The sequence below is a fragment of the Euleptes europaea genome, chromosome 7 (genome assembly GCF_029931775.1).
Source record: "Euleptes europaea isolate rEulEur1 chromosome 7, rEulEur1.hap1, whole genome shotgun sequence".
Classification (NCBI taxonomy): Eukaryota; Metazoa; Chordata; class Lepidosauria; order Squamata; family Sphaerodactylidae; genus Euleptes; species Euleptes europaea.
The window spans coordinates 71,773,219-72,061,576 of record NC_079318.1 but is presented as its reverse complement, the minus strand read 5'-3'; the positions used below and the strand labels follow the sequence as shown (position 1 = coordinate 72,061,576).

Sequence of the window (288,358 nt, the reverse complement as noted above, 5' to 3'; positions counted from 1 at the left end):
ACCAATAAATATATCTATAATTTTATTAACCATTTACATTTTTATTCCTGAGAGTGGTTGTGTCGGTAGGGCCCCTGGTGCATTGCTTTGCCTGGGGGCATATAATGCTGTTAAGACGGCCCTGGCTGCACCACCTTATTCCTTTGCTCCCTGCACTTCACCAGACTTTGGAGCCTTATGTCTGGTAGCAGTGCTCCTCATTGGGCCCATTTGGGATCCCTTTTATTTCCTTCTTCCTCCCCTTGTCCCACCTCCCTTTTCCCTTGGTAGGGCTCCAGCCAGCTTCCCCATAGGCTTTCCTATCCCTCACTCACTCTCCTGCTAAACCTGGGCTGGGCTGCCTCCAGCCGGCCTTGATCAGTTAGCTCCAGCTTTGCAGGTCTCCCACCCATTCCCCCAGCTGGGCTGAATCCGTGCTGTGCCGATCGTATTTCTGAGTCTTCTGGCAAGTTTGCTCCTGCGGACCACCCAGGTTCCAATAATTCTAATAGCTTTTCCTTGGAGATACTGCTAGTAAACGTCCGTCATTGCCCACTAAAACTCAGAAATATGGTCGGCACAGCAGACGCTCAGCACAACAGACGCCCAGTTATTGTTTACAATAGATGAAGCCATTGATTGCGACTGAAGAAGCTACTTTGAAATAGGAATATACCGGAATCCTATTTCGCTTTTTTTCATTGGCTTTGGCATCATAAAACATTGTTTCCACATAACCGCACCAGCCTTTGGGACTTTAAGCATGTCAATTAGGCACGAGAAATGGAGTTTCTTTATGGTGTTCAGGCATAACCTTCTTTTAGGGTTTGATTTGTTATTTGACTGTAAATTGTGGTGTCACCATATAAGGCTTATATACATTGTAATACTTCATGTATTGCTGTGGATTGGCACATATATGTTATAAGCTCAGCGACTCAGTGCTTTGTAGTAATTGTTTCCCGCATGTAACAGTGTTATATAGTGTTGCACAATTGTACACACGGTTTAGCCATAGTTGCTGTTTCTTTTGCTCAGTACTTCACGTTTCAGCACAACCACCTGGAGGTTGGCAATCCTATGTCTGCCATAAAATATAATGAGAAGCCCCAAAATGCATCCCTGTAGACATGGCCAAAAGCAGTACTAAAAATGCTCACTTGTGAGGGGTTCATTGAAGCCAGTGTGGTTTGTAGGTTGCAGCCTAAAGCACCTCTTCACGCATTACAAAACTCCGACAAGGAATTCCTTTGTACATTCCAGTACAAGGCTTCCCCACATACAAACCATAAACTGTTTTTAAAAATACCACCACAAGCTTTAACATATTTGTTTTGCCGCTGGGGAGGGGAGCGGATGTAAGTTTTAGTTGTTTCTGATACAATGCATGGAATTCTGGTGCCATCTACTGGATACAAATTTTAAAAACCACAATAAAACACTAACACCGATGGTTCTTAAAACAGGTGGGATGTCCAGAGTGGGGGGTTGCAGGGTACAAGATATTGGAAGGGTGAGTATGACGTTCCAAGGATGGAAAGGATCTTGCAGCAGATGAAACTAGAACTCTTGAGTGGCAGGACACATTCTTCACATACAGAAGGTCCCAAGTTCAGTTTAAAAATGATCTCAAGCAGCAGATGCTGGGGGAGACCTCCGCTTGAGATCCTGGCCCGCTGCTGACCCTCAGAATATTAACTTTTTTATCCATTTGATTTTTATCCTGCCCACTCTCCGAGGAACTCAGACCTAGTTTTACAGGTGTACAGCTTACTAGTTTCGTTGTAACACTTAACATGTTCTTATTATGCTGTGCTCTCAGTCAATCTTTCTGTGGGGGTTTCCCACAATTAGACAGTATGAGATTAAAACACAAAAAAAGCAATCTAAAAGTTAGTTAATAGATAAACCGAAGCAGCAGTATAAAATTCATCTAGAGATCAGCAGAAAAAATCATTAGAGTAGCAGCATAAACTAAAAACAGCAGTTTAAAAATCGATCAAAAGGTTACCTTTTTAGAAGCAGAAAAGGGGATTTAAACAGCAGTTGCCTATCACATTTTTATCCCCACATTTCTTTCAAGGAGCTCAGGACAGTGGACACAGCCCCCCCCCTCTTTTATTGTCAGAATAACCCTGTGAGGTAGGTAAGGCTGAGCGGGTGCTTAGACAGCGGTTAGGCAGTGAGCTACACAGAAGAGTGGGGACTTAAACCAGACCTGCCCAGTCGTAGTCTGACATGCTAACCACTACATCAGGGGTTCCCCACCTTTTGTGATGCCCGCCAAATGTTTTTAGGAAGTGGATGGGGCCAGGTAGGGCTTATGCCCAGCAAGGCTTCTGGTTGACTATTGGAGATCTGAATGGCTGTGCAGATTTTTAAAAATGTTGCTTTGGCAGTAACTGCCACCACAGCATGAGGATCTACATTGTGCTACTGAGGTTAAGCTGTGGCAATTATTTTGTGGCTGGCTCTGCCTCCTGCAGCAGCCATTTTGTGCCAGCTGTTTCGTTGCGGCACCCACCATGCCATGTAAGAATTCCAAATGTGCCCACAGGAGCAAAAAAGTTTGGGGACCCCTGCACTACACCATAATTGCTGAATGAAAGGAGCAAAACACCCCAACAACAAAACAAAAAAGCATTCAACTTGAAGTTGCCTGGGCAGACGCAAATGATCAGACCTTTGATCTATTTTGCTCAGGATTGTCCTTTCTGATGGGCAGAGGCCCTCCCGAGTCTCAGGCAGAGAAAGGTCTTATCTCAAACCTGCTATCCGAGATCCAAACTCTCCCTTGCTTCATTTCTTGTCAGACTGTGACTACTTCTTTGCTAAATTTTCTAAGGGGATACATAGTTGTGGTCGGAGTTTTCTTTATAATTTTCTCCTTTCCCACCTGAATTTGAAAATCTTCCGCCCTTATCCCACGCTCGCAGCTACTCAGCTGTTGACAGGAAGACCCTTGGCAACTGAGCTGACAAATCCTCAGAGAGAGAGCATTTGGCTGCTGCAGAAATGAAAGCGCCCCAGCAAGTATATACTATTTGCAAGTCATGAAAATCCCACGCTTGCCCCATCAAGCAATTTTAGCGCAACACGTTGGAGGTGGGACTTGATTCTTCTTCTTCCATAGTGGTCTGGATAACTAAACATCCTTCCAAGAATTCCACCATGGGCTTCCAACTGAACATGCAAAGCTACTTCATAGCAGTTCAAACTCTTGGCCCATCTATCTCAATACTGTATACTTGGACCGGCAGCAGTTCCCAAGGGCAGAGAAAATTTCTTTCCCAACGCCTGGGATCACCTTTATGCAAAGCACTGTGCCGCTGCTATGTCTTGCCCTGCTGCCAGAAGGACGTTGGCTTTGGCACAAGATGAACAGATTGTGGGTGGGAGTCATTCTGTAAAGGATGCATTACTATAGAGAATGGCCAGTCCTTAGCAGTCACCCTCATCATCTCTGAAGATGGGGAAAGAGGAAGAAGAGGCTCTAATGAAGACCATAAACTTGTGTTTGCAAATGTGTTCCATACAGGCATATACATCAAGGATCCAGGATGAGCTGCTGCTTTCTATCATGCGTGTGCTCAGCAGCTCACATAGGTGTGCTGCAACTTTATCATGCAGTTCAGGCATCACAGAAAGCCATGGTTTATTTTAACTGTGGTTAGTTTGTGAAACCAGGATTCAGCTCACGGATGATACCTCAGATCCTGGTTTGCCTCAGCAAATAGTGGTTTCACTGCCTTCTCTTTGTAACCGCGGAGGGCATTACCAGGAAACAAACCAAGATTAAGCCAGAATGTCTGGATTTATACATCATGCAAAAAACATCATTAAGATGAATATCTAAACAGAGTTACATCTTTCTAAGCCCACTGGCTGCAATGAACCTAAGAACAGTGCTCTACTTAGGATTGCCCGGCATCTAATAAACCAACTTCAGATCCTGGTTTGATAGACCCTATAGCCATAGTTATGGCTGGCATTAGGGTTGCCAGCTCTGGGTTGGGAAATACCTGGAGATTTTTGGAGTGGAGCCTGAGGAGGGTGAGGTTTGGGGAGAGGAGGGATTTCAATGCCATAGAGTCCAATTGCCAAAGCAGCCATTTTCTCCAGGTGAACTGATCTCTATCAGCTGTAGATCAGTTGTAATAGCAAGAGATCTCCACCTAGTACCTGGAGGTTGGCAACACTACCTGGCATTCAGATAATCATACTGACTAAAGCTACACTAAATCATAGTTTGGTGAGATTTCTGAACTGAGCCAGTATATGACAAGAACCTGAATCTCTGCAGCGCTGTTGCCACAGGGGAGGGTAGTCTGGCTTAGTAGAAAGCAGCTCTGGAGAAGGATACTTTTGGCAAAACGAAATGTCCTTCCACTACATAACTTTTGTACTGACATCTGAAAATGGCACCCTGTAAACCTCCATGCAAAAGCAGCGATGAGAACGACGGGTGCCAAATCTCATCATTCATATATATATATATATATATATATATATATATATATATATATATATATATATATATCTCTGAAAATGGCACCCTGTAAACCTCCATGCAAAAGTAGCAATGAGAACGACGGGTGCCAAATCTCATCATTCATATATTGAGGCAAACTGAATCCAAGGGGCAAAACATCCAGGATCGTGGTGTGTTCTAATTATATGCGTGACTAATAGGAGGGGGAGAGTAGCATATCACAATGTGTGTAATTAGTAAATCAGGCTCCAGTTGTCATTAATCTGCACGTCAAGACATTCCATGCGTCAATTTGCATGTGTTTGTGCGTGTGGCTCCAGGATGAAAGCAGTAAGGGTGACTCACAAACCATGCATGGTCTATGGTGAGCTGTATGTATGTACATATTTAGCTCTGTAGGTTCCTCTCTCTGTTTAGTAGCTTGGTGGAAGGTTTCACGTTGTGGTTGTTGTTATGTTGTTGTTGTTGTTGTTACCACCTGCTACATATTAGCTCAATAAGGAGAAACAGGCATCCTGATGCTGTAAGATATGTCTATATCAGCTGTTTTTTTGCTTAATATGACCCAGAATATACCACACACAGCTTCTGCTCAATTTGTACTTCATCCTAAGGCTTTTACCTTTTATATACTATACTTCCAGGTTTCTTTGTGGAGAAAGTTATTCTGTTTTCCTTTACATGAGTACTAGAGGTAAATTATCCATTACACAGAGCTGCTGCTGAAAATGGCTTCCCTGTATTGAGTTCTTTCTCCAGTCACCTTTTTCTTCCCCCTACTGTTTTTTGGCTGGCCAGAGAATCCTGTTTTGCCATTTTTACTATTCTTGTAAAAAGGTAAAGGCAGTCCCCAGTGCAAATACCAGGTCATTCCTGACACAAGGGGTGATGTCACATCCTGACATTCAGTAGGCAGACTGTGTTTACGGGGTGGTTTGCCAGTGCCTTCGCCAGTCGTCTACACTTTACCCCCAGCAAGCCGGGTACTCATTTTACTAACCTCAGAAGGATGGAAGGCTGAGTCAACCTTGAGCCGGCTACCTGAAACCAACTTCCATCAGGATCAAACTCAGGTCATGTAGGTGTAGTTAATGATTATTATAACAGTAAATTTTCCCCACAATTGACATATATAATAATAATTTTAAATAAACAGAAGGAAAAGTCTGTATAAAAATGGGGTAAGGGCAAAAGACTAGGGATAAGGGCAAAAAATAATGGGGCAGGGAATACAAGGTAGACTAGGAAGAGTCCACAGACATAGGACATGTGGGAATAAGGGAAAGAAACAAAAAGAGCAAAATATTCTCCGTAAAGAAAGATGGGGGGAGGTGCTTGTATTATTTAAATAATTCATGGCATATACCAACATGATAATATGAAATGACATCACCACAAGCATTTTTCCACCCTCAGAAGCAGCAAACACAATGTGGAACAGTCGCAGGGAAAGACATGAGGAGATGACATCCATCATAAGCAAGTGATATTGCACATCACACAAGGACTGGGGGAGAACTCAATGCAAGGATGCCGGTTTTGGTTGCACGTTCAGAGTTTCCAGCAACATGCACAGCCATCCCAACTTTCCAGCAAGCTCTCTCATTCTGATCAGGGCCGGCCCAAGGGCATTTGGTGTGCTAGGCAAACTATTACTTTGTGTCCCACCCCCCTCCAATTCAATAGAGTCACATGCATCCCCAAGGAGGGTGGTACGTTGCCCAGCTGAATCGCACCCAATATGGGGAAGATGGCGTGCAACCCTGGCCAAATTGCACCCAAGCTGGCCCCTGCCTTCAGTGAGGCTGCTGCGTTCTGCTGCCACAAACTGCTGCTCTCCCCTCACCCACAGGGGGCATGAGTCTGCAACCCTCTCCCTATGCCAGGTGGGCAGTAGCAGCTGCACACTTCGGTCGTTTATTCATGGGAGTGTTACCAGAGGTTTGTTGCTCGCTGGACCCATACTCTCCTGTTGGGAATCTATGCACCAGCAGTCTCCAAGCTCAAATCAAGAAGCATTTGAGTCCCAGTCCCTTTAAATGCTTCTCTGTAATTGGTTGTAATGCTTACTGTGAGAGAAAAGCCCCCCACCCCACCCCACCCCACCAGCAACCCAACTGCGGTGTAAAGGGCATTTTAAAAAACGAAGCTCTCTAAAAAGAACAGGGGGGACGGGGGACCCAAGCCTTATTTCTGAAATTGTTTCTTCTGCTCAGAAAGAACTCTGAGGAAGCAGGAAGCATTTTAATGCCCGCCCCTTGACATGCTGATTTGTAATTGGCTGTAGTGCTTTCTTTGAGAGAAACATCACTCCCCTAAGCTTCATTGTTCTGCACTTTGCCTTATGTATGGGGATTTCACCTGGACTGAGCTCAGGGGAGATGGAAGAATTGGGTTAACAGAGGAATGGGAAGTCCCGGGATTTGCAAAGGCTGGCAGCAGGGTCATCTCTAATAGACGGAAAACTCATGCATAACTCCAAGGAACAACCGAGACAGACCAGGGGCAAACATGAGTGAAATTACCCATGCATAAATGACCTTGATCTCCCTGCAGTGGCATTGGGCAGATGAGTTGGAGACTGCTGCTGTCAGGCAGGCTGGGGGGTAGTGCCAGGGCACAGGAGGATGACAGTAGTTGTTGCTGTTGCTCCTGCAACCACCACCGCTGCAAGGAAAAGGAAGGCAACAGCTAGGCTGTGCAAATCCCACCACCCTCCCATGTAAGGCAGCAAGGATAAGGAGCTCCTGGGAGGCTGGCGACAGAGCCTGCTGGGTCAGATCTTTCCTGCTCCAGCTGGGCTTCCCTACTACTGGGAAGCTGTGGTAGTGTGGCTTTCCCACCTTCTCTCTTCCTCTTTAGGGAAACTGGGAGCAATCAGCCCCTTTCCAGGGCCATTTTTCCTCCCAGTCTGCCCCTCCCCAGTGGCGGCTTGCCATGACTGATCCCCATGTTGCAGGAGGGCCAGCCTGTCTAATAGGCATCAGGACCTTTTTGTGCCCCTCTAGCTCTGGTGCCCTAAGTGTGCCTATTGGATGGGCCACCCCCTCCAGCGCTAGTGCCCTAGGTACTCTAAGATCATTTATGCATGGGCACTTGGACTCATGTTCGGCCCCGGTCTGACTTGGTTGCTCCTTGGAGCTCTGCATGAGTTCTCCGTCCATTAGAAATGACTTCACCGCCAGTCCTCATAATGTCCTGGTCTTCCCATTCCTCTGTTAATCCGCCTTTTCCCTCTAACCTGAGCTCAGCCCGGCTGAAATCTTTGGGCAGATGGCAAAACTGGGCCACAAAAAAGATTGGCTTCTCTCACAGCCAATCACAAAGCAGCGTGTAAAGAGGCAGGGATTCAAATACTTCCTGCTTCCTTGGAGCTCTTTCTGAGCAAAAGAAAGGCGTTTTAAAACGGAGGCTTGGATTTCTCCCCCCTCCCTTTCTTTCAGATTGCTCTGTTTATTGTTTTTAAAATGCTTTTTTATGCAACAATTGGATTGGGGGGGAATCTTCTCTCACAGTGAGCACTGCAATTACAAAGCAGCTTTTAAAGGGGCAGGACTTGATTTGAGCTTGGAGGCTGCTGGTGCAGAGATTCCCAACAGGAAAGTTTGGGTTAGGGTTGCCAGCTCTGGGTTGGGAAATACCTGGAGATTTTGGGGGCGGAGCCTGAGGAAGGTGGGGTTTGGACAGGGGAGGGACTTCAGTGCCATAGAGTCCAATCGCCAAGGCAGTCATTTTCTCCAGGTAAACTGATCTCTATCGGCTGGAGTTCATTTGGAATAGCTGGAGATCTCCAGCCACCACCTGGAGGGTGGCAACCCTAGTGTGGGTCCAGCCAGCAACGAACCTCAGGCAAAACTCCCATGCATAAATGACCTAGGTGTGCCTAGTGGCTGGGCTATCTCTGACTCATTAAAAATGTAGTCTGTATTGGCTGTTACTAAGCCCCAGATAAGGCTCAGATGAGTCAACACTAAGGCATCTTTTTTTTTCAGGATAGTGATATGCAAAGGCAACTCTGAATCAAACACTGCCACTGACAGTGTGTCAAAACTCTTTTCCACAGAAGCAAAGCCAGTAGAATGGCCAAGAAAGGCCTCTCCCCGCATGTGGATTCAGATCTTGGGTTTGGTGGAGCACAAGACTCTGGCCTTTGGGAGCAGCTGTGGCTCAATGGTAGATTTATGTATTTACTTATTTTACTCGTAGTCCGACTTTTCAAGGTGGATTGCAAAATTTAGCAATGCGATAGGAACAGTATAAGACATAACAAACATTACAATAAGACAGGATCATAACGTTAGAAAACAATACCATAAAAATAATGACATATCAGAAACACAAAAACGATCTTGGAATCCTGGGCACGGTTAAGTTACTATATTTACTATATTTCCATATAAGGCTCAGATGAGTCAACACTAAGGCACAACATAAAAGCTAGGCTCATATCTTGCTCCCCTCCAAGGAAGAACATCAAGGAGGCAGAGAATCAAAATGAGAAGGGGGACACATAGGCCTTTCATGCATGGCTGTTTCCATCGCGGTCACCCCTCCAACGACTTCGGGTCTTTGTTTTGATTATGCATACCATTTCTGACCGTCAGAGGTCATCTCGCTCTCCCCCTCTGTTTCCCAGTGTTTTGCCCGCATTTTCAGGGACTTGTTTTATCTCAAATTTGAAAATGCATCAGATGGTTGGAAAGCACATGATGCAGCAACCTTGATGAAGCTAAGCAAAGTCTGGTCTTATTGGAAGAGGTCCCGGTAATCCAGTAAACACTTCAACCTAGAAACCTCAGGAGGGATAGTTTCCCACTGACACACTTTTAATATCACTGTACTTTCCCCCCCTCTGTCTCGCTTCTGTATCTCTCCACATTATAGTATGGTTCCAATACATATCATCTCCCTGTCACTTCGTCTCTGGCTTGAGGCCACTGTGCCTGCACATTCCTCTTTTTTGGTGATCCTAGAGAGGTATATTTTGGAAAGACCTGGCTGTTTATACAATGTTTACCAACCGTGTGTGTGAAGTGCTGTCAAGTCACAGTCGACCCATGGCCAACCCAGCAAGGGGCTTTCAAGGCAAGTGATTAAGCAGAGGGGGTTTTCCCTTGCCTTCCTCTGCAGAGTCTTCCTTGGAGGTCTCCCTTCCAAGTACTGACCCTGCTTAGCTTCCCAGATCTGACAAGATCAGGCTATACCATGCCGCCTTCCGATCACCAGTTAGACAACCATAATTCTTTTTCCTCACCTCCATCCCCTTGATGGAATCCCACAATCCTAAGAAACACTACTGTATATTTATATAAAAAAAATTTTTGGGTTTTATACTAGAAATTTTCCATTGCAATAAACAACATCTATGACAATATAAAATTTCAATTCTAACCTAAAGTTGTTATAATTCCATAACATATAATAAAGAAAAAGAAAAAAAGAAAAAAAAAGAAAAGGAAAATTTTGACTTCCCCTTCACCTCTATCTGCCTCTTAATAAAAAGTTCATCCCGTCGTAGTTAATCTAATCTTAATAATCTATCAATACCATATATAAAAAAAAACCATAATCTGTTAGTAAATATAATTATGCTTATTCATTATAAAAAAGACCAAAAATAATCCTCTGGATCAGATTAGAAAATATTCTTCCATTCTTCCCAATTTTAACTCATATTCACAATAATGCATCCACGCCCCCTAACACTACTGTATATAAAACGTTTTCTAAAATGCTGTTGAGGATACAGTAGTGTTAGTTGTCACGCCACAATTTACATTAAAAATATTTACAGAAATAAACAGGGGGTCTAAGTAGCTGCCTTCAAATTATGTGTTATGAAAGCTGATACAGGAATAGCAATACAACCCAAGAACTCCCCACAGAGATCTCAAAAGTAAATTTAGTTACTGAGAATAACAGTTGCTGCCAACAGATCTCTAGTGTATGGAGGATGTAACAGATATCATCCATTGGCAGTTGAACTGTATCTACTTCAGTCATATCCAAATGGGACTATTTAATATTCATGGCTAAAAGTAGAAAAAGTCTGTAGATTAATATAATTAATGGGGCTTGTTTCAGACAGTGGCTATGATACAAGAACAGCAAAAGACCGATACTTTGTGGAAGGGGGCTTTTTGTTTCTTTAGCGAGGGAATTGGGGCTCCTTCAAGGGAGTGGGCACAGATAATCATACTTGTCTTGAACAGTCAAAGTGCCTGAAGGATTACCTCCTCCTGTGCCGTCCACCTTGTCAGTTAAGGTTCTTATCTCTCCTTGACTCCAACTAGGGTTGCCAGCTCCAGGATGAGAAATATCTGGAGAGTTTGGGGGCGGAGCCTGAGGAGGGTGGGATTTGGAGAGGGGAGGGACTTCATTGCCATAGAGTCCAATTGCCAAAGCGGTCATTTTCTCCAGGTGAACTGATCTCTATTGGCTGGAGATCAGTTGTAGTAGCAGGAGATCTCCAGCCACCACCTGGAGGTTGGCAATCCTAACCCCACCCCACAAAAGTGAGGTGGGTAGCAACCAGAGACAGGACTTTATCTGAGGTAGCACCCTGTCATTGGATGCCCTCCCGCTTGAGGCCCAACTGGCGTTTATCCTGTTAGCATTAAGGCACTAGGCTAAAACATTTCTGTTAGTCAGGTTGTTAACTGAAACTTCATAATACATCTGGTTACCTTGCCTGTTTTTAGTATTTGATGGTCTATTATTGCCTGCCTGCTTGGTCAGAGACAGCTCCAGGTGGAGGCTGCCTCCTCAGCTAATGCTATCAAATTGTTCCCTGGGCATGTTCTTCCCAGTGAGGCAGAGGCTGAAGCAGAGGAGAGCACCTTCACCCAACAAGGCCAGCAGCAAGGCCAGGACTGGTAGGATAGGCCCTAATGTGGCAGTAGTGGGGATGATGCCCCAGGGGCAGGCTCCAGCAAGGGACAGTCCACTAGGGTTGCCAGGTCCCCCCTCTCCTCTGGTGGGAGGTTTTTGGGGTGGAGCTGGGGCGGGGATCACGTGATCCCCACTCCTGAGCTGGCCAATAGATCGGCGGGTAATTGCCCGCCAATCCAAGCAGGCTGGCAACCTTAAGTTGGCTGGCGTCTTCTTTACTGCCGCCCCGGAGCCTGCAGCATCCTCTCTCCTTGCACCTTGGGAGAACTGCAGTTAGGGTTGCCAGGTCTCTCTTCGCCACTGGCAGGAGGTTTTTGGGGCAGAGCCTGAGGAGGGTGGGGTTTGGAGAGGGGAGGGACTTCAATGCCATAGAGTCCAATTGCCAAAGCGGACATTTTCTCCAGGGGAACTGATCTCTGTCACATGGAGATCAATTGTAATAGCAGGAGATCTCCAACTAGTACCTGGAAGTTGGCAACCCTACCTGCAGTGGGCCCAAAGGTAAGAAAGGGGTCACTCCAGGGATGGACAGTGAGGGCGGAAGAACCAAAGCCAGACAGCCCCTTAGTCCGGCAATTGACCAAGGCACTGGCTAGGGCAGAGCCCAGCTCAGGATTGGGTGCCAGTGGGGAAGGGGTGAAGAAAATAGAAGTTAAAAGGGAGACTCCCCGTGATTGCCAGGGAAGAGACGCAGGCTCAGCTCAAGGCTGCAAGAGCTGCTGCCTGCGGAAAAGAGGAACAAAGTGACGCAACCCCTTCTGCTTCCAATTCCAAGGGAGGCCACAGGGCTCACAGCAAGAAACCAGAGAGGCAGCCAAGTGAGACTGGGCAGGAGTGCCACACTGCTGCTGTTTTTATGGCCCACTTTTAATATTGTTTTACACTGCTGTGGCAGTCGCAACTGCTAAGCCTGGACTGGTTTCATTGCTATAATGGGAGGCCTCCCGGCAGTTCCTTTTGATGCCTGCTGGTGCCTCGGGCAACAGTGGGAGGAAAGGCCTGGTGCACCAGCACACCTATGTCACTTCCAGTTTAAACCGGAAGTGACACAGGGCATTCTAGCATTCCCCCCAAATGCTAGAGCATTGTCACCTGTGTCACCTCCATTTTCAACCAGAAGTGAACTAGGGGCACCAATGCAACACCAGCACCCCAAGCCCTGCCCCCTAATTGCTCCTGCAGGTTGCAAGCTGCAGCCTGGCAATCCTCATCATCAGGGCTGCCAGGTCCCCCCTCTCCTCCGGCGGGAGGCTATCGGGCTGAGGTCGGGTTCGTGCGTGCGCATCACTTCCGGTTTACAACTGGAAGTGCTACTCAAACTAAGAGGAAAAGGCCCCTCTCGAGGCGGCACTTCTGGTTGTAAACCGGAAGTGCTATGGGCACGGGGTGTACACGTTTGCCCACCGACCCTCAGGTGATCGGCAGGCAGAAGGGTAAATTACCCGGGGTTTGCCCGCCACCACCGGGCACCTGGCAACCCTACTCATCATCAATGTATATAAAGGTACGCAATATTTGCAGAATTGCCTAACCAGCTCCAAATCAGACAACAGAGAGACAGGGGGTGGGGGGGAGATGAGAAGAAAGACTAAAAGGGATAATTGTGAGCAAGTGTCATTACCTGTGACGAAGCATAGAAGGTTTTGTATAAATGAATGAGATATAAATTGCTGTCTGGGTACCAGTTGGTCATGCACATACATCCAACACATCTTCATTCAGTAATCACAGGGACCAGATATCTGCTTTTTAAAGAATGCAGATCTGAGATTCTCGAGATGGCAATGTCTCTGCCAGAGGTCAATGACAAAGTACAAGCTTTTACTTATTTATTCCCACTTGTCTCCAAAGTATCCTAGGACCCAAGACAGGTTATAAATACATAAACAATTTGATAAACATTAAACAATGGATACAAAAAGACGTGAAAAACAAAACACATTTATGCGTAAATGTGTTCAGTTTTTTATTTGCCCGGGCTCAGAATACCCCAGAAGCTCTCTAGGATAACTCTGTCTTACAACCTTGCTAAAAAGTCGGGAGAGAAGGAGCCCCCCTGATCTTTTCCAGGAGGCTGTTTCAGAGGTATGGAGCAGCCACTGAAAAAGCCTCAGCCTGGACAGTGGCAGAACATGCATTTGATAATTGAGGAACCGATGATAGACCCTGGTGGGAATGAGAGAGCCGCCCTATATGTATAGGAACATACAGGAGGAGGTGGTCCTTCATTTTTGTGCAAGAAGATCCAGATTAAATCCTGGGTCTCTCCAATTAAAAGGGTTTGTCAGATAGCAGTAGGCAGTACTGGACTAGATAGTCAGCGTGGTGTAATGGTTAAGAGTGGTGGTTTGGAGCGATCGACTCTAATCTGTAGAACTGGGTTTGATTCCTCACTCCTCCACATGAAACCAGCTGGGTGACCTTGGGCTAATCACAGCTCTCTTAGAGCTCTGTCAGCCCCACCTACCTCACAGGGTGTCTGTTGTGGGGAGGGGGAGGGAAGGTGATTGTAAGCCAGTTTGATTCTTCCTTAAGTGGTAGAGAAAATTGACGTGTAAAAACCAACTCTTCTTCTACCAGAGATCTCCAGTGTGGTGCCTATGGGTGCCACAGTGCCCACAAATGTGTTGCCTGGTGCCCAGTTACTTGAGTCTTGGAGATGAACTCCAAAGGATCTTGAATGGAACAGAAAAAACAGGGAGATTCATGTCACTCTTGTCAGCTAAGTAACTAGCAAAGCATTGTGCTCATCCTGCCCAGGAACACCATAGCCCTCTGCCTGGTCATAAGTCTGTCTCTGGCCCTGACATTCTCTCCCTGTGGCCAAATCAGAAGCACAACCTCCCCTTTCCTTGGAAAGCTCCATGTATGCCAGGTACCAGTTTCTATGCTTCTGCCCCATGAACCTACAAAGTACAGTTCACCTTGCTGATAGACAGGATATCATCTGTAATATTGAGAGATCGGAAGAAGTGTATAAGAGGACTGAGTCCCCCACCCCCCACAACATATTCATTACATACATTGTGCCAAAGAGGGTGATGTTTTGAGAAAGTGCCTATTTGTCATTACTCTGAAAAACCCTCCTTGCAAAGCCAACTCAGAAGTGTGAGTTAATTCATGCAATCATTTTCAGCTCCTTGGTCAACAGCTGCACTTGGCTGTCTTAAGGAAGCTGAGGGCCTGGCAAATATCACACTTTTAACTAGGGTTACCAGGTCTCTCTTTGCCACCAGTGGGAGGTTTTGGGGGCAGAGCCTGAGGAGGGTGGAGTCTGGGGAGGAGAAGGACTTCAGTGCCATAGAGTCCAATTGCCAAAGCAGCCATTTTCATCTGAATTGATCTCTATCAGCTGGAGATCAGTTGTAATAGCAGGAGATCAACAGCTAGTATCTGGAGGTTGGCAACCCTACTATTAACCCATGTAATTTTCCACCTGCCTTTGGACAGAATGAATTTCAGATTGTATCACTCCTCCCACCCCGAATATTTATTTATTTAAAACCTTTAGTAGCCACTTTTCTTCCTTACGGAGCACAAGGCAGCTTACAAACATAGATAAAACACATAGATTAAAATACATTAAAAAACATACATGTAGGAGTAGACCTATCCTTTAATACAGAAAGGATAAGAAAGAAAGTGTTCAGATTCAGGCCCATGCCAGGACCTAAACTGTTGATCCAAAGGGTACCAAGCAATCAGCATTGGAACCACCATCTAGATGTGGCCAAAAGAGAGAACTTCACAGTGACACATCAGCCAAGGAAATGTCCTTGTACCAATAGGCCACAGCAAGTCAAGTGGTTCTTCTTAATTTCCAGTGAAAGCTTCCAGGTCTTTTTAGTCTGAGCAAACAGAAGATGGGCTCTTTCTGAATATTGCCCTTGTCAGGTCTGATGAGCTAAACATCATCTTCTTGCTTGATCTCCAAAGGTAGCATTCTATTTCCATAGCCATTTCAGTCTCTCCCACTCATGCCCAGCCCTGACCTGGATGGTCCAGGCTAGCCCGATCTCATCCAATCTCATCAGACCTCGGAAGCTAAGCAGGGTCAGACCACCAAGGAATGCCAGGGTTGCTATGCAGAGGAAGGCAGCGGCAAACCACCTGAGTAAGTCTCTTGCCTTGAAAACACTACAGAGTTGCCATAAGTCAGCTGTGACTTGATGGCACTTTACACACACACAACTCATGCCCCAGTTTCCTCTATCGTAAGAGCAACACCAAGGGTTTTCTTCTTAAGCCTTCGGAGAGCACAGCCAAGGTCACGCTAAAGAGCAGTGAAATCTGATCTGGGGCTTCATTTGTTCACTTTGCTGAGCAAGGTGTCCAGCTAAGCTGGGTGTTCCATAGCAGCAGCTTCAAGTTTCACCCTTAAATCTGAGTGTCATACTATATGCACTTGGCATGGATCCATGGCCAAAGTGCAAAGCCCGTATCTCTCCAGAGGCATGTGTGTTTCCTAAGAAATAAGTAACAGTTGCACTTGAAATTCTGTCTCTTTCCTCCATATATATGCTACAGACTGGGTGACTGACAGCTAATGTGTCCCAGAAAGCCGTTTTCTAAGATTTAGGAGCTGTTGATACAATTTGAACATTCACTAAAAAATTATTGGGAGAGTGGAGGGAAGCACACAAAGTTTTCTGGACTTTATTTTTGTGAAAAGCCCTTGGAATACACTTCAGCGCCTCCCTTTTCCACTTACATTGAGAATTTACACTTAAAAGGCTCATGGTGTAATTCCTAACATGCCTGGGCTCATCCCTACCCCTCCAACCTTCCCCATAAGATTTCCCAGTATGATTCTTCCTTCACATATCTGTCTGAAGAAGTGGGCTGTGAATCATGAAAGCTCATATTGAAATAAATGTTTAGTTTTCAAGGTGCCACTTGACTTCTGTTTTATTTTGCAACAACAAACTATCATAGCCCTTTGCAAAGAAGCTTCCTTGCCAAACCTGAGATTTTTGAATGGGAATCCCAGAGATTAAACCTGGGGCCTTTTATATGTCATTAGTAATATCTACATTAGTTCTTTTTCACCACACTAGCAAGGTCAGTAAATCTCAAGCTGTGTATCACAGACATGAGGAATAAACGAATTTACCTAAAGGCTCCTCTGAGCCCAAATAATCACACACTCACACAGAGAGGCTGCTTGCGGTAATTGTATGAATCACTGCTCTAACTTTGCTTCCTTTCCATCTGTCTCCACTGGGGGTGTTTTCCCTGGTGTCTCTGTATGAAATATGATTGGATCATTTAACCACTCACAATGCACAGATGCAGAAGAAATATTAGCCCTCCAAAGAGACTCCCCATTGTATCTCTGCATGAGTCACTGTTCTGGGTTTGCTTTTTTTCCAGCCAGGAGGCACACCTAGAACAGTGACTCACCCAGAAACATGGAAGGTGGATTACATAATGGATATTTATTATTGTTATTGTTGTTGTTATTGTTATTATTAAATGCCTCTAGGTACTGGCTGGAGATCTCCTGCTATTACAACTGATCTCCAGCCGATAGAGATCAGGTCACCTGGAGAAAATGGCAGCTTTGGCAATTGGATTCTATGGCATTGAAGTCCCTCCCGTCCCCAAACCCTGCCCTCCTCAGGCTCTGCCCCCAAAACCTCCCGCCAGTGGTGAAGAGGAACCTGGCAGCCCTAATAAGCGTGCCCACAGATTTGACATCAGTTACTTGTCTGATAATGTTACATGTGAACAAACCCTGTACGCAGAACTTGCATTTTAACAGGGCACGTGTGGAATGCTTACCTTTACCACAACCTGTATAAATCAGGTCTGATGCAGGTGTTGTAAGAAACACCTCCCTCCCATCCACTATTCCCTTTCCTCCCTCGTTTAGCAAAAGTTGGTGCTGTTCAATCTAGCTCCTTTATAATCTGCTCCGAGCGCAAGTCACTGAATTTCCACGCAAGGTATTCTCCACGTGATAGTGAGAAAAATTTGTTTACGGCAGCCCTCTGCATAACAGCAGGCTGCTGGCAGAATGCCCCTTCACCCAGATCCTTTCTTAACAGTTACTCAAAGGCCTATTGACTAACAAAACATTTTAAAGCCTCGAGTCAACCAGGGAGAAAGGGGACTCATGTCACCTAGGAACTGGCCTACATTCCACATTCTGCTGCAGCCTAGTAAAGCATGTCTGTTATCTTTTGTCACAGGGCACCTTAGCTTTCATTGATCTAAGACTTGTTTAGTAATTCTGTACCAAGTGATCTGCAATTCCTATGACAACAATTTCGCAATCCCGTTTAGGCTGAAGACTGTTTCACAAACAACATTTTCCACTTGCCAGTGTGTATGTTCTCTCCCCCGCCCCCAGTTCTACAATCCCAGCCCGACCACATTATTTTGTTTTACTAAGAATCTTTGATGCTAGATTCAAAAGTTATCTTGTTTTATCTTTTGTTTTGTTGATATGTGGGTTGGATTCCCTTCCACAGAGAAGTCTGTCTTTGATGCAGAAATAAGGTTGCCAGGTCCCTGTTCACAACCGGCGGGAGGTTTTTGGGGTGGAACCTGAGGAGGGCAGGGTTTGGGGAGGGACTTCAATACCATAGAGTCCAATTGCCAAAGCATCCATTTTCTCCAGGTGAATTTACCTCTATCAGTTGGAGATCAGTTGTAATAGCAGGAGATCTCCAGCTAGCACCTGGAGGTTGGCAACCCTATGCAGAAAGGCTTCCTCTGAGGGTTCCTCCATTGACAGAAATGTTTCTCTGTTGAAAGAAGACTTAGCGGAAGGAGGCTGTTCAATTCAGTTTAGTGGAAGAGAGTCATTGAACCCAACTGTATCACTCACAAACAAATTCATACACTAGTTAAATTGCTGTCAGCTTCCTTGTGAGTCCTTTAGCTATCTGATAATTTTTATCCCACCTTTCCTGCAAGAAGTCCTGGCAGCATACAGGGTTCTCCTTTCCCCAGTTTCTCTTCACAACAATCCTGTAAGGCAAGTTAGGCTGATAGAGAAGGACTATCCCAAAGTCACCCAGTGGGTTTCATGGCAAATTGTTAACTTGAGTCTCCCAGATCCTAGTCTACCTTCCTAAGGAGCCTTCCTCCAACCAAAGACATAAATGATTTGACTAAATAAAAAATATACGTAAGTGGTGCATGCATCTATTTTGATGTGTATAGGTGCAGAGAACCCACTGGTTGTATGAATTGCTACGCACAGTCATGAAATGGGTTTACTTCCTGAAAGGGCCATTTTACTCCTTGAGGGATTATGGATAAACCTATCCCACAGTGACTCATTCACATAAAAGTTGCTTGGAATTCAGCTAGATAGATAGGACAAAGGCAGAGAAAAGGGCCAAGTCCTGATAAAGAAGCCATCATCCAGCCAAAGGTGTGTACTCTGAAGACTGCAATCCTATGCATATTTACTCACCAGTCCCATTGAAATCAGCAAGACTTTACTTTTAAGTAAACATGCACAGGATTAGGCTGCATGCTCTATTGACTTCAATCAGTGGGTTGCATGCCTGCTTAATTCTCTCCCACAAAAATCAAAGGAACCTTCATGCTGTATCCCCCAATGATGATTTTCCAAATTCCTTTTTCCAAATTCTTTCGATTGTCAAGGCACTCACAGCAGCAATGGAGCATCCAAACAGTAGTCCACTACACTTTCCTTCCCCCAGCACACCCCCTCCACAGTTACCACCCCCCCGCGCATACACCAAACCACACTCACCGCTGGAGGGCTTTTTCTAGCTTTTTAAATTGATAATTGGCATATTGCTATAGTATTAAACTGATTTAAAAGTACAACAGTGCCAATTAAAATTACAAAAAGCCCAACAAGGCTGTCTGATGGTGTGGGGGGCAGAGGGGACGGGATTGGCAGCCACAAGTACTGAGGCAAGGAAAACAGCACTGATATGGGTGGGACCTGCAAAAAATATACCTTCCTGTCCACAAAGGTGTTTTGATTGATCAATTGTACCAAGCCAGGTTTGGGAAAGACTGCAGCAAATAGGTGAGAAACACAAGAAGTGAACAATCTGGGAATACATCATGCGGGTTCTCAAAAAAACTCACTACAGTTTAGGCATGAAACAGGACCAAAACCCGCATGTGGTGGCAGCCACAGTAGGGTTGCAGGTCCCTCTTTGCCACTGGCAGGAGGTTTTGGGGGCGGAGCCTGAGGAGGGCGGTGTCTGGGGAAAGGAGGGACTTCAATGCCATAGAGTCCAATGGCCAAAGGTGGCCATTTTCTCCAGGTGAACTGATCTCTGTTGGCTGGAGATCTCCAACTAGTACCTGGAGGTTGGCAACCCTAAGCCACAGTAAGATACTGATGACATTGGCTCTGAGGTAAGTCCTGTTGCATTCCAGAGATATTTCTGACTAGGCATGCTTCTGGATTGTGACCATGGTATATGGTCGGATTGAGCCCTTTAATTTGTAAATTTATAGAATACCTGTTTCCCAGTGCTTATTCCTTGTAAGTTTCATTATATCATCATTATAGTTGCAGCTACTGTTACTATTATTACTATTGTGATGATACAGTAGAAGAAAGTTAACAAATAGCCTTGGCAAAACTATGGAGGCTCCAGGAAAAGAACTGTGGGAAAGGCAAGTTTTGAGAATGGGTTTTCAAGTAGCAGCAGCAAATTTGACTGCAGATCAACACTGAATTAAGGAACGATTAAGAGCTATTAATATTTTCCAGCTCAGCCCTGGAACGTCTTGCACAAAGTTGGGAAATATCCATTTCGGTGCCTCCCCCATCCAGCCTGTAATATAACCCGAAAAGCACCCAGTTTCCCCTTAAAGGCTTACAAGGATTTCTAATGTAATAGACGGCGCCAATTATTTCCTGCCTTCAGTGCCTAGTTTACCAGCCTCCTTGCTTCTGTTTTCACAGGGTTCAAGATTTTGCCATTTAGCAAGGAGAGCCGTTCTGAAACCTGGAGCCGGTCTCTGCTCCAATCTATGTTTGGTTTATGGCTCCTCCCCCCCCCCCAAAAAATACACGCTCACACACATACACAGAGACAAGCACCTCTCCTTCCTGTCCAGTAAATTTCCACTCCTCCCATAGTAACATTGTCTGCTGGCAGAACCTGCTGTGACCTCTCTGGGCAGGGCAACATTCTGTCATTGTTTAGTGTTTATTTGCATTCCGCCACCCATCCACATTCCGGGAGGAGGGGGAAGCTAAACTCAAAACAAAGGCAAGAAAGGGAACCTCAGCGGCAAGAAGAGGCAACGTTTGCTACCACCTGCAACATTTTGCCTTGCAACATTTCACCGAGGAAAAGGACAAGCGCATTATGCATCTGTGACATTCCTGTCCGCATACCAAGAACCACAGCTTGAATCTTTCAACATTAAGGAAGGCTCCACCATTGTATACATATCTATGACATTTCTTTAAAAAAAAAAAACTTAAGAAAATGTAAGAGATTCCTTCATTTGGCCACATTTACCTAGCACATTTTTATCCCACCCTTCCCCTAAGCAGCTCAGGACTGTGTCCCTTTCAATTTTATCCTCACAACAACCCTATGAGGTAGGCTGGGTTGAGAGAGTTTGGCCCCAAGCTACCCGGCAAGCTTCATAGCAGACTGGGAATTAAACCCCATGTTTCCCAGATCCTTAGTACAACAGTCTACCCACTATGCTACTCCGGCTTTCCACATTTATTATTTACTGGTTTTTCAGATTGTACTTCTTACATGCTATTGTCTTTTGGTCCAACTCTACAATTTTTGTTTCTTTAAGGTGTTGATTTTTGAATTTCAGATTAACAATGGCATAATACAGTAAACAAATCAACAGACAGAGAGAGCAAAGAAGAAAGCAAAACTCAACACCATCGGAAAACACACATTACTGGTCGCAGTAAAAAAAATTTACAGCTCATAAACTTCAGGGAAAGAATTTTATATGACACTCTGATCTAACCAAAAAGACTTGCATCTGGCAGGTGGCCTTGAGGCCTTTCTAAATGAAATAAACGTGCTCCATCTTAAATGGAAGGAATTTGGTTCTGTGAAGCCCTGAATCAAATAGAACTGATGAGTGAGCTTCTCTGTGAGAGCAAGCATCTATATCATGAATTGAACAGTAAGGAATCTAAGGACTTCCATTTATGTGCTATCTCTAGCCATGCAGCTACTGTGAGGGACAGAATCAATGCCTAGAATGGAGTATTAGGCACATCTGCTGGAAATAACCCCAGTAACAAGATCTCAGATCTGCTATTAGTGTATTTATGTTCTCTCCTGTCTATCCCAACTGAAGATTCACTTCATACATCTGATACACTGGGTTCTAATCCACAAAAGTGTTATTTGTTTATTTATAATATTTCTATGCCGCCTCTTCAGAGCCCTGCTTGAGGTAGCTAACAATTAAAAAAAACAGAGTGCTAGTATGATGTAGTGGTTAAGTGCGGCGGACTCTAATCTGGAGAACCAGGTTTGATTCCCCACTCCTCCACATGCAGCCTTCTGAGTGACCTTGGGCTAGTCACAGTTTTCTCAGAACTCTCTCAGCCCTGCCTACCTCACAGGGTGACTGTTGTGAGGAGGGGAAGGGAAGGCAATTGTATGCCTCTTTGAGACCACTTAAAGGTTGGAAAAATTGGGGTAAAAAACCAACTCTTCCTCTTCCTCACAATATTAAATCACAAGCCATTGAAATGCAAGCCAGTGGTCATAAGCAGCATAAAAAGTATCCACAAAATCACTCGCTCTACAATTGTTATGAGTAGGGATGCCAGGTCCCTCTTTGCCACCAGCGGGAGGTTTTTGGGGTGGAGCCTGAGGAGGGTGGGGTTTGGGGAGGGGAGGGACTTCAATGCCATAGAGTCCCATTGCCAAAGCAGCCATTTTCTCCAAGTGAACTGATCTCTGTCACCTGGAGATCAGTTGTAATAATGGGAGATCACCAGCCACCACTTGGAGCTTGGCAACTCTATGTCTTCCCAACAGCTGCTGGAATGAAACTCTGAAGGCTGCAGAAAAGGGTATGGGGTTGTTGGAGAAGATGGACCCTTTATTTCCATCCCTGGCACAAGAACTACAACTCAGGGAGGCTTGCAGCTTACCCATCCTCCAGTCTTGTAGCAGTTATTTCAAGATAGAGACCACCTGCCAACCATAAGCCTTACTTACTTTCCCGCAACATGGGGTTGGTGCCACAATAGGGAATGGAAGAGCCACTGGTGGCATATCAAAGAACCACATGTGGCTTCTGAACCACTGAGCGAGCATCACTGTGTTAGGCCCCAATTGTTTGGTCTGGCTAAGTGGTATCAGGAAAGGATTTGAGAGAACAAGACATGAGCATTGTGTGTCTGTGTGCGAGCCTTTACATGCATGTGCACTGCAGACAAGGCAAACCTTCCCTCTCCCATCAGAGATTTACAGCCTTATAAGTCCACTGAAATCCAGTGCGTTTAGAAGTGTTTAAAGGTTGCAAGTTCCCCAAGCATAATTGATTTCTGACTTTCACACTGTACCTTTCCTCTCCATACCAGCAAAGTGTATTAACAGGTAGTCATAATAACGTGGAATAGTATTACAGAAGAGAATAATTTGGCATGTTCAGAAGATTCAGTAACTCCATGCTGCCTCCTTCCTCCTACCTGTGTTTTCTATAGAGGGTTCCCCCCTCCCTAAAGAAAATCTTAAGGATGCTTAATAGGTAAACAATTTCAATCTACAAACACAGCGTAGAAAGATGGCATGGGGGTGATTGCCTGTGACTTTATTATCATTATTATTCCAACAAGATTAGACCAATGCAGGGAAGTATTTGTGTTTAGGAAGAACAAAAGCCTGCGGACAAATCACTCTTGGGGTCATAATTGCTACTATGGCAACCAGATGGCTTGTAAATAATTGGGTCTGAATGAATAAAAATGGCTCTTTTGTGGGTACACAGGTGTCAACTCTTGATTAATATGGGCAAAAGTGTTCATGCGATCAAAGACGAAGCAGGTGCAGAAGATAAAGGAGAAAAGGCTTGTTTGTTTACATCTGGTCCTGCCCTATCCCACAGGCTCAAGGCAGGTCACATGCTTCAAAATACAAACGAACACATCAGTGAAAGGCTTAATGTCTGACTACAGATTCATCAGCACAACATGTGGCTACAGCCATTAGCTTAGACAATCAGTGTCTGTTAGCCATGGCATTTATTTATTTCAGTAATTTTTATAACCCTGGATCCTTGTCCATCCTGGCTGATAAAATCATGTAAGGATTACATCAACAAATCCTTTTTTCCCCATCAAGTCACAGCTGATTTATGGTGACCCCGTCATACTGGGGTCATACTGGATCCAGCTTTATTACCAGAGAAACAAGTTAATGCAGTTGCAAAAAAGGCTTTCTTCCAACTCAGCCTAGCTTGAAAGATGGCCCCTTACCTTGATACGGCTGACGTGGCCACCTGAGTCCACGCCACAGTAACATTGAGCCTAGATTACTGTAATGCATTATACATTGGTCTTCCCTCAAAATCAACTCAGAAACTACAGCTGGTCCAGAATGCCGTGGCTCATCTACTAATCGGAGCTAGACAGAGCATGCATATTACTCCCATTCTGCAGATACTCTATTGCAAAGAGTTGGTTGCCCATCTGTTACAGGCTCAGTTTAAGGTATTGGCTATCACAGGCAAAACCCTTCATGGCCTTGGCCCCTTATTTGCAGGACCACCTATGTTCCACCATGACAACTTCGCTCAAGTCAGCAGGGGCTTCTGCAGATGCCAACCTGTGAATGGGCAAAATCAACCGCCTGTACACATGCTTTCTCTGTTGTGGCTCCCGGCTTCGGAATGGTTTGCCCGAGGAGGTCAGGAACTGAACTATTCAAAAGGGCTTTTCTGAGCAGGTAAGAGAGTTGCACTGTACACAGTGGTTTTACAAACTTACTTTGAGATGTAAGTAGGGACTGTGGTCTATGTATAGCTTATTGTAAGCAGGATTTATTTACCGCTTAATGTGTTGTGTGAATGCTTATGCTATGCTTCCGTTCTTTCTGGTGGTTCCAGACTTCTAAAATCCTGCTGCATTGGTTATTGAATGTCCCATTTTGTCAATTGTACTGACTCACTATGTGTAATCTGCCTTGAATCCCTGTGAGAAAGGCAGATAATAACAATATAACAGCTCAGAGCCAGAAGGTTCTCTGGGCACCTTACAAAAATGAGTTGTTATTCCAGGAGATCTCCAGGCCTCACTTGAGATGCTTTTGTTGTTTTTCATCCAAACCTGCACATGTTCTGTACTAATTTATAACTGTCATGTTTAGATCAATTTATGTCAGACTATCATGACTTCTATCAAAGAATCTAAGGAATTATAATTTGGTGAAGACACTGAGAATTTTGTGTGTGTGTGTGTGTGTGTGTGTGTGTGTGTGTGTGTGTGTAAAGTGCCATCAAGTCACAGCTGACATATGGCGACCCTCTAAGGCAGGGGTGTCAAACATAAGGCCCGTAGGCCAGATCCGACCCCTTGAAAGCTCTTATCCGGCCCGTGAGCCAGCCGAGGCAGCCACCACTCCCCACTCTCGATCTGGACTGGCAAGGCATGGCCCGGCCCAACCAAGTAACATTTATGTCATATCCGGCCCTCATAACTAGGGATGCCAACCTCCAGGTACTGGCTGGAGATCTCCTGCTATTACAACTGATCTCCAGCCAATACAGATCAGTTCACCTGGAGAAAAAGGCCACTTTGGCAATTGGACACTATGGCATTGAAGTCCCTGCCCTCCCCAAACCACGCCCTCCTCAGGCTCCGCCCCAAATACCTCCTGCCGGTGGCAAAGAGGGACCTCGCAACCCTACTCATAACAATTGAGTTTGACACCCCTACTGTAGGGTCTTCAAGGCAAGAGACTAACAGAGGTGGTTTACCATTGATTTCATCGGCATAGCAACCTTGGTGCTCCTTGGTGGTCTCCCATCCAAATACTAACCAGAGCTGACCCTGCTCAGCTTTAGAATTAGCTGTTAGAAAATCCTGGCCTCACTCACAGAACTACAGTTCCCAGCTTCCTCTGAGCAGAGGGAAGGAGGGACGCCTCCCAGACACATTACTTGTTCTGACTGAAACTGCAGATCCTGATTTAGCCAGTAGGTGGCACGAGCTCTTTATCTCAGTCTACCAGCGGCTTACTTATAGCTCTATCTTGGAGAGAAAATGTTGCTGCTGCACATCTCTCCTTGATTTATCTTAATGACAGTCACTCCTAAAACATTCAAATCAGTCTAACTGTTACCATCTGGTCCTATTGGATTTGCAAGTTAATATTATTCTTTTTTGTATTTAAAGGACATTTAGTACTTAAATGCTAATGCAATGAGCCAAAGTTGTATTTCACGCAGAGAATAAAGCATTTGTAATGTTTATGTATCTACTTCATTTATTCCCCACCTCCCATCCCAGTGGGGACCCGAAGCAGAATGCATTGCTCTTCTTTCTTCTTCTTTGCTGAGACTTTATTTTTAATCCCAGAGCCAACTATCGGAAAAAAGTATGTCCTCGGAGCAATATATCCGAATCAAATCACACTGGTTGCCATTGAGATCCAGTGTGATTGGGTGGAGAAAGAGCTGGATTTGTACAGGTGGACTGAAATCCCTACTCATTCATGAAACTACAGGGTAGTCTTGGGTTTGTTTCTCTGAACTGAAACTACCTCAGGGTTGTTGTGAAGTTAAACTGGGGGACCCAGTGTATACTACCTGAGGTCCTGGAAGGCAATGATAAAATGAAGAGATGATGAAACCATATATTAAACCTACACATTTTGGGGCAGCCCCATCCCTTTAAGGGATGAACAAAGGAAGCTGCCTCATACCGAATCAGGCTATTAGGTCTATTGGGGTCAGTACTGCCCTTTCTGACTTGCTGTGGCTCTCCAGGGGCAGAAGAATTTTGCATCACTTACATTATTGTTTTAATGGGGATTGAACTGGGGACTTTCTGCATGCAAGGGAGATGCTCTGCCACTGAGTCACAGCCCCTTCCTTCCCCTTTGCTTGCAACACTGTTGAGTCATCAATGGCAGACCTCTTGCAGTTTCACCCGGTTTGTTTCAATCCTCTTTGGAACTCAGGAGTGGGCTAAACCCCAAATCGGATAAGTCCCATGGTATGCCTGGAAGGCACACGATGCAGAAACTTGCTAAAGCAGGGGTGTCAAGCTCAGTTGTTACGAGGGCCAGATATGACATAAATGTCACTTGGTCAGGCCAACTATGTGTACCGTAACATTTAATGCCAGGTACCAGAGATACAAACTTTATAGAAGACACAAGTAAAGCCAATTAATGATATTATTTTTACTTAAAATACATAAATACTTTAAAAAAATAACACTATTACAGTATTTTCTTTTATTTAACTGTCTTTGATAATTGACATTTTGGGACTGGGGGGTGGCTGCCGTGGCTGGCGAGACCACAGCAGACTCACCAGCCCAGATTGATGGCAGGGGGTGGCTGGCTCGTGGGCTGGATAAGAGCTCTAAAGGGGCCGGATTCGGCCCCCAGGAATTATGTTTGACAACCCTGTGCTAAAGCAAAACAGATCTGGGTCTGTAAAAGGACCGAAGACCACCTGGGAACAATACATACACTGCTTTAAGTTCCATGTTGAAAAAAAGCTGGAACAGATAAGAAATAAAAGGTTTGGGTTTTTTAAAAATATACATGTTAAGTTTTGCCTGGATCTTATAAATACTTCCTTTGGAACACTGAACACATAATGGCCTAACGATGGCCTATAGGGTTGCCAACCTCCAGGTGGTGGCTGGAGATCTCCTGCTATTACAACTGATCTCCAGCTGATAGAGATCAGTTCTCCTGGGGAAAATGGCCGCTTTGGCACCCTATGGCATTGAAGTCCCTCCCCTCTCAAAACACTGCCCTCCACCCCCCAAAATCTCCAGATATTTCCCAACCTGGAGCTGGCAACCGTAACGGCGTATGTGGCAAAGGAAGATGCTGGTAGGTTCCGTAGCACTGCTTCACAGTGCTGTTCAAACTCCCGTACAACATTTGTGGCCACCGCACAATGCCATAGCCTGTGACAGTTGTAGTTCAGGAGTCCTAAATAAAGAGCAAGTGTGGTGTAGTAGTTTAAGTATCAGACTAGGATCTGTGGTGAGCCAGGTATGAATTTTCACTCTGCCTTGGATGCTTGCTGGGTGATCTTGGGCCAACCACACACTCTCAGCCTAATCTTCCCTACAGAGTTAGAATTATAGAATCATAGAATTGGAATGGACCACCAGGGCCATCAAGTCCAACCCCCTGCACAATGCAGGAAATTCACAACTACCTCCCCGCTCCACACCCCTAGTGACCAGAAGATGGCCAAGATGCCCTCCCTCTCATCATCTGCTTAAGGTCACAGAATCAGCATTGCTGACAGATGGCCATCTAACCTCTTCTTAAAAACCTCCAGGGGAAGGAGCACTTACCACCTCCCAAGTAAGCTTGTTCCACCGATGAACTGCTCTAATCGTTAGAAAATTCTTCCTAATGTTTAGACAAAAACTCTTTTGATTTAATTTCAACCCGTTGGTTCTGGTCTGACCTCCTTGAGCAACAGAAAACAACTCAGCACCCTCCTCTATATGACAGCCCAAGTACCTGAACATGGTTATCATATCCCCTCAGTCTTCTCCTCTTCAGAGTTGTTGTGAGGATAAATTGGAGATGAGGAGGATGTGAGCCACTTTGGGTCCCCATTGGGGAGAAAGGCGGGGTATAAATGCAGTAAATAAATGGTCGTTTGCTAGTGCAGCGGCTCACAGACTCAAAGCACACAGTCAGAAGAATGGGAATATGTTCAAGTACGTGCATGGCTATGCAATTTCCTTTCTGGACTGACAACTTTTTTTGAGAAGCTAAACAAGTGAGAGAGAAAAGATTACATTTCCTCTGAGCTGACACACTACAACAGCTGCTAAAAAAAGGGCCCCAAGGGTTTAAGATAAGAAACTCATTCAGTTTGGGTAGTAACATCTCCACAGCAGTCGTGTCGAAAGGAAACTCCGTTTTTTTTGTGAACTCTGGGCAACAGATTTCCAATAGGCATCCCTAGCTGTTCATCCTGCAAGGATGACAGTGGTACCAGAGAGCTTCACAAGCGGGTCTCTAGCACAGGAGGAAGAAGGGGGGGGATAGGTGGAATCTTTTAACAGATTTCTGTACAGCTTGAGGGTGCAGGAGCAAAAGTCTTAAGCACGGATATAGTGGTGAACCTATGGGATATACGGGCAGATGGCCAGGGCATATCCAGGCCGTGCTTTCATAACTGGCATCAGGGTGGCATCATCAGGCAGAAGGGTTGCCAACTCCAAGCTGGAAAATTTCTGGAGATTTGTGGGTGGAGCCTGGGGAGTGCAGGGTTGGGGAGGGATCTCAGTGAGGTATAAACTGCCTTGAACTATGAGGAAAGCTAGAGTTTAAATGTTTTAATAGAATAAATAAATATGACCCTCCAAAGCAGCCATCTTCTCCAGGGGAACCTGTCGCAGACATCTGGAGATCAGTTGTCATTTCTGGAGATCTCCAGGGTTCACCTGGAGTTTGGCAACCCTATAAGCAGTTGCTGGGGTCTCAGGACTACAATTGGGCCCCGAACTAGCCCATGACCCACCATCAGTGCTTGTTCATTCACTTTCTAGGCGGAGGGAGGTTGGCAGTACCAGCACCCAACTTCAGAGGCAGCAAGCAGCTGCCTCTTCCTTCCTCTGCTTCCCAGAGCAGTAGGGTTACCAGCTCTGGGTTGGAAAATACCTGGAGATTTTGGGGGCGGAGCCTGAGGACAGGGTTTGGAGACAGGAGGGACTTCAATGCCATAGAGTCCAATTGCCAAAGCGGCCATTTTCTCCAGGTGAACTGATCTCTGGAGATCAATTGTAACAGCAGGAGATCTGCAGTTACAACCTGGAGGTTGGCAACCCTACAGAGCAGGAAGGAGGCGGCGTTATGTGCTGTTGCCATAAATGCCTGTGTGTGTACTCCATTGCCTGCAGTAACACTTTTTTCCTCCTCTTGCTTGTCTGGGAGGAGAGGGAGGGCTGATACATGCTTCCCTTGAAGGCATCCATACTGTCCAGATTGCAGACCCCCCACCCTCTCCTAGCACCCACATAGCAGTGGTGTCAGGTGCTCCTCCTGGAACCCATGCTGCTCACTCATTCATTCACCTAGGCAGTGAGTGATGGATAGGGTTGCCAGCTCTGGGTTGGGAAATAGCTGGAGATTTGGGGTGTGGGCCCTGAGGAGGGCAGGGTTTGGGGAGGGGAGGGACTTCAACAGGGTATAATGCCATAGAGTCCACCTTCCAAAGTGGCCATTTTCTCCAGGTGAATTTATCTGTCACCTGGAGATCAATTGTAATAGCAATTTCCAGCCACCACCTGGAGGCTGGTAACCCTAATGATGGAGCACAAAGGCAGCCAGTAGCTGCAGCCATCCCCTCCCCCTGCTTGTTCACTCTCTCACCCACATGCTTGCTTGGAGCCTTGGCACCTGGTTCATGCTATCTGTGGGGCATGCTGGGCACGGGCCCTATCAGGCAACATCTTGCCATGCTCCCTACCCCCCAAAAAACTAGAACTGCTCTTGAGAGCTTTAGAGGTAGACAAGCATATTGGGCTGGGTTCAAGGAGTTGACAGGAAGCCATTGTAAGAATGTGTATATCAGCCTTGACTAATTTAGACTAATAATGTGAGATATAAATTCGGCTGGGGGATGGGAGAGAACCATCTAGATTGCTTGACCATATTAGCAGGACTCTCCTCATCCATCACGCCTGAGCTGGCATTCAGCGTCTTCCTTTTTTAAACAGGACTGCACAAATATGCTAAAATGCAAATATGGGTACATTTTTGAATACATTGTCTGATTCACACAGTCACCTTTGGGTGTGGCAAGCAGAGCATTTCCAGCTCCTTTCCGGTTTGTGCCATAGTAGCCTTTAAACAGGAAGCTGGTGAGTCACTTGCTCAGAATCTTGGACATGAGTCCCCAACTTTGTTGTACATTTGGGCACTTTGGGAAAGCTGAAAGCAGGTATTGGACAAGCACTGTGAAATAGCCACAGGGGAGGGCCAAACAAGCACGAAATGACTGCCATGGAGGTTTGGGCCAATCAAAAGATATTCTGTAAGCACTGAGAATTAGCACATCTGAGACAGAAGCCTTTTCACCTGCAGTCAGCAATAAAAGTTGAAAGCCCTTGGACATATATAATTCCACCACGGATAGCACAGGAAATGCCTGATCCTAAGCTATATAGTAGTAGTAAGCAACTGGTAGGACTCCTGAAGGCTTTACCTATTGCAAACCTAAAGGCAAAGGGAGAGTGTGGAGAAGGATCTATGGCAGGGGTCCCCAACATGATGCAATCATTTTGTGGCTGGCTCCATCTCCTATGGCTGCCATTTTGTAGAAGCCATGTTGGTGTTGCACCCACCATGCTGTGTTGGAATTCCAAATATGTCCACAGACTCAAAAAGGTTGGGGATCCTGATCTATAGCGATGGGACATGCCAGCAGGAAATCACATTGGTCTATTCATCCGCCATACATTTCTCAGAATGGTCCTCTGGCAAAATCAGTGGCTAATCGGGTTGCTATAGGGTATAATGTAAATGCAAGTAATGCAAGTTACTGAGTTTAACTAAGTTGTCGATTAACCAAGACTAGAACCTTACACCAGTGAATACAAGAGTCATTTTAGGTCTCAACAGGCAAAACACGGAAGGAATCCTTCAAACCTGTTGGATCATCCAACCGCAAAAGTCAACTCTGGGCTGGCATTGCAGATGTGGGCCTAGACTTGGGAAAGAGGTTTTAACCATTTGTCTTGGGTACTGCAGACAGTGGGATAGAATCCAGATAATACGAAGATGAGATGTCTGCAGTAAATGGGGTAGTTCTCTCCACTATTTATTGGGCGCAACTTTAATTAAAGGACTCTGTTAAAAGCTTGGGGGTCATATTAGATCTGAGGCTCCTGGTAGAAAAACAAATAAGGTACCAAATATATATATATATGCTTGTGCCCCCCCCCCACACACACACACACTGAATTTAATTCAGGACTTCTCTCAAATTCTACAAAATTTGCCGTGCTGATGCATGCTGCGTTCCGCACAGCAAATGCATGTGGCTCTATCAGGAGACACCCTTTTAGACTATTCAGAACCTTCAGTTGGTGCATAATGTGGCAGTCCATTTGTTATCGGATGTCATCTGTTAGTTCCACATGACACTGCAGTCTCTTCCCTGGCTGCCTGTTTTAAGGTCTAAGTTAAGGTGCTGCCACTTACCTTCAAAGCCGTTCATGACCTGGAAAGTACATATTTGAAGGACTATCAAACCTGATAAGAAGCCATGTAGCAACTGCACTTTGCACAACAGGGTCTCCTAGCAGTTCCCTTGCTCTCGAGATTATAATCAGCTACAACCCTGGCCCCTTTGTTGCTGGCCCACTGCTGTGAAACATCCTCCCAGAAGGGGGTGAGGAGGATAGGCCTTTGGGGCTAAGGACAAAGCCTGTAAAAGAGATAGGGTTGCCAACCTCCAGATGGTACATGGAACTCTCCTGCTATTACAATTGATCTCCAGACAACCAAAATCAGTTCCCCTGGAGAAAATACCTGCTTTGGAGGGTGGACTCTATGGCAGCATAATCTGCTGAGGTCCCGCCCCAAACCCCGCCCTCCCCAGGCTCCACCCCCAAAATCTCCAGGTATTTCCCAACCCAGAACTGGCAACCCTAAAAAGAGCACTTACAAGGCAGCTTGAATGTTAAAGATGGTTTATCTGGAATAATTTTGTTTCAATTATGTATTTTAATTACTTTTTAAAAAACTTTTTTTGTATTGTGTTTATTGTTATCACCCACCTTGGGCCTTGACTGTGTTGGGAGAAAGGAGAGGGACATAAATACTCTAAATAAATTGGCAAGGGCAGTATCTGGATTAAACTCTGAAGGCCTCCTATCTGGACCCAGCGCAATCCCAAGTGGTAGCCTAGAGGATGGTGGCCAGTAGGATTAATGGAGTCCATACTTAGTTCATTCAGGTGTGAAGACCATTGAAATAAATTATTCTCTCTCACAAAATACTAGGCCTCAGACACAGACCTCAGTGATTGACTAAACAGTTCCGGAAACTGTTTCTTCATGCAACGCATAGTCCTCTTTGGAATTCATGGCTACAAACTGATGTGGTAGCCTCTAGCATGAATGGATTTCTTTTATAAAAGGATTAGATTCATGAATGGAAGAGCTATTAGCCTTAATAATGAAGAGTAGACCCTACATGCCCTGAGGCAATATACATTTGATTGCCAGGTGCTAGGAACAAGCAATCTAGGGGTGGCTGTTACCATCTTACTCTGCTTGCAAGCCTCAAGAAAATCTTGCTGGACACAGAAGAAAGGCACTCTGGTGGACAAGCGGACCTTGAATCTGACCCAGAAAAGCAATTATGTTCTTAAGTGTGAAGCAAGGTGCTCAGTCAAGGAAGTGGGAGCAGAGGTTACCATCCAATGAGACAGCACATTACTAAGAGCAAAGGCCAAAGGCAACTGAGCACGGAGGGGCTCTGCATGTGCTGCAGTTTCACAGGACCACAGAGACACCATGGAATATAGTACCAAGCACAGAATTCAGTGCTTGATACTTAGTTTCATAGATTTTAGCTTCATATTTTTTTAAGTACCGTAGCTTTCTAGTTCTCCTGGCTATGAAACTATGGTTGATCATCCAGCCACAAGTTGTACAGGCAACATCATGGGAAATCTTGAAAACATATGAACGTCTATATGGACATACAAAGCTGCCTTACACTGAATCAGATGCTTGGTCCATCGAGGTCACTATTGTCTACTCAGAGTGGCAGTGGCTCTCCAGGGTCTCAGGCAGAGGTCTTTCACATCACCTACTTGCCTAGTCCCTTTAACTGGAGATGCAGGGGATTGAATTAGGGACCTTCTGCATGCCAAGCAGATGCTCTGCCACTGAGCCACAGCCCCTCCCAATTTCCAGGGGATCCCAAGAGAGGTGGGGTTCAGTACCCTGAATAATAGGGTTGTCAACAGGGCTGGAGGAAAATGTCCTATCCTTTTAACAGAGGCTAAATGGGATATTACAGGATATTTTTCTTTAGGCCTCTTGGAAACCCTGCTGTATTATTTATTTATCCTGCTGTATTATGTATTTATTTAATTCATTTACACCCTGCCTTTCTCCCCAATGAGGACCCAAACCAGCTTACATCATTCTTCTCTCCTCCATTTTATCCTCACAACAACCCTGTGAGGTAGCTTAGACTGAGAGCGAGTGACTGGCCCAAGATCATCCAACGTGCTTCCATGGCACGAGTGGGGATTCAAACCTGGGCCTTTCAGATATTAGTCCAACACTCTTAACCACTACACCACACTGACTCTCTTACTGTATAATCCCCCCCAAATTTTGCATACTTAAGAGAAGACAAATAAAGTATGTAAAGTGGAAGGAATCAGACACATTGGTTTCATTTGCTTGGTGTATACATGATGAAATTCAATATTCCTTAGTGCAAAAACTATTTTATACAGAAATCTGAAGGATAAGTTTTAAAGTGCATCTCCCTCTCTAAGAGTTGGGAAAGTCAGTGTCAGCAAATTCCAGACAGGTAGTAGTATTGGCCTGCTGCAGCCAGAATGACAAAGAATTTTGTGCTCCTTAAAGACTAACAAATTTATTGTGGCATAAGCATTCATAAACCAGATCCCATTTTATCAGAGGCATGAAAAATTACATTCAGTTCGCAGATATATACAAAGTTATAAAATAGGATCACCAACAGGCAAGGGGGGGGGGATGCCCTGTTCCTTTAATAGGGGTAAGGCTTAATGTGTGGAAATGGGCAGTTGAAGCTTTTCATGGCATGGAGGTAAATAACATCACCTGTTACATGTCATCCCATTAAGCCTCTGTTAAAGGGGCAGGGCATTTTTTTTCTTCAGAGCTGTTGGTAACAAACAAAAGATTGGTAAAGTGGGGTGGGGAGAGGATGGGAGTTTAAAAGAGAGGCTGGAAGATGGGGGGGTTTCTCAGGACATAGTCCTGCAGCACCCCGAGGAAAACAGGATTCAGTCAAAGTGTGTGTGGACCATTCCAACTGATGATGAAGAAGCAAAGTAGTAGGATGCATCTGAATGGTGTCCCAGAGGGGTAATGCCCTGTGGCATTTTAAAAACTAATCAAACATTTTATTCTAGCACAAACTTTTGTGGATGAAGAGGCCACTTTGTCAGTGGCAGAAAAAGCACTCCTGCTTTTATCTGTTGGGCCCGGAGATCTAGGGCAGGATTTTAAGGCGGACGATGAAGTCGGGTCCGACCGCACGGATCCGACAGACTCCGAACGGATCACACGCTCTCGCTCGGCTGATGACTTCAAAGCCGGCATTTGAGACCCCATTACACTTTCTCATACAGCCAAGCTTTTAAACGGGAAGCCCTATTGGCACGGGCTTTAGGAGTAAATTGTAGGCAAGATTTACACGTAGCCACATTGTGGGACTCACCCAGAGCACACAGAGCGAGTGCTCATCGGTTTTAGTTATTTTAGTGTCGCATTGAAGACACTTTTTAAATAGAGCCAACTGCGTCATTTTCAACAAATCTCTCGTAATTATAAACGCGAAGCTGTTAGAAACATCCTTTCTTTCCGTCGGCAAAGAACGAACTGGGGAAAGGGGGCGCCGTTACGCCACGTCATCGGGCGGGAAAGCGGACGCATGCGCAGTGGCAACGGCACCCCCTATCTTTCTAAAAGAAGCTAAAAGAATCCTTTCCGAGGTTGGCCTGCGCAAGCGCAGTCCCCAATGTGGGACTGCACAGAAGATCGCAGACGAATGTAAGGTTATGAAGCTGAATTCAGATATCTCTTTCTTTGCCAATTCATCAAGTTGGGGGTCCACACCCATGCAGGTGGGATTGCTTTAGTCCCTCAGGTGCCACAAGCCTCTTTGTTATTGTGATTCTACCCAAGGTATAACCCAGGACTGGACGGACTTATCCAAGGATCCTGAGCCAATGTGAAGAAACTGGGCCAGGTTTCCTTTCAGGCTTTCCAGTCTGGAACTGATTGGGATTAGAATAAGAGCTCCCCAAACAAACTAGGACTTTCCTAGAAATGCCAGTGCCGATTTTGAAGAGCGTCTCGGTGCCTTTAATGTTCAACAGTCCATCAAAGTCTACTCAGACAGGCAGCAGCTCTCCAGGGTCTCAGGCAGAGGTCTTTCACATCACCTACTTGTCTAGTCCCTTTAACTGAAGATGCCGGGGATTGAACCTGGGACCTTCTGCATGCCAAGCAGAGACTCTACAACTGAGCCACAGCCCCTCCCCTCTCAAGGGTCTCATTGAGAGTGGTATAAATCTATGCACTCAATAGGATACGATGTTTAATAAGCAAGGTAATAAGACTAGGGCCACAGAAATCTGAAAGAAAGCACACTGTGTTAGACATGACATAATGCAGAAAATGTTAATACATAAATAGAAAGGAATGCAGTGAGAGTAGGATAGTACATGTAGCAAACAGATAATATTTCCTATACACAGCGGTATAGTTCACAGTGCTGTTACCTTTATGAAAGCACCTTCCTGAACCATTCCATTAAAACAGGACTTGCAGGAGGTATCTAATTTCCCCTCCCAGACTATTTCCTCTTTCCCTTTCCTGAAAGCCCCCATAGCATCTCCCCCTTTCCTGCTTCCTTCTCTTCTTCTAGAATTGCCGACCTCCAGGTGGGGCGTGTAGATCTCCTGTAATCACAACAGATTTCCCAACTACAGAGATCAGTTCCCTGTTAGGGTTGCCAGCTCTAAGTTGAGACATTCCGGGAGATTTGGAGGTGGAGCCTTTGGAGTTCAAGGTTTGAGGAGGGAAGGGACCTTGGCATGGTATAATGCCATAGAGTCCATCCTCCAAAGCAGACATTTTCTCCAGGGGAACTGATCTCTGTTATCTGGGGAGCAGTTGTAATTTCGGGTGCTCTCCAGCCTGCACCTGGAGGTTCCCTGCCTCACTCTCTCATGAGCCATTCACCAACCTTCCTTTTATCTGACTCCCATCGTCAGCTACATTTAATATTTATTTACTTCACTTATACCTCAACTTTCTCCACAGCTCAAAATCACCCAGTGAGCTTCCACTAGAAGATTGGGATTTGAACCTAGGTCTCCCAGACCCTACTCTGAAGCTCTAACTGCTACATCACACTGGCTTTCATAGGGTGGTTGCTGTTGAACAGCAGCAAGCAGCCAGGTTTAGTTGAGTCATGCAGGTTGGGTGGTATCAAGTCACCCATAGTCTGCTGCCAGGCCTAGGGCTGACAATCTCCCAGCGGGACCTGGAGATCTCCCAGAATTACAACTGAACTCCAGACACAGATCTGTACCCCTGGAGAAAATGGCTGTTCTGGAGGATGGACTCTATGGAATTATATTTAGCTGAGGCCTCTCCCTTCCCCAAATCCTGCTTCTCAGACTCTACCACAAAATCTCCAGTCTCCAGGAACTTCCCAACCTGGAGCTGGCAATGCTGCAGGCCTGGTACCAAGGTGTCCTTCCTCAAAGGCCAAAATAGGGCTGGAAAGCGCTCCCCCTTCTCCCCCTTGCTTTTACTGACAGAAGCAAGCCTGGGAAGATGTAGTTGCCTAGCAACAGCCACTAAGGGAATCTGTTGCTTAAAGCTACATACACGCCTTTTATCATTTTTGGGTTTAAAAAATATGTTTGTTTTGTTTTATACTTCACATTTTTCTGCAAACCTGGGGCCATTTTCAGGTTTGTAGAAAGATCTGTCGTGCCTTTTCACAGCTCCAGTCGCCAGATTTAAGTCCTCAGATTTGGCTGATTTTACTATTAGTATATAGAATAGAATAAACTAAGTCAGTATTATCAGTCCTGTTTTGCAGCTGGTGTGGCATAGAATCCATGGCCTCTGGTATGAACTTACTTTGGGTTAACTTTTCTCTGTCTCTGGGGTTCAGCCCCCTTTAATACTGACCTATCTTACAGGCTTGTCATAAGGTCTATTTTAATTTTTCTTACTTGTTTTGATTTTATCATTATATCAACATTTCACGTGTGATAACAAAAAAAGCAAAATACATCTTTCCTGAAATAAATAAATACAAAAAAAAGTTACGCTTATGAAATGCTGAGCAGCTGAAGTTGTGGTACAAACACAAAGACGGAGACCTGAGATTGAGTGATACCTGCCTGCTTATAGTAACCTATTGAGTTTGTAGGAATGGAAAGATTTAAACCATGGTTTTCCTGACTTGTGCACCTGGGCTTTTACATTCCACCATACCAGCTCTCATGAGTTTGTGATCCTAAATTATGCCTATTTTCCATTTTCATAAGAGCAAAGAGAAAATTTCTTGCCAAAGGAAAAAAATGGGCAAGCACCTGGCAAGTTCTTTTGGCTTAGCAATACTTGCTAGCACGTAGAAGACTTCAACTGGCCCTATGAAGAATAAGCCACAAACCTGACCTTGAACAGCCAAGAAACAATGGAGGCCTTCGTGACTTCAGGAGCTCTCTTATCATGGCTGGGCGGGGGAGAAACTGGCTTGCGCTTCATCTGGTCAGACTTTGATAAATGAGGAAGCCAAGCCAAGGAATTTAAACAGAAGCACTGAGGCAGCGATCTGAACAGGAAAACAGTGATGACTTGACTAGTGTTGCCACTTGTCCAAGTGGATCCTAGTTGGTGGTTAAAGTGGTGGACTAGGTAAAAATGCCTGATTTACATGAAAAACTTACTGGGTGAACCTTGGGCCAGTCAATATTTCTCAGTTTGAGCTATCTCACAGGCTTGTTGTGAGGATAAAATGGAAGGGGGGAAGAACCCTGTATATTGCCCTGAGATTCTTAGAGGATGGGTAGTATACTTATTTTATTTATACCCTGCCTTTCTCTGCAATGGGCACCCAAGGCAACTTCCATCATTCTCCTTTCCTCCATGTTAACTTCACAACTCTGAGAGGTAGATGAGCCTGAGGGTGTGTGGCTGGCCCAAGGTTACCCAGCAAGTTTCCACATCAGGGTAGGATTTGAATCTAGGTTTCCCCAAATCCTAATCCAGCACTCTAACCATTACACGACACTAGCTTTCTAATCTTAGCACTAAAGTGTATTCACATGTACAAGAGTCACATTTCTGGGGACTGAAGTTCTAGATTTAAAATGTTTGCTGTCATGCTGGCTGTGAGTTATGGTTTGGTAAATGCCCCAGCAAATGCCCATTTAAAATCTCATTTCAGTTACAAACTCACTGGGTAGCCTTAAACATCAGTATTTCCCAGTTCAACATTTGCTCCAGAATGTTACTGACCTACCTTGCAAGGTGGTTGTAAGGGTTACAGAGATGATCCATGCAAAGGACTTCGGCCAATCAAAAAGTACTATATAAGTAGGGTTGCCAACCTCTAGGTGGTGGCTGGCGATCTTATACGCTTTTCTCTACCTTTAAGGAGTCTCAAAGCAGCTTATAACCACCTTTCCTTTCCCACAACAGACACCTTGTGAGGTAGGTGGGACTGAGAGATTTCAAAGAGAACTGTGACTGGCCCAAGGTCACCCAGCAGGCTTCATGTGTAGGAATGGGGAAACCAACCCAGTTCACCAGATTAGAATCCACCACTCATGTGGAGAAGTGGGGAATCAAACCCACTTCTCCAGATTAGAGTCCGCCACTCTCAACCACTATACCACACTGGCTCTCAAATGCCTTCTGAGCACTGAGGGGTGAATGAGGACATGTGGCATAGAGATGAGAGGACAGAGGAGCAATAAGGGAATGTCACAAAACAGAGGGTTGCAGTAGTTAAACTGGAAAATGGGATAACAGAGAGCCACTGTGGTTTAGCACTTGTTAAGATCAGAGACAGCCGTGTTTGAATCCTTACTCTGCCATAGAAGCTCGCTAGGTGACCTTGAGGCCATTCATAGACATTCATCCTAAGCTATCACACAGGGTTATTATGAGGATAAAATGAAAAAGAGGAGAATTATGTAAGCTACATTGGGTTTCCGTTTGGGAGAAAGGCGGGTATTAGTTGGAAAAAAAGAATAATAAAGAGAATCAACCAGACAAGAGTAACTGAGGGTAAGGACACTGATTCCTACTAATAAGTTATCAATTGCACTAAAATTACCTACTGAATGAGTCACAGTGTTCATAGCTCCATACATTAGGACAGCAAGTATCAAAAATTGTTGCTGTGCAGATGTCACACATGGCCTTAAAAAAACCATACTTAGGAGACAATTTGGCAACACATCCATTCTGAAGAAACTTTCTTACACAATGAATGCACCTTTGTTTCCCATGTAATCTTACAACCTCTCCTTAACTTTCCTCTTAAATTGCAGGGCTATCGGTTTTAAAGCACATAGGTAATATCCGAAGTTTTGTACCTGGAAGATGGCATACCTCCCCACACTCCTACTAGCCTATTCTTTGTTATTGTCATTGCAGTGCATGGAAACTGATTATATGAATGTTACTGGCACCTGCTTTTGGACCTTACTCCTCTACACATGCCTGTTTATGAATTTTAAAAAATGTATTTCCTTAAGGGATTTATACTCAAAATCTTGTATGTTAATGTTCATGATTTATAGTGAATAAAAGCAAAGAAACTTTGAAAAGTAGGTGGTATGAATAAGGAAAAATCAATGTGGGATAGAAATAATACAATAAGGGGGGGGGTGGGACAAGGTGATCCAGTAAAATTCAGTAAGAAATGCATTTTGTTTTACTGAAAGGTCATGATAAATTTGTTACTCATATCGTTGCTTCCCCACCCCTCTGCTGTTGGGACCAAATTATGGGTTCTATGCAGCCATAGTTCAACACTTTAGACCCCACCGATTTCAATGGGGAAATTAAGCATATTCTTAAATGCATTAAGCATGGTTTTTTTTATATTGGGATTTCATAGAATCAGAGTTGGAAGGAACCACCAGGGTCATCTAGTCCAACCCCCTGTACAATGCAGGAAATTCCAAACTACCTCCCCCCACACACACACACACAGTGATCCATACTTCATGCCCAGAAGATGGCCAAGGTGCCTTCCCTATCACGAGCTGCCTAAGGTCATAGAATCAGCATGGCTGATAGATGGCCATCTAGCCTCTTCTTAAAAACCTCCAGGGGAAGGAGCACTTACCACCTCCCGAGGAAGCTTGTTCCACCGTTGAACTGCTCTAATCGTTAGAAAATTCCTCCTAATGTTTAGACAGAAACTCTCTTGATTTAATTTCAACCTGTTGGTTCTGGTCCGACCTCCTGCAGCAACAGAAAACAACTCAACACCATCCTCTATATGACAGCCCTTCAAGTACTTGAAGATGGTTATCACATCCCCTCTCAGTCTTCTTTTTAGGCTAAACATACCCAGCTCCTTCAACCTTTCCTCATAGAACTTGGTCTCCGGACCCCTCACCATCGTTGTTGCCCTCCTCTGGACACGTTCCAGCTTGTCTACATCTTTCTTAAATTGCGGTGCCCAAAACTGAACACAATACTCTAGGTGAGGTCTAACCAGAGCAGAGTAAAGCGATACCATCACTTTGCGTGACCTGGACACTATACTTCTGTTGATACAACCCAAGATCACATTTGCCTTTTTAGCTACAGCATCATACTGCTGACTCAAGTTCAGTGTTTGGTCTACTAAGACCCCAAGGTCCTTTTGACACACACTACTGCTGAGACAAGTCTCCCCCATTCTATAATTATGCATTTGATTTTTCCTATCTAAAAGCAGAAGTTTATATTTATATTTGTTGAAGTGCATTTTATTAGTTTTAGCCCAATTCTCCAGCCTGTCAAGATCATCCTGTATCCTGGCTCTGTCTTTAGCTTTGTTTTGGTTGGATAATACTTACTTGTAGGCAGTATGGAGCATCCTTATAAATGAGCTTTTGTGTTCTCATTCTAATAGTATATTCTGTTCCTAAGACAAAGATACATTTTTTAAGTTTTGATTTGGCAACCTTAACTACACAACCTTCCTGACCATTCCCTTCCCCACTTTTAGCATTTTTTAACAAAATAAAATACATCTAAACCAGGGGTTGCTTCTGAGCCAGGACAGTATGAGGTATTATTTTTAGGCTACAGTGGAACACTATAATACTTCAGGTGATGCTGGAGATCCCCCCCCCCAACATCCAACAGTGCATAACTTACTAGTCTCAAAAAGCTGCCATGGAAAAGGCAAACATGGATTGGGGCTATGTTCTTTCCCCTGCACCATTTCCAGGATCAAACCCCCTTCTCTGCCATGGACTGCTTTTAGCCCCAGTTGAGGGGGGGTCAGGTATCCACACTATACTTTCCCAGTGTCACTCTCCCCCTCCACATATATACACAGCTACTTTTAAAGCCAAATTATATAGAATCATAGAGTTGGTAGGGGCCATACAGGCCATCTAGTCCAACTCCCTGCTCAATGCAGGATCATTCTAGAGCAGGGGTAGGGAACGTCAGGCCCGGGGGCCGTATAAGGCCCACGAAATCATTTGGGCTGGCCCTTTATGGGTCCCGGCAGATCTCTAGCTCAGAAGGATGCTGCCCTGCCTGAATCTCTTGGGCCCAGCTGGGGACAGCAGAGCTCAAAAGTGAGTCGCTCTATGTGGCAGACACTCGGAGCCATCTCCGGTCATGCCTATTGGCTAAATGTTTGAACAAATATAGCAGGCTAATGTCTAAGTTGATAATTTTGTATGGCCCGTGAATGATGTTATAAATATCCAAATGGTCCTCGGCAGAAAAAAAATTCCCCACCCCTGTTCTAGAGCATCCTGACAAGTGTTTGCCAGTGAGGAGGAGCTCACCACCTCCCTAGATAGCTAATCCCACTGTCGAACAACTTTTACTGGAAAAAAAATTCCTAATATTCAGCCAGTCCTTTCTGCTCTCAATTTAAACCCATTATTACAAGTCCTATCTTCTGCTGCCAACAGGAACAGCTCCCTGTCCTCCTCTAAGTGATGGCCCTTCAAATACTTAGAGAGAGCAATCATTACTCCTTTCAGCCTCCTCTTCTCCAGACTAAACATTCCCAACTCCCTCAGCCTTTCCTCATAGGGCTTGGTTGCCAGGCCCTTGATCATTCTCATCACTCTCCTCTGCGTCCGCTCGATTCTGTCCACATCTTTTTTGAATTGAGGCCTCCAGAACTGCACACAATACTCTAGTGATGGCGAACCTTTTAGAGAACGAGTGCCCAAACTGCAACCCAAAACCCACTTATTTATCGCAAAGTGCCAACACGGCAATTTAACCTGAATACTGAGGTTTTAGTTTAGCTGCAGCCTAACCAATGCAGTGTACAGCAGAACTATGGCATCTTGTGATTTGAATGTTATGCCTCTGTTGATGCACCCCAATATCGCATTAGCCTTTTTTGTCACTGCATCACACTGGCTGCTCACTTTATTTTTCACTTTAATGGCTGCCTATTGGCTGTGCTGCTATTTTCCTTGGCATAACTTTGCACCTCTCAGGGGGAGTTCCTGGGCTGAAAGGACTCAGGAGCTGGAGTGACCCTGCGCCAGCATAGGTGCCACCTTATCATAGAAAAAGATGCCACCTATGCTGGCGCGGGAGCAAACACACTGGTGTCTGGGAGCTACTGGCCCCTGCTGCCAGCGCAGCCATGCCGGCAGGGCTTTCACAGAAGGGAAAGACTGCCGGCGTGGCTGCGCTGGCAGCAGGGGCCAGTAGCTCCCAGACACCAGGGGAGGAGCTGCTGTCAGATAGCTTCCTCACCCCTTTCACTCCAGGAACACCTCCTTGCGCTGCGGCAGTGCTGCACCACCATTTTTGGTGGTGCAGCCCCATTGTAGGCTGTGGGGGATTTCCCCCTTTATAAAGTTTTTTTAACTACTCTGTGGCAGCCAAGAAGCTTCTGAGGAAGTTGCACGACTGCACTGCTCCCGGCCATTGCCAATCTGCCCCCCTTTCAGGATTGGATTGCCCAGCTTCTTCAAACAGTAGTTCTCAAGTGGAAGGCATTAGAAACATACACAAGTTCTCACTTTTCTTCTTTAACTGGCCTAGGATCACTCTTTTTACTAGAACTATTTCTTGTCAAACACTTAGGGATCACCCTCTCAACACTTGAGCTTCATAACTAGTTACGGATTCTTCTTGATCCTAAACCAAATAATGTTCCTCTCACTCCAGAGGAGAATCCTCTACCGACAGCTTGCAGCTCACTCAGCTGTCTCCCACTCTGTCCATTAACAGCTCTCTTTCAACTGTCAGTTTTCAACTATCAGTTTTCTAAGGGTCATCCTTAGAATTCCATTCAAACTCTCTGTCAATCAAGGGGTTCTTTGACCGGGACAACTCCTGAAAAGGCAGCTGTCCATCACACACATCAGCTACAACACTGCATTTGACAAATTTCAGCACAGTGGATCACAACTGCATTGTGTTATATTAATATCCCAATACAATATCATTGTATTGCATGATTGAACAGAATATGCTTGATACATTCCATAATCCAGGCAATGTAATTTAATCTCAAATTGCAAGACAAATATCTCTTATACCACAATGCTCAGAAAGATGTGCTCTTTCACAACAGAACTACTCCCAATATAACTCCTTAGAAAAACCCCTTCTTCCCTTTTATGCTGCCCTTCTGAGAGCCAGCGTGACATAGTGGTTAAGAGTGGAAGAGTCTAATCGGGAGAACCGGGTTTGATTTCCCACTCCTCCACATGAAGCCTGCTGGATGACCTTAGGCTAGTCACAGTTCTCTCAGAACTCTCTCAGCCCCACCTACCTCACAAGTTGTCTGTTGCAGGGAGGGGAAGGGATGGCAATTGTAAGCCACTTTGAGATGCCTTAAAGGTAGAGAAAAGTGGGGTATAAAAACCAACTCTTCTTCTTGCTTTCCCCCGTTCTTTACACAACTCGATACCCTCAATAACCCTTGAAATAAATAAGATTGAAGATTGCATCAAAAACTATCTAAAAAGCCTATCTCAAGCTTCACATCAATGTATATTTTCAATTTACATACAATTCAGAATGTACTGTAAGCAAAATAAGTTGAAATTGTGTTACATGGAAAAACTTGTGTTTAAGTACTGATATTTTTCTACCAAATACATTTAAAGACCACTTGCATTAATTTTAAAGTACATTTGGTACATAATTTGATGTATAAAGCATAAGCCTATCTATAACTTTTCCCAGAAAAAGTTGTGACAAAGTATTATACCATAAGACATTATGCTGGTAGCTGGTTATATAATTTAATATTAAAATGAAGCACATTTATACTAATGCCCTTTTGTGTTCAGAACAAGACTTTATGAACCTATTTGGAGGATCTGAACTATTTCATGTATAAAAAAACGTAATGTACATAAATGTTTAATAGTTGCTATAAAATTAAAATGAAGTATTTTAAGACTGCAATTTATCTTGAATGCACAGAAACGATGTCCTTATTCCTGCATTACTGTAAAGAAGAGGTTACTTCTAAGGTGAGAATTTGGTGTGAACACAAAAGAGGTATAATCATTTATGCAGTAGTGTAAAACTGAGTGTCCATGAGCCAGTCAAAGTATAAAGGATGTACCTTGTGTCTAAAGGGGCTCTCCTAAGTAAGTCCACTCAGAGGTCTACTCAGAATTTTATTAAATGGGACTTACTCCTGGAAAGCATCCTTGGGATTGTATCCTCAGGATCTGCTTTACTGCCAGTACCACATACACCCGTATTAGGCTGCACGGCACATTAGGTATTTCTGAAGATTCAGAAATCAATTTTATACCTTGTTAGCTTTTCGCACTACTAAAACATTGCCTCCAAAGCAAATAATAAATTAAAATTGAAAGGACTAATTGGCGAAATTAATCCAAAGGTTTAATTACATATTAAAATTACACCGGGCTAGCAACAGGCAGCTTCCAAACTCTAGAGCTCTTGAAGGACCTTCATTCAACCATACAGGTTTCCTCTTCCCCTTATCAATTTGATAATGGATTTCTTTTCCCAGCTTTGGTTGTAAAATGGAAGGCAAACTTGTTTTTCAAGATGAAATTAATGTTTTATTTCTAACAGAACTTCAGCAAATGACATTACCATGTTAAACTGAAATAAATATTGATATAACCACTCTTCGGCAACACTTAAGCTTCTTGAACTTATGTCCTTTTAGGATATTTGCTCAGGTATACTGCCCCACTAGAGAATGTTCCTATTCTCAGATACGATTGACAGCATATATTTTATAACAATGAACAATACGCTTTATTACAAGAGCTCACATTTAATGTAAATTGTTCCTTCTTTAAAGATTTTCAAAAGCACCATCATTTAGTTTCTCCAGTACCTCATAACAGAAGTACTTCTAATCAGTAGACTGCACTGTGTTAAACAATAATACACATCTCCTTTTAATCTTATAGAACATGCTTAATAAAAAGTCACCTTTCCTCCACTTCAATCAGCACAGCTAGAGGAGCGCTAATGTGCTTCCTCCTCCCACATTTCAATGAAGGTTTGGAAACAGTGCAGCTATACACACAAATTGTGAATGCAGAACCAGACAGGAAGAATTATCCTGGATTTACCAATGCAAAGCAAAGTAATATAGTTCCACAAGTTTTATTTGTAATTAGAAACTTTATTTTTAATTATGACATAGCAAAGTTTGTTTGTGGTCTACATTTCTGGATGAACATAAACGTCTGTACCATAATTCTAGAGGGGGTATCCATATTAGCCAATTACAGCAAGTCCAGTGTCACTTTAAATACTAACAAAATAAACTTAACACAAGATGTTGTGAATCAGTACTCATTTCAATGTACAGTGCATTGCATTAGTCTCTAGTCCATCTTTCAAGCTAGGCTGAGTTGGAAGAAAGCCTTTTTGCAGCTGCATTAACTTCTCCAGTAATAAAGCTGGATCCAGTATGACTTCAAGGCTTTTAACTGAGTCTTCAAGGGTCAGTTGAACTCCATAAAAAGGGGGCCCCCACAATGTCCTTCAAGTTCTCCACCTTTCCAACTAGCATTACTTTAGGGTTAAATTTCAATTTGTTCACTCTCAGCCAATTTACCACAGAAGCCAGGCAGCAATTTAGGACGTCTTTTGCATCACCAGGAAATTTGGATAAGGATATATAGAGCTGGGTATCATCCACATATCGATGAAAATGAACCCCAAAACTACAAATGGTTTGTCCTAAGGGCTTTTCATGGAAATTGGAAAGCACGAGGGATAGAACAGTGGCCTGTGGAACTCCACAGGATAGGTTCCACACTGATGACAACTGGTCTCCAACAACCCTTTGATTCTGATCTGTGAGGAATTATTTGAACCAGTTCAGCATGCATCCTGATACCTACTTCTTCCTCCAAGCACCTCAACCAGATATAATTTACTGTACCAAAGGCTGCAAATAAATCCAATCATAGCAACCAAGAAACATGGCCTTTGTCTACACTCAGACAGAGGTTGTCAAATAAAGCTAGCGGAACTGTCTCTGTCCTATAGCCCAGCCTGAAAAGGGTCTAGAGAAGATGAGTTATCCAAGTTGGCTCACTACTGCTCTTTCAGTCACTTTACAATCACGGCCAAGAAAGGGCAGGTTAGAGACCAGGCGATGATTGGCCACATCATTTTTCTGTAGGGATTTTTTTTTTAGTAGCAGATGGATAATCACCTCTTTGAGTGTCGAAGGGAAAGTGCCTGAGTTATTAACTGATTTATAATAGCCACTAAGGTTTGTTGATATGGTCCTTACATGATTTTAGCAGCCGGGAAGGGCAAGGATTCAGAGTACAAGTGGTAGCCTTCACCAATCCCAATCTTGTAAACATTCGTCACAGAAACTGGGACAAAATGATCAACGAATAGACCGGGTAGTATATTAGACCTGTCTTCTGGTCTGCCTATGTTACAACTGACATCCAGATCAGAGCACATTCTTGATATTTTATCACCAAAAAACTTTGCAAAGGTATCACAACTAATTTTCTCTAGACAATAAAAGATCAGATATTGTTGTCAACTGTTGCTGAACTACCTTGAACAACCAGGATGGTTGTGAGGTAGTTGATGCTATGGTAGCAGAGTAATACCATTTCTTTGCCACCATCACCGCCGGTTCACAAGTCTTTCAACTGCCTAACTGTAGCTAAATGATGATTTCAAACTGTTGGAAGAGTACTAGGTATTTAAATCTGAAGTCTTAGATGCACAGCAGTCACTCCTTTGGCTGCCCATCAGTTACTGGGTTCAATTCAAGATATTGGCTTTCATATACAAAGCCCTTTGTGGACTTGACTTCTCATATTTTCAGGACCCCCTCTCCCCAATAATCCGCCATGGCAGCTTCGTTCATCTGATCAAGGTCTTCTGCAGATGCCACCCTGCAAGTGGGCAAGGTCATCAACTGCCTGTACATATGCATGTTCCAATGTGCCTCCCACCTTATGGAGTGGCCTGCCTAATGAGGCTCGCATTATCCTGGAAATCCACAAACTATGCAAAGAGGAAGTATGTAGGCCTGGTAACTGAAGGGCTGCTGGTGGAGGGATTGCAGAATGGGATTAATATGCATGCACTGCCTGGCGTCTGATAATAACCATGCTGCAGTATTCTGCACCAACTGGAGTCTGTGAGTTGACTTAAGGCAAGAACCATGTAGAGTGAATGGCAGTAGTCTAGTCTCAGTATTACCAGGACATTGATCCAGGTAGCCAGATCAGCTGATTCAAATTGGGGGGAGCAATCTGGGCTAAATTAAGTAAGAAGAAAGTATTTTTGCAGCTGCATTAACTTGCTTCTCCAGAGGTAATACTGGATCCATTATAACCCATACGTTCTTATCCAAGTCAGCAAAGGTCAGCTGAACCCCATCAAAGGTGGAAAGCACAATGTCCTTCGCAATCTCCATCTTCCCAACCAGCATTACCTATCAGACAGTGATTCAGGACTGCCATCACCAGGGGATTTTGATATGGATATACACAGCTGGCCATCGTCCATGTATCGATGCTGGCCAACCCCCAAACTGCAAATGATTTGTCCTAAGGACTTTAGGTAAATGTTGAATAGCATCAGGGATAAGATTGCACCATTTATTTTTCCCTCTTAACTAGTCTTCTCAGATATTGGTTATTCCAGGGTGGTATTTATATTATTTCCTGCATGGATAATGTTAGTAGAATCACAGAATTTCATTTTCAAGGGGATATGTCAATACAATTTCATAACATCAGCTATACTATCCTGGGCTCATCCTCCAATGTAATATATGCCATCATGCATTAACAACGCTTTTCTGCTCTCTACATTGCATGAACAGGACAGTTCTTACAGAAAATAAACAGATACCAATACGACAATAAAATCACGACAATAAAATCACAATATTAGAAAACCAGTGTTAATCCTGACTCAATTCTCTTTGCTTGTTGCTTCAAACAGGCCAATTTTTGTAACATCTCCCTACTTCCACATTTATGTTGATTGTATACATGTACGTGCTATGGATGTACAATTCATGCATCTGATAAAGTGAGCTCTGAATTACAGACGTTTATGCTGGAGTAAGTTTCATTAGTCTTTGAAGTGACACTGGATCACTGTTTAATTTTCCTGCACTATAAACTGCCCTTCTCTATCATACCCTTTATCTTTCTTACCACACTCCTTCTCCATTCACCCTATACCTTTTGCTTGCTATTCATTATCTGCCCATTCTATTTTTCCCATGTGCAGTGTTCACCCATATTTATGATATATAAGATCACCGCTGTTATTAAAATATAGATCACGATGAGTAGACATGTTAGTCTGTCACTACTAGTAGAAAAGAACAAGAGTCCTGTAGCACCTTAAAGACTAATAAAATTTCTGGCATGGTATGAGCTTTCATGAGCCACAGCTCATACCATGCCAGAAATTTTGTTAGTCTTTAAGGTGCTACTGGACTCTTGCTCTTTCCTAAAATAATATAGTTACACTTTAGACCGAAGATCTCTAATTTGGTAGCGCTCCTACTCCTTGGGCTAGGCAATCACTCTCTGTATTTACTTTGTTTACAAACACAGTGACAGTTGGAGTGTTGGCCTAGGCCCTAGGGGTACAGGAAACCCAGGTCTGAATCCCTGCCCAGGTATGGTCTCAGATTAGCACACTGCACAGGGTTATTGATGAATAACATGATAGGCCTACACACTCTGCTCTAAGCACTTTGGAAGGACAGAATCAAACATTGCAATACTTTCGAGGAGACTATGGGAAAATAAAATACTGCATTTGGGGATGCTGTTGTGGTGAGTGCAAAGCTGGCCCTTCATGCTGAGCACTAGTGGCACATTATATCACTTACCAACAGGGTTCTACTGCATAAACACAGTCCTCATAATAAATAAGCTGCCCAACCCCTCCACACATGCAAACAAAGTGTACCTTTCTAATCGTAAACCATGCATCTGCAATACAAGAATATTTTATGCTTTTATTAGTACTTTAGCTTGATTTTGTTTTAATGATATTTTTTTACTTAAAATGGTTTTAAAGTTGTGTTTAACCCTGCAAAAATTACACAGGAGGGGCAAAGAGAGAATAACTACTTGAGAAACTCTTATCTCCAAGATACTATGAACTATAAGGATCCTCAGCAGAATGCAATTGCAGTTAGCATTCTCAAGTCTTCATGGGGGGGATCGGTCTTAAAATGTACAAACCAATTGTTTCCTTGTATGCCTATGAAGTCATGGAGATATGCAGAAATCCTTTGCCAAAAGCTTGTTCGATTTTGCTGCATTTGTGACAGCAAGTGCCTATTACAAGAATGAATTGAAGATTAAGTAGGAATCATGGGGGAGTGGAGTGTGAAACATATACATGCACACCTCCCCATCTGGGATTCTGTAAGCTCGCATGCGACCCCATTTTGTTGCCCAACTGACAAGATACTCAACCATTAACTGCAGTTGGATACTACAAGCAGGTGCCCAATGAGAAATCATGTGTGGGGGGGACACCAAAATGTTTGGGATACTCCCCCAGCAGCCTCCAACTCTTACATCTCTACATAGGCCAGTTTCCCTGGTTAACCCACCTCCAACACCCCCCCCCCAGTGCTTCTCAGCCCATGTTGAATCTTTCCACCCTACTTTCTGCATACCAAGGGAGTCCCCCAAAGCAACATGTGCTTGATTCATTCATTATTTGCCACAACCACTCACTTTACTATCCCATGAAGACCTTTACTTCACTCCTCCTCTCAGGGCTCTGGTAGCATCCTTGTGAGGTAAATTACTCAGGGAAAGAAACTAGCCTTAAGTCAGCAACCGAGTTTCCTGACAGATAAGGCATTAAGGTACTGATCGTGACAGGAGAAAGAAAAGTATAAATAAAAATCGAAAGGAGGATTTGGTTCGTCTCTCTGGAAGGAGAAGCTTAAAGCAATGCAGTTACACCGCTGTTCCTGTTAAAGCCTCTGCAGGAAAGAGACTCTCGCTTGCTCCAGAAAACCTTTTCCCCAACCCCATAAAAGCCCTCACTATCTCACTCAGGGGTACCCACAGACCCATTTCTCCGACTACTCCACGCCTGAAGCGAGCACCCCTCCCCCGGAGTTCTGCGCGCCTCCGAGCCCCCGTTCCCCTCCCCCGTCTCGCGCTCATGATCTAATTGCAGCCGTCGCGAGCCCAGCCGTAAACGGTCTCCTTCTCCTCGAGCCGCCCCGACGTCATTTAAAGCGACCACCCAATCAGAACGCACCCGCTGCTAAACTATAGCCCGCGAGAATGATATTTGAAGACTCGAGGAAGGTGGTGGGGAGGCGGGACGGGCCGACGGGATAAAGCAAGATAGGCAGTTCGCCTCGTCCAATCAGAGAGACCGTCGACTCTCGGCCTTCCCATCTAATGCCACACTCTCAGTCAGACGCATACTCTCTTCCCACCCTCACCCCCCCGCCTTCTGTTCCTTTTGTCCCAACCAAGGGCTGTGGGAGAGCAACAAGGGGAAGAAGTGGAAGGGGGGGGGACGCCGTGGACAGGCGTGGCTTCCAAAAACCCCGCGCGCGCGCTGTCGAGGGGAGGAGGAGAAAAGACGGACGCCCTGGCGAGCCAATGAGGCTTAGGGGGTCCATTTTGTGTAAGTTTTTTTTTCCCCCTCCTTCCCCTGCCTCCCTTTTCCCTTCTACCTCCTTTGGAGCGCCCGCCTCCTCCGTCACCGCTCGGAGCCAATAGGAAGGCAGGGCGGTTTGGGGCGGAGGTTTCCCTCCCCTCCGCCCCTCCCGCGCGCTGCGAGGCGCCATGGGCTGAAAACTAAACCGAGATGGAATCTCCCAGTCTGAACCGGTTTGAGCCGGTTCCGAGTCTGTGGCACTAGAGGAGGAGGAGGGGGAAGAGCGGAAGGAGAAGCCGCGGCGAAAGAGAGAGAGGGCGCGAGATCTATAGAGAGGGGGCAAGAGGGGAGGGGAGAGAAGAGAAGGGGGGAGTGGGGGGAAAAAGCAGCCGCCCCGCACGCTCGGTTTCTTTGCCGCCTTTACTGTGCGGGGAGGGGGGGGAGACGGTAGAAGAAAAAGCGAGTGAGGCAAGGAAGTGTGGGAGGACGCGTGTCTGTACCTGGGAATTGGAGCGGGGTTCGTTAAGCGCAGGAGCGGAGTGGGGAGGGGAGCCTTTTTAAAAATAATAATAATCGAGGGGGGGGTCAGGTATGGAGGCGAACTGAGGGAGAAAACAGCCCGTGAGGGGGAAAGGCGGCCCAACCAAAGAGTGGCTGAGGAGGGTGGGAGAAGCACTCAAGTTCTGAGTCGGGGGGAGCGGGTGGGCCCCCCTCAGCCCCTTTTTCGGGGGGGTGCGCGCGCGAAGAATCCCCTCAGTCCTGAGAGGAAGGGGGGTGGGTGGGAAAGGTTGGAGGTCTTCCCGCAGAACTTGAGGGAGAAGAAGTGTGCGTGTGTGTAAGGAGGAGGGGTCTTGGGGGGGGCAAATCGCCCTTATTGATGCTTGATTTGTGATGTGGGTGAGGAGTAGAGTTTAATAGTAAAGAAGTGTGGGTCTGCAGGGGCGCCCCTACGCAACTTAAGGAAAGGGCGGGAGAGAGGGGAAAGGGGGAGGGGGCGAAGAGGATTTCTGCCTCCTGCTGCAGGACCTGTGTGTGAAGTCACTCGCGCTCCTCGTGTCTTTTTGGGGCGTGGGGGGGGGAGCCAGAAGGGTGTGCGTGCACGCGTGTATTTGTGTGTTTGAATGGGTGGCGAAGCCCTGATCCCTCTGTGTGGGCGTGCTAGTAACTTTGCTGAGTTTGAGAGGTAGAAAGTGAAGGTGTGTTGAGATATATATTTATACATACATATATATATTTTTAAGGTCACTTTTCCTCTCTCTTTGGTAGTTCAGGTAGGTTGGGGGCGGGGGGGATTCAATGAACCAATTTCTTGGGTCGCATGTGGAGATAGAGTAAGGCGCCCCTCTCTTTTGTTTGTGTGGGGAGAGTTGTGAAGGAAGGCTGGACAGGTCTTTGCACCCCAACTCCTCTTCCTCGTGCTTCTTGGCTTTGGCTTGGATTTATTTTACTTTTTTAAAAAAAAATTGTTGCTGCCCGCTCCCTCTCTAGAAGAAGCAGCTGTGATACTTAATTGGGTAAGTGAGCCTCTCATTAATGGAAACTTGTGCATGGGGCAACGCTGGGAAGTGATTAGGTGGGCAGGGAGGAAGGGAGAAAAGTTTGGGGTGGAAAATAACCCCTAGGGTTAGTGACTCGCTGAGGATTGGAGGGGATATTCTACAGAAGACCGGTGATCCGGGCAGGTGAAAAGTGCATTTGTTACGCAGCCTTTTAAAGGCTTTTGAGGTGGTTCATGTTAGTCTAAGGCCTAAGCGGTGTGAGTGGGGTGGAGATGAGCTCTTTATTGTTTCCAGGGGAAAACAGTGATGGGTTGGGGGGGGGGGGGTTGGATGCCAGTGGAGGACAAAGTCCGAGGCCTTCCCACAGTGCGTATAGATGACATGGGTGAGCTTGGAGAGTTGTGCTTGGAGCCTCATGGTGTAGGAGAGGGGTGGGGAAAAGAGGAAGGGAAAGGGGTGTGTTCCCAAAAGGGCTTGGAGAAGACTTGTTATCGGGGGCCTAGTTTGGAGCCTGCCTGTGTTAAATAAGCGACCTGCGCCTTGGGAAACAGGCAGTAAAGACCTTACAGTAATCGGATGGGGAAAGAAAGCCCAACCGGTTCCGGCAAGCCAAAACCATCCTTGGAGCATGGTGGGGAGACAGCGAAGCAGCAAGTGTGGGGTTAGAAACTAGAGCTGGGTGGCAAAAGGTAACGGGCGGGGGGGGGAATGAAACTGGCGGGAGATCAGAGGAAGGGCCTTCCTTTAAGAGGAAGACAAGGCGGCAGGCCAGAGAGCGGCTAGAGAAAATAAGGAGTATAATTTTTAAATTACTAGGAGTGGAAGTTTCCAGAAATATTTTTGTGTCTCTCTCTGTGCAGCAGTATTGAAACGTCCGCCTGGATCACGTGGGGGGCCCTGTATAGAAAGCAGGGATAGAGGAGGGAGGGGCTGCAGTGGCCCAGCTGCTCTTTACGGCTGGGGCGGGGGGCGGGGGAGACAGCAAGACCCCCTTTTAAAGCTTCGGCTGCACAAGGTGGCTGAATTAGATGTTCCGGGGGATTAAAGAAAATTAGATCGTAGCATAGTTGTGTGCACGTCAGCGTGAGTGTTGTATGTTCTGCGGTGTGCTGTTGAAGGGCGGCAGCCCAGGCCTTTGCCATGGGTGGGTGTGTAGGTTTTCTCTTTGGGTGAACCTCGTGTGCGTGTGTGATCTGTTTACGTTATGCTTCTGTTACTGATTTCAGCGTGGCTTTTCTAATCCATGTTCTGTAATTGGATGATTCTGGCATATTTCTTGGAAATGTTACCAAAGCAATTATGGGTATAGTGGGGAGGAAGATTGGACTGCAACCCCAAGTTCCATATTTCTGCAAACCTTGAGGGTAATGCTTTTTTTGGTGGTATCCCTATTTATGCAGCTTTCTTGAAATATTTTGGATTAGCTACTGGATATGGGCAGAATTTAGGGGAGGCTGCTATAGATAACAATTGACTAATAGCTTCATTTGTTATGAGTTAGTGACAGTACAGTTATTTATGGGGTGAATTGAGAATGCAAAACTCTACATTGTAAACTTGACACTGAGCAGAATGAACTGGTGCACAATTTAAAGTTTGAAGTGGAAATCTGACTATAGGCATCACGTGTTCCAAGAGTCATTCTCTTGTTCACATCTGTATGAGGTTGTAAAATGCAGCAAGACTGCAGAGCCTTACCTCCCATATTTATTTGAAGCCAGTGTTAAGATAACAACATAATCATGCCGATCTCGTTAGTATACAGAAGCTAACATACTAATGCAAACTTGAGGTACAGCCATGAAGACCATATATAAATTGAATTCACGAACAGGAGCAAGTTGGTAATTTTAGAGATGTGGCAGAACACTATTTCCTGCATTGATGAGGTTTATAGTGTTCACTCACATGGGAAATAAAAACAGTGTTTGCACCTGTCATGATGCAGTTGCTACAATTAGGAGGTAGCTTTTCTTAACAGGAAGGCCAGTGTTTGTTAATGAAAGTTGCATGATGTCAAGACTTCAGAGTTTTTGTGTGTAACTTAGCAGATTTAAGGGGGTGTGACCAAGTATAGAAGATGACTTGTAATTTGATACTTGAAGGCTAGTGCATTAATCTCTTCTTACCCATGTTTCTTAGACAAAGGTCCAAGGAAAGCGTGCTTCCAAATATTGAGACAGTGCCTGTCAGTTCTGTTTGCAGTTCACAGCACAGAAATGGCATAGGGAGGATTAAACTATATCTACTATTCAGCTTTATATTTCTGGATGTGTTCATCCCAAAAGAGTTTATGCTGTTTCTGTTAGTACTAGGTATGTGATTTGTCACAACTCAGTTTAAGTGCAATAAACATTGCTGCTTAGCTCACTAAATCGGTATATCTTCAGAATTAATAATCTAAGTCCCAGTGACAAAACTCGCATCTTTCTTACAGGAATTTAATTATTGAGATAGTTTTGCAAAAAGCATTTGAAATCTGTGAGAATATTAGCTTTCTGCATGGAAGATACTGATAACATAGTTTCCATCAACTGTGGCATGGATGCCTGCTCCCTACTTTGCTAGACAAGGAAACTAGAAATGAACGGAATTATTCAGGGAGACTACAACAGCATAGGAGAAGCCATGGGGTGGTAATGTTAAGGAGTGCATAGCATATGGGTCTTAAAATACTGTTGCGCTTGGCAGTGTGTTCTGGTAGGATTATTTGTTTAGCATAAACATTGTTTTATGTGTTAGATTTTGTGGAGGAAACAGAAATTAATCAAATATGAAGCCAAACATACAACATTAATTATGAGGAGTTATTTGCAGACTTGTTAACTTCAGAGTGAAGTTCAAGACTTCAGTGGGTTGGGTCAAAAGTAGCCTGAAGGTTGCTTATGGAACTAATCTTTTCAGAATGTTTCCTTCTGCTGTTGTGCCCCTTCATCAAATGAGGGCACAAGGTGTGGAATATTGCATGGAAGGGGACATTTTTCCCTCCTTGCATACATGTAAATGCTCTTTTGCTTTTGAAAGGTAGAGTGTAGTCCACCTCAGTATATTTTGCCTGGTAAGAAATAAGGGCACAACTCCTCCTCCTGATAGTGGGGGGGTTTATTTCTAAGATTTAAATTTAAGTATGTTCTCTAATTTTATTTCTTTCTTTAAACTTGCAGTAATCTATGCCAGCAATTATGACAATGTTAGCAGACCATGCAGCGCGACAGCTGCTGGATTTCAACCAGAAATTGGATATAAATCTGTTGGATAATGTGGTGAACTGCCTGTATCATGGAGAAGGAGCCCAGGTAGAGTATATGTGTAGAAACCAGAAACCTGAAATTTGATTATGTCCAAGCCTTATCTGTAGAGGAAGAAACAGTGTGTTCTTTTGAACAGTTCATATGCTGGTAAAATTTGACTTTTAATCAGCCAATTTTTGAGGCCTTCTGAGTAAAGAATATCACTACAGTTATGTTGAAGAATATCTAGGAAATGGTTTCCAGTCTATTCTGTATTCCAGTAATGGGATGAAAGAACTGTGTAATCTTTGGTAGGGCAGCTACGCTAACCTTTTCCTTTAGTTGGAGAAAGTATGAGCAAATGTTGCAATTGTAATACAATTTTGATGCTTATATGTCACACCATTTTAATTGAAAAGCAAATCTGATCCGATTTGTGATGCCAGTTCCTTTAATCTGTGTCACTCTCCAAAGATATAGCAAGGATATCTTTTTTAAATGTTGTATACAGTCAGTGGTAATGGGGTGGATGAGGGCCAGTAAACTGAAGCTCAATCCAAACAAGATTGAAGTGCTTCTGGCCAAAGACAAAGCTGCTCAGGGACTGAGGAGTCAGCCTGTCCTCTGAGGAGTTGCACTCTCCCTGAAGGATCAAGTTCCTAGCTTGGGGTACTGCTGGATCCTGGCCTTCAGTTGGCGACTCAGATCCCCTCTGTGGCATGTAGTGCCTTTTATCACCTTTGGCGGAGACACCGGCTACAGTTGTCCCTTGAATAGCATGATCTGGCCATGGCAAACCATGCTCTGATTACATCTAGTTTAGATTGCTGTAATGTTCTTTACATGGGGCTGCCTTTGAAAACACTCCAAAAGCTGCAGCTCGTCCAAAATTCAGCAGCCAGACTGTTGTTAGGGGCCAGATACAGTGATTGTATCACCCCAGTACTGAAAGATCTGCATTGGCTGCCCATATTTTTCTAGGCACAAGTCAAAGTTCTAGTTCTTACCTTTAAAGCACTTGGTGCCAGGACACTTGATTGACCGCCATCTCCCATATTATTCAGTCCTGCCTGCTCTGGCTCACAAACCCTGCTCTCTATTCCCCCGCCTTCAGAGGAGAGGGGGGTGGCAACTGGAGACTGGGCTTTTTCTGTAGTGGCACCTCACTTATGGAATGCTGTTCCCCTTGAGGCTCATCTGGTGCCTACATTGCTTTTGGGCACCTCGCCAGAATGTTTCTGTTCACTCAGGCTTTTGATTAAGGGGTTGGTGGTATACTTTTAATGGTTTTATGCTGGATTTTAAACAATATCTCTTAATGTTTTGTTTTTATCTTTTGTTTTGTAAGCCACTTTGGGCAAGTTTCTGGTGAGGCAGCATAAAAAAATTCTAACATAAATAAAATAATATGATCCCAAAGTTCATAGAATGAATATTTTGATATCTTTTTCTTGGTGTATGTCCATTCTGGTTCTGTAGTAAGAATCACATTTTATTTATTTGTTCGTTTTTTAATCCCGCTCTTCCCAAACAAGTCGGGCTCAGACCGGCTAACGGTATTCTATATTTTATCATGCTAGTTGGGAAGTGAGACAATGTAATGAGAAACTACTACAAACAATTGGCCCTGACCTGGATAGCCCAGGCTAGTCCAATCTCGTCAGATCTCAGAAGTTAAGCAGGGTTGGCCCTGGTCAGTATTAAGATAGAAGACCACCAAGGAAGTCAAGGGTTGTGAGGTAGGCAATGGCAAACTACCTCTGAACATCTCTTGCCTTGAAAATCCTACTGGGTCACCATAAGCCAGCTGCAAGAAAGAAAACCACACTCCAATCACTTCTCACCTCTTACTGGTCTCTTCCCAAGGTATCACTGCATCCCCCCCATGCATCCAGATGTTTTAGCTTTCTGCAACTGTATGTGTATTTCTAGGTATCACTGCTTTATATTGCATGAGGTTTCTAAGGGGTGGGTTGTAAGTTCTACAGATGGAAGGAGTTTACAGACGCAGGTATGCTTTCCTCAGCAGGCCCCACCCCCAGCCTTTGAGCAAAAGTCCTGCAGGGTGGCTGTAGGTAGAGGGGAAATTGAGTGAAATCTTCCTATCATGTACACTGTGTGCATTTTATTCTGAAACTTTTCATAGTGGGTGGGGAGAAAAGGTGATCGTTCAGCCTCCTTTCAATCAAAGAAACCTGGATCTAGCCTGTTGTATCTAACTTCAGCTGCAATGACACTATTATTCATTGTATGCGTACTTGTCTTTTGTCAGATATGCTGTTGCTTAATTCCAGTTTTGGTTGTTGAATTCTAAGTATAGCAACATATATGAAGAATGCTTGCTTTTTGTGTATTAAAAGCTGTAATTTTTGAAAGTGATCAGGAATCAAACATTCAGATAACATTTTTTAATATTAATATTGAGTGGCATTTGACAGACCTCCTTTCATGGATTGATTTAGCTTCTATCATGAAAAAAAGTGATCTTAAATTTTACTGACCATGAAAAAACGTTGTTTCATTAGACATCATTAACCCAGTCATTCTTGAATTCTGTATAAAAACTCACTGCAACAACTGGTAGTGTTCCATGAGGAAAGAGTGCTGTGATCCCAAAGCAGCCATTTGCAGAGCAGGCTGTCTACTGTGTGTGTGTTGCTGCTTTGATCTTTCCTTCTATCACTCTGTTGGAAATCATAATTTTTCTGCATCTGAGTGGCAGGTGTGATGAGGTTATTCAGGTGCTTCCAGGGCAGGAAGACAGCAGAATTACCTGCCCTCAGAATAGGATTCTTGTTCATGTTGCAGTTTTGGGTATACTTTGTTTCCATAGGAATCATACCCATATCAGTGATTTGTAGAGAAATATATGTAGTTGAGGTGAACTATGTTTCTGCAGTTTCAATTCAGAATGTATGCCTCAACTATCAGATGTTTGGGAGACATTAATCTTCATGCAAGAGTTTTTAAAAGGTTTTATGTCCTTTTTTAGCAAAGGATGGCACAGGAGGTCTTGACTCATTTAAAGGAGCACCCTGATGCATGGACAAGAGTGGATACTATTCTGGAATTCTCTCAGAATATGAACACCAAAGTAAGTCTATGATTTCTAATTGATTTCCGTCTTTCTTCAACTCAGACTTTGAGGAAGGTATCTCAATTTTTAGATTTAGCACTTGTGAATTTTTTTGCCTGTTCCTTAAAACCTTTCTAGTCTGACCCAATACTAGTACACAGTGTTTCCATAAAATTTATTTTCTTGTAAAAAGTCTTGAGAAATTCTATGGCACATTGGGATTTGAATAAAAATTCTGGTTGGAGTATGAACAGATCAGAGTGTTACATGGACATATCTTGTCTTTAGAGAATGTGTTTGGCTTTCATTTATGTTAATGAGAGCCATATGCACATAACTGAGGGCAAAATATGTCTCTCAGTGCTACTTGAAATAATGGTATTCTGTACTGCTTAAAGGAGACGAGGCACCCCATATGCTTTCTTCAGCTGACTACAAGTTGTGCTTGTTTGCAGTGCAGTTAATCAAGCCATACCACCATGGTAGTGACTTGCTAAAGACTACACTCCTAAGCATTCTGCAATCCAGTGTTTTCACTTCACTTCAGGATTTTTAAAGGGTTAAGTAAGTTTGCCAAGTGTATGAAAGCAGTCATACTGTTAAACTTGTGCATGGCCACTTTCTTGAAACATCATCCACGCATTTTAACATGCCTTGTATTTATATTGAATACAACTGCACTCAGGAATTCATTCAGAATTTGGATGGTGGTTACGTAAATCCTAGCTTTTTTAAAAAAAAAAAAGGCTTTTGTAAATTTTAGGACAAAGTTAAAAACTTCCTCAAAGTACTAAATTTAAAGTAACCATGTTTGCCTGTTTGCTTGCCTGGTAAACTTTGCTTTTTATACTCACAGACATTACTAATGTTTAAGTTGATTTATCAACAGTATTTTTTAAAACTCAAATTTGTCTTGTGAAAAATGAGATGATTAGAGGAACAGAAAGAAAGCAACAGGTAAAGAATTCTTCAATTTACATAAATTACAAATGATTTGGTGCTGAATTTATGCACTATGACATTTGGCTTTTATGCAGTCATTTTTTTTTAAAGCTGTTAACACTACCTGATATTAATCATAATGTTCCATTATGTTGATTGCTTGTAATAGGAAGAAAAGGGGTGTCTTCCTGTGCAACTGACACAGCTAGGCTTTGACGGCAGGCCTCCACAAGGTCTACCCTTTTGATTCCCTTTAACTGAATTCTGTTCATCAATTGCTTTTTTTCCTTGTTTGGTTTCTTGGGTGGTGGGAGGGAATGGTTCGGTGCATAGAATAAGTGTCCCATAAAATTTCTGCCATAGGGATCATTGTAAGCATTTTTCATTTTCTATTTATCTGTCCCATCTTTCGTAAGTTGGTTAACATAATATTGTATAACATCTAGAAAACATGTTAGATAGAGCTTACCATATGTTTGGAAAGCAGGGATGTGAGGTGGAAGTTTGGACCATCTATACGTGTAGTTTTTTGACAGGTTGAAATATTTTTGCAGCCTGCGATTTTTTGTTTAATTTTTTGTGATTTCTGAAACCTGGTAAAATTGGGAATGCTAATAAGAGAAAGCAAACTGGTAACTTATTTGATTCTTTTTCTTCTATTCTGGGTCTGCTTTGCACGTTACTAACATGTATTCAGGTGTAAGGTTCACCCCTCTGCTATAATAAACAGAATACAAAGACAGGTATTTTCTCTAGGGTTGCCAGGCAACTAGCGGGAGTGCTGTAGGCATGGATATGGAGGGGGGAACACAATACCAGCTGTGGTGTCATGTCATTTCAAGTTACATAGGGAGGAATCTCCAGGAACTATGGTAAACCATAGAGTTTCCGGCGATTCCTAGAGCTGCCCTATATCACTTCTGTTTTTTTACCAGAAGTCAGGGGGGCAGGGCAGAGATCCTCTGCTGTGCCCAGGGGCATGGCAGCCCTAATGTTGCTTTGTAACTTATAAAGTGTCCTGTAGTTTGTGTGGGTCAGCAGGTTTGTGGCTCAATAGTAAACCAACAAGAGATGGATTGAGTCAATAGAGGAAGCCACAGCCTTCAATTTGGAAGATCTGAGCAAGGCTGTCAAAGATAGGACATTTCGGAGGACTTTCATTTATAGGGTCGCCATGAGTCGGAAGCGACTTGACGGCACTTAACACACACACAGTAAACCATTCACGTTGCATTCATATTGTCCCAGGCTCAATCACCAGCATCTCCATTTAAAAGAATCTGGTAGTGTTTTACCTCTGCCAGAATTCTTGAAAAGCTGCTGCCAACCATAGTTGGTAGTACTGGGCTGTGTGCTCTAGCACAGTAGAGGGCAGGTTTATGTTCTTAACTGTTGCTTCAACAGTAAAAGTGGAATTGAATAAGACAGCTTCTTCAAAAAGATGAAGCTGGTAAAAACAAAATCCATATAATTTTTTCAGTGTTGCAAGTGATCCAAACTCACACTATTCATAATATCCTGTGCCAGAAAGAGGGGAGGGATGAATATCTGCTAATCAGTGTTCTGTTGGGATTTGGTGTGGGAATGAAAAAGCTTCAGTTCTGAGCTATAGCAACTCCCTTCCCATCCTTGAGAACACTTGTCTTCAAGAAATTTTATCCCTGAAAATGCATTCTTTGATTTTTTTAGTGCTCCTGACCTGCCATCAGTTGGTGGGCAACCTCTTCTGTGACACAGATTAATGTTAGAAACCAAATAACTGTCAGAGTAGGAACTAAATTGGGCCAAGGGAGGAAGCCCATGCTGATTTGTGTATGGTATGGATTAGAGAAAGTTGTTACAAGTAAAATCTTGTTGTCACCTTTGTACATGTGCAACATCTGCACTGCTTGGGTGCTACTGAAGAACTCTGGAGCCTGTTCATAACTGCTTCATGCATGCTAGCACCATTGAGTAGAAGTGCTTCTTCACTTGATGAGTGTTAGGGCTCAGTGCAAAAGTTAACATTTCCAGTGGAGAAGAAAACTCTGCACATTACCTGAGCTTCACTTGTTCTCTGGCAACTTGTTTATTCTCTAGCACAGTGTCTGGCAACCTGCTGTTCAGTTTTAAATGTAGCTCTTCACTTTGTCAATGAGGACTGCTACTGCAGAAATGAACTAGCAAAGCTCCAGCCATGAGTAGTGACATCCCCCTGGATTAGAGATTCATATTGAAATGTTTTACTAACTTCTGTGTTTGGACATCAGTGATGTCTTAATAGAATTTAATTATTTTCTGCAAACCGCCATGGAGTTCTAAAAGATAAATGCCAAAGCCCTTTTCCTAACTCCGATCAAATTGTATGGAAGATGTGAAAATGAACTGAAATGAGCAGTAAAAATCCATTGTAGAGTACAATGTAGTTTGGGACAGTCTACATTGTTCTTCTTATTATAATGTTTACATGATCCCTTTGGCTGAAATTCTAATTATCCTATTTTGTGTAGCCACTAACAGACTTAGAGGAACTTTTATTCTCAGCCAAATTCTGAATATCTATTTTATCATAGATTTGCCTTTCAGGTATTGCCGCTTATTCCCATTGTTAATTTCTGATTCTAAAGAACATTGCATCTCTTTAGCCCCTTTTCTTCCTCTCCTGTTATTACTTCTCATTATGTCTTATTTGGATATATTTTGTCAAAGTTCTTGTATTAGACATCTTTATGTTGAGTAGATAAAAGGAATAAAATGGGTTGAAGAGTTTTCCTCTCTTTCTACAATTGTGTCACTTTGAACTATGCCTTATCTGGCTTACCTGGAAGGTAAAAAATGTTTTGAAACACTGAATGTTTGACTGAGCACAAAAGTTAATCTTGAAACAGTAGATAATAGTTGCTATAGGGGAGAGACTTTTGTAACTTAAAATAAGTCTGTGAGTTGTCTTGCTGTTAAGTAACACATCATTGAAGTGTAGGCAGTACATCCATCAGAAAGTGTCAGTGGATGTAATATTAAGCCCCAAACTAAAAAGAAATGGCAGGAAACCCATGCACGTCCAAGCTGCTTAACTTGTTTTTGTATTTGACCTTACGAGCAGTCTTTTAGGTTATGCGTTTTTGACTGCCGTCTCCCTCCCCCCCTACAGATTTGGCTGTCCAAAACACTTTTTGTTTCCCTTTCTGGTGTAATCATGATCAGACAGCAGGACTTTAGAATAGTAAAGGGTAAAATGAGGAAAATGCATGGGAAAAACTCAGTAAATGGGTGACTTGTTAACCAACTTAATCTTAGATGTTAAGTGTGAATGAGGTCAGCTGAAATGAGAATCCTGAACGTTGTCCTTAATTATACTGCATACTCACATATTTCACTTCTCCAATTTTCAGTATTATGGCCTGCAGATCTTGGAAAACGTGATAAAAACAAGATGGAAGATTCTTCCGAGAAACCAATGTGAAGGTAGAGATCAATTCCCAAGTTACTTCTTATAAAAGCTGTTAAGGTTCCTTGGTACAAATACACTTCCACACAATACTAGTTGCTATATTTCATTTGACTGTGTATTGGTACATTGCCTGTTTATGATAGACCAGGTATTAAAATTTTATCATGGTCCGTGAGCAAATTCATATATTGTTTTAATGTCACTGTGATAGAACAAATGTTAAGACTAATTCAGATGTTTAACCTGGTTTCAAAATATAGTTTGTTTGCATGTAAGATTTCAAATCCATGTATTCTCATAAGTCTTAGATGTAGCAACATCTCTCCCCTCCCCCCATTGGATAGTTGCTACTTGAGCTGGTGATGTCATAAACAAGCTCCATGCTCCAGAGCCACACTTAAAATAGCTGTGTTTAGCTAAAGAACCTTAATGATGAGTAGTTGGTTGGTTTCATTCCCTTCCTCTACTGTGAGAAAACATCATTATTTTTAACACGAAAGCAGATACATAAACAATTAAGTTTAACAAGGGAATTCATAATGAACATAAAGATTATATGCTTTGGGAAAACTCACTGATGTATTAAAAAAACTTGATGAAGAGGAGCATTTCAGTGACATAAGTTAAATGTGATTTCTGAGCCAATGCAAAACTATCAAATGTAGTGTACTTCCTAAAGCCAGTGTATCTCAGTGTTCCCTGTCTTAATACAAGGAAAGATCAGAATATTGAAGAGTTACAATTAACTGAACCTTAGTTTGGAAAGGGAAAGTACTCTCTTCACATAAGAATCCTGAAATACTTGCATAGATAACTTCTGTGCCTTTTCAGGAGCCCCTTTCCCAGTAAAAAGCATAGTTTGCAAAGTGTTTGATACAGTTGTCTACTTAATTTAAGCTGGAATTGGGCAGCAGGGTCTGGTAGAAGTTATGAGCATCAAAGTATGATACTAGCTCTGCCTAGTTGGTGCAGGAGCAATCAGAATGATCATCCATTACATGGTGGCACTGTATATAATTTTTTGGATTTGGTTGGTACATGAAGAGCAGAAGATACTGAAGAGGATTCAAAGCCTGTTGCTGCAAATTTGTGTTTGAGGCTACTTTGGAATAGTTCTTTATAGCAACAAGTGACATATCTAAGTTGTCATTCAAGGGTAGATGTCCCCAATACCTGTGTGTACTATAACTGACCATAGTCATATAGTCAGTAGTCATATATTCAGTAGTAAGTCTTGTTACTTGAAGTGCCATTATGATAGTAAAAAGCTAGAGTAAAAAATGAGTAATGTTCAATCTAGCCTTATCTAGTGGAACTAATGGCAAGTATGAGAAGGCTTACTTTGGTAGGGGGAGGTAAGGAGGAACAATACTTCTATACAAAGGAGTGGTTAGGTTAAGGCTGTAGGTTATTATTTGCAAGGCTGTTCACTAAATATTCTAGAAGACTCAATTCATATTCCACGTGGAGCCACGTGTGACTCCATCTGTGGACACTTAAATCTGTGGAGTGTGGCCATGGACAAAACAATTCTGTGAACTTGCAGAAAAACCCTAAAAGTAAAAAAGGGTGGTTTACCCCCCCCAAAAAAACACACAACTGTTCCACAGAGGCAGGGGGGGTGCAAGGAGGGGTGGGGAGAAGGAACAGGAGCCCCTCTCTGCCCCCAGCTGCTGGAGAAGGATAGGGGGAGGCATTGGAGTCAATCGTTCCCCCCCCCAAGCTGGGCATAAGTGGTGGGGGGAGAGAAAAAGGGGAGTGAGTGAAAATGAAGGGGTGGGGAGAAGGGAAGCAAAGGCAGGGATTGAAATGCCCCCTCTATAGAATTTCCTTTCAGGTGGTCTTGTTAGCATATCTAATTTTCAGTGTGGCCAAATCTGTGGATACTTACATCCAGAAACTGGGGCCATGGACAGACAAGACATATCTTTCTACAAACCTGAGAAGAGTCTCAGTTTTGCAAAAAAAAAAAAAAAAAAAAAAAAAAAAATCTAAAATGTATGTTCATTATACAAGCATTGCTCCAGCTTTAAGAAACAAGTGTCCTCAGTGAGCATTGCTAGGCAAATTCAACAGAATTGTCAGCCCTTTCCAGACCTGTTTTGGTCTTTGAGGGGTGGTGAATGATGTAAGCTGCTTTGGGTCCCAAATGTAGAGAAAGGCAGGGTATAAATGAAGTAAATAAATATAACTGAAGATGGGGGGGGGGCAGATAAAAGGTGTGGGTGGAAAGATGAGAAAGGTGAGAATATGAGCGCTGTCAGGAGGAAGACAAGAAATAGTGTGAGGAGGGGGATATAGGAGAAAGTCAGTTGACCCTCTGCAAATCCTTGCAGGATCACCACTGAGTAACTGGGCCCTAGCCCAGCAGGAACTGTCCAGAGGTTTCCCAGGGAGAGGCTGCCAGAGAAGGGCAAGCTGATGAAGGGTGGCAGATAAAGGTTGGTCAGCTGGCAAGTGGGAAAGAGAGATGGGTCATTTATGCACAGCTACTTGGACTCACGTGTACCCCCTGTCTGACTCGGTTATTCCTTGGAGTTCTGCATGAGTTCTCCATCCATTAGAAATGACCTCGCTGCCAGCCCTTACAATGTCCAGGTCTTCCCGTTCCTCTTAATCTGAGTCTTCCCTCACCCCTGAGCTCAGCCCGGGTGAAATCTCGATGCAGAAGGCAAAGCAGGGAAAACAAAAGCTGGGTTTCTCTCATAGCCAATCACAAAGCAGTGTGTAAAGAGGCAGGGATTCAAATACTTTCTCCTTTCTTGGATCTTTCTGGGCAAAAGAAAGGCCTTTTAAAGCCAAGGCTTCAGTTTCTCCTCCCCCCCTTCCTTTCAGATTGCTCCTTTTTTTGTTCTTAAAATGGTTTTTTATGCAGCAGTTGGGTTTGGAGGGGGGAATCTTCTCACAATGAGCACTACAAGTAAACCAATTACAAAGCAGCATTTGAAGGGGTGGGACTTGATTTGAGTTTGGAGGCTGCTGGTGCAGAGATTTCCAACCGGAAAGTGTGAGTCCAGCCAGCAATGAACCTTAGGTAACACTCCCATGCATAAATGACCATGGAAGCAGAAAAAGGTGTGGGAAAGGAAACATGAAATAGTGGAGTTGGGGAAATTGAGATTCTCCCCGTGAGTCCTTGTAGGTCCCCCATTGGTCTGAAGCTGAGAGTCTGCATACTGAAAACATGCACATTCAATAGCAAAGAACAAAGTCTTTGTCCTCACGACAGTCTCCTGAAGAGATAGCTAGTATTCTCACCTTATGGATAGGAACTGTGTCTTAAAATAGTAATGAACTCAAAGCTGCCAAGCAGTCTATGGATGAGAAACATTTTGAAACCAACGCAGTAATATCCACTGTATTATTGAACTGATTGTGCATGGGTTTATATTAAAACTTGGTCTAATGACATCCTTACTAGACCGGGGTTCCCAACTTTTTTGAGCCTGTGGGCCTATTTGGAATTCTGACATGGCATGGTGGGCACAGCAACAAAATGGCTGCCACAGGAGGCAGAGCCAGCCACAAAATGATTGCCACAGCTTAAACTCAGTAACACAGTGCAGATCTTTGTGCTGTAATGGCAGCTGCTGCCAAAGCAACATTTAAAAAAAATCTGTGCAGCCATTCAAATTTCCAGTAGTCAATCAGAAACCGTGCTGGGCAAAAACATCCCTTAGGTTCAAAACCAAATAAAAAGGATTGTGAAACTCCCAAGTTCTGTCTGTCGGTATTGGCTTCAGTTATGTTAAGTAGTGCAAGATCCCTATGCTTTGAGCACATGCTTATTTTATGACATAAGAGAGCACATCAGAAATTAAGAAGGCACATAACTTTTTTTCTTATGTGGAGCTTTTATAAAAAGGTAGGCAGATGTCCTGCATGAATGTGATGGAGCATTTTGTTCACACAGATGAACACAAATTGGTGTGGCTTCTAAGTTTTAGGTACTGAAATAAGTGTTTGGTGTTGATTTTTTTTAATTATCAGAACTATTGGAGGTGTGAACAGACTCCCAAGGTGTTCATGGTATGGGAACAGTTGTCTTCAGAAGCTTGCATCTTTACCTTTATATTTCATCAGCCCTATTAAGGGAACTCCCCCTTTTTAATGTTTAGAGGAAAGATGTATTTTTAAGGGAACCAACTCTTAAATATATTGTGAAAATCCCAATAGTAAGCTCCTAAATTCCAACCTATAACTTTGAAAATAACTTACACCTGAAATTCTAGCGATTCTTGGCTGGGGTGGTGGTGGTTATTGATGGGTAGCTTTCTTCTACCTGAACTTCCATTATTGCTATGTCAAGGAGTGCAGCAAAGGTGATTGTAGATAAGATGAATTTTTCTGGCAAGTGATCATAGAGATGAATCATGATGGGAAGCTGTATTAGTCAAGTGAGCTGTGGCTCACGAGAGCTCATGCCCTGCCAGAAATTTTGTTAGTCTTGAAGGTGCTACTGGACTCTTGCTCTTTGCTACTGATTGAGATGAATGAAAGGCTGATAAGGCCTGAGTAGTTCAGAATCTGTGTGTGAACCACTGCCATCTAATGGTAAACACTAGTAATGGCTGAACTAAGTTGATTGGACACTACTAGCCAGTGAAGGCTAAACTGTATATTAAAGCTTTAGTGCTTTTTCTGATGAATTGAGAATGTACAGGTGTGCAATATAGCACAATAAAAAAGTGCCAGGCATCTTAAGGATCAGATATCCAGGCTACCTGTTACAGCCAGTTACTTTGAAATGGTGATATCAGAATCTAATTAGTACCTGTTGTGCTGATTGGCTGTGCAAGGCAATACTTTTTATGAGAAGAGAACTTGGTGGAGTCAAAACCTCTCTGTTGGGCAAACATGATGCTTGCAGCTTAGCAGGCACAGCTTCAGCAAAACACTTGGAAACGTCAAACTCTTACAAAGACACATGGCAGTGTGAGTGAGGCTATAACTGGACTGCAGTGGGGTGGAGTCCTGAAATTTTATTTCGTGTATTATCGCACCTGAATTTGGAAGGTAGAGTTTGCAAGGGATGTAGTGACTACTTGGGACAGGGGTTTGGGATGCATATGCAGTTAGTGTTTGTTAGCACCTTTAACTGAGTATTTGCAGCAAGGCCATCTGTCAGCAGTGCTGATTCTATGACCTTTGACAGTTCATGAGAGGGAGGGCATCTTGGCCATCTTCTGGGCATGGAGTAGGGGTCGCTGGGGATGTGTGGGGGATGTAGTTTTAAAATTCCTGCATTGTGCAGGGGGTTGGAATAGATGACCCTGGTGGTCCCTTCCAACTCTATGATTCTATGAGGGTATCAGATGGCAGAGGACAAGAACATAATAGGGAGTTAAGCAGCCTTCAGTGTTTATGCATGTTATCGCTGTTTTAGCTTGGACTTAAACTTAATACTGAAATAATATTGAAAGAAGGATTTAAGTAATGACACAATAAAACAGATGGTAAAGGTAGTCCACTGTGCAAGCACTGTCATTACTGACCCATGGGGTGACATCACATCATGATGTTTACTAAGCAGACTATGTTTACAGGGTGGTTTGCCATTGCCTTTCCCAGTCGTCTACACTTTACCCCCAGAAAGCTGGGTACTCATTTTACTGACCTCAGAAGGATGGAAGGCTGAGTCAACCTTGAGCCAGCTACCTGAAACTGGCTTCTGGCAGGATTGAACTCTGGTCATGAGCAGAGCTTTGACTGCAGTACAGCAGCTTACCGCTCTGCACCATGGGGCTCTTAAAACAGATGAGGGGTAAAGAATAAAAGAGTTGGATGGAATTGTTAAGGCCTTAACTGTCAGAGTGGAATCGATTAAAGTTGCAACAACCCATTAAACACGCTGCAGAATAAGTAGCTTTTGGGGGATTTGGAGGTAGAAGTGAATCGTGGCCTGAGGGATAGAAATGGAGTTCCAGGCATTTGGGGGAAATGATTTGGGTTACACCACTGACTGGCCTTTACTGTATGCTCATGTTAGTGTGAATTACTCATTTATAATGTTTGAATATGATATTGTATTGCTGCATGTGAGGTGGCAGGTAGGGCTGGAATTCTACATGGATAACAGGTGTTTCAATGGCTCCTTACCATTGATTGGTGAAGATGTGTGATACATCCAAATTCCATGCAATGGTGGAAGGTGATGGATCTGCCTGCATTCACTCAGTGCTTGTGTGAGGTATGGGGTGGAAGATACTCAAATCTGCCTGAATTTTGTGAAAATCGGGGTGGGACCAGCATGAAGACTGGTCAGATTGGTCATGAATAGGCACAAATGATGATGATTAGAAGCCTTACAACAATGAGTAGCTCTACAGAGCACACAGAGATGTGCATCTCATGTGCTGGGACACTTGGCCCTGGGCAGATGCTTTCTACATTGCAGAGTTTGGGACCTTAGATATGTTAAAAATAAAACCTTTTCAATTTCACATTTTATGCCAGACCAAAAGAGTTCAAGTGTGGTAAGCATCCCTTCTATTAAAAAAATCCCTTCTGTACCTAGCCTTTGCTACAAAGCAACAAGTTTGTGCAGGAAGCAGTCCTTTCTACCTTGGCAATGTTAATAGCACAGCCTTTGGTCTCCTAAATGTTTCTTATATAGGCACTGTTCCAGCCTTACTATGGCATCTTCTGTCACCTTGCTTTGCTGGTCAAATGGCATGCATGAAAAAAAATTCTAATTGGACAAATGTTGCTGTTTGAATCCTTTCCAAGTTTGTGGTGAGATAATTACTTCTGTGCAATGATTGAATTACATGTAACTTTGAGAAAATCAGAGTTTGGAAATCTAGGCCCATAAAGGTTATGGTTGTATTTAACTTATATAGCTTTTAAATTCACTTTTGATGGCATTCCTTTGATTAAAATGGTTGCAGAGATGTTTTACATAAGTAGCCTTTTTGGTGGCATACTTATCACAGTGTAGATGGGAGTATAGGTTTTTATTGTCTGCTGTTCTACTTTTTTGGATCAGATGGCAGCAGAAACAGAAATGAGACTCATTTTAAGCAGTATTCATTCACAAGCTGAAGGTCTTCAGCAGCAATTATTAAATAATTTTGAATTTAAGCATAAAGTTCCTGATCTGGGTAGTTTGCAAATTTTGTCATATTGTTACCAGCTTAATATCTGTTCTCAGAAGTACTTGTAATGTCAGAAGGTGCAGCTTGCAGATGTTAATGTAAATAGAACATTTTTAATGTAGAAGGCACCATAACACAAACTTGCTTGTACTTGGTACATGTGAAGTCTTCTGTATGACAAATCTAACCAGTGGCTGAATTTATCTAAAGTTGTATGGATTTGAATTTGCAGACTAGCTAGGCCCTGATCATTGTTCCTATATTCTTATGATCAGGGCAGTGTATATTCCTCATTCACCACACACATGTGTCAAAATTGTATTCAACACCGAATTCCTCCTGAGGCTCTTACTTTTCAATTTTCAACCCTTAAGGCTGCAAAAATAGAATTCAAGGGTATGGGCAACATCTGAAGAAATCAGTAGTGGTATAGTGATTAAGTGCAGTTTCAAGTTGTTGGTACAGAGCTTCAGTATTCCTGCCTGGCTCCTGACCCCTCCCCATGGACAGCAGAATAGATCATGCAAAATAAGCTGAGACTTCCATGATCTACTCAGTAGTATAGTTGAGACCTAAACATTGAGTTTGAGGTATATGTCATTCTTACCCTCAGTAGCTTACTTTGAAAGCGCTACCTCTTCTAACCCTCCCCCCCCCCATTTTGGGGAGAACTGGTGTTCTGAGCATGCCAGCTGTGTAGCAGGTAATGCTGCATTGGGAGTGATTGAATGGTTCAGTCCAATTTGATGTAGTGGTGGGAGCAGAATTATATGCCCTGGTTGTAACGGCAGCTACTCCATTATTTATACTAGCAGTCACTAAAGCCTTAAATCTGCAGATTGCTGCTAAACAGAGCTGGTAGTTTGACAGGTGTACTCTATGAATTTGTTTTCCATTGTTACGGTTATTTGTGAGGGTTATTTGTCTCACCCATTGACTGTGCTGAAGATCTGCTGTGTTCTGTTTCTCGTGGCAGACAAATCCCCAATACATTCCCAGCCTGCTCCACAGGTCATCCTGAGAGTTCTCATCCGCTGCTCAACAGCACCATCTATCCCCCTAATGGTCCAGCAGCACTGGGAATTGCTCTTCCACCACCCCAGCAGAATAGACCCTGGTCTAAAAATTGCAAAGCAAATCTTTTTAAAGATAGGGTTTTTTCAGGGTATGGTTTTCTCTCTTAAGTTCCTTGGGAAATGGACCTGTACTGGCAAGGGGTTAGTTACCTGAACCAGTGGGGTTCTTAAATTCTTCTGGTTGGCCTTAACAAACCAGGAGGGGTGGGGTAGTCAAGTGTACAGATGGTGGCTTTCACAACCCCGGGAAACCTGTCCGCTTCAGTCAAAGGAACAAGATCAAAATGATTCACATAAAATTAACAGGCAAATGCTTCTGACACAGTTCAGGAGTTTCCTTTGAATGGATATGAGAGATTTTGTCAACAAAGAATCTCAGAAATGTGTCATAGTGGGTTACAGAACATCACTTGGGGCATCTCTAAATGTTATCTGTCCCCAAACAATTTTAATGTGTCTGCTAGATGCCACTCAGCTGTTGCAACAAAAGATGTATTGTCACATTGGTGCAATTTAGAATTAGAAGTAGAGGAAAAAGGAGAGCTCAAACTGCAAATGAATCTCCTCATAAACCCCCTAAGGCCCCTAAAAGACTGGTGCACAAAACCAATTGTACCACACCCCTTGACAGACATACGTAATCCAGATACAAGAACTAATTAGGACACTTTAAAGCTACCCTCAATCACTTAATTTTTTTGTTGTTGAGCCTATTAGAAATATTGTCAAATTGATATTTTCTCTAACTAGCCAGCATGGGTACCAGCATTTTAATCTATTTTTTGATATTTCTGGTTTCTCATTGAACTTTAGTTATTTCTTAAACAGAAATGATACTCATTGCTTGACATAATCGGGACACAAATAAACTTATGCTTCCTAGGTGGGTACAATGTCACTATAAAATTAAATATTTAACATTTTTGAAAATGGCATATAATTTGTTAAGTTTGCTCATGACTTGTCAAGCTGCAGTAGTAGGTCAGTAGAAGCTAGCTATGCATGTCCAGCTGTGTACATTATATTTAGTTCAAATATGGATTTGCCCCTCTATGCATATTCTAAGACTTGAGCAAGATCATATTCTTGCTAAAGTGAAACCTTAAACTAATCTTTTAAATCTTAACCAGTTTATAGATCCTTCTCTTTTGCAGAGAAGGTGTAAAATCTGAATTGGTGTATACATACATGTACAGATTCTATTTCAGTTCTCCCTTTAGATGCTGCAGCAGAAGCTGGGCATTTGAATGTTTGCTTAATGATACTTGTAACATTTGGAGCTAAGCCTTTCTTAGGGAACTGGAATGGAACACGTGTAGTCTGGATATAGTAATCTCCTCTTTCCAGCCCAACATGGGTGTACAAATTTTATTTTAGCTTGCCAATTGAAAGGCTAGGATCGTACCAAGATGGGTACCTACCCTTAGGTTTTCCTTCAACTAAAGGGGGTGGGATAATTTCTATGACCTGAGTTATTGCAAGAAGGGAGGGCAAAACTAAAACCATTGGTTGCAGTTAAAAAGCAGCACCTGAGATAGCAGATCCAAGACTCTTGAGAGCTGCTGCCATCTGGAGTAATTAATACGGAGGTAGATGGGCTAATGGTCAAACTGGGTATGAGGCAGCTTCATATATTTACCCTCCCTTACCCTAGGTTTTCCATAGATTTACCATCAGCACTTTCATGAAGAATTTGGCAGGAGAGGAAAAATGGCATATTACCTATATACAGTTCTCAGGGAAGTCATGGTAGTTAAATTGGTACCAATGTAGAAAAGTATAGCAGTGACAGTAGTGTGCGCTTTGTACAAGAGTTTTAATGAGTGATTGGATTAATTTGGAAAAAAATTTGCTTGTGGCTGGGATGATAGTATTAAAACAAGAGATAAAGGAAGTGCCAGAGATGAGCCTATCTGTGTCTGCTTGAAAGAACAATGGTGACTAATTCTGTGTCTGCAGTGTTGTTTGTCTGCAGTGTTGTTTGGCCTACATAGTAGAACCAAATATCCCATCATGCAAGTGAGCATATACAAAGCTTAGACTCTTGTTTATTTGTCGGGCTAGGGGGGTTGAATGCATGACTGATACGCTGCAACTGAAAAGGGTATTAAAACTGCTGGGCAAGTTTATGAAATACAGTCTGTGTTCAGTTTAGTGTAAATGGGGAATCAAACACTTGAAGAAGTGAAGAGGTGTCAGATCTGAGGGGCTGGCAGGAGCAACCTGGTTGGTGGGAGCTGAGCGTAAATATTGGAGAGCAGGAAAATTGCTGCAGCTATCTGGGCATACTGAACAGGGAAGAATGGAAAGGGTCACAGTAGAAATGTGTGTAGGCTAAAATACGGTGATAGGCTTGGGTTCATAGTGTGAGATAAAGGATATACTTAATTGGAGGAAGAAAGTGAAGGGAGAATATAGTCTGCTGGGAAGTATGATGTAAAAAGACTCATGGAGGGTGTGTGTGGAGGGCCCAAAGAAAGAAAACGTGAGAGTTTAATGGTACAGAAGAGTACAAGCATCATTCAGTTTCTGCGCTGACCATTTTTGTACCTACACTTGATTTTTAGTGATCTGAGACACTGTCCTGCAATTATTCTTTTGTTTGAGGAACATCTTGAATAGCAACTGCCTTCTTCTTCACTGCAGTAATGTTGTTTTCACAGTTGTAAACTAGAAGCTTTGTGACAGGCAAAATGTGCCGTGTGTGTGTTTTAATTACTTATTTGCATAGCTGTATTACCTTGTGGCGTTCATAGGGCTTCTTTCCAAGTGATATTTCCTGCAGTGGTGAAAACAGTGTTTAAGTTCTAATGGGAAGATCAAAATGTACTATTTTAAAAATTGAAGAATGAAATCAAGTTTCAATTTTGATTGCAGAAATTTCCTAATCAGTGTGTATTAGCATGTGGTAAAACTAAGTAAATCTATTACTACCTTCAATTTGGGGCATTTTTATATGGAAAAGCAAGATATGTGTATTTTAAATAAAACAAACCCTTTGATCATACAGTTCATGTGCATTTAACTCTGCAGAATTCAGTGGAGCCGTGGGAGGGCAATTTTGAAAATGATGGGTTTCAGTGTAGCGCCCTGTACATATGCAAGGACATAGAACAAGATCTTGACGTTTGTCTGCTTCTTTATGTAGAAAAGTGGCCTTTTAATCTCAGTGCCCCTGGTGGTAGGAAGTGTTTATACAAGTATGAAAGAGTGAACTTCCAAGTTTTGCTTTCCACTCACCTCCTTCCTTGTCCTCCCTTGGGTGGAAAATATTAAAATGCCTAGCACAGCCCCAGAATTATCTGCACCTGGAATTTTTGTTGATATATTTACCTGTATTGATCAGTATAGAAAGCTGTTAGGGTATAGCGGTTAGTGTCAGGCTAGGATTTGGGAGACCCAAGTTCAAATCAACACTGCCTTGAAAGCTTGCTGGGTGACCTTGTACCGGTCACATAATCTCTGTCTAACCTACCTCACAGGGATGATATGAGGATAAAAATGGAGGAGAGGCAAGTGGCGTAAGCTGCTTTGGGTCCCCACTTTGGGTGAGAAAGGAGGGATATAAATGAAGTAAATAAAGTGTCCTACATCAGATTTTGATTTAACCTGACCAATGCCACTTTAATGTGTTTACTGGGTGCTTTAGCTGATTGAGACAGCCTTTGTGCTCCTAACATGTGGATGGCACTCTGGCTTGGCTTAACTCTATTCATAAGAAAACAGGATATAGTAATGTGTATTTTTCTGCACTTGTAAATGTATATGTAATGAGTTATTTAATGTTTTGTAGGTATCAAAAAGTATGTTGTTGGCTTAATTATCAAGACTTCATCGGACCCATCATGTGTGGAAGTGAGTGAGACTTCAGGGAATTGGCTTGTGGGTTCCTTTCAAATTAGGTGAAGACTTAACTAACCCATATTTTTTCTCCCTCCTCCAGAAAGAGAAAGTATATATTGGGAAACTGAATATGATTCTTGTTCAGGTAAGGTTCAGTTAAAATACTGCCATAGCAGAAGTTTAATGGAGAGAGAAAGCTGCAGCTGTCACATGAGATGTTTCTCCCTTTCAGATACTAAAACAGGAGTGGCCAAAACATTGGCCAACATTCATCAGTGACATAGTGGGGGCCAGCAGGACAAGTGAGAGCCTTTGCCAGAACAATATGGTAATCTTAAAATTGCTAAGTGAAGAGGTCTTTGACTTTTCTAGTGGACAGATAACTCAAGTGAAAGCCAAACACTTGAAAGACAGGCAAGTAATTGTTTACACTATATGCAATTTATTCTGCCTTCCAGCTTGAATTGGTGTTCTTCTGTTGCATGCATTCTTATGACAACTGACACTCTTACTTGTTTCATACACTCAAAACCTAGTGATGTACAAATGTAACTGCTTTAAAGTTTTCTACATAAAGTTCTATTTGTAAAAGAACCTGTACTTTTGCCTTTTCCTAGCTTTGTGATCTGGATGGTTGTGGTCTTGGAGAACCTATAGAACAGTGTCAGAGTATGGCATGCTAAACATAGAGCCTGAATTTCTTTTCTGTTTCTTGCAGCATGTGCAATGAATTTTCGCAGATATTTCAGCTGTGTCAGTTTGTGATGGTAAGTCTGATGCACTAAAACCATTATGAAGTTTTTGCCACATAAGACAGATTTGCTTATATGTGGCTTTGTTAACAGGAAAATTCACAAAATGCTCCCCTGGTTCATGCGACTTTGGAAACTTTGCTACGATTCCTTAACTGGATTCCACTTGGTTACATTTTTGAGACCAAGCTGATCAGCACACTAATATACAAAGTAAGCATTTGTTCTAAATTGAAGATCTTCTGTAGTTAATGAGGGAATTTTATTGCAGCTAACCTTTGTATATATTTTTGTTACAGTTCTTAAATGTCCCCATGTTCCGAAATGTCTCTTTGAAGTGCCTCACAGAAATTGCTGGTGTCAGTGTAAGCCAATACGAGGAACAGTTCGTCACACTATTTACGTTGACCATGATGCAGTTAAAACAGGTAACTCTGAACTGATGCAACACAGAATCATCCTATTCACTTGCTAAATTGATATCCAGTTTCAGTCCCTTCTATTGTTTGTTGTATCCAGTTGAGTGAGCAGGTTGCTCACTTCTACTCTGACCTTGTTTTCTTATCTCAGAAACTGTATTAGAATAGATAGATGAGAATTCTCTCTTTAAGGCACTTGGTGCATTTCAGAAATGTCAGCTTCCAGTCTGTAAAAAACGCAGAGACTGGTCCCCTTCAATAACATTCTGTGTGTGCAGGGTCAGCACTTCTGGGTAATGTCTGTTTGTAGTCTACACTAACAATTGGCGGAAGGGCAGCATCAGCAGGTGGCAATGGATAGGCTAATTTCAGACCTCTGTTGGCAGGATGAGACCATTGATTCTGGGATGAGGTGACCAGAAAAGCTTTTGGTTCCCAAATGCTTAAGAAAACAGCCAATATATTTAAACTTGCCTGACAAGACAGTTTGTTAATCCTGTGTTTCACTGGATTCTGCATGTTCAAATTCAGGCAATAACTTGTCAGATCAGTTTTGTGATGTTTGGTATTCACTCCGCATGTGTAAATTTACTGCATGTCAGACATTTAAGCATGCATACTATGTATAGTCAGCTCTGCAAAAGTTGATAAGATTTTGATTTAAACTCAAGTCCCATTTTCAATGGAGCTATTGTTTTTCTGCTATCCAAATAAAAGCAAACCATGGTAAAACTAGCCGTGAAGCAACTGCCAGGAATATATTTGGCATTATATTAATAATCTTACTGTTGGGGAGGGTGAGCATTGCTCTCCTTCTGTTCTGTTTACATGGATTAATTGTAAAATTGGATTTTGACAGGAGGATTTTTTTTTCATTAAGATAGTTCAAATGAAAAAATCCTGTCAAAAGTTCTGCTTACCCTTCCACCTCCAGGTTCCATGTACCACACACTAATGGACAGCTTTGGTCCTGTGTATAGATAAGCATTTTCAGTAGTATTCTAACAGAATCTCCAGAATAGGGAACATATTTTACTATTGAATGATGTTTTTGAGGTTGTGGTTCATAATAGCAAATATGCAAAACGATAAGGCAGTAATGAAGAAGGCTTCATCTTCTAGATTATAATGGGTCTTACACTCTTTCTAGATGCTTCCTTTGAATACCAACATTCGACTTGCGTACTCAAATGGGAAAGATGATGAGCAGAACTTCATTCAGAATCTCAGTTTATTTCTCTGTACTTTTTTAAAAGAGCATGGCCAGCTTATAGAAAAACGTTTAAATCTAAGAGAGACATTGATGGAAGTAAGTCTTTTTTTTTCCTTTTGATTTTCGTTTAATCTAAATTTTTGTTCAAATCTCCTTGTGTATCCGTAAAGTAATGCAGTTAATACTTCTGATGGCATGCTAAAAATGGATATAATGATCAACTGAGTAATCATGTACTGTTAACGATTCATACAGAAGCGTCTATTCATGTATCCCACTTAAAACATATGGGTTGTACGTAACTTCTGTAATATGTAATGAACCAGTATTATGTAGTGGGTAGAGTGTCAAACTAGGATCTGGGAGTCCCAGGTTCAAATTCCCAATTACCATGGAAGCTTACTGAGTGACCTTGGGCCAGTAACACGGTCTCAGCCTGAGCTAACTCACAGGGTTGTTGTGAGGATAAAATGGAGGGAAGGAGAACAACATAAGCTACTTTGAGTCTCCGTTGGGGTAAAATGAAGTAAATGAAGTAAATAAACATGCAACACAACCCTGAGGTGCTATGTGGGATGAATCTCAGATTTACAGACCTATTCACCACTCACCTATTTTGTATTCACACTAATTTCTGAATCTCCTCTGTCTTACAGGTTTTATTGAGAAGTAAGTTTAGATTGAATTAATGAGCAGACTAAATTTGATTAGACCTAAAACCTATCTCAAACACTGGGTCATCTGTCACCTTGGTGAATGGCCCAGTTCTTTATGATCTCTGTCCAGGAGATACTTCAGAAGTTGCTGTACATGAGACCTGTAAACACAGATGAGCAAAGATAACTGTTTTCACACTAAGGAACCTTTTGTTCTGTGAAATAATAAAAGAATCCTTGATGTGTGCACATGATGATCTTGTTTCTCTTTATTTGTTGCTATCAGTCAACAGTGTTTACAAAATGCTGACAACATATTAATTGTTCTGGACCACCAACTTGCTCTTCCTTTGAGGGAGACGGTAGTCATAAAAGCATTTTAGAGAAGTCTCACGAAAGCCTGATCAAGTCATAAAGTTGTCTCTTTATGTACTTTAAGATGTTTCAAACAGAAAAAAGTGATTCTTGACCTTTTCAAATGTTGATTCATTAATAAAGCTTCTATATAAATTTACTTTAGGCTCTTCATTACATGCTTCTGGTTTCTGAAGTTGAGGAAACTGAAATCTTCAAGATTTGCTTGGAGTACTGGAATCACCTGGCTTCTGAACTATATAGAGAGAGTCCGTTTTCAACGTCTGCTTCTCCTTTACTTTCGGGGACTCAGCATTTTGATGTTCCTCCCAGGAGACAACTTTATCTACCTGTCCTGTCCAAGGTAATGGGAATCTTCTGATATCAAAAATATGAAAAATTAAAATAATTCTGGTAATTTATAGAAGTTGGTTGATTCAAGAGAAACATGTGCAGAGCTGCACTCACAGAACTGATGTTTCATGCCTCTTTCCTCAAAAGCCACCTTTTGGTGGGGGCTGGCATGATGTGGTGGAGCCCTCACATGAGTGGAAATGTCTTTCACTTCCAGAAGGAGGTGGTGGTGGGTGTAGCTTTTCTCATTTCTCTTGAGAGGAACTTAACTCTGATCGCAACTATTTTGGACAGTACATATTGATCATAGTGCTTAGAATAAAATCCATCAGTTCTTTATAAATTCATTCTAATAATTTGCTGTAGTCATTGAAAATTTTTTATACCCTCATTTAGATATTTCACATATAAAAAGGAGTTTTCTTTGCATGTTCTGTGTTTATTCACATAAATCAATGTTTTTAGTGATGCTTTCACATGCACTCTTGCCTGCCTTAGGTTATGCAAAGCCTAGCTTTGCTGTAAAACATCGATATAAAGATTTAGACATGTCTTGCTTGAAAATGCCACATGTACCGCAACGCAAATGTGGGTTTTTTCTTAAATATAGGTTCGGTTGTTGATGGTTAGTCGTATGGCAAAGCCAGAAGAAGTGCTAGTCGTGGAAAATGACCAAGGGGAAGTTGTCCGAGAATTCATGAAAGATACTGATTCTATCAATTTGTACAAGAACATGAGAGAAACACTAGGTATGTTCACTTTACTGTTTATAGCAATTATTACGCTCCATTCTGTGCTTCACACTATATTTCATAAACACCGCCTTTTAGTTTACATTATGAAACTCCTGCTTGCTATAATGCAGGGAAAGACCTTCTTTAAGCCCCACCTATTAAACCTGTGAAAGAAGTGTACAATAGCAGACAACAGGGTTTTCTCCATAATCACTACCCCACCAAAGGAGGTGTACAAATGCCGAGGAATGCTAGTTCTTCTTAAGTATGAGGGTTCAGGCTACAGATTTTTCTATATTTACTGGTGTTTTATTAGGTTGAATGCAGTTGTTGGGATTCTGTCATAGTTTGAGAATCTGAGACCACTTCAAATGACAGCCACAAACCCACTGCATACCTTAAACTCTGACCCTTTTCCCTTGATCTGCAGTTCAGTGATAGCACTGGCCTGCCTTACAGGCTGTAATAATATTGTGATATGCGTGAAGTACACTCTGTGTCAAAAAAGCTGTATAGTTGCATAGTATTATTTTTGTAATCATAGTAATATGTTTTGTTAGCTATCAGAGTTTCGAAAAAGGTGGGAAACCAATGGTTACAAAAGCTTAACAGATCTTAAGAGAATCTTTTACTGCTGTTATTAGAATCTAGCTGTGATGGATGCTTATGTGTCTCCTCTCAGCAACAAAGTGCTCTATATCTTCAGGATGTCTAGGAGAGTGGTGTGGGAGAGGAGATGCCCACTCTTTATGTACCCTAAAATCTAATCCCTCTCTTCAAAGGAATAACCCAAGTTTGTAAATCCTTATTCTTCCAGTTTACCTCACCCATCTGGATTATGCAGATACTGAACGAATAATGACAGAGAAACTTCACAATCAAGTAAATGGTACTGAGTGGTCATGGAAAAACCTAAACACTCTGTGTTGGGCTATAGGCTCAATTAGTGGAGCAATGCATGAAGAAGATGAGAAAAGGTTTCTTGTAACAGTAATAAAGGTATGGTTGGATAGAGGACTGTTACCTAGGTTTTATAGGAAACAATCTGGTTTTACATGAAAACATAAGGCTTGGTAGGTGCTTTTGAAGAAGGTAGCAGTAGCTGGATATGCTAAGCTTATGCTTGGCCATGTTTGTCCCTAAAAATTCTGTAAGGCAGTATTATTCCGGCATGCTTTTGGTTCATAATCTCTGTTGTAAGGCATAGTTGGCTTGTGGGTAATGTAATATTTGATGTCATTTGTAGGGTTCCTATTGTGTTAGCATTGGGATTAGATTGGTTGTATGTACTTTATATTATTTTTATGTGCATGATTTTATTGGCTATTCACCATCCCATTTTTGTATCTATTTTAATTGATGTAATCATATGTTGCTGTAAACAGCTTCGAGCTCTTAACCAAAAAGAAGTGGTATAAAAATTTAAATAAATAAAAATAAGCAGGTAGGTGTTTCATGGAAATGTTAATCAGGACTTGTACCTTTTATGTATCTTATTTATAAAGTACTGTGTGCCTATTGCTATGTTAGTCATAATCATAAAGTTTGAACTAAACAACAAACATTTAAGGAGAATAGGAAATTTTGTACATTTGTATGTATTGAGTTTGTCCACCTAGCTAGTAAAGGAATACTTGTAAATATTAGATTCACAGTGTAGCCCTGTAATGGGTAACAATTTTTGTTATAGCTAAACAAGGGAACTCCAACATTGTTGCTCAAATGCTTTTCCTTTGTAGGACCTTCTGGGACTCTGTGAGCAGAAACGTGGGAAAGATAACAAAGCTATTATCGCATCCAATATCATGTACATAGTAGGGCAATATCCACGGTTTTTGAGAGCCCACTGGAAATTTCTGAAGACTGTGGTCAACAAGCTGTTTGAATTTATGCATGGTAATTTGACATTTTATTAGGTTTTTCTCAGTACCCTAAGTTTTTCCTTGTGACTTACATTGAAATATTTGTTCGTTTTGATATTGAAATAACAGGACTTTGGGGAAACAGGTATGTGTATGGAATTGTATATAATGAATAATTTATTCACTGGGGCTAAATAGTTTATAGAATTCTGAGAAAGCTATTCTGTACTGACATGCATTTCCTTGTCCTGATGGTATTATCCAGGGCTGGTGAAACATGCTGTTTAAGGTGGTATTTAGATTTAAGAAAGGGAAATATGTTCTCTAAAGTTTGCTTTACACTTCTCCTTTTCTCTAGTCCACTAAAAAAGCCCCAAAAAACACGAGACATAGCAGCACAATGCAGTTTGTTCATAACAATGTCAGCACAGAAAAATAGGGGGAGTGAGAAATAAATCTTCATTTTTGATCTTTCTTAGAAACCCATGATGGTGTCCAGGACATGGCTTGTGATACTTTCATAAAAATAGCGCAGAAATGCCGCCGACACTTTGTCCAAGTCCAGGTGGGAGAGGTAATGCCGTTCATTGATGAGATCCTGAACAACATTAATACGATCATTTGTGATCTTCAGCCTCAGCAGGTATGTGGAATTCTGCTGTTCATTACTTGATATTGCATGATAAAGGGGGAGCAAGGAAAGCTTTGTGCAAACTGTATGGCAGTGGGACGTATATGGGTGGTGGGGAGAGACACAAAGCAGTTGCAAGCACTCCTGCTTTGGATACTGTTATTAGTCCTCCCTTCATTGTTAGTTTACTGTTTTAGTCATATTCTTTGTAATGTGTTGTTACTATTATCCATAAGCTGCTAAAAATAGTAAATTGGATCCAGCTAGCACTATGAATGGGGAATAATTGTGTTTATGTAGTAATGGGGCAATAAGCATGAATGGGGACTGGCTGGCTAATATGAGTTCATGTTTAAGATTAAAACAAATACTAGGATTGAATACAGCCCATTAATTCTTGAGCTCTAAACAGGCTACACATGATACTGCCATACTGTGTAATTGAGCAGAAAATAGTGCCTGAGAGCATTTTTAGAACAATCTGAATTTGAAAGGACATTTAGTAGGATTGTTCCAGAATTTTCAGGTTATTCAACCATATGTTCTGCTATATTTGTCACTAGGTACATACTTTCTACGAAGCAGTTGGCTATATGATTGGAGCACAAACTGACCAAACTGTACAGGAGCATTTGATAGAGAAATACATGTTACTCCCTAATCAAGTATGGGATAGCATAATTCAACAGGCCACAAAAGTAAGGAGATGCTACATTTTTCTTGCAAGCATTGTTACGTTGTGTAGGAAATAGTCCTAAAGAAGTCTAACTTAAACATATAGTTTGACACGTGAGTTGTTTCTGGGAGAACTTGGTCGCAGTGGCTTTTAAGTGAACTGTATTGGGGGCATGCACTAGACAACTGTTCAGATCAAGAAAGACATGGGTTGGATCCAGACAGCTTTTCTATTCAGCCTCACCCAATTCTTACTACAGCCACCATCCAACATGGCTTTTGTCCATGCAGTTCCTGTGATTCACAGCATAGCCTCTTGGGGGTGGGTGACCAAAGTGGACCCCTCCATTTTCACCAGCAGAAAAGCTGTTTGGGTCTAGCCATTAACTTATTTCTTCGTCAAAGTATTTTGCTCATGCTCTGCACGAACTGAAAATAGGCAAGCACCCTTCTTAGTCCTGTTCTGTTGTCACAGTGGAAAACGGCAACAAAATGTACCTCATATGAAATCTCAGTTTTTCCTTGGGGATTGAGCTAATTATTACAAATGTAACAAAGCCCCGTGGCGCAGAGTGGTAAGCTGCAGTGCTGCAGTCCAAGCTCTGCTCACGACCTGAGTCTTGTCCCAACGGAAGTTGGTTTCAGGTAGCCATCTCAAGGTTGACTCAACCTTCCATCCTTCCGAGGTCGATAAAATGAGTACCCAGCTTGCTGGGGGTAAAGGGAAGATGACTGGGAAAGGCACTGGCAAACCACCTTGTAAACATAGTCTGCCTAGCAAATGTCTGGATGTGACTTCACCCCATGGGTCAGGAATGACCCGGTGCTTGCACAGGGGACCTTTACCTTTTTAACTTACATTCACACAAGACTTGATTAGTCCTTTCTTCTTGCTGATTAGTAGGATTGGAATGTTTGGATATACATATCAGTAGTTTCTTTTACCAAATTGAATTGACAGTACGTGCTTGTTGAACTTAATACTTCATGAAAGGTGTGCTTCACCATGACCAAATTATTAGGCACATAGAGGAACAAAGCTCGCTGGGAGGGGAATCAAAGCCCGCTGGGGGGGAAATCACCTATTCTTGCCTAACTAGCCTTTTTTAATTCTTCAAGAAAGTTGAACAAACATGTAGATGGTGTTGACCTAGTATACAGTACTTATTTTTGACAAGGTACCTCACCAGAGACTCCTGAGTAAGCTTAGCAGTCATGGGATAAGAGGATAGATCTGCTTATGGGTTAAATGTTGACTAAATAACAGGAAGCGGAAAGTAGGAATAAATAGACAGTTCTCTCAACTGAGGGAATTGGGGCTGGTGCTATTTAGTTTTTCATAAGTGATCTGGAACTCGTGGTGAGTAGTGCAGTGGCCAGGTTTGTAGATGACGCAGTTATTCAGGATGGTGAAAACCAGGGCCAACAGTGAAGAGCTCCAGCAGGTTTTTTGAAATTGGGTAAGTGAGCAACAGTGTGGCAAATTAAGTTCACTGAACGTAAGTGTAAGATGATGCACATTGGAACAAAAAATCCCACCTTTAAGTATACGTTAATGGAGTCTAAATTTGCTGAGACTGAGAGGGAAAGAGACCTTGGGGTTGTAGTGGATAGCTCAATTAAAATGTCAGCTCGTTGTGCCACAGTGGTTAAAAAGGTAAACTCTATGCTAGAGATTATTAAAGGGATTGAAAATGAAACCGCCAATATTATAATTCCCCTGTGTAGATTTATGGTGTGGCCTCATTTGGAATACTGTGTAGTTCTGGTCACCATATCTCCGAGAAAGACTGCAGAGCTAGAAAAAGTACAGAATAGGGCAACCACGATGATTAGGCATTTGGAGCAATTTTCCTATGAGGAAAGATGGAAGAGTCTGGGACTTTTCTGTTTAGAAAAGAGATGACTAAGGGGGACATGATAAAGATTTTAAAAATTATACGAGGTTTAAAAAATTATATGTGGAGTGGAGAGAGTGGATAGAACTTGGGGGCATCCAATGAAGTTGATGAACAGTAGATTCAAGACAGACAAAAGGAAATACTACTCTACTGAATGAGTCATTCAAAAGCAGATTTGCTGCTAGAGGATGTAGTGATGGACACAGGCATAGACAGCTTCATAAGCGGATTAGACAGATGCATAGGTCTATCTGACTTCTAGCCATGGTGACTAAAAGGAACCACCACATTCAGAGGTAGTAAACCTCTGAATGCCAATGCCAGGAGGCAAATCAGGGGAAGGCATCGGCCTCTGACTCATTGCTGTCTCTCCAGAGTAACTGGTTGGCCACTGTGTGATGCTAGACTAGATGGACCACTGGTCTGATCCAGCAGGGTTCTTATGTTCTCATGTCATATATGCAAACATGGTTTATTTCTGTCAACAGAATGTTGACATCCTAAAGGACTCTGAAACAGTTAAACAGTTGGGTAGCATCCTGAAAACCAATGTGAGAGCATGTAAAGCTGTCGGGCATCCATTTGTGATTCAGCTGGGAAGAATCTACTTGGATATGCTGAATGTGTACAAGTGCCTAAGTGAAAATATTTCTGCAGCTATTCAGGCAAACGGTAAGAGTCTTAACATAGCTCATCTTGGTGCCATCATTCTGGATTATCTTAAAATAGCACCTTCCCAGTTAAGGGTGGGCCCTTCCAACGTTTTTTTCTGCTCAATCTCACCCAATTTCCTTCCTCTAGTCCCCATCTTATGTAGCTTTTGACATCATTGCCCTTCCGATCCCTTGGCTTATCCTTTTCAGTGGTCTGAAGGGGGGGTCTCGTCTGCCTTTCACCAGTGGAAAATTTTGGCAAGTCTGGTGGTGGGAGAAGCCCAGTCATTATCATTTGAAGACCAGAACAAAGACTGGGTTAGAGTAGAATTAAAAGATGGGAGAATTATGAGTGTGATGTATTCAATCCACGAGGTAAGCATGCCCCTTGATATGTTGCATGCTGTGGTCAGGAAAACTATTGAAGGGTGCGAAATTAATCTAATCTAATGGCTTCACATCAAAAAAGCATGGTTTAGTGTTAAATAAGAAATCATAACTCAGCTGAAGGTACCTTTTCCTGCTTGAAAATGATAGTTTTTTCCATATCATTGAATTGCAGGTGGTTAAGTTGTATGGCTCGTTTGGAAATAATGTAGGTTTCCTTTGAGAGCCTGTGCACATGTATCTCTGATATTTTAACCAAAGTTTGCTGTTGGTTTTAAAAATGTACGCTCACCTTCCCAATTTTTGTTCTACATGGTTTACATAACATTAAAAATATAGGCCAATCTAAGAATCGGAACAGATTCATGGAAGTTTGCCATAAATACCACTCTAAATCAGAAGTATAGAAGGAATATTTTTGTATATTGTTTTTGAGGCATTGCTTATTTGAATAGGCTTGGTTGAGGAGGATTTTTATTCTTGATGTACTTACGTAGTCTCGTATTTTAAAATTGGTTTAAAAATTGACTAAACAAATCTAGTTAAAATATTTTATCCTGTTTTTTTCTCAAAGAAGCTCAGGACGGCACATGTGATCTGTTTTCCCCATTTCATCGTTACAACAACCCTATGAGATAGGATGGGCTGCAAGGGTGACTGGCATAAGGTCAGCCAAGCAAGCTTCAGGGCAGAGTAGAGATCTGAATCTCCCAGATTCTAGCCCACCACTCTCTTCACTATACCCCACAGGCTCTCGGTGGACCAAAAACACCATCAGGTGATGAGAGGCCCTCTGAAATAGTCACTTTTCAAGCCTTGCTAAAAGCCATTAGGAAGAGGGTTTCTACTAGGGCTGTGAACCTTTTTCCCAGTATTGTTCATGTTCGGGTTTAATAAACTCAGAAATAATGGAAAGTTGGAATAATTGAAATTTTTTGGGTTAAACCCAAACCCGACAAATGCACAGAGCGAAATTCTGTGTAGCCCAGAGTTCAGTTCTGCGCTGTCTGCCCCCTCCACATGGACTTAAAAGACGGCAGGTGGTGGGGATCTGCCTCAGATTCCCCCCGCCCCCGCCGCCGTCTCCAAAGTCTGTGGACTTCAGAGGGGGCAGACGGAGGCTGTCTGAACTCAGATACCTGCCTTCTGCAGTGTCCAAAGTCCACGGACTTCAGAGACTGCAGGCAGCGGGAATCTGACTCAGCAGCAGGTAAGTAAGTAATGCTGCCAAAATTTTTTGCCAGTACCCCCCCCCCCCCCCCGCCCAAATACCGAAAAGATATTTTTTGGGTTTTTTCCTGGTTTGACTTCAGCCAAATGCATGCCCCTACACATCCTCCGGCCAGGAATACAGCTTGGCTTCTTGCAGAGGATGTACATACCATCCTACTTTAGGGAATGGAGCAACTGAAGCTGGTTTCAAAACCTTGTTTAATATTAAAACATGGTTAAGGTAAGTGTTGACAGAAAAATCAACAGGATGAAGGCTGAGAACAATCTGCATCAGAATGGAGCTGCACAATTTTTATGCCCAAAAACAGCATTGACTTTTAAGACTACTGGCAATCTTATTTCAAAATGTGGTTCTCTGTAATATTACTTGATTCGTCTAAATCTTGTGTTCTTGACTGTGTTGTCAAACACTTTCAGGTGAAATGGTTACAAAGCAGCCACTGATCAGAAGTATGAGAACAGTAAAAAGGGAAACCTTAAAATTAATTTCTGGCTGGGTGAGCCGATCCAATGATCCTCAGATGGTAAGTGTGAACTTGTGAAATGCAACAGCCTCAACAAACTGATACATAAACTTGACTATTAAGTTTAAAATGTTACTTTGTGTTTCTTTTTTTGCAGGTAGCTGAAAACTTTGTTCCACCTTTGCTGGACGCAGTCCTTATTGATTACCAGAGGAATGTTCCAGCTGCCAGGGAGCCTGAAGTACTTAGTACAATGGCTATCATAGTAAACAAACTGGGGGGACATATTACTGGTGAAATACCTCAGATATTTGATGCTGTCTTTGAATGCACGTTAAATATGATCAACAAGGTAATACCGTAGAAGTAATTATCTTTCTACTCAATGCTGAAACTCTTCTGTAGCATCCGCTTTGTGCAAGCGTTCTGCTATGTTTAGCTGAAATATTAGCATTACATTTTCTTATAAATGTTAGACTGGAGGCCTTTATAAGCATCTTCACCATGCTGTTGATGAGGGGTAAGACACCCTAGACTCTGAGGGGGGGTCTGCAATAGGAAAGAGGAATTGTTGGAAATGGCCAATTTAGTCTGGATCCAACCCAGTATTTCTGCCAAGGGAAAGACAAAACAGACAAGGGAGGAACCAGTCCCAGGAAACCACATTGGAAGGCTTTGTCACAGCATATCAAGATGTCCTCAGCATGCATGTGAATAGGCACAATTGTTGGAATGTTGATTGAGGAGGCACTGGATGCCTCAGATGGACGTTCCTCCAATTAGCACTGTCACTACCCTTCTCTCCCCAGCAAACACACAAATCAGTGAGGGTTTTTTTTGTGGGGGGATTCCAATGTCCAAGATGGAACAAATCAGTACTCTGATTTAGGCATAGCCAGCAGATCTGGTGTACTCATTTCTCCCCATACCACTTATTTCCAGGCTACTTATGAAGGTATCCTGCCATAACTAAGTTAGAATCTAAGATGAATAGCCCTTGGTAGAGTCTTAATTATCTTTCTGTAAAAGGTACACTTGTAGCAACATGCAAAGTTTTAGAAGTTACCTGTCTATTAAAAAAAAAAAAACTTGTCTGAATGGAAGTTCACACACCAGAAGATCAAGTTGAGTGAAGACGTTTTGGCAAGTCCAGAGATCTTTTCCCCATAATGTCTTGCAAACCCTCATGCACTGAGACTTAAGAGATATAATTGTAAACTGTGAATAAAATGAGGCTCAAATGAGATGATGTTGAAATGCTTTCTGTACTATGCTGCCAAGAGTCTAAAATAATGGTGTACTTAGTGTTCTTGTAATTGTACTTGAGCCCATTGTTGAAGGAGTTAGCCTTAACTTGTATAGTTAGTATTATGAGGACTTAACTGCACACCGAAACTTGGTTTGCATTATATTGAAACTAGTTTTCTATGAGGGCTATTGGCTGTTAAACAAAACTGTATGATAGTTGTGTTGCTGCTGTCTTGAAGACTAAATTCTTTGGAGTTGCAATTTGGGGATGGAAGGGAGAATGTTATAAATGATGTCGTCTGCCATAGCAGTGTATATGCACATGAAAAAAATATGGAATATGGTTTTCTGTTCTTTTCTTCACTTGCTGTTAGGACTTTGAAGAGTATCCTGAACACAGAACAAACTTTTTCTTACTACTACAAGCAGTAAACTCTCATTGCTTCCCAGCATTCCTGGCCATACCACCTGCACAATTCAAGCTAGTACTGGACTCAATCATTTGGGCTTTCAAGCACACTATGAGAAATGTTGCAGATACAGGTGAATAAACCTTGTTTGTTTCTTAAACTTGCATGCTTGAACAAGAGTTTGTTGAGCTCTGCTATCTACTCGGACCAAAGTATACCAGCATGTAGATTGAAATCTGCATTTGCGGATTCACCTTGTCTGTTTCCTGTTCAGCTCTTGTGCTTGACCAGTTTCAAGACTTGACTTGCTAGTCATCTCCCTCTTGGCGCTAGTGAAATGTTCAGTATCCAGCCCTGTAACAGTTATGCAGAGCTGTTCAGCGGTCTCACCTGCAGTGTTTTGTGCTCTCTCTCCTAGGCCTTCAGATTCTCTATACTCTCTTACAAAATGTTGCACAAGAAGAAACTGCTGCTCAGAGTTTTTATCAGACTTATTTCTGTGATATTCTTCAACACATTTTCTCTGTTGTAACGGACACATCTCACACTGCTGGTAAGAATTAGAGAAAGGGGAGGAGAGCTGTAGGACCTGCCTGTGCTTCAGTCAACAGAAATGTTTGTTCAAGCTCTAAATATTGCTCTTGTGTTCTTCAACCAGGTTTGACGATGCATGCATCAATTCTTGCATACATGTTCAACTTAGTAGAAGAAGGAAAAATAAGTACTCCTCTAAACCCTGGAAATCCAGTGAACAACCAAATGTTTATTCAGGAGTATGTTGCTAATCTCCTTAAATCTGCATTTCCTCATCTGCAAGAGTAAGTGTGTTAATATCTGACGTTCTAGTACAGTTTGCCTAAGTACTGTTATGTTAATTGTCTGTTCTGTGTGTTAAATCTTAGTGCACAGGTTAAGCTGTTCGTAACAGGACTCTTCAGTTTAAATCAGGATATTCCTGCTTTCAAGGAACACCTTAGGGACTTCCTGGTTCAGATAAAGGTATGTTTGGAATTTCCTTTTTCAGTTTCGCTCTGAAAGCTTCTGCAAGACTGGCATAGATTAAACAATGGTTTGTTAAAACATAGCCAACAGTTTCTAATCTGCTTCATGTTTTGTTAACTAATATAACCCAGCCAGTGGCTAGACTTGTGTTTTCCCAAAGCAGTGATTCATTCTTTGTAGATTTTTTCTGCTCCCAAGAATGTTCTCCAAACTGGCCCCATAAAATTAATTGGGTGACCTTGGGCTCTTATAGCATTCTCTTCTTGCCTCACCTATTTGACAGGGTCATTAAAATAGCTAAAATTGAGCTATATAAGCTGGTTTTGAGCTCCTTGGAAGAAGGCTGGGGGAAAAGGGGCTTGCAATCTAAACTGACATGAAGACAACTCTGATGCAAAGGTTGCTTGGTTTCAGTAGGGTTCATGCAATAGGACACTTACGAAGAAAATGTTGTAGCACCATGCTAGTTTTTCTGGGAACGTTTTCCAGTCATAAAGGGGCAATCAGGAGCAGGAAATCTGAGAGTGGTAATGTTTAAGAAGGTAAGGTCACCAGCAGCAGTATACCAGTATGCCCAGGGGGGCACTATATGAACTGGAATATCTGTTCTCTAAAGTGTACAATAGCTGTCACTTAGCGTGCAATTGACAACACATGCAGATTCTTTAAACATAGTATAAAACTTAAGTTTTGATAAGACTTGAAATTTTGCAACATACTCTTCAGTCCTTGCAAGTTTTACTATGGATTATCATGGTGTTTCTAACTCCTATTTCTACAGGAATTTGCTGGTGAAGACACATCTGACTTATTCCTGGAAGAAAGAGAAACAGCTCTTCGACAGGCTCAGGAGGAGAAACACAAACTTCAGATGTCTGTCCCTGGCATCCTTAATCCACATGAAATTCCTGAGGAAATGTGCGATTAAAAATAACCAGTTATACTGTTTTCTTTCTGTACAGCTGCTTTGTTGCAGAAGAAAACAGGACTTGGATATTTGTTGACCAAAATGATGCCAATTTGTAAATTTAAGATGTCACCTAGTGGCCCTTTTTCTTATGTGTTTTTGTATAAGAAATTTTCTGTGAAATATCCTTCCATTGTTTAAGCTTTTTTGTTTTGGTCATCTTTATTTAGATTTGCATGAAGTTGAGAATTAAGGCATTTTAAAAATAAAAACACTTCATGCCCATTTTGTGGCTAAGGGTAAAAGAGGCAAAACATATAACTTGTAAAGTCTATTGCAAAAATTATTACATTTTTTCCAGTTAGAACACAGATTTTTTTAAAATTAGGGATCACTTTCTTTCTAGCCTGCGCTGCAGTCTAGAAGAAAAGGGGTAATGAGTAAATCCATCAGATTAACCGTTCAGGAATGGAGGCTGAGTGGTGCGTCATCAGACAAGAGCAGCTTAGAGGTGGAGCGGCAAGGCTAGGCTGACCGGTATTTACAAGTCGTATGGCAAGTTTGCAGCAAGATCATGTGCATATCATCCCATTGTAAAGCAACTTGGAAAAAAAAGTTATGGGAACACAGTACAGTTAGTTATTTTTACACAGTTCTTTTGTTTTTGTGTGTGTGCTGTCGCCTTGTCGACAACAGCTTTTTGTTTTCCTCAATGAGGAGTGTTGCTCATTTGTGAGCCTTCATTAACTCGAAGTGAAATGGTTAAAATATTTATCCTGTTAGAATAGGCTGCATCTTTTTAACAAGCTCATTAAAAGAAGAACTCTGGCTTCTGAGATGACTTCTACTAATTTACATTGTTTACCATGCTGTAGTGCTTTAAGAACACTACTTAAAAAGCGAAATAAACTTGGTTTACATTTATTTTCCTTTCCTTGGCTTTATTGTTTCATTGGATTAAAATGCTCTGATCACCTTTGGAGTTCAAATAGAGTAGGTGAAGAAAAATCCCACAAGGATACACAAAATATGCATCTGGCAGCTATTTCTATAATTGCTGCAATGACATTGCTGAGCAACTTCCCCCATACTTGTAGCTCGGCAAATTGGGTTTCAACACATTAAATGGCCTGCCCAACATTGCCATGTTATATTTTTTTCACCTGAGAGTGTGCGTGGCTCTTCTCAAGCAGTGTATAAAATGACCAAAACCAAAAAAAAATTAACACTTGGCAGTATCAATGTTACCTTTGCTTAACATTTTTCCAGAATGTTCTGTATATCAAACTCCAGTCTGTTTGTCTTGGTTTCCCTGGAACAGCTGGCATCCACATTGTCTGCAGTCCCAGGACCGTGTCACTGATTTAAAACAGGAAAAAAATCCTGTGCCGCCGTTAAAGAAAACGAGGGTAGATGATTAGTGTTAATCTTTTATATAAAATTTGAGTATCATAAAGAATTAGTTGTATTGTGCGTTTCTTATCCGTTCCGGGTTAAAGGTGCTACATGAAACTTTCCTGTGTGGTCATAATATTGTATTTAGAGTTCCATAGTTTTGCACGGCTTTTTGGTATGAATTAATAGTGGCAGCTGTTATTGGCTGATGAAAGCTTTTGCCACAGCTTGATGAAACAAACATGTTTGTAAAGGTGGGTGGCATAGGTATGCTGCTAAGTAAGTTCACATAACGAGAATCAAAGAGAAAATATTGTGGTTAAAAGTAAATTGCACATGAATTCTGGTCTTTATATATTTACCAGACAACATGAGCAGCTTTTGTACAGTGCCTGGTCTCAAGTGTTGGTGGAGGATGTGAAAATTTTGCATGTTAACCAGTGAATGTACAGACTTTGCCAGGTGGATAGTATCCATAATGACCAGGCAAATGCGTGAAGTACCCTAAACATGTTGTCAAGTGAGATGTCTCATGGTATCTGGTGCATATTCTCAAGCTCTCCCAAACTACAGCCAATACAAAACCCACTCCAAACTGCACCAACTAGCTTCCAGACCATCTTCAAGAGCAGCCCCCACATAGAGTGCATAGATGATACCCAGGGCACACACCACAGCAGCAAAATCTTCTCTGCCTAGGAAGGGCTTCAGTGGACTCACTGGCTGAAGCTGCTTGAAAGGCACCACTGCCACCTGGACAAATCGGCACCCTGGGACAATCCGATCCTGTTGCTGCTAATGTAGAGTCCAAGTTAGACCAGATGCGAGATATTTTATCCGCAAAATGGTCTTATTTTTCTGCTTCCATAGAATATAATGTTCTTGCCCTGTTTAGTATTGCATTCACATTTTATGCAAGAGACTGCCTAGATTGGTGGTGAAATGCTTAAAAGCAGGTCTTTATGCCTGTATCAGCTCTGGGGAAACCACAATTTGATCACTTTCCCTTGGCACATGATTCTCTGGATCAAGGATTGCCTGTCTCCCTAAAACCATTAAAGGTAAGTTGGTATGAGCAATTAAGGAAGTATTTGCTTATCAGACTTGGTCTGGTTTGTACATGGGAGTTTTGACATGTCAACAAGCATGGTCTGCCAGCATGGTGCATCTGAATTAATACAGCATTTTTCTTGTAGTGCGGGGGGAACACTGATTTATGAATACTGTACAAACACTACTTCCAGTAGCAAATAGCCTATCAGCAGAGTAGCAAATTGCCACCACCAGACAAGGTAAAGAGTTCTGAACCTTGAAGGACTCACCAAATATGCAGAAAGATATTTGTAAACTAAGGAAGAAAAAGGAAAACCACACTGTCCCCATAAGCACTGGGCATGCACATAGCACTTCAGTAACCTTGGTAAGTTGAGTATTGGTGAACATTAAGAAAATGAGGGAGAGGGGAAATTGACCTGCTCTAGTCTGTCTTAAAGGTAAAGGTAAAGGTCCCCTGTGCAAGCACCGGGTCATTCCTGACCCATGGGGAGACGTCACATCCCGACGTTTTCTAGGCAGACTTTGTTTTTTGCGGGGTGGTTTGCCAGTGCCTTCCCCAGTCATCTTCCCTTTACCCCCAGCAAGCTGGGTACTCATTTGATCGACCTCGGAAGGATGGAAGGCTGAGTCGACCTTGAGCCGGCTACCTGAAACCGACTTCCGTCGGGATCGAACTCAGGTCGTGAGCAGAGCTTTTTGACTACAGTACTGCAGCTTAACACTCTGCGCCACGGGGCTCCTAGTCTGTCTTATATCCTGGAAAATAAACTTACGAGTCCACGAAGCACACATCGTCCCCAAATCCTAATTCCACCCACCTTGACAACCTGGGTATGGGGTGTATCTGTTGAGTTCCTTCTACACTCCAATGCAGATGGCCTTATACAGCAAGACATGATCTGCTAACCTTTTAAACTAAAGGTGAAGCTTTCTATCATGAGGCACGTCTCCCTAAGAACTTAAGACTTGCTGAATCAGACCAGTGATCCCTCTAGTCCATCCTGTTGCACACAGTGTGTGTTAAGTGCCATCAAGTCGCTTACAACTCATGGCGACCCTATGAATCAACATCCTCCAAAAATATCCTATCTTTGACAGCCTTGCTCAGATCTTGCAAATTGAGGGCTGTGGCTTCATGTGTTGAGTTCATCCATCTTTTGTTGGGTCTTCCTCTTTTCCTGCTGCCCTCAACTTTTCCTAGCATGACTGTCTTCCAGTGACTCTTCTCATCTCATGATGTGACCAAAATTCGATAGCCTCAGTTTAGTCATTTTAGCTTCTAGGGTCAGTTCAGGCTTGATTTGATCTAGAACCCACTGATGGGGTTTTTTTGGGCAGTCCACAGTAACACTCCTCCAACACCCCATTTCAAAGGAATCTATTTTCTTCCTATCAGCTTTCTTCAATGTCCAGCTTTCACACCCATACATAGTAATAGGGAATATGATGGCATGATTTAATCTAATCTTGGTGGCCAGTGACACAACCTTACACATCAGAATATTTTCTAGCTCCTTCATAGCTGCCCTTCCCAGTTTCAATCTCCTTCTGACGTCTTGGTTGCAGTCTCCCTTTTGGTTGATGGTGGAGCCAAGGAATAGAAAGTCTTGAACAATTTCAATTTCCTCATTGTCAACCTTAAAGTTGTGTAATTCTCCTGTAGCCATTACATTTGTTTTCTTGATGTTCAGCTGTAGTCCTGCTTTGGCACTTTCTCTTTTAACTTCCAGCAGTAGTCGTTTCAAATCTTCCCTATTTCCTGCCAATAATGTAGTGTCATCGGCATATCTCAAATTATTAATGTTCCTCCAATTTTCACTCCACCTTCATCTAACTCTAATCCAGACAGTAGCCAACCAATTACTCTTAAAATGACATGACAGAGGCCAAGGCTTTCCCCTGAAGTTGCTTCCTGCCATTAGTGCCTCTGAATGTGGAGGTCCTCTTTGTCAATGGGTCCCAGTCAAGAGACCCCTTGGAATGGTAACCGAAACACTCTTTGGGAAGTCAGGCCATAAGTTCCTGTAACTCACCCTAAGCTCAGAGACTGAGGATCCAAATATCTAGCTTTATCCAGGTGTTAATCCTGAAGGTCAGCCCTGCAAGGTTGGTCACTAGCCTGCTGAGTTCTAGCCAAAACAATTATACGAAAGCTGTGCCAAATTTGCCCAAGGTACTGATTTAGATTGAAGCCCCCAAACCAAGGAAACTCAATACAAATAAAGGTTATAACATTTATTGAAAGTGTTCTAAAATACAATTTTAAAAGGTGCATAGATTAAGAAAACAACAAACACCCCTGGCAGACTTCTGTGCCTTCAGAGCAGATATTACCTTAGTATTCCATGCTGTCATGTCTCAAGAGCAAAGAGGCATGGGTGACCTCATTCCCAGAGTCTCACCCGAAAACCAGCCCTCTCCCCCTCAAAAAAAAAACCAAATCATACTGAAGACTTCAGGAACCAATCAGGACACAGCCACATAGATGACTTGATTCTCTGCAGCTGAAACAAATTGCTACCCTTTGAGGATACTTCTAATGAGATGTTTGATAACAAGACCAGGGGATATTCTCCCCCTTGGTGCATGAATAATCTCCTTGCATCTGAATCTCCATACCAGCACTTTTTTCCCCATGAGGCTCAACTTCCCACAATTCTTTTTGTTAGGCCTACCGGGCAGGCACAACTTTATACAGATTTTGGTCAAGCAAAGCTCATTTCTTTACACGCTTTAGTCACCATGGTTAGCCACTGATAGACCTATCCTCTGCAAAGCTGTCTAATCTCCGTTTAAACCTGTTTATACCCACGGTCATCACATCATCCTCTGGCAGGAATTCCACTTAATTTAATCACTTGTTGAGTAAAGCAGTATATCTTTTTGTTTTGTCCTGAATTTACTGCCTATCAAGTTTATTGGGTGCCCCTGAGTTCTAGTATTTACTGAGTTCTAGTAAAATGTTCTCTGTCCACTCTCCCTACCCCATGCATAATTTTATAAACGTCCATGATGTCCCCTGACCTGGATAGCCCAGGCTAGCCTGATCTCGTCAGATCTCAGAAGCTAAGCAGGGTCAGCCCTGATCAGTAGTAGGATGGGAGGACACCAAGGAACACCAGGGTTGCGACATGGAGGCAAGCAATGGCAAGCCACCTCTGAACATCTCTTGCCTTGAAAACCGCACGGAGTTACTCTAGGTCAGCTGGGACTTGAAGGGGGAAAATAATGATGTTCTCCCTTTAGTCATTACTTTACTAAACCAAAAAGTCTTCAGTCTTTTCTCATAGGAAAGGTGGCCCAACCCTTTAAACATTTGGTTGCCCTGTACTTTTTCTAGCTCTGCAATGTCCTTTTTGAGATACAGTGCCCAGAATTGCACATTGCAAATGAGGCCACACCATAGTTCTATACAGGGGCATTGTAATATTGGTTGTTTCATTTTCACTCCCTTTCCTAATATTCCCCAGCATGGTTTGCCTTTTTCACTGCTGCAACATATTGGGTTGATATTTTAATTGAGCTATCCACTATGACCCCATGGTCCTTTTCCTCTCTGTCTCAGCAAGTTTAGACTCTATTAGCATACACTTAAAGGTGGGATTTTTTTGTTCCAATGTGCATCACCTTACACTTAAGTACAGTGAACATCATTTGCCAAATTCTTGCCCACTCATTTGCAGAAATCATTGTGGAGCTCTTCGCAGTCAACCTTGGTTTTCACCATCTATAAACTCAACTACTACACTGCTCAATCCCAGTTCCAGATCATTTATGCCTGGGCAGGTAGGGGAGGGACCTCAGCTGCGTTTAACACCATACAGTCCACCTTCCAAAGCAGCCATTTTCTCCAGGGGAACTGTTCTGTGTAGTCTGGAGATCGGTTATAATTCCAGGAGATCTTCAGGGCCCACCTGGATATTGGCAACTCCACAAGGAACTTTCCCCTGATGCAAAGGGCAGGATCATGTAGATCTGTTCCACTAACCCAGTGTAAGGTGATGTTAGAGGTAGAGGAAGTTTCCTTGCTGCGCCCAGCCTTTTGTAGCTAGCTGAAATTTCACAGTGCGAGCTCTTTTGAGAAAGATGAATGTCACCTTTCTCCCAGTGATTTATTAGTTTAAATTTATCAATCAAATTTTAAGTTATGTTCCTCTGTTAGGCTTTATCTTTTCATCATTTTCTGCAGAAGCCTTGTCAGCATCATCTCCAATGAAAGGTTGTAAGGATACTGCAGGTGACTCTGAATGCCACCATCTTCCACAGGAGAGCAGGGCCTCCATATCTGCTCCATTACACCGTTTCACAAGGTATACGTGTGTGATTCTTTAACAGATAATCCCCACGGGCTCTTGTGAGGCAAAGAAGGCAGGAGGACTGATAGCATGGCAATATGGTAATACAAGCTCTGGAGCTACTCTCACTGCTGAGCTCCTGCCTCCCAGCCTGCTGCAGGCTCCACCCTGGCATCAGTATTTTTAAAATATAGTGAGCACCAGCAAGAATCAAAGAAATGTTAGCTACTTATATCTTGCTGGATTGAAGATATTCCACTCTTGCATTCGAATTTCTGTTGGACTTGGCCACCTAGTGGCAGGTAAGGAGAACAGTTTCTATTTTGGAGGCCATTTATTTATTTACTTCATTGCTCATCTGCTGCTCTCATTGAGACTCAAGGTGGATTATAGCATTACAAGACTATATAAATGGGGGAAACAATGGAATTAAAGAGCATCATACATACAATCGCCTGGAATTCACAGACTACAAGGTCCAGTGACCTGGATTTCACAATTAGAGAAAAAATGAGATAAAGACAGTATATTACACTGGTCAGCGTGGTGTAGTGGTTAAGAGTGGTTGACTCTAATCTGGAGAACCGGGTTTGATTCCCCACTCCTCCACATGCAGCCTGCTGAGTGACCTTGAGCCAGTCACAGTTCTTTCCAAACTCTCTCAGCCCCACCTACAGTATCTCACAAGGTGTCCATTGTGGGGCAGGAAGAGTAAGGCAGTTGTAAGCTGCTTTGAGACTCCTTGAAGGTAGAGAAAAGCGGGGTATAAAAAAACAAATCTTCAATAAACAATGCAGTATGTAGGTGGAGGAAAAAAGAGAGATGCCTAAAGTTTTCACAGGCAATAAAATTTTCAACACTACTACCATTATAGAAAGTGCCTTCCTGAACAATTCATGCTGTGGCAACTTTATCCCTATTTTATGTCACTGGCATATCTGCAGGAATGGGAAGACTATGCCAGATTGGTTCTTAGGTCAGATCTGATGTACATCCATCCACCTTTGCCCATGGAGACTCTCAGCCCCAGTGACAGCTACAACTCCACGACAACTTCTTGCATACAACTCACATTTGAATCTGATGGATGAAGCCATCAGTGGTTCCAAGGCTAGCTCAGAAGCACTTTCTGATCCTTCCCCTGATGAAAGGGTTGGGGACACATCCTCTGTATCACCATAACACAGGACCTCAAGCTACACGCACAGCAATTGCTACACATGGCCCATTCCTTAGAGACAGATGTGACGACGACTTCCCATTGCCCAAAAGAAAAGATTCTGTGTCCGCTCAGATTCACCCGGGGTGGTAGTGTTCCAAGTACTGGAAGATTTCCTTGATATGATAACTACGTTAAGGAGCAAACCAGCATCACTCTCAGCTACTTCCTGGCGCTTAGAAAATTATACAGAGTGAAGCAGGAAAATTGTTCCTTCCTTGGTATGCACCCACCACTGTCAACTTTCATTACAGAGGATATGCAACCAAAGGGCAGGCAGAGTTACCATGGGGCACCTATGGACAAGGAAGGCAGAAAGTTGGATGGCTTCTACAATCCAAGGCAATATGGCAATTTAAACAGCAAATTAATGTTAGCCACCATGGAGCAGATACATCTTTGAGGGCCATGGCTACCTCCATAGTGCTACATCACCATGCTTGGCTACAATCAACAACAGTACCTCTTGATACATGCCACAGAGTGGAGGACCTCCCATTCAAGGGATCTGTGCTTTCCTGCCCCCCCAAAAAAGCCCCACAACACATGTCATGTTGTCACAGATAAAGAAAAATCATCAGACCACCAAGTCTTTGGGGGTTACGTCAACCAGTCTTTCTTTGTATAAACACAGGTCATCTTTCTGACAACCACAGCACCTTATGAAAGAGAACAAAGATCCTACGTGCCTCCTTGCACAGAGGATTTACACCTCAGCAACAATATGGCAGACAAAAGTCTGCTTCCAGGCCTACTGGTGGTTATCATGGATAAGGGGGGGAAGGAGCCCCAAGCTAAGAACAAGCCTGCCTTCTGAATAGCTGGGTATGGACAGAGTACCCCACTTTTTTCTGTAATGGCAATCTATAACTAATAACTGAGTGCTCACCAGTCGAGGAGGGTTATAAATTAGAATTTGCCTCTTTACTATCACCTCAGTTGGTCAATAAGGCAGTAGACAAGCAGTTGCCTCAGCTACAAGCCAAATAGAAAACTCTCCTAGCCAAAAATGCCCTAGTGGAGGTCGCTACCCCAGACTCCACCCTCCCTGGCTTTTATTCTTGTTTCTTTCTAGTACAAAAGAAAGATGGAGGCAATAGAACCATTCTAGATGTAAGAAGTTTAAACAAATTTTATGGGTTTCCAGGTTTTGTATGGTTTACTTAGTATCAGTGTTACAGTTATTAAGCAAAGGCTTGTGATTTGCAGTGCTTGAGTTACAAGATGCTCATTTCTACATCACCATCCACAGGAATCACAGGAGATTTATTCAATTCAGATATGCAGGGAAGGTCTTTCAATACACAGTCCTCCTCTTCAGTTTGGTGACCACTCCATGAGTTTTCACAAAATGTATGGCCTCATTGGTTGCCTTCCTTAGACTACAAGGTTGCACAATACACCTTTACCTAGGCAACTGGTTAATAGTTGCCCCTTCTACAGAGCAACTGTTGGGGGATCTGTCATCGATTCTCCAGGTTTGTTACAAATTGAGATTGTTTATTCATTGGAAAAAGTCTAAACTCGAGCCTTCTCAATTTGTTCGATTAATAGGAACAGTTCTAGACTCCTGATCTGGTTAAGTTTTTTTGCCGGCTGCACAGGTAGTTGCCATCCAAGTCAATTGCTTTGTGCATATGTGTGTGTGTAAAGTGCCATCAAGTCGCAGCCGAATTATGGTGACTCCTTTATGGGGTTTTCAAGGCAAGAGACTTAACAGAGGTGGTTTTCCAGTGCCGTCCTTTGTATAGCAGCCCTGGACTTCATTGGTGGTCTCCCATCCAAATACTAACCAGGGCTGACCCTGCTTAGCTTCTGAGATCTGACGAGATCAGGCTAGCCTGGGCCATCCAGGTCAGGGCGCTTTGTGCATAACCACTTTCAAAATGCCAGATCAATCCAACGGTTACTGGGCTTGATGGCATCCATGACAGCCATGTTCCCCTTAGCTAGGTTGTTCATACATCCACTTCAACTATTGTTTGTTAACCACTTTAGGATAGGGATACACCAACCTCATAAGAGATTTTCTGTTCCAAGAACAGTTATTAGGTCACTCCATTGGTGGTCTAACAGTCAAAATAGTCATGGGGACTCCATTTGGGATATCCTCACACAATATTATACCTACTACTATTGCCTCTATAATTGGCTGAGGAACTCATTGTCAATGGTTTTCTGTACAGGGCACTTGGTTACCATTTGAAAAGTATCTGCATATTAACCTTCTCAACCTCAGAGCAATAAGATATGCCCTTACATCCTTTACAGATATCCTGCGTGGCAATACCATTTTGGTCCACACAGACAACATGTCAGTCATGTATTACTTAAACAAACAGGGTGGTTAGGGCTCAAGACGTATGTGTCTAGATGTTACCTCAATCTGGCCATGAACCATGAAACACAAAGTCCTTCTCCAAGCCATAGACATTGCAGGCATTCAGAATGAACAGGCAGATCTGCTCAGCAGAATCCATTTAACAAACCACAAATGGTGTCATGGGTCTGCCTGCCAACACCTCTTCAGATGAGGAGGAGATGGAGGAAGCCGGACCCAGCTGCTGGAGGCTGCAGGAAGACCCACCAGACAAGGTAGAGACTCCATCTGGTGCAGAAGGGGAGTCTCAGGATGAGGCCAGCGCTCCACGCCCTCAGTCTCACAGCCCAGGTTCTGAGGCTGAAACAGAAGCACTGCAGCCACCAGCCTCACCTCCAGGGTCACCAGAGCCTTTGGAACGCTGGAGAAGGTAGGCTCAGAGGGAAGCGCAGGAGCAGCACCATAGCACACAGTTGGCAGCCCAGCACCGGTCAACCTCTGCCTGTGAGTTTGAGTCACCACAGGATCAGGCCTGACAGCTTCTGAGGCTGCTCAGCCAGTGTTGAATGGCACCTGACTGTGGATGAATCAGCCAGTGCATCTGCTCCAGATCAGGGTTTCTCTGATAAAAGCAGCCAGAACCAGCGTGGAAGCAACTTGTCTATAACCCTTGTGTAGCCGCTGTTGCCCTGCTCCTTAGAACTCTTGTGTGCTTCACCATTGGACTGGATTTGCTTTGTTGCTTGGATTTACCCCTGACTTTGGACCTGGCTTGTGTTTTCTGGATTTGCCCTCCTGTTTTGGTGATTGAACTCCTAACTACTTGTGAGCTGACCCTGGACTATGCTTACTGCCTGTTGCCCCAGGTGCCTTCCTGAACCCAGACAAATGGTCCTTGAGAGACTGATATTTAGATCCTGTTTTCCACGTTTGGGGGTTCCTGGAGGTGGATTTGTTTTCAACCAAGGAACATTCCAAGGTATCCCTGTTTAGTTCCATCGAAGGCAAGGAACCCTGTTCTTGAGGGTTAACTTTCAAATATGATGGAAAGGTGCACTTGTCTACACCTTTTGCCCAATTCCTGTTAGGCAGAGTTTTGGCAAAGGCCATACAAGAGAGCACAGATTACATTCTGATTGCTCCTTTTTGGCCATGCCAAATTTGGTTCCCCACCTTTAAGGATATGGTTAAAGGCGGGTTTCTGACCCACAACGTCTTTGCAAGGATGGTTTGATTCCCCTGCCTCCAAACCAGGGCCCCAGGAACTAATCTCCTTCAGGTTTTTGTTTCACTGATTTTGTGTATGTGTGTTAAGTGCCATCAAGTTGCTTCCGACTCATGGCGACCCTATGAATTAATGTCCTCCAAAATGTCCTATCTTTGACAGCCTTGCTCAGATCTTGCAAACTGAGGGCTGTGGCTTCCAAAAGCCCAAGTCACCCCCCACCCAGAAATCTCCTTTAATCTTCTTCTGATACTTCCATCCAGAAAAATCTGATTTGCTTATCACCGCAGTGCATATTTATAGAAAAATATAAATCTTATCTTTTTTTAAACCTGTTCTATCATAATAATTTGATTGTTACCTAGATAAGTGATTGGTTTGTAACTAAATATGAGATAATCAACACAAGTGCAAATGAGCCAAACAGAAAATGCATATGAGTTATATCTGATGTAGCAAGGTAAGGCCAGTCACAACTCTTAACCTCTATTTAAAAAGCAATTAGTCTTACTTTTCTGTAACTGTGACAATTAACTGTCAAAAGATTAAAGTAACTTTAAGTAAACGGAGTTCACTGACAGTTGAAGAGTGCATGAACTCTCAGTTAACATGCAAAATCAGTAGGAAAAAGTTGAAGTAATAGCTGCTGCTACAGTGTCACATACTTTGATACCTTTAATGTCCACTGATTGCCCGATAGCACATGCCAAGGACTCTAGAGCCAGGTCAAATAGTAGAGGCTGGAGAGGGCAACCTTGGCACAGGAGAACTCTCTGACCAGAACCCATTAGTAACTACTCTAGAACAGGGTTCTTTATAAAGGATATTTACCCAGATGATACATTCTGAAGAGATGACAAAGGATTGCATCACAGAATAATTAAACTTCCACTTCAACCTATCAAAAGCCTTCTCTGCATCCAGCAACCTGGCCAGCAAAGGATAATGCTTGTATTCCATAGTTGCAATAATATCAGTCAGGTAATAATATCAATCAGCAACACAGGTAACACATATTTAAGTGACATTGCAAGGATTTTTTTCATCAACATTTATGAGGCATATTGGCCTTTAGTTAGAGAAGAGAAGTGAGTCTTTCCCCTGGCTTACGCAGAACTGTAATGGATGCTTCATTCATTTACTTGGACAAAACACCAGAATCTTGTGCATCTCCTGCAATCTGAACCAAGAAGGGTACCAATTCACTGCTGAGAGCATCATACCATTCCACAAGATACCCATCTGGCCCTGGAGCCTTACCACTTTTCATATTTTTTATTGTTGTTAAAATCTCAGTATCTATTAGAGGAGCTGCCAGAAATTCCTGTTGTTGCTTGTTCAAAGCTGGCAGGTATATCTTGCTCAGAAACGTTGAAATAGTCTCTGCAGAAGGAACATGGTCTGTAGAATAAAGAGCTGAATAAAATTTTCTGAATTGGTCTTTAATTGATTTTGGAGTGATATGAACCTGTCCTTGTTTATCTTTAACTGCTGCCATATGGTTGTGGGTATGTGTTTTATTTTAAAAGCCAGTAATTTGCCAGCTTTTTCTCCTGACTCACAATATTTTTTTTAATACAGGACAACATAAATTCAGTTTGCAATGAATGCAATTAATTAATTTCATATCTTAGTCATGTTACTGTAGTACTCAGAAGTAGGAATATAATTAAAATTGATCATGGCATCCAGGAGTTTGGTTTCTAATTTATTCAGGTTTCTAATTTATTCAGCTCTTCAACATGTTGACTTCTTTGCAAGAAGCGTAAACAATGATAAAGCCACTTCATTATGTTTTAAGAGCATCCCACAAAATGGGACAGTAGATAGGAAGTCTTTAATATGAAGTTCCATTCCCCTTTTTAAAGACCTCATCATGGAGCAGGGATGTGTTTAATCTCCATAAGGCAGATTTCTTTTCAGCATCTCCCAGACTATCAATGAAACAGGGGAATGGTCAGAAATAACACAAGTACCCATAGAACAAGAAAGCACTTTAGGGAGCCACTTATAAGAAAATAGTCAAATCGAGATCTGACTCTGTGTGTCCGATAAATTTATGTATCATCTCTGTCTAATGGATGTAGTAAGTACTATACATTGTGCAAACATGCATGGAGCATATGGCCTTGTACATCTACTTGAGTTAAGGAAAACCCTACCACTTTTGACTTAAAGAGGGTCCATTACCACATTATAGTCACGGCTCATGATCACAGATAAACCCCAAGTTTTCTGAGAGCTACCACAGAAAAGTGGGGAAAAAACAGGGATCATCTACACTAGGCCCAAAGATGGTGCCCAACACAAATGTGCATTGTTCCTGTTTAACCAAAAGTAAAAGATATCTCCCTTCAGTATCGGTTTTGGAATCAAGTACACGCATGTGGAGATTTGTATGTATTAAAATTGCAACTCCCCTAGCCTTACTGGAATTCCCTTATTGAGCTGCTCTTGTTCTTCCTGAGGTATGAGTGCCTTAGAGCATGGCAATGCAAGCATGTTGTCTTTTAAGGTTATATAGTATTTGTTTTTGCTTATTTGGGCTCCTGAGACCCTTGACATTTCATGGTATGATTGTTAGCTTAGGCATAATTCAGAAATAGGAGCTCTATAGCAGATGCATCTGTAGACATCAATAAGTATAAATATACCTCGTCCCACCAGCCCCATGAGTTAGTGATTGATTTATGATGGATGTAAAGGGCTCATGATGGGTTTCTTATATCATTTTAGCAGCCATTATGGGCAAGGATCCAATGTACAAGTGGTTGCCTTCATAGATCCCAGGATCCTGTCAATGTCCACTATGGTAACTGGGTCAAAATGGTTCACAAGCAGACCAGATTAAGTATTTCTTCTGCCTGACCTACATTATGGGTGACATCCAGATCAGTGCATATTCATGTTAGTGTATCAGCAAAAAACGACAAAGGTTTAACAGTTAATTGTTCCTGAAACAATAAAGGCTCAGATTTAGGAGTCAACAGATGTTGAGATACCTTAAACAACCGGGCTTGTCGTGAGCTAACTGAAGCAATGTTCCAGATAAAAAAAAATTTATTTGTTGCTATCACTGCCGCTTCATAGGTCTTCCAATGGTGTCTACAGCTTGTTCAGTTTAATTCAGTGCTAGTTTTTTGCCAGCATCTTCTGGCTCTCTTTAGGTCACTGAGCTCTGTGGTAAACCACAGGGCTGGCTTCAGCCCCAATGGCAGAGGTCAACTTCTGGGAGCTTCATGTTCCTAGCTCCCACCACAGCCTCAATAGAACATGTGTTTGGAATCCTAAAATCCCCCAGAGCATTTGGAATCCAGAAGGATCCATCAGCCTCTGTGGGCAGACCATTTTAACTGAGTTCCCATTTTGTAGGGTGTTGGCATAGGGTTGCAAGCTCTGGGTTGGGAAATACCTGGAGATTTTGGAGGTGGAGCCTGCGGGGGGTTGGGGAGGGCCTCAGAATGGTATAATGCCATAGAGTCTGCCTTTCAAAGTGGCCATTTTCTCCAGGTGAACTGATCTTTGCAGCCTGGAAATCAGTTGTAACCCCAGATCTCCAGCTACTACCTGGAGGTTGGCAACCCTATGTTGGCACCATAATCAGCCTTGCCTTGAGTAGATAGTGGTCAGACCATGGTTCAGGCCAAATATTCAACCCTGAAAAAAACCCTCCCCACAAAGGCTCAGTGCAAAAAATTAAGTCCAAGGTGTGACCTCTTTCACGTGTTGGGCCTGTTACAATTTGAGAGAGGCCTATGGCAGCCAAGAGATCCAGCATGGTGCAGTGGTTAAATTGTCAGACTAGGATCTGGGAAACCCAGGTTTGAATCCTCACTCTGCCATGGAAACGTGCTGGGTGACCTTTGGCCAGTCACACATGTTCCGCCTTGACCTGGATAGACCTCCAAGGAATACCAGGGGCGTGACACGGAGGCAGGCAGTGACCAACCATCTCGGAACATCTCTTGCCTTGAAAACCCTATGGGGTCACCACAAGTCAGCTGTAACTCGACAAAAAAAAAAAAAAAGCAGCCAAAGAAGCTATAAAATCCTGGGCCAGCCCTGACAAGGATTACTCATCATGAATGTTGAAGTCACCTAGAACAATCAGACTGGGTATCTCCAGCACCACATACAAAAATACCTCTGCCAACTCAGAGAAGGTGTCCACCAGGGAATTAGGCAGCTGGTAAGAGAGAATGTCCAGTCTGTCCTTAGTCCCTAATGTAAGGAACATACAATCAATGCCAGCTATACTTTGTACTGAGGGGGGGGGGCACAGAAGTTGAAGGACTCACAGAGGTTAATAGCTAGCTAGCCCCTCCTCCCCAGTGACCTGTGCAGGGTTGGTGGAGGGCCGCATAACAAGATGGACTTAGTTGGGACAGATACACCATGTCATTTTCTTCCAGCCACATCTCAGTTATGCAAGCGACGTGGATTTTCTTTCTCCATCATCCCAGATAGGCAACTAGTTTTTTTTGTCTCTGTGATCTACTATATCACAGTATTGGTGAAAGGATGGAAAGGATGTAAGCCTGAGGGTCCTCCAGACTTGTAGGCATCAATGAAGAATGCTGACTTGTACACTTTATATTACAATAATCTCTGAACCATTTCCTTCTGGAAAAAGGGAGTTAAGAAGCAAAAGTGTTGCACATCCAGGAAGAGACACGAGAAGTACCAAGCTAAAAAGCCACTTATTCCAGTACCAGCAGAAACCAGGAAGACCTACACGCAGGACAGCCAACACCTCTCCCCACACTGTTGTCCTCCGGCGACTAGTATTCAGAAACAGTCTCTGACAGCAGAGCTACCATTTAGCCAGTGATGACAGATGTCTAGCCTATATATTTGCCTAGTTTTTTTTTTTTAAAGAAAATAATAATCTAAGCTAGGCAGACGAGGGAAAACTGGAGTGACAGCCCAAGAGAGTACACTACAGGGTTGCCAGGTCCACTCAGAACAGAGCTGCGGTTCCTTTAAGAGTTGAATACGAGGCCAATGGAGAGTGAGGGAATCCACGAGGCGGGCGCCTTCGCTACAGACGGCGTTCTGCTCAGAGAAACCCGATCAGCTTAATACCAGCGCGCCCAAAATGTGTGCAACCGCTTTCGTTTTATTAACCGTTTTATTAACCGTTTTCGTTTTATTATCAGGCCTTTGGAGAGCCTGAACTCTGAGGAGGGCTGTTCTGCCCGCGCGCCCGCCCCTCCGTTCCTCCGTCCCCTCAGCCCGCCACGCCGCGGTGAGGCGACGAAAAAGGCATCTCCCGCCTTCCGACGCGCCGCCATTTTGCCCTCCCCACAACTTCTCGTTCCCTTTGGCCCCGCCCAGCCCCGCTTCGACAGACGGCGCCTCCTTCGTCTCCCGCCGCTTCGGCCGGAAATACCCGAACGGAACCCGAGCTCGCGCGCCCTCTGTCTTCCTCCTTCGCCGCCTCCGCTCCTCTTCCCCCCCCTCCCCCGCCCCACCTCACACAGTCTCCTCCTCCTCCTTCCCCCTCAGCAAAATGGCGGCGCGTGGAGGCCTTAGGAGCCAGTGAGTGACTCGCCTTCTCCTCCTCCCCTTACCACCCTCGGTCGCCGCCGGGCTCATTTGCATTGGGCACTCACCCCCCCTCCTCCTTCCCCGTCCCATCCCCCCCCCTTCCCGGCTACTTTCACACCCCCTTCTCTCCCTACTCTTTTCTTCCTTTACGGTTATTCTCTCCCCCCCCCCGCCACCCCCATTTTCTCTGTCTTACTCAGTTCCCCTCCCCCCACCCGCCAGCCCATCAATCAATCAGCGGCGACCGAGAGCGAATCAATCAATGGTCGGGAGGAGGAGGCGGCGGCGGCTGCTGCTGTTTAATGAACAATGTGTGAGAGCTGCGCCGAGCTGCTGGAGGTGTTAAACGAGAGTAAGTCGAGGCCTTAAAAAAACAAAAAAAATTACAAAATGATATTGTCTGTTTCCATTTCTCTCCCATCATCTGCACAAACTGCCCCCATGTTAGACCGGGAAGGGAAGTGGTGGGGGAGGGGGTTTTTGGCCTCGGATCTTCTTCCCTCCCTCCCTCCAGCTCACTCACTCTCGGGGCCCTCGTCGTGGGATGTGCGTGGAAGGGAGGGGTGAATAGACTGTATCGAGCAGGGAGGGTAGATTTTTGAATTAAGCCTGCAATCCTGTGTTTGGGGAGCAAGCCCTGATGGCAGTCGGTTGGGACTCACTCCCGATCAAACATGCATCAGATCGGCTTTGCGGTGGGCGAGAATGTTCTTTTCCTCTCCTTTCCCCGAGAAATGATGGGTGTCGTGGGGACACCTGTAATAGGATACTCCTCGAAGAACGCAGGTAGAAGAGGAAGGTGGGTGAAGTTAACTTGATGTCCCTTCTCCTCCCCCCCCCTCCATTGAATTTCATCCTCCCACTCGCTAGCCGTAACCAAGGCCTACTTGTTCTTATGGTTGGGATGAGCTTGTAGGCGAGGCCTGAACTACTACTTTGCTGTGTTTGTAGCAGGAAATGGGTATATCTCTAGTTGCAACGTTCTCTTCTCCTGCCTAACCCACAGTAGTGGGTCTCTGGAATTCTCTGGGTGGGAATAGATGAGGGGGAGGTAGTAGGAAGGTCTTGAACTACAGTAACCCCATTTGGTGGTGGCTGTGGGGTTTTTTTTTAGTTGGAGGCTGGGGGATGGTGGAGGAGGAGAGGGTAGATGTGTATTTCCTGTTCTGTGAATTTGTGTTCTCTTTGGTTCCCCCCCCCTTACTTTATAAAATACAGAGGTTGCTTTTATTTTGTCCCAACGCCCAAGCTCAGCTGGTCTTCTGCTTTGAGACTCTTTTGTGATGTTTAGTGCAAACAGACTTCTCTTCTTTATGCTTGGTAAACAATTATTTTAAACCCTCACCAGTGAAGTAAACAGTTATAATCTTTTGAATTGAACACAATTTGGTTCCTTGTAAATTTGCATAAAAGCTGCAAGCCTTCATCACTTTAAAGGCTTCCTATCCTAAGATCCATTTTGCTATAAATTTTTGAAAGGTTTAAATGAATAGGGTGCACAGTTGTAAAGAATATTTTGTATCTATTTATATAAATATATATATAAATACACACACACACACACACACACACACACACTTATATGCATGTATGTATGTATACATTGTCCTTGCGGGCATGCATGGTGGTGGGGAAAGTAGTAACTGTAATTGCCTGTTTCTGGAAGAATACTCTGTAAACGAAGTCTGCTAGGTTAAAGCCCTGAGGGGGAGAATCACAAACAACTGTCAAACTTTTAGGCTACTTGCTTTGCTGGAGTTGATACTTAGAATTCATGTCTTGTTAGCTTGTTTACCATGTCCTCATTATTTTGATTATCTTGAGTATTATGGCAATTTCTGATTGTGTGAAATATCACAATAATAGTGACTGTACTCATGAGTAAGTTGCAGAGGTCATAGAAATTTACTGCTGAATGTGTTTAAGATTGAAATCTGTGTGAATGGTTCTGCAGGTTATGAGCATTGATGTAATCTCCTTTGTAAATTGATTATGTTGTTTGTTTGCTTTGGCTGATACTTTCTAACCTGGGGAGGGAATAATAATGTATTCTGTGCTGGCCTTGGAGTTGAGAGTCACCTGGAATGAATGTAGGTTGATTGTTTAGAATTCCACAATGAGAGCAGTTTGCTGAATTTACTGGAATTGTTTTAGCAGTGATTTTGAAATAACTGAGTAAATATGGTTTATAAAAGTTTTTTTCCTGATATTCAGGGTATTCAAATGCTAATTTATAATATTTAAATAGCCTTGCTAGAGTTGCACCAATATAATGACCAATATTGAGATCCAATGGAGTCACTTTTTATTTCCAAGGTAATAAAATATGTCATGGAATCTTTGCATTTTATTTTTGTTTGTGTGTCCTCCTAATGATCTCAGTGTCACAGTTAATACCTGTAGTTTTGTATTGAGACGTCCTTTTATTTAAAAAAAAAAAAAACAACCACCACCAGTGGCATCATGTCTCTCCTATATGTTGCCAGCAAAACTGAATGGAGCAAACTAAAAGAGAGTGGCAGGCAACAAAATATGCCCTTCCCTTTCTTCACCACCTGGGAAATTATATACAATTCAGACATGGAAGGCCATTTCAAGAGGTTTTTATTTGACTGAGTAGTATGTTTTGCAGGAGCTCAGATAGTTTTTGTACACAGGTGCCGTTCGAGCTCATTATATAGCTTTATTAATTTCCTTCAGCGTTTAAGAAGTTTTTCATTTGGTTATTTTATTATTTTTGCTTTAAATATCATCTCATGCCTTAAGAAAATAAAGCTAGTGCTGAATGAAGTCATAATCAAAATTTGTGATTCAGAGATTGCCAGCAGATTTTTGCCCTGCCTGCTGATAATTTGGGTTTGCCTCTTTATTGAATTTGAAGTACTAGAGCTGTGTCTTGAAAGGGATGCAGAACTTAAAATTCTGTTGTCACTGAACGTTATTATGCAACAATATTATAAACCAAACAATGCACACTGTAGTCCAGGGGTGGGGAACCTTTTTCCGCCAAGGGCCATTTGGATATTTATAATATCATTTGCGGGCCATACGCTGGAGTTGCTCCTGCTCCGCATGGTCGGGGCTGGATTCTACAGCCGGCTCCTGCTACCTCCGCCTAAGAACTCGCCCCCCCTACACACATTCTGGCCCTGCCCCCTTTAACCCCTCCATTGTCACCACTTCTGCTCCCAGCCCTCTTACAGTACAGAGGGAATACGTTTCTCCATGGCCCAGGTGGGAAAGGGTTAACAGTTTGGTACTTGTAGGTTATCTGGGCTGTGTGACCGTGGTCTTGGTATTTTCTTTCCTGACGTTTCGCCAGCAGCTGTGGCAGGCATCTTCAGAGGAGTAACACTGAAGGACAGTTTCTTGGGCGGTCCTAGCAGCTCCATAGCTAATGACTCTTCTGCAAGGGGGGGAAAAGGTTCCTTTTCTCCTCAAAACAAACTCACATCCGCCTTGAATAGAGGCTATTCCTGTCCACGGGAGGGGGCGGATCGCCAGTCTTAGATCCTTCTAAGCTAGAGATTTGCCAGGACCCACGAAGGGCCAGATTGAATGATTTCGCGGGCCTTAAACGGCCCCCAGGCCTGACATTTCCCACCCTGCTGTAGTGCATATTTTATAGATATCTTTGAAACATATTTTTATGTTTGTTTGATAACAAATATACTCATAACTTAAGTTTTAGAACTCAAGTTGCATGCAATAACTGGGAGGAAATGACAAAAGGTGAAAAAGAATGTAAAAACAATGATTGTGAGAGAACTCAAAGGTGAGGGGTGCACATAAGGGAAGGGGTCCAGTGATTTGGTATCCTCCTCCAGATCCTTTCTCCAAATTCACTTATTCTTTCTATACTGCATTTTGACTGGGACATGGTTTTCTGCCCCACTAAAGGAATGCCCTGGCCTGAATAGCCCAGGCTAACCTGATCTTGTCAGATCTCAGAAGCTAAGCAAAGTAGGCCCTGGTTAGTATTTGGCTAGGAGACCACCGAGGAAGTGCAGTGTCGTGCTGAAGAGGCAGCAGTGGCAAACCTTCTCTGAACTTCTCTTGTCTTCAAAACCATGCACGGTTGCCATAAGTTGGCAGCAAAAAGAAAGATAAAAAGGGAGACTTGCACTGGAGTAGAGGGTATGGAAAGTAAAACTGAAGCCCAGTGGCATTTTAAGACTAAAAACATTTATTCCAGCATGAGCTTTTGAGAGTCCAGAGTTCACTTCCAAGGTAGGAGAGTTTTCAACTGTATGTGATGAAAGTCTAATTTCCCTGCTTATTTGCATCACAAAAAATGTTTTATGCTGCCATGAGTGAAAGGAAGGTTTAAAAAACAAAAAATCTAGTCCACACAGACTTCTGTGCATCTAACTTGCTCCGTCAAGTCGTACGGCTGAAGCGTAAAGCTAACTGGCTACTTCACAAGAGCTAAAATAGCTTTAACACACATCTGTCTCTGGAAGTTATTTGAGGATACTGCCTTCTAAACTGTTAACATAGCTTTAACAACTTTTAAGAGCAGGAATACTTAACAGCATAGAGTGTTGTGTTGAAGTTATGTGGGAGTATCTTAGAATTCTTTGTGATTTTGCTTCCTATAGTTCAGGGATGGGGAACCTCAGGCCCGGGGGCCGTATGCGGCCCCCGAGGACATTTTCCGTGGCCCTCGGTAGCTCCTGGGCCAGGTGTGTGTGTGTGTGTGTGTGGGAGGCGTGGAGGCTGGGGCCTGGTCGCGTGGGGCCGGCGTGCGCGGGTGTGTGTGTGTGTGTGTGGGAAGGCTTTTCTTCCTTTTCTTCCTCTTTTTCTGTCACTCTCCTTTCTCTCCCTCTCTCCCTCTTTTTCTGTCTCTTCGTCTGTCTCCCTCTGTCCTTTAATTTCTTTCTTCCCCTCCCTCCATTTCTTTCTCCCTTTCTCTCTCTTTTCCCCTCCCTCCCTTTTCCTCGTTCTCTGTTTTCTTTCCTTCCTCCCTTCCTTCCCTGCAGATCGGCTGCAGTCTGCGCCCCCCTGGCGCCTCGTTTGCTCGGGCCCACCGCTGGCTGCCCTCCTGCCTGGGAGGGGAGAGGATGGGGGGAGCGGGGGTGCCCTCCAGGCCTTCTCTGCGTGGCCTCCCCTGGGGTTGCCAGCCTCCAGGTGGGGGCTGGAGACCTGGCAACCCTAGCCTCCCCCCCTCACAGGGAGATCTACACCTGGTTATGGCCCCTGAATGATGTTATAAATGTGCAAATGGCCCTTGGCAGGAAAAAGGTTCCCCGCCCCTGCTATAGTTGGACTCTCTTTTTATGGACTGAGGCACTTGCAAGGACAAAACACTGTTCTTGTGAATAATGCTGGAATTCCTGTGTGTCTGTATAGGCCCATCGGTATACATAGTGTTTACAGAATAACAAAAACAGATACCTGCCCTGAATAGCTTGCAGTCTGAAATGCAGCTGTTGTTTATGAAAAACATATGTTGGAATTAATTTTGTTAGTCTTTAAGGTGTCACTGGACTCCTGTTTTAATCTATGGTAAGTTTTTTTAAATTTAGAGAACTCTGTTCAGTTCCTAATTGCTTTTTTTGCAAGAGCAAGTAACACAGGAGTTAAAGGCCACTAATGATTTAAAGGGCAATTGCTAAAATGAAATAACCTTTCATACAAACTTGTGTATAGGCAGCTAGTCTGAGTGATGTCCAGAATGATCTGTAGAATACAAAAGAATGAACTTCTTAAATCTTAACCAGGCATAGGCTTATCTTTAATCATGCTGACTACATGCAGTCTTGCAGCTCCAGTTATGAATATCAAGCATGTGATAAGTGTTTGTTATCCTTCTAATCCACATCCCTACAGTGGTTTCAGCATAAGCAGTCTGCAGACATTGAACCTTCTTACAGGACCAGGTTTTTGACAGAAGACAGTTACATGAGGTTCAGAAAGCGTTCAGCGTAAATGTTTTGTGGCTGTATTTCTCCATAGAAAATTGTCCACCCCACAGCTCTGCTCCTGTGCACAGTTAACGAAGAGGAAAAAGTAAGTTGCTGTAGTTAAGTTGCTCATTGCAGATAAGACTAAGGTTGCCAGCTGGCCTGAAGAAAAAAATGAGCTTTCCCTTTAATTAGAGGCTTCATAAGTTGTTATTTACCAGGTGATGTTATTTGCCACCATACCATGGACAGCTTCAGCTGCCCAGTTCTACACATTAAGCTTCCATTAAAGGGGCAGGACATTTTCTCCAGGCCAGCTGGCAACCCTAGTTAGTACTATCTTTTAGTTAAAGGGAATATTGTTGGTTTGAGCCAGCCTGAACTGAAACTAACAAGCAGTGTAAGTATTTCTACCGACACTGAAACTGAAGGTTTTCTCCCATGTAGCTTAAGTGAACAGTGGTAGCATACCATGCAAATTTCGGAAGTGCTAAAATTGCTGAACCGTTACTTGCCTTGCGTTGATCACTTTCTAAAAATATGAGGACAGTTTAACCTTTAAATATTTTTGTAAGTAATATAATGCAAGTGTGTGTTGAGTTATTCCAAGAAGAATAATGTCATGAATAATGTTCATGGAGGAAAGAATAATGTTAATGGAGGAAAGGGGTATTCATGGCTACTAGTTAAAATGGATACTAGTCATGATGCATACCTATTGTCTCCAGGATCAGAGGAGCATGCCTGTTATCTTAGGTGCTGTGGAACACAGGCAGGATGGTGCTGCTGCAGTCATCTTGTTTTGGGGCTTCCTAGAGGCACCTGGTTGGCCACTGTGTGAACAGACTGCTGGACTTGATGGGCCTTGGTCTGATCCAGCAGGGCTTTTCTTATGTTCCTATGTCTGAATAAAGCTCTGAAATTGGTTGAATACAGTACTGAAACCACACTTCTTACAGTTGTTTCATATTCCCCCCTTACCAAATCCTTCAGTATAACTCCTTTTGTTATTAGAAATACTTTTGAGATATTTGTACAGCATATAAAATTTATATGGAATAATTAAAAATTTTTTTACTAAGTGTAAGTCAAATAAACATGCTTGTTTTTCTTAAATTTTGCAGAAATCCTCATCACTGATAGGTTAATTGGCTTGCATTCTTTGGGTTCCATGTTTTGTTGTGAAATGTGGAGGCATTGTCTCCAGTTGCACCCATATCAGGAGAATTGTGAAAAGGTAACATCAGAACGTTACGTGCATCTGTTTCAGAGAGAAAGTGTACTCTCCATCTCACAGTGCCATCCAAAGCAATGTTAAACATTTTAAGCCCATTGAAGTCAACAGGCTTGCAGGGATTTCAGTGCCACAGTGAATGCAGTTTGTGTAATGTGTATTAAGTGAATCATCATGCAGCCTGAAACTGTGTGGTTCATTTGCTTATAAAGGCTTTCCTTAATTTAGTTGCAATTTTTTTACCCTAGAAGGTTTATTTGAGAGTTCTATATTTTGTCCTAAAACAGGGCTATGTCATACTTTACTTTTGGATTTGAATGGGTTCCTGATTATGCAATGTGTATGCTGTCATTTATTATGGAACCAATGTGTGTCAGCTATGAATTTTGCAGGCAGAAATTGTGGTTTCCACACATGGGTACCATTAGTAAATAATATTATGCATGTGTGTTTCACTCTTGGAATTAAGTTCTGAAGTACAGAAGTTAACACATGACTAAGTTATAGCAGGCTTGTAAAAAGCTGCTATTCCGATTTCCTGTGGTAGAGCTGCAATCCTGTGCACAATTTTTGGGAGCAATTCCCATTGAATTGATTGGAAGTTCTAAATAAACCTACTAGAACTGGATAGCACAAGTTAACCTCCACATGACCAAGCAAGGAAAAGAATTGGATGTCTCCCCTCTGCCAGGTTAGGTTACATATTAATATAGATGTGTGTGAGCAGGCTGGCTTCCAAATGTGTTTTGTCTTGTAACTTGTTTGCAAAACTGCAGAAGATCCTGGCATTCTTGTACAGGCACAGGAAAACATGGGATCTGTTTCAAAGTGTACTTTCACAAGATCACATTTGTTTTGCTCTTGGCCAATGGTTGCCACCACTTGTTTACTACTATAATTGCTAACACAGATTAGCTCCCCCAGTCTATTTAAAAGTGCTTAAAGAATGGGAAAAGAACCTCAGAGTCCTGATTAAGATCAAATAAGGTAGAAACAAACAACTGCCCCACCAAACCTTCCTTACTCCCTTTAGCTTTTTGTTTTGCCTCCCCCAGCAGTGCCTGCAGTCTATTCCCTTAATTCTGCCCCACCAATCCATCTACCTACCCTTTTCTGTTTCTCCCCCTGGCAGCCTCTGGCCCTTCCCTCCCTCAGCCGCCTTTTTTCTGTTCCTCACCCCCATGTTTAACTTACATTTTCTGCTCCTGTCCCCTCCAGCTTTACCTTTCTTCCTTCCCATCTTCTACCTTTAGTCTGCCCCCTCCGCAATGCTGACACGAACTGAGGGTTGGAATCCTTGGTAATGTTGGTTGTGAGTTGCCTAGCAAAATGGCTTCCGAGATCTCATGAAGTTGTATTGTGAGATCTCAATGGCACACTTTTCTTAAATGTCTTTACTTTTAATTTTTTTTTGTCATTTTCCTTATATAAGCAGAGTCCACTTCTTATGATATGTGGGTTTTTCTAACCCTGGGGGTGATTTTTTGTTTTGTTTTTACATTTTGTATTTCTCTGCAAACCTGGGGAAAACCCAGGTTAAAAAAAAATCTCCCATCTTTCTGTAACCCTATTGTGTAGATTTTTTTTTTGATCCGCACTCTGTGGACTGGCTCAGCATTAGATATGATTTCCCAAATAATTCTAATTAAGTTTCACCTGGAATATTTTGTTGAAACATAGTAACTTTGAGTTCCAACACTGAATTATTTCGATAGTATTTCCTAAGCTGCTGTAGTTCTTGAGAAAGTTGTATCAATTTTCTGGAAGTCGTGTAATTTCATTTGCAAATATAAATGGCATATTTCACTCATAGTATATATTAATGTGGACAGAGTTGGGCTGAATCCTAAGTGTTATACTTCTTATTATTCTTTTTTGTTGCTTTTAGAATTGTTCATATTGGGTGTTGCTGATATCTTCTTGGTCAAAACATGAGGGGGGGTATTTCGTTTCATTCTGTGCTACTTGAGCCCCAGTATTCCCACTGAAGCAGTTCTGGGAAAAGTACATTAGTGATGGCTGCAAGAAGGAGAGGGGTTGCTTCTATATCTGATTTTTCTGGGGACAGCTGTTTGGACAACTACAAGTGTGGCTAATTGCATCCCTTTTCTACTGTAATCATAACTTGCATTACATCTGGAAAGAATCCTGGGGATTAAAAGTTACTTTTCAGTATTATTATCTGGCATAGTTTGGCTGGGTAGATATCTCAGTTAATTAGGTCTTAACAAATCTTCTTATCTGTCTGTTAAATGTGCTGCTTGAGTGACATTTGTGCAAGGTACCTTGTTTGAAATTTGGCTTGGCTGTTATTCAAATCTAATTACAATTGATTCTGTTAGTCTTCAAATACTTCCAAGGAATTAACTCATAATATTCCAAAAGTCCCTTTGCTACTATGCATTTCTTCTGCATTTAATTTACTACTATTTCATTAAAATGTTTTTGTTTGAGATTTTTATTTTGCTGGTGTAGCTTCAAAAACATTCAAATCGTATTGCAGAAATACATAAAACCAGTAAAGCAATAGTTCCATAAATGTTCGGTAAAAGCACAAAAACAGCAAATGGCAATATCAGAGGATTATTCGTCTCATATTAAAAGTGCAACCAAATCTGAGCATCATTGTTTTTGTCTCACTATAACTGTTAACAATCTTGCGTAAGTAGTGATTGGTCTTTTTCCTGATTAAATTTTTGTGTTCCATGATTCATTTTATTGCCCTTTGACTTCTCACTCATTGCTAGTGTGCACTAGCTTTACATACCTAGATACTTGTCTCTGTATCTTTACTGCATTTTACCCTTTGCTTCCTGCATTTGATCCTGTTGCTTTTTTCAGTAATGTCTGCATAGTGAGGATCCACTTGTTGCATCTTAAATAATAGGCTCTAGTCCATGAAAGCTTACGTTGGAATAAAGTGTTGTTAGTTTTTATGGTGCTACAAGACTCATATATGCTTTTGAATTTATAAGTGTGTCTCCTGGCATTGGAGGAGAAAAAGGGGTATATGAAATTGTGGAGAAAATAGAATGTGCTTACAAAATGGGGTTCAACAAAAATTATTAATGTTAACAGAGCTACATTTATGAATATGGAGTCTTCCAGGATTAAAAGTGTAGGTAAAAGTTTCTGGGCATGATGGGAGATTACCTAGTCTGCAGTTTGTAGTTTTAACATGTAATGCAGGATGTTTTACAGACCCGGCATGGTGCTGGGAGCAAAACAGGTTTAAAGAATTGACAAAAAAATTGGAGCAGAGAACCATTGTAAGGCCGAGAGCAAATGAAAATCCTGGTTCTTTGGTTAAAGCAGATGATTGATTTAGGTGATATACTAACTAGGTAGTCAGCAAAACCCAACATGGTTTATATTATCTAGAAACCATTTGAATACCATCTCTTTCCACTTGGACAAAAATTGCAGACAGCAGTGTTGGTCTTGATATTGTTTTTGAAATTTTTACAATTTATTCTGACCAAGTACCTCAGAACAGTGCGCAGGTTCTTGAAGATGCCAACTCTTAGGCAGGTGATTCTCTTACTGTGAGATTGGATGTTGGTTTTCTTATGCATTGCTTAGCTTGATTGGCTAGCTAGCTGAATTGTCTAATGCAGTTGATAGCTATTTTATTTGTGTTCAGCTTTCTCCTTATCCACTCAAGATCAGTAGTGGTGGTGTCAGGCTGACTTCTGGTCGCCTCATAGGGTTTTCAAGGCAAGAGATATTTGGAGGTGGTTTGCCATCTCCTGCCTCTGCATAAGTTGAGAGAGTTCTCAGAGGTCACGCAGCAGGCTTCATGTGGAGGAGTGGGGAATCGAACCTGGTTCTTCAGATTTGAGTCTGCCACTCTTAAGAGAGCCAGCATAGTGTAGTGGTTAAGAGTGGCAGTCTCAGATCTGGAGAACTGGGTTCGATTCCCCACTCACAGCTAGTGAAGTGGTTTTCACAATATTGCCTCACATCATATCATTGGGTATAGAATCTCTCAGCTGTGCAAGGTGAGAGTGGGGGCTATGGGCCCAGGTCCACGTCCAGCAGAGACCTGGTAACTATTTCAGGGGCTGGTGGCAAGGCCTCCCTTGCAGGCTTAGGCAGGATGGCCTCTGGTGCTGCTGGACCATTGTCAGCAAGTGCCTTAGCTGTGTTAGGCTCTCCTTGGTCCTGTTGGTCCCCCTCAGCTGGTGTCCTTGGCTCTTTGAGCTCTTCCTCTGGGGACTCGGAGTCAGTTGTTGAGTTAGAGCAGTAATCTAGAAGACCTCTCTAAGCAGCTTCATGTAGGTGTTGAAAAGCATGAGGGACAAGATGTAACCTTGCAGCACTTTGTAGGTCAGGTCCCAAGCAGGAGTCCCCCAGTACCACACTCTGACGCCTACCTTTGAGGAAAGACTGGCTGAAACCACTGCAAAACGGTTCCTCCCAGCCCCTTCCTCAAAAAGTAGTCATGAAGGATACCATAATCCATGGTACCAAAAACTGAGAGGTCTAGGAGAATTAACAGGGTCTCAGTCCCCTGTCCCTTTTCTGGCACATGTCATCCACCAGGGCAACCAAGCCTTTTTTGGTCCCATAACAAGGCCTGAAACCAGATTGGATTTGATCCAAACAATCCTCTTTATTCAGGATTCCCTAAAGTTGGCCAGCCACCACTTATTCAATCGCCTTTCTCAAGAATGGTATATTTGACACTGGGTGGTGCTATTCAACTCTCTTAAATTGGATATTTTTTTATAAAATGCTTTTTGAGGAAAAATCTAAATAGTTTTCTATTTAAGATACATTATAGTCCAAAATTTATTAATCATGAAATAAGGATTCGTTTTTAGTTATGTAACATGAGGCTGTATATTCATGCAATGTTAAAAATTTTTGGTAAATGAGTTCCATTAATCTATTCACAACGTCATGCCCTTCCAGAGGTTTCTGTAAGATAATTTTGGGCAGTTTTTCCATCTAGAAGATAGTATTACAGATGCTTGGTTTTGCAGTTCTCAAAACTATGAATTTGTGTCTGCAGAGATAATGTGCCTCTTCTTCACAGCAAAAAATGTTATAAAATAAACAGAGTTGAGAAAAAGACCTTAATCCCATTGTTCCTTTGCCAATCTATGTACACAGAATCAACCCCTTACCTCTTAAGTGCTAAGTTCCAAGAAGTTCAATGAATAGAAGATAGTTTGGAGTGGAATGGATCTGTACAAGGAGCTAAGTGTGAGGAGGGAGGGGCAAGCAGTAAAAGTGGAAGTGAAACCTTTTGAGCAGAATACTCCACAAGTCTTGGGTTCTTTGTGTGTACAGCCTGAGGTTTATCATATTATTCTCTCCTTGGAGGAGAAAATCTATAATAGTAGCAGGCCATAAAAGAGACCCAGTTTGGGAATATTTTAATGACGTTCCTCTACATATTGGTAAGGCAGGCATGTGTGCAAAATGCAAACACTGCAACAAAGAAATGCAAGGCCTGGTGGATCAAATGAAACTGGAGATAGATAATTATGAAATTATTGTGAGATTAACTATGTATTTCTAATGGTATAATCAAATCATTAATTTTTGCTATAACTAAAACTAATCTGAAAAGTTATTCTAAAAATGAAACCTTCATCTGGTTGTAAATATTAGGATTATACCAGCAAGAATTAGTCTTTATGTAGGAAACCATGATTTAAATCAAGTCTTACTGACTAGTGATTTAAATCAATTTGATTTAAAATATTGGCTATAGTTGCAGTTTTTCTTGTTGAAAACCAAGACATTTATACATTTAAATTCTAGGAATATGCCAAATAGTACAATTTTATATGCTAATGATAAATGTTGAAGTGTTTGTGATGAATAGGGAGGGGGAGATTCTATAGCAGTTATGGTAATGGGAGGGGATAGTAGTGTTTCTATGACTGGAAGGATGTGGGGAAAATGCTCCTCTCTGGATAGAGAGCATCCTTTCCAACTAACGGGAAAACGCTCGAGCCTTTGATGTGTTACCACCCATTGGTTGGAGGGTCCATGTTCTCACAGGTTTGAGCCCTAGGACCAGGCACTCAGATTGGCTAATGACCCTGGAGCACATGTGGGGCAGGGGTTAAAAAGGGGAGATGTTCCTTTGTCTGGGGGTGCATTTGTGTGTGAGTTTGGTATTTGTCAGGGGAGCTCTCTCTGTTTTGCCATGAAGAATGGCAGAAAGATTGATGCTAAAGATGGTTGGCGATGCACCAGGGGAGGGGCATCATGCAACTAACAAAGAACAGATACACAATGGATTGTTAAGTACTTCGTTAGTAACTTTCCTTTCCTTTTGTTTAGTTTTTTTTTTGCTTAGTGCACCTAGATCTGTTCTTGTAGTACCCGAAGTTTGTTCCTTGTAGAAATAAAGTTGTTTAGTTAGGCTCTGCACAATTCCTTACCCACCTGCCTTGGTTACAGGGTGTGCTACAGTAATACACCCCTGTGGCCTCAGCTTTGGGCAACGAATGAGAAAGAGAGGGCCTGGATTTCACCTGAGGGTGGCGATGGCAACATGAAAAGAGAGGGCAAGACAATAGCTAGTCTGCCCCCACAAGGTTCACAACAGTGCTAAGTCAGTAAAATAAAGTATAAGGTTGATAAGACAGCAAGTATGCCCTAAATTTCAATTTTTCAAAAAAAGTTTTTGCGGGGGAAGAGGGAAAACTCTGCTTTCCCCCCATGGCTTCAACTTTTATGCAAGGCTGAATATGTTACTGTAAGGCTGCCGGCGGAGAGCCTATCTGACATAGGGTCCTTTGTGCAGGGTTCTTGGTCACCATATATCTGTTGAAGAACTCTTCTATGGAGAAGGCTGTCCAAGTTGAATTTTATAGAATGGTGAAAGTCACTTTGTTCAGGCAGAAAGGGAAAGTGGTTTAAAATAGAGCAATAAAATAAGCATAAGAACTTAGGTTGCTGTCTTGCTTTCTTTTGAGTGCATGATGGAATGAGGGAAATAGTATTTCATTATTTTTTCAGTTCTGTTGATTCTTTACTGTTCTCGTGGTTTATCCTTTTCATCACTTTTCTAAATGAAATAATTGCCATTTTCAAGACATCATATGTTCAGATTCTTTTTGTTTGGGAGAATTAAAGTATGGAGGCCACCAAGTCACACAGTTTGCTATATTCTGTGTACTTCTGAATAATTTCATCTGTGGCTTGGCATCTTAGCTCATCCTGTCCAGCAGTGATTCAAAAAGTTATACAAATTCACGGTCCATGTAGTCCCCTGAATTATACCTTCTGCTGCTTTACTGTCATGGAACACTTGCCAGTGTGATAGTTCAGATCACTCTTCACACTTTGCTTCGGGACCAACTAGTTCTCTTTAGACTGCTTTTGTTTCACTGTCGACCTAATAGTGCTTACCTATTCTTGCTGTTTTTACTACAGCTTCATATGGGGGAAGGCATTTCCTAAGCTGCTCCCAGCTCTTTTTTTGAATTTTTTGTTCCTAAGAAGAAATTTATCCTGGTAGTGAGTTGCCTGTCAGCTAGATTATTTTTTTAAAATTGCAGTTCTCTAATACAGTAAATGGTCTAAATAACCATGGTGTTCAGTTGGTTGGAAATAAGATGAATAAAGTATTTTAAAAATAGAAATAATGCTAATCCTAACTTTTCCAGGGTTTATCTCTGAAGTATTTAGAAAGGACAGTGTTTAATTTCTATACGAAAAGTAAATGAAAAGAAATTCCAGGTCTTCAGTGCATTCATGTCTTTTTCTTTAGTATCAGACATTGAAGGTGGAGATGGATTGCAGCTCAGAAAGGAACATGCGCTCAAGGTTTTTGCTTACATCAACTCCTGGACACAAAGGTAAATTTTAAGTACTTGCAATTTTATGATGCATATTTGGATGTGCATACATATATAATTGTGCTTTTGTATGCTAAACATGTTCAGAGAGGTGTAAAAAAATATTGTAGCTTCTCACAGATGGAACAGCATTGAAGACAGCATGGTAGAAGGGTCTAGCTCAGGGGTGGGGAACCTTTTTCCTGCCAAGGGCCATTTGCACATTTATGACATCATTCAGGGGCCTTACCAGGTGTAGATCACCCAGTGGGGGGGAGAGGCTAGGGTTGCCATGTCTCCAGCCACCACCTGGAGGTTGGCAACCCCAGGGGAGGCCACACAGACAGCCTGCAGGGCGCCCCTCTCCCCCTCCCAGGCAGGAGGGCAGCCAGTGGTGGGCCCAAGCAAACGAGGTGCCAGGGGGGCACAGCCCACAGTCAATCGGCAAGGGAGGAAGGAAAACACAGAAAGAGGAAAAGGGAGGGAGAAAGAGAGAGAAAGGGAGAAAAAAATTGAGAGAGGGAGGGAAAGAAAGAAAAGGGCAGAGGGAGACAAAGAAAGACAGAAAAAGAGGGAGAAAGAGTGACAGAAAAAGAGGAAGAAAAGAGAGAAAAGCCTTCCTCCCCCCCCCAAACACACACCCGCGCACACTGTCCCCGCACAACCAGGCCCCAGCTCCCCGCCCACACCCAGTGGCGCACGGAGCCCTGCATGCCCGGGCCCCAGTCTCCATGCCCTCCCCCCCAGAGTCCACAAAAGGCCCCCCCGAAGCCCAATAGGCTCCCACATGCATGCTCTGCTGACGGGAGCCGACGGCCTCTTCCCCCCCCTCCCTCGCTGCTCAACAGCCGACAGCAGCAGTTGTAGGAGGCAGCCTTGGGGGAAGCGTCCCTCCCCCTCCCCTCTCGCTGACCAACAGCCAACAGTAGGCGAGAGGAGGTCCAAAGGGCACCACAGCACCCCTGTAAGCCGCAGCCCTAGGAACACCCTCGGAGAGGGCTGCCCTGCACCCCGCCTCCGCGGCAGGGCCCCAGAGCTCCCGAGGGCCACAAAAAATGTCCTCGGGGGCCGCATACGGCCCCCGGGCCTGAGGTTCCCCATCCCTGGTCTAGCTGCATTATGAAGAGAATGCTTTGGCATAAATGTATGACTATGAAACAGGTCATTGGCAAAGTACGCCACGTTTTATAACTTTATAATTTTAGAGCTTCATTGTTAAGTCATATAGGTTTAAGAAGCAGCTTTTGCTGACACTGTCACAAAGGGGGGGAACCAGTCATTATAATTAGTTTGCAATAACTATACGCTCAGTGCAGTAAGTTCAAACATTAAAACAGCGCTATAGTGTAAAAGAGCTAAACAAATAGCTTAAAGTACAACAGAAATACTTTGGATTGAATGTCTTTTTGGAAAAGGATTGTGACTGGTGGGAAAACTTGCATTGTGACTACATAGTTGACCTCTTGAGTTTGTGGCAGGTCCACTTGTATAGAAAGAGCAGATGCTTCTATTCACGAACTCTAATAAATCTCCTGGAGGGTGGGATTTTCTATGCCTCCTGAGCAGGGCCTATTTGGCCAGCTAACCATTTCATGAGACATACTGCAAAATTGGTTGGATAAAGTCCTTTTAGTTAAACAGCAGGGTTGTTGCCACTGCTCTTGAGCATCATAGAAGAAATATTAGAAAAGAGCAAGAGTCCAGTAGCACCTTAAAGACTAACAAAAATATTTTCTGGCAGGGTATGAGCTTTCGTGAGCCACAGCTCACTTCTTCAGATACAGCTAGAATGTGAATCCATCTGTCTTTAAGTAGAGGAGAGTGAATTCAGACAAGCATTAGTATGTAAATGTTAACAGTCTGTAAATGTGAATAGCAGGCGTGATGGGATTAGGTGTGGTATGCAGAAGAGTGTGAGCTTTCAAGTGAGCTGTGCCTCACAAAAGCTCATACCCTGCCAGAAAATATTTTTGTTAGTCTTTAAGGTGCTACTGGACTCTTGCTCTTTTGTACTACTGCAGACAGACTAACACGGCTACCCACTGTGAATAGAAGAAATATTGTATCCCCTAGAATTTCTGCTTTTGTTTATTATATGCTGTGATTTCCTCTGTGACTTTTTAAAAAGCAGCTTTAAGGATTTTGCTGAAAAGCATGACAGTTTTGAAGATATTGATTACCAATAACAGACCTTTCCTCTGCAAGCCTTTCATTTTGGTACTCAATACATTTTAAGTGTAAAATCTCCCTACCTGTATCATGTTTGTTGAATATATACAAAGGTTTTCAGTGGTTGACCATAAATATAATTCCCCTGATTGTTGGTCTCCACAATTCCAGCATGAAGTGAGACCTCCTTCCTCAAGTTCTTTGTACATGACAGAGAACTCAGAGGAGGAGTGGGATCAGGTGCAAACAGACACCCCTCACCCCTCTCCAAATCCACCGGTGTATGCCAAGTGCTCAAATAGTAGGGTTAGTCTTTATCTTCACACTAAGCTTTGGTGAAAGCTTGGAAGTATTGCTGTTTCTGACTTTCTCCAGCATTGTGTAAAAATTGACTCTCATTTTGCACCAAGTACTGTGGAAGGGCAGAAACAGTGAGAAATGCAAGCAACGTTTGCTGCTTGCCAGAGTATGACACAAAGTGAAAGATGAACCCTTCCCCTGAATTGTCTGTGAATTCAGGGGGGCTTGTAGGCTGACTGCAGTAGCAGCCAAAATTCTGGCTGGCTACTAAGCTGAGCCAAAATTGTGGTGCTTAGATGTTATTATTCTAAAATAATAGTAAGGTTTTTCAGATCTCAGTGGTATGTTTCACAGTATTTAACCACAGTCATTTCATATATTTCTTTTAGTCATGGGTTGTGAAGAATAACCCCTGATTGTCTACCTGAATTAGTATTAGATAGTCTTCCTGAATTTCTCCAGAAATGTTCAGTTTGATACAATATTTTAAATACCTTCTGTTTTTAAATCAGGCAATGTCTGTGCTGCTTCAAGGAGTATAAGCATCTGGAGATCTTCAATCAAGTTGTGTGCGCGCTTATAAATTTAGTGATTGCCCAAGTTCAGGCTCTTCGGGACCAGCTGTGTAAACATTGCACTATTAACATAGACTCAACATGGCAAGATGAGAATAATCCATCTGATGAGCCGTTGAATGTAGAAAGAGAATCTCATGGAGATGGAGAAGACGAAAACGGGGAACGACATAAATCCACAGAGAAGAAGCTAGACTCTGGAAGGACTTGCATCCTGACAGATGAGGACTCCACAAAAGGCACTGATGTGTTCAGTGTATGGAGCACTGAGGAGAAGGAAAAACTTTTGCTTTGTGTAGCAAAAATCTTTCAGATCCAGTTTCCTCTATATACTGCTTACAAGCATAACACTCATCCCACAATAGAGGTATGTGTTATACTAATTCCTAAGTAATATATTGGCCTTTTTTGAAAAAATGGAAGCAAAATTAACTTCTGTTTCTGACTCTCATTAAATTTGGCAATACATATCCATACAAAGCACATGAAGTATATAACAACGTCTGGGATTTTATTTTCTATGGTTCACCCTAACCACAGATTTGCATCAAGGTCCAGATTAGAAATATAAGTGGAACAGCTATAGTCGGCTTAAACATTACAGATACAGGTGGAAAATCCCTTATCCGAAATGCTTGGGACCAGAACTGTTCCGTATTTTTTTATATATATAAAATGTGTGTGTATGTGTATATTTGTGTGTATAAATTTATATGTGTGTATGTAACTACATATACACACACGCACACGAGATCTTGGGGATGGGACCCAAATCTAAACAAGAAATTCATTTATGTTTTATATACATCTTATACACATAGTCTGAAGGTAATTTTATACAACATTTTTAATAATTTTGTTCATGTAGGGCCTTGGGAACCTGCCATTGGTGTGCCCGGCCTGCATACATGCCATTTTATTACCTTTTGTGGGAGTGCAAGAAGTTTTGGATTTTGGAGTATTTTGGATATTGGATTTCCGGATAAGGGATACTCAACCTGTACATAATTATGCACACAGGGAAACTTAATTTTTGTGAATTTGTTGGATATCCTGAGTATTACATTACTCAAGTTAAGCTAGTTTTCAACTGTGACAGCGGTTGTTAGATAATTGAAACCTAAGAGCCGAGGAACTTCGATCACATTATATCTCCCCCCTTTTAACATACAAATCTAATGCCTCTGTGTCTGACATAATGCCTTTTCTACTAAGCGATAGGGATCCCAAGGCTACATTGTCAGTGGCAAGATTTGTTTCAGTCCTTATATCCCTCAAACACTAGATATATGCTGCTCAAGATCAATGGATCAAGGAGCTTCTAAGGGATAAAAGGAAAGGAACCCTAAGAGCTAGTTTTAGAGTTACTGTAACCACCAAGACCAGCATTGCCAAGGTGAGCTTCCTCTGATAAAGATACAGAGTTCACCACGTACATAGGAGCAGGCATACCAGTAGCTTTTCTTGTCTGCAATCCATATCAATAGCAGCCACTGGTGGAAGCTGGGAAGCTCATTGTGTGATATTGATGATTGGGAAAATTGGGAAACCTGCCATTGTAGTGATCCTCTTGGTGAAAGTATCAGCTTTTTTGAAATGTAGAAGGTGTGAGTGTATGTAAATTAAATGTATACCTATACTGGAGGGTTTAATTTATTGTGGTCTATCTAAAGGGAAATATGATAACCTCATGCAGAAATGTCTGCATTGGATTCCCATCAGCTTTCCTCGTGATTATGAAGGCCTTATACATTTTTCTGTTCTTATACTTTTTTGCTATACAACAATTTTATAACAGTACATTTGTCCCCTTCTGTCCTGGTGAAATTTTCAGCACCATAAAGCTGCCAAATAGTGCGCCAGTTGCTATAGTACAGATGCCACCAGTATGGGTTACCAATGTATTGCATCTCAGTGACCCACAATAAATGTTTATGTTCCTGCTTTCTATCAGCTGTAACATTTCTCTTATGTAAGTACTTCTTGGCAAATGCTAATAGGGATCCAAGCACGTAGCACTTACATTAAGTACTGTTAGGTGCCCGGATCCAAGTGCTTGCACGATTTATCCTACAGTGACTTGAGAGCTTGACAACTGCCTGGAGAAGAAGAGGCAGGCAAGCAGTTTGGAACCATCCAGGGGAACCTAGTAGCTTCCCTCAAGAAGGACTTGACCAAGCTGAGGGAGTAACGTAATCTTGGAGCTTTATAGCTGGTGGCAGGGAGTAGAGAATTGATGCTTGGACCATTTTTGTGAAAGGCAGGGCTCAAGTCAAGTGTTTCATTAGTGTAAGTAGCAGTTGTCTTAACTAATTATTAATTTTAAGTTAGTGCTACGAAAGGACATTTGCCAATGACTTGGGCAGTTCTACTGATGCCCAAAGTATTAGTTGGTTCAGTGCACTTTCTAATTCATGGTTTCTTGCTTTTCTCTATCGCTAGCCTAGTTGAATGCCTGACAGTCAGATCTCATTGGCTTAAGTCATAGCACTACTGGTAGCAACCTATGCTGCTTCAGTCTAAACACAGCCTTGTTTCTGTAAAGCAGGCAGAAATCAGCATTCTACACATCTTTTGCCAGCCAATCCAGCTCCCCCCTTTCTCCTCTCAGACCTTGTTACTATTTCACTTGGTCAGTATTTTTCCCTTCCAGTAAGACCCACAGGGTGCCACAAAGCAAGGCTGGCACGTGATCTCACACCTGCCAGGAAAGCTCACTTGCTTTTGTGTGGCTCAGACATGTTGTGCTTAGGATGTGGTTGTGTCCTAGTGCAGTGCATTAAGGGATTAATCTATCCGTAGATAATGAGAACTAGAACCCCTGTGCTGAGCTTGTGAACTGTGCTCATTGGGTTGGTTTGTGTTCTATATCAATCCAAATATGACATTGTTTTCAGGATGCCCATGCAAACATATGGTTTAATGTAAGAGAAAAGTGGTAAAAAAAATAGTATGTTGGTTTTATGGTTAAGGTGTTGTATATGCAAGCACATGCTTTTTTAGAACTGCAAATTTAGTGGTTTTATAGAAAATGTTATTCATGAAAACTAATTTTTTCAGGTATGTACATTTTGATTTTCTTAGTTACATTCATACATTAAAATTCTATTTTTAACAGGATATTTCTGCACAAGAAAGCAATATATTAGGGGCATTCTGTGATATGAATGTAAGTCTTTTCAGTTTATAAACTGATGCATGCAACTTATAAAATACCATTCTTTCTTGAGCCTATCACTACTTTTATCCTGCCTTTGCTTGACCTGTACTTGAGACCTCCATACTACCTTTACTTAGCCACCAAAATCTGTCCAGTTTGAAATATTTCAAACAGTTGTTAAAGATTCATGGGCTTTAAGTCTCCAGAGAAAGGGAGCACCACACCATTCTTTGCAAACACCTCTTACTTGCCCTTATAAATTGTATTAGGCGTACAAATGGAAATATTTGGTTGCTCTCCTACAATTAGTTTTGTTCACCTGAACAGGTTAGCGAGGGAGGAGGAAGAGGTGATCTTTTAGAGCAGTGGTTCCCAAAGTGGGCAGTTCCACCCCCTGGGGGACGGTGGGATTACCTAGGGGGGCACTAAGAGGCAAGGGGGCAGTGGGGGGGGGTCGCTAGAGGTGGACCCCTTTAACTGTGGTGTTCACTAATTTACAGTAGATCAAGCTATGACACCATGCTGGCAAATTTGTTAGAAACTATCAGAATTTTTTCCAGACTTTGAAGAGCTGGTAACACTGGATCAAGTTTATCAGTTTTGTTGAATAAATTTCAACTAAAAAGTTTTAATTTAATTTGTAATAGATGAGCAATTGTTACTGTTTTGAAATTTTATTGTTATCTTCTTTCGTGAGTCATGCAAACCCTATTTTGAATTATACTTTTTATAGGATAGGGTAGGGGGCGCTGGGGTTGAGTTTGTGAAACCAAGGGAGCAGTGGCCTCAATAGTTTGGGAATCACTGCTTTAGAGTCTTGTTGATGATGGTTTCCTCCACTTTCTGTTTCAGTGCTGTGGCAGTGAATCAGGGGGTGAGGGCAGTAATACCGTCTCCCATCAAGCAGACATAACATAGTCCTGAAAAACTCCATGCTGATGTTGACAAATGTTGTGTTTACCAACTCTAATGTTGTTGTGATCTGCAGGTTCTTGACAACCTTGTTTTTGTACTTCTAGGCAGAAAGTTAGCTCAGTCTTTTGTGAATCCTGTGCAAACCTAAATAGCATCTATGCACAATAGGGAGTTGGGATTGCATTCAGAAGGTTTAATGCTTAAAGCCACCTTACATTTGTGCATCAGTTGAATACACTGGACTCTGCGTAGTGTTATAGCATGTCAAATGTGGTGTTCATCATTTAGATGTCGGGTAGCTTTGGCATACATGACCCCAGTTTTCTGCTATTGGTAGCCTTCATATATGTACAGCTGTGGGTTTCCATGCATTGCTCCTGGGCTACATCAGGCTTGTCCAAACTGCATCCCCTGGGCCGCTATGAATGCGGCCCAACACAAAATCGTACACATACTTAAAACATTATGAATCAGCTATCATTCGTGTTACTGTATTTTATGTGCTGCCCAAGACGATTCTTCTTCCAGTGTGGCCCAGGGAAGATTGGACACCACTGGGCTACATTCAGCATGGTGTGTCACAGTCTTGTACAGGATTACAGTATTTGGTTCAAAAGGCAGGATGACATGAAACCATACAGTTTTTACCACTTAGGCTGTCATGACATTGTAGTACAGCCTGATGGTCCAGAATGCATGGAGAGTTGAGGGTCAGGTAAACACTGAAGGTGAACCTGATTCCTTCATCAATTGGTCTGTGTACGCCTCTAAGTAAACTCAGCCCAGACCTTCAAAGGCTGTTGGGTAGTTGAAAATTAATACTTAGATTTAAGCCTAGAATTCAGAAGGCCGTCAGTGTGAATGCTGAAATGGATGGCAAACGTCCAAGGAAAGAACCTGCTGCAGTCTGAAATTTCAATATAGTATGTTGAAAGCATTGTTAAAGTTACAGTTGTTTGGATGAGAAAAAGTGGGTATGGGTGTTTAAACTTTTTTCAAACTATTCATTCCCTAGGATGTAGAAGTACCATTGCACTTGCTTCGATATGTTTGCTTGTTTTGTGGGAAAAATGGCCTTTCCCTCATGAAGGACTGTTTTGAATATGGAACCCCTGAAACATTGCCATTTCTCATAGCACATGCATTTATCACTGTGGTCTCTAATGTGAGTATTCTTTAAATTTCTTTGATTTCCTTAGCATGAATACAGTAAATGTAGCTTGAAGTCATGGTTTATGGGATTAAGTGTTGGATGGGAACTTTTGTTTGAGGCCCAATCTAGTCATAGACTCAAGAAGGCCTTGGGTAAATCCTTAGTTCTCAGTTCTAATGCAACTAATATCCCTTTGAAAATTCAAAATTGTGGCTTTTGAATTAGGAATAAAGTAATTTGTATGCATTATTTATTGCAAGGATGAACTGAAAATCCAGATGTGGAGATGCATAGTTTGGCCGTTTACAGTTAGTTCAAGCTTTTCTGCAGTTTCCATTACTTCTCAAACATTCTTGAGTTCTTGCATTCAGAATATGTATCTTGGGTGCAGTTTTGTTTGGCACAGGATCCCGTTTTCTTCCGGATACTTTGAATGCAGTTGGGCATTTTTAAAAAGAATACCTAAATGGCAGTTTTCTTGCAAAATAAGCTAATAAAATTGCAGGCTGGCGACAGTAGCTGTTTAAAAATTATGACAAAGATTTTCAACTTCAGTTGAACAATTTTGCTTTTTAAAAATACTGCCAAAGTCTTCAAATTTCTGTCCCCCAAAGTAATTAGCAAGAAGCAACTCCACAGTAGCTTCTTTTCTACCAAGCTCAGTAATTTAAGACATGTTCTGACGCAGCACAAGGAATGGGATTCATGGGTTTTCGGTGGAAAACCACTGGATAAAAGTACAAATAATTTTAGAGTGAATTTATAATTTCGATTTAACTCTGGACCTTGCTCTAACAGTTAATACATATATTTTTGGAAAGGAGCAGGGTTTAGCTCTCGTTACCCCCACAGGTTCTGCTTTTATTTAAAAAGTGGACCACCACAAAGCAATTTTTCATAATAGTACCTTCATCTTAGGCAACTAGATTCTTCTGTTATTCATTCTAGAGTGTGAGAAAATTAATGCAATACAGAATATTATGGAATAACTTCTTGGTTTTATCTCAAGAATGCTCATAATGCTGATTAAAACATGTTACTGAGCTATGAATTGATATTCGCACTAGGTAAATACATGGCTCTTTTTATAGCTTCATTGTTCTTATTGTGAAAAAGGCCAGTCTCTCCCCACACTCACTTATTTGGCTGCCATAGAGCATGGATTTACAAACGCCTCTTACAAACAGATGCAGATAACATTGAAGCCATACTCCCAAAGAGAAGAGGCCTGTTTCATCTTGCCTCAAGCTCTCTTTCTCCAATTATTTTATAAGCATTTGAGCTCTGTAAAGGATGTTCCACCTTTTAATTTTCTTGTCTTATACTATAGTAGAGCTAGTGTAGTGTAATGGCTATGAGACTGAGCTGTGGACCAAGAAGTCATCAATACAAAGTGTTCCTCTGCATGAGCTCACTAGGTGAATGCTGTGCCACTGCCCTCTGCCTTCAGTCTACAATTTATGGATCATAATACTCATCTTTCTTTATAGGGCATTGTAAATATTACTTGGGTGGAGCTAGATTTTGGGCAGAGATCTTGGTCTGGGAACCCAGGTCTCTGTCCTACAGCTACATAGCGCAGTTTGTTGTGGAGAAGCAGTGCATGGCCCTTCCTCCACTTACTGCTTTTCCCCTGCAAGCTAGAGATGTGCACAGAATATTTTTTTCTTTGTTTGGTTTGTTTTAAAAACCTTTTTTTATTCTTTATGAATGCAGTAAAATGTATTAGTTTACATGTTTGGTTTTAGTTTTCTTTAATTTCAGTGGGAAACAGTTTCTGATGTAATGTTTTCATTTTTTGCCCAGTTTGGGAGGCATTCTCTGGAATTGTATTTCTCTCCTAAGATTATCTTCCCTGCCAAATTTCAGACAGATTGGGGAAAAGGTCCCATTCTGTAGATCAATACTCACTCATAGATACTGATGTAAAATTTCTGAAAATTATGAGGGGGGGGCTCTCTTTTTTTCACAAAAAAAATTGGGAGAAAATTGTGCGTTTCCATCACATGTCTCGTTTGATCCTGCAAGAATGTGTTTGAAGTGCTAAAGTGTTATATAAATGCTGAGTCTGTTCTGTTTAGTATTTTTTCTCTGTGTGTGTGTGTTTTTGTGTGTGTTTGAAATCTGATTTTGCCAGACATCATGCCAAACTCCTGCCCAAGTTCCCTTTCTTTCCCTGTGCTTGGGTATAAAGATAGAGGGAAAGTCATTGGCCATTTGTTTTTGGGAAGTGTTTCCAATCACAAACACTTAGTTGAGGGCCCTGGATGTACATGTTGTTCTATTGTCCTCTTCCACATGAAGAAGTATAGAATATATTTAGAAGACTTTTTTCCTATATGCAGTAAATTGTTTTAATATCTTTCTCTTATTTCTAAAAAGCAGAAACATAATTTAGATAAATTACATACATACATGCAGATGAATTGTAGAACAAAACTGTTGCTGGTGTGACATTTAGTTTATGCTGTTGTACTTTCTGTATTTGCTGTATAGATCAGAATATGGCTGCACATCCCTGCTGTTATGCAACACATTATTCCATTTAGGACCTATGTTATAAGGTATGCTTTACAAATAACTACCCATTCTTGAGTGTTCTTTGTCAACAGTGTGATAATTTCAAATCACTGAGATGGTGTATCTAACCTGGCAGTCATCAAATAATATTGCTTACATTGATTTGTATAATGACAGGACATTTTTACTCTCTTGCTTGTGTGTATGTGTGTACGCGCGTTGGTGCATGCACACATGCACAGTCAAGAATTTTCACTGTTTTACTTCCCACTCTGCATGTGATGTTGCAATAGAAAGGTTTTTGCATGCATATTAAATGTAGTGTCAAATCTGTTCATATTTTCCAAATGTTGAGACCAATATACATGAGCAAATATTTATAAGCAGTAGTAGGGAGAAATGTTTACAGAGTTTCTGATACAATGGCTGTTCATTTTTAGATGCAATAAATACTGGAAAGCAGTCTTCTGGCTCCAAACAGGCTGAGGAACTATAACCTGCTTGCAAAGCCAACTTGTAGAGAAACTACAGTCTGTTCACTAGCTAACAAAGCAAAGCACCTGCAGTTTGCTGTTGTGCCTGGGAGATGTTGAGCCCATAGAAATCATTTCACCTCTGCCATTTTTATGGACTTAGAATACTTTGCCAGAGCCAAGACACAGGAAAGGCTAGTGGAGAATATGAAACTTTAGTTTTTGTGTGGATATTGTATTTCTGTGATAAATGATATATGCTAGGTTGTAGCTGGAGAAACATGGGGATCAGGTTTTCATTCAGCCATGAAGCATCCTATATGACTTTGTGCCAAACACTGTTTCTCAGTGGTTGATGGAATAATTCCACATATTCCAGCCTGAGGCTTTGGAGGAAGGGGAGAATAGAAGTGTAAATGACCAAAAAATACTTCCAGAAGCTATATTCAGAACTGGTTTGATGTTAGACCTGTTCAAATACTACTGCTTCCCCCTTTCCCAACCTCAGTGTATGCTATTAAGTCTTGAGCTTTTGCATTCCTTCCACCTCCTTAGGGTGTAAATTATCAAGACATTTTGAAGCTGTGGAAAAATGCCAGGGTTTTTTTTCCCTAAGGGGAAAAAAGAAATTTGGGAGGAAGTTTCAATACTTACTTGATTAGTTTCAATACTTACTTGATTATAAAAAAATATATATTGTATTGCTTTAGAATGCAAAATAAACCTTTTCCCACTCAGTCAGCATATAAAATTATACTGATTGACATATTTATGCATTTTAAAAGAGTAAGTACCTTCACTTTTTTCCAGACAAAATTGCAAATATACAGTGTGAGTGAATATATATGCAAACTACTACATACCGGAAAATTTTTCATAAGAGCTTTTTGAAGTGTTCGCCAAAATTTCCTGGGGGGGGGGGAGGACACTTGTGTGTTCTACAATCTGTTCTTTTTCCAGGCTTTTATATTTCTGCCCCCACAAGAAGAGGGGTTTGATTTTAACATCCTTGTCTGGTGGCTATAATTTGGACACCCTTTAATCTACACAAAATTCTTGCTCCCTCCCACATGTAATTTGTTTTACCAGAATGGGGGCGGGAAGCCCCCTTGAAGTTAGTTCTGCTGTTAAGGCTTCTGGAAATACATGCAATATTAGCAGTAATGCTGATAATCTACCAGATTAAATGGTTTTGCTGATGCTATATATAAACCCTCTCTCTTTTTCTCCACCATTTAGGTATTTATGTAAACTGTCGGATCAAGAGTTGAGACAGAGTGCAGCCCGTAACATGGCAGATTTAATGTGGAGCACAGTTAAAGAGCCATTGGATACTGCCTTGTGCTTTGATAAAGAAAGTCTTGATCTAGCGTTTAAGTATTTTATGTCACCAACTTTGACCATGCGGTTGGCCGGACTCAGTCAAATAACAGTAAGACCTTTTTTAAAAATTCCAGAGGTATAGCTGTGTTCGTCTGTTGCAGAAAGACTAAACAGAAGTCCAGTGGTATCTTAAAGACTGTGAAAATGTATTGCAGAACAAATGAGTCAGAGTTTACTTCATCATATGGATCAAGTGTACATCTATACCAGTTATTTATACTTAATTACAAGCAACAGAAGGGCAGGAATGGGTAGATGTCACAAAGAGAAGCTGGTTTGAAATAATAACCAAAGAGAAACCAGTCCTTTCAGAGTGGGTGAGAACTGCTTCTAACTGTTGAAGATGGACAGAGTAAGATTAACATAAAATCAGATCTAAGCAAGGAAGGTGTGGTGTATTAAGTTCTAAATATAAATAACTGGTATGAATATGCACTTGATGAATGAGTTCTGAGTCATGAAAGTTTATGCTGCAGGAAATGTTTTTGAAGGTGCCCCTGGAATTATATTTAACTTTTTCAAAAGTGTGTGAAAGTTATTAAAACACTTAGTTATAGCCGTATAAGCACATTGTTTGTGAGAATTACATCAACAGGGTGCACACAATTCAATTTATCATATTCTTGTGTGACTCTGAATAATCTTAGTGGGACTTGCATAGGAGATGTCACTGCAGGAATGTGTTTCAGGTTTGCAAATAGTGGAACTAGGCTAAAATGTAAGGAATTGGGTATGTTTTAATTTTGTTAAAACAGTTTACATGAGGACTTTTTGACTTCTATTTCAGAATAGCTATGCTGTGGGAGACAAAAGTTACTTTCAGTTGTTTGACAGGTGGCAAGGGTGCCTCAGTTGGCACAGGCAGCAGTGTGTGTGGTGTGTCTGGACAGAAGCAAGAGGGCTTTAAAGCCCTGCTGTGGTATAGTCAGACTTTCACATCTTCGTGGCTCAGTGGCTGATGAAGTAAAATATCACCAAGGCAGGTGTAGTATAGAACACACTAATGGCACTGTCTCAGACTGTGAGCTTGACTTGTGGCACACTTGACAAAACCACAGGCATAATGTGTTGTCATTTCTTTTTGTGTGTGTGTGTAAAGTGCCGTCAAGTCGCAGCCGACTTATGGCGACCCCTTTTGGGGTTTTCATGGCAAGAGACTAACAGAGGTGGTTTGCCAGTGCCTTCCTCTGCACAGCAACCCTGGTATTCCTTGGTGGTCTCCCATCCAAATACTAACCAGGGCTGACCCTGCTTAGCTTCTGAGATCTTCCGAGATCAGGCTAGCCTGGGCCATCCAGGTCAGGGCCATTTCTTTTTACCTTGGTAGAAAAAAAACGCATATATTTTTGCTTAGGCCGAAGTGCCTGTCCTTATTTATTTAAAACATTTTAATGCTGCCTTTCCACTGAATCAGGGTCCACAGGGTGGCGAACATTAAAACATTTAAACAATTAAAATACCTTTAAAATCATAAAATTGAATTAATAACACAAACACACAGCACTAGAAGGAGGGATAATACTATTATTGGGTATGCCAGATAAAACAGAAACGTCTTCACCTGCTGGCAAAAGACACCAATAGAGGGAGACAGATGAATATCCTTGGGGAGGGGTTTCCAAAGTTTTGGAGAAGGCCCTTTTTCAGGCCAGTGTAGATGGAACAAGACTGGAGTGATATGGTCCCTACAGTAACCAGTCCAGTCAGCACTCTGTAGCTTCTGGACAGTCTTCAAGGGCAACCCCACATAGACTGCATTGTAGTAATCTAATCTAGATGTTACCAGGGCACTAGGTTACCCATAGTGGCAAGATCTGTCCAGGAAAGGCCACAGCTGGCTCACCAGTTGAAGCTGGTGAAAGGCACCCCTGGCTACCGCTGCCACCTGTTTATCCAACAGGAGGCCTGGGTCCAGGACCACATCCCCGAGTTACAAACCTGCTCCTTTAGGGGGAGTGCAACCCCATCCAGATCAGGGGATAATCCTATTTCCTAGGTCAGACCTTCCCCTCACCAGTAGCACCTCCGTTTTGTTGGGATAAAGGTTATTTACTTATATTTATTCTCCTAAACTAGTGCTGATTTGTTTCATAAAGCTCTTAAACTGAAAAGGGCTGCTGCTTCCTGCTCTGTGTTCTGTGCTGTCAAGTTACTTGGATGTCTAAATACCCATCACTAGGAAGGGAAAGTCTCTATTTTCCCTTCATTTTCTCCCTCTGTGGTGTACCTGCTACATGGGCAGAAAACAGAAAAACTCGGTCAGGCTTGCAGTAGTAAAATTGACAAACAGTGCTAGTGATATATTGCCAACCAGGCACCCATGTGTCCCAAAACACAGTTTGGCTATCTAAAAATTAGAAATGTCCCCCCCCCCCCCAGATTATTTACAAATTTGGATGCCAGCAGTGGTATAAACAACATTGCTCCTAACAAGGTCAGCTCTGTGCTCGTGCTTACGTGGCAGCTCAGTCTAAAACACAGTGTAGTCATTTTGTTCAGCATGCCATCTTTGTTATATGGTGAATTTTTCCTTTTGAAAATCAGTCTAAACCGCACATTCGGAGAATGTCATTCCGACATTAAATATGAACTTCTGTAAAGTTGGTATCTTCCATCAGTTGTTCATGTTTCTGATGTTTAACGAGGCTACAGGTGGAATGAGGTTGGAGTTAGGTGCAAAGAATCCTGCTGTTGAGCAGCTGGTTCTGTTTCTGAATTCCTCTCAGCTGGTACATTGCAAAGCCCACAGGGCCATTTCTGATGAATTAATATGAGAACGAGCTTATTGAACTCTGAAACTTTCAGCTTGTTCTCCAGTTAGTCACGCTAATCAAATAATTACACTTTAAGTGTTGATTTTTCTGTTCTGATGGGCCAATTAGTGCTGCCTCCAAACACAAAAGGCACCTCTTATTACATCGGTCACCCAGCCCTCAGCAGAAAAAATACAGAGTGGGGTGATACAACCTTGCAAAGTCACTAATATCTTCTAAAATAAAGAGGGCAAACTTAATTAAGCCTAGCAAATAACAGTTCAGGCGAGGTCACCCACTCTGGTTTGCTCCATGTCTGAACTCCCCTTTTTCACCAACTATCGACTGCTGGTGCATAATCCAGCAGCACATCCTGGCTGCTGAGGCTGAGATAGGTTACATGGAAGTCTTCCACCCTCCCAGTTCCTCAGATTAGAAATTCAGGATACCTCTATGTTGGCTACATGCCCAGGAAGTATAGAAGATGTGAGTGTCCCGTTGTAACCTGAACTTGAGATCCAAGCATGCTAGAGAGCAGAATACCTAAACTATGAAGGCATACTTTTGGTATGTGTATATCCCTTCCTAATGGTGGAGGGGTACAAAAATATCATTGTCTTTATCTTTTGGCCTGTGTATACAAAAAAAAAAGTTTATAAAAGGGTGGCAGACTGAAGCCTGCTTCCTTCCTTTCCAGCCATTTGTGTCAGCTGGGAGGCATGTATTTCAGACTTGTGTAGGCATGGGTGGTGGTAGGGAATTATCCCTGTCATCCTAAATTACTGGTTTCATTTACCTCTTCTCCAGCTTTTAGCCTGGAATAATTGTGTTTGCCAATGACACAGCACTTAGCACAAGAAACTGTGGCTCGAGAGACTGTGTAGTATAGAGCTCCCAGATGTTCTTGTACTTGTGCCCTTAGTTCACAGTTGCATATGTATCATGGTTTTTGTAGCCTTACATAGTTGATTTCAGATATACCGTATGTAATCACTACTGTATAAAGTAGAGGTTCCCAAACTGCTCCAAGGAACACTTGGTGCTCCACGAAACATCTCCTAGTGCTCTATGAAGAGATTGGAAAGAAAAACATTACTGTCATTTGGTTTAGCTATAGGTGCTAGGTGAAAATTAGTGCTCCGTGACTAATTTCTCTCCTGAAAAGTGCTCCATGATTCAGAAGCTCTGGTCTAAAGTCATAAGAGCCCCTGGCAACTCTAGCAGAGTTTACTTATCTCCTCAGTAAATGAGATTAGATTTATTACAGCTCAATCAAGGGCTTTTTTTGTGGTATGGTCATAAGAGATCCTGCTCCTGTTTTTAATTGGAAGTTGGTTATTTTGGCCACCATTCTCAAACTATATCAAAAGAATTTTTTTTCTAATAACTGAAACAGTTGTAGAAAACTCCCCAAGTATCACTCAAGGTATAACATAGAATTTTAACCTGGCTCTCCTTTCTTTTCATTGGCCCAAAGCTAAAGGAGTAAAAACAAAAAGAAACCTAAAACAAAAGTGTCTAGCAGTCATTTAAACATACTCCCCCCCCAAAAAAAAACACACCTTAAAACACCATCCAACAGACAATTCAATGCTGTCTTCAAAAACTGAGCATTACAACTTTTTCGGAAGCGGCAGAAATGTCTTGGACCTCACTTCGCTATGCTGCCAGTTCAGTAGGGATGTGGCTATCACAGAGAAAGCACTCAGTTGAGCTGCTATAAATCTGATATTACTGAGGAGATGGTAAGGAAACCCTGCTGAGAGCATCCAGGGGCTCTCACAGGGCCATAACAGGAGAGCCAATCCCAGAAAGTATGCAAGCCAAAGTAGTATAGGACTATTAAAAAAAAGAACCCTGGAGCTTTCTACATATCAGTTCCCAATCGTAAATATAAAATTGTAATTTCATCTTTTTGTTGGAGGCAGATGTTTTTGCTTGCTTTTCCTAATAGCCACAGCTGCAGTGCTAAAAGTACAGCTGTAAATAGAGTTGCACTGTGAAGACAGAATGGCTTTGGCTGGCACCAGCATTTTTAAGGAAAGCAACCTGTCTTTTAACCCATCAGTGGTTATTCAGCAGCTTGTCTCTGAACTGATAAATTGAACTAACCTTGAATCCCATTACAAGGGGATAGTCTTAATGGGAAGCTTCTTGACATTGCAGTTGTAGTGAGACTAAATTTGTGTGCATGTGTGTGAGATGTTATCCTGCTCCTTGGCGCTCTATATATAGATATATCTATATATATCTATAGATATATCTATCTATAGAGATAGATAGATAGATAGATAGATAGATAGGTCTGTCTGTCTGTCTGTCTGTCTGTCTATTGTGCTACACATCTTTCAAAACTCTAACATACTTGTTTTGCAAGTTGTGCAGCAGCTCAGAGTCCGCAGGTTTGCACCGATATTCAGTAAACTCTGAACCCTTCTCCAATTTCCTTAAATCATTCCTTCAACCTATTGATCGAGACCTTCATATGGGTTGTGGAGCCCCACCTGTTGTGTCACAGCAAGCCCCTATAAAGCTTCTGTTTGTTTTCTGCTTCAAAGGACCTGCTGCCAGTATGCATGTGTTGAGAGCAAGAGCGTTGTGCTTCTTGCCTGTCAATGCACTTGTGCTGAAAGGAGCAGCAGGATGGCGAGACTAGGTCGCTTGTTGATAGAAAGAATTAATCTCTATCTCTGCCCCTTGGCTCATTCTTTACTATGGTACACTTCTTGGCACTGGCCTTGTTTCTTGTACCTGGCTCTGTTGCCCACAGGTTTAGAGGTTGTAACGCCGACTCCCCTTCTTTTTGTTACATGCTTGCGAGGTGGAAGACCGCTGTCTTAAACCAATAGTTAAGCTTTTACAGGAGTTAGAGTCCAGAATTGTAATTATAGGAAGCAGTGCTAGAGAGACATGTTTTTTCCTTAATTTGGACTTGCTCTAAGTGCAGTCTTCGGTCCCAAGGTCTTTTCCCACCCCTTTATATAAAACATTCTCAGTTTCTTCTAGTGAATTTTATTGTCACATAAATTAATGTAAAAATAAAGCTGAAAGAAGTAGTGGTTCTTGTTGCTGCTTAATTTTGCCATGATTTCTTGATGCATTAGAGCATTTAGGTAAAGGTAGTCCCATTTAGGTAAAGGCAAGCACTGAGTATTACTGACCCATGAGGTGACGTCACATCCCAATGTTGACTAGGCAGGCTATGTTTACGGGGTGGTTTGCCACTGCTTTCCGCAGTTGTCTACACTAAGGAGTCCCATGGCGCAGAGTGTTAAGCTGCAGTACTACAGTCAAAAGCTCTGCTCACGACCTGAGTTTGATCCCAACAGAAGTCGGTTTCAGGTAGCCGGCTAGAGGTTGACTCAGCATTCCATCCTTCCAAGGTCGGTGAAATGAGTACCCAGCTTGCTGGGGGTAAAGGGAAGATGACTGGGGAAGGCACTGGCAAACCACCCCGCAAACAAAGTCTGCCTTGGAAACGTCGGGATGTGATGTCACCCCATGGGTCAGGAATGACCCGGTGCTTGCACAGGGGACCTTTACCTTTTTAATTTTGCCACTGCCTTCCACAGTTGTCTACACTTTAGCCCCAGCAAGCTGGGTACTCATTTTACCGACCTTGGAAGGATGGAAGGCTGAGTCAACCTTGAGCCGGCTACCTGAAACCAACTTCTGTCAGGATCGAACTTGGATCGTGAGCAGAGCTTTGATTGCAGCCACTTTAATCTTTCTTGAAGACCTGTTTTACTTATTTATTTGAGTATTTTATATATCAATGTTTTGTGGACAAATGCACTCAAGCCATCTCACAAGATCCAAAGAATGATGATCCTTAAAAAATGCCATAAAATCCAGCAACGCATAAAGCTAGACCAGCTAAAACTGGGATAACAAGAAGTTCTTCAAAGAGTACTTCTGGAATAATTATTTCTAAATGACTTCAGAAAGCCTGTAATAAAGAGACATGGTAACAGTTTTGATTTCAGATTCCATTCCACTGTATTTATCCCATCCCCCACAAGCTGAACGTTTTGGGTTGTCAAACAGAAGGGATGACCAGAAATGGGAGAGAATTCTTGTGGCTGGGATGTTGCCATTTCATAAATTTTCTTAAATCAGCTAGGATTCCCTCCCCCATTTTTTCCCCAATAGGGACCCCCTCCTATGGTGTCTGCCAGCACATACCACCCTCTACCTCTGTTACCTTTTGAAGATGTTAGCTTGAGGGTATTTGGTGCCAATGCAGGGGTTTGAATATGGTTTTTTTTGCATTTGTAAAATTAGCAGCAGGCCCTCCCGTTGCGTTATTTTGTTCAAGATGGAACCGTTCCACATTTTGTGGGTGCTCGAAGCCTCTACTTTTTCTTAATGGCATCACTGTTAACTGCTATTAAGGATGAACCTTGTGATAGTTGTCCGACTTGAAGTACTCTGTAGGTGGCAGTTTTTTAAAAAAGTGTCTGCAATTTAAAAAAAAAACACGAATAAGATTACGAGCAATGTCCGTGTTTAGCCGCAAGCAAGTTTTAGAATGTGCCAGTTTTGAGCAATTTAGTGTAATTTTTTATAAACCTTATTCATCCATCAGCAGCACCAAGTACTATCCTTTCTCATCTTTGCATTGATTCACTTTTTTTTTTTTACTGAGCTGATGCATGACGACTTTTCATGTGTTACCATCCTAAATAAACATTTTATGACGTGGGGAAAAAAAGAATCTGGGGTAGAGTCTACCATAGAGGAAGAGGGTGTGTAGGAGTGATTGTCTCTGTCACATGTGCAGCCTTCCAATTCCAGGCTACCATCGCATCAATAGAGCTGTCAGTCACACCAGCTGGAAGGTACCCCCAGATTGTCAGAAAGCTATTTGGATCTATCTGTGGATGTGGGCCACTTTTGACTAACCCCCAACTTTGTAGATGCTCTTTGCTACCACTGATCTGAACTCAGCTAGGTAGTCATCTGTCCATAATGAAGTCATAGTGAACTCTACTTCTAAATCACCGATTTTATGACCAATAGTGAACATCATATCGAGATGGCCAATAGTGAACATCATATCGAGAGGATATCCTGCTATATGTGTAGGACTTGATGCTAACTGAGTAAGGCCAATAGTAATCAAGGCAGTCATGAAGCTTGGAATTGCTCCATAAAGCACAGCCTCAGCATAGGTGTTAAAGTTCCCCAATCCCACTAGCCTGAGAACCTCCAGTATCAATACAGAAACCAGCTTAGGAAGGGAAATGGTTAGACAGCAGGGTGAATAGTTTATGAAAACAATACTAATGTATTTTATGAGCCCAGCATCAGACATCAATAGTCAAAATTTAGTGACTGATGAGCAGGGTGGCTAGTTTGTGATGGAAAGTGCCATCAAGTCGCAGCTGATTATGGTGATTCCATAGGGTTTTCAAGGCCACTTTGGTCAGGAAAGAGCAGAGTAAAAATCAGATAAATGCAGGCAAAAGACTAACCGGTGATTTGCCATTGCCCACCTCTGCATAGCAAGAGGTGGATTCCTTGGACTTTCTTGGTGGTCTCACATCCATGGCTTTAACCAGGCTGGACCCCTGCTTATCTTCTGAGATCTGACGAGATCGGAATAGCCATCCAGGTCAGGGAAAGGTGTCTAGTTAGGGAGATAGAATAATGATGCAGACTGAAGCACTATCCCCCTTCCCCATATACACACACACCAAGTTGATTGGGAAAGTAGAAAAGAGGTTTCCATTTAAGGTTTTTGTGAGTTTATCAGATCATTTAACAAGGTCTTCTAAAGTTGCATAAAATAATGATGTGAGAACTGGGAGAATGGATCAGAATCATTCTGTTGATCCATTTGAGTAAAAATGAACCTTTTTTAAAGTAGAAGAGAATGAATCCCATGTTGGTTGATTAAAAAGCTAGATGTGGGTAGGAGAAGAATGGATTAATTGCTCCTGTTTTATTTGTACATAAAAATTGTGATGTCCTGGAAGAGACAGTTTCTGGAGCCTCTCCCATGTATAGACTCAATGTGTCTTTTCACACTGCAAGTCTCTGTTGAGAGTCCCAGGATTTTACAGGTCTCTACCTGTATCAGGGTAAAAGGGTAATGTAATTTGGCCAGGATAGTGAATACTGGTCAGTGATGAATACTGCAGTTGACTTACTTACTGTTCTTTTTCTGGCTAGTAATGATTTTATGTCAATTTACTGATCTCTATTATAGAAAGTGAGAAGCTCATTTGATTATGCTAGGATTAAAGGTGTTTAACCAATGAAATTCCTTGTGGGTTCATAAAACTCAATTTTAATTTCTTTTTTTTCCTATCCATAGAATCAACTTCACACCTTCAATGATGTGTGTAATAATGAATCATTGGTTTCAGACACAGAAACGTAAGTAGGGTTGTTACTTCAAATATATCAATGTCACATGACTGCATGTTGGAAATAACAATTGTTTGGGTCTTTCTCATACAAGCCCATTCTAGTGTTACATCTAGTACATAGGCTGAAGTGAGAGAGGGGGTAGGGCCAGGGTACCATCCCACTTCCACATTTAAAGCAGACTGTGATTTACATTATTGGATGTTCATGTGAATAGCACTTGTGAAGTTTTGATATTGGGCATTGCCCGTCAGTAAACATTCTGGAAAGATTTGCTATTCTAGTTTGACAGTCTTGCACTATAATTTTCAGAGAAGTAGTTAAGTGTGTCTGTTGCAACTAAACACAACAAACAGTCTTGTGGCACAATAAATGCTAACACATTTATTGTGACGTAAGTTTTTTTAAACAAGAGCACATTTCATTAGCCACCTGAAGTGCTTATCCTTAATTGGCAAGGTTGGGTGTGAGTGAGAGGGAAATATACATACGTGCGCACAAACACACACACACAGGCACAAATAAGAAGGGTTGGGGCAGAGTGGAGAGGTTATTACAAAATGAGGCTGGAAGGACAAGATACTAAGAAAAGGACATTGACATTACATGTAAACACAAAATCTGGACAAGAGTAAACTATTCTGGCAGAGTGTATTGGGCTAGTGCCAATGGTAATCAAGGAAGGTTCCCTTTTTTGTGGGTGGGTGGGTGTGCCTGCTGACTGAGAGTAATGCTTCATGCATCTGATGGAAGTGGGCTGTTGTTTACAATAAATGTTAAGACTAAAGCACTGCAGGATTGTTTTTATTATTTATTACAAGCACATGATGCTACCATAAGACCATTGGTCTATAGGCTCAGTGTTGTGTACTGTGACTGGCAGCAGCTCTACGGGGTCTCAAGTATAGGTCTTTCATATCACTTACTATCTGATCATTTCAACAGAGATGGTAGGATTTGAGCATGGGACCTTCTCCATGCAAAGGAGATGCTCTGCCACCGAGGCACATCCACACCCTTTTAATTGTGATTTTATGGCTTATTGTTACGAATTACTATTATTATTATTTATTACTATTACCACTACTATTACTATCACCAAAGTGTATGTTGTTCCCATTGTATTTTTAAGAGGTTTTTAAAATAAAGCATTCAAGGTATTCTTCAACCAAAGCTTTGGCTAGGGAGGGTGGGTTAGAAATAGGAAATAATAAATAAATAAATAAATAAATAAAGAGCTAGTTTGCGCTGACCTAGATGGCCCAGGCTAGCCTGATCTCGTCAGATCTCAGAAGCTAAGCAGGGTCAGCCCTGGTTAGTATTTGGATGGGAGATAGATCACCAGGGAATACCACGGTTGCTGTGCAGAGGAAGGCACTGGCAAACCACCTCTGTTAGTCTCTTGCCATGGAAACCCCCCAAAAAGGTCACCATAAGTCGGCTGTGACTTGATGGCACTTCACACACACAGAGAGCTAGTATAGAAACCGAAATGTTAAAAATAGCCATAAAACCATATATTTGAGAAAGCAGTAGCCTTTATTCATGATTAAAAGCACAGATAAATTAATCTTATGTCTAAAAATAACCAGTGCTGGAAACTCTGAGTAGAGAGTTGCTTGTAAAATTAAAGTGCCATGATAGAGAACAGCTCCTGCTGTCCATGCCATTATAACAGGACTGTTCTGGGAAAGAAAGATGTGGTGGGCTGTGATAAATGTTGTGCCAACCCCTGTTCAAGAACTGTAGAAGAATTAAGTGTTAGGAGCGTGTGTAAGTGTATAGCAGAAAACTATGAATTGGATGCAGTGATTTCCTTCTGCTTAAGCGGGAAGTTTTCCTTCTCTGAAATGAGACTCTTATCTTAGTAGCAAGATGATCATGGGTTCTGATCCTTTGATTTAGCTTTCCATTTGTCTTTTGTTAATAGGTGAAAAACTAATGCAGAAGGCAAGTTGATGAAGACCAGAATAATAAAATTTGCATGTAATATAGCCTGACCTTGTGTGTATTTACTCAAGATTAAGTCATCCTGATTTTGATGGGAGGTTAGATCTAGAAAGACTTTTGTTACTAGCACACTTGGGTTATTGTTACCTTTTGGTGTGTAATTACTGAGATAGTACCTTGCTCTGAATTGTTTTAAATGTCAGGTTTGGTATTTATGCTTTGTTCATATGACAGTTCTGTTTCAGATTTCTACAACCCCTAGACCTTCTACAGTGCTTATTAGATAGATCATCTTATTAACTGAATTGATTTCCATTGTGTAATCCACTTTTGAGTCTCAGTGAGAAAGGGGGATTATAAATAAATAAGTAAATGTGTTGCCGTTAGCGACACAAAGTAAACTTTTAAAGTTATAAATATGATAGTAAATGATAATCAGCACAGGGGAATCAACACAGCTTAGCTATATATATCAAACTCTTAAGTATGCTTTCCCCCTTTTTATGTAGGTCCATTGCAAAAGAGCTTGCAGATTGGCTGATCAACAACAATGTGGTAGAACATATTTTTGGACCAAATTTGCATATTGAGGTTAGTTCAAAATAAAACAAGGTTCGCAACAAAGATAGAAAGAAGTTTTAGTTCCTGATTGTTACTTCTGTCTTAATATTTTCTAGATCATCAAACAGTGCCAAGTGATTCTGAACTTTCTTGCTGCTGAAGGCCGACTTAGTACACAGCACATAGACTGCATATGGGCTGCAGCACAGGTACATGCATATCTATAGAGAAGGCCAAGAACATGTATCTCTAGTCTTAGTAAAATAAATCTATTTGTCTGGCGTTTGCAATATTGGTACATTGACATTTAATCACCTTGCCAGTATCTTTTTTTGGATGAGACTATTTATCTCCGTTACATATATATACACCTACAGATCTAGGGGTCGAAATTGTAAAGCTAGTAGAATGCATCCACACACCCCTAAGAAGTCATGTGTTGATGCGAGGTTTTATTTCATGTTCTTGCTTGAAAGAGAATGCAGAATGCATGCTGTCCTGCCATGTGTTGCAAGTGCAACACATCTGTTTGCCTTTTTGTGCAGGGGGTGAAAATGCTTGGGAAATTGTCTTCACCCACTTTCCTCCTGGTTTTGGTTCAGGTTTAATTATTTGATATGTGACACTTTTAAGCCTATTTCCATGGTCACTGCAAATATTGTGTCATTTATTCCCCAAAAAACTGTTCTATGGATTACTCTGACTGAACTTACAGATGTCACTATTATTCAATGAGGTTTTTTTTTGGCAGAGTGGAGTTTTGAACCAAGACATTCCCCTAACACTTGAAGCTGAATCACTCCAGCTTTTCATGTGCTTTCAAAAGATTAAATTGAAACACCCAGCCATGTAACATTGGATTAAACTTTTTTCCATTTTGCTTTATGTGTGTTACCTTGAATATGCAAAATATGTTAAAAAGAGGAATGTTCTCATTTTCGCTTAATAAAACTTCTGTCTTTTTTTTTTAAAGTTGAAGCATTGTAGTCGCTATATACATGATTTATTTCCATCACTTATCAAGAATTTGGATCCTGTTCCACTTAGACATCTTCTTAATTTAGTTTCTACCCTCCACCCAAGTGCACATACTGAACAGGTAAAAACAAAGTTTGTAAAGCAGGGGTGGGGAACCTCCGGCCCGACATCATTGGCGGCGGCCCACGGACTCTCCTGCAGAAGCCGCTGCCATTGCCGCCACTGGAGCGGGCGCAGATGGCCAGGCGAGTGGGGAACAGAAGCCAAGCGCCCACACTTGGCATGGCCGGCGGCTTCTCCGGTGCCCTCAGGGCATGTGAGAGCAGAGGGGCGTGGCTGGCGGGTGGGCACGAAGGAGGCTCTGCCCCACCCCGCTCGCCTCTCACAAGCCTGAAGCTGTGCCCCACCGCCACATCCCCCCTCGCAAATGGGTAGGAAGGAGCCCCCCCCTTGGGTCAAGCCGGCCGGTGGGAGATCCCCCCCCCGGGCGGGGGGGCTTAGGGGCCTGGGCAAGCCAGGCAGGCAGGCAGAGAGGGGCGCTGGACTGGGCTCCCTCCCTCCTTCCCTCCGCACCAGACGGGCCTCCTCTGAAAGGGGTGGGTTGAGGAGGTGGCAGCAAGGCCCAGCTGGGCGGGGGATCCTCCTCCTGCTGCTCGCTCCAGGCATGTGGGAGGCGGCGGGGCCCAGGCAAAGGGTGCGGCGGTCGGGCTGGTGGCTGGCGAGCCGCAGGAAAGGAAGTCGGGCGGGCGGAGGCTTGGGCACCTCCCCCCCTCCCTCCCCCCTACCTCGCTGGCGGTGGGCCCAGCTGGGAGGGGGTAGCTGTCAGTGGGGCAGGACGCCCAGCCTCCGCGGGAAGGGAAGGGTCTCCCGGCGCCCCATGCGCTGCGGGCTGTTCTGCATGTGCCCCCCCCACTTTCTGCTGAGGGGGGAGGAGGTGGGGGGCCGTGTGTGTGTGTGTTTGGAAAAAGCGGGAAGGCTTTTTCTGTCTCTGGCCATTCATGCACAGGAGGTTTTGCCTTGGATTTGCCGCTCTCCAGATGCACATTTTCCCCATCCAAATTCTCAAAACTCATCAATAAGCCCCCATGCAGAGTTCTGAGAATTTGGAGGGGGGGAAATGTGCATCTGGAGAGCAGCAAATCCAAGGCAAAACCTCCTGTGCATGAATGGCCAGAGACAGAAAAAGCCTTCCCGCTTTTTCCAAACACACACATATGGCCCCCCGCCTCCACCCCCCTCAGCAGAGAAGGGGGGGCCGTGCGCAGAACAGCCCGCTGAGCACGGGGCACCGGGAGACCCTTCCCTTCCCGCTGAGGCTCGGCGTCCTGCCCCGCTGACAGCTGCCCTCTCCCAGCCTCTTTCTGTCTCCCTCCGTCCTTTTCTTTCCCTACTTTTCTTTCTTTTTCTCCCTTGCTCCATTTCTTTCTCTCCCTCTCTCTCTCCCTCTCTCCTTTCTTTCCCTCTTTCCGGTGGCTTCTCCAGCACCCTCGGGTGGAGGGGCGTGCAGTCTTATTCCACCTTTGAACTGCCCACAAGCCACCCTCCAAACACCTTTCCATTTGTCTTGATATGTAGAGAGAAAACAGTAAGGAACTAGGGTTGCCAATCTCTAGGTACTAGCTGGAGATCTGCTTTTACAAGTGACCTCCAGCCAATATAGATCAGTTCCCCTGGATAAAATGGCCACTTTGGCAATTGGACTCTATGGCACTGAAGTCCCTCCCCAAACCCCGTCCTCCTCGGGCGCCACCCAAAAAACCTCCCACTCATGGCGAAGAGGAACTTGGCAACCCTAGCCTCCCCCCCGCCCCCGGGGACATCAATATAAATATGCAAATGGCCCTTGGCAGGAAAAAGGTTCCCCACCCCTGTTGTAAAGTTTTTTTTTCTGTTTTTATGGTACAGCCCAGTAGAAAGTTCTGAACAGATCTTATTGAACTGAATGGAAGTTGTACATGGACACTACAGTAGCCATGTGACCTGTGTGTGATTTAGTTTCATGTGGCCAGTTTCATGTGTAGTTCTTTCTTTCTTATAAATGTAGGTCTGCTGTAAGAATTTGTGTTGTGCAGTTTCAGTGCTCAAAACAATCGAATTTCATATAAAACCAGAATTTTGTGTGTAAGGTATAAGGTCACAGATGGAACGACAGAAGTATAAATTCAGTTTTCTGTTGGACTACCACTGTCTACTTTTGTTTACAGACTTTATATTTGGCCTCCATGCTCATTAAAGCTCTGTGGAATAATGCATTAGCAGCTAAGGCTCAGCTGTCAAAGCAGAGCTCATTTGCATCTTTGCTCAGTACAAACCTACCAATGGGAAATAAGAAAGGTAAGTATGTTTGCTCAATGGATTTTATAAATAGCTCCCAAGTACACTCCAAATTTAGGATTGCTTTTTTAATTACAATAGGATTGCTAATTGTACTGATTTTTGGGAGTAATTACTGAGGGATTTTTTTGGGTGAACAGTATTTTTACTTGCTTAGTCCTTAGCATAATCAGGTAAAAGGAAAGCATATGGCTTATCTAGCCTATTTGAAGACAGGCATTTAAAAAAAATTATGCCCCCCTTTCTAAAAAGATGCAGCTACAAATGAATTTGTACATAGTACATCAAATGGAAAAGGTGGTAGCAGTCAGTGTTGTTCACAGCTGGGTATAACAAGCAAGCATTTTCTTCCTAGGCAAAGAATTCTAGTGGCAGCTATGGAGTTGAATCCAAATGTTCCTTTCTGCTGGTGGAAGGATGCTTCCATTGGTAGAGGTGATTTTTGCTGATCCCTTCTCCCCAATGTTCCTGAGGGTCCCTTGACCCTAGGAGCAGAATTTCAGAGAGCTGCAGCAGGAAAGGGGGCAGGGAAAGTCCTATGCCACCAGCTTCAATCTGCTGGTGGTGGTTGTGATCCAACCCAATAACACTATTATTAGATCTATATACCCCCCACTAAATAACAATAGGAACGTACGTTAAAGAATAGCTAGTGATTTCTTAACCATTGCCTTGCTGTATTGATTCATAAATGAATAAGCTGAAGCCCCACAAGAGATTATAGGAGGGGGGAACAATTTGGAAATCCTGCCTCCCAAAATTAACCCCTCAAGCTTTCTGAATACTCTTCAGGGCTTTAGTAGGCTGGGTTCTCCCTCACCTGCCTTTCTTTTCCCTCTTACTGGCACTTAGTTATTCTCAATATTCACTCCCTTTTTGAAAAGATTTAGTCATCAAGCTTTATTTCTAGTTTTTCTTTTATTTGCAGGGTGTGTATATGCGTCCATTTACAAAGTCATATTTTTCTGTATACCTGGGTTATTCCTTGAATATGCAGTGACCCCCTGCTTTGTCTGAGAATGGGCTGGCTTTGCTGCTTTTGTCATCAGGGGGCAGTTTTCTGTTGGTCATAGTGATTATAGGTTAATGCTGTATCCCTTAGAATGTTTTCCTTTTTTCTCCCTTTCTCTTCAGAGGAAGAAGAGCTCCGAAGAGCAGCTCCATCACCATGTAAGTTGTTGCAGAAAAGCAGCGTTACATCACTTACAACCTTGATGTCGTGACCAGTCTCTAGGGCAGGAACCTTTTCATGGTCTTGTTTTGTTGAACTGTTCTCGTAGGCAGAGGTTGAAAGAAAGAAAGCTTGTGCAGATGGGGTTGTAACAAATAGCTGAATGAAAGTGTCAAACCAGTGTACTGCAGCAGTGAAAAAGGCAAACTCTGTGCTGGGGATTATTAGAAAAATAAAATGGCCAATATTATAATGCCCCTGTATAGATCTATGGTGTACCCTCATTTGGAATGCTGTGTGTTGTTTTGGTCACCATGTCTCAAAAAGGACACTGCAGAAATGGAAAAGGCATGAAGGAAGGAAACCAACATGGTTAGGGGGTTGGAACACCTTTCCTATTAGGAAAGGCTGAAGAGTCTGGGACTTTCAATTTTAGAAAAGAGCTTACTAATGGGAGACATAATAGAGATTTATAAAATTATGCATTGGGTAATGAGAATGGACAAAGAGAATTTTTCTCCCTCTTCCAAAATACTAGAATTTTGAGGGCATCCAGTGAACTTGATGGGCAGTAGATTCAGATCAGACAAAAGGAAATATTCTTTACACAATGAGTGATTAAAATGTGGAATTTGATGCCAGAGGATGTTGTGATTATCACAGATCCAGACATCTTTAAAAGGAGATTAGACAGATTCATAGAAGATAGTTCTATCAATGGCTACATGCACTGGTGACTAAAGGGAACCTCCATGTTCAGTGGTAGTCAACCTCTGAATCCCAGTACCAGGAGGCAACATTAGGGGAAGTCCTTGGCTCCTCTGTTCTGTTGTTGGACCTCCAGAGTAACTGGTTGGCCACTGTGTGGGACAGGGTGCTGGATTAGATAGACCAATGATCTGATCCAGCAGGGCTCTTTTTACATTCTTATTTTAATGAGCCAAGAATTTTAGTATACACTATGTCCTACCTCTCAGCAGAGGACAAGCGGAGATACAGAGAAACAAAACAGGACTAGAGCACTGTTAATGACCAAATTGGGTACACTGAAGAATTCCACACAAACAAGCTATATGTTCAAATTGTATTGGAATAACTTGAAAAGTTCTTGTAACAGGGTCACCCGCGGCAAGTCCTCAAAGCAGTGACAACAGTGATACTCATCAGAGTGGAGGAAGTGACATTGAAATGGAAGAGCAGCTGATTAGCAGAACTAAACATGTCCAGCAGCGGCTTTCAGATACAGAGGTAAAATTAACAGATTCCCCCCTCCTCTGATAGTTATCATGGCAGTTTTAAAAGGCAAGTTGGGCTCATGAAACAGATTAACCAATTTCTTTGCCCCACTAACAAAAAACTATCAATATGAAGGGTCAGGTGCTATTCTGCCTCTCTTGATACCACTGGCTGACTGCTCAACAGGATGGATAAAAAGTGGGGGGTGGGGGAGGATGACGACTAAAATTTCATGTTCTGACTATTGAAAGTCCAATTTGGCTCCCTTCCAGATTTGGAGATTTCCCCACGTACTGCTGAACTTTCTGTACAGATTTTCTCTGCAGTTCGTAGGACAGTGAGTTTTTTACAGATGAAAATGTTTGGTTTATAGGTGCTGAAATTGGTCCCAGGTTGTGCAATAGTCCCATGTGTACATAGGCAACTGCATGTTGTGCACACTAAGCTAACTTCTGGGGAGTTACAGTGGGCAGCTGGGGAAAGGCAGGAATGATTTGTGCAGCCTAGCTCATATTCCTTTGAATCCTTGTCTAAATTAATATTGTGCAGCACACACAAAGATACAAGTATTTAATGTGTTTATGATTAGTAAAACAAGATATAAGATACAAGTTGATGTTTAGGTTAATTTTATAAACTTCATTAGCAGCCATAAATATGATACATAAGCACTGGTCTTTTGTTAAACAAATGACTTTTTGGGAACGTCTGTTAAAGGAGGAAGTACTGCCTATCTAATTGCCTATCTAATTGCCTATCTAATTCCCTGCACAGGAATCTATGCAGGGAAGTTCCGATGAGACAGCAAATAGCGGTGAAGATGGCAGCAGTGGACCTGGTAGCAGCAGTGGCCACAGCGATGGATCCAGCAATGAGGCAAACTCCAGCCACGCAAGCCAGTCTGCAGGGAGTCCTGGCAGCGAGGTGCAGTCCGAAGACATTGCAGACATTGAAGCACTCAAAGAAGAGGAAGAGGAGGACGACGAAGACAGAGGTCATAATTCCCAGAAAAATGGCCGGAGTGCAGAGTTACGAGGCAGAAAAATGGAATCTCAGTCGGGGATGTGTTTGGGGGATTCACAGGGAGCAGTAGAAAGGAGTGGTGTAAGCAACGGCACAGGAAAGGAACATGTTTTTAATACGGACTCTGTGCCCCCAGTGGATAATAGAATTAGAATGCTGGACCCTTGCTCACATGCAGAGGACACAGAACATGACATGACCGGGGAAATGAGCACAGCACATATATCACAAGGCTCTCAAGATTCGTGTATAACACATACAGGGGACTTCCTTGGAGAAGCTATCGGAAATGAATTATTCAACTGCCGACAGTTTATTGGACCACAGCACCACCATCATCACCACCATCATCACCACCACCACCATCATCATCATGAAGGGTAAGTGGTTTCAGAACTCTGCTTCTGCTAGTCATGGACGGGTGTAAGGATACATTTGTACCATGTTTTTCTTGTTTGTTCTTAGGACATATTTAACAGACTCTTGGTGATTGGGTGTGTCCTATGCATATCTGACTAAGGTCCATTCATGTGTGATGTGCAGATTCCTACTTATTCCACTTATATACAAAGCTTTCTGAATTTTAGCTATTGGAGGTAGAGAATGTGTGCTATAATGTTAACATGATCTAGCATATTAATGTTTAGGTACTCAAATGTAATTTCACCATGATTACATAACGACCCCCCCCCTCAAAAAACACCCATATTGTTGTTGGAGAATAATTCATATAAACCTTAACAAAATTTGTGAGAGTAAGGTATAATGTTACAGGTTACAGTCTGTAGTACTACAGTGTGTAGTACTTAAAGCTAAATAGGCTTACTGGCTCCTCTGTCTTTTTAAAAAAATACAGAATAATTGTAGCTATAAGCTACACTTTGTGCTTATGGCTGTTTTTATAATATTTGATTGTTACGAAGAGCACTCAAAGCATACTTGGTTGTTTCATACCACGCCTTTGTGGTACTGTGATCCAGTAAGAAGTTTCCCAGTTTCTAAGCAATATGAATCTCTCTCCCTTGACTGTATCTTACAGACACATGGTTGACGACATGTTAAGTGCTGATGATGTCAGTTGCAGCAGTTCCCAAGTCAGTGCAAAATCTGAGAAAAACATGGCAGATTTTGATGGGGAGGAATCTGGTTGTGAAGAAGAGCTTGTACAGATCAATTCACATGCTGAACTAACATCTCACCTCCAGCAGCACCTTCCAAATCTTGCCTCCATTTATCATGAACATCTCAGCCAAGGTAAGGCTAGGAAAGGGAAGGATGGCATGCCATGTTTCAAAAACAGGTGGCCACTTCAAGGAGGATATGAAACAGAAGTAAACAATGTCTGTGGTAGAGAGAAGTATACAAGTGCATATGAATCAGCAACTCTAGTGATTACTTGGTTCCTGATCTACTTACTGAGAACGAAGATGTGGTGCCCTAGTCATAGCTAAGGGTTTATGCTCACTGCCTTCCATAGCTAAGAAGTGGACCTGTCTACTCATGCTTTTAGGCATGCCAGCTGTTTATTTGTCTTAATCCTTTATCAGCAACAGCTGACATAAAGGCCATTTATGCAGGGATATTACCCTTGCGGTCTCCCCGCCAACTGCTCCGGTGCTTCGTTTTGATTATGCCTGCCTTTCCCGACCATCATATCACCTTGCTCTCCCTGTGTGTTTCCATGAATTTTGCCCATGTTTTCTGGATGCTGTTTTTGAGAATCTGAACAACATGGGCAAAATGTGCAGAAATGCGTGGGGAGAATGAGGCGACCACTGATGGTCAGGAAAGGCATGCATAATCAAAATAAAGCACTGGAACAGTCAGTGGGGGGTGAACGTGGGGAAACAGCCCTGCATAAACTGCCAAAGAAATTTAGTAGAGTACATTGGTTCTTGTAGGTTATCCGGGCTGTGTGACCGTGGTCTTGGTATTTTCTTTCCTGACGTTTTGCCAGCAGCTGTGGCAGGCATCTTCAGAGGATTAACACTGAAGGACAGTGTCTTGGAATAAGACCCTGTGTCCTGTTTGTGTCAGTCCATGTTCAGCCACTGCTGATTTCTCAGGTTGGCCCAGTCTGCAGTATCTTTCATGTTCTTTTATCCTTGTTTGTATGCTGCGTTTTGTGGTCCCGATGACACTGAAAGACTGGACAATTCTACCAACTATTTTGTCAGATTACACAGAGAAGCCATTGAAATTCATAAACATCAGCACAACTTTAACAGAAAAGAAGAGAGTTTAAGAATGAATAAGGCTTGGCTTCCTGTCCTGAAAACCTCCAGACTAACAAAGACTACAGTCCACAATAGCCATGCAGATTAGCTTTGGATTTCACACATTAACAGATCACTTTAGGATACAATGGTTCCATATTAACATACCACACCCTCATTAGCACATTATCTTGATACTTACAGGACAATGATTAGCACATTACCTTTGATACTTTTTGCAGGACAATGATTCAGCTCAAACCCAACCCCTTTCTGACTATATATTACTCTTCCTACACACTTGACACTGAGAGACACTGTCCTTCAGTGTTAATCCTCTGAAGATGCCTGCCACAGCTGCTGGCGAAACGTCAGGAAAGAAAATACCAAGACCACGGTCACACAGCCCAGATAACCTACAAGAACCAATGAACTCTGACCTTGAAAGCCTTCGACAATATTTTGGTAGAGTACGTTTTTTTCCACCCAATGTCAGATACTATTTAATTTGCTCAATATTTTTTGTATTGCTGCTGTTGAAAGCGCAGGTGCAGGGTCAGCCTACGTGTGGCCACCCTACAATGTCTCCCAAAATTAGTATTTAAACTGTTTATGGCAACCCCCCAAATCATTTTAATATATAAACAGGAGAAAGCCAGCCTTCTTTGACTGTTACTGTTGTGAAACATTTTTTTTTATTTCTGTAGGACTAGAATAAAGTCTGTAAGGAACTAGACTGGCCTTTATAAAGGCAGACAATAAATCATTGGGTCTGTAGAAGGATTTGGCTGATCCTTGGATACTCTACTACTTGTGGTGTAACTCAGCAATAAGAATTGTCTCATAGCTCCCATCAGTAAAGCTTTGTGGAAGCCCCCTCTAGTGTTTGAATGCATCTAGTCTGTTCACAGAATCATCATGGATTGCTTTTTTTGCTGCAAAAATTACCCCCCCCCCCTCTTTTTTGGTAGAAATTCAATTTTCCTGAGGGCAAAATTACCTTGGAAAATCACTAAAGTGCAAGATTGTTCTTGGATGGTTAAAAGTCAGTTGGGGTGCAGGCTACCATACTTGCCTAGAAAATGTGTCACTGTTTGTTTGTGGCACAAGACTTTGCTTGGATTAGCAAGTAAGTCTGGGGCAGGATCAGACTGTAAGCCTTTGAAAATCAGATGTGCTGTAGTGCCTGGGTTGAATTCCTTTGTGTGTATGCATTCTGGGAGCTTTAATTTTTAGAGGCCTGTCTCTTATAGTTTGTGTCAACAAAAAGAGACTCATTAAGAAGTTTCCCTTTTGGGTCAGGCTTGTGTCAAGTAAGAGAGGAATTCCTTGCTGTTTCTTCCAGTTTGTTGTACGTTTGATATTGGATCCTGAACTGAATGAACATGTTCTGTTGTGGAAGCATTTCATGGGTGATGGCGGCTACAGTTGTGCCCATGGGCCCATGCCTTTGAGTACCAATGAAACCATGTGATTGCAGCCATATAATCTCATCCACTGATCTTTGGGGACACAGGGACTCCAGGTGTCCATGCATCTCTGTCACCAGCAGGGATTTTCCCATTCACTTTAGTAGAAGGAGCCAATATAAAGTACACAAAAGAATGTGTACAAGAGACACTGTCCTTCAGTGTTACTCCTCTGAAGATGCCTGCCACAGCTGCTGGTGAAACATCAGGAAAGAAAATACCAAGACCATGGTTACACAGCCCGGATAACCTACAAGAACCAATACACAAAAGAATATTCAGAACTGTCTCCTCTTGTGGAGAGGGAGGTCAACATTATATGGAACTCTGTATCTGTTTGTCACAGCCAACACAGGCTCTAGACCAGGATGATGGTTTTTAATTGCATCCCACAAATTTTTCACAGTTGACGTCAGCTTTGCTTTGCTTGTGAGCCAGTTAACATCCTAATTAGATAACTTTTCTGACAGAATTTTGCTGTGCTGTTGTATTTTCAAGCACAAAATTGGGTCTTGATCTGATACTTTCTTTGGAGATGGGAAGGCCTGCTTTGTGTATTTGAATTGGTTGTACGTAAAGTTTAATTAAATTTTTTTCATAAAATAATCACACCATGGTACCTTCAACCCTGGTACCTTCAACCCATACCAGGAAGAGACAGTTTCCAAAGATGCAGAAACAGTGCCCTCCCTTCATGCAGTTAATCACGTATCCATAATAAGCTGAGCCGGAAAACTCTAGGGTTGCCCTTCTTGGCCGTAAAAGCTCTTCAAACCCCAGATGAGCTCCCAAAATCTTGCCTGAGCAGGGTGGATTTACATAATTTCCTGAGTCTTGCCAGAAAAGATGGCTAGATGCACTGCGTACCTGTACTTCTACAGAAAATAGTTTAGATCACACAAGTGTACCTACCGAAAGGATGGGACTGCTAGCAGAAGATTGTGAGTTGATCTAAGCTAGTGACTGAGTGGGGCGACATTAAAAACTGTATTGTAACGTAAAGAATAATGTTTTTGTGGTTTTCGTACCATAAGTAATGAGGAAATCACAAATGATCCTTCCTTTAATATGTTTTATTGACTATGTGTTTGTACCCCTCTTCCCCACAGATGGTTTTAATGAGTGAATTGTTTCAGTTTGTAGGGGTGTATGTATGTTTAGCGATTAATAATAGCTTTGCATGGACAAAGTCCATTCAAATCAGGATAAACTTCCGTAATTTTAATAACACCTGTCTTTTGCTCAGGACCAGCAGTTCATAAGCACCAGTACAACAGCAACGCAGTGACAGATATTAACTTGGATAATGTTTGTAAGAAGGGAAATACTCTTTTGTGGGATCTGGTCCAGGATGAAGATGCAGTAAGTTAAATATCACACAAGAGTATTTGTCAAAGCAAATGTAATAATAATTATCAATAACTTTTCTCTTACTTGTTTTAGATTCATCTCTCTGAAGGTTTGATAAATGAAGCAGAGAAGCTTCTGTGTTCGTTAGTGTGTTGGTTTACTGATAGACAGATTCGAATGAGATTCATTGAAGGCTGTCTAGAAAATTTAGCAAACAACAGGTAAAGAAACATGAGTGACAGTTTGGTGTTTTTCTGTACTGGCCAGCTTGTGTTTAAATGTTAAAAAATGTTTCTCTACAAGTTGGCATATCTGTATTCCTCAAAGCTTAGAATAGTGTTTGGCAGCTGGGGGCCAAATCTGGCCCTTGAAGAGGTGCTGTCTATCTTAGCTTCCTCATGTGGAAATGTGGCTCAGTGACAGAGCATGCAAAACGGCCCAGGTTTGGAAGGATCAGGAATAGGTGATGTGAAAGACATCTGCCTGAGGCCCTGAAGAGCCATCGCTAGTTACAGTAGACAATACTGGCCTAAATAGACTAGTGGCCTTGACAGCATAAGGCAGTTTTGTGTGTTCAAAAAAGTGCCTGTCCACCTTGGCCTGGTGCTAGAGCGATAGGAACAGGAGACAAAATGGGGCACATAAGTGCACCCTAGAGCCCTCCATACTATTTCAGAACCCTCTTGGGTAAGCTGACTTTACAGTGGGCAGCAGCACCAGACAGGTTAAAGGAAGAGTCCCACATGCCTCCTCCAGGAGAGCTCACAACACTGGCTAGGGGAATGACTGTAGCTGTCTTCATGTAGGTGACTGATTCACTACAAGTTTATCCAGGTAGTTATGCACCTGAACATACAGCCAGGTGGAGAAAAATAACTGCTTGTCGTTTTTAACATGGTCCTAGCTCATAGGTAAACAAAACCCAAATGTGGTCACATCAAAAAATTCTTTAGGGATCTAATTTTCTTAAATATATCTGCAATTTGAAGAGTAAATTTACATACTTTCACTTTTCTCTCGCTTTCTTCTTAGATCAGTGGTGGTTTCTCTTCGTCTTCTTCCAAAATTATTCGGTACCTTTCAGCAGTTTGGTAGCAGTTATGATACACATTGGATAACAATGTAAGTATAATGTTCCCCATTAGAGCAAAAGAGGATGATTGTGAATGGTCTTCGACATCTAATTTTATATGTGCAAATGTGAAATAAGGATTGTATATTTCAGGTTATGCCTTGACCTATTCTGAAGTCTTACAGTATTTTAAAGTTTCCTTTCCTTTAGCTATCACATTAGCTCTTCGGTCCTTTTACTGTTTAAAGACAATAACAAAATATTTTTTATTCAGTTTATACCCTGCCCTCCCTACAACACAAGTCAAGCTCAGGTTGGCTTCCCAAAACAATCACACATTAATATAATTTCATGTCAAGCATCATACATTCACAATAAAATTCATTATGAGTGGGTAATACAGAATCCTATTAAAATGTACAATTCCATTATCTCTTGGTGCCCCCCATAATTGCACACAGATACAGTCAGAGGAGGAATAAAAGTGGGGGACCCAGAGGGGAGGAAAAGGAGAGAGGCGAGCTTAAGACTGTTGCTGCCCTCAACTGTGGGCCTGGGCAGAACATCTCTGTCTTGCAGGCCTTGCGGAACTGAACCAAATCCTGTAGGGCCCGGTCTCACTAGACAGAGAATTCCACCAGGCCGGGGTCAGACCCGAAAAAGCCCTGGTCAAGGACAGCTGGATAATTCTGGCTCCAGGGACCACCACGAGATTGTTTCCTTGAGAGCGTAATGAACTCTGGGGTGGGGTATACTGGGAAAGTAGTAGCTGCACCATGGAGTTCCTTATATTACTGTTGCAGCATAGGAAGGAGCCGTGCTATTATCAGTTCTCATGTCACAAAGGTAACATTGTGGGGAGGTGCCCTAAGGTAAACTTGGGGACCTTTTACTTTATAAATTGCCTTGATCTCAAAGTGTTTTCTAAAACTCTGTAAAACTGCCAATATTGATAGAAAGGTGGTCTGCTCTAGGCAAATAATCCACCATCCAGCTGTGCATAGGTCTTCTTGCTGCTGCTGCTTTATGTGGTAATGAATTCTGGGATAGTTCTGGAACCATGTCAGAATTCTGAGCAGACTTGAGGCAAGAAATATTATCAGGAATCTTTGAACGCGTTCCAGATAACTTTTTTTAAAAATAAGCAAGATTGCTTGCATTGTTGGTTTGTGGTAAGTTTTCTTCACTGCATCCTACTGAATTTCTCTTCCAAATTGGAACAGGTGGGCTGAAAAAGAACTTAACATGATGAAGCTCTTCTTTGATAATTTGGTACACTACATTCAGGCCGTCAGGGAAGGACAGCATAAACATGCATTGTAAGTACAATGTTGCATGAGTCCTTTGGCTATTCATGGCTGTTTTTAACCTGTTGTGCATGTATTCTTCTGATAATCCTTTTAAAACCCACTTACATGTGGTCAAAAGGGCAACATAAACATACATTATAAGGGGCCAGAATTGACTCAGCAAAGAAAATACATTTCTGCATAGCCATTGTTGATGTCCATCCACCCCCTCAGTGCCTTTTTTGACTCACACTATCACTTTTGCTGAATGAAAAGGGATGGCTACAAGCTGCTCTAAGATTGCCTCTTCCCATCCTTAGCCTTTTCCCTAAAACTGTCCTTTGGCTCCAGCAGTGAAATGATGATTTCTTTGCTAAAATACATTACTACTATGTTATGTGCGATGAAAAGGAAGTCCAGAAATAGGGAGCAAGTGTAGGGACTCCAGAGATAAGTGGAGACGTAGGCCAGCTTCTCGCGGGGCCCCTGGTAGGTGGGTGAGCTGCTTGGTATATGAGTAAATATTAGTTTTATTGTAATGTGTTACATTGGCTGGAATCCAGAGGACTACTTGAAGTACAACCAAGGACTTAGGGATTTTACCTTTTATTCTTTGAACAGCAGAATCCCTTTGCTGTATCATGATTACCTTTGATGCATCAATTAAGTCGGAGGGTTTTTAAAAATGAAGCACATTTGTTGACTCCAGGTGAATGTAGAAAATATCAGTATTGCTAATTCTTAACATGGCCAGATCTGTGGATCTGTAAATCCAGATACTGGAGCTACGAACAGGCAAGACAGTTTTTTTTGCAAACATGAAAAATGCCACAGGTTTGCAGAAAAATCTGAAATTACCCCCCCCCCATAATAAAAGGAGCACTTGTACCTGCGAGACAGTGTGGTGTAATGGTTAAAAGTGTCAGACTAGTATCTGGAGAACCCAGGTTCTAATCCCCACTTGTGCAAGGAAGGTTGCTGGATGACCTTGTGCCACTTAAACTCTCACAGCCTCACCTACCTGACTGTGCCCCATCTTCAGCTATATTTAAAAGGTAGATTGGATGGTGGGGAGAAGGAGATACGGAAAGGTGAGGATATGGGGGTTGCTAGGAGGAGAGAAAGAGGAAATAGTGTAGGGAGGGGGATACAGGGGAAAGTGAGGTACTGCCACAAGTCCTTGCAGGCTCCCCACTGCACAACTGGACTTGGCCCTGCCCTACGCAGCTCAAGTGGGCCAAAGTTTTCCTAGGGAGAGGCTGCCAGGGGGAGGGAAGGAGGGAAAGCTGGTGGCAAGTAAATGTAGGTTTGCAGGTAGGTGGGAAGGAGAGAAGGAAGCAGCATAAGAGGAGAGGTTATGGGAGCCGTCAGTGAAGGGAAAGAGGAAATAATGGGTGAAGGGAAAATGATACCCCCCCCCCCCCCGCAAGTCCTTGTGGGGCCCCTTCTTGCGAAATTGTGTTAAAGATTATTTGTTAATGTACAACAGTACAGGGATGTTATATGGGTACAGAAAAAATCCCACTATTAATTTCTGTGGCGTTTTAGAGAAACCCTTATGCACTTTCCCTTTAAAACCTGAATAATTTATATATGCACACTAGTGGTTAATCCTTTCTTAATTGCAGTTAATGTTGTAGTGCTAAACTTGAAAGTTTTTCATTGTATTGCGGTAATTTAGATCCCTGATATTTTGTACATGAGCTTACTCAGCCATTGCCTTAAATGGAGTCTAAATTATACCAAGAGAGCCAGCGTGGTGTAGTGGTTAAGAGCGGCAGACTCTGATCTGGAGAAGTGGGTTCAATCCCCCACTCCTCCACATGAAGCTTGCTGGGTAACCTTGGGCCAGTCACAGTTCTCTCAGAACTCTCTCAGCCCACGGGGAGGCAGGCAATGGCAAACCACCTCTGAATGACTCTTGACTTGAAAACCCTACGGGATCTCCATAAGTCGACTGCAACTTGACGGCATTTTACACACACGTAAGTTATACCAGTGCCTTTTTAATGAAACCCCAGAAAAGTACAGAATGATTGACCACTTGGAGAACAATGGTAGACTGACTTCAGTTTTGCTTGGTCTTCCTTAAAAAAACACACAACTATAGTCCCTGTGGTCTACCATTATTGTAATCTGTGTTAAGTAATCTTGAATCTGAACTGTTCTTTAAGTGCATAAATGTTTTCCTGGTCCAACACCTTTGTAAGAATCCCAGCAACTAGTAGGCCTAAAGTGACTTACTAGAAAGTGGACTACCTTCTACTGACAACCTCTCTTAAAAGAATATGCAGAGTATGGCAATGGTTAGTGTGTGCGGTTGCCAGATGCCTGGGAAAAATGTCCTGCCCCTTTGTGTGTAAAGTGCCTTCAAGTCGCAGCCAACTTATGGCGACCCCTTTTGGGGATTTTCATGGCGAGAGACTAACAGAGGTGGTTTGCCAGTGCCTTCCTCTGCACAGCAACCCCGGCATTCCTTGGTGGTCTCCCATCCAAATACTAACCAGGACTGACCCTGCTTAGCTTCTGAGATCTGACGAGATCAGGCTAGCCTGGGCCATCCAGGTCAGGGCTTCCTGCCCCTTTAATAGAGGTTTAATGGGATGTTATTTACTGTGTGATGCTTTTTAACTTAATACTGTGATAAGCTTCAGCTGCCAATTCTACCCATTAAGCCTCCACCAAAGGAGCAGAACATGTTCCCCCTACAGGTTGTTGGTAACCATGTGGGGGGAGGGATACATATATTTAATTGTCTTTCAGGAGTGAGTTGTATATTCATTGCACAGGGAAGAATAACTATGGGATGGATCCAGACTCAATCTTCCAATGTCCGAATGTCTTGCCTATCCCCTTCCACTGCAGCCCCCACTGAACTCCATGAAATGCTGCTCCTAGAAGATAGGGGATCCTGAGGAATGATATGAGGATCAATCAGAAAAAATTGCTAGTCTAGTCTGGATCCATTCCTGTGTGTCTTAAAATAGAGAATATATTGGAAAAAAACCTTTTCTCTTCAATTATAGGTACAGCCACAGTGCAGAAGTTCAAGTGCGCCTTCAGTTTTTGACATGTGTCTTTTCAACTCTGGGATCACCAGATCACTTCAGTATGTTCTTATTTCATCAGTTTTTACAAGTTAATTTTTATAATGCTCCATAATAGTCATAGTAGAAGTATCAGTTAAATTTATCAGTAGAGGAAGGTATCCTTGTATGGGTTGTTCCTTCTCCATATTTGACTTTCTCCTCTATGGCTTGCTGTAGCTAAACCTTGAAACCTCAAAACTATAGTGTCTTACTGTGATTGCTCTTAAGAATGGCTACTGCTGCTAGTTGGTTCATACCAGATCGTCATGAAACAAATGTAGAGGTCTGTTGTCACCAAACACAGTTTTATGATCTGTAGTCATGTTGATCAAGGGTTTTCTGTGTGCTTTAATCTCTAGGGTTGAGTCTGGAACAAGTAGACATATTGTGGCACTGTTTAGTAGAAGATTCTGAATGCTATGATGATGCGCTACACTGGTTTTTAAATCAAGTACGAAGCAAAGACCAGCATGCCATGGGAATGGAAACCTACAAGCATCTTTTTTTAGAAAAGGTAGAAGGAAAACGTACCCATTTAATATGTAACAAATTAATGTTTCTATTTTAAAACATGATTGACCATTTTTTCCCTTCCTGTACTAACCTTTTTTAGATGCCCCAGCTAAAGCCTGAAACGATTAGTATGACTGGATTAAATTTATTTCAACATTTATGCAATTTGGCACGATTGGCTACCAGCGCATACGACGGTGGCTCAAACTCAGAGGTAAGCATGAGTTATTGCTACAGTTTCCCTTATTTCTAAGATTTGCATTGATCTTCATTTAATTGTGAAAAAGGCTCTAATGTTAATATTTACTGAGCAGTACTAATTAACATTATACGAGATCTGCTGTTCTGTAAATACTAATAAGAGGCTTCTTATTTGAAAGTGAATTATGGCAGCCAAAGTGTCTGAAGCTGTGAATAGGCGAAGAGACCGGGGATGCTAATGTTTTTCCTTTAAGATGCTTCTTTACCTTCTTTTAGAGTAGAGCCTGTATTCTTTTTTATGTCTCTGGTGGTCATGTAGAATATTGGTGTACAAGGTTCTCTTATTTTTTGTGCATATCAGGATAGAAAGGTGAGAGGAAATGTAAATAAACCCCTAGAGGTGCCTCAAAAGACTGGAGCATTTTAGTATTCTTGGTCTTATTAATTGGAACCTGAAATTCTTAAGGACGTATGTGGAGCAGCACAAACACAAAAATGTTAACAATGTCCTTTTTGTGGCGAGTGGCTGGACTGTAGTGCTGCTTGAAATCCCTGTATGCTTTGGGCTCAGTATACCGTAAGGACTGCCTGCACCAAAATTATGGAACTCTCCTCCAGGGATCTGTCCCCTTCTATCACTTCCTGCCAGCAGGTGAAGACATTTTTTTGTGCAAATAAGTAATACTGAATTAAGACACTGGCAGACTGTTTTTTAGTCAAAGATCAGGTGATGTTGGATAGGCGTGTTTCTGAAGAGGGGATAGGTAGGATTTGTCAAATAGGCTACATGGTATAAGTAGACGGAATGTTGACCTTTGATCTGGCAGACTTCCATCTTGATCCCAGCTCAATTTCAGTGATACCACAAAATGTTGGATTTGAGTCCTTTATAGTGTAATTGGTGCAGCATGTCTCCATGCTTACTGCTGCCCTCTTTATAGCAACTCCATATTTAAATGGAACGAAGCTCAAACCCTGCAAAGTCAAATATAACGTGATTACTAGACTAATATAAAGGGGACAAGATTGGGCCAGAAAGCAGAAGTGTTAACTACTTTTGTAAGAGGTGCACATGGAGCATATGGTGAAGGCAGAGTTGTATGAGCAACAAAATGGAAAGCAGAGAAATACCCAGATTTAGATGACTGGATTAGCAAATTAACGGAATACGCAGCTATGGAAAAATTGACATTTTTATACATAATAGGCTAATCACAGAATTTTGGGGAAAATTGAATGTTTTTTAAATTATGTAGCTGGAAATTTGGAACAGAACTGAATTAAATTTAGATAAAATAAAAGAGCTTTAGGTAATTAAGCAATAAATGTGCCAACTGATATGGAATAATATGTTATGAACAAAGAACAATGCAATTTAATGAGGGTGACAATAGAATTGCAGTTTTGACTGGGAAGCTTCATATAGATCGATAGATATAGTTATAGATAGATATAGTTATATAGAGTTTGTTTTAATGTTTCAATGTTTTTGTGGTCGGTTGTTAAAATAAAATTGTGTTCATTAAACAAAAAAAAAAGATTCTCTCCCACCCCAGTGTCCTTTTCTGCTGTTGGCATCTGTGCTAAGTGGATAACTAGTTCTTCATTTCTTTCTGCAGTTATGTGGCATGGACCAGTTTTGGGGCATTGCTTTAAGAGCACAGTCTGGAGATGTGAGCCGTGCTGCTATCCAGTATATCAATTCCTATTATATTAATGGTATGCAATTTGATATAAGATTCTGAGCAATAAAGTACATCCCACTTCTTACTGTGGTGGGGGCAGAATAACTTTCAACAAGTTTGTAGCCATTAAGAACCCAATATATATAGAGAGTTCATAGTGCTTCTGAACATTATCTTCTGAATTGTCTTTCAGGTAAAACGGGTTTAGAGAAAGAACAAGAATTTATTAGCAAGTGCATGGAAAGTCTAATGATAGCCTCTAGCAACCTTGAGCATGATTCACACTCAAGTCTCACCATTATTGAACGTGGACTCCTTATGCTTAAGACTCATTTAGAAGCTTTTCGGAGAAGGTAATTTTATTTTTTTCCATTTGGGTTGGGTAAGATTTGTTCTCTGACCTTCTCAGTACGCTTTATGTAATATTTTTAAAGACTGTTTGAAATGATAGTGGTGAAAAATATTCATGGGATCAAATCATGGTTTCCTGATTTGAATAGTGCTTACTAGATACAGAATACAGAAATTCTGACTATGTAATGAGCTGACCTATGGCGACCCCGTAGGGTGTTCAAGGCAAGAGATATCCAGAGGTGGTTTGCCATTGCCCTCCTTTGTGTAGCAACCCTGGACTTCCTTGGTGGCCTCCCATCTAAGTACTAAGCAGGGCTGACTCTGCTTCGCTTCCAAGATCAGATGAGATTGGGCTAATCTGGGCCATCCACGTCAGGGCAAAAATCAATGGTAGTGTGTATAATTTGCTGCTTTGTTCATGCATCAGATTTTATGTTCCTCTCGCAAGCCTCAACTTGGGTCTCTGTCAAAAGACCCTAAGCCATAAAGGCAGGAATTCAAAGAGCTGTTTAAACGTATACATGAAGATTGCACTAGCTCATTGGAATTGTTTGCTCTGAACCAACAGAATCTTAACGTACTTTTGCAATGCCCCTTTGGTTCAAAAGCTATTTAGTGGGTATGTGCAAGTGGAGGGGGAACCTGATCAAGTCTATGAAATCAGCAATATCTAAAACATTTAGAAATCCATCAGGATTCCTTTTCCTCTATCCAGTGCTGATTTCAGCTTAGCCCTCAAAGCCAGCCATAATAGGCACGTTAAAGGCTTTCCAAAAGATGTTTAGGCAGTTCTCTTTGCAAACTGTTGACAATTTGTGGCTTTAAACAACCTTGTGTGATATTGCTTTCTCCTCAGGTTTGCATATCATTTGAGACAGTGGCAAATTGAGGGCACTGGCATCAGCAGCCATTTAAAAGCGTTGAGTGACAAACAGTCGTTGCCTCTTAGAATTGTTTGTCAGCCAGCCGGACTTCCTGACAAGGTATGTGCCGGTAATTTTTATTCCAGCAGAACATTATTTATTCCCTGTGTCCTTTTGTTATTCTCCATTAAGCTAGCATGTTCTATTTCAGATGACGATTGAAATGTATCCTAGTGATCAGGTAGCAGATCTGAGAGCTGAGGTAACACATTGGTATGAGAATTTGCAGAAAGAACAGATAAACCAACAAGCTCAGCTGCAGGAGTTTGGGCAAAGCAGTCGGAAAGGAGAGTTTCCAGGTAAGCGATAAAGCATCTCTTGACGTAATTTTCACCTTGTGCCTGTTTTATTAGCGATTAGTTTAGAATTTTGCAAAGATAATCGCTAGTTAGTCCATTATGGCAGGCCTGTCCTGTCACATGCAAGTGCCTATATCACTGCTTTAGTTAGCTAAATATGTTCTACTCTCTGGAGCAGCTCTCAAGGGTCTCTGGCAGAGAAATGCCTTTCCTGGTGCCTACTACTTGAATTCTTTAACGGGAGCTCAGGGATTGAACCTGGGAACTTCTGCATGCAAATCACACATTCCACCAAACTATGGCCTTCTTCCATCAGGCTTTTTAATTTTTCCTCGTGGTTCCTTGAAATATCCTGAGAATCTTCAGCAGGGCATTGTTTTTAAAAATGCCATTGATCCAAATAATTAGTATCCTAGGAATCCTAGATATATGGATCCTGTGATTTCTAAATCATCCAAAGATGCCAGCACTGTCTCAAAACCTAAGCTTACATAAACTGCCTTTTAAGCAAATGATGTCAGTTTGTCCTGACTGAATCACAGTATTCGATTTTGAAACTTCAGAAATTATAAAGCTGCAAGGGGAAATGTTATCTTCTCACCCCAGTTATTTTTCTGCAGCGGAAAAGGAACTTTTTGGAGGAATTAAAATATATACACTTTTTTCCCAGGTGTAAACCAGATATTTATTACTTTAAGAGCATTGAATGCATTATGTATAACTTAACTGTGTGATAACTGTATGAAACTTAAAGTCTTATTCCTAAAGTAATTACAAATACATCCGGTTAATTCACAGTGGGTAGCCGTGTTAGTCTGTCTGCAGTAGTAGAAAAGAGCAAGAGTCCAGTAGCACATTAAAGACTAACAAAAATATTTTCTGGCAGGGTATGAGCTTTCGTGAGAAGTGAGCTGTGTGCTCTTTTCTAGTTCTGCAGACAGACTAACACGGCTACCCACTGTGAATTATCTTCATGGAAGGCACCACATTTAGCCGTACAGAATGGAATTCCATCAACCTTGTGAAGTGTATCTGAAGAAGTGAGCTGTGGCTCACGAAAGCTCATACCCTGCCAGAAAATATTTTTGTTAGTCTTTAAGGTGCTACTGGACTCTTGCTCTTTTCTACAAATACATCCGGTGTTAGAGAGATGAAAAAAGAAGGCATTTAAGGAACATACATAATCTTAGTTTGTGCCAGTTGGAGAAACAGAAAGAAAGAGAAACTTTCAGCACTCAGAGAAGAGTATCTGCATGTAATAATCTCCTCCCCATACAGTCAGAATTATCTGGAAACAATGCAAAAATCTGCAACATCTGTTCAGCTGGGGGTTGCAGTGATTCAGTGCTTATTCCACAAGCAATGTTCCCTTGTTCTGTCTCCCCCTCCCCCAACCAACCAAGGGTCCACCTCCAACCCAACAGATCGGTGATACCAGTAAATCTGAATATTCAGAATATGACTCATTACCACTTACATTAGTAAACGGACAAAATAAGCCACTTGAAATCATGTGATTTAAACAATAATGTATCCTTCAAAATTTTGCAATGAGGTTTTTCTCTAATCAGAATCCATTTCTTAAAGTTCTATAGTATCCAATACCAAACTTCCATTTTTTATCTCTATGCATCTTAAAAATGTAGACTTGCGTGGAGGTTAAACAAGCCATCCTGCATGTTAGCTTGTTTCTTGATTTATGTATATATAAATTCTGTGCCAGACAGTAATATTTTCATGACATTTTCCCCATTCTTGTTTTTCCAATATTTCCCCAATTTAATACATGAATGATAATTATTAAAATATTAGCTTAATAGAGGAAAGGAAGGTGCCAAACCTGCATGGATGGAAAACATTGATGGACTTAAGAAAATAATGGTTTGACCCCAGTGTTATGAAACTGTTGCTTTAAAAAAACACAGAAAACCTCCAGCCAGCTGGTAAAATAATTTTTGCTCTATTTTAGGTGGTCTCATGGGGCCTGTGAGAATGATCTCATCTGGACATGAACTGACAACTGATTATGATGAAAAAACTCTTCATGAGTTAGGTTTTAAAGATATGCAGGTATTGACAAATACATAAGAGATAATTTTGCATAATGGTTGCTATATGGTGGTGATGGTTGAAGAATGAAGGGGAGCCTTCAAAAAGTGCACTTGAAACAATTTATTGAGGCCCAACACTTTTCAAGTCAAGAGGAATCTTCTTCAGGGACAGCAGTAAAACAAATACAACATTCACTTAGGGTTGTTGTAGGATACTCATCTCTTTATACCTGTGGTACTCACTCCGTAGCTCAGGTAGAGCCACATCTGCAATTTCTATCAACCAAAAGAACCACACTTACTGCCATCCCTGGAATGAGGCCTGCACTTGCAGCTTATCCATTCCTCTTGCAGGGGCTGCTAATGCCAGCATGAGGGGGTTTCACTAGTTGGTAACATATATACCAGGGTAGGAAAGATGTGTACAGAGTGTGTGTAGCATGCCTGCAGTCCCCAGTCCAGGCTCTGCATGTGGCTAGCTACCAGAGACCCTGGGGAGGAGTCCCAGGCACTGATAACATTTAATACCATCAGACCCGGAGTTTTTCAAATGCATGTTCTAACTGTGCTTGGGGATTGTATTTAAGCAAGCTGTTTATTTGTCTGCAAGGTCAGACTCTTAAGCTCCACTCTGCGTGTGTGTGTCTTGCTCCCATTTGATTTCAGCTGGAGTATTTAGACATGCCCCGTGGAAGCTTTTTAACGAATTCAGGAGTTTAACCATGATAGTTAATAGCACTGGGTGGAGGGAGGGTTATGCTTCCCGGTGACCCTGTGATGCTTTTAGTAGAAATATTTCATCATCAAGGACTATTATGGTAATGAAAAAGTTTTGGTGCAGTGGAAGTCAGGCTGTATTACATCAGAGATGTAATCTCGTAGTCAGGGAAAGGTAGAGGAAAGAGCAAAAACTCTGAGGTACAGCCATTCATTAAGCAGAGGGGACTGGCATGCGGCTTCAAACCTCCTTGGCTCCTAGGCTTGGGGATGCTGTCATTTTCTGAGAAGCTGACTTATAAATATTCTGCCTTGGAACACTGGAAGGAGGTGGTATAACTTTTTTTCTTTCTAAAAAAGTCCTTTGTTGTTTCAAGATGGTGTTCGTATCCTTGGGTGCTCCGAGGAGAGAGCGAAAGGGGGAAGGTGTTCAGCTTCCAGCATCCTGCTTACCACCTCCCCAGAAGGACAACATCCCAATGCTCTTACTTCTGCAAGAACCTCACCTTACCACTCTCTTTGATTTATTGGAGATGCTTGCTTCTTTTAAGCCGCCTCCTGCAGAAGTAGCTATGGAAGATAGTGAGGTAATTTTGATCATGTTTTTATGTAGGCATATAAAAAACTGAAAATGATGTGGCGTTTTAAAGTTAATTATATATGTTGTAAGCCCTGATGACTCACTAGTTTATCACTTTATATCATGCGTTTGTATTTTTTTTCACCTGCCTTTTCAGCTGTGTCTCACAGTAACTCCAGTGAGGTTTATATATCCTCCTTTGTTTATAAATTGGCAGTAAATAATGCAAACTATTTCACACAGATTGGGTTAGCTTAATATAAGACATTTTGGTGTGCATTGATGTCTTTGCAGAGCATAAAATGCGAAGAACTCCACCTTCATGCAGAAAATCTGTCAAGGCGAGTCTGGGAGTTGTTAATGCTTCTGCCTACATGTCCCAATATGCTGCAGGCATTCCAAAATATTTCCGATGAACAGGTGAGTGAATTTAAGTTCATAAATATTTTCGTTTGTCAGCACAGAGGCTTTATAGCCCTTCAGGACACCTGCGCTCATCCTGTTTGAAGTGTTGTTTCCTGATATGGTTTCCTGCTGTGGCCAGCATGGTGTAGTGGTTAAGAGCGGTGGACTCTAATCTGGAGAACCAGGTTTGATTCCCACATGAGTGGCGGACTGTAACTGGGTTGGTTTCCCCACCCTTCCACATGAAGCCAGTTGGCCGACCTTGGGCCAGTCACAGTTCTCTCCGAACTCTCTCAGCCCCACCTACCTCACAAGGTGTGGGAGGGGAAGGAAAGGTGATTGTAAGCCGGTTTGATTCTTTTTAAAAGGTAGCTTATTAAAAAAAAAAAAAGAGAGCCAGTGAGTTGTACAGTGAGACCATTGAATACATGGCAGAGGGTTGCTTTGAAACTTCCTCTGCAGTTGTTTGCAGTGCTGAGCTTTCAAGCTGTTTTTCAGTTTACATTTTAAAAAATAAGTTGACAAGCGTGTTGCTTCTTCAGCATCTGGAGGAAATTCCAAAGAACCTCCACCACTCCAGCATTTCTCTGTTACTTTTGTTTTGGCCTCAGACCACCTGAAAGTGCTTTAGGAGCCACGGGTGGATACTCATTGCATGGATTTATATTAGCATTATCGTTATCTTCTGTTGAGTATAGTTTAAGTATTTAAGGAATGTTATTGTAATGAATGAAAATAGACGCACACAAAGCTATTAGTTGTCTCCTCCTTAGCCTGCTGCGCTGGTTTTACCGGTTGTTAATGCTTTGATCTTTTTAAAGGGTAATGATGGATTCAATTGGAAAGATCTCTTGAGAATAAAAAGTGCCCATAAACTTTTGTATGCCCTTGAAATCATTGAAGCTCTTGGAAAACCCAACAGAAGAATAAGACGGGAATCCACGGTAAAATCAATTTATACTTTAAAATTTCTTGCAATTACTTAAAAAAATATTTTTATAATTCAGTTTTTTTTGTCTTTTACCTTAAGGGAAGTTACAGTGATCTGTATCCAGATTCTGATGATTCAAGTGAAGATCAAATAGAAAATAGTAAGAATACTTGGAGCTGCAAGGTAAGTTACTATATTTCTATTGGTGGCAAGAATATATGCATAATAATTTTTTCTGCCAAAATCAGTGGAAAATGTTAAATTTGTTTAGCAAAGCCAGGATTTCATGGCATAAGGGTCCAACGTATGTTAGACAAACATTTTGCTTGCTGAAGTACTTGCATCAAAAGCCTGTTATGTTCCCAAGCATGCGGTTGTAGAGTAAGATTTTATTTATTTATTATATATAAAACATTTCTGTGTCACTTTCCCACCCAAATAAGAGCCCCAAGGTGGCAAATAATCATGGCATTAAAACTGCCTTTCCAATGTATGTATAAAATATTTAAGTGTTGAAAAATGCTGGGGAACTGCAGCCCATTTGGATGTTACCGGCACATATTTTGCTTTAGTTAGGATACGTATGAGTGTGGTCAATATTTAGCCAGTGCATCACATTATGTTGTGCTATCTGTTGTAGAATTAACAGTGAACAGAGGCATTGCTATCTTTTTCTGTGAGAATGGTACTTTTTTATTTAGGAGGAAAAAATAAGTATATTGTTAAGTGTAGCAGATCCCCTCCAATTTGCTGACCAAGACCCCGCATGTTGCTAGTACAAAATAATCAAAACATATTAGCATATCAAAATCATGAGCTAAGGTGTAAGATATGAAAAAAATAGTTTCAGTTCTTCAGTTCTGAACATTTCTTTCTTACCTCTACAACTATGAGGGAGTAGACACTTTAAAAGGTGGGGAGTTGTTCTTGAGAAAATAAAAAGCTGCTTAGTAATGTTTGGTAGTTTGTATCACGCAGCATAATATTTAATATTGGTACTCATTGTAACTTTTTTTTAAAAAACAGTTCGTTGCTTCTGGAGGGCTTCAGCAGCTACTGGAAATCTTTAATTCTGGAATTCTGGAACCTAAAGAGCAGGAATCATGGACTGTGGTAGGTCCTTCTTTGCTTTGTTCCTCTTTAATCCAATTTATAGCTTTCCAGATTCTTATTGGTAAGATGGTCACCGAAGACATACGCATGGCCACTGTTGGGAACTTGTTTTCCTATTCAAGCCAGGGTGTGCATGTTCAGAGCTCCCCACCTGTATGGCTTTCCCCAATTTATTTTAATAGCAAGTGTTGCTTTGTGCTTGCTAATAGCCATGCACAGTGCTCCCCTGCATTGAAGTGAATGGAAAAACCTGCAGTCTAAAGTGCTTTTTCTGTGCGGTTCATTGCAATATGCACAGGGTTAAAGGTATTTTTTTCTTTCACTGCTGTTTCTAAAATCCTTTAAGATGTTACTACCTATCAAAATATATGCTGATGTCACGCAACACTACCTCTCCACCCCGAACTTTCCGTCAGTCCCTTGTGTCCCAGTGGCCTGTCCGAATTTTCCTCTTGGATGTCTCTTCACTGTCTCAAGTTCATTATGTCCAAAACTTAATGTCTCACCTTTCCAGCCTTGCTCTTATCTTTCCATTGGTGACACTTTTTTCACTCTTTTTCTCCCTTTACAACACTGTAAAATTCAGCCCTTCCTCTCTACCTATGGACAAAAACTTGTTCACTCTCTAATCCAGGGGTTTCAAACATAAGGCCTGTGGGCCGGATGCGGCCCCTTGAGAGCTCTTATCCGGCCCATAAGCCAGCCAAGGCAGCCCCCCCCCCTTGATCTGGACTGGCAAGGCATGGCCCGGCCCAACCAAATGGCATTTATGTCATATCCAGCCCTCGTGACAATTGAGTTCGACACCCCTGGTCTAATCTGTTGCCTTGATTATGTCAGCCTTCTATACCGTGATGTTTTATTGTCTCATTTCAACCCGTTGCCTCTATGCAGCATTCTGCCTTCAGAATAATTCTTCCTTTTCATCATTGTGACTATGTGATGCCACTTCTTAAATCTCTTTACTGGCTCCCTGTCTAATCCCAAATGCAGCACAAGCACCTTGTTGCCTTCAAAGTCTTCTGTGACCTTGCCCTCTCCCCTTATCTCTCTGTTTTCATGTCATAATGCATCCCTGCATATCGCTTTGCCGCTCCAGGTTCCCCATCATTTAACCCAAGATCATCTTCTCCTTCAAATTAGTCTGCCCTTCCACTCTTGCTCCCCCCTTACCCTAGAACCACTTCCTAGAACACCTGCCCGATGCCACTTCTCCTCCCTGTGCCGTTTCAGGTTTTTAAATTGTAGCACCATCTTGGCAGGGATTCGTTTTGTACTCTGTAAAGCATCACTTGCTTTGATGAAGTGGTATAAATAAAAATCAGAACGATAAACCAACTGGAAACTGTGAGCTGGATTTCCTTATTTGCAGTGGCTACTTGACTGTCTAGCCTGCTTGCTGAAGTTGATATGCCAGTTTGCAGTAGATCCCTCAGATTTGGATTTGGCTTATCATGATGTCTTTGCCTGGTCTGGAGTAGCAGAGAGCCACAGGAAAAGAACTTGGCCAGGGAAATCACGGAAGACTGCAGGAGACCACGCAAAGGGCCTTCACATACCCCGCCTGACAGAGGTGAGACATGAATGGCTAAATTTCCAGCATAACTTTTTTAATTACCTGGACTAAGACACAGTGTCCTCTTCCCTGGCATCAGAGTTTGGCTAATTCTTTCAGACCACCTGGTCTCTGCCTGCATGATTCCCCAGCCAGGTGTAGACAGACTTTAAGGCGGAAAGATAAAGCTCAGAGGACACAAAGCTATGTTGAATAGGCATTTGACATGGGCTTATAGTTATGTTTCTCTAGAACACTGGTTCTCAACCGGGGGTCCACGGACCCCCAGGGGTCCGCGAGAACTAAATTAAGGTCCGCGAAACAAAGTTATAAACCCATAATAAATTAATATTTTCAATTAAAAGTTCTCTATTATAAAAATATATTCAAATATTATTCTAAGTTTATGTTTAACAGTTATGATTAAAGTTTATTTTCAAATTCTCGGAATTTTTATTTTGAACCTTGGGGTCCCTGCACCGAACAAAAAAGTCCTAGTGGTCCCTGGACAAAAAAAGGTTGGGAACCAATGCTCTAGAACCATGAGAGTCAGTTTTTCAGATCACATTAAAATTACATTGTAAATTGAATTACAGATTTCTAGCAAAAAAACAGGTCTCCATCTGTGGAGAGAGGGGGTGTCCTGACAGTGGGTTATTCCTTACATTTCCAGAAGGCACAGTTAATGTAGTTTTGCAGTTATGCCTTTCTACCAAAAGTAGCCTATTCAAAAAACAACACACACATCTTAATAGCAAATGTGTGAAGGCATTTTTATAGGAATTGTCTATAGTTTCAAACAGTACCTCTAGATAGGAACAGCAGTTGGCCTGGAAACAGGAGAGCAAAAGTGTCAACAACTAAAAGTAAACTTTGATTTATAACAGACCTAGTATATACAGCAAAATTCAGATTGCCACTTCTTAGTCTTTTCTGTGACACTCATGCTGTTTATTTAAAGTGTAGGTGTATTTGTCTCATAAAAGCTCATAATCCTTTACAATGAATAGAAGTGAGGCAGCTAAGATTATCCAATGGAAAATGATCCTTCTGAAACTCTTCATGTTCTTGTGCTGGTGCTCCTCCTATCTCCGGGCAGCCCATTCCTGAAGGAAGGGGCCAAAGCTCTTTAGGAGCTGGCGTGGGTACCACCTTATCAGAAGGGAAAGCCAGCGTGGCAGCTTCCTAACACCGTTCGCCCTGGGAACGCCTGCTCACACAGTGGCGTAGCTATGATACCTTTTTTGGTGTTGTAGCCTTGCTGTTCTCAATGAGGCGTCTTTTCCTTTTTTCTATATATTTTTTTTAATTAAATGCCTTTTTTACCTCCATGGCGGCCAGCAAACCTCTCAGGAGGAGGCGTGGGTGCGCTGGTCCTGGCCGCCGCGAAAATACCCCCTCCCTCAGGAACGGGCAGTTAGTGTTCCTTCGTTCTGGTAGCTCTGAATCAACCCATGTTGGATCATGTTCTTTTAATACCTGTTAAGATCTTGTGCAAAGGCCGTTCTCTGCCCTCACCCTCATTGATGAATAGTTATCAGGCTTTATCAGTGATGACTCGTTACCTCTGGAATTTTCTCCCACACACAGAATGGCCTAGTACCAAACTTATTCAGTTATAGTACCCAGCTGAAAATGCTTTCTTCTCAGGCATTTAAATTGATTTGTTTTAACAATCCTGTTATCCACCACTGATTTTGCCTTATATGCATTATCATTTGCTGGCTATTATCTTTCTACAATCATGTAATGGACATCTTAGCCTATTTCACTATTACAATCTTTTATTTTTGTGTCTGTTAATGTTTTATTGTAGCTCTGTGTTAAAGTCTAACTTGGAAGCCGTGGCAGGAAACTTTTAGTTTGAGAGTTGTGAGTTAAATATTTCCCTAAATGAACATGAAGTTCTTTCTGACAGAAGGGTATAAACACTTCGCAAATGATACAAGAAATTAAAAATTTCTTGTTAGAACATTTTGTTAATATCTTCCTGGCAGTATACGGAAAAATGTAAAATCTGAATTGGTCCCAATTTTATATCTACGTCTTATCATTTTTCATTTATTTACTTCATTTATACCCTGCCTTTCTCCCCAGTGGGGACAAAAGCAGCTTACTTTGTTCTCTCCTCCATTTTATCTTCACAACGACCCTGTGAAGTTGATTAAGCTGAATTTGTTTGAGTGGCCCAAGGTTGGCTAGTGAATTTCCATGGCAGAGTGGAGATTCTATCCCTGGTCTCCCAAATTCTAGTCTAACACTCTAATCATGACACTATGCTAGTTTTCTTTTCTTCCTGCCCTATTTAAAGAGCTCTGAATAGGGTACCTATGGCTATCCCAGAAAAGCAAAGAAAGCAGCATCTTCATATCTTCCCTGGTTGGAAGGCTATGTTGACTACTGGCCCTTCCCTTAAAGAGGCACTTGGGATGCCATGCCAGTTATGATGGGTAAACAGGACATTCAGGTGCAATCTGCTGCTCACCTAAGGACATTTGCAAGTTACTTCAAGTAAGCAGACCAGTGGAAAATTAGCTGTGTTAAAGAGCTGAAAATACCTGAGATGTAACAAAACACTTCATGAGCCTGGGTCAGTTGCGCTCAGAGTGATTCTGCTGAAACGAAATGGGCTCAGGTTTCAACAAGAGCTGCTCTTAATTGGTAGAAGGTGTTGGGCAATGGAACAGGTTTTCTGGCATATGATGAGAACCCCTAGCCTTGGCAGATTTTAAGAGATTGCTGGAATATTCATGTACATTTTATTGGAGTCAGGTTACCCTGCTCTTGCTCCAGCTCTGCATAGTTCATAAGTAACAGTTAACCATGGTTTGCCACCATATGAATAAAACCTAACTAGAGATAATGAGAGACATCTGCTTTCATGGTCAACCATAGTTGCTGTAAACTATGTGTTGGATCCAACCAGCATTTCCACTGGTGGGAAAAGGCAGGAGGGTGTCCTCTTTGATGACCAAAAAGGGTATGGCTGAGGATCATGGGACAAAAGCCAGGTGGGATGAGGGCTGTAGCATGGAGAGCGATCAGATAAGATTGACTGGAAAAAGCTGGCTGGATCCAACCATATGACTTAAACCAGTATTATAAGCAGCGGTTTAATCTTGATTTGGAATCCAGGTTTGCAGTGAGAACAGTAAATGGTAGTTTGTGGATCATATGTAATGGCAAAGCATGGCTCATACATGAGGTGGAAAACCATGGTTTGCTGTTAACATCTATGCCGTTCCATATTTACCTATTTTTCAGGTTTGTTCAAAAGTATAAAGAATGCATATAGTTTTTAAGGTAGCAGCTGCTTTAACTGTTTTCTCTTGACTTCAATTTTTTTAAAGGTATTTCTTGTACTTGTCCAGGGAACCAGCTTGATTCAGCGACTTATGTGTGTTGCTTATACATATGACAACTTGGCGCCTAGGTACAATAACCTTTTTTTAATATCTTTGGTAAGATTTATAGTATATATATATATATTTGCATTAAAGCATCCTAGTGAACTTGATGAATTTCAGAAAGGAATAAGATGTTGCTTGGAAAAGTATAGTAGAAGCTATTATTTTTTCTAGATTTGCCTGTCATTGTAGTTCAGTATTTTGTGAACTTGGCTTCTTACCCACGTGAGAGAGGAAAAGCACCCAACTATGCAAGGCATTCTTGTTTCCAACAGTGCCCAAGGGGTTGGGGCAAGCAGGAACCTAGTCTTGATCCAAAACACATACAAAGTGTTGGGCAGCCTGGAGTCTGCCATCGCAGCCCTGATCTGATGTTAATGTTTGGCCATGCTGGTTGCTGGAGCCACTGTAAGCTAGCCTGTCCATTCCCCCCTTTGTTACACACCCCATCCCTGCAAGAACAGGGGCTAGTAGATCACAATCCCTCCTCATCCCCAGCATTAGGATTGCCCACCTCCAGGTGGTGGGTAGAGATCTCCCGCTATTACAGCTGATCTTCAGGCGACAGATCAGTTCACCTGGAGAAAATGGCCGCGTTAGAAGGGGGGCTCTATGGCATTATACCCCACTGAAGTCTCTCCCCAAACCCCGCCCTCCTCAGGCCCCACCCCCAAAATCTCCAGGTATTTCCCAACTCGGAGCTGGCAACCATGCTCAGCATGCAGCCTTGCTGAGCCCCTTTCTCCATACAGGAGTAGGCTACACACAAGGAAATAGTGTTCCGTACCAGGCCACAAATGTTCATGAAGAGGGGGCGATGTGGCTTTCCACCCAGAGATTTTAGCAGGACCAGTTGTGTCAAAGTGGCCTCTGTTCCCTGATAATTCTTCACATGCTCTCTTAAAAAGGTAAAGGTCCCCTGTGCAAGCACCAGGTCATTCCTGACCCATGGGGTGACGTCACATCCCGATGTTTTCTAGGCAGACTTTGTTTACAGGGTGTTTTGGCCTTCCCCAGTCATCTTACCTTTACCCCCAGCAAGCTGGGTACTCATTTGACCGACCTCGGAAGGATGGAAGGCTGAGTCAACCTTGAGCTGGCTACCTGAAACCAACTTCCATCGGGATCGAACTCAGATCGTGAGCAGAGTTTTGGACTGCAATACTGCAGTTTACCACTCTGTGCCACGAGGCTCCTACCCTCCCCTTTTCCCTCTTATTTAGCAGGCCTAAACATATAACAATTTCTAATATGATAGTTACAGTTTTTTAGTCTGATGTGCACTCGTTTGGCTACGTTAAGGATTTTCAAGAAGGGAGAACAAAGCCCTTTAAACAGTGTTTCACTAATGTACATAGAGTGAGTGAATAATCTACTTAGATTGATTGAATGAATGTGTCTTTTGAGAACACCAGTTTAAGTGCTTCATTTTCTAGGGGTATGTGTTAGATTTTTGCATCAAGGTCTAATTGGCCTGTTTTTCTTCCTGAACAGGGTGTTGAAAGCTCAAGCTGATCATAGGTCAAGACATGAAGGTTAGTGATACACTGAACACTTTGCAGTGGAAACTGATTACTTGATTCAGCTAACACTATATATCATATTATCCTGAAGTGGGGGAGGAATCACATTACTGTGGAACTTTCTGGGGAGGGAAGAACCTTTATTCTATTTAGTGAAAAGCTTTATCTTGAAAAACTGCTTTGCAGAGGCATCTATACCTCGGATAGGAGCATGCAGAGACTAATTCTCCCTCAGTGGCAGAGATTATCCTGGAACAAATTGCTCTTCCTTTTTTTGCTTTTCTTAGATCCTTCCAGTGGGGGGAACCCCTGGTCCTGCGTGCTTTGAAGCAGCAGGGCTGTCAAAGAGCACAACTTCTTGCTTGTGCAAACATCCCAGTCTCCTTCTTGTGGAAGGGCAGGGGCTGCATGGAGAAAAGAAAAACGGACTAGCTATAAAGAGGGGCTGAAGTGGCCTGTGGGCTAGCTTCAAGAAGGAGGCAAAAGCATTCCTGTCAGGAGCATCTTTTTCTGGCAGTTTTCATTGGGGGAAAACTTGAATGGTTGTGGATTTTCAGTAACTTTTACTGAACTAAATTTGGCTGGTGTTGGGGGAGTGGGCAGGCTTTTGCTTGTAAACACTTGTCCAGCTTAAGCAGGATGACTGTGCACAGGGCCCAAAGGAAAGTAGGTCTGCCTTATCCTGTTTAAATCCAGCCTAGCTCTTGGTTTTGAAAGAAAACCCAGAGGGGATGGTTGTTATACATGAATTCTGTGTAAAATGCTGTGTTTTGGTCTTCCCTTAGTTACTCACTACTCAATGTGGCTCTTGGTGAGCTGGGCTCACTGCTGCTCTGTAGTTAAATCCAGCCTGGCAGATAGTGATAATTTACATGACTGGCTAAAGAAACTGACCCTTCTCATTCCAGAGGTAGGTTTTAAAAAAATAATTCCACATGTCCAACCTTTTCAAATAGCTTAGTTTTTCATGACTCAGTTTTTCATCTTTAATACTGTAAGCTTATCTAAATGTCCTTCCTAAATTGCTCGTTTTGTCAGAGTTTTATCTCTAAACAAAGATTGTCAGAAAAATTTCGCTTGAATTCTGCAGATATACGTCTGCTTGCTTGTTTATATGCAGGGTGGCAGAAGCTGTAACAGACCCAATAAAAGCAGTGTATAAATACACCAGAGGAAAATTAAATTGGCTTTCATTTAAATTAATTCTGTTTTATTCCTTCATTTCAGACTGCAGTCCGTCACGAGTCCTGTAATGGTTTGTACAAATTATCGCTGTCTGGTTTGGATGGGGGAGAATCAATAAACAGATCGTTTCTGCTGCTGGCTGCCTCAACGTTGCTGAAGTTTCTGCCTGATGCTCAGGCATTGAAACCTATCAAGGTAAACCAACAAAGGCATTTGCATAACAGCTGCAAATAAAAGAGAGAACACTTTTAATGAAACTTTCATAGACTCACAATTCTCAAATGTGGAGTCCTGCTTCTTTAGGAAAGGGCAAATAGTTTCTTAGGTAACGTGCAAGCTTTTCTCTGACCCCATTTTCCAAGTGTCCAAGTTGTTTATGCATCTTGATTAGAACATAAATTAAAGACCACATGAGTTGGGTTATCTGTCCGCTGAATAATGAAAAAGCAGTACCTGTGCTTTGCGCTATGCTCTGCCTTTGTAACTTCCTGTGTGCTGTTAATTCGTATCTGGCTCACATACTGGCAACCGGATTTGTAGTGTCACAGGTGAATGTTGGGGGAGACATCATTGTGGTGGATCTACCCAGCTTTTTCATGGAATCTCACCTAATCTTTGTGCTATGGTCCTTGTCCCCTGTGATTTTTGTGTATGCAGGCACTATATCAGCATACCCTTTTTGGTGGTCAGAGGGGACTCCCTCCTCCCTTCTGCACCAGTGGAGAAGACTGCATCTTCTCCTCTGCCCTGGCTCACACATTGTGCTGATATACTGTTAGATGTGTGGAGAAGATGTGGGTGGGGTCTATGTGGGTGGTGAGATTATGCTTTTCTTTTCATCCTTCTTTGAAGGGATGATTCAGGAAAAGTACACCAGGTTATAAAGCAAAGTTTCAGGTGCTGATACTTGTCATGTAAGCACATGATATTACTAAGAAAAAATAATTTCATGTTCATTCTGCATTGGTAGAGGAGAGTATCCTGCCCAGGTTGTTCGTCTTGCTTGGTTCCACAGATAGAACCATGCAAATGAAGTAGGCAGGCGATAGGTACAGGGGCACCCATCACAAACATACATCTTGGGTGGACAGAGGCAAGAAGGAGGCCCCTACAGTGGTTACCAGCTCTCTGAAGGCTCAGAGGGGAGTTGGGCAGCAATCTGTGCTAAAAATGTGCCAACCCTGCCTGGGAGAAAGCAGCTGTAAAATGAAATGCCCGATCCATCAGAAGTTTAGCCCATTCATAATATGCATGTTTTTATGAATATGTGTGAAAAAATGATGATTTCTTTTCTCAGATAGAAGATTATGAAGAAGAACCCATCTTACAGCCTGGCTGTAAGGAATATTTCTGGTTGCTGTGCAAACTAATAGATAACATACATGTAAAAGATGCTAGTCAGGTAAGGTGTAAATGGATATTGCAGTAAATGGTGTTTTGTTTTGTGCAAAGTGATCATCGTGGACATTTTATTCATTGATTAATGCAGGGATAGGATCTAGTGGGGCTCCACTCAAGCTGGAATGTAACTTTGCTCTTCTGGCATAGGGGTCAGACTGCCCCAAATTTAACTATGCTTAATCAAAACCCCTGCTGTTTAGAAAAACGTGGGGCTGGCTGCCAACTCTGTTAATGAGCCATTTATCACTTCAAATCTGAGGGTGGAGTTTCTTGAAGGTGGAAAAGGGGGGAAAATGTTTTCTAACTCGAGAGAAAGACTCCTTCACTTTTCTCTGTGGTCTGGGGAAGAGCAATCCTTCTGTCTTGGGCTGAGCTGAGAAGTTTTGAAAGCAGGGTAACATTTCTCTGCTTTTCAAAGCTGTCTGAGGCTCACCTCATGCCAGAGAAATTCCCCCTGCCTTTTCTGGGGAGGGGTGAAGAGAAAAAGAGGGTGCTTCTCTTTTCTTGCTGTAAGTTTCATAGACGTTTGAAAAACAAAATGTTTGGTGCTCTTAAAACTTCTTCAAGCCGTTAGAGATACCAGGTCTTCTCACATGAAAATGGGCAGGGACCCTGTTTTCTTTATCTCTCTAACATGAGATAATTGCATTGCAAATAAATCCAATGAAGTTATTAGGTAAAAAAATAACATATACTAGCTTTCCTAACCCACGTTATTGTATTAATCATTTGAGGCATATTGACAGTCTGGAAGAACCAATTGTGTTTAATTGTGTTCAAGTTCCCAAAAGCCTCCCCATAGTCACCTGGAGCATGTGACTATGTACAGGTCTTCTGCAAAATGGGGAAATATGAATCTGCCCTTGAAAAAGCTTAGAAAGTGAACATAAGAAATCACAAGAGTTGCAGAATACATTGGCAACAAATGTCACCCCATTCATTTTAACAAAAGCAACAGTTTTAAAGTCGTCATTCAAAAGGAACAGAGAGCAAGTCCATGAGGCATACCCAGGAATTTTTATGTACCTGAAGAGGCTGTTTGGATACTAGCCTATAAGCTTTATTTTAAACGAATGGGAATACCTATTTTGATACTACAATTGTACATATTTATTAGACATACTGAGTTTACATATTTGCCTTCTGTACCTGAGCCCACCCTGAGCCCTGCCTGGGTAGGGTAATGGGATATAAATCTAATAAAATAAATAAAATACTGTGATGCTCAAATCCTCTCATAGCAGCTACATGCATATTTTCATTTTATTTTTAAATTAGACGACATTGGTTGATTTGGATGCCTTGGCAAGACATTTAGCTGACTGCATTAGAAGGTATGCTTTTTAATTGCATTAATTTACTATAAAACTTGGAGGTTTTTTACATTGTTGACACAAGAGGAGACATACTTACAGTAGTTGACAGATACACGGTTTGTCTTTTGCAGCAGAGAAATTCTTGACCATCAAGATGGTAACATAGAAGATGATGGCCTGACAGGTCTTCTGCGTCTGGCAACTAGCGTTGTTAAACACAAACCACCTTTTAAATTTTCCCGAGAAGGGCAGGTAACTATCGAGCACCTGAAAGAGACCATACAAAGAATGTTGACACCCTGTCCTGCTTGAATCTTCGGTTTATATTACTCTTACTGACACTTTGCTTTTAAGAGACTTGTTCAGCTACAGTGTATCAGGATGCTTGAGTAGATGGACTTTTGGTCTAATTGGCGAGTTGTTCTTATTTAGGTAGAAATGTAAGAAAAGACATTTGTTAAAACAGATATACTGCTAATAGTGGTAGTTTCGAATGTCATAAGTCAGATCTGTGGTACTCGTTTTTTAAACAAGGTGAAGCAAATAATCACTACAGGCCTGGTTTAGACATTCAGGGGAAGGCGTTTATAGGTATCCTACATCCATGGTGTCAATAGCCAAAAGATCTAACAAGTAGCAGGAATTGCATTCCCCATATCCATCTGGATATGAAGGTCATCTACAAGTGCCACTAAAGCCATTCCTGTGGGATGATTCTGTATATAACTTTCTGTGTACCACCCCATCTTGTTGTTGGTGTAAACTGTTAGATCTTCTTCTTTTGTAGGAGTTCCTAAGAGACATCTTCAATCTACTGTTCTTGCTGCCAAGCCTGAAAGATCGCCAACAACCAAAGTGCAAGTCTCATTCTTCAAGGGCTGCTGCTTATGACTTGTTAGTAGAAATGGTGAAGGGCTCCGTAGAGAACTACAGGCTGCTCCACAACTGGGTTATGGCACAACACATGCAGTGTAAGAACGTTTTTTTTTTTTGGCCTTTTGTTGGTAAAGCGGTATTTCTCAATTAAAATAGTTTACTTTGCAGAGGAAGGCAATGGCAGACCATCTCTGCTTAATCACTTGCCTTGAAAACCCCACCCAGGGTCACTATAAGTCAACTGTGACATGATGGCGCTTTACACACACCCAGAGAAAATTCTTACTCGTCACATGCAACCAAGTGCTTAATTATTTTCAGTCCTGTGTTAATATAATTCCTTTCATTGTGACAGCTTCCCATGCACCTTACAAGTGGGATTATTGGCCACATGATGATGTCAGAGCCGAATGCAGGTTTGTGGGTCTGACCAACCTTGGAGCAACTTGTTACTTGGCATCAACCATTCAGCAACTGTATATGATACCAGAAGCCAGGCAAGCCATCTTTACTGCAAAGGTACAAACCCTTTGTGTTGACTGTGAGCATGTTTTAAATATAAGTAGTCAGGTGCAGAGAGCTTTTTCTAAGGCAATAGGTTGTACAGAATGAATCGCTAGCGACAGTTGTGGACTTTCCATTTGCCACTGTAGCCCCAGAAAATAAGCTATTTGTTTGATAATATGAGGCTTGTGGAATAATTGTGCTCGCTGAGTTTATTCTTAAGCTTAAATTTGACTTTTCTTGAAGAAACCAGTATTAAGCGGCTGTTTAATTCAGATAAGGAGCACCGTGGTGCAGAGTGGTAAACTGCAGTACTGCCGTCAAAGCTCTGCTCACGACCTAAGTTCGATTTCAACAGAAGTCGGTTTCAGGTAGCTGGCTCAAGTTTGACTCAGCCTTCTATTCTTCTGAGGTTGGTAAAATGAGTACCCAGTTTGCTGGGGATAAAGTATAGAAGACTGAGGAAGGCAATGGCAAATCACCCCATAAACACAGTTCTGCATGGTAAACGTCATGATGTGATGTCACCCCATGGGTCAGTAATGACCTGGTGCTTGCACAGGGGGCTGTCTTTACCTTTTACATTTTTAATTCAGATAAATTGTGACATGCTCTAATCCTGTGTTTTCTCTAAGTATTCTGAGGATATGAAGCACAAGACCACCCTCTTAGAACTTCAGAAAATGTTTACTCATCTAATGGTAAGTTTGGAGTAGTCCTTCTGAAAACATAACTTTCTCCACACCTGAACTTGTTGAGTAGTCTGTATGCTCTGTGGTGCAGTAGCACTGAGTTCTAGAATCAGGATTGGGACCTCCCCTCCCGGGCATGCTGAGAACTCTTCCCCTGCTCTGCTACTAGACAGAAGCAGCTGTGGATCCTGCTGAGTCAGTTGAGTGAATCAGCATGTGGGGAGGAAGAGGCTTCCACCTTGAGTCTATGCAAGAAAAGCACATTGTAAATGAGGTAAATGCATAAATTACAGCAGGAACAGGCTTGTGCTGGCTTCTGTGCTACCCATTGTAGGGAGGTGGGGATTTTACAAAGGCAAGTAGTAATTAGTGGAAAGGATGTTCCATTTTTTTTAAAAAAAAACCTTTTAAAGTTTATTTTATAACAACAACAGCAAGTTTACCATGGCTTCATATAGAACAGAGCTAAGGCCTGAAGTCCCCTTAGAAGACTTGGTGTGGCAAAAAGACTCAGCAAGACCAAAAGGAATAAAGCAGAACCCCATTTTTAAGACAGAGCTCATCTATCCATGGATGAGGAGCATAGCATGTTAATTTGTTTAGAAGCAGTAACCCATGCATGTGTTGAATAATGCCCTCATTTCTCACAGTTCTCACAAAGCTTCAGAATACAAATGTTTAGTTCCAAATGGCTCTTTCCAGTTTTTCAGATATCTTTGTTTTCGATGTGTTAACAGTCTACCTCTAAGTACAGAATATACTACCCGAAATAATTATGGAGGTTTGTTAGTGTGGATTTCATGCTAGGTTTTAACAATTTGTTTCTTTTGCCTGGTTCTGTCTTCTTGCCTCTGCAGGAAAGTGAATGCAAAGCGTACAATCCAAGGCCATTCTGTAAAACCTACACCATGGATAAACAGCCGCTTAATACTGGTGAACAAAAAGACATGACTGAATTCTTTACGGATCTGATAACAAAAATTGAAGAAATGTCTCCAGAATTGGTAAGTTTTCAGTCAGGATGCAAAAGTGAGTTTCAGAACACTTTTGTTTTTCTGCAAATTGACTGAAATAATTCATTCATCCACAGAAGAACACAGTGAAAAGCTTGTTTGGAGGTGTTATCACAAACAATGTTGTTTCTTTGGTGAGTTGACTTTCTCTTCTGTGCCCATTTTCTGTTGTAAAGCTGGCCTCTTTGGAAGTATGAGATTAAATTGACTGAATCCTTCAACCATTTTTTTCTTCTGTTGCCATTTAGGACTGTGAGCATGTCAGCCAGACTGCTGAAGAGTTCTACACAGTGAGATGCCAAGTAGCAGACATGAAGAATATTTATGTGAGTAATAGCATGCCAGCAATCATTTCAAGGCTCTGATGAACCTCCCCAGTCATGTATACGCCACCAGAGAACATCACCAAGGGAACCTCTGAAATGCGGCATGTTGAATTAATACTGTTAAACATGGGGTTGCCTTCTTGGGGAGGGGGGTGCGATGCGTTCAGTGGTTGAACACATACATGTCGTCCTTACATAAGTCCCTGGTTCAGTCCTTGCCATCTTCAGTTAAAAGATTGCAGGCAGTGGGAAGGCCTTCCTCTATCTCAGAGCCCAGAAAGCTGCTGCAAATCAAGGTGGCATTGAGCTAGATAGGCCAATAATCTGACTTGGTATAAAGCAGCTACTTGGATCATCCCAGAAGTTCTCTTGTTTGTCCCCTTGCTCTGGCAAGTAAGTCAGCTGCAGATGAGTTATAGGCCTTTTCTTTGGCAGCTCCTGTTCTAGGGAACAGCCTTCTGAAAGTTCTTATGAGTGCAGCCGTCCTCCTAACTTCTAGGAAGCTGAGTAATACAGAGTTCTTCACAAGAGCTTTTGATAGTGGATAATGAAGTTTTGTTCTGTCTCCGGTATTTTCCCATGGCTTTATTGTTGTGGATTTTTAGTTTTAATTTGTATGCAGCTTTGCGACTCAGAGAGAGGGGGCAGCCACTGAAAATGCCCTTGCCCTGGTGGTTGACAGGTGGGCAGTTCACAGGCCAACTGCCTGTAGATGGCCCCATGATGTTAATCTAAGGAGGCAAGACAGTCACACAAGTAATGTTTAAACAGCTTTTTCCCATGTCTTATGTCTTTCATATATACATATATAGGAATCTCTTGATGAAGTTACTATCAAAGATACCCTGGAAGGTGACAACATGTATACATGTTCTCACTGTGGGAAGAAAGTACGGGCTGAAAAAAGGTAAGATTGACAGGAAACAATTGTCAGGCCCTTTTTTGTCATTAACATTTAATTCCGGTATACGCTTCCTTCAATGTGCCATTAGTATTAGCAGTCTAAACAGAGTATTTGTGCTAAAAGGGTGTAATACTGTAAAAAAAAAAACACCACTTTTTAAACAGTATGCATAATGGACATTATGGTTTTGTCTCTAGGGCATGTTTTAAGAAATTGCCTCGCATCTTAAGCTTCAACACAATGAGATACACCTTTAACATGGTCACTATGATGAAGGAGAAGGTCAACACACACTTCTCGTTTCCATTACGGCTGGACATGACTCCTTACACTGAAGATTTCCTAATGGGAAAGAATGACAGGAAGGAAGGTATGTGATTTTTGTTGGACTCAAGACAAACCTTTTCAACCAACATTCCCAGTTCTGCCAAGTCTTCTTGATGCATTTGGCTGACACTGTTTCTGTATTTCCTGTTATCAAAGAATGCATATAAAAACTGTGGAAACATCATAGGCACATACTTTTTACAGCTTTTAGGAACTAATAATGCATCTTTAGTTTCCCCATGGAAGGATTGTTTGGCGCTTTTTTTTCATTGTTGGAAAAATACTGAATGAAGAGGTGGTCCAGTCTTCTACTTCACCATTCCTTCCCTTCCTTATGTGCACTGGGCAATGTTTAGGAGACCTCCTCTGCTGCCCCCCCCCTCCTCCTATCCCTTCTGCAAGGGGTGCACCTGCTCAGTGTTGTATGTAGAAAATATGTCCTAATTTGATCCCTCCATTTAAAGAAAAAGTTGTAGATAATTTTGCAGGGTTTGTTCAAAAGACGAAAAGAGCGAGTTGCTAAGATATTGCAATAATTTTTTAAGGTTTCAAGGATGATGGCGACAGTTTAAAGGAGGCCAAGAGTTATGAGTATGATTTGATAGGCGTAACAGTACATACAGGAACAGCAGATGGAGGACACTACTATAGTTTCATCAGAGATATTGTTAACCCTCATGCTTACAAAAACAACAAGTGGTGAGTAGCAAATAACTTAACAGTTCTCATATTGATGGTACATTATTCACTGGTGCAATCTAAAACGGAACATGTTGCTCAGATCATTTGCAGTGCCGTACTGTGGACTGGTGGTTGGATGTTGGCTCTTGCATTTGCTCCTTCTCCTTGGCTTTGGGTTTTTGCTTCCCATAATATACCATATTCCCATACCGTATATACTCGCGTATAAGCCGAGTTTTTCAGCCCAAAAAAAGGGCTGAAAAAGCCGAACTTGGCTTATACGCGGGTCAATACGGTAGGGGAGGGGGGAGGAGGGAGGGGGGAACTTACCTCCATCACCGACGCCGCCGGGCCCAGCCGCCTTCCTCTGGCCGGGAGGGGCCTTCCTGCGCAGGCAGGAGGCCCCCGCCGGCCGCGCCGCCGCTGGCCACGCGCCTGGCTGCCTTCTTCTGGCCGGGAGGGGCCTTGCGGAGGCCCACGCCGGCCGCGCCACGCCGGCCGCCTTTCCCTGGCCGGGAGGGGCCTGCCTGCGCAGGCAGGAGGCCCCCGCCGGCCGCGCCATGCCGGCCGCGTGCCTGGCCGCCTTTCCCTGGCCGGGAGGGGCCTGCCTGCGCAGGCAGGAGGCCCCCGCCGGCCGCGCGCCTGGCCGCCTTTCCCTGGCCGGGAGGGGCCTGCCTGTGCAGGCAGGAGGCCCCCGCCGGCCGCGCCGCTGCCGGCCGCGTGCCTGGACGCCTTCCTCCGGCCGGGAGGGGCCTCCTGCCAGCCCAGGAAGGCCGCACCGCCGCCGCCGCCGATTCGCCACCCCTTCAGGTAAGTAGGGGGTTCAGGGGCTCTTCCCCCTCCCCCCCTTGGATGGCACTGGGGTCGGGGTGGGTTGGGGTGGGTTGGGGTAGGTTGGGGTGGGTTGGGAGGGCCCAGAGGCCGGCGGAAGGGCGACCTGGGGCAGGGGCCCTGCGCTCTAAAATGGCGGCCGCCATTTTAGAGCGCAGCATTGCCGGTAAAGGGAATTTCTTATTGACCCTCGGCTTATACGCGGGTCAATAGGAAATTCCCTTTTCTGGCCTCAAATTTGGGGGGTCGGCTTATACTCGGGTCGGCTTATACCCGAGTATATACGGTAATTGGCAAACTATGTTTACTCCTGATTTCCAAACTATAATTTGCAAACCTTTGGAGGAAAGGTGTTTATAATTGTTTGCCAGTTTGGAAATTGCAGCATTGTATGGTTACCAAAAAACAACATGGAAGGGGCAACAAGCTTGAGGGGAAGGGGGACCACATAGAGCCATGAGAATGTCCCTGTTCAGCAAAGCCATGATTTACCTTTGACTGAAGTAAATCATAGTTGGTTTTTAGTCTGTGTTTCAAATTTAGTTACCAGCTTTTAGTAGTATGTGAGACACCTGTTCTTCCTTGGCTTTTATCATATTTGGTTAAAATTTAAAGTAACATTGCACCTTATTTAAAAGATGATGGTGGGTGTTGTTGGCGCATGTTGTTCTCCTCACTGTAATATCACAGCAAGATCAAGGGTCGTGCTGTCTTGCATCTATAATACATCTGATGATGTCAGAATTGGTCTTATGTAAATTAACTTCCAAGTCAAATGATGACTGAATGTAATCTGTGTGGTGTGGTGTAATCGTTGGACTAGGATCTGAGATACCCAGGTTCAAATCCCCACTCTGCCATGGAAGCTCACTGGGTGTCCTTGGGCCAGTCACACACACACTATCTAACCTACCTCACAGGGCTGTTGCGAGGATAAAATGGAGGAGGGGAGAATGATGTAAGATGCTTTGGATCCCCATTGAGGAGTAGAGGAGGTTAGAAATGAAATGAAATAAATAATGTCATCTTTGAATTTTCCAGGTATCTTTTCAATGATGCTGAAGTAAAACCATTTGATTCTGCTCAGTTGGCCTCTGAATGTTTTGGTGGAGAAATGACAGTGAGTTATAATTTGTATTTAACTTTAATTGTGTTTTTGTCCCAAAAGGTTTCACAATCTTTGTACATTTTTTGTGTGTTTTTAAAACTGTACAGTTATGGATTAACACATTGTGCTCCTTTATAAAAGCCCAATTCCTTCATGTCATTCTCCCAGTAAGGAGTCGGATACGCAGAGAAGTTTAATAAATTTGTCAACAGTTCTAGGCTGTTGTAATCCAGTGGTGGGCGGGCACTCTGGCAGCTGTATGCAGTGTGGTGTCTCTTGCTGCTTCTCATCTTCCAATAACTACAGAAATGGAGACTCCAGCTCACAGTAGTGAAATACCCACATCTTGCCTGGACTAGACTAGCTGTTGTCTTGCGCACAGCAGTCTATTAAATTTTTTATTGTACTGCAAAAACTAGTAATATGTTTTTAAATTCCATTGTAAAAGTGAAGGCAAAAACAGCTTTAAGTCTCTTTATGCAGTTTTACCATTGGCTGTTCTACCAACTACAGCCCAATGATCAAAGGTATTCATGTGCTGATGCAAAATCTGGCAATATCCTAAATTAATTTTTTTTATAATAAATGGGCATACAGGATTGGTCCTTGCACTTACATTATATATGCAAGAAAGTAGTAGAATAAGGCATAATGTGTCCTTTTTCTTCTCTTCTTTTGTTGTTGACAGACAAAGACCTACGACTCTGTCACAGATAAATTTATGGATTTCTCCTTTGAAAAGGTACTGGGTTCTGTCCTCAAATCTTCAACTGAGTCAATTTCTTTCATTTCAAAAGGAAACTGAAGTTTTTTTTTTGCTTCCCTTAAAGACGCACAGTGCGTATATGCTCTTCTATAAACGAATGGAGCCAGAAGAAGAAAACGGCAGAGACTATAAATTTGATGTTTCATCTGAGTTGCTAGAGGTAAGCAGAGGTGTGTTTAAACACCACCAGAAGCTTTTAAGGGTTCTTTTTCAGATCTGGGCTGTTGCTTGGCATCTCTGTGGACCAGTTTCAAAACTTTGTGAGATGAGGCATTGCTACTCCAAGCTCCCAAGCTGCAGTCAGCAAGCCAGTTGTTCCCTGTTGACCACCATAGACGATCCATTTTGCTTTCTGCACACGGCTGCAACCAGTTGGCAGTGCCTGCGGACTGATATTGCCATGGGGCTATGAATTTTGGCTGGCATTAGCCAGTTGTCACTGTACCATGTACAGTGTACGCACCACAAGGGCCGTTTCCCACTCAGATGACATCATTATTCTGATAGGGGGGGGGAAAGGCGGAACTCTGCTCAGTAGATCCCAAAGGCCTAATCTCTGGGAGGGTTGTAACATGGATTTATTTCATGAAATAAGGGATGAAGGCTGGGTTGGATATACAGTAACGGAAATGGCATTTCTGAAATATCACAAATGTTTTGTTTTTATCATTGTTGTTTTAAAGCTGTCCCGCCAGGCAGGCTCCTGGAAAGGCAGAATAAAAAAAATGTTCTAAATAAATCTGTGCTGTTCTGGTTTTTTAATCAATGCTGTCTGTTTATTCAAACGTGGCAGTGTTAACAGGTTGTCACTGTGGTTTAGATAAAAAGTTGGAAAGGGTCTATAATTCAGTGGGGAGAGCACATGGTTTGTATGCAGGAAGGTCCAGGGTTCAGTCCCTGCCATCACAGGTTAAAATGTAATTAGGCACCAAAGCTGGAAAAGGCCTGTCTGTACCCCACGGAACCTGGGAGAGCTACTGCTAGTAAGAATGGACTGTACTGGGCTGGGTGGAAAAATGATCTGAATCAGTATGTGACAGCATTATATTGATCTTGATTTTATTTGAACGGTTTTATTTCTGAAATACATACCAGAGAATGTTAGGCCATTGGTGAAAATAACAGCAAATTTTCTAGCATAATCTGTTAGCAGATTCAGCCGAGAAGTAGGGGAAAGTTTATTTTTATTACATTATGATCCTTCCTTTTCTTCAAAGAGCCCCCAACAGCATACCCTTTCCCCAAGTTTATTCTCACAGTGCCCCTTTTGGGTCCCTTAGAGCAAGTGCCTGCCCAAGGTCACCCAGTGAGCTTCATGACTGAGAAATGAGATTAACCTCCATAAAAACCAACCTGAAGTACATGGGGGGAAGGGTGGGACATAGAAGCAAGGAAGAGGAGGAAAAAAATTCAGCTGACTCTGGACCAGTATGCCAAATTTAAATCGGAAAGATGGGAAGGTTTCTTAAGGCCCTGGTTGTGATTTTATTTCTAAAATCAGGCTTATGTCTCTGAAAGCGTTTCTAATACTAGCATTTTTCTCCTCAGTGGATATGGCATGACAACATGCAGTTTCTTCAAGATAAGAATATTTTTGAACATACTTATTTTGGGTAAGCTTGGGAATTACTTTTAAAACTGGTTTTTAAAAAATCAATTTTAAGTATCTTAACTGTATATATTTGGCTTTAGGTTCATGTGGCAGTTGTGCAGTAGCATCCCCAGCACATTACCAGATCCAAAGGCAGTTTCTCTGATGACAGCCAAGGTAGAATTCCTTGATTGTAGAATTTTTTTTCTGGGCTCAGTATCTTTAAAAGTTTGTTCAGGACATTTGGTGATTGTCAATTATTGTCTTACAGTTAAGCACTTCTTTTGTCCTGGAGACATTTATCCATTCTAAAGAAAAGGTATGCTGTTTATTTACATCTTTAAAATATTTAATATTTCCCTTGTGATTCAAGGCAGCTCACAATTCGAAAAACTAAAAACATGCAACGTGCAGTAAAACTCTGTTTACCCCCTCCCCTCCTGAAGACAATGCCTGCAGCATAAATGCTGTTTAAAGCGTTAACAAGTAAAATGGCCTTTGTGGCCCCTGGAAACAGCTCCAGCTCACCACCTCAGGGAGCTCATTCCACAAGGTAGGAGCAACTGTAGAAAAGAAGCAGTAGCAGTACACCAGGGCAAGTTTTTGAGTATAATACTTGGGACACAGTTATAAAATTGATGAAGGTAACTGTGTTTGGTTTATAAATAGGAAATGAGGCTATTCAAGGTAGTTTGGAATCTCACAACTAAACTATGAACTGGTTCAAGCCTCAGGTGTACTGCTTTTTAGAGAACCTCCCAGACTGGCATGGACCGGTTTGTCATCCCATTTCTTTCCCAAGGCCTATAGATGCAGACCCTGGTGTTCCTATAGATGCAGACCCTGGTGTTCTATTTGAAGCTAACCAAATATACTATTCAGTGGTACCTTTAGACCAAATAGTCCCAGATGACCCTATTATATGAATGAAGCTACATTATTACAGGGAGAGTACTAAAAGAAACTCCAAATAAAAGGAGGTCCCTCTCTAGTTCTTAAACATTTTGGAGGATGGATTGAAGAACACTACAGCTGTGTAATCATTATTGCATTGTATAACACATGCCCTTTTTGGTTTTTTTAACTGGAAGGTCAAGGTTATTTTCATTAGGTTTGCATTGGCAAATTTTATGCTTCAGTTGGAGTCTTCTGCTCTCTTTTCAGCCCACAATGCTTCAGTGGATTGAACTGTTAACCAAGCAGTTTAACAACAGTCAAGCTGCTTGTGAGGTAAGACAAAAATGAAGAGGCTAATAAAGCATCCTTGGAGCAATTATAGTAAAGCGCACGCTCCTTTCCACAAATGCCTTTACTTCATGTGGCTCAAGAACACAGAGCTAGAGATGCAAATGCCTGAGGAAAGAAAAACAGAAACAAAATTTAGAGATTTTAACACAAAACTTAAGCCCAGTATTGATCTAAAACTTTTGTTTTCCCAGCCGTGATATTGTGTGTGCTGTAAGCTTCTGCATTCTTTCCACATTCTCTCATGCACAAATCCCTTTTGGAAATTAACCGTGATGCAGTTTTGCATAAGCTCCAGTGTTAACACTAGCCATGATTAACCAGAATTTTCTTCTAATCCTGGTTTCCATCTTTGCTTTGACGCTAACCATAATTAGCATTAACATTGGTACAGATGTTAAATGTTCTCTGACTGTGAAGCAAGGGGTCCAGAATGGGTTACTCCTCCCATTTGCTCCATTGGCAGGAGTGTGCCGATTAAAGCAAGACTTTTAAAATTCATACTTAAAAGGTTTCATACCCTGCTTGGCAAAATGCATCCTGAACCTAGAATCATAGAGTTGGAAGGGACCACCAGGGTCATCAAGTCCAACCGCCTGCACAATGCAGGAAATTCACAACTACCTCCCCCCCAATCCCCTAATGACCAGAAGATGGCCAAGATACCCTCCCTCTCATCTGCCTAAGGTCACAGAATCAGCATTGCTGACAGATGGCCATCTAACCTCTTCTTAAAAACCTCCAGGGAAGGAGAGCTTACCACCTCCCGAGGAAGCCTGTTCCACTGAGGAACCGCTCTAACTGTTAGAAAATTCTTCCTAATGTCTAGACGGAAACTCTTTTGATTTAATTTCAACCTGTTGGTTCTGGTCCGACCTTCTTGGGCAACAGAAAACAACTCGGCACCATCCTCTATATGACAGCCCCTCAAGTATGCTTCTCCTTCTGCTAGATAAAACTTGACTAATTATCATAGTCTTGTCTGTGAAGCAAGCAGAAGTAGCCCATCCTGGATTCCCTCCTTTCACTATTAAGGACTTTTCACAGCAAGTTCCAGTATTGAACAGTGGTGCATCTATGTATGAAAAGAACGGATAATTAATGTCATATTATTGTGATAGAATCATTTACTTGTCTTCTCAGTATCTTCCCAGTATCAGTGCTTTCTCAATGTCTTCTCAGTATAGTTACTTTACCAATAAATTAGTATGAGTTACTTTACCAATAAATTAGTATAATTAATTACTCATTTACAGTTAGATTCCCATTATGTCCCATTTCCTGACCCAAGGCAGGAATTCCTTTGTCTCAGGCATTGTCATATTAGTCTGCAGAATGCAGGCAGAAATGAGCAGCAAAGAAAAGGAATCAGACAAAGATGCTACTACTGTTCAGATCTTTTATCTACTTCACTGTAGATTACATCCCTTCAGAGTACAGGAAAGACTAAGCTGTTGTGAAAATGTCTTTGCTTTATCAAGAAATTAATCCGTTCCTTACTGAAACAAAAACTTACACTACAAATCCAACAGGAATCCTGTAAGGCAAATAATAACTGGATTTCTCTTGGGTTTTTTACATGTCTTGTTTAATTAGTGATGATAAAACACACCATGCCTTTATTAAAGGTAGGGTAGAAAAGGCAATCATGGTTGATAATATAGTGTAGATGAAAGGGTGACTAATATGTTTTTTTCTGCAGTGGTTTCTGGATCGAATGGCTGATGATGACTGGTGGCCTATGCAGATTCTAATAAAATGCCCAAATCAGATTGTGAGACAGGTAAGAGAAACTGACCACAGAATCTGCTGGGTATATATGTATAATTTCATTGCATAGTAAAAGGTTTGTTATTCGGCACTTGATTTTCCAGAATGCTTGGTTAACTGGCGTCGTCCAGGGGGTAAGTTCCTCCCCCTCAGCCACCGTACCCCTGCATCTTTGGGTTGGTGCATCGCCCTGCTGCTGCCTCTTCAGGCGGCCATCTTGATGCTTCCAGCCATTGCTGGGCTTCTGACAGTTGGCACTGCCAACGAACATCCTTGGGTGCTTCCTCTCCCATCAGCCTGCCTCAAACTATTGAGAATCAGCTCTGCCAGAGTGCTCCCAGGAAGCTGGCTTGCTTTTCTGCCTGCTATGTAGGATGTTTCAGGGGAAGAGTCCTGTTGGTCAACGAGGGCTGTCACTATGGAATTCCCAATGATGTGGGGTTTGGTCACTGCAGATTCTTCCGGGTTGGGGGCAGGCAGAGCGAAAAGCATGAGTGTGTCCAGCACATTTGATTAACTAGCAACTCCCGTTCCCCATGAGTGCTGGATAACAAAACTTTTACTTTAGTTTGGAAGCTTGTATTGTTGTTTATGACACTGGGTTGGATAAAAGGATCAGTGGATGCAAGAATTGCTGATATTTCCCATATTCCCCCTGCAGTGCTTTCTAACCTTTGGAAGGCTGATTCTTGGGGTAACTAACAGCGTGAACTAACAGCCACAGGGGCAGAGCGCTGCGCTGAGGACAGTGAAATCACCCTCTGTTCTGTCCGCGTACCTCTGCAGACAGAAGAGGCCATAAGGTTGATTTAATTCACTTCAGCCCCCCCACCCCAAGACCCACATGACTGTTAATCCACACTGGTCCCCTGCTTTGAAAGAGGTGATTTTGAGACCTCTCCTAAAAAAAACCATCGCTGGATCCAGATCTAAACAACTACTGCCCAGTGGATAACAATCCACTTGTGGGCAAGGTGCTCAAGTGGGTGGTGGCAGCTGTGTAGCTTCAGGCAGTCTTGGAGGAGATGGATTGTCTAGAACCATTTCAGTCTGGATTCAGACCAGGGTTTGGGATGGAAACAGCCTTCATCCTCCCTGACTGGTGACCTTCACTTACTAGGGGAGCTCATCCCAGTTGATTCTCCTGGACCTCTCAGCAGCTTGTAGTTTTATAAATCTTAATGAAAATCATATAAAAGATTGCTGATTAACAGTATTATTTATTTTAAAACAGACTGTTATTAAATTAGTATACGTAAAAATGTTCCTCGGTGTCATCCTCAGAGGAGATCAGACTCTGGCTCAATATTTTACAGATGTTCCAGCGCTTGTGTATTCATGTGATTCAGCGATTGAGGCCAGTCCATGCTCATCTTTACCTGCAGCCAGGAATAGAAGACTGGTAACATATTTTGTGCCCAATAAGTTTTTAAAATTACATCGGCTGTTTCAGAGACTGGTTTTGTGGAGGTGAACTATTTAACCATTAAGAAAAAAATATTCTGAACTTTCTATTGCAAGCTTTCCCTTAGTTCTTTTTATATTGCTTTGGTCAGAAGACTGGCTGAAATGAGAGACTCTAAACAATCTCCTTGTTAATTGGCATACGTTTTTTAAATCTTATTGTTTTCAGAGTTGGGTCATATTTTGATGTGTGACAAAAGCTAATAGTGAAACCTGACTGTAATTTCTGGAAGAATTTCTTTCCCACGCAGCCTGATTTTGTGTTTGTTTACTCGGGAGTAAGCCGCACTGAGTTCATTGGGACTTAAATCTTAGATAAGTGCGCATAGAATTGCAACCATAGTGATGTACTATAAACAGTCACAATCTGCCCATTCAGGAAACTGGAAAATGTGTAGCAGAGGGTGTGACATAAGCACACAATACAAAATCCTGTTGTGGTAGAACTGTACCATGTTGTCAATGTAGGATTCCTGAGCATCATTTTACATTGGTCCAAGTTCACCTTGTCTCCGTTGCATTTTAAAACTCTGCACTGAATAACAGAAGCTGAAATGTCTTTCAGTTCGGATGACATGGATGGCCCTGTGGAAGATATTGGAAGTCGCTCATGCGTAACGCGCTTTGTGAAGACTCTGTTGTCAATTATGGAGCACGGTGTTAAACCTCACAGTAAACATCTCACCGAATACTTCGCCTTCCTCTATGAATTTGCCAAGATGGGAGAAGAGGAGGTGAGTGAGGAGGTACTCTCAACAATTGTGTTGGTTCAGCAGCATGTGGTTGGGGATGGTAGAGGTAAGCGTATCGCTCACAAAATCTTATGTTCTCTGGTTTCCAGAGCCAGTTTTTGCTGTCGCTGCAGGCTATATCAACAATGGTCCATTTCTACATGGGCACCAAAGGACCTGAAAACGTAAGTCTGCACTAACCTTGAGCATTCACCTTGGTGATGTGAAAAGACCTCTACCTGAGACCCTGGAGTGCCGCTCCCAGTCCGAGTAGACAATACTGACTTTGATGGATTAAGTTTTTTTATAGTATAAGGCAGCTTCGTGTGTTCACATCAAGCAATGCTTCATTTTCCCCCTAGCCTTATGCTACATCATGTAACTTTTTTAAATAACTGTGTTAATTTTTAAAATATTTCTCTCAAACTGTGCTCTGGGTGCCTTGAAAATTCAAAAGGGCTTCTTCAACAAGGTGGCTGTTAATAGTGAACAAACCTCAGGGAAGGGCAGCCCCCATCCTAGAGTATTCAGTCCCTTTTGGCTTAAAAAGAGACCTGGGCAGCTTGAACACATGAAGCTGCCATATACTGAATCAGACTCTTAGTCCATCCAAGTCAGTATTGTCCACTCAGACCGGCAGCAGCTCTCCAGGGTCTTAGGCAGAGGTCTTTTATATCGCCTACTTGCCTGGTCCCTTTAGCTGGAGATGCCGGGGATTGAACCTGGGACCTTCTGCAAGCCAAGCAGATGCTCTACAAACCAAGCCTCAGCCCCTCCCCTTATTTATTTTTAGGTGCTTTTACCCTGCTTTTTTCTCCTCAGGGACCCAAAGTGGCTTTACCAAAATGCAATTTGAACAAACTACATCCGACCCCAGATCCCCTGGGCCAGCTCACTAACCACCACAGGCTGTGAGCCAAGAGCCAAGGTCCCCTTGGCTGTTGCGCAGGCTTAAGTACTTGCAGCAGGATGGGAAACAGAAACTCAGCCTACATGTTTCATAGCTGACAGAAATGATCCCAAGAGTCCCCTCCCGTCGTATATAGAAGGTATCCCAGGGACTTTGGCAGCAGTAACTTACGTGTACTTCCCCCCCCCCCCACTCAGCCCCAAGTTGAAGTGTTATCAGAAGAAGAAGGCGAGGAAGAAGAGGAGGAGGAAGACATTCTTTCTTTAGCGGAAGAGAAGTACAGGCCTGCTGCACTTGAAAAGATGATTGCTCTTATCGCTCTTCTGGTTGAGCAGTCTCGCTCAGAGAGGTAAGAAGCATCCCTACGGGGTGACGCCACTGCTTGCCTTTGCTTTGAACCATGTGTAAATGGCACTGTGTAGCTTTGATGTAAGCAAACTTAGGCAAATGCTTGTGCCTCTGTTCTTTGCCTGCGTGCAGTTAGCAGAGTTGTTAATGAAGGAAGCTCTGGCAAGGGTAGCAGAGAAGCTTCCATCTGTCAGAAGTGTAAGCTGATGGCTTCTCCCTCCACAGTTCTAGTATAACTGCTGGCTGGGCTGACCTCATAGCAAAACTATCCTGCTAAATAGTTTCTTCACGGGATGTTAAAATGAGACAAAGACAAGGGGAAATTCAGGGAGCTTACCTCACTACTACAGCTCTCAGGGTAGGCTGTGAAATGAAATCTTCTGAGAAACTGCCGTTCTGACCTCCATTAGAAAACTCTGGTATCTATATCTACATCCTTTCCTCTATATGAGAGGAAAGGGAGATGGGGGCCTGGAACCTGAAGTGCTGTTCCCTTGGTGCAGCAGCAAATCCTCCAGCAGAACAGTGGAGACAAAGAATCTAACTCATTCTGATGCTAGTTCTTTATATATATAATTAATGACATCTTAATCTATTATATTAGCATTGTCGTTCTACTACCCATGGTATTTTAGATTGTTTCTAACAATGCATTAACTTTTACCAATTTGTTAAAGAGGAAAGCATCTCTGTTTTTTGTTGATTGTAGAAATGAATTTGTTCCATTTTATATATTTTAGGCATTTGACTTTATCCCAAAATGACATGGCAGCATTAACGGGAGGCAAGGTAACACACCTGGACATCTACAATAAAATATAGCTGACAGTTTTGCAATGTGTGTTTTTAAGATGTCTGCTGCAACAACATCTTTGTGCTTGTTCCAGGGGTTTCCTTTCTTGTTTCAACATATCCGTGATGGAATCAACATCAGACAAACTTGCAATCTTATTTTCAGCCTCTGTCGGTACAATAACAGACTGGCAGAACATGTAAGTCTCTACTGCTGTCGATTCTGTTCACACTGGGAATTGAACTGGAAAACCAATTCAAGGTTGTCTAATCATTGACCTCTCAAATTAAGATTTTGTTTCTGTTGCAGATTGTATCCATGCTTTTTACCTCCATAGCCAAGTTGACTCCTGAGGTATGTAAACTACTTAGATCAACAAAAATATTTGCTGATTTGTCCCCAAAGTTACTAAACGTTCTTCCACATAGAAAAATTATCTTTGCTTGTTTTATAATCCCAACTTGTTTTATAGCCCCATCCTTCCTTTGGCAAAAGGATGTACAGTTAGAGCCATTTCACTGAGGCCGCTTGTTTTAATGATTTGTATTGTTTAAGCTTCCTCGAGCTGGTTCCTACACAATTCAGTGGGTAGCAGTGTTAGTCTGTTTGCAGTAGTCAAAAAGGGCAATAGTCCAGTAGCACCTTAAAGACTAACAAAAATATTTTTTGGTAGGGTATGAGCTTTCGTGAGCTTTCGTGTATCTGAAGAAGTGAGCTGTGGCTCACGAAAGCTCATACCCTACCAAAAAATATTTTTGTTAGTCTTTAAGGTGCTACTGGACTCTTGCCCTTTTTGGTTCCTACACAGGCAGCCTAAAATTTTTATAAGTAAATAAATCAGATGGCCTTCTTCTGCACTGAGACTCCAGTGACCATCACACAAATTTTCAGGTTCGCAGGCAGTAACCTTGGCTTTCCAACTTAGCAGGAACCACTTTTGGGGGAAATCTCTCCCTTCCCATTGGAGCTCCAGGGGAAGGGAGAGATTCCCCCCCAAATTGTTAACTTGGTTATTGTTCTACCACAGAGTCCTGTTAGTGGAACTAGGGACACCCAGTATCAGGGCTGGGTGTCCATAATTTTATTTCTTTAACCCATTTATTGACTGATCTTTCTATGAACAGGTTGAAGGGGTTCCTTCAGGTTCAAATCCCCACTCAACCACAAAGTTTACTTTCTCTCAAATTAACACTCTGCACAAGATTGCTGGTAAACACAGAAAAAGGGAAGGGAGAACATTCATTGCAAAGTGTTAATCTGAGAGAAAGTAAGTGCTGTGGTTGAGTGGGGATTTGAACCTGAGTTTCCCCAATCCTTGTCCATTAACCACTACACTGTACTGGCTTTTGTGCACAGAGTTTTTGTGTAACTCCTCCCACTTCCTCAGGTCTCTGCAGTATACATGTCTTCTTTATATACAGGGCACCTTTCATACACATGCATGGTCACATCCCTTATTGCAGTATCAGACATTTTACTAGCAATAAATGACAGTCTGTCTTTGTTTGACCTTGTGTGGGTGTGCACATGCATAACCCTGCTTTCATCCAAAGGACAAGCCAGTTGAATTTACAAGGTCAGCGGGTTCACTGAGTACAGCTGCAGTAGTTGCATACAGCTCTGAATAAATTCTTGAGGTGCTTTGTGCTAGCTACAGACAATAGCTATAAATTTTATGGTTACTGAATAGTCACACATAGCACACAGGATTTAAAGCTGGTCTAGGACCTCAACAGATGATTTCTGCTGACTTATTCAACTTAATGTTTGTTTTTAACACTGCAGGCAGCCAATCCTTTTTTCAAGTTGCTGACTATGCTTATGGAGTTTGCTGGCGGCCCTCCAGGAATGCCTCCCTTTGCATCTTACATTCTGCAGAGGATATGGGAGGTACAGTATGTAGAACTTAAGCGGAGATCCAGAGTTTCTTTTCCCTTTTGGGAATCTCTGCAGTAAAAGAGAAGAACCTTCAAAGAAACATATATGCTTCAAACGTTAAATGGGCTCAGCTGGACAAGCCTTTCCCATCCCTTAAAGAGACTTTAAAATAGTTGATGTTACCCTCTCTCCTGACAGGTAGTCCAGCACAGCTGGGTGGAGATTGCCTTTATGGGGCTTAGAAAATGGTTTGTCCTGTTGGTTTTCTTGCTATTCTGGTGTATTGCATTATATTTAAGTAGGAGTTTTGATTAGTTATTGTAGGGGCTGGCCCTTGAGTTAAACGCTGATGAATTAATGATTTGCTGCCATCCATTGCTTGGGATGAAAAGCTTCTGACCACCTGGCATCAAGATTTGGAGAGGCAGAGTGTGTTTCCTTCGTCACTGTCTCCTCCCAGAATGGTTGGAGCAAAGCAGGCAATTTTCAGTGGGGGCATGTAATGCCAGTTTGCTCCAGATCTTCAAATAAGTCAGAAGGAAGCCCTGGTGTGGCCATTGTCCTGTAAGTTTTCAGGAAGAGGAAAACATGTATCTCAGTATGGCGTTTTTAATATTGAAGCATTGCTTGTCTGTTTAGGTACTGCTCAGGCCCAACCTTGGCCACCCACAGCCTGCAGTACCCAAAAGGATTGCAGGTGGTATGAATAAGTTATCAAATCCTTTCAAGAGGGGGGGGGGTGCTTTCAAGCAAGTGATTCCCCACTAGGGTTGCCGCAGTTGTGTAAAAATCACGATAATCTCAGCCATTTGAAGGGCCTTTAAAAATTGTGCCTATGGTCCCATATGTAATAGATTCTGTGACTGTGATGGGACAGACAGAAAACTCATCAGTAAGTGGTTATCTTTTGGTGAGAGGAGACTCTGAATCTGACAGAATTCTCAGCACTGTCACAACGTCATATATCTACAGAGAAAAGTAACTGCAGTTTAACAGGTTTAAAACTAGATGAAGTTTCCAGAGTACATTAATATTATTATTATTTATTAGATTTATAACCTGCTCTTTCTCAGCAGAGGCCAGGCTCAGAACGACTAGCAATCCTTAATCAGAACAATATTACATAAAATTTCAATTGAGCATAATACAATTAAAAACCAGTAAAAATTGACAGTAAAACCAATAAAACCCTTTATACTAATTGGTGTGCATTGGTACCCACTGGAGCCATAATAAGCCTGAGGGGAAAGCAATCCGGCCCCACCAGAGTTGATGGAATAGAATAGACACAAAGGAGGTGGGCAGGAAGGCCAGCTGTGATATAATATATACCATTGCTGTCCTCAACCATAGGAACATCTGTCTTACAAATACTATCAAACAACCATGTTATGAAGAGCAGCACCTGTACTATATTTTGATCTAATCCCTTTCATAGAAATCAAGTGATTTAGAGATTTGTCCTTGGCCAGATGTTTCCCGGATATTCCTTTGTGGAATAAACAAGGGGATAGAATGTCTGGCAATGTTTTGTTGATCTTGCCACTGGAAAGGCGTTAGTAGTCCAGTGGCTGGATTGTCCACCTTCAAAAAAGAAGAAAGAAAACTGGTTGACGGTTGTGTGATCCCTTCTTGTTTCTTGACGTTTCCATTTGCCTCACTTTTCCTAGGTGATTGAGTACAACCCTTCTCAGTGCCTAGACTGGCTGGCAGTGCAGACTCCTCGAAATAAGCTTGCCCACAGTTGGGTGTTGCAGAACATGGAGAACTGGGTTGAACGCTTTCTTTTGGCTCACAACTACCCTAGAGTGAGAACTTGTAAGTTGTTAAGAGAAGGGAAAAAATATTTTCTGCTTTTTAATTTATTATGTACAAATAAGGCGTAACAGGCTTCATTTGTTCGTTTGTTTAATTGCATGTTAAGTGGGAATGGGGAATTTGTTTTGCTTGTTTTATGTTCAAAATGCAAATGTTTGCAAATATTCACTTGCGAATTAAGCTAATAGTGTGTCAGAAATTCTGCTGAGTTACAGCATAATTTCGAACTAATGTAATTGTATTTCTCCTGAGAAATGAGGGTGAGGTTCTCTGAAAATCAGTCTCTAGACAGAAAGCACTAATTCAGTTTCTCACAGCTTGAGAAGGTTGGGCCTGTTTGTTCATTTGTTCGTTTTGGTCCTTTTGCAGCTGCAGCCTACCTCCTGGTGTCCCTTATTCCAAGCAATTCATTCCGGCAGATGTTCCGATCCACCCGTTCGCTTCACATCCCAACTCGAGACCTCCCCCTCAGTCCAGATACAACAGTCGTCCTTCACCAGGTCTACAACGTGCTTCTTGGGCTGCTGTCACGAGCTAAGCTCTACGTCGATGCTGCTGTCCACGGGACTACGAAGCTGGTTCCCTATTTTAGTTTTATGACTTACTGTTTGATTTCCAAAACAGAAAAACTGATGTTTTCTACCTATTTCATGGACTTGTGGAACCTTTTCCAGCCAAAGCTTTCTGAGCCTGCCATAGCTACAAACCACAACAAACAGGCCCTGCTCTCTTTTTGGTACAATGTCTGTGTTGACTGCCCTGAGAATGTGCGCCTTATTGTGCAGAACCCCGTGGTGACCAAGAACATTGCCTTCAATTACATCCTAGCTGACCATGACGACCAGGATGTGGTGCTCTTTAATCGCGGGATGCTGCCTGCCTACTATGGCATTCTGCGGCTGTGTTGTGAGCAGTCCCCTGCATTCACCAGGCAGCTGGCTTCTCACCAGAATATCCAGTGGGCCTTCAAGAATCTCACACCACACGCAAGCCAGTACCCTGGGGTAAGTCCATTGGCACGGAAGGGAAGCTAGAAAAACTGGTGTCTGCAAAGGCCATTGGCCTCACTGCAGAGGAAGCATTTAGAACTCCTGACAAGGCAGTTACTACTTGTATGTGAGGATGATTTTGAATAAGAGTTGGAAGGTGGGTGTGCCAACCCCTTCTCCAGCCCCATTCAGCAATTGCCACATCTACCCTAGAACAGAGATGAACACACACACATGAAGCTGCTTTATACTGAATCAGACCCTTGGTCCATCAAAGTCAGTACTGCAGTGGTTCCCAACCTTTTTTTGACCAGGGACCACTAGGACTTTTTTGTTCGGTGCAGGGACCCCAAGGTTCAAAATAAAAATGCCGAGAATTTGAAAATAAACTTTAATCATAACTGTTAGTTAACATTAAACTTAGAATAATATTTGAATATATATTTTTATAATAGAGAACTTTTAATTGAAAATATTAATTTATTATGGGTTTATAACTTTGTTTCGCGGACCTTTATTTAGTTCTGGGGGTCCACGGACCCCCGGTTGGGAACCAGTGGTCTACTCAGACTGGCAGTGGCTCTCCAGGGTCTCAGGCAGGGGTCTTTCACATCACCTACCTGCCTAGTCCCTTTAACTGGAGATGCTGGGGATTGAACCTGGGACCTTCTGCATGCCAAGGAGATGCTCTACCACTGAGCCACAGCCCCTCCCCGTGTGAAGGCACGGGGGAAAAACAGAAATAATAGTAGGGGAAACAGTCCCCCCCTCTGTATTTTTCCTAGGCCCTTTCCCCCCAATTTTTCCGATGAAAAAATGGAAATTTGGGGGAGTATTTTCTCCTTTAGAATGAGTGAAATGCTTTTAAAGGCAAGGTGGGCATTCTGTAGATATAGACAGCTCTTAAATCCAAGATGTATTTCTGCACCTAGAAGGTTACATAATCTTCACGAGGAGAGCATGCAGGGCTCTCACTGTCTTTTTGACCTAACTTGTGGATAACCTTTTCATCTCTCCCTCAACCCACTGTGACACACATACCCACCGATTGGGTAAAAAGTAGCTTATTTCCCTACCTTGCAGGAGGGAGGGGAAAAGATCAGGAGGAGGTAAGGCAGAAACTGCGCAAAAGGCTCGCAGAAAAACTTGGAACGTCATTGAGAATGTAGCTCTCTCCAACCAGATAGCAAAAAAATAAGGTACGCGTGCTAAGATAGCATAGGGTGCAACCATTTGCAGTTTTCTTTCAGGTATTTGGTATATTTGCAATTTTGCTTGTACAAAACGACAACATGTATAACTTTAAATTCCATAAATTTTACAGAATGTAGCCATTTTATATGCTAAGTAGCTTGTAAGTGATGCATTTTATATTGTTAAAGCAGTAAAGTTGGGGTTGATATGACAGTAAATATTGTATATATTTTAATTTCTCCAAAAATGTCTGGGTTTTTTCCAAGAAAAAAAGGTGTTTTTTTTCACAGCTTCAAAATTTCTGGAAATTTTACATCTTTGTCCTTGAATGGCAGTTGAAGGAGAGTTGGTGATACTTGGAGACTAGATTTGGCCCTTGGGCTTCCAGTTGTTGATTTCCAGTTGTTGATTTTTAATTCAGAAAAGGAGAATAAGGGGTTAAGAAGCCTCTCCTATACTTGCTTCTAAGATGGTCTTGCTAAATTGAATGCCTTGAATGAGTAGATTTCCTAATTCACAAAACACTCCTGTGTAGAATTCCTGTGAAATAATAAAAATGACTTGAGAGATTTTGTCCATTAAGATGATTACTTTAGACTCATGCTTGTTCTGTTTGTTTAGGCAGTGGAAGAGCTGTTTAACCTCATGCAACTATTTGTAGCTCAGAGGCCAGATATGAGAGAAGAGGAACTGGAAGACATTAAACAATTTAAGAAAACTACCATAAGCTGTTACCTCCGCTGCTTAGATGGACGGTCATGCTGGACTACTTTAATAAGGTACATGAAACTCAGAATATTAATATAGAAAGTGAATCCTAGTTTCAGTGGTAATTACGATTCTTGCAGTAGGAGATACCACAAAGAGTTACTGTTGTGGGGAGTGTTCCCCCCCCCCCCGTTTTATAATAATGTTGGAATAATTTCCACTTACCTTTTTTTTTTTTTTTAATTGGAGGGGTAGAAATTTTTTGTAAAGGCTGGTGAAGTTGCGCTGATGGCTCTTAGCACAGAGTGGCAGTAGTTGCCCTGAACATCCCTTCCCTTTGGGGGACCTGCCTTTGGGACCATCTGCCTTACCTTCCTTATCCGTCAGTGTCTCTGTGATATCAGCAGCCATGACCTCCATTCCCACCCGTATCTCAAACCAGCTGCCATCGCCTAACAGTCTGACATGCCTCAAGGAAAGAGGCAAAGCCGCAACAGAGGCATACCACTGGCAAGGCAAGGAGCTTCCCAGCATGACTTTGCACAAGGTCAGGGTCTTGTTAAAGCTGCGCTGCAGCCCATGAGAGGGGCTTCGTTAGCATGCTGCTATAATATCTACAAGGGCCACATCTCTCTCTCATAATACTAGAATGTGAGGTCATCTGCTGAAGCTGCAGAGAGATTCAAAACAGATAAAAGGAAGTATTTCTTCACACAACACCTAGTTAAACTGTGGAACTCCCTGCCCCAGGATGTGGTATGGCTGCCAACGTGGAAGGCTTTAAGAGGGGAGCGGACATGTTTGGAGGAGAGGGGTATTCATGGCTACTAGTAAAAATGGATACTAGTCACGATACATACCTATTCTCTCCAGAATCAGAGGATCGTGCCTGTTATATTAGGTGCTGTGGAACACTGGCAGGGTGCTGCTGCTGCAGTTGTCTTGATGTGGGCATTCTAGAGACACCTGGTTGGCCACTGTGTGAACAGACTGCTGGACTTAATGGGCCTTGGTCTGATCCAGCATGGCTTTTCTTATGCTCTTATGTCCTTATCTTGAGAGTGCAAACTAAGCATTCATAGCTGCTTTGCAGAGTTTAAGCAAGGCACTGCTTGACTCCAAAGTCCCAAAGGAGAGTTCTCTTGCCTCACCCACACCATGTTAAAATCAAGCCCAGAGTGTCTTTGGGGGAAGAAAAATGTGAACTCCGTTGTAATGTGATCTTTGATGTAATGCTTCTGAAATAGTGCTTTACTGGTTCAGAATTTTCTGGTAATGCTTTTTTGCATATTTGTGAATGTTGGAAAAGTGATCTTTATTTTGGCACTTCCTTATATGAACATAGGAAGCTGCCTTCAGACCTCTGGTCCGTTTATCCCAGTATTATCAACTTTGGCAGCAGTGCTTTTGGGTCAGACAGAGAGAAGCCTTGCTCGAAACCTGTTACCTTTACTCTTCACTGTCTCTTTTCTGGATGTACCAAGACAGAATCTGTGACCTTCTGCTTGCAGTGCGTGTGCTTCTGTCACTCAGTTGTGGACCTTCACTCTTGCCTCTTCAGTCTTCCTACTCATTTTTTTTTTACTATTTTTCCTTTAGTGCCTTTCGAATATTATTAGAAACTGATGAAGATCGTCTTCTTGTTGTGTTTAATAGAGGCTTAATCCTTATGACAGAGGTAAGGATAGCAACATTTTTTTCACTTTAGTGCTGATGACATGTCACAGAGTAAAGTAAATGTGTGCATGATGTTTATATAGACTGCTTTTTTATAATGTTGATGTGTCATTTGACTGTTTCCTTTTTAAAAAATTTTTTGACAGTCCTTCAACACATTGCACATGATGTACCATGAAGCCACAGCTTGTCATGTAACTGGAGACCTAGTGGAGCTTCTCTCCATATTCCTCTCTGTTCTCAAGTCTACCCGGCCATATCTACAAAGAAAAGGTTTGTTTGTTTATATGGTGGAAGATTTGTAATTTATACCATTTACCAGTGGGATTATTCATGTCCTAACTAAGTGCATAGGTAGCAGGAAGAAGGCCTAAGTGACTCAGATTTGGAGGACCTTGATTCAAATCTCAGGTCAATTCTGAAATCCCTTGGGTAGTGTTAGGCAGGCTGCTGTGGCTTGGCATCTGTTCTCCACCACACAATGATTAGCAACCTACCTTTACTGAGCTGTGAAGAGGACTACAGAAGGGCTGATCCTCACATTATACAACAAAGACAGGTCAGTCACAAGGTTTGTCCTCAGCAGGCAGCTACAGTCAGTGCTATGAAGAATGTACCTGAATGGTTAAGATGCCTTCAAATGCCTGTTTGCCACATTCATGCTTTGCAGTTCAGTGTGCACCTGAAACTTTTTACTGTGAAGTGGCATTAGGGAAATACTGTTGTCTGTGCTGAGACTTGGCTAGAATGCAGGCTAGAAAACTGCAAGAGAAGGGCAGTCAACAAAAGGTTTTGAAAATAAATTTAATAGTTAGCTACTGGGTGGGTGTAATGTGTTGATTCAATCTTCACTGAAGATCCATTTTTATAAAATAGGCAGGACAAGAATGTTCTTTGCTTCGTTCCAGGCGTGCTTCAACCCTCTCGAGAACTGGATGAGAAACCATGCATTAATGTTGATGATAATATTGTTTTAATGTTGTGAGCTGCCTCAAGTGTGTCTGGAGAGGCAGCATACAGATTTTATAAGTAATGGTGGTATGATTTATATTTGCAGATGTGAAACAAGCGCTGATCCAGTGGCAGGAGCGAATAGAATTTGCCCATAAGCTGTTAACTTTGCTAAATTCATACAGTCCACCAGAGCTTAGAAACGCATGCATAGGTAAGATGCCTTAAAATTCATGCGGACCTGAAATGTTCAAGGAAGCCTTATACTAATCACTTTATTTTCTGAGTTTAGTGCCTGTGTATTAAAGGCACAAAAATGAGTTGGGGGAGGGATATATGGCTGGGACCCTGCCTGGAGAAAAACAGGAACGGTCACAACCCTGCATGTCCCCTAGGAATGCTCATGAGCACAGTCCTCGTGCCGCTTTCCCCAAGCTCAATTCATCTCTCTTTCCCCTCCCCAGAATCAGTTTTTTTTTGGGGGGGGCAAAGGAGTGTGAGTGGGCTCTCCTTCCCTTACTGCACAAGCATAGGGAGGGGCTGGGCTCAGACAAAGGGTGGTGGCTGTTGCCCAGCCATAAATCCTGCATCTGTAACTTGCTGTACTCCCAAGAGGTATTAAGCTGAATAGCTTGTAGTGGCTACTGTGCGTCCAGCCCCACATTCTCTTAAGAAAGTGTGTGTGTATGTGTGGGGTCCTTCCCAACAGCGTAGCGCCAGGAGCTGCAGTTGGAAATGGAAATTGGGAAACAATTTGATACTCACAGCCCACACACGTGTGTTGTGATTCCTTAGGAGCATATAAAGTGCACATAATTCTGCTTCCGTTTTACTTCAGAGGCAACTCTCTAGCCGTTATGGGTTGCCAAGATAATGCTTGCCGCTGTTTGCTGAAATCTCAAAGAGCCAGAGGGGATGGCTGGATTTAATTTACACGGTGTTTGGGCGGAGCTTTAGTATCCTGCATAGCTCCTTGGCCTTTCTCTTGATTAGAGTAAATAGAATATTGTAATGTAGTAAGAAATGAAGGATGAATCATGCAGAGAGCAATTATGCAAGTGTGTTCAGTCTGTATAATTTATACAGGGTGCAAAGTTTACAAACACTGCCCTGCCTCTGAGAAAAATACCAAGCCAAATGTTTTCTTTGTAGACGTCCTCAAGGAGCTGGTGCTTTTAAGCCCTCATGACTTCCTGCACACTCTGGTTCCGTTTCTGCAGCACAACCATTGCACATACCACCACAGCAACATCCCAAGTAGGTATTTTCAGACGATTAAAATCTGCTTGATACCATTTATGCCTAGCACTTCACAGACTGCGGTAAAGCTGCTTTGATATTTCAGATGTATTTTAAAGCAGAAAGGGGGTTTCTTCCTGTGGCTATGAAAGAGTGTGGCGAGTTTAAGTTGTTTTCAAGGCTCCCAGTATCCACTGAACCCAGTGGTTACTGTTTTGAGAAAAAGAAATAGGTACGGTTATGATAAAAATCTATGCAGCACAGGAACTAGTGGGAGGGAGATGAGCCGAAACCACCTGGTTATTCATGCTGGTGCAGTCCGCCAGGTAGAGCCATGGCCACCACCAATAAACATATTCACCGTTCAGACTCATCATTAGGCAGAGGGCAAGGCCATTAAGCGGTAGAAGTGATAACATTAGAAAACAAGGTTGGAATCCAGAACAGTTACTCATGCGTTTGAGTTAGGCTTGAGGTTTCAAGGTAATGGTGGAGGAAGATTTAAGGAGAGTTTCTGCAGAAGAAGTGTGTGTGTGTGTGTGTAAAGTGCCTTCAAGTCACAAGGTAATGGTGGAGGAAGATTTAAGGAGAGTTTCTGCAGAAGAAGTGTGTGTGTGTGTAAAGTGCCTTCAAGTCACAAGGTAATGGTGGAGGAAGATTTAAGGAGAGTTTCTGCAGAAGAAGTGTGTGTGTGTGTGTGTGTGTGTGTGTGTGTGTGTGTGTGTGTGTGTGTGTGTAAAGAGCCTTCAAGTCACAGACCCCTTTTGGGGTTTTCATGGCAAGAGACTAACAGAGGTGGTTTGCCAGTGCCTTCCTCTGCACAGCAGCCGTGGTATTCCCTGGTGGTCTCCCATCCAAATACTAACCAGGGCTGACCCTGCTTAGCTTCTGAGATCTGACGAGATCAGGCTAGCCTGGGCCATCCAGGTCAGGGCGCAGAAGTAGGGCAGTGAAAAGAGAAGGGACTGTGGCACAAAGGGGGGTGGAGGGTGATCATGCAGAAACGACAGTTCTGGGGCTAATTGTAGCAAGGGGAAAGGTGGATTTCAGAAGCAGTTGCCCTTGGGGTAGGTAGATTTACAGGCACTCAGATCTTGGCGAGAGTAGACGTTCAGCTGCCCACAGTTCCTTGTTTGCAGAATTGAAAAGTGGCCCCTGGAAAGGGAGATGCAGTAAGAAAAGGGGGGGGCTGCCTGCCATTTTCTGCTGTAGCCTCTTCCACCAGCCTGGCAGAGCACCAGATTTCTAAGTCAAGTGGGGAAGAACAGCTTAACGGTCTATTTATTGCTAATTTACACCATCAACACTACTATTTTTATTTCACTGCGCTATATATGTGTGTGTGTGGCATTTCCCTTTGTTGCCTATTTTAAAATACTGTACTGTGTGTCCATTTGGTAACTGCCTACTTTGTTCTGATTTCCATCAGTGTCCCTTGGCCCTTACTTCCCATGCCGCGAAAACCTGAAATTGATAGGAGGTAAAAGTAATATCCGCCCACCTCGCCCTGAACTCAACATGTGCCTCTTGCCTACAATGGTGGAAGCCAGCAAGGTATGTTGGAGGACGAGAGGCGTGCCTTTGGCTTTTTGGCTGGGGACTCTTGATGTCATATAAATTGCGCTGTGGAAAGCGAGGGAAGAAAGCTGTGCGTGTTGATGCATTTGCACTTATTACAAAGCCCCAGTTTTTGTTGCTGCTGATGTGCATAAGAGAAAAGTAGCTTAAGGGAAGGAGGGCTGTTTGGAGTTGCTCTCTACAGGTTCAGAAACTCTCTTCCTTGCCCCTGTGCTGCTCCAGATCACCTTTCCCACCCACCCCTCTTCCCATGAGGTTCCAAATAAGTTTCTTCCTCTCCTCTTCTAGGACATGAAACACGTGTGATTTTAAAGAATTTTAGAGGGGGGATAAGCAGTAGAACAATAAATAAGACCTTAATGAAAGGAGAAGTTCCGTAAACATTTCTTGAACTAGGAGATTAGTTAATGCAGAGACCACAGGAAAGATTTAAGAAGACAAACCCTATTGCTTTACTGCCCCAGAGTACGCTTCTCTTGAAACCACTTATTGTCTTGTTATATGCATTTGTATGTAATGTTTAGTTAGGCGTTAATGTTTTTGTACCAGCTGGTTTCCTGTGCGTAATATTTTACATTGAAAGTCACCCCTTTTGTGAGTGTTTTTAGGTATGTTGCCCGTCTTGATTTATTCGGAGCAATCTCAGTGAACAAAGTTGCCTTAAATTTTCAGGGCAAAGATGACGTTTACGACCGTATGCTGCTAGATTACTTCTTCTCGTATCATCAGTTCATCCATCTCCTGTGCCGAGTTGCCATCAACTGTGAGAAATTCACGGAGACCTTAGTGAAGATGAGTGAGTATGCGGAGATGAAGGCTTGAGCCTTGTCTGAAAGATCTCTGCCTTAGGAAGAGCATTTGGTGGGAGCCATTTAAGCTGAGACAGCTCCTGCTCTTAATGCCTGAATGCAGCTTTATTCAGGTTCCCATGAACCTCAGCATAGTAGTAATTGTTTGGCGGCCATCACTTTGTCTTTGGAGCAGATGAAAAGCGGTCTGTCCTTTGTTAACTGCCACTCTTGATTTCTGGTCCTCTTGACTTTGAACCTCTTGCAGAAACCTGGTGAATTTTTGCAGTGACGGAAGCGGGCATCTCTTCCGGCCCAGAAAGGTTATGTCCCACTGAAAGCCGATGTGTGTGCCACTTTAGAAACAAAAATTGATTGGAGGCCAAGCACAGCAGCACACAATCCACTAGTCGCTCTAGTTGGATTTTTTAAAAAGGGATTTGGAAAACTAAATGAGGATAGCAATTTGTAAGTCTCTGTGTAACAAATCTGACTTACAGTAACAAATGTAATTGAATTCTCACCTGTCCTCTCCTTCCAGCTTCAGTTTATTTCAGCAGTGAAGTACTTCGTAGTGTCCATGCAGCCAGCTCTTTGGGAAGTAGACAGATATCAACTCAAATAGAGCTTAAGTGATTTATTGTTAGCGAGGTACTAATTTTTGAGAGAATAAATGCCAAATGCACCATAGTCAGATAAGTAATCTGGTAGTAATGTTGGATCTGAAAGTGCTTAATAAAACAATGTTGTGAGGCGTTGTAATCCTGCTATTATTATAGGCACAGGTTTCTTCTTTTTAAAGAGATCAATTATATCTGCTTTTAATATGACTCACAATAACAGCGAATAGTCATCCCTCGTCTTAGTTGTATAATTTTATATTTAAAATTTGGAGCGTATTCCACTGTAAGATATAAAAAAAATTGTGTTACCTTGTTTTTAAAATTGTAGGTGTCCTTGTGGCTTATGAAGGTTTGCCTCTTCATCTAGCTTTGTTTCCCAAACTTTGGACTGAGCTTTGCCAAACTCAGGTAAAATTAAATATATTTCGGGGGGGGGACCCCAAGAATATTTTTCTTTGATGAGAACAACAGCACAGATTATAACAAAAAATTCTGTTTGTCTTTACATCACGCTACTGGTGGGGAGGAACACGGCCATAGATACAAAAACACAATGGGGGCAGCTTATGTCAACCACCATTCTCTGTGTAGAGGCCAGACAGGGATACCCATTCAGATATGTTACTACTGCCCCTCTGGTGCTGCTTGCTTGATGTCTTAGCAGTACAACGTTGGGAGCATGGGGCTGTGTGTACTTCTGGCTCTGTGGAAAGGTGTTAGGCTGATGCAGTGGGTTGCCAGAACGGCTACAACTTTACTCTAAAGTGACTCTTTCCTCTGGAAGAGGTGGGAGGGGCACTGAAATGACTGTCACCTAGTAGTAGTGCTGTCTGGACTGCAGTCACTGACTCCAGCAGTCACGAAAATTGGGTATTCATTCCAAAGTCTTGCTTCTTTTAGTCCGCCATGTCAAAGAACTGCATCAAGCTCCTGTGCGAAGATCCTGTGTTTGCGGAGTACATCAAATGCATTCTAATGGATGAAAGGACCTTTCTCAACAACAACATTGTGTACACCTTCTTAACACATTTCCTTCTCAAGGTATGAGAAATTGTGGGGAATCTTGGTTGGAGGAACAGATCAGCAGCATCCCTCGGTGCCCTTATGTCCCCTTTCAGCTTTCCAGTATGCCCTGTTAAACATGCCTCAGCCTTTCTGCCATGCCAGCTGCAGGTGGGCAAACTGTGTTTTGGAGAGGCTTTTCAGGAAAGCTTTACATGGTGATGTGGACTTCTGGGTACAGGGTTCCTGTTGGCAGATGCTGTGAGTAGGCTTCTGGCCTGCTGGTACTGAACTTATAGAAAGTTAGTTGCTGTGTAGAAGGTTTTATCAGGATAGGGGAAATGCAGCTCTTTACTACTTTTGACTCTATGTCAGACAATATGCGCATATTCTTGTGAGTGCGTGAGAGTAAGCACAGTGCTGTTGCCAGTGCAATTCATTGGTTCATCAAAATGGATCATAGTTCGTTTATTTACAGTCATTTGACCAGCAGAAAGACTATATAAAAAACACCCACCCTGGTTTGGTGGCCTTGGCTACAGGAAGCTGGTACAGAGCTATTTTGAAAATGAGCATTCTGTTTTTCCCCCTCTGCAGGTGCAAGGACAGGTGTTCTCTGAGGCAAACTGTGTCGGAGTGATCAATAATTTGGTAACAAATCTGATCAACCAGTATCAGAGCCTAGAATCAGATTTTGCCAATCAGCGAGTTGAAATTTTTAAAGCAAGCTCTACGTTAAATGGGGTAAGTTACTTTCCCCCCTCTAAAAACTAGTGTGTTCCCTGAGATTTCAAAAAAGAAAAGAAGCTTGCCTTTATGCTTTTTCTTACTATATCTTTTTGAGACAGGCAGCTAGAACAGTGCAGAGCATTGTAAGTGGGAACATGGTACAGACTTATATACTGCAAGTATAATATTTGCTGATTTAATTTGAGTCCTTTTCATTGCTCTCTAGGAGCCCCGTGGCGCAGAGTGGTAAAGCTGCAGTACTGCAGTCGAAGCTCTGCTCACGACCTGAGTTCGATCCCAACAGAAGTTGGTTTCAGGTAGCCGGCTCAAGGTTGGCTCAGCCTTCCATCCTTCCGAGGTCGGTAAAATGAGTACCCAGCTCGCTGGGGGTAAAGGGAAGATGACTGGGGAAGGCACTGGCAAACCACCCCGCAAACAAAGTCTGCCTAGAAAACGTCGGGATGTGATGTCACCCCATGGGTCAGGAATGACCTGGTGCTTGCACAGGGGACCTTTACCTTTTTCATTGCTCTACCTGATTGAAATGTTGTGGCCCTAGTGTGGGCCCCTCAAAAATTCACCACGGTGGGGCACTACCTAGCAATTGTTGAACCCAAATGTTATTCGTTACTTGTGTCTCCAAAGCCACATGCACATCCCTGGTGGTGCACTGCACGCACTGTTTGGCTTCACACATGGTAGTGGAGCTTCTAAATGGCATGGCCCTCTCTTGTCGAGCGTTTTGGCACTCTGCATGTGGGTATGGTAATTGTTTTAAATCACCCATCTAATACATACCACAAGATATTTTTTTCCTGTCATGTATTATCAGGGGAGACTTTATTTCAGTCTCATCTTGCGGTGCTTAGCTAATCTTGACAAATTCTTCAGAGCAGGTGATTTCATGGGCTGTCCTGATAGCTTGGTAATGTGTAGGGAGTGTATGTATGTACTGACCAGAATCTTATACAGACATAGAAATTGTACCTATTATTGGGGAAATCAGGGTTATGCTGGTCAATCGTCCTGCTCTTTCAGCTGTGATAATGGAGAATTTTTCTGCTAGTCTGTTGTTGTTTTTAACTCTTTTTAAAGTTGTTTTAATGAAGTATGTTTGGAGGGGTTATTTTAATGACTCGATGTAATTTTATCATGTATGTTTTAAATTGTTAGCCATCTTGGTAGTCCTAGTAAAGGCTTGAAAGACGGGATATAAATTTGTAAATAAATAAATACATGTACAGCTGAATGTGTGATATAAACCTGACATTTATACTGGTCTCTTTTGTTCATAAAGTGAATATGTTTTAGCTCTTTATTTCAGGCAGATATATGCACTTAACAGGCAGGATGTACCTGCATTTGCTGTAATGTATGAACTGGGTAGAGTTTAATCAAATTAGCAACATAATGTATGTGGAAAGTGCTGTCAAGTTGCAGCCGACTTATGGCAACCCTCATGGCGTTTTCAAAGCAAGAGATATACAGAGGTGGTTTGCCATTTCCTGCCTCTGGACTTCCTTCGTGGTCTCCCATCCAAGTACTGCCCAGGGCGGACCCTGCTTAGCTTCCGAGAACTGACAAGATCAGGCTAGCCTGGTTCATCCAGGTCAGGGCATGTAATGTATAAATACTGTAAAAGTAAAATTTTCTAATTTCAAAGTGATGATCTTCATGCAAATACTGAAATCTGTGTAATGGGTCTAGCCACTTTTCTCAGTCAAGGTTCTGAATAAAGACCAAGCGACTTTTTTTTTTTAATTAGGATCAGGATACTTCTCCTGAAACAGGGACACTCCAAGGTCTTTTCAGTAACATGCTTAGAGTGAGCATTCTTCAATAAGTATTTATCTGGCTTTTCTTGGCAGGATCTTCGAGCCCTCACTCTGCTGCTTTCTGTGCACACCCCAAAGCAGTTGAATTCAGCTCTGATTCCAACTCTGCAAGAACTGCTCAACAAATGCAGGACTTGTCAGCAACAGAAGAACTCACTGCAGGAGCAAGAAGCCAAAGAAAGAAAAACTAAAGGTTTGTGCTGTCCAAGGTGGTTATCTTGGCCTTTCAGTCTCCCCAGTGTGCCTAGCTGCTAAGCGCTTCTGTCAGTTGCTTGCAGGTGCTTTGTCCAGTGGGTTTTGGTATTCCTCAAATGTCAGTCAAAAACCATTTTTAGCTTTAAAAAAAAGTTCTTCCTGCTTCATCTCAGATGTGAAAGAAAAAAGCACTTCAGTATTGATTCATTATCAATTACAGTATGCCACGTGAGGGGCTGCTTGAATTGAAGCTTGTTAAGACTTCAAGGTGCCATCAGACTTCTTTGCTGCACGCATTCCCCTCTAGAAGTGAAAAATGTAGCCACTATGATAAATGCATCCAATACCCTGAGCCTATTGGAGATTCTCTCACACAGGCAATAAATGGCAGTGGAATCATCCCAAGTGAGGAAGGGATGGATTTGGATTCCATTTCATAGTCTTCATTATAACCAACAGGTGTGGGAGAATCCCAGATGCACCACCCAGGCCCAGAAAGCACAGTACCATTCTTTAGCCCAGGTTCCTTTAGTAAACAGCGAGAGTTGTGATTGAGAAAAGCATATAATATGTATGGCTGGATGAATCCTTGGGGGAAGCATGGCTACTTTTAAAATCCAGAAATAACGTGTGCCCAAGGTATGAAAAATTCAAGAAACGATGACGCCTAGAGCAAATCAAACGGATCTCTTTCAGAGGACCCTGTTTTTATTTTACAGATGATGAGGGAGCTACTCCAGTGAAAAGAAGACGGGTTAGCAGTGATGAGGAGCACACAGTGGACAGCTGTATCAGTGATCTGAAAACTGAACCTAGGGAGGCCTTGACTCCAACGAGCACCTCAGATAATGAGACAAGAGACTCATCGATCATTGATCCAGGCACTGAGCAGGACCTGCCTTCCCCTGAAAATAGTTCCATTAAAGAGTACCGGATGGAAGTTCCATCTTCGTTTTCCGAAGAGATGATGTTGTCTTCCCGGTCACAACATGGGGAGGAGCAGTCAGGAGGTAGTCGGTTTGAAGAATGTAAAGAGCTGAAAGAGCCCTCGAGTTCCAAGGATTCCAACATTGGCGACGACGACGCAGAGTTTCCCTCCACGTCTATTTCTGCCGTTCTGTCGGATCTCACCGATTTGAAAAGCTGCGAAGGTCCAGCCTCCCAGGACCCCGAGTCTGGCTTGTCGCTCAGTTGCAGCCATTCCAGAGGACTGTTGAGTCACATGCAGCAGCAGCAACAGCAGCAAGACATTTTAGACATCCTCTGCAGGACCATTGAGTCTACGATTCACGTGGTCACAAGGATATCTGGCAAAGGAAACCAAGCTGCTTCTTGACAATAGAGGAGCATGTCTGCTTTTAAAGTCTTTTTTTCCTCCTCCTTCAATAAATGCTGTTTGTATAAGTTTTGCTTATTTCTGTTTTGTGCTTCAGTTTGTCCAGTGCGCTCTGCTTGAATGGCAAGATTAAATTTATATGCTTAATTCTTGGTCAGGCAGAACTCCAGATTTAAAGATTTAGCATCTACCATACACTTTCTTAAAGGGCAATCAGATAATGGATATGTTTTATGTAATTCAGAGTTCACTGTAGTGGCTTTCATTTAATATGGCTGTCTGGGAGGAGCAGGGTCTGCTTACCCTGTATGATGTAATTTAAACTGATGGCATTTTTACTGTGTATAATATGGTGTCCTCTGTGCCAGTTTTGTACCTTAAAATAGAGGCAGATAGCCTCCAATCGCTGTGGTTCTTATTATCAAAATTAAGTTTACTTGTATACTAAAAAAAACCACAAGAAATTTGATTCTGTAAAGAATCCTCTTTAGCTGTGGCCTGACAGTATAAATATATATATATATAAATATATATATATGGTGCTTTATTTAACAGAATACCTGTGGAGGAAATAAAGCACACTTGATGTAAAATTTAATTGTTTTATTTTTATTGACATGACCGATTGCTATTCTGTGCACTTCATTAAACTGATTGTGACTACTTTTCATTTGTTTTTATATATGTTGCCTCAGTGGTCCAGTTTCTCAACGGAGATGCAAGCCAATAAGAGGTGCGCACAGGTTCACTGCAATTCTCTGGTAAATTCATGCTTTGATTGGAGCCCATGTGTTTCTTTGTGAAGAATTTTACAAAACATTTTAGCATTCTGTAACAGCTCTACCAAATATTCTTGCAAGTCCCTAGTAAACCCATCCTATTAAAAAAATTCCAACCCTAAATCCCTTGGATTACTTTACTTTGAGTCTCATCGTGGTCATTGAAGTGGATCTTGCTGATGATTCATTTGGGCCCAGCATCGCTGCGGTGGTGGAAATCAGCAAGGTTGTGGGTCTGATGCAGGTTTAAAGGTTGCTGGCAAGCATGATGCGGTCCTCAGATTTTCTAAGTCTGTGTTGTTTAGACCTTTAAATATGTAAGCCAACACACATCTGTTTCCCTTTGGACTATCTGGACACAGGATTTCCTACTCTGGGGCCTGAAAAAGGCTTACAGAATAAAATACCCATACAAATATAATTTAAACAATGCCAACAACCCAATGGATGGCAGCAGCATCTTAGAGCAGGGAATGACTTTCAAGGATGTCCCAAGCTTGTGCTGGGTTCCACTGGGATGGCCTGTACATGCCCAAGAGCCTTTGTCTGCCTGTGGCCATGCCCAGGCATCAGCCACTTGCAAGAAGAGGGAGGGCCAAATGCTCAAGCTGGGCCTTATTTGGCTGGCTTTGATGTGAATAGTATCCAGGGAAAGCGGTTCTTCCTTGCTTATCATTTACATGGGGAAAATATCAATGTAGACCAAAACAGATGTTACGGTATGGCATATACCCTTGGCTCCTGACTCTAGTACTCCCTTAGGGTTGCCTCTCTCGTAGTATGCTGCTGTCTGAGGCTTTTGCTGGGGTTTAACGTTCAAACCAGCAGTCATTGAGGTGTCATTTATGAAGTTTTCAGTATTTCTAGAAAGGAACAGTATCACAGAATGTCCTGTGTTTGAATAAATCAGATTTTCTAAGTAATCATAATTTAAGACTAGCTTTGACTACTAAACTGCTTCACAAAATGAACAGCAGGGTTGTATGGCAGAGGACACAATAAAAGCTTAGTGGTAGCACAGGATCTCCCCACCCCTTTATAAAAACTAAGATTTAGATGGTTTTACAAGATTAGATGCATTCCTTCCTGGTAGGTCTAAACCACGAAAGCATTAGTATATTGTTCAGTGACAATATACTAGATGCTGAAGACATGTCCAGTTTATGGGATTTTGGCTGATCGCTCTTGGAGATGGGATATAGCATTAGATGGATTCTTAGTTTTACACAGCCAGGGTTCTTCCCACCCCAATAAGCCCCATTAAATTCAATTAGATTTTCTTCCATGCAGGTTTCTATAGTGTTGCAGCGTTGTTTTGTGTCCCTGCATTGGCCCTTCTTGGCAGAGGCTACCAGACCATGGTGCCTCCACATTCTATATAGGCCTTTCCACCAGCACCTGTTCCTGCCACCCAACTCTTCATACCCTCACTACCTTTACTGTCCCTTTTCCTTCAGGCTGAGGGTGCACAGCAGTGGGGAGCTACCTCTTAAAACGTCACTGTGGGGTTGGGGGGGTGGGAGAACACACAGCTAACTGCCTACTTTTTTACCCTTAGATAGGCAAATAAAGATATCCCAGAGTCCTTTAGGAAGTCAAGTAGGTAGGCTGAGGGATTATTGGTTGTTTGAGTGGCTGTTTAGAGGTAACAGCACCCCTGTAGGTCTTCTGCAGTCTATATTTTTGGGGGATTTCCAGCACATCAAACACACCAAAAGGGGATCCCTAAAATTGGCCTCCACAGGACCTATGGATTTAAAAAGCTGTACATGTAACCAATGATGCCACCACATCTGCTCCAATGTGATATTTGATGTTTCTGAGATGCTTTTGTACAGCTAAGCATACACAAAAGATTCAATCATCAGGCATTTATTTCAAAGACAAAAAGTGTAGTTCATAAAGGATAAAATGAGACAGGTGTGGAAAGGCCCATTAATAATTAGGACTTTCTGCTACAGGAGATGTACAGATTTTTTTTTTAAGTTCATGGCAAACAGTAATATGATTTCGGTATGTAACAGCACTTTCCTTCCCTTAGTATTGCGATTAGTTTGGGACTAGGGCACCCTACAGGGTCTCGGGTTGGTTTTTACTTAAGCTGCAAAGTGTAGGCATGCACATTCTGCATCCCTGTGGCTGAGCAAAATTAAATGCCCACTAAAAAAAGTGTTCACATGCCAATGAAAATGCACCATTTTTTTTGCTCCGCCACCAACTGTGATAGCAGAAGAAAATATGCCAGAGTTGGACAACTGCCTCTTGCTCATATTTGGCACATTTATCCACAGAACTATGCTGCAGCTCTTCTCTTGAGAACATGTGAAATTACCTTTTACTGAGAGGCACTATTGGTCCACCTAGCTCAGTATTATCTACTCTGACTAGCAGCAGCTTTCCAAGGGCTCTGGCAGGCAAATGCTCTTCTGCTATGAGCTGGCTGACTCTTTCCCCCTTCCCCAATGGGCAGAAAAGTATCCAACCCAACAATAAGCAGACAGATTAAAGCCTGCATCTTCTCAGTTTACAAAATCCAGCACCTTCCCCTCCTTTGGGAGTCATTGCATATCCCTATCACCAGCCACCACATGGAACTGGTAGGGCTGCCTCCTGATTTGTGAGGGAAAAGACCACTGGATAGCTAGGCATTCTCAGATGCAGTGTTCAGGAGGCCAGTCCATCAGCATGTTCTTTCTTGTGCACTGGACAAGTGACCCTCGTAAAACAGCTATGCTGCATCCCACTCAGGCACCTTCTTGCACCAGTGGAGATCGACAGCAAGAAGAGCATTCCCTCACAGGATCTCACTGTCCACAGGCATCTTCCAGAGTTTCAGCAAGTTCAGGTTAAGTGTTGGGGCAGCCTTTCTTCCTTTCTGCCCCCCTCTTTCATTATTTGTAAAGTAACTTTTAAAATTGCATCTCAAAACAAGCAGGTGGTTGTTCATAGTCAGGACTGTCTAAGCTAGGATACATCCCAAAACTGGAGAGCCTCTCCCGCTACCCCTATCAAAACTCTCAGTACTTTTCTGGTCCTGCCCCTGCCCCTTGGAGCAAATGGGAAGAGTTAACTTACTCAAGACTGTCTTCCCACTTGACAATAACTCACTCAGGAATGTCCTCCCACTGAGAAGCTCATACAGACAAGTCTAATGTTTGACTGGTGCATCCTAAATGCATTTGAACTTGGAAATCAGACTGCTTCTCCCTTTGCACCAGTCCTTTGATAATATCCTAATTGTGTAGGTATCCACAGCAAGGACAAGGTCCACATTTTCACAGGCTGCTTCAGGTTGCTTCAGAACAATTTGACCAAGAAGGTTCATATTTTCCTTTGCAAAGGGGGGAGGGAGGGGCAAGACATTTTTATTGTGACAGGTTTTGAGGCTAATTTTGGGAGCTAATTGGACATACCAATCTGGGCTCTACCTGCTGAGCTGATTTGTTTTAACTTTGTATTTTTTAGTACAGAATACATCCTAAAAGACCTCGTTATGTCCTATACCTAAAACAAATGAGCCATTTTTTTTTCAAAGGTTGGAAGTGCATAAAATGTGCATATTCTATATTTTACCTAACTCACCCAGGCTTCTCCCTTGCTGCATGACCCAGCACTGGGCTCTGTTGTCTTGGAGGGGGCAGCCTCTGCTTTCCCAGAAACATTCTTGTTTTGAGCACTACAGATGCCCAGGTTGACAACTGGAAGCATGGCCTGGGTGTGGCAACACCATTGCATCAAACAGTGGGCATATTGCAAAAATAAACCAAGTTTCCAGGAAAATACAGCAGACCGTGGTAAAGAAATTGCTTATCAGAGCCTACAATATCTTCCCAGGTTGAGAAAAAGACCAGAGGCTCAGAAGCCCAGCCGTCCAGCTCAGTATAAACTTTTAACTAGATTGCGTGGGCATTGATCTGAACGGAGTTCCAGCATAGCCAGATCAGTGCTAGCCCTTCCATACAAACACAAGACATAATGCATAATGTGCATATGAAATTCACCCACCCTTAGTGCCACTCCCCACTCCCCTCAATGAAGTGAGAGCTTCAAGGTCTTTGTGCAAGATTTATAAATGCACCATTACTTAGCCTCCCCGCCCCCCAAAAAGCATTTTGTTTCAAACAAGAAATGGTGTATTTACAACTTAGGCGTACAAGAAAATCTGCATTCACCCCACTGAAACAGAATAAAAAATTTACATGTCATATGGTAATAAATTAGCAACTTAAAAAGATTTAGGAAGATGAGGGTCCCCGAGAGCAGAAGTCCAGTGCAGTCCGAGGAGGCAGAAAGTGCTTAGGCTTCTGTTCAGGAGCAAGTTTGTTTGTTACGTTGGACGGCCTTGGCCAAAGCGGCTTTTAGACCTGAATTCAGAGAAAATATATTAAGACATTCTGAGCAACCGTCATCATCCTACTACAGGGCACTACTGCAAATGATAGCAAAGCCCACTCGACTGCATGGAACAGGGTTAAGGAAGGTGGAGGCGGACATCTGCTTATGGGTGGTTTCCATTTTACCAGCAATGAATCCTCGAGATGGATAAGGAGAGCCAACTTTTGCAAAAGGCACAGTTAAGTTCCCACCCCTGTGCCGAAAACAACATAAAAAGCATTAGGTCAAAATGGGTGATAGCCATAGAAGACAAATTAAATAACTTGGGTTTTACACCCCTAGCACTACTTCAGTTAGGGTGGGAACAAGCTAAGTTAATTATATCCCAAAGGATTAAAGACATTGAGAGACAAGCAGATTTAGCAAGGGCGCCTCTATTCATGGCACCCCTCCATTCTAAATACATCCTAGCACCAGCAGCCTATTTCCACTATTTAGAGATAAATAATTATAGAAGGGCCTTTACCCTGGCCAGATGTGCAGCCTTACCTCCTGCTACGCTAGAGGGGAAATTTAAGAAGACACCCTGGGAGGAGAGATTCTGCCCTTGCAAATCAGGGGACTTAGAAACTGTTGAGCATGCCCTCCTGAACTGCAATTTTTATACATTACCCCGTTCGAAATTTATTGAGCCCCTCTTATCGAGAATGGGACCTGACAGGGCAGGAGAAAGGATTGAGATGCTCCTACAAGGGGATAATCCTTCAATCTCTCTTCAGGTTGCGAAATTTTGCATGCAGCAATGAAAATTCGACGCCATAGAACACCCTCTTAGCGCAATTGACAGATGTGTCCCAGCTGTAATTTTCTTTTTAAGTGTTATAAGATTCGAACTGTAATTCTTTGTAAGGATTTATTAGCCCATGTTTTCTGTTTTATCTTGTTTTATCTGGCTAAGGGCTGTAAATAAATTATCTAACATAAAAAGCAAAAAAGCAAAAGTTACGAATTTCAGCAGAATAGCTGTAGCAGTCCTTTGCCATAACCACACATAATAAGAAATTGGCAAGAGGACCAGGGGGGAGACACAGGCTGGTTACGCTGGGACGCAGAGAGATCTAATAAATTTTTAATAGGACTAAAGGTGCTTACAGATGCTGTACAGTGCAGATTTATGCCTGTTCACTAAAGCACTTGCATGGAGTGCACCTGTGTATCTACTGATGATAATATATTGTGGGGCCTCGCGTGTGCCACTGCCTAACGAAGGACTTGCAACCAGTGTTTAGGCTGCAGAAACTTTATGGATTATTCACGGTGGGTAGCCTGGCTTTAGCAGTAGGAAAGAGCAAGAGTCCAGTAGCATTTCTGGTAGGGTACAAGCTTTCATGAGTCACACTAAAGAAGTGAGCTGTGTGACTCATGAATGCTCACACCCTGCCAAGTGTTTATGGATTATTAACAGTCATAAAAGTGATAGTGAATAATGCATGTTTTCAGTTACAAAAATGGGCTCTGCCCATCTCTAGCATCAAATTTTGATATCCCTTGGCTCTTTAATGAAAAAGAATTGCTGACCCCGGCAGCAGAGCCTGAGATCAGGGACAGGGTTTGGTTGAGATACTGGCAGGAACAACCAGCAGCTACGTGGATGCTCAGGTACAGCACGCTGCTGCAATTCACTCTTACCTGCAGAAAAATCTGGATTTGCTATTTCTCACAAGGACTTAGCGGAAGAACATTTTGATCAGTAGTCATTCAAACCTATCTCTCCCTCCTCCTCTGCTTCAGTAATGGCTTACCTTATATTTTTTTCTGGGATGTTCTGGCGCGGGTTGACTTGCGCTGCTGCCCTGATCTGAGCTTCGAGCCTGGCATAAATTCCAGCTGCAGACTGTAAGCCACAGAAGCCGAATCAGGAATCAGTGGCAAACTAGCACTTTACTCTTACTTCACGGGACAGAGTCAGGTAGAAGGGGGGGGGGGAGATATAGCTTTGCTGACAAGGGACAGGGTGTAGAAGAGCAAGTCTAGCCCAATGTGAGGCTCCAGTACAAGCGTAGCATATTCATGACCTTTAAGTATAGACTATCCTTATTTAATTTCTCACATACCCACCCCCTCCACATTGCAGCACCTGCCAGGTTTGGGAGGAAGGGGGAGGGTTTTTTTGTAGGATAATAGCAGGTGAAAAAAAGTTTAAACCCACACAAACCCTTCCCTTGCATCTTCGCACTGATTCAAACTGGCACCCCACACAGACGTTATTTCTATTTAAAGCTGCTGTTCAGACTTGACCGCTTCAAACCACTACACCACGCTGGAGGGCACCTTGGCCATCTTCTGGGCATGGAGTATGGGTCACTGGGGGTGTGTGGGGTAGTCTGGAATCGCCTGCATTGTGCAGGGGGTTGGACTAGATGACCCTGGTGGTCCCTTCCAACTGTGATTCTATGATCAGATATTCCCCAAGAGCCCTGTGGTTATCATGGTGGTCATGAAGTCCTGAGCTACATCAGACAGCAAGACCTTGGCACAGATGATGGAGACCCCTAGGCTGAGCATGCTAGGTGGGGAGAGGGGTTCAACACCAAATGCCCAAAGCAGCTCAGGCAAAAATCCATCAGTAACATTAAGGAACAAAACTCACTTCTTTGTTCTCTTTTGATTTTGTTCGGTCAAGTTCTCCCAGCCTCATTTTTATTAAGTGGCCTGTTATCTCAATCATTCTCCGCTGATCTGCAAAAAACCCCCACGAAACATCCAAGTTGAAAAAAAGGGCAAGTCTTGTACCAGGTTTGCACTTTAATGGGCTTTCCCTATAAAAGGCAGAGGAATTACTGTGCCCTTCACTCTCGCTAAAAGCCATGGCGACATTTATTCTCATAGCACAAACACACAGGACATAACAACCTAAAATCTTCATTTCCCTCACCAGTTCATTACCCTTAACTGTCATAGCTTCTCTCAAAGAATCCTGGGAACTGTAGTCTGGTGAGGCTGCTGGGAGGAAAGCCCTAACCCCAACACTTCTGAGCTACCAGGGGGAGAGGGAAAGACTGTATCCATACCAAAGATATAACTGTTCAACACTCTCTTGTACAGTGAAGATGTTCAGAATGAGTGCACTAGCCAACATGCAGCACACACCAGGGGCTGCCTGAGTATTCATTTAAAACATCCGAATCCCACCTTTCTGCTTAATTAACCCTCAGGACAGCAAACAGTTAAAATACTATACAGATCAACTTTAAAAACCGTACAGACAGATATAAAAATCCCATAATCACGCCACACAAGGAAAAGGTTAAAAAAATAGTCATACCTTCTTCTCTTTGAGCATCTTGGTTGAACCTCAGTGATCGGGAAGCATCCCATTTACTCTGTTGCATGCTCACACTAATGAAACAAAGATGAGGCAGAGAATGTTCTGGACAAATGTCTGGAGATGGTAATGGGCCAAATATGGACCAATAAACCAAAGCTTAATACAGACAACCATTGGTCAACAGTAGGGCCAAATGGAGGATTATAGAGTCAGCCTCTTTTCTGGGGTTTTCTGTAAACCCCAGAAAAGAGCAGGCTCATAGATTTCGGGGGGTGGGGGGCAATATTACATCTGGCCTTAAATGTCCTCTGTCCCTTTACAAGCTTTGGCTGGGGAGCCAGCTGCAGCCTCTCCTATAGGCAGGACTCAGCCATGGTATCTGTGCACAGATTAACATTCACACCAAACTACTACAATGTGCTCTACATGGGGCTATTCAGAACCTATGATTAGTACAAACTGTATTTTTTGGCCAAAATCCCAGTCCTTTTTTTTTGGCTGAAACTATGACAACTGATATATGGACATACAAACCCCTTATGTAAAATCTGGGCTCTGAGCTATATTATCCACCCAAAAATCTGAAATGTATACACATTTAACGTTTGCAAATTTTCAAATCAACTTTGTTGAGAATAACACCACTACTGCATGATACAACAAAAGGTGTGTCCAGCACAGACTCGCTGTCCAAATGCCTCCAGGAAGCTTACAAGGAGAGCAGGCAGACAACAACCCTCCTATGTTGTCCGTTTTTTGCTGCCCCTGAACATGAAGGTTCATTTATTTTAAGCCAACCAAAATGTTCAAAATTCACTTTGACTTCCGGTGTGTTTCTTTAAGATGTTTGAGTTAATACTTACACGAAAGGAGATGCATCTCGAGAGTTAGACTGCCAAAAAAAAGGGAAAAAAGGAGAAACACAAAAAAGGGTAAAATATTTTTTTAAGTTTCATATATCAGTGCTACTTGTTTCAAATTTGCAGGTTTCAAATTTGAAGGTTGTTGAATTACTCTTACGTTTTTCCTGAGACAGAATTGGGGGGGGGGGGATGGATTGTGTAGACATTACATAACAAGGCTTTGTTATCATAAAATCTCGATGGAGAAAGCTACAATTCTGTGCACTTTAGCTAGATTAAAACTCCTCTGATGCCAGTGGACTTACTTCTGATTAAACATGCGTAGGATCAGATTCAAAGCTAAATTAGAAGAATGTTCATGTAGTACTCAGCAAAGTTCAAAGATGAATGTATTTTCAGATGAAGGTGAAAGAAGAATCCTCAGGTAATTTATTAAATGCCTCCAATTTACCTTCTCCAATACCTTTTCCTTCTTTTGGATGCTGGGAGAAGACCCTTGCTTCTTTGGCTGTTTCATTAACTTCTTTGGCCTCTCTTTTCTTCCTGCTAATCAGAATAATGTTTTCAGAAACATGAAAAAGCAGGCAGTTTAAAAATTTGGGCTAAGACAACCCTCCTCTTCCTCCATTTCTTATTTTGCCCCCCAAAACAGCGCTGTCAAATTTATGCTGGAATTGAAAGGACACAGTGCAATTTTTATTTGTTAACCTTTGCTGAGCAGCAAAGCAAATCAGGTTATGCAGAGAGGTGGTAAATGGCCCAGGATCGCTCAGTCAGAGCTTCTTGGCCCAGTAAGGCTTTGCACTTGGGGTTCCCTAGTGCAAGACCACCAGTCTCATCATGCAGCTCACTGGCATTTTGGCAGAGACTGCAGTTTTAAACATGATGGGGGGAAGTGTTTTTGGCAACATTATTTCTGGACTTAGAGCACAAAGCGAAGAATGTTCCACCATAGGGTTAGGAGGAATACCCAGTTTTCCAGTCAACCCTAGCAGGTCTACTCAAAGTCCTACTAAAATCTACTCAGGGGGCTTGTTCCCATGAAAATGTTCTTAGGATGGCATTGTTTGAGTAGATATGCTCTTTTTTGGGGGGGGGGGCTTTAGGCATTTTGGCCTACCCCAGATAATTCCAAATCATTTTCTGCAACTGTCCCCCAGTGCCCCAGAGAAAACATACTGCAGGGGTGTCAAACATACGGCCTACAGGCCGGATCCGGCCCTTTGGGAGCTCTTATCTGGCCCGCAATCAGCCGACGCAGCCACCACCCAGCTCCCAATCTGGGCTGACAAGGCCTGGCCCAGCCTGACTAAGTGACATTTATGTCAGACCTGGCCCTTGTAACAAACAAGTTCAACACCCCTGAAATACAGCCCTCTTCATTGTTCCAAAGGGTAAAAATCGCTTTCAAGGCCCAAAACCCCAAACCAAGTCACCTCCCAGAGAGCTTTCTAAATTGAGCCAGGTTCCCCAATTAAAGCCAAAACTGGGGAAAGATCTATATGTAAGGCATGGAGAGTTCTACTCATCCCAATGGCTTGTTTAAGGGCACTGAACCTCTGCATGCAGCCCTCACACACCAGCCACCAGTGCCCTAGAGGGGCAGCTCACCCTTTTAATCTTACACAGGCAGCAATGGCACCCCAAACTGCACAGAGTTCTTGCTCAGCTCAGCACTTTCTGTGCTCTCCGCACTTTGTACAGATCAACACCAATTTAAATGTTAAACACTAGGGCCCACTTGGACTTTGTGAAGGCAATTAGTGATGAGGTTTGTTCCAAGTAAGGTAAACCTCCCCCCTCTCTTACTCTAGTTCTCAGTGGCTAGCAGAAACAGTTCGCACCACTGCAAAGAGGAAAGGATGTACCTGGTTTCTTGTACACTTCTTCTTCGTCGCCTACTTCATCCTCTGTGACCTCAGACCCGGTTGTATACTCATCATCTTCCGAGAGCAGCAACTGCTGTTTCTATCATCATAGAGGAAGCGTTCCGTGAGAGAAATCACTTCTTTCTTCTTCTCCCCCACCTAACATTAAACATTTTAAGGCTTGCTAGATAGCAATACTGAAAAGTAAGTGTCAAGACAGAAGAACCGTTTTGATTTTTGCTATCTCAGTGTTCTCCATTTTGCATGCCTGGGAATCAGCATTCAGTAGTTTTCCACAGGCCTAGCTCATTTTGTTCTCATAACACCATCTGTAGCTTGTTCCATCAACAGGCCTGGCTATCAAGGTCACTAGTGCATACCATCCTAATTAACTGAGGGAGAACATCTGTGTGAAGATGGGGGGGTGAAATCACTCATTTCCTCGGGGAGCCTTATTTTGGTTCAGACTGGTTGACACCATCTAGAGACTTCTCCAGAAAGTCCACTCTGATTGGGAGTAGAGTATCACCTGTCCCAATTTCACTTTTCCTTAAGTTTGACTATGCCTCACAGTACTTAAGCTTCTGCCATACCTTGACTTCAGCATGTGACTCTGTTGCTTTGAAGAACACCTTTAGCTTTTATGATCCAGCGTATCATGTAACAACTTAGTATTATTCAGCCAGATTTATTATTGCCATTTGCCTACTGACTATGTAACTTGTATTTTAATCTTTTTCATGAATTTTCTATCAATAAAACTTTTTAAGCTACATTGGTTTGAGTTCACTGGCCTAACCCAGAGCTGTTCAGTCACCCTACTAGTACCAAGACAGGGTCTCTGTCTTCATAAACAACTTGGCCTTTTTATACAGGCAATATTCAAACAATTTTAAAAACTGCCTCTTCATTAGCTGATATCGTCATGACTTGTGCAGTTTCACTAATACTTAGCTGGAAAATATCAGGATTCCAGGTTTTGAAGAAATAAAACAAGATACACTGCTAATACAGTTCCCCCCCACCCACCCATCCTTGCAGAAAAGATTCCGCTGCTATGGTTAAGTTGCCTGATGGCAGCAGAGGCGAAGGGCAAGAACAACATGGACCCCTGCTATTCACTGATCACCTCCAAGCACAAACATGATTTCTGTGGCCAAATTAGATGCTGTTCAATAGAGCTGCAGTTTGGGTGTACTGGGAAGATTTTTCTGGCTTTGCCAACCGGCAGGCCATCTGGTTAGCACTGAGGATCTGGGAAGTGGTTCTGAGAAAGGAAAGAACATTTTAAAGAAAAGGCAAATCCCGGTATGTATGCTGGCGGCAGCATGCCAAACCATTTTGCTTGGCACCCAGGGCCAGATCTCTGCCCAAGCAACTGGGGCCCTGGCAGTACTGCTGGAAAAGGCACCAGGCATGGCTTACGCCAGTCATCGTTGCCCAGACCTGCGCTGCCACTAGCCAAGTTGGATCCCCGAGATGCGGGCAGCACTGGGGCTAGCCTGCTCCAGACATGTCTGGACAAGCACAAACCTCGTCTCCTTCCTTCCTTCCCTTTTGTTTGCCAGCTCACCAACATCTGCACAGGTAGACACTGCAATTTTTCCGCACTTGGGCCAAAAAAAGCTGCCAACCCCCAGCTTAATCTTTTCTTCCAAGCTGCAATTAATTCAGCAGAAGACAACAGCAGGCAGGCATAGCACCTGAAGCTTTGGGGTGAGAAGGCAACTGAAACTGGGGAAACAGTTAAATGCTTCCCTTCCTCCCCACCCTCAACTACCTCCCTGATCTTCAAAGTGGCCACACATGAACACACGAAGCTGCCATATACCGAATCAGACCCTTGGTCCACCAAAGTCAGTATTGTCTACTCAGACTGGCAGCGGCTCTCCAGGGTCTCAGGCAGAGGTCTTTCACGTTACCTCTACCACTGAGCCACGGCCCTTCCCCTACATACACTGCCTCTTTACGACTTTACAGGATGCCTTTTGCTTCAGGCTCAAGACCATTGGTCTGGCACAGGCATACCATCCACAGAACACATGACGCTGCGAGTTGCTGTATCAGCAAAAAAGCCAGAGAACCAAGACAAAAATCAGTGTGAGGCAAATGATCAACTAATACACTACGATGCTTCAAATTCAAAAGGGCAGTGGTTGGTATCCCATGGCTCTTCTTTGCCTACGGGAGGGCCTTCCCCTAGCACAAGGACTCTCCTCCTGGTGCAAAGCTTCTTCTGTCAAGACTCCTAAAACCAGGGGGAGGGGACACCGCTGGTGGAAGAGATCTACAGGATCCAGTCCACCCCCTTATGGAATAAGGTTAACTGGGATCAACATACCAGCTGCAGAGTCCAGTTTTTCAGAGAGAGGAACTGAAAAGAAAACGAGTGAAACTGAGCATTAGTGAATGTAGCAAGTTCATCTAATGCAACCAGATGTCAGATCAAGGCAGTGGCTTCCATTTGGCCAGTCTGTTTATGGTAAAGTAACATCCACCATCCACCTGTCTCCTTGCTCTTTGATTTAAAACTCATTAGAATAAAAAGGAGGCTTCAAAGGCTGACTGAGGAGTCAATGAGCTTTACTGATAAACTGAAACCCAATCTAGGCAGGAGTTACACTGCAACACGCTTGCTCCTGGCTCAGCCGAACTGTTGCCCCCACCCCACCCCAATCACAGCAGCCACGTAAGACCAACTCCCTGTGCCAGAGAGCCAGGTGGGGGGAAACAGGTCCATTTATTTCATGGTTTTAATTTTTAAAAGGAAAATGTTCTTTTTAAAAATATTGTATTTTATAACTTTTGTAAGCTGATTTAGGAGCCCCGTGGCGCAGAGTGTTAAGCTGCAGTACTGCAGTCAAAAGCTCTGCTCACGACCTGAGTTCGATCCCGACGGAAGTCGGCTTCAGGTAGCCGGCTCAAGGTTGACTCAGCCTTCCATCCTTCCGAGGTCGGTAAAATGAGTACCCAGCTTGCTGGGGGTAAAGAGAAGATGACTGGGGAAGGTACTGGCAAAGCACCCCGCAAACAAAGTCTGCCTTGGAAACATCGGGATGTGACGTCACCCCATGGGTCAGGAATGACCCGGTGCTTGCACAGGGGACCTTTACCTTTTTTTAAGCCGATTTGAGGCTCTAGTAAAAAAAAGGGATAAAAAGCCAACAAATAAATAAACATGAGCTGCTGCTGGTCAATCCAGGAGTCAGCCTGAGTGGGGTTGGGTACACACATACATGCATCTGTGGGCAAGTCTGCAGCTCAGGGGAGTCTACTGATGAAGGCTGGGGTCTTTTATCTGGCACGCAACACCTTTAACCACCTTCAGCTAGTGTGCTAACTGTAGCCTGTCCTTGAAAAATGTGAGCCGGCCAGAGTTATCTATGATCTGATTACAGTGAGGTTAGGTTACCACAGTGTGCTTTATCCAAAGCTGTCGAGAAGTTAGCACAACACTGCCTGCAATCTCAGTGCTGTGTTTGGAACCAACTGTGGCCATGTTACTGAGCGGGGCAGGGGGAAGATATGTTGCAGCAAAAAATCAGATCCCCCCCCCACACACACACACACACACGTGCAAGCTTCTCTCTGTTCAGAGGTTGCTTCACTCACACAAGTCTGCGTGTGTATTTATTTGGCCCAAATGCCACTTCTTGCTATTACTGCTAGATGAGATTGCTGCAGTCCACTCCACGGCGCTGTCCTTGAAAAATATTCAGAAACCTTCAACTGGAGCAGAACGCTGCAGCCAAGATGTTTTGGGGTGCGTCGTAGGGACCATATCACTCCAGACTCGGCCCACCTTCGCTGGCTTCCAATTTGTTTCCAGGCAGAAGTCAAGGTGCTGGTCTTGGTCCTTCAAAGCCCTACACGGCTTGGGACCAGCATACCTGCAGGACCACCTATTCCCTTACAAACATACCCAACCATTAAGGTAATCTTTGGAGGCCCTGCATCAGGTGCCCCTGCCGGGTGGCAACCCAGAAGAGGACCTCTGCAGTCATGGCACCCAAACCCTGTAACTCTCTCCCCAGAGAGATGCTGCTGTCCCCTTCCGTTGCCATCTTCCACCAGAGAGCGAAGGCTTCTTTGTTTCATTTGGCACTACCTCAGTGATCCCACCTTCCTACCCAGTGTTTCAATTGCTCTGGTTATGTCTTTGTATGTATTTTAGCTCTGGTTTTAACTGCTTTAACTATTTTTGTTGGTTTTAAAATATGATTTTATTGTGTTATGTTTAAATTTGTTAACTGCCTTAGAAGGCCTAGTGAGGGCAGAAAGACGGGATATAAATTTTGTAAATAAATTAATCAGCAGCCCTTAACCCTCAGCAGCAGGGAACCATGGAAGCTCACTGGGTGACCTTGGGCCTGTCACAAACTCTCAGCCTGGCCTATCTCACAGGGCTGTTGAGAGAAAACGGAGGAGCAGAGCGATGTTCTAAAAGCCACTTTGAGTCCGAAATGGGGAGAAAAGTGTGATATAAATAAATAAATGCAGATGCTTGGATCTCTCCCATAATCAAGCACTGGAACTACTGGGAAGTGACAAGTATAAAAGAGAGCGGGGAAAGAGTTACTCACAGCATTAATTTCTCCTGTTTTAGGACCCCGTGGTGAATTTGGCTCCAACAGCACATCACATTCAATACTCTTCTCTTCACACAGCCCAATTCCAGAATCGCTTAAAAGAAGCAATGGTTTAGGAACGTTATGGACCACAGTTTTATGGTTATCACAGAAGCTTACACAGCTGCGGATGCCTCAATCCGCGAGTCATTTTACCAAGGAACTAAAATGGTACGAGAAACCCTAACATACATCTCTATCTTACCTGTTTTGATCTTTCTCAAAGGGCACAACTATGACATTTCTGCGCAGACACAGGTCATTCAGTATCTTGGCCGTCCGATAGGGCACTGCATCCCCACCTTCGCCTCCAGCAGGGACACCGATCACGTGATCCCTCACTTTACACCCCTTTCATTCAGACAGAAGACATGGAGGGAGGGAGAGGGAGAGGGAGAGGGAGAGGGAGAGGGAGAGGGAGAGGGAGAGGGAGAGGGAGAGGGAGAGGGAGAGGGAGAGGGAGAGGGAGAGGGAGAGGGAGAGGGAGAGGGAGAGGGAGAGGGAGAGGGAGAGGGAGAGGGAGAGGGAGAGGGAGGTGTTGGGTTAAACAGCTTGGCTTAATACCAAAATAATCACTAGCATCATCCTAGCTTGCTTTTACCCTGCCTTTCCTTTGGGCTCAAGGCAACTAGTCCTAATTCCAACATTTGGAAGAAACACCTAACTATGGTTAATCTCCAACTATTTACAGAAAAAGCAAGTACAGTGACTTTACATACTGGTAAAGAGACTGCTGAATTACAACTAATAATGAAGCTCAAGACAATGCATTTCTCCTGGATTGAATAGAGATCTGGGATTCCTGTCTCATTACCAATGCTGATTTCTCCACACTTACTACCCCTCAGCATATTACACCTAATCCAATCTCACCTGCTAATGTCATTTACTTGCATTTGACATTTACATTGTCATTATGTGTCTAATTCACTCTTCTCTACTTAAGGATAGATGGAATCACATTCTAGCTGTATCTGAAGAAGTGAGCTGTGGCTCACAAAAGCTCACACCCTGCCGGAAATTGTGTTAATTTTTAAGGTGCTACTGGACTCACTTTTTTACGTACTGGGTTTGCATATAATATTAAATGGGCCTTAGAAAGTGCCAAGACAGCCACAGTTGTCAGGCATATTGTATGGACAATATTCTTCTGAAATCACTGCTTGCAGTTTGAGTCAGCCAGTGTCACAAGAATCTGTGGGTTTTGACAACCTCCACAATCCCTGCAAGTAAGTGCCTCATCAACTGGAAGAGAGAAAGCTGTGTGCCATGTGAGCAAAGAAGCAGGGGGCACAGCTCTAGGGGCACCAGAGACCTCAGCGCAACCAGCACCTGAAACGGACAGTGGTATGGAGGCTGCATCTGCCCTGCCAACAAAGTATGATGATAGCATTGTCCTGGTACCCTAATGCTGGCAAAGAAGAACTGACAAGAGCACCCCCAAGTATAACTTGGGACAGCTTTTCTCCCTACATTTCCTTTGCGTGACCCTAATCTGCATCACAATCATTCTCTGGCTAGCTAATAACGCACGTAAAATGCTGAATCTGAGCCATTGGAACTTGCCTTGATGTTCTTAGGACAATGAAACCACGATCTGGTGAAATCCCCACATTTTACCACTTTCTTTGATTAGCTGCGCAGGAGGAAACAGTGCTAAGATCTGCTCCAACTCATTCAACGACAGGCATTAAAGGCACTGGAGGTGGTGGGGGGGATAATGCCACCTCTTTGCTGCGACTTGGCTCAGGTTTGTTCCCTCTACATAGTGCAAAAGACTAACGCGATTCTTAAGAGTCTTCTCCCAAACACCTACTTTTGGAAGCGGAGCAGGATCAAATCTAAGAACCTTTTGGTTACAGCAGGAATAGACTCCAGTGCTGGGGGGACCAACATCACTTGCGATACTCAGGTAGAGGACTGGTTGAGTGTGATACTGGCAGTGAGAGAATTCAGTACAGAGGAATGTCTGTAAGAGAGATGCAGTAAGAAAAACATCAGCACCACTCAAAAAGCTACTTCTCCTGCCTAAAAATGGACTACAGTATGTCTAATCATGGAGATACGCGGTGGCTAGCAACTGGACACCATGATGTACAAATTAAGAGCAGTAGCTTTTAAGATGGGTGGGGGGGAAATCCAGTATTGGTGAGACAAACATTTGTATGACCACAGAATGGTTTGCAAAATTAAGTTGGTCATATTGTCTTTATTCAACCCTGCCCTGAGTGTTCGAAGGTTGAGTTCTAAAATGTAAGAAGCAATGTTTTCTAAGCTTTGGGAGAAGGAGAGTCAGGGGACACCCCCACCCCACCCCAGTACTCACTTGATTACATCTTGAACAGGTCAGCCAATTGACAGTTCCCCAAAGACGCCAATATACATCTCGCCAAGATTTCAATTCTTCGAAAAGACTCAGCAAGTATTCGTGGACTTCCCAAGATTTGTCTCTACAGAGACAAGCAATCAATCAGTTGGACCAGAAAGAGAGGCATTAGCTCTTAAATTGTCACTAGTTACAGATCTCTGCCTTCCTTCCTTGACACAGTTACACGCATTGAAGAGTTATAACAAGACAGGGAGAGACCAGACATCTGTCTTGCTGCACTCTGCAGAATACCAGAGAGTATCCAAGAAAGGCTGTCTTCCCTACTGTTGATCTGATATAGTCAGGCTCCAAATAGTTCCCGTAACTAATGCCCAATTCTGATAAGAAAAAGCCATTCAAAAGCATAGTCAGGAAGATTGTTTTCAGAACTTCCTTTAGACACGAATGAGCTGGAATGTTTGCTAGGAAACTGTGCCTTGAGTTTAACTGTCTGGAGGCCTTTGAAGGGCTAGAAGGGTTCGGACGTATATTTGTGCAACTGAGATCTACTGCATGCCTGGCAATGGGGAAAACTGAGAAATCCTCCTGCTCTAAAGAACATGGATGACTGTTTGCAAGAAAGAGGACCCACCTTTTGGTCCTGCCAACAATGTGAACAAAAGTCCATTGTGGTAAATGTCAAACAGGCTGGGACGCCAAACAGATCACCAATGATCTTTGCTACTGGTTCAGGCCATTGTTCTTGTTGCTAGGAATGTAACCAAGCTGTAGAGAAACTCTGGCTACCTAGGAGGCAACATATGCAGTCTTAGTCCTAATACAGCTGAGTAACTCCATTGTCTTTCAAAGGAAGATTGGCTCTTGGAGGTATATCTGTTCCTTAGGCAAAACAGTTATCTGGGGAAGCACAGGTATCTGAGGCCTAGCAATCCGCTTCATCCACCACCAATGACATCAGCCTCTGAAGAATCTGTTATCTCCCCAGACTCCATGAACAGTTCGAGAGGGGGATTCTAATCATCTGGGCTGTGTTATCACACCTGCGGCATGTGTTTGGCAATTGTTAAGCAAAGCCAAAACAGGCAAGGGTCGCAGGGTAAGTCCCCTTTTCCAATCTTCTTCTGAAGTGGCAAGAGTTATTGTTAAAGAGGGCTGGAAGGAAATGGCCTAAAGAGCCCCCAAGCTTGTAACGGGGGAGGGGGGGTCCGGGCCCCAACGGGCACTTGAAGGCCCAGAAACCAACTCATGGAACTCCTGTTGTTGGTGAAGAAACTCAGCGGGCTGAATGAATTTGTGAAGATCTTTCAGCAGATGACATTCAATTATCTCTTTAGGGTATAATCACAGGTCCATAGCTTTTTGAGGTATCACATTCTTTTGTCTTAGAACTCTTCTTAATCTGGTGTCTGTGAAGAGGAAGAAGAGCAGCAAGGGAAAGAATACAAACTAGAGGAAAAAGAGACAGACTGATGGGGAAGGGCATCCATTTGCCAGCTCTATGCCTCTCGAGTGAAAGTAATTTGTGGGGGGGGGGCATCAGATCATCCCATTACACCTCTTCTGCTCAGCTTCATAAGTACTAAATTTCTCCAGATCTTTTTTTTTTTTGCATACTGAAAAGGCAGACTGGCAGTCTTCAAGCAGCAGCTGGACAAACACTTGTCAGGGATGCTTTAGGCTGATCCTGCATTGAGCAGGGGGTTGGACTAGATGGCCTGTATGGCCCCCTTCCAACTCTAGGATTCTGACTCAGGGAAGTATCTTGGAAAATTGCGTTTTGCTGCCCTCTTGTGGTGAGCTTCTTGGATGCACAAAAAAGAGGCCAGAGAAGAGAAAATCAAGCCTAGGCCTTGAAAGATAGACAAATATTGTTAGAAAAGTTCAGAAGCCCCATCCACTGCCATGAGGAACAGGGAAGAAGCTGTGCAGAGCCCATGAAAAAAAAAACCTTAGTGACAAGTTCCCCTCAAAAACATCTCAATACTCTAAAGAAACTTCCCCAAACCTAAGGATGGAGAAGAGGGCATGCGTACCGAGGGCACACGCCAGAGGAAAGCACCAAATGCTCTACTGCTAAAGCAACCAATGCCTAACCCCTCAAAATGTAACTAGAGGCTCACAGCCAGAAAGGAGGCACCTTCTGCCTCCCACAGGCACAAACATGGTCCCAAGTGCCAAGCCTTCCCTGATAACAGACCTTAACACTGTCTTCTTCCACTGGATTCCATGGGGTAGCAAACCCAGGGGTCAGCTGCAAAGGAGGGTCATGTGACTGCCCTTGCACTCACCCCCCCCAGATTTTAAGACTGAGGGAGAAAGGTGAGACACAGCTATTTGAGGCTGTCTCATTGCCTCTTGGAGCTGGATGTGGGGACAAAGAACTTATTCCTTCCTCCTTACAAATCCTGGTCTGCAGGAAGCGATAGTCCCTGCCAACTGGCCAAGCCAGCGGGGACAGTCCAGGAGGAATCTGTGACCATGCACAGACGAAGGCAGGAAGCAAAAAAAGACTGCCCCTAAGGAGAAAGTGAGAGGTGCCTGCTAGTCTAGCTCTGGCCAATTCTTCCTTCTGCAAAGAACATGCCCCCAAAGCAGAGGAGAAGGAGATAAATCACTCCATCGTGTGGATTACTAGAGGGCACCAAGTAGGGGAAAGGAGCCTCTCTGCACCAGCTTCAGTCCTTTTTGCAGAGAGCAGTGAGGGGAGAAGCTAAGTCACTACCTTGGATGTTGACATTCTGTTCTCTCTCCCCAGCTTATTTAATGCATACTATTTAGCGAGACAGATGCTTTGGAATTGGGCATCATCGATATGCTCATGATTCCTGGCTATACATTTTTGTTGAAGCCTCTGGAAGCAGCTGTTTCAGTCCTGGGCAGATGTCTGAATGCTGCCATCAAGCGCTTTAAGGAAAACGAGCTAAAACTGAATCCAGATTAGATGGAGGTGATGCTGGTTGGTAAGGTTGAGTTTTGGAGGGGGCCTCTTTGCCAGCTTTAGATGTGGTGCCTCCTGTGTTAACAGACCCTTTCAAGAACCTGGGATTACTCTTGGACCTGACTTCGCTATTGGAAAAGCAAGTTGGTGCTGTTACTAAGAGTCCCCCCCCTCCCCAGGTTACACCTGGTTTATAAATTGTACGCATTCTGGGACTCAGCTACATGAGGCTGCCTTTGAAAACAGCCCGTAGACAGCGATTGGTACAAAGTACTGGACCCCATTTACTCAGTGGAGCTAATCATCTCAGACAGCACTCATATTACACCAATATTAGATCAGTTACAAGGGCTTCTGAATGTGTTTCAGAAGTCAGTTCGATTCAAGGTACTAGCTTTGATCTTCCTTCACAACCTAGAGGCCCATATACCCAAGGGACCGCCTCTCCCGCCACCCATGCAACAAACCCACTACTTCACCAGCAACATCTACACTGTTTGAGGGAAGTTAGACTGCTCAGTCAGTTACAAGGGCTTTTTGAGGTGGCAACTTCACTTCTTTGCAACAGTCTGCCCACTGAGGTGAGAACTGTAGCGTCTTTGCTTTCTTTTAGGAGAGTCTGTAAAGCATGGCTGCTCTGGTGGACTGATCATTTTTTCCGTTTTAAATGGTTGTTTTAGATTTTAAATAGTTTAGGGCAGATCGTCTTGCATTATTGTTGGAAACTGCTTTGAGTGGTAAATGAAAGACTGGATGTAAATGGCTTCAAGAAATAATCAGATGGTTTTTCAAGTCAAGAACAACCAGTGGATCAAACGAGGGAGTCTTCAAAGGCTCCGGAATATTTGACACAGAGAGCTTGAACAGTATTCAAGTTAAAGCATCTACCCCAACATAAATTAAAGAGTTGAACACTACAATCCTATATGGTAATGAAATCAGTTTTATGCTGCACCTTATGTGAACATAGATAATATTTCCATGCTGATCCACGTTGATCTTTCCAGGAACACATGGGATTCTTCTTTCGGTTTCCTTAATTAGAAGTTTCTTACACAAACAGCACCTATTCAAAAATATGAAATTACTGCATAAAGTTGGCACTAAAGACTTTACCATGGAGAAGAGGAGCATGCCAAGGTAAGAGGGAATAGGGGGATGGCACTGTACCTATATAGTGTTGCTGCACTGCCCTGAGAATCTGGGTTCTGGTACTCTGGATCGAACAACCTTTCTATCTTCTTGCAAAAAAGTTTGCTGTCAGTAGCAAGCAGAAAAGAAGGATTTTTTAAAAATGGAAAACACAATTAACTCAAAATTTTTTTAAAATGCTTAATATAGAAAAAGAAAGGTAAGCTCTTCTCTACAAGCTGTGGTAAGAGAATTTAAGAAGTTGAGTCTCCAAGTAGTTACTACATGATATTATATGAATTCTTACCAACACAATTTCAAACAAGAAATGAAATAAAACAATGACCCCTGCTGGTCTTAATAATGAGTTCGATTTGGCATGTTTTTTGTGAATTTCTGTAGATGGTCACTTTAAGAATTTCACTTCAAGAATTTCATGCTATTGAATTAAGAGCCGCTGAGTTCAGTTTGTTTTTATTATATTCAACTCTTTTGCTATGGTCAGATACATTGTTACCTCTCAGTAGGACAGAAGAACCGATGGGTCTGGAGCCCTTTGAGGTCTGATTTGAAATTGTGTTGGTAAGAATTCATATAATATCATGTAGTAAGTGTATATAGATTATGTTTGAAATATAATGATTGCATGTTACTTTCTAAATGTATGTACATATTTTTGCAGAAGCAATTTGCATTTAATTCAACTGAAGAAGCAATATGTATGCGAAACGATTACCGATCTAGAGGTATCGTCTTGGAATGTTTTCTGGAATAATTCTACATATCAGCTCTTTGGATCATCTTTGTTTGGAACAATTCTACCAACTACTTTTTCTTTGGACATTTGGTGACGTAACCTCATTTTGTTTACACTTTTGGAATCCTTAGGATACTGGACTTCGGATTTGTTCTTGGACTGTGAATTATTCCCAGGAAGGGAGTTGTAGTTGTGATATTGTGCATTTTGTTGTTGAATATTATTACAAAAAAAATTTTCTGGAATTATTCCTTGTAATGGCATTTATTTACTTATGAGCCCTCGTGCTGTTGTTGGTTGTAACCTCCAGATACTAGCTGGAGATCTCTCCGCCTGGAAAAAATGGCCGCTTTGGCAATTGGACTCTATGGCATTGAAGTCCCTCCCCTCCCCAAACCCCACCTTCCTCAGGCTCTGCCCCCCAAAAATCTCCAGGTATTTCCCAATCTGAAGCTGGCAACCCTACTTACTGGTGAAGCACATGTAATTGGCAATTTCTACCAATTGCCCCTTCCCACTCCAGACCCCCTCATGTCACTCTTCAGGGGCTCCTATCCCCCAGGAGTACCATTTTGCAGTGGGAGGAGGGAAAGGCAGGAAAAGGCTCCAGTGAGAGGGAGGGGAAGGCAGGAAAGTTCCATTCTGCTGCAAGTAAAGGTCCCAAGTTCAATCTCTGCCACCTCTTGATAAAAGATCTCAGATAGCAGGTGTGTGTTTAGGTGTGGGGGAATACCCTTCTCTACTCAAGATCCCAGACAGTCACTGCCAGTCAGAATAAACAATACTGAACTAGATGGGCCAGTGTCCTATTTCGTAGGGTTGCCAGCTATGGTTTGGAAAATACCTGGAGATTTGGGGGTGGAGCCTGGGGACGTCAGGGTTTGGGGAGGGGAGGAACCACAGCAGGATATAATGCCATAGAATCCATCCTCCAAAGCAGCCATTTTCTCCAGGGGGACTGATATTGGTCGTCTGGAGAGCAACTGTAATAGAAGGAGATCTCCAGGTGCCATCTGGAGGTTGGCACCCCTAATTTGTTGTAATGTTCTGCTAAATACCTTCAGTTTCAAAACTGAAAGATAGCAAGTAGAAACACTCATTCAAAGACAAATCCAAAAATTAAAAGGGGGCGGAAGAAGGAAAAACACCGGGTATTTCAGGCCATGATGGGAAAGCCTCTAACCTGCAGAACAGAATGTATGATGAGTCGCAGACTTTAATCAGACAAGGTGATCTGGGTGCAACAGCTTCAAGAAGAATTATTTATATATTTATACCCTTCTTTTCTCCCCAGAGGGGAATCGGGAATTGAACCTGGGCATCCTGGACCTTAGTCTAACACTCCAACCACACCACCACGCTGGCTCTCATATGGCACGGGGGAAGATGTCTGCTGTTTTCAGAAACTCAGGTCCAAAGACTAGCTGCACCTGCATACATTGCAACCATTACTGTTACAAACACTTTCACAGACCAATTTACTATCAAAAGGACTCAAAATTCACAGTTTGGGCACCAATCCATCGTAAGACTTGATCAACAGGTGGCTGAGAACGATACTAATAGAAGACAAAAGGGCAGGTGACAAGCTGCCATATGAAAAGAACAGTAGTGGGATAAAAGTACCACCTCTTAAATTTATCTCTCTTGTCCTTCACCTCATCCACTTCATTATGCGTGAAGAGATCAGTTATGCGTGTCAGGAGATTAGCATTGATACAGTTCATGTTGCACGGCGTGGCTACGATAGCGCTCATATTTTTGTGGCAATAGTGAATACATTTTTCCACCTGTGAAAGACGAAACAAAAATGTGGACACTGCCACCAGCAGCCTAAAGAGAGATCATTCCTGAAGTCATAACATGGGTGGATCTGGATAAAATAAACCAAAGAAATGCAGAGATGCCCTCCTCAGCCAGGCACATAGCCACAGAAACACACAGTAGAGAGATCCATATAAGGTAAATCACAGGGCGAGCCACTGAAGAGTAGAGGGAGGCTAAATTATGTCCCAGTTCTAAAACAGTAGCTAAGCGGGCCCGTCACAGGTGGAGGGGGCTCAAACCCTAGAATTCAAGCACTGCAAAGGAGGGGTGACTAAAAAGAACTTCCACACCAAGAGGTTGAAAACCTCTGAATACCCAAGACTAGAAGGGGAGGGCCTCAAGGCCTCTGAGCCTTGTTTGTTGGCCCTCTGGGGCAACTGGTTGCCTCTTGTGCAATATAGGATGCTGGACTAGACTGACCAACTGGATGACCTAGCAGAGCTCATCTGACATTCTTATGAACATGTCTTCCTATTTACATACTATGTCAACACAAGGATGGGGGGTGAAGCAGACCTGGAGCCAGAAAAGATGAGGTCGGTCCCTCCAATTCAATACACATACATTGTGACTACTGCCATACTAGTAATTTTTCCCTTAGGTTAGGATTTTCTTTGGCATATCTCAGTTGTAACAATATTGCTATTAACAGAAAGTCAGCACAGGCAGAAATACTCATTTTTTGTAGTGCCCATTGTTTCCTAAATGAGGGCCCTAAGGACATCAGAGAGTTAACATACATGGATGCTTAAGGAAACATTGGATCACAGGGACTAGCGCCACAGGAAATGTACAGCCAGCCCCAGTGATAAACGGAGCTTCTATGGCTTAGAATTCCCAGTCTGTCAGCATACTCACCAAGGAATCCATCTTCAGGAATTCCGAGGAAATGAGAATTGAAATGACATTGTTTGGCTCTAAAAAGTGAATCAAAAGAACAGGGTGAAAAGTTTGTTAAGAGTAATTAAAGTTCACGCAGCATGATTTGTAAAAAGAAACACTACAAGAGATTCTCTGCATCACAAAATTCCATAAGTCAGGAATAGGCAAGAGAGAGTGGAAATTGGGTTCAGTTCTTTCTATAGGACTAGTACATATCTTGACGTGATGTTTTCTGACAACAGAAGCAGACCTTTTCATTCCGGCCACATTTGCGCCCTAAACAACTCTCTGCCTTCTTATGTTTCCCCCTACCATCACTAGTTATCCAGAGGGAACTGACATAAAGCCTGTTTTAAAAACTCACTTCCTGAAGGCAAATCAAGCTTGTCTACGCATGCAGCAGAATGAGGTGAAAGACTTCTGAGACAGTAGAATGGATATATCACTTCATATTGAACAATAAGATGGGGAGGGGAGAAATCCTACTTTCAATGCCTGCCCTCATAAAAATCTTCCCGCCAGTAGAAAATCAGCATAGAATAACTAAGGTTTTTTTTTTATTTTCAGGGAATATTTCTAAAGGCGGGGGGAAGACAGCAAAAAATGAGACCACCCTTCTACCACTGCCAGAAGTGGTACAGTCCATTCCACCTCCCTCTTCTGCCTCAGGTGTAGACTAGGCCTCAGGATCAATTATACTGACTGATAATATTGTGCTTTGTGCTGAAACAAATTTGAAAGTGGAAAAAAAATCAAGCTTGAGAATTTAAACCTCGAATCATTTCATGGAACGCAAGTTCAAGTTTGAGGGCATATTTTCTTTTGAAGGTATTGACTGAAAGGTTGGAAACAGTCTAAAAACCAAGTTTGAGCTTTTTATTTTTTAAGGCTGAATGAAAACATGGAAATTTCACATTTCAGATTTGATAACTTATGCCATGAGGACCAAAACAGATATTAAGGTGACAGATCCATTTCTTTAAACACAAGTGTGCCTTAATGCCCCTACGTAGGGATTGAACTTATAGCCAGTGAGGCATGCAGGTGAGGGACAACGAACACTCCGTGCATCTGCAGTTTGGAGCGGAGCTAAGTTGCAGGCAGGGAGTAGCTTAGCACCCCCACCACCAGCCCATCCCTCTTGCCCTTAAAACCATACATAAGAAGAAGATCCCTGCTGGATCAGAACGATGGTCCGTCCAGTGGACCACTTATATGCAATTGGGGCAGACCTGGATTTCAACACAGCGGCAACGAGTGTGTCACAGTCTCATCTAACTTGGCTGTGAGACGTCAGCAGCTCAATATGGAACAATAGAACTGTGAAGAAGAATCACTACAAGGAGATCCTTGGAAAATAAATAAGTACATGAGAGGAAGCAACTGAAAATAGGATTCGAGCACTTGGAAATCCTATTGATTTCGGCGGGGAAACTGTTCAGCAGGTCCTTCTCCACTGAAATCAATTGCAAGAATTACAAGCTTCTAGCATTTTCCGGATTGCAACCAAGTGACAATATTAAAATTAAATTTTATATTACCCTTCAAAATATAAACCTATTCACATTCTCACTTAAGAAGGCTTTCTGAGCTCTTTTACAGCAGTCCCAAGACTGGATAAAATGAAGTATCCAGTGTTCAGGCTACGACAGTCAAGCATGAAATATTCCTTTTTCCAAGTGTGCCCATTTATTTATTCAGTCTTGCACATTTAATTGGTTTTTATAAACATTGTTGTGTTCCTCTGAACCTACTCTAGTTTGTATGCTATTGTGAGTCCAAGGGATTCCATCATTTTCATAACACGCTACTGGACAGAAACGCCTCAATTGTCCAACCATATTTAGATTAGGGGTACCTTGTAGGCTCACATACTATTTTCCCCTTTCTCCTACCTTCTAGAGTGTAAATTTCTCCACTCTTCCTTTTCAGAGTTAACTATGGTTAGCATTACATAGGCACCATTTTCAACATAAACCACGGTTAGTGGCAAATCAGCATTTGCAGCCATGGCTAGAACCAGATTGCAAATTCTGGTGTGTGCAAACATACATGGCATTCCTGACCTAACCATCCTCAGGGGATTAGGCAGGGTGCTTCTCCCACACCAGACTAACAATCCCAACCTTTCGAGTTAACATTGATGTCTGCAGCTGTTTTGCACTGGGCTTTTACTAACCATACTGAACAGGGCAGGGAAATTACCTTGCAAGCAATTTTGCATACAGACTTTTAGTCTGGATCAGAAGTCAGGCTTTTCAGAAAGGCAATCTGCAGCAAAAATGAATAGATTTTCTTTTACCTAAGGCAGGGATTTCATGCACCTCATACTCCTTAGTGTTCCTTTTAACATATCTTATCAACCAGTTAAAGATGTGAACGTCACAGTGAACAGAAATGTCCACCTCTTCCCAGCGCTGGGCATCCATTGACAGATATTCAGCAAAGTACTTCATTTCAGAAATCAAAAGATCGCGTGGGCAAACAAAATCTTCCTTCAGATTTTTTGCTTCATCACACACATGGATCACCATATTTGGCCTTTGTTTGAAAAGAAACAAAAGTCACAGGGAGGAACATTATTTTAGCTTACTGTCAGGCATGATTCCATTACCCTTCAATTATGTCTAGGTGCAACATACATCCAGAAGAGAAAAAAATCACACAGATGGTTTCTGCATACATTAGCATGATAATTAAAATCTTTGTTACATCTTCAGATATCTATATAATTAAGTATATTTGTAGGAGGAAGATTAAAACATGACAAAAATGTAGACTAAACTGGAACAATTTTGACGTAGCAGGATAGTGTGCTAGGTGAATCTGCCAAACTTGGGATCAAATCTCAGCTTCTCCCAAAACCCATGGGGAAGGAAAGGCTTGGGCAAGCCAGTCTCTCAATTCTGGCATCCAGCTGATAAACGGGGGCATTAATCAGTACTGTGTATATGCAACAGCTTCATAAAAATAAAAAAGAGAAAAATGCGGCCGCAGGTGCAGAATTCCATTTTCTGAAATGACAAACTAGATCCTACAAGTCTGTAATGTAACAGCTTCCCAGTTTATTTATTTTTTATAAAACAGCCAAAGGAAGTGGAGGAATAAAAGGAAGGAGGGCAGCTTAACTCTTTCCTCTGGAACTGTTATCTGGCTGCTCTGTCAGCTGAAAGAGACAACTGTGAGCCAGAAGGTTAAGTGCAAAATAACAAGAAGGCCTTTTGCCATTCCACTTCAACTCACAGTCTCTGGAAGCAGTATTTCATTATTATTTTTAAAAGAGACAGGAAACTCTTAAATGTATACTCTGGCCCCAAGTTTTAAAAACCTGCCACATTTCGAGTCAATGGCTGCAAACGATACACTTCATTATGTGCGGGAAATGCATGCTGAAATTTCCAGAGCCAAAGGAATGACTAGATACACATTCCACACTGGTGGTGGGCAGCTTTTGCATAGCATTTTTCCCATCACCATGGCTGGCAAAAATACAAAATGTATGCAAAACAACAATTAAAACTACATAATTGGCTATATAAAATGTGCTTAATTTGCATATATTCAACAGGTCACAAAATCTGATTTTTCTTGGCAAATAATTTGGATTGCAAGGGTGCAAGATGTTTAATTCCTTTAGTATGGATTACACCTAAACTGGTATTAATGTGAAGACAATGTGTATACTAACAATATACCACTTTAGGAGCTGATTCATTTCAATTTCACTGTAATTGTCCTCAGCAATGAATTGCTACAAAATCTAACTTTGTCCACATTATGAGGAATGTAATAGTGTTTATGTTCTGGATTTTGTTTCCTTTGCTAACAGGCTATAAAGCAAGGGGCTCTTGCTCCAGGGCAGAGGACCTTGGGTAAATTTACCCTACCCTCTCTTGCACAATATAGTATATTAGCTACACTGAGATAAAGCTCCTGTGTTCATTAATCCCAACGAAGACCTGGACACAGTGCAATTTGCACACAGATCTCCTGGACATGCAGACTGGGGAGGGAAGCCAAAAAAAAAAAAAAAAAACTTTTACACAGGCAAATGGGGATGCTCATAGCATATATGCCCTTTCCCTGGAAAGGTTTTGCAAGAAGACGACTCCTATATGGATGCCCTGGAACTGCCAGACATAGCAGCAAGACACTGGATTCTGGGGAAGGACTGCAATAACTTATGAAATCTGCTAACCTCCGCAAGCTCTACTGTAACAATGGGTTCTCAAAAACCTCCTGTACCTCAGAGAACTCTTCCTACTTGGATTGGTTTGCTCAGGAACTCCTGCATTTCTATTATAAGATCCTTGCATGTCACAGAGGATTCTTGGGCACCTTTAGCATATAAACACAGTCAATGCAGGAAGCACTGGCCAGGCCCACTGGGACTGGCCCTTACCCCATGTGAGCATAAAGCAAAACCACTAATTATATTCTATACTCCATGGCCACAGATGTAAGGGCGCAGTTTGGTAGACAAGCTGCTTTTCAGGAAAGACCAATAGCCGTAATCTGCCTTCTTATTGAGGAACAGCCTGGAAAAGTCTGAAAAGTACTGCTCTACAGAAGGCCTGTGAACTCTTGGCTGGCTTTCTCAGGGTTCAAAGCAGCAATATCAGCAGGAGAAAGGTAGAAGAGACATCACTGATCACACCCTTCCTACAAGTGACATTTTAAAAAGCTTGGCAAGATGTATATGGGGCACTGGGGCGGGGGGAAGAAGACACCCATATAACGGCATTCTTACATTTTACCCCCTCCCTCCCAATCATGTTTTTTTTGGGGGGGGGGGTAAAAAAAGAAGAAAAGGTTGTCCTTACTGAAGCATCAAAAAGCAGCACATTGATATGGAAACATGACCCTCCCCCTCAAGGAAGGTGCAAAGCTTGCAATAAAGGAACCCCATGCCAGCCAATCAGGATTAAATATCCCCCCCAAGCCAAGATTGTGGGGAGACCCCAAACTGTGCCCAGAGATCTGAGAGCTGACCAGACCTCCATTTATATTGAATGTTCAAAGATGGGAGAAGTAAGGGACACTTGAAGACTCCCAAGATTCCCAGAGCAGGAGTCGATAACTATTCTAAGAAGGAATCTGCAAATTATTTAATAACTAGGCTTTCCCCAGATTTGTACATTTGTTTCAAAGGCCTAATTAGGGGGATCAACTTAATAAGTGTGCCTTTTTTTTTCTTGAGGCCATCACAAACGCCCCCAAACCCACCAAATATGCCAAGCTATAATCCCAAGCAGTGGTGTGTATGTACAACAAACAGAATTACACAGATCTCGGGGTTACCTAGCTTTCCCCCAAAGCAAACAACCATCTTCCTACCCTTGTGTTTCATCAGCATTTTCTCCACTTTTATGTGCAGGGCATTTCTCACTTTCTGAAGAGCAATTCCTTGAGGAAGCTACACTTGGCCTTCCTTAAATACAAGGGGGGAGAAAAAGCATTAGGACATCGCAGTGGCGAGATGGTGTTTCTCATTATGTGTCTGGCAATTGGTGGTCCTGTGCCCAGAGGCAAGAAAGACACCGCTAGAAGGAAACCCTTTCCACTTACTTTTCCCAAAGGCAATCAAATCCATTCCAGGGGAACAGGTAACAAGGTCCCAAATCCTTTGAAACACAAGTGTCTTGTACAGGAAAAAAGGGAGGGGGAGAAGGGGTAGAAAAGCATCTGAGGAAACACCTTACCAGCTACCTATTAAACTACATTCTGTCTCCTGAACCATCCTGTCTATGGGAAGATGAAAATAGGCTGCTGCACCATTTGGCAAACCGCTGCCTCTGAGCACAACATCCACACATTCTGCCCACAGCACATTGAGAGAAAGCAGCACACACACACGCATGCTCTATCATTTCACTCTGTTCAACCCAGTTTTCTACCTTTTTTCCTCCCCAAATACAACTCCACGCACTGCCTATTTCTTGCCTAAAGGTTAAAACAGGGAAGCCAGGATGTTTATGTCTGGAAGACTTGCCCTTAAATGTGTCTTGAACAAACCAGCTACTGCTTCCTTTACTGTTCAAAACACACTTCCTGTCCCAAATAAATAGTGATGAGATCTCTTTGACAGCACTGGGACAAACTCCAAGATCTGTGATGTCAACAAGATAGCTACTGCAAACAGACAAAAACCTTGGACTAGCTCCCTATTACTGGTGGTGGAAAGGGCCGTCAAGTCACAGCTGACTTGTGGTGACCTCATGGGGTTTTCAAGGTAAGAGACAAACAGAGGTGGTTTGCCAGCGCCTGCCTCTGCATAGCAGCCCTGGACTTTCTTGGCAGTCTCCCATCCAAAAGCTAACCAGGGTCGACACTGATTAGCTTCAGAGATCTGACAAGATCAGGCTATCCTGGGCCATCCAAGACACCACTCCCTATTAGGACCTGACCAGGAACGACCATCATAGCAACAAACCCGAAGCCAACCTTTTGGCCAGTACATTTATAATAAACCCTCCATACCTAGTTACCTATTCAGCAGGTTGCAACAGAATCTCATTTTCTCTCTTGTTTTCTCTCCTGCCCTGGAAACCCCTTTACAGGCTCTCAGTATCACTCATCTTCTTCTCTCCCGGCATCTGCCATCCTAGCTATCTCCTGTGTGCATTGTCCATCTCTCTTCTCTTGCTTTCTCAGGGAGGGACCATGGCTCTGTGGGTAGAGCACATTTTACATGCAAAATCCCAGGTTCCATCTTTGATAACTCCAGTTAAAGCTCTCAGAAAGCAGGTGTTGGGAAAGATCTTTCTCTGCCTAAGATCCTGGAGAGTCCCTGTCAATTACAGCAGATAATGTTGAGCTAGGCAAACCAACGGTCTGACACAGCATAAGGATCTCTTCCCAACAGACATTTCTTTATTTGATACTGCTCTTAGGACTGTCCATATGGAAACACTTAGGGTTTGGCTTTCTCTGTGGTCAGTCCCATCCCCTGGGATGGCCTACCAGAGTGGATGCAGAGGAAGATGCCACTCGGGGAGGGGCCATGGCTCAGTGGTAGAGCCTCTGCTTGGCATGCAGAAGGTCCCAGGTTCAATCCCTGGTATCTCCAGTTAAAGGGACTAGGCAAGTAGGTGATGTGGAAGACCTCTGCCTGAGACCCTGGAGAGCTGCTGCGGTCTGAGTGGACAATACTGACTTTGATGGACCAAGGGTCTGATTCAGCATAAGGCAGGTTCATGTATTCATGTGTGTTCACTCTTCGCATATAAGAAGGCGTGTAAGGTGGTTTCATTTCGGGGACATCTGATGGAGGGTCAACTTTCCCCCCTCCCCATAGATCTGACTGTGTTTTTAACCTGTGTGTTGTTTTATCACGTTCTGCTGTTTTGATATCCTTGCAACCTGTTGTTGTTCTGTTAGTCACCTTGAGTCCACAGAGGCAAGGCAGGATATTCATTTCAAATAAATGAATCATACTACCACCCATCACTTTCTCATTCTTATCTCTACTTTCCTAGGCCAATGCATACATACACTCTTCATGAAATCTAAATGTAAAGGATCTCGAGTAGCAAAAGCCAAGAGAGATCTATCTCTGCCTGAAACTCTGGATGCTTGCTGACAGTCAGAGGAGAACAATTATCTAGACTGGCCGAAGGTCAGGCTCAAGGCCAAACTTGCATATGCGGCTCCAAAGAGGGGCAAATAATTTCCCCGAGGCTGTTTCAGTTTGGGGAAAACGGCACAGGGGGAAGGAAAGCAGGAGCCCCTCTCCACAGCCCAAAGGCTCAACTGGGAGCCTGCAGAGTTTTAAATGGATGTTCCCTACACCGTCTGTGAGGCTGCAGGAAAGCAAGTCATGTTCACAGAACATCTTGTGTTGTTTGTCCCTCAGTAGAAGGCAGCGTCACACCTGTTCAGGGTCTCATGTAGAGGTCTTCCCTAGTCCAGCCTGAGAGCCTTTAACTTGAGACTGAACCTTTGAGATGCAATGCATGTGCTCTGTCACACCCTCTGTCCCACTCACACCAGAATGAAGCACCTTCATGATGTTTTAGCTGGCTTATGATTTATTACTGCAGGCTGAATCTTCATAAACCGCTTTCTCAAGTCATAAAATCTCAGGCTACGATAAACCAGTTAATCTTTAAGGTGTCACATGACATTTCATTCACTTAAAGTATATCTACAGGAGTCTGATATCACCAGCAGCTACTAAGCTGATGCACAAACATGAACTTGCTTCTTTTAAAGAGTAATGTACTTTTTAAAAAAGCCTTTGAACCTCTGCATTATAAAAAAAATCTCTGGATTATAAAGCTCCTCAAGCATTCTTTCTAAAGTAACCCGTATAATCAAAATTACAAGAGAATCAAAGCAATAGTGTAGGGATAAAGACACACAACCACATTTCTCTACTTTCAACACCAAATGGGCCATGTAATAAAATAAAAACGTCTAGATGGATATATCAATATTAAAAAAAAATACCCGCATCTGAATTTGCTGCACACAGCTTTACCATAGCGTTGCTTATACCATCTTTTTCATCTTATATGTTCTAAAGAATAACCATTTGAAAACCTACCATTCATGGAAATGGCATCTGGTTCACTAGGAGGCTCCTGTAACTCTCCCTGGGCATCAAGGAGTGAGGATTTTATGTAAGTGGCTAGCGTTTCCACAGGGCTTCCACCACTTGCCATTAGTGGATTATAATGGTTATCAACTGGAGAATTTCCGCTGCTTTTCAGTTCGTCAAACCTTTTTGCACACTGTCAAAAGATAAACACAGGAGGTGCTCTGCTTGATCCTGCAGCCCAAAACAAGGCTGGAAAAAAAATCCCAGGACACCCATTCTAGTGATGTAAAGCCATTTTTATCCTGATGCTCGAATGGTCTGATGCAGGTCACTAGTTTTTGGTTTAACGCCTGCAACTGAGGTTTTGAACGTTGTTTTTCCAGCCTTGTATGCAAGCAAAACCTGCAAGCCTGTTTTGCTTTTGTGACATGGCATGCTAATCCAAAATATTTGCACCAACATATGTGCCTGCAGTACTAGCAATAAAGGAGTTGTGGCAACCCACCAGACAACTGGCACATTGAGCCCGCTATTATCTGTCCTGACTGGCAACAGCTTTCAAAGCTCCCAAGAAAAGGACTTCCCCACCCATGGAACACAAGATCCTTCTAGGGGAAAATCCTGGCGCAGGGGCTGGAACCAAAAGCTTCAGTACACAAAGCATGCGTTGCATCTCTAAGCTCTAGTTCTGTTCAAAGTCCAAGATGTAACATCATAATTTGAAATATTAAAGCAACACATATAAGCGCTCTGTACCATTCTTTCAGGTCCCAGTACAAGGTTGCAAATTGGAACCATCCGATAACTACGTCCTAGTTCTGCCAAGCCAAATATATATCAGAATCCCTGGAGGGCACTTGAGCGTTTATCAGAAGGGTTCACAGAGAAAAATCCTTCAGTGGCAATCATCCTTCCTAGCACACTATCTGCAAATGCACACAGACACCACGTTTCCCACAGACTGCCAGACAAGGGCAAAGAATCTTTCGCTTCCATGATCCTGTAAGGCATCAGTCTTTTTCTTTCATCTCACTTCCCTATGAAAAGGCAGGTGGGAAGAAAGGGCTGTAGTCTCAGAAAAAGGCCCAAATCTCTGGTGGCAGCTAGAAAACGAGGCCCTTGTCAGATATCTAAGCAGCCTTCTTACAGAAATATCAATTCACAGGCTCAAGGGAAGCCTGACCAACAGGTACCCACCACTGGCGAGGATTTAGCAAGGGCATCAAAAGTAACACAACCCAAAGTTTCCTTCAGTGCTGCTAAGCAAGCACATTAGCAGGGAAGGAGCTCCAGCTTGATCCATCCTTCTATAGCACCATGACATCGCAGCACTCCACAAACGTCAGCTCTAGAAGTAGGCAAGGCAGCCAAGTGATGTCACAGTGGACTGCTTGCTCCGCCTCCTTGCCCATCTAGTTCTCTCCCTTTAGAAATCACAATAGGTGCCTGCTAAGTACAGGACGTCAGTGCTGAAGAAGGGTCAACGGAAGGTAACTGTCACAAACAATGGTTAAAATTGTGAATGGTTAAAATTGGCTTTGTTTTCAATTAGTTTCTAACATTAATGTAAAATCTCCCCTGGCTGCAATGTCCATTTGATTTCCTCTCATGCATTACTGGGCAACACAAAAGCCTTAAACATCAGAAAGAATGGCCTGTATGAAGATGACCTCAGAGAGGAGGAAGGCAGAGCATTCTCTTCACTTCACCAGTGGTATGCAGTTTGAGCTAGCAGACTAAAACTGGCTTTTATTTGCAGTCTTCATCTCATCTACCACCCTTGTGTTAATTATTTACTCTGCAAAAAGCCTTTGAGGCCTGGGTACATGCCTGACAGCCCACCCATAAGTCAGAGCTGCTTCTTCTTAAAACTACAAGTATAAAAATATGGTCTAAATGTTGATGTTATGGGCATCTTGCCCGATTAGATTTCTACCTCAAGTTCACATTCCAGCAGTGAGTTTAAGGTCCAGGATGACAGAATCAACGTAAGCAATCCCCTGCCCCAAGCTCTGTCAGAACTTTGGCAATGGAATCAGCATGTTGGGGAGATCATGGAGCTGCCTTCCTTGGTTACCCCGCTCGTCATCATAACAATATGCTACTGCTCTATGCAAGATTTAGGAGCCAGGGAAAAGACAGAGAAAACTTACTTCTTTGGATGAATAGCCTGGCACTAGCCTTGCCACGCTGTCCCAGTTGATAGGCTGAGGGACCCCAATTAAAGAGCAGAGGATCATGTCCAAAACCATTTGATTAGTGTCATATGGGAAATTATTGTTTTCAGAATATCCACGACTCATCATCAGGCACTAGGAAGACAGAAGCAAAAGGCAGAAACAAAAACACATCATAAAACTTCCATGTTTTGCAGTGTTCTCTCACCTAAAAGGAAACGAAACTTTATGGCACTGTTGTGGGAACTTCTCCTTGCTTTGGGGTTGTGGACAGAACCAGCGCCACAACCCTCCACAAAATAATTTGTTCTTCAAAAGACACAGATCTCTTCCATACACCCACTCACATATAGACTTTTCTGGGATTGAAGATGGGGAGGGGAAAGAATGCTGGCTGTGGAAAGCAGTGTGTTACAGACACCCAGTAATGCTCCTTCCACAGGTCTACTGGGACACATCTTTTCCCAGACCAGGGCCTCTCAGCGGCCAGCCCATTCTGCAGCTGGCAGAAGGAAAAGACAGCAAGGCCTGCTTCCACCATTTCCCCCAGCGTGGTGTAGTAGTTAAAAGCAGCAGACTCTAATCTGGTGAACCTGGTTGGTTTCCCCACTCCTACACATGAAGCCAGCTGGGCGACCTTGGGCTAGTCACAGAGCTCTGTTGGCCTCACCTACCTCACTAGGTATCTGTTGTGGGGAGGGGAAGGGAAGGTGATTGTAAGCCGGTTTGAAACTCCTTAAAAGGTAGAGAAAATCGGGGTATAAAAACCAACTCTTCTTTTTTAAAAAAGGGAGAGGAGAAGATAGACAGTGCTTGAAAATGATACGTATACAATAAGGACTCTGTGTCCATGTCCTACTGGCTAAAGCACCAGAAGAAAAGACGAGTCCACACCTGTATAATCATGTGAGGATATTAGTGTCTTTTTGGAACAAATTATGTTTTCTATCTATTGTGCTGACTGCTGCACCCCTTCATTTTAGTCTCAAAGAGAGGTATAAATATTTGATATTGATGTGTCAGCACTGACATATGGTACAGTCAAACAGTTCGGATACATTTCAGAGCAGTGGCAGGGTGAGGAGGTTAAGACCTACCATGGATATTTAGCTCCGATTACAATAATAAGAAAGCATATGTCAAGAGACTGGCTGGCCTAGCAGTCTCTTGGCTTTTCAGAAACATTGGTTCAAGCTTCTGGACTAGTAAAAATCATGGAAGCTTCCCTCTCTCAGAACTCTAGGTCATGCTGACTGCAGTTTCAGAGAAGAGAGATAAGAGATGGGAGTCTGAAACAGGTGTGGCTGAAGTCATGGGGCCTAGAAGTTCCAAGGCGAAGAGAGCTGGGAGGGAGTTTTGCCTACACATTCCATCTCATTAGTTCAAGGACCCTTGGATGGGAGAAGTTGGCTTGCTTAACTGGGCCCGTACAGCTGCAGAGTACATGGTCTCATGCTAGCAACACACCTGACTGGTTAAGGTCACCCGGCTAACACCCCTTTTGATTGGTTAACTGGAATCATGTTAACATAGACAGTTTGGCAAAACCGATCCTTCATTCTAGTCTCTGCCCTTTGTCTGGATTATATCTGCCTTTGGAACACTTCTTGATTCTGGACCAGGTGGGTCTTGAAGGCTGGAACACCAGATCGAGTCCAACAGAGTCCAACTGTGTTGGACTCTATCTGGTCAGGTAACAAGTAGATTAGAGAATCAATGCTTATAAAAGTGCTTAGATTAGATATTTAGCTTTTATTATTTTATCATTGCTGTTTACTGCTCTGATATTGTATATCTCTCCACATTCCTTTAACAAACCTTATTAATTATATTTTGTGGTGTTCTTGGGTTTTGGAGCGTCAATCTGAATCCAGTACTTTAGCCCTTGCTGGCTACAGCTACCAGAACAGTTGTCTTTGGAACTCAAATTAAAAACATCCCACCTTATAGGGATGACTTCTTGATTTAGACCTAGGAAGGCTGGAGACTCAATCCCTTGGTCTCTGGCTGACAGGTTAGTTAAAGGAACTGGTGGTAGCTTATTATCCTGGGGTTGTGAGGACTCGCACTCCACCATTTTGTTGTTTTGTTCTTGACCATCCTGTCACCCTTAAATATTAACTTTTGACAGCATACATGCCTTTTACAGCGTCAAAGCCCTGGTCCAACTAGCCCAGCGCTTTCTAGCAGCAACTCTTCTAGCTGTCGGGCAAAAGTCTTTCTCAGCCCAACTATGAAGACTTCCTTTAACTGGAGTTACTAGGAATTTAAATTTAGGACTTTGTTGTATATACAGCATCAGCTCTACCATTCATCAACAGATTGTCCCGTGTAAATTGGAAAGAAAAGATGATAAGTGTGTTTGAAAGAGAGAGAGAGAAAAATCACAGCACTCTAGAGAAATTGTTTTCAAACATTTCAGTCTTCAGGGAGCTCTTTACAGGTCTGTAGCCATGCCCCACTTCTCACCTCCCATGAAACCCACAATCATTGCAAACAGGCATTCAAGGCACATATACTGCTCCAGCACACTGTCCAGGCTTCCTGGGGCTCAGGTTCACCTCATGTGAGCCAAGAGTGTATACTACAATATACTCAACGCTCTCCTGCAGCCACGCATGGGAAGACTGGTGATTTCCTTTCAGGGAAGCTTGTTCCTGGTTACTGATTGGAGGAATCACTAAGAAATAGCCAAGGAATCCCAGTATTCCCCCATAAAAGCTAGCCAATCATCACCCTAAATGCTACAAACACAGGGCCTAAATGGTCGCTCTGCATGTGTATTTTTAAGAAGGAATTTTCTTAGAAGCGTTAAAAAATGTCCCTACATAAAGCACAGTGGAAGTCATATCACACTTTGACACCTAAAGGAAGAAAGAGAAATTTCTGCTCAGTAGGAAACTGCTGAGAGTTACTATTAATAGTCTCCTCTTTCTTGAATAATGAATCACAATAGAAAGCAAATGTGAGAGAATTCAGGAAGGGAAGCAAAAACAAGTCTAGGACATTAACTGTGGTATTGTTAATTTCAACTCCAGGCTACAGGAAATTCAGTTGTACAGTTTCGATTGGATTTTATCCTAAAATAATCAAACAGTGCTCAGTGTCAAACTGAATCATTGGCTTTTTTTGTTTAATTAGCTAATTAAAAAGTGACAAAAGAACCCACCTCCAGATTTCATTATATTCTGTCCAACTAATTATAGCAAGACAAATCATCCTGGAGCAAGAAGTAGCTGACAGTTATTTAGCAACGTTTCTTTCCCACCAGCACATGATCCGTGGACAAGCGTGATGAGAGCAGTATGGGCAGAGAAGGAACCCTTTTGAGGCGTACTCCTGCTTAGGGGCTTTGGCCACACTCATAGATAAATAATTCTGCAAAAGTTTAACTCTGTAAGTTTACGCAGTGCAACAAAGGATGATATTGCTAACGACAATTGGCTGGAAATTTTTAAATAAACATTTTTTTTAGAAACCCTCTACCTTTTTGGGTGCAATATTAGAGACTTATCCCAGTGCTCTACCATTTATGCACGTGGATATACACATGCCTCTTTCTCTCTTTCTATCCAGTTACTGAAAAGCAGATTCAGTCTTTCATTAGAAAGGGCAAGTTTGCTGCTGAAGGACCACAGGAACAAATTTCACTGATATAACAGCATTAAGAATAACGGGACTGCACTCGTGTACAGCTCAGTTCCCAGTGAATTTCAGTAATATTTCTTAGCATTTATATCATTCTTTTTACAAGGGCACAAAGCACTTCACTTTTATTTCTGCAGCAAACCAGGCAAGTTACAGGAATGACAACACTGGCCTATTACAGATGAATAGGCTGAGGCTGCACAAGGTCACACAAGGAGTTAACAGGGGAACTGAGATTAGAACGAGAGACTTGGCCCTCAGGCTATGCTTTTGAACATTGCACTGCACCAACTTGTTCAGTGCAAAGGCTAAATAAGAAAAGGCAGAAACAGGACATAATCCAAAGAACTATGCATCTAGCTCTGCATGCCTAAGAGAACTTCTCAGATAGAAGTCCTCTCAGACACATGGCAATGGTAAGCCCTTTTCCAAATGGGTGGGAGTTTCAGAAACAGTCTTTAATATGGCACAGGACCATAATCCCCACTGCTGATAGGAAGGCAATGTGAAGAGAAATACATTCTAAGACATGTTAAGCAGATTTAATAAGGCACTACAGAGACCATACAAAAAGTACAGCTGAGTGATGCTGAGACATTAGTATCTATAGCAAATGAAGAAACCAAAGAAGCCTGGGCAGTAAATTACCTTGAATTTGTTAATGAATTCTAATTCAGTACTTTCCTATTGGATCCTCCCTTTGAAAGATCAAAGGAACTAAGACACTGGAAAGTGTACCTTCCCCCGCCCCCCAAGATGTACAAAAAGATACCTCTTTGTTTCCTAAAGTGCCTAACCACAGCTTTTTGGGGGGGAAGAGGGTTTTTTTTTTTTACTGAGAAACCAGCATGAATGGAAAGATTTAACCCCTCCCTCCCTGTGCATATACACACTGCTTTTTTTAGGTAGAAAAGAGCCAAAGTCCAGTAGCACCTTAGACCAATGATGGCGAACCTTTTAGAGACCGAGTGCCCAAACTGCAACCCAAAACCCACTTATTTATCGCAAAGTGCCAACACGGCAATTTAACCTGAATACTGCGATTTCCTCCCAGCTCGGCAAGGAGGGGGCTGCGGGGAGTCCAGGGAAGGGGGGCGGTTTGAAGGGCTCCGCGCTGCCTGCAGCTGGGCGGTGGGGAGTCCAGGAAAGAGGGGGGCTTTGAACGGCGCAGCGCTCCCATAAAAACCCCGCCACCCACGCGCGTGCCCACAGAGAGGGCTCGGCATGCTGGACTTGGTACGAGTGCCATAGGTTCGCCAACACGGTTTTCTAGACTAACAAAATTTCTGGCAAGGTACGAGCTTTCGTGAGCCACAGCTCACTTCTTCAGATACTGCCTTTCATGCTTTTTTAAAAGTTAACCCACATCAGGAGAGGCATGAGTAACTACTTTCAGGACATTTTCTTATCTTATAAGAGGCTCAAGTTAATGCCAATAAAGGTTCTGTTTTCTGTTTTCTGTTTTATAAGAGGCTCAAAAAGACCATATTGCTAGCAGCACATTATTAATTTAAGCTATCCGTCTGAGTAGATAATGAGCTCTTCCAAGTGCATCTTGTCTGTGGCAGGAGCAAGTTATGCCACTGAGTCTATAAGCAAACAATTCCTTCCAGCCTGAAAAACACTTTAATACAAAAGGCAAGTACTGTAATTGTTCCTGGCTTGAGGCAAGCTAATTTTGTTTTGGTCAGCAGCAGTTAGTTTACAGTATACCTGCCCTGAGCCTGGCCTTGTCCGGGGAGGGCGGGCTATAAATCGCTAAATAAATAAATAAATATACAAAAATCAGGCATGACTCACTGGCAGCACCCACAATTTTATGGAGGAGGTCCCAAATTCAATACCTAGTATTTCTGCCCAAATGATTTCAGGTACAGGCACAGAAGAGACCTTTCTCAGCCTGAGACCCTGTTGTTCAGAGGAGGCAGTACTAAACTAAATGCACTAAACGGCTTAATTGGGTATAAGGCTCCTTCACAAACGTATTTGCCTAGGGTCTTTTTTTTTTTTTTTTTTTTTTTGCACTTGCATGCAGTGCCCTGTGACATGATCAGGGGCCAGCCCAGGCCCTTTTGCCACTTGAGCTAAAAAGGCCAGCTGCCCCATCACTTGCCCATGAGCTGCTGCCTCTGCAGGATGGGAGGGGTAACAAAATGTGGGGCAGGAATTATATTCTTACTTCACAAAGGTACCCGAGAAGGGAGGAGCCTGTGCCATTTCCTCTTTTCCTGGTAATTCTGCATGACATACAGAATTCCATGTGACATACAGCAAACTGGAAGGCCAGGGCATGGTGAGCTGAGCCTGACCTTCCCACAGGGCTCCCAGGAAAGGAGGAAGCAACATAGCCATTTTCCTTTCTCTGGTGCCTGTGAGAAGAAGACTACATGGAGGGGAGAGGGATGCATTTTGTTAATCCTTCTTCAGTTGGAGAAGAAGCTGGTGGCAGTGGGCTGAGGGAGAATTTGTATGCACCTCTATCCCTCACATAGGGTCGCCAGCTCTAGGTTGGGAAACCCCTGGAGATTTAGGAAGGGAGCTCTGAGGGGATGTAATGCCATGGAGTCCACCCTCTGAAGTAGCCATTTTCTCCAGGATCTGGAGAAACTAGGATCCCTGTAATCTGGAGTTCAGTTGTAATTCCAGGAGAATTCCAACCCCCCTCCAGAGGTTAGCAACCCTACTCACACATCACCCTCCATGTGGGGAATACCAAAGCAACCAGTGCAGCTTCTATTCTTCCAGCGGGGGTGGGGGCATGGATCCAGCCATCCTCTCAATTTGTCCCTTACAATATTCCTCCTGAAGTGAATACTTCATCCTATCTCTTGATAGCTCCAAGACTAGATATCAGATGCCTTGCTCTGTGGGGTTTTTTATGTGATTACAGTATAATCCTAGTCCTACTTCACTGTTAAATGGATATGGCATGATATTGGATTGCATTGTTTTAATGCTGTGTATTCCACCTTCAACCCTGACCTGGATGGCCCAGGCTAGCCTCATCAGATCTCAGAAGCTAAGCAGGGTCAGCCCTGGTTAGTATTTGGATGGGAGACCACCAAGGAAGTCCAGGGCTGTTGTGCAGAGGAAGGCACTGGCAAACCACCTCTGTTAGTCTCTTGCCATGAAAACCCCCAAAAGGGGTCGCCATAAGTCGGCTGCGACTTGTCGGCACTTTACACACACACACATTCTGCCTTCAGTCTCAGCAAGAAAGGCAGACAAGAAATAAAATAAACTAGTAAAATAAATGTTAGCACTCCATGGTTTCTTTATTGTAGAGTACTTCTTAGCATTCCCATGTTAAACCATAACAATACAACAAAGTTAGCTCTGAGTGAATTATCACCTTTAACTCAACTATCTCAGCCTTTCTCAAACGTTCTCAGACATGGCAAGCATAAAGCTTTGGTCTAGCAACACGGTAGATGGCAAGTTGCATCCTATACACAGCTTTTGAAGCCATGAAATTATAGTCTAGGTTTTCTTCTCCATAAAGAGGACATGAGACTATATGGCTATTATCTAAGTATACCGATCAATGTCCATTGACATTTGTCAGAGATATTATGCATCTTTGCAACCCTACTCCAAACATGTCTTGTAGGGACAGAGAAACATTACATCATATAACAACTTCATGTAATGCCCAGCAAAATCAGCTTACTCGTCATTTATTTTAAATTTCTCTGAAATGATTAGAAAATATTTTGGTTCTTGAAGTTATAAAGTCAGTAGGTTTTAACAAAAGAAAGAAAGAAAAAGTTCAGGTTGCTACGGGGTCAAGAACTATTTCCCATCACTTCCCAGTCCCATTGGGCCGTCTTAACCAGGCCACAAGATAGTGACCTTCCCAAATGATACATAGGTAGCAGAATCTGTCCCTTCTCACAGTTTGAGAAGTGAATGAATCCTTCTCACATTTCTTCAGAGAAAGAAGTAAGAAGAGCAAGATCAAACAGAGCTAAGTGCAAAATATTGGAAAGTTTTCCAGTGAGCAAGGAGGGTACAAACACAGACCCTAACGCAAATGTTCTTAGCCATCCACCATGAAATTAAGATTTGACTCAAGCATGCACATGAGAATACAATACTGCACCAAAGGATGGGGCCACAGGCGTGGTACCTGAAAGTTTAGGAGGTTAGTAACAATCCATACTTTTCCCCCAAAGAGTGCACACTGGTCACCTCAAGGGTGTTTATGGCTGCATGAGCTGTTTACCCCCATTTCTCAGAATAAAGAACTAAATAAAAATATATATGTGGAACTGAAAAGGCACATGAACGAGCTTGCATTCATTTCCACATGAATTGGTCCAACATGCTTCACAGATAAACAATCACAGGGCAACGAGTATCACCTACATCTAAAATTACATAAGAAAATATATCTATAGGATAGGAACAGTAGTGTAGGAGAGACAGTTTATGCACAAGACAGTTGTATATTTCAAAATTAAAGTTTTCTAGAAAGGAATCAGAGATATGGCAACGTAAATATTAAAAGGCTTTGACGGGTTCTAGAAAGTTTGCGCTGTGAAAGAAGTAAGCATTTCAGAGAAAGCTGCAGCACAAAAGGAGGCACAAAAAAATCCTATCCAAAGATCTTGTGGATATTCCTAGACTTTTCCAAGGCAAAATAAGCTCCTATCAAAAAACAAGAAGGATGAGAACCTTCTCTGAATACTAAAGTAATGAAAATGTAAAAGCTGTCTCTCTGTACCGAACAACATTTGGGCAGGTTTTACTAGATTTGGAGAGATTTGTGTTAAAACAAATGAGGTTAATAACATCAGCAGAAAAATGACAAAGGCATTACACACTTAGACAGGAGACCCCCGTGATAGCAAACAAAAGCTGGAAAGGTTTATTTAACTATTTTTCTCCGCCTTACACCATTCACTGCAGACATTCACCTGCAGCTATTACAACTGCAAGAGCCCCCCTGGCTAAAAGCAGCGGACTGTTGGAATGTACAGAAGGCCCTTGAAATTGCACATCCTTCCAGAATTTCCAGTCAGCCCTAACCCCTTTCTGCAGCATTAGATGGGGAGGCTGGAGAACATTTTAAAAAAGCAAATAAATAAATAAATAAAAATGAGCAATTAACATTAGTTACCTGAAGTATGATTCAATGGAAACTGACTGCTGCTAGTTGAACCGATGACTGTCCTCCCAGTTCAAAATGATGCAAACGTGCCCCTCCACTCTCAGCAAAACGAGAGACAGCAAAGGGAGCAGACCAAACAGATGTATCCTGAGGGAAGACAAAGAGCTAGAAGCGTTTTGATCAGATTCAGGAGTCAGCTGCTCCACCCAGCCCTGGCTAGTTTCTCCTGGCAGGCAAAAAGGAAGAGGCAAATTTGCATCCTAGGCTGGGCATGAGTGGGCTGTACTTGTCATAGCCCGGATCTCTTTCTTTCTGCATCCCTCAGCATCACTCCACCCCACCCGCTCCACTTCTCTGTCTGCTGGATGAAGAGAAAGTGGGATAGCTTTCATTATCGTCCCCAGTGCTTTTTTGTTGTTGTTCCTGGTAAATGAAGGCCCATACTTCACAAAGCTGTCTTCTCTGGCAAGCCCCTGTTCAAACTCTTCTTTCCCAAAGTGCTGCCTGATTTCAAAGTGTTGTCCTTTATATTAAGAGGCATCTCGGGCTGCAGGACACCCCAACCAAAGAGATTAACCAAGTCTCCTGTTTTCAGGGTCTACCCGCCCTTTGCCTCATTTCACCAGGGAGGTAACTACAGCAGAAACACCACACACAACCCCCCATGATTTTCTGAACTCTTGACCCTACAAACTAAACCACAGCAATTTCTGGATGGACTGGGATTGAATTCCCCATGGTACCAAAAATATATATTATTGTTATTTTCAGTTTGTCACATTTACACAGGAACCCTGTAGACAAAGAAGCTTATAATAATATTAGGGGCGCAGGCACCCCCCCCCCCAAAAAAAAATCCACTAACACGATTTTAAAAAAACCGAAAGTGAGCTAAAATATCAACGGGGTGAAATTCATACAAATTAAATAGACTGCCAGCAATAAAAATAAATTAAATTGACCAGCAACTGGGAAAGCTGCTGTCCTAACCCTTCCTTCATCCCTGCTCAACTGATGGAAAGGGGATGCTGCTATTCTTACAGACTGAAAAGCCCCCACCCACCTGCTCTGCCCACCTCTACCCTTTGGCAGCCCCGCTACACACAGACACACACACACCACACAGACACACACTGACTACCGCCCTTTTCTCATAAAAGAGGGAAGGGCAAGGAGAAAGGAGGGAGAGACGCCCGGTCGTTCACGCCCAGTCGGCCAATCAACGCGCCGCGCAGCGAACAACCCCGCCTCCCCTCTGTCCGAATCAGCCAATCGAGGAGGAGGCCCGTGCGCGCGCCGCCGCCGGAGACCCTCTCCCGCGCGCCCTCCTGCTTCTTCGCTTGTCGCAGTGCAGCGGCTTCCCTGGCGCCCGAGGCGGACGCAGACACTCCCCCCGCCCCTGCGCGTCTGGTCGCCTAGCAACAACCGGCCTCGGCTTCCTGCTGTCGCCGCTGGCTGAGATCTGAGGGGAGGTTAGTGGGCTGGGCGGTGACAGGGAGGGGGGAGTCTGGAGGAGGAGGGACAAGCTGTGCTTGGTCGTGACGTCACGCTACCCCCCCCCAAACTCACACACTCACTACTTGCCCTGTCCTGGCGTCCCTCAACGGGCCACTATTCGCCCTCACTTTCAAAATCATTTTATTTATAAGTTTATAAGTTTCCATAAGAATAGATGAATTGCTTACTTTAAATTACATAGTAAAATACGTTTCAAAAGTGGAAACCAAGTACCAACCCCGCTTTTGTCTCGTGAAGGCCTTCCTGGTGGAGTAGGGTTGTCAACCTCCAGGTGGTAATCAAAATGGGGCAGCTCGTATAAACAGGAAGCTAGAACTCAAAGCAATACAAGCGAACAGAAATGCCTAATAAGGCGACTCTAACACACAGAAATAAGATGCTTATAAGAGTATATTAGAGAGCAAAGACCCCCAACGGGGTAATCAAGGGACAAAATCCCCGTAAAGAGCAACACGGACAAGAGTCCTAATACAAAAGAGGGCACAAAGTGCTCACAATGCAATGCATATATTACATCTTAAAGAATATTTTCCGTGACTGTTTGATATACTTACCTGTTGGATGTAATATATGCATTGTATTGTGAGCACTTTGTGCCCTCTTTTGTATTAGGACTCTTGTCCGTGTTGCTCTTTACAGGGATTTTGTCCCTTGATTACCCCGTTGGGGGTCTTTGCTCTCTAATATACTCTTATAAGCATCTTATTTCTGTGTGTTGTGTGTGTGTGTTAAGTGCCGTCAAGTCGCTTCCGACTCATGGCGACCCTATGAATGAAAGTCCTCCAAAATGTCCTATCTTTGACAGCCTTGCTCAGATCTTGCAAATTGAAGGCTGTGGCTTCCTTTATTGAGTCAATCCATCTCTTGTTGGGTCTTCCTCTTTTCCTGCTGCCCTCTACTTTTCCTAACATGACGGTCTTTTCCAGTGACTCTTGTCGTCTCATGACGTGACCAAAATACGACAGCCTCAGTTTAGTCATTTTAGCTTCTAGGGTCAGTTCAGGCTTGATTTGATCTATAACCCACTGATTTGTTTTTTTGGCAGTCCACGGAATCCGTAACACTCTCCTCCAACACCACATTTCAAAGGAATCTATTTTCTTCCTATCAGCTTTCTTCACTGTCCAGCTTTCACACCCATACATAGTAATAGGGAATATGATGGCATGACTCTGTGTGTTAGAGTCGCCTTATTAGGCATTCTGTTCGCTTGTATTGCTTTGAGTTCTAACCTCCAGGAGGTGGCTGGAGGTCTCCCGTGATTACAACTGATCTCCAGGTGACATAAATCAGTTCCCCTGGAGAAAGTGGCCTCTTTGGCAATTGGACTCAGTGGCACTGAAGTCCCTCCCCTCTCCAAACCCTGCCTTCCTCAGACTCCACCCCCAAAATATCCAGGTATTTCCCAACCCGGTACTGACAACCGTATGGTGGAAGCTCAAGATCTCCAGACTACATAAATCACGTATTTATCTATTATTTATTTAAAACACTTATTCCACTTCTGGAGAAAATGGCTGCTTTGGAAGGTGGACTGCATGGTATATGCAACTTCCCTCCCTAAACCCCACTCCCAGACTCCACCCTCAAATCACCAGGCATTTCTGAACCTGGAGTTGGCAACCCTAGGTCCTTGAGCTGATGACGCTCAAGCCAATGTTATGTTTTCACAAAGATTCAGCAACTTCTGAGCCCATGCAGGTCCTTCCAAAATGCAAAATAGTTCCGTATGGCCTTTGGAGGTGCCAGGGCAGACTCAGGTCAGGTTGGCAAGTCCTGCCTCTTATTCCCAATTGGAACTGCTTGCATTTCATGTGAATCTGTCTTAGTCGGGCTATGTCAAGGTCAGCAGTTTCTTTCTGCTCTGACTGGCAGTGTCTCAAGTGGTGGTCTTGCACATCACCTACTACCTTATAATTTTAACTAGAGTTGGCAGGGATTGAACAGGCAGAAGCTCTGTCATTGAGCTACAGCCCCACCCCAGCTCCTTTGCTTGTGAGGAATAAGCATTCTGCACATTCAACCCTCTGTTACTCAGTTGTTCTTCTGGGGTAGTAGGGCATGTGCCAAAGGGGCGCTTTGCATGTTTCAGAGACCCCAGGGAGGGTGGTCTTTGCACGCCCTGTGCACAGATACACATGGCACCACCACCCTGTCAGTGAGGGCATGTGACTCAGTGGCAAGGGCAGTGAGGACAAATGCTCTCAGAAGTATAACATAATACAACTCTTTCCAAATGGGAATGAATGGCAAGCATTCACTTATGTGGGAGACATTAGAGGAGACATATGGGAGACATTGTGGAGCCACAACTGGGGTGGGGAACTAAACCTGCATCCTGCTCCCTGTTAAGACTAGCTATTCAGAACCAATTGTACTGTCTATATTCCAACGCCTTGGCCTTTTATTTCTTTATCACACTACAGCACATCAGAGTATTGGGAACCAGCTTTTATATAGGCAAGCCTACCTGAGTGCTGAGGACTACAGAAATAATGCCCCTTGCAAAGTGCCGAGCACGGAAAATAAATGGATGTTCTTTTAAAGTTCCCGAGCCATTGAAACATCGTGGCTCAACTTCATTGCTTACACATGTGGGTGCCAAATCAAGGGTTCCCTCTTGCATTGTTGGTGTGGCACTCGGAAATCAAGAAACAAAATCACGTGTAAAAGTGAGGAGTGATCCCATGACAAAAGAAAAATCACATGTTGATAAATCTATCCAGGTAAGAGATACAAACTATGGGTGGATTCAAATGAACAGCTGAGATGGATTCGTATGAACAGCAGATCTATATCTGAAGTGAAAGTTCCATGAATGGCGCTCCCAACATCATGTACTTGAGCCCTGAAGCAAGGTTACCATACGGTGATCTTTTTGGAATGGTGGCAGCTCCTTTGAATAATTCCATATGGGAGTCATGAGAGTTTGTAGCCAATGAACTCCTATTTTATGTTGCTCATTTGAATGTTCACATCTATGACAAATCAGTAATGAGCTGCATATTAAGATATGGCCATTAACAGAGTCAGAAATTGGAAAGAGTAAACAAAAACCAGAATATAACAGAGTCCCAACATATAGCCGAAGCACAGCTAAAGGGTTGTTTTGACTTTGTGATAAATGCACTTTAGTTGAACTGGGTTAGGAATCTTCTTCATTGAGACCATAGATTGTATCTTAGGTGGCAGTTACATTGATCAAAGAGCACTTCCGTTGGCAGATTTGGGAGCAGATTCCCTCCAATTTCCTCCTCCTACTTTGCCTGCTATGCCATTCTCAAACCTCTCTTGACCCTCAGGAACAGAATTTGCGGGGGCTCTGTGAGCTGCAGTAGAAGTGGAAAGGCAAGGAATTCACACTCTATGAGCTCCACTCTGCGGGCAGTACTTGGAGTCCAATCAAGTATGTGTATAGTTTAGCATCTTCCATGCCTGTATAACCAGAGTCCGATCTTTTGTCCAATGCCTGTATAACCAGTGTCCAATCTTTTGTAACCAAACAGGCTTCCTTAGGCAATGAGGAGAATATTCTGGAAAATTTTAAAAGCTTACAAAAGGAAAATCTGCAACTCAAGCGCACCCTAAAAAAGAAGGATTCAACTATATCAAGATTAATGAAAATAACTAAAGACCAGGTATTGCAAATTCCAATTTACTGGTATATATTAGGTCTCCACAACTTTTAATCCACCAAGCCAAATGCCGCCCGTGAGTTATGTGCGGGATCCTACCAGAGTGTCTGTAAATCTACTGAAAAAGGTGGTGTTTGTCAAACTCCAGGCCACTGTGCATGGCTGATGGGCTGCTTTGTTTGGTAAGTTACAGGTTGCACCTGTCTGCATAAAAAAGGGCAATATACTTCCATGCTCATAAGGGGTGCTTTATATATTACACACCAGAGTTTGTCCCCATGTACATTCTCAAAGCTCCAGCCAATCTCAGGTATCTGGTAAGCGTCCCTGTAAAGTACACACATTTTCTCAAATATGTGTTTCTCATATTCGGTGTATGTTTTAAAGTGTACAGTTAAAAATCTTGCATGTTCACATACATATCAGAAGACAGTATAGGAAGCCAATACTAAATATACTCATTAGGAAGTAAGTCCCGTTGAATCCAGTGAGACTTACTTCCAAGCAAACAAAAGTCATTTATGCATGGTCGCTTTAACCTCCTTGATTCCGTTTCAGCCACGATTAAATTTTTCTGTATGCACGTTACCTCATTCCTTGTTGGCTCAACCCTGTTTCAATGCAAAATGAACCTGGCTTTTCCCATTCCTCTTCTGGCCCAAATTAAACCATTCATCCTGGCTCATTCCGGAATCACTGAGCAAGCTTACTTTCTCGGGTTGAGCTTTGCCCCATCCTTTTCCAAACCCCTCTTCAAGGCAGCATACAGATAGCCAAACAGGGGAAGCACAAAGTTTGGCTTCTCTCACAGCCAATCACAAAGCAGTGTGGAAAGAGACAGGGATTCAAGTGCTTCCTGCTTCCTCTGAGCTCTTTCTGAGCAAAAGAAAGGCTTTTTTTAAACGAGGCTTGGATTTCTCCCCTCCCCCTTTCTGATTTCTTTGGGTTTTGTTGTTCTTAACATCCTTTTTTATGCGGCAGTTGGGTTTGGGGGGAAGGAAATCTTCTCTCGCGAGGTAAGCCAATTACAGAGCAGCATTTAAAGGGGTGGGACTTGATTTGAACTTGTGAGACTACTTTTCTGTACTCATGCCTCCATTAGAACACAGTTTCGTCCCTGATCATTCTAGCCAATGCATACAGTTTCCCCCAACCCTGGTTACTTTGATCCTGGCTGAAACGGGGAATAAAGGAGGTTAAAGCAACCATGCATAAATGACCAAAGTTTGGGCTGGAAATACTGTTAGTGTTCTGTTGAAAATATGCAGCCTCTTGTTTGACACATTGAAACACTGGTGATTAAAAATATGTTTGCCCTGATCTAGAGGCACGCGTAGACTCTGCTACACATCTGAACCTTGGGCAAGCAGGCTGCCTCATTACTTTAAAGTGAGGACACAGATCTGTTGTGAACAAAAGGAATTTTAAGCCACTAGAGCAGGGGTGTCAAACATAAGGCCCGAGGGCCGAATTCGGCCCCTTGAGAGCTCTTATGCAGCCCAGGAGTCATCTGAGACAGCCACCCCACCCATTCTCAATCTGGGCCGGCAAGGCATGGCCCGGCCCAACTGAGTGACATTTATGTCATATCCAGCCCTCGTAACAATTCAGTTTTACACCCCTGCACTAGAGATTAATAGAGAAGCCTTTCCAAGTAAGGGTGCTCCATGCTCAATTCAGATATCCCAGACCTAGGAAACTGCTGGAGGAGAACATCTCTCATGCTAACAGATCCTTAGATCCTTTAGTACTTCCTTCTAAGTAATCATGCCTTGGATTGGGCTATGAGTGGTTAATGTGATTTCTTGGGGGGGGGGGACTTTTAACAGGCTGCTGAATATAACACAGCCATTGAGTTAGAGAAAGAACATCAGAAAGAAACGGAAAAGCAATTGGAAGAATCAGAGCATTTAGTGAAGGAGAAGATCCAGTTGCTTGATGAAACCATATGGCACTATACAAAAATACTTCAAGAACAGCACACACAGGTTTGTCAAAAAGGAGAACTTGTCTCGCTTGCTTGAATGTTCACTTGGATTGGATCCTCGAGGCACTTCACAGTAAAATTACATTCAGATACGAAGATTTCCTTACATATTGTTCAGTATTTATTAATCGGAGTGCAATTTTGCTTGCTTTCTTGTATTAGCGTGCAGAGCTTATGCTTGAAATGAAAAAACAGAAAGCGGTAGATATAAGGAACAGAGAAGAAAAGATTGCCAAGTTAAGACAATACATTTCTGATACCTTCCAGGAAAAATCCCGGTACGATGCATGCAAAATGTTTGAATGTGCATTCCTAGCCTGAAAACGGTGTCTTTTGAATAATTACATGTAAATCTAATCTTGCATGTGCAGCAGCTAAGGCGGCAGTTCCTGACATTAGGATGTTGAAGGTTCATTGAAGTCAATAGAATTTAAGCAGACTGTTCAGAAACTCCTGTGTATGGGTGATTGGGAGGGGGAATTCTTTTGAAATTGGCTAGCCTTTAGTGTTGTGTGGTTTTGAATATGCCTAATTAGTTGAGTAAGTGGGTTTGTCTATGCCCCCATTGTTGGAGTGCCCTTGATATCTTACACCCAGCCTATCTTCCATGAATGCCACTGCAATTCTACAACAATTTATCACACTCAACTTTATATTTTATTTTTATTCCTGAATTTCTAACGTACCTCGCCCATTCATTTAAAATGGAGAACCAGAGTGGTGTAGTAGTTGGCTTGATGGACTAGAATCAGTTGGAGAAATTTAGAGCACAGTGTTGAGGCTGGAGCTCACTGTTCTCTTTCGCTGCAGTCTCAATAGAACACGAGCTCCCACTATATTGTGTTAATGAAAATGATAAGCAAAATCTATTAGGCATGTGAATTAATTGTAGGTGGCCTGTCTGATCGTGACAGAGACCTGGTGTGAGCTGAGGGTGCTGGACAGATTGCTCTTTGTAGCCATAAGGGATTGTGTTTGTTGTGATTTCTTTCTTCCCTTGCAGGGAACATCAACAACAGATGGATGAATTAAGGAGAGAACTAAATACATTTATAGAGAAAACACACATTCTTAAAATAAAGCTTGAAAAAGAAATCAAGTCTAAAAAGGTGAGACAAGGGGAATATGCTTTAGGGCACAATACGAAGAGTGTTCAGCAACTGAAAACCAGTGGAACTGAGGCCTGAATGAGGTGGTTAATTTGTGTCTGGACAGTATAATTTATACTTCAGGTGGGGTAACACTTGATGGCATGCTCCTCCATGCAAAAAGTTCCCTCCACATAGAAAACTAGATATAAAGAAGTTCCAGCTAACTTTTCCCGAACATGCTAGTTTTCGGTGCATGGAATTTGTAAAGGTACAGGAGCACTGTTCTACAAGCCTCCACCTTGAACACATGAAGCTTCCTTGTATTGAGTCAGACCATTAATCTACCAAGGCCAGTATTGCCTACGCTCACTGGTAGTTAGCTTTCCAGGGTCTCAAGTGGAGGTCTTGCACATTCGTTTAACTGAAAGTGCAAGGGACTGAACCTGAGATCACCTGCATGCAAAGCAGATGCCCTATCTCTGAACCACAGCATTGGCCACTGTACTTGTACAGACCTGATTACCTTAGGGGGAAATAGACCGAAGTTCCACAAGAAGCACACAGAATCAAGATGCCATTCTGTACTGTTCTGTCTTCAGTGTTTTCAGCAGCCTTTGGCTGGGATCCAAACAACAGCAAAACTAGTTCATCATGCCAAAGAGTGCTTTGTGGCCATTTTTTTATGTGTGTACCTACTACTGGGGACATATTGCAGATTAGTGACTGTGTTAGTGGACTGCCCAGATCATTGCTTAATAGTCTCCCTACTTGAAAGGTAGTCTCAGATATGGTACTGAATTGCCCTTGGTGGTTTCAACATCCGTGCAGATGCAACCTTGATTAGTGTGGCTCAGTACCTCATGCCTTCTGAAACAGCCCTAAGTACCACATTCACCACTTATGTGGCAGGCCTTACAGATGGATGAATTAAGTCAAGACTTCTGTTCTGAGTGACTCCAAGTTATATGGCTTCTCAGAACCCCTGCATAGGTGGGGACCCATTAACGTCCTTCATCTGCACAGCCTGATGGATCTGGATGGTTTCCTGATCACTCTAAGAGCTTTCCTGTTATCAAAACTGTTGAAGCTCTGATAAATCGCTGGAATATGGAAATGACCCAGGCAGCTGACATGATCACTCCTAACATCCTAGTCCCTTCTCACAGAGCCCAGCTGGCTCCTTGGTTTACTGAGATGTTTAGGTCAATGTATTAAATTGCAAGATGACTGGACATAGGTGGCAGAAATTTTACAAGGAATGTGCTCAACTGCAGACGAAAGTACACTTTCACGACAACTGGCAGTGATGGTGGAATACAACAGGAAACATTTACCGACATTTTGATTTTCATCACAGAAATATCTTTATGGAACAGCCCATTAATGAACATTGCATGGCTTGAAGTGTGCTTGTAAAGTGCTGTCAAGTTGCAGCCAATTTATGGCAACCCAGTAGGGTTTTCAAGGCAAGAGACTAACAGAAGTAGTTTGCCATTGCCTTCCTCTGCATATTGATCCCAATGTTGATGCAGTGTAAAAGGAATACTCCCAGAATAAGAGATTTATTCTACTCAAGTTTCAGTGAAATTTAATAGACTTATACAAGTTAATCCAACTTCATGATAAACTCTTTAGTAAAATTTAACTTAACCATTTTCATTCTGGCTCCACTAAACCTAATACAAAGGATCAGAGCCAAGGTTCACTATGCATACTTACCTCATCATATGCATAGTATGACACTTACAGTGATTTGTTAAATAAAGTCCAACAAGTACAAAGTAAGATAAAGACTGCAATCCCAAACAGATTTACCAAGTAATAAATCCCATCCAGTGCATTGGTATTTACTGCCAAGTAAATATGACCAGGAACAAGCTTAAAGTTAGTCAGTTAATACTGATTTTTCCCCCCTAACCAAATATTCTTCGGCCCACTTTTGTGAGAAAAAATAACCATAAGTGTAAGGATTTAAGAAGTTAGAAGATGTGGAATCAAAGTACATTTGAGAAGTCTCCCAGTTTGAATTTTCAATAGACTGGACAAAGATTTATCCTGTTAAAAAAGCAAGTATTAGATACATACACATACCTACCTCAATTTCCTAGAACATTTCAGTCACCCCAATTTCCCTTTCATCACCTGACAAAGGACCTTCTGCCAAGAAAGTCATCAATTTCTAGTAATCTGAACAGTCAGTGTAAAATGAGCATGCTTGTTCAAGATTGGATTGTCCTGGTTTGGCTAATTTTTCATTCTTCTTTTTCACAGTGACTTTAATCTCATTGAACAACAAATTCAACATTTTCTACCAGAAGCCATTGCACCGCTCAATTTATTTTAAACAGAGGAAGAGGTCAACATTATTCTCAGCACAATTATCAGTTTAGCAACTCTAGCTGGTTTTGCAAACCTCCCTCCAGCAAAACTACCAGATCTGCTACTTTAAATGTTCACTACCTGCACTGTAATTTATTGCAGGAAACCAAATTGCTCAGAAGTGAATGGAAGTAATGATGTTAAAAGTTATGAGAATGCTAATTGTCTTGCAGTGAAAACTGAGGATAAGGAGACCTAAAGAAGCATTTTGATTTTTTTAAAAACCCTCATGATTCCAATTATTTTATCAGAATTAGTACTTTCCAGTTTTGGATTATCATTCATTTTAAGTTGGGCTATGGAGAAGATTAATACCGGTAGAAGTATTAAAATCCCCCCCCCCCCCGCCAAACAGTTTTCCAATTGTTAGCCTTATGTTTCTGAGCTTTAGAAGAAAAATCCTCATAATATGCTTAGAAATTCACGGAAAACACCACGTTTCATTCAATTTTGCTATACACCACCACGACAACATATCCAAATGGATTCTTCAGTGTGAGGGAATGAATTTAAACATGGAGCTATCTCTAGAACCTGCAAGCACTGCTGCTTCTGTCAAGAACCACCTGATGCCGTGAGTTCTTCATTCTAAAACTCGCCCAAGCCTGAGATACTAAAACTGACACCAGCTAACTGAATCTAGCCATCCAACATTAAATGAACCAAGCACAACATTATGGACAATAATGTTGTTCCCTATATCTCTTCCAGGTTTGAATAGCAAGTTACCTGGATACGGTCAACAACAGTGTTCCACTACATCACTATTCAATGGCTACCTACAATATTACTGGTAAGCACAATCCAATCTCTTTGATAAAACTTCAGATGTATCAAAGATCCTGTTTGTCTTCACCAAGCCCAGGAGAGTCGGATGTGGCAGGACCTTTATTTGTTTCCACAAACACCGACTCAAAGGCAGCTTCTTGCTCTTCTAAAGTGTCAGCAGCTGTAGCTCCTTGAACTGAAGTTGTGTTGGTAAACACTGGCTGCTGTTCCATAATCTTCTCCAATCCTGAGGTTCTCCTACCTTTCCTTTTGCCAAGTATTCTGACATAATTAGCTGGTACAAGTCCTGTTGTCTGGCCATCACGGCTAGCCAAAAGCCAGCCACGCATTTTGGGCTGCCGTTCTGATAACGAAAAAGAAACTTTGAGTTACAAATTCACGCATACTGACACATTGGCTTAGTTCAAACATAACAGCACATCACGATTTGTGCAGAAATGTTCAGGAGGGGATTTTTATAAAGGGGTTAGAACTGTAACATAATGGAGAGTCCAGGAGGGAGCTTTTATAAGGGAATAGGATTGTAATCTATTGCAGTACTTGTTGCATATATAATTTTGCTTTTACTGCACTGCCTTTGTCATCTACTTTCTGCAGTGTTTATGGTATGTCACGTCTAAGACAATTTTCTGTTCGCGTTTTTAAAAATTCTGTAATCCTTGATCTATTGCATTGTTTACTGGATGCCTCACACTGACTGAATGTTTTAATATTTTGTAATCCGCACTGAATTTCGCTAAGAAAAGCAGTCTATAAATAAAGTAAACAAATAAATAAAATTAAAATTAAAAAAATGAATTTGTCATTCCACTACTTAGCCTGGAAGATCTTCAGATTCATGCACTCTCTCCCCATTCTCCCTATACACGCCCAGCTAATGAATTATTTCTGCTTTTGTGTCTACCCCATAGTTTACCATTATGTACAAGATGGCAAACTATGGCTTGTGTTTTTCCTTGGAAACCAGGAATCCAATCTGGGAATAAGCCATTGTTTGACAACCTGATTCACAAGGAAAGTGTAAGACATCATTCGCCTCCTAGACAAAAAAGCAAGTGATGGTTTCCACAAAAGCAAAAAACAATTCCTCAGCTGTTGTGCACAAGGAGAAAAGCACGCATAAGTGGAGGACCCCCACCCCCGGATCCTTAATCTCTGAGTAGTATACTATTACCATTGAACCAAGCCTGAGTTCTCCAAGCATTTGGAAAACTCAGCAAAGACCAGTTTTGCTTGATTTTGTGCAGGACTCCCAGGTTTTTCAAAACACAGTGAAAACCCATCTGAAGGATACCTGAGATATAACAATTAAGTTAAATGATGAAAAGGCCAGTATTTAATAAAGCATTAAGAATACACAGTGTCTCATATTCAAAATGGGAAGGATTAAAAATGACTGGCAATTTTTTGAAATGGAAAAACATTTTCTACACATCCTTGAGTTACATATTAAAGTAGAAGAAGTGGACAGCTCAATTTTGGACACCCGGAATAAGACCTAAAGTTCAGCACTGTGCATATGAAGCTTTATTATAGTGAGCACAGCCATCGGTCCATCTACCCAATGTTGCTCCCTCTCAAGTGGTTGAGGTTTTCCTCAACCGCTTGAGACGCTGGGGACTGGGTTTTGCATGCAAAGCATATGCTTTGCTCACTGAGCTATGGCCACTCTACAAATTACAACCTAAATACCGTATGCTCAAAGCAGCCATGAAAACCAAAATAAGTTTTATTTTAATCTATACTCAAGGTCTGTATTGTATTGCTTCAAAAGATTTTGTGATAATACTCAAGTGTGCAGCAGCAAATAGCTGACCTGACCTAAAGTCAGTGTGCTAAAGGGTCTCTGACTGCCCCTTGCTGAAACTCGACCTTGTCCCAGAAAGAGACAGGGCAGGCAGAAAGAGAGAGTAGAAAGGAAGAGGCAGGGGACTCAGAAGGCAACAGACCAAGATCATCAAGACAGCGAGCATGGGGAGGAGAGGGGCCTTGGACAATACTAGGAGAGAATGACTTGAGCAACCCCAAAGAGTTAAGATGAGCAGCCAGAGGAAGAAATCTAAAAGGGGAAGAAAATACCCAGAAGAGAGAAAGAGCAGCAGCACATGACCAGGAGTCACAGAAGAAGGAAGGCTGAAATTAATATATTGGTCTGAGATAACCAATCAGATTATTGGCAGTAGGCCTATTCTACAATTATACTGGCACAAGATTCCTTTACCAAGATCAGCTAAAAGACATGGTTCCACACCCCAGAGATTAACCAGGTTGCCTCCAAAGCTCCCCAACTATTCATGGCATATTCAAGTTGAGCCAAAAAATGTTTTTCTAAATGTCTCATTTATTTTAAAGCACCACATATATATATATATATAGGGGGAAATGCACAATAATTCAGAACTACCTTACCTTTGGGTGCTAATTTTAGCATTTCACCTGCACGGAAAGACATTTCTTCCTCTGAAGCAGCATTGAAGTCATACTCTGCTCTCCCAACAATATGATCATCCTCTCCACTTGCCCAGTTACCGGAAGCTGTTCCACAAACAAGGGTGAAAAGTAAATATAACTCAGCTGGATTAATACAATGCCTTGAGGATGAGGAGAAGGAGTAGGAGTTGGTTTTTATATACTGACTTTCTCTACCACTTAAGGAAGAATCAAACTGGCTTACAATCACCTTCCCTTCCCCTCCCCAAGCTACAGCCGACACCCTGTGAAGTAGGTGGGGCTGAGAGAGCTCTAAGAGAGCTGTGACTAGCCCAAGGTCACCCAGCAGGCTTCATGTGTAGGAGTGGGAAAACCAACTCGGTTCACCAGATTAGCATCTGCTGTTCAATGTGGAGGAGTGGGGAATCAAACCCGGTTCTCCAGATTAGAGTCCACCGCTTTTAACCACTACACCATGATGGCTCTCATGAAGTGGCTAACAGAGGTCCCCAGCCTTTTGGAGCCTGTGAGCACCTTTGGAATTCTGATACAGTATGGTGGATGCAGCCTCAAAATGGCTGCCGCAGGATGCAGAGCCAGCCATAAAATGATTCCCACAGCTTAACATCAGTCACACACTGAAGATCCTTGTGCTGTGGTGGCAGCTGCTGCCAATGCTACATTTGAAAAAATATACACAGCAAATCAAATCTCCAATAGCCTATCAGAAGCCTAAAAACACTTGGCGGGCACCAGAAAAGGTGTTAGCAGACACCATGATGTCCACAGGCACCACACTGGGAACCCCTGGGCTAAAGCCTCTGAGTTAATATGGGGGAAACCCAGTTCACATCCCAGTTAAGCTCCAGGGGGACACTGAGCAAATTCTTAATTCTCAGCCTAGCACTATCCCAAGCAGCCTTACCCAGAAATCCCCTCCTCCAAAAAAGCTAGTATTGCAAAACTGTTTTACTAGCCAATGTCCCCAGAGATATCCAATAGCTGTCATTTGTGGACAAAAAGGGGGGTGGGACCCTCGTAACTGCAGGACCATCTTTTCCTACATGAGGTTACTCACCAACTACAATTATCTGAGTTTTAACAGGACCTAGTCTGTAGGATACCTTGATGGCAGTGTCTGATTATTTTATTCTGTTGGCTTTATATTGGAAAAAGGCTGCCTTGCAATATGTGGTGTACGACATAGTTTTATTGTTTGTAAAGGGCCTTGAGCTTGCTGCTAGCAAAGAAACGCAATATATACATATGTAATTAAATTATTGACTGCAAAAATATAGCCCTATACCTCTTGATTGGTTCGTTCATATAAATGCTACCAGAAGGGGTTCCACTTGATTACATTCTAGGAAGCCTCTCTCCAGCTCACAGATGATCATTTTAACTCTTAAATTACAAGTAGAGAACAATCCTTGCACATCCCCACTTATTTTGAGTGAATATGATACACCTTGCCAGAATTAGTAAAATAGGCCTCTATTTAATATATGCATGTAAACATTAATTCTATCCCAAGGACCAGTCATACCCAGGATTTGAACCTGGAGCTTGAATTGGGTTTGCAAATTAAAATGGGAAGCCTGGCTAGAATTGGTGCAGCTGCAATGCTGATGCATGGTTAAGGATGAAAAGGGAAGGGAAGAAAGAATTGGCACCAGACATGGGAGAGGGAGGGAGCATACATTCCTAAGGCTGCCATCCACACTGTGCAGGGAGCCAACATTACATCTGTATCAGGCCATTCATACCAGCCTGATAAATAAAGCATCCACCTAGTAATCTGGAGCAAGTGAAAACTTGCCTCCAGGGCAATTTTTACCAAAGTTGGTTTTGTAAGGTAACAAATGACTAACATATCCATGTGTGAGCTCATGGGCTAGTAAATGAGCTTGTAAACTGCAAGCAAGAAGCATACCAGATAACCAAGGAAGGGATGCTTCAGTGAATTAGATTTTTTACTTTCAGCTGCCAAGCTTCTCAAGCAATAGAGGTCTGCGTGGACAGCTAAATCAGTAACTTCTGTGGATTTATTTGCAAAACTAACATATTACTATTAGCAGTGAGCAAGTTTGAGCTGACTAATGGACAATACATTCTGCTGAGTCGCTAAACAGCTTCTTGCTTAGCATGACGATTTTAAATGATTATTAAATACAATTGTTTAATGTTATACAAAAATCTTCCTTGTGTACACATTCCAGAAATCAAGGGAAAAATAGCCAAAATTGGGAAAAATTGTAACTTGAAAGCTTTATGCAAGCAGATAAAGATGATAATGTAGTTCTCTTACAAATCACTTCACATATATTACCTGGTTACAATCTTGACAACTTTCTAAGGTAGGTCAATATCCTCTACTTTATTACAAAATTACAGACAGCAGGGCTGGGACTAATAAATGGACTGCCTAACATTGCCACATGAGTTCATGGTTGAGGCAAGATGCAGCCTGAACCAGAGATTTCCTCATCTGTAGCTGTCTTTGAAGCCAAAAGACTGCTAGACAGTTTCCAGGATAGCAAAAATCAGTTTACTAAGACAGTTCTAACTTCAGATTATTACCCTGCAGCTTTGTAGATGAAAACATTGTGCTTATCACATTGCTTCCATTTCTATCATCAGAGAAATCCCCTTTACCTGTTTCTTCATCATCATTGTAGGTGGACAGCAGCTTCCAAATGAGGTAGGGACCACCAAGAACAACAGCAAAGAACAGGAAAATAGGCCAGGATTTTGCAGAGTTAGCTGACTTGTCCTCAGGACCAATGCGAGCCACAGTTCCTTCACTTTCTGCCCACAAATCCTCATTCTCTGAACTTTTCCTCATACCCAGCAACCTCTGTAAACGCCTGTAGAGGAACCTTATAGTTCTGACTAATGCAAAAGCCGAAAACACCTTTGTGAAATGTATTTTGAGCCGGGAGAAGTGATTAGCTACATCCAAAACAGCTCGGAAACTGTTGTAGACAGCAGAAAATGTAGCGTCCATCATCATGCTCACTGAGGCAAAGGCATGTACTATGCTTTCAATGGACTGAAATGCACCACGGCTGCTCTCCTCCGCTTGCTGAACAAACCTGCTGGTAGGAATGTCATCCATTCGAAACCGATTGTAGCCCAAACCACCATATCCATAACTGTAAGGGCTGTAGCTCCCATAAAAGGAATTTCCATACGTCCCATAGCCTGGAGAAAAAGAGCTGCTGTAAGCTGATCTGAAAGTATTCAGGGTATTGTTTCCTGCCTGTTGAGATGGCCTTGGCAAAATTGGAGGGGGCATTCGTATCAGGGTGGGCTGTCCAGGCCGAGTCAACTGGTTGGCAGTCACATCAGCAGATCTAAAATTCAGAAATCCGCAATTAACACACAGAACAAGTTTAGAATAATCCTCTGTCTTGCACTTCTCAAAGCACTCTAAGTTGCATCCTACCATTCCACTCAGCTAAGGGTGGTGTGTTCCAACAGCACATGGCATGTGCTGCTGACAGAAGAGCTCTGGTGTTGGCAGGATGTGCCGTAGCTGAGCGGAGTGGTAGAATACAACCCTATATATTTAACAAGCCGAATTTAATCAAGCTTATGCACATCCCTCTTAACTGGATCCTTTACCAAATATATTATTAAAATGAACACCTTCAAATACTATAAATAATTTCTTGCTATGCAATAAATATGTGTTTAATATCCATTTCTGATCAGCTCTTCCGCTGAGGTTCCCAACACAATACCTCCCAGTAATAGGTTATGGAGGGTTAATATGTAACAGACACTTGCGTTAATCTTTAGCACTTGAACAAGCATGAATTACCCTGGTTTAAAAACTTTCAGTCCTGTCTGGGTGCAATCCACCTTCCACTGTAAGCCCCTGCACCCTCTAGCCTTAAGATCTACTACTGAGGCTTTGCTCTGATTTCTCCATTTAGAAGTAAAGTTGCCAACGATCAGGAGGAGGATCTTTTCTGTGGTGGCTCTGCTTTAGGGATGGTGTCCGCCAGGAAGTTCTGCACGTTCTTCCCTGGTCTCCTTTCACAGACCGAAGAAATCGCTTTTATTCTATTGGACATTTGGAGATTCACATTTCCATAGAGTTGTTTTGAAAGATTTATTTTAATTGATCCCTGATGTTAGCAGGGTATAATTCTGCTTAGTATTGCACTGCTTGTCAGATATATGAAGTACTGTCCTCAGTTGGCAAACTTTATACACATACACATAGTAAAGAGGGTGCCCAAAGGCTCTGAAATATTAGAGTTCAGCATGTCTGTGACCTTGTAGTGCAAAGCTCAAAGGTAGCTAAAATACAAACAGAATGACCTGTAAACAGCAACTGACTTCTGTGCATTGTGCAGGGGGTTGGACTAGATGACCCTCAACTAGATCAACTCTATGATTCTATGACTGATTGTATGCAACAAGGGAACATCCAATAAAGCTGAGTTGAAAGTTCATTTCAAAGGTTAATTGTGCAACGCCCATCTCAATTTTGCCTTCCACAGATCACACCAGATGCCTGATACCAAAAACTAAACGAGGCTGGAAGTACTGGATTGCCTGGAAGAGTCAGAGTACTGAACACACTAACACCTACACTGTGTCATTACTGGGACAAAAATATGATTGCAAAACTCTTAATTTGCAAAACTAATGACGCAGCCTTGCAAATAGGTGCACAAAAGTGACTTGCCATAGATACTTTAATTAGCCTGCTCTCCTACAATATCATTTCATTGATATGAAATATCTGTGATATGCATAGATAGTTTGTGGTCTGAAGGAAAGTAACTTGTAAAGCTTTCCAGCCTAGTTGCCCCAGAATGGCCTCTGGAATAATGGCCTCTGGAATAATGATGTAATTCATGGGATCACTGTGAGAATAAATCAGTAAATACATCAATCTATACTTCTAACTGAGGTGGGTGTCTCAAACTGGACTCTCTTAATTAAGGAAAAAAGACTCAGAGGACCCTGAACTTTAGAGGTAAACTTTAATGAACGCAATAAAGCATCCAAGGAAACAGACAGCATTCAAGGCAATAGCAATTGCAGATATGAACCAAGACAAAACATGTAACAGGACTTCTGCGCAGAAAGGAGGGAGATATGTCCATGAACTTTAGCACACTGCCAGTCTCTCCCTCAACCTACTGTTAAATTACAGACCCCTTTATAGGCTATTATTGTCATGAACTTTTGGAATCCCCTTTAAGTCATAATTAATAGTGTCTAGAAACTAGAATGTCAAGCTGACCCTTTCTGGCAGGGCCTTGCTCTATTCCCTTTTGCCAAGTACTCTTATTTCTCAGAAATGTGCTCATATTTGTTACAAACAGGATAAAAATTATTAGTTTAATTTGGAATATGTTAGAATATTTCTTTGGTTCCTTGCAAAACATTATGGTTAATCTTATGTCTTAGCCTTTTATAGGCCTTTCTATCAGATTCCCCCATCACTAACAACATTTTGTACAGCAAATTCAGGGTTATTTCAGGGGACCACAAAGCTAGAGTCTCAGTTGCCTCTCAGTGGGTTGAATCCAATCAGCTTTTCTGCTGGTGAAAAAGGAAGGAGTCCCCTTTTACCAGTGGGGTGGGAAACCCATGTGTGATGGGAGATGCAATTGGGGGCAGAATTGAGTGAGACTGAACGAAAAAGCTGTCTGGACCCAACCCAGAAGCTGTTTGTTTCTTTTCCCTCTGTAGCTGCTCTTTAGTTTACAGAACGGTCATCAAGAAATAGTGCTAGGTTTATAAAGCAGTAAAAGCTTAAATGAAGTATAAAAGGGGAGTCATGTTTAAGTGGTACCTGTTATAAATTTAAGCCACCAGAAACTATCTCTACTGCTACTGGTCAATCATAGGACTGTCTGTTTAGAAGTTAAGTACCACCAAGTTTATTGGGGCTTATTCTCAAATTAGCACAGAAAGGATTGCAGCAAATGCAGGAATGTTGTGCAACCTTAATTACCCAGGAAAGCATGATAAACACTGAGCACACCCAGTTTGATGAAAACAGGGAAGAGAAGTGGGAGGCAGGGAAAAGGATAAGATTTACAATAACTGCAACCGTATGCATGCATCAACTTGTGATTTTAATGGAGGGGGGGAATCCACTAGCAAAAAATCATCCTGCATGTTGGAATGCACCTGGAGATAGCCAAACAAACAAAAAAGGACAGCAAAGGAATGTGGTGCTGTGGACTGTGTGTTTAGAGATGGGGTTTAGAGATGGGGGAGCACCCAGATCCAGTCCAAATAATGCACGGGAGGAGGGGAATATCTTTTAAAACTTATCCTTGCACAAATATCTCAATTAACATTGCTATTTCAGTTCATAGTATACAAGGTACAATGCAATCCTGCATACAAATTGGCAAAATTAAGCCCCAAAATCTATAAACTCTGATTGGCATAACTGTGCATAAAATTGCATTGTGGGTTACAGAAGATAATCCGATGAAGTTTTGGTATGCCAACTCTGCTCCAAACACACACACACACAAAGTGCACCACGAGGACAAGTCTAACAACTTGATTGTGGGCTTCTCCATCATACATTACATTAATTCTCTTGCAAAAGCTTTGCAATTTAACTGCTGGCCATATTCTGAGAGAAAACTTAACTCTCAGGACTTCACAAACAATTCCAGAGGGACAGACTGCAACAAAAACAACAATGAGTTTTGTAGCATCTTATTCGGTGTGGCCTCAACTTCTGTGGGCTAGGGCCCACTTTGTTCAGCGCTGTAGCCCATAAAAATATGTGCCACGGTATACGTATTACTGTTTACAGGCACCACAAGTCTCACCATGAAGATTATCTTCACTGTATTAACAATCACTTATTAATTGAAAATTCTGCTCAAGTGAAGAGTGTGGAATTTAATAGCATCAATGTACACAATGTCCCCTGTAAAAGCTGGGGTTGGGGGCTAGGGAGAAGAAGCCTGTGTGTAGAAAGAGTGCACCCACTGCTTCGTCCAACGCATTACCACATTTTCACCCCACCCTTCCTCCAAGCAGCTACCCCCATTTTCTTTCTCACAACAACCATGTAAACTGAAGCCAGGCTGTGTGTGTAAAGTGCCGTCAAGTCGCAGCCAACTTATGGCAACCCGGTAGGGTTTTCAAGGCAAGAGACTAACAGAGGTGGTTTGCCATTGCCTTCCTTTGTATAACAGACCCTGGTATTCCTTGGTGGTCTCCCATCCAAGTACTAACCAGGGCCAACCCTGCTTTGCTTCTGAGATCTGGCGAGATCAGGCTAGCTGGGCCATCCAGGTCAGGGCACTGCCAGACTAAGAGAGTCGAAGTCCAATCCTAAATAGAGTTCTAAATCCATTGAAGTCAGTGGGTTCAAAAGGGCTTAAAACTGCTTGGGATAGCACCGTGAGTGTCATCGAACTTACGGGTGACTGTCATCGAACTTCCGGGCTAAGCAAAAGAATTGAACCCAGGTACTTCCACTTGACAGCACTTAACATAACACACAGTTCCATTCAGCAGTCCTACATTCTCCCCAATGAACCACGCCAACTTTAATTTGCGAAGCAAAGTTTCGGGGGGAAAGGGGTCTGCCCCCTCCCCTCCTTGATGAACAAGATTCTCCCTTGCCTCCCCTAGATCCAAACATGGGGAGTTTGGGAGAAGCCTCTAAGGCAGAGTTTCCCAACCTTTTCAAGCGTGAGGACGCCTTGCAATATCATATTTTTCAAGTATGAGGACTATAAATAATGTAAATAGTTGTTTAAAAACATCAAAAAAATTTGCACGCCCATCATATGATAGTAGTTGTACTATTAGTATTCATTAATTAAAAAAAAATATATGTAATGACAAAAAGATCAAAATGTCAGCGCGCCTATGGATTCGCGGAGCCCCTGCAATATCTCTGCACCCCCCAGGGGTCCCCAACCCCCCCAACTCCCCCCCCCCAACTCCTGCTCTAAGAGAGATGGGCGTGCGTGTGTGGCCAGACAGTTTGCCGAAGCAAACTGCCTGGTAGTGAAAGAGAAGGCATATCCTCCACAAAAGTACGAAATAAACAGACCTAAGACACACACACACACCCCCCTCGCTAAGTATGAGGGACAAGAGGAGAAAAGGCTTCTCCCAGATGTGTGTGTCGGGGGGGGGGAGACGGTGACTGCAGCTCCCTCCCCCCACCGACGACTGGCAACGGGAATGCTACCCTCGTTTCAGTTTTTGCTCGTCGGGTTTGCTTTTCCTCCCCCCCCCCGCACCTACCCACCCCCGACCCGCCACTCACAGGCGCCTATTCTCCCACGGCTTGGGCGGCGGAGGTTGGTTGGCCGCCATCATCGCGCGGCGGCTCCGTTGAGCTGCGTCGTCTCCTCCGCTTCCTCAATCGAGCGCCGAGCTCATCGCCCCCGCCGCCAAGTCCACTCCGTCGATCGACTACTTCTGGCTGCGGCTGGCTGACCGAGGCCCCGCTCTCTCGCGCTAACTGCAGAGGGGTAGGAAAGGGCGAGAGTCCAGGAGCGCCTTACGGACTAACAAAAACGTTTTCTGGCAGGGTGTGAGCTTTCGTGAGCCACAGCTCGCTTCTTCAGATACAGCTAGAATGTGAACCCATCTGTCTTTAAGTA

General features: G+C 42.7%; 4 protein-coding genes across 7 annotated transcripts; 2 read left to right on the top strand and 2 right to left on the bottom strand.

Annotated features, from left to right (window-relative positions):
- The first annotated feature begins 51,547 nt into the window (after positions 1–51,547).
- XPO1 (exportin 1) lies at positions 51,548–91,863 on the top strand. Of its 2 annotated transcripts, none has more exons than XM_056852306.1 (25): positions 51,548–51,641; positions 56,278–56,409; positions 59,336–59,437; positions 63,733–63,805; positions 75,758–75,819; positions 75,908–75,952; positions 76,040–76,221; positions 76,526–76,574; positions 76,653–76,772; positions 76,859–76,987; positions 78,129–78,287; positions 79,368–79,565; positions 80,166–80,304; positions 81,107–81,288; positions 82,029–82,185; positions 82,631–82,794; positions 83,346–83,480; positions 85,847–86,030; positions 88,049–88,155; positions 88,253–88,447; positions 89,718–89,886; positions 90,172–90,306; positions 90,412–90,571; positions 90,656–90,752; positions 91,537–91,863. In XM_056852306.1, the coding sequence occupies exons 2-25, from the start codon at positions 56,284–56,286 to the stop codon at positions 91,681–91,683; spliced, it is 3,216 nt and encodes a 1,071-aa protein (XP_056708284.1). In that variant the 5' UTR covers positions 51,548–51,641; positions 56,278–56,283; the 3' UTR covers positions 91,684–91,863. The 2 variants fall into 2 exon arrangements, with proteins under 2 accessions (XP_056708284.1, XP_056708282.1); XM_056852304.1 differs by lacking the exon at positions 51,548–51,641 and adding an exon at positions 53,046–53,128.
- A 17,045-nt stretch (positions 91,864–108,908) lies between these two features.
- Positions 108,909–221,444, top strand: USP34 (ubiquitin specific peptidase 34). Its single transcript, XM_056853854.1, has 80 exons — positions 108,909–109,074; positions 123,601–123,688; positions 126,649–127,078; positions 129,830–129,880; positions 131,802–131,951; positions 134,436–134,503; positions 136,172–136,364; positions 145,391–145,452; positions 147,903–147,984; positions 148,071–148,163; positions 148,928–149,053; positions 151,137–151,266; positions 152,401–152,436; positions 153,555–153,685; positions 154,448–155,076; positions 155,736–155,950; positions 159,628–159,743; positions 159,825–159,952; positions 160,764–160,853; positions 162,027–162,122; positions 165,119–165,201; positions 165,541–165,695; positions 165,795–165,908; positions 167,515–167,614; positions 167,774–167,933; positions 168,791–168,917; positions 169,009–169,156; positions 171,126–171,226; positions 172,302–172,511; positions 172,799–172,924; positions 173,731–173,853; positions 173,940–174,023; positions 174,867–174,953; positions 176,326–176,526; positions 179,859–179,941; positions 181,410–181,450; positions 182,224–182,348; positions 182,666–182,818; positions 183,921–184,025; positions 185,303–185,358; positions 185,472–185,592; positions 186,128–186,311; positions 186,572–186,735; positions 187,356–187,421; positions 188,270–188,416; positions 188,503–188,559; positions 188,674–188,751; positions 189,564–189,658; positions 189,853–190,025; positions 190,528–190,681; positions 192,536–192,614; positions 193,291–193,344; positions 193,433–193,528; positions 194,917–194,981; positions 195,061–195,136; positions 195,231–195,278; positions 196,124–196,189; positions 197,907–197,987; positions 199,291–199,376; positions 200,004–200,172; positions 200,280–200,354; positions 201,277–201,428; positions 202,168–202,216; positions 202,315–202,419; positions 202,530–202,574; positions 204,006–204,110; positions 205,769–205,916; positions 206,286–206,920; positions 208,721–208,878; positions 210,407–210,485; positions 210,631–210,757; positions 211,542–211,649; positions 212,588–212,692; positions 214,104–214,228; positions 214,925–215,048; positions 215,992–216,071; positions 216,564–216,704; positions 217,263–217,409; positions 219,263–219,422; positions 220,144–221,444. The coding sequence occupies exons 1-80, from the start codon at positions 109,032–109,034 to the stop codon at positions 220,758–220,760; spliced, it is 10,683 nt and encodes a 3,560-aa protein (XP_056709832.1). The 5' UTR covers positions 108,909–109,031; the 3' UTR covers positions 220,761–221,444.
- Positions 221,445–225,788: 4,344 nt separating this feature from the next.
- On the bottom strand, positions 225,789–265,948 carry SANBR (SANT and BTB domain regulator of CSR). 3 transcript variants are annotated; one of them, XM_056852747.1, is made up of 21 exons: positions 265,915–265,946; positions 257,121–257,279; positions 254,974–255,160; positions 251,763–251,856; positions 248,728–248,966; positions 246,402–246,460; positions 245,346–245,506; positions 242,999–243,085; positions 242,784–242,894; positions 238,888–239,011; positions 238,378–238,530; positions 236,767–236,912; positions 236,517–236,616; positions 234,275–234,307; positions 231,934–232,033; positions 230,517–230,611; positions 230,066–230,094; positions 229,200–229,273; positions 228,525–228,613; positions 227,677–227,768; positions 225,789–225,903 (listed from the first exon to the last, which is right to left on the bottom strand). In XM_056852747.1, the coding sequence occupies exons 2-21, from the start codon at positions 257,271–257,273 to the stop codon at positions 225,867–225,869; spliced, it is 2,163 nt and encodes a 720-aa protein (XP_056708725.1). In that variant the 5' UTR covers positions 257,274–257,279; positions 265,915–265,946; the 3' UTR covers positions 225,789–225,866. The 3 variants fall into 3 exon arrangements, with proteins under 3 accessions (XP_056708725.1, XP_056708726.1, XP_056708728.1); XM_056852748.1 differs by having other exon boundaries at positions 230,517–230,608; positions 265,915–265,944; XM_056852750.1 differs by lacking the exon at positions 242,784–242,894 and having other exon boundaries at positions 265,915–265,948.
- Positions 265,949–277,157: 11,209 nt separating this feature from the next.
- PEX13 (peroxisomal biogenesis factor 13) lies at positions 277,158–288,128 on the bottom strand. Its single transcript, XM_056852693.1, has 4 exons — positions 288,019–288,128; positions 282,390–283,090; positions 279,714–279,839; positions 277,158–277,647 (listed from the first exon to the last, which is right to left on the bottom strand). Exons 1-4 carry the CDS (start codon positions 288,069–288,071, stop codon positions 277,349–277,351), a joined length of 1,179 nt encoding a protein of 392 aa, XP_056708671.1. The 5' UTR covers positions 288,072–288,128; the 3' UTR covers positions 277,158–277,348.
- Between the last annotated feature and the right edge of the window lie 230 nt (positions 288,129–288,358).

Bases quoted from the DNA above. Each gene is read 5' to 3' on its own strand.
- XPO1 (XM_056852306.1), top strand. From the start codon at position 56,284: ATGCCAGCAATTATGACAATGTTAGCAGACCATGCAGCGCGACAGCTG. The intron at 76,575-76,652 runs GTAAGTCTGATG...CTTTGTTAACAG, and splicing joins AGCTGTGTCAGTTTGTGATG to GAAAATTCACAAAATGCTCC. The intron at 90,572-90,655 runs GTAAGTGTGTTA...GTTAAATCTTAG, and splicing joins GCATTTCCTCATCTGCAAGA to TGCACAGGTTAAGCTGTTCG.
- USP34 (XM_056853854.1), top strand. From the start codon at position 109,032: ATGTGTGAGAGCTGCGCCGAGCTGCTGGAGGTGTTAAACGAGA. The intron at 149,054-151,136 runs GTAAAAACAAAG...TTTTGTTTACAG, and splicing joins CAAGTGCACATACTGAACAG to ACTTTATATTTGGCCTCCAT. The intron at 202,217-202,314 runs GTAACACACCTG...TGCTTGTTCCAG, and splicing joins CAGCATTAACGGGAGGCAAG to GGGTTTCCTTTCTTGTTTCA.
- SANBR (XM_056852747.1), bottom strand. From the start codon at position 257,273: ATGATGAGTCGTGGATATTCTGAAAACAATAATTTCCCATATGACACT. The intron at 255,161-257,120 runs GTAAGTTTTCTC...ATCTTTTGACAG, and splicing joins CAGGCTATTCATCCAAAGAA to TGTGCAAAAAGGTTTGACGA. The intron at 245,507-246,401 runs GTGAGTATGCTG...CGTCTTTCACAG, and splicing joins TCCTGAAGATGGATTCCTTG to GTGGAAAAATGTATTCACTA.
- PEX13 (XM_056852693.1), bottom strand. From the start codon at position 288,071: ATGATGGCGGCCAACCAACCTCCGCCGCCCAAGCCGTGGGAGAATAGG. The intron at 283,091-288,018 runs GTGAGTGGCGGG...TCTGAATTTTAG, and splicing joins CCGTGGGAGAATAGGCGCCT to ATCTGCTGATGTGACTGCCA. The intron at 277,648-279,713 runs GTAAGGTAGTTC...TTTCGTTATCAG, and splicing joins GCTAAAATTAGCACCCAAAG to AACGGCAGCCCAAAATGCGT.